The sequence below is a fragment of the Bubalus bubalis genome, chromosome 6 (assembly GCF_019923935.1).
Source record: "Bubalus bubalis isolate 160015118507 breed Murrah chromosome 6, NDDB_SH_1, whole genome shotgun sequence".
Lineage (NCBI taxonomy): Eukaryota > Metazoa > Chordata > Mammalia > Artiodactyla > Bovidae > Bubalus > Bubalus bubalis.
Genome location: NC_059162.1, coordinates 41,383,283 through 41,671,640, shown reverse-complemented (window position 1 = coordinate 41,671,640; position 288,358 = coordinate 41,383,283). Strand labels below are relative to the sequence as shown.

At 37.2% G+C, this 288,358-nt stretch overlaps 1 protein-coding gene across 2 annotated transcripts; it reads right to left on the bottom strand.

The window, feature by feature from the left end:
- Positions 1–46,337: 46,337 nt before the first annotated feature.
- Positions 46,338–268,372, bottom strand: OLFM3 (olfactomedin 3). 2 transcript variants are annotated; one of them, XM_025288199.3, is made up of 6 exons: positions 267,701–268,372; positions 85,970–86,116; positions 76,196–76,351; positions 71,284–71,503; positions 50,561–50,667; positions 46,338–49,428 (listed from the first exon to the last, which is right to left on the bottom strand). In XM_025288199.3, the coding sequence occupies exons 1-6, from the start codon at positions 267,767–267,769 to the stop codon at positions 48,751–48,753; spliced, it is 1,377 nt and encodes a 458-aa protein (XP_025143984.1). In that variant the 5' UTR covers positions 267,770–268,372; the 3' UTR covers positions 46,338–48,750. The 2 variants fall into 2 exon arrangements, with proteins under 2 accessions (XP_025143984.1, XP_006049885.1); XM_006049823.4 differs by lacking the exon at positions 267,701–268,372 and adding an exon at positions 97,175–97,971.
- Positions 268,373–288,358: the final 19,986 nt, after the last annotated feature.

The following is a 288,358-nucleotide window of genomic DNA, read 5'->3' as shown; positions in this document are numbered from 1 at the left end:
TCTTTTGTTTCTTTAGATAGCTGTATTCCTAAGTATTTTATTCTTTTCATTGCAATGGTGAATGGAATTGTTTCCTTAATTTCTCTTTCTGTTTTCTCTTTGTTAGTGTATAGGAATGCAAGGGATTTCTGTGTGTTGATTTTACATCCTGCAACTTTACTATATTCATTGATTAGCTCTAGTAATTTTCGGGTAGAGTCTTTAGAGTTTTCTATGTAGAGGATCATGTCATCTGCAAACAGTAAGAGTTGTACTTCTTCTTTTCCAATCTGGATTCCTTTTATTTCTTTTTCTGCTCTGATTGCTCTGGCCAAAACTTCAAAACTATGTTGAATAGTAGTGATTAGAGTGGGCATCCTTGTCTTGTTCCTGACTTTAGGAGAAATGCTTTCAATTTTTCACCATTGAGGATAATGTTTGCTGTGAGTTTGTCATATATAGCTTTTACTATTTTGAAGTATGTTCCTTTTATTCCTGCTTTCTGGAGGGGTTTTATCATAAATGGATTTGAATTTTGTAAAAAGATTTTTCTGCATATATTGAGATAATCATATGGTTTTTATCTTTCAATTTGTTAATGTGGTATATCACATTGATTGATTTGCAGATATTGAAGAATCCTTGCATCCCCGAGATAAAGCCCATTTGGTCATGATGTATGGTCTTTTTAATATGTTGTTGTATTCTGTTTGTTAGAATTTTGTTAAGGATTTTTGCATTTGTGTTCATCAGTGATATTGGCCTGTAGTTTTTTTTGTTTTGTTTGTTTGTTTGTTTGTTTTGTGGATCTTTGTCAGGTTTTGGTATTAGAGTGATGGTGGCCTCATAGAATGAGTTTGGAAGTGTACCTTCCTCTGCAATTTTCTGGAAGAGTTTGAGTAGGATAGTTGTTAGCTCTTCTCTAAATTTTTGGTAGAATTCAGCTGTGAAGCCATCTGGTCCTGGGCTTTTGTTTGCTGAAAGATTTCTGATTACAGTTTCGATTTCTGTGCTTGTGATGGGCCTGTTAAGATTTTCTATTTCTTCCTGGTTCAGTTTTGGAAAGTTACACTCTTTCAAGAATTTGTTCATTTCTTCCAAGTTGCCCATTGTATTGGCATATAGTTGCTGATAGTAGTCTCTAATGATCCTTTGTATTTCTGTGGTGTCTGTTGTGATTTTTCCATTTCATTTCTAATTTTGTTGATTTGATTCTTCTCCTTTTTTTTCTTGATGAGTCTTGCTAATGGTTTGTCAATTTTATATATCTTCTCAAAGAATCAGCTTTTAGCTCTGTTGATCTTTGCTGTGGTCTCTTTGATTTCTTTTGCATTTATTTCTGCCCTAATTTTTAAGATTTCTTTCCTTCTACTAAACATGGGGTTCTTAATTTCTTCCTTTTCTAGTTTCTTTAGGTGTAGAATTAGGTTATTTATTTGACTTTTTTTTTTCTTGTTTCTTTAGGTAAGCCTGTATTGCTATGAACCTTCCCCTTTGCACTGCTTTTACAGTGTCTCATAAGTTTTGGCTTGTTGTGTCTTCATTTTCATTCGTTTCTATGCATATTTTGATTTCTTCTGTGATTTGTTGGTTACTCAGCAGCGTCTTGTTCAGCCTTCATATGTTGGAATTTTTAATAGTTTTTCTCCTGTAATTGACATCTGATCTTACTGCATTGTGGCCAGAAAAGATGCTTGGAATGATTTCAGTTTTTTTAAATTTACCAAGGCTGGATTTATGGCCCAGGATATGATCTATCCTGGAGAAGGTTCCATGTTCACTTGAGAAAAAGGTGAAATTTATTGTTTTGGGGTGAAACGTCCTATAGATATTAATTAGGTCAAACTGGTCCATTGTATCATTTAAAGTTTGTGTTTCTTTGTTAATTTTCTGTTTAGTTGACCTATCCATAGGTGTGAGTGGGGTATTAAAGTCTCCCACTATTATTGTGTTATTGTTAATTTCCCCTTTCATACTTGTTAGCATTTGCCTTACATATTGTGGTACTCCTATGTTCGGTGCATATATATATTTATAATTGTTATATCTTCTTCTTGAATTGGTCCTTTGATCATTATGTAGTGTCCTTCTTTGTCTCTTTTCACAGTCTTTATTTTAAAGTCTATCTTATCTGATATGAGTATTGCTACTCCTGCTTTCTTTTGGTCTCCATTTGAGTGGAATATCTTTTTCCAGCCCTTCACTTTCAGTCCGTATGTGTTCCTTGTTTTGAGGTGGGTCTCTTGTAGACAACATATATAGCGATCTTGTTTTTGTATCCATTCAGTCAGTCTTTGTCTTTTGGTTGGGGCATTCAACCTATTTATACTTAAGGTAAGTATTGATAAGTATGATCCCATTCAGAGAAGGTAATGGCACCCCACTCCAGTACTCGTGCCTGGAAAATCCCATGGTGGGAGGAGCCTGGTGGGCTACAGTCCATGGGGTCACTATGAGTTGGACACGACTGAGTGACTTCATTTTCACTTTTCACTTTCATGCATTGGAGAAGGAAATGGAAACCCACTCCAGTGTTCTTGCCTGGAGAATCCCAGGGACAGGGGTGCCTGGTGGGCTGCCATCTCTGGGGTTGCACAGAGTCAGACATGACTGAAGTGACTTAGCAGCAGCAGCAACAGCAGCAGCAGCAGCAGCAGCATGATCCCATTGCCATTTACTTTGTTGATTTGGGTTTGAGTTTATATACCTTTTCTGTGTTTCCTGTCTAGAGAAGATCCTTTAGCACTTGTTGAAGAGCTGGTTTGGTGGTGCTGAATTCTCTGAGCTTTTGCTTGTCTGTAAAGCTTTTGATTTCTCCTTCATGTTTGAATCATATCCTTGCTGGGTATAGTAATCTGGGTTGTAGGTTTTTCTCTTTCATCACTTTAAGTATATCCTGCCATTCCCTTCTTGCCTGAAGAGTTTCTATTGAAAGATCAGCTGTTATCCTTATGGGAATCTCCTTGTGTGTTATTTGTTGTTTTTCCCTTGCTGCTTTTAATATTTGTTCTTTGTGTTTGATATTTGTTAATTTGATTAATATATATTTTGGGTATTTCACCTTGGGTTATCCTATTTGGGACTCTCTGGGTTTCTTGGACTTGGGTGGCTATTTTCTTCCCCATTTTAGAGAAGTTTTCAACTATTATCTCCTCAAGTATTTTCTCATGGCCTTTCTTTTTGTCTTCTTCATCTGGGACTCCTATGATTCAAATGTTGGGGCATTTAACATTGTCCCAGAGGTCTCTGAGGTTGTCATCATTTCTTTTAATTCTTTTTTTTCCTCTCTGCTTCATTTATTTCTACCATTCTATCTTCTACCTCACTTATTCTATCTTCTGCCTCAGTTATTCTACTGTTGGTTCCCTCCAGAGTGTTTTTGATCTCATTTATTGCATTATTCATTATTAATTGACTCTTTTTTATTTCTTCTAGGTCCTTGTTAAACATTTCTTGAATCTTCTCAGTCTTTGTCTCCAGGCTATTTATCTGTAACTCCATTTTGTTTTCAAGATTTTGGATCATTTTTACTACCATTATTCTGAATTCTTTTTCAGGGAGACTCCTTATCTCCTCCTCTTTTGTTTGGTTTGGTGGGCACTTGTCATGTCCCTTTACTTGCTGAGTATTTCTCTGCTGGTTCATCTTGTTTAGATTGCTGTGTTTGGGTTAGCCTTTCTGTATTATGGCAGTTTGTGGTTCCTCTTTATTGTGGAGGGTCCTTGCTGTGGGTGGGGTTGGATGGGTGGCTTGTCAAGGTTTCCTGGTTAGGGAAGCTTGTGTCGGTGTTCTGGTGGGTGGAGCTGTATATCTTCTCTCTGGAGTGCAATGAAGTGTCCACTAGTGAGTTTTGAGATGTCTATAGGTTTGGTGTGACTTTGGGCAACCTATATATTGAAGCTCAGGGCTATGTTCCTGCATTGCTGGAGAATTTGCATGGTATGTCTTGCTCTTGAACTTATTGGCTCTTGGGGGTTGCTTGGTTTCAGTGTATGTAAGGAGGCTTTTGGATGAGCTCTTATCAATTGATGTTCCCTGGAGTCGGAGTTCTCTGGTGTTCTCAGGTTTTGAACTTAAGCCTCCTGTCTCCGGTTTTCAGTCTTATTTTTAGAGTAGCCTCAAGACTTCTCTATCTGTACAGCACCGATGAGAAAACATCTAGTCTAAAGATGAAAAGCTTCTCCACAGTGAGGGATGCCCGGAGAGGTTCACAGAGTTACATGGAGAAGAGAAGAGAGAGGAGGGAGATATAGGTGACCAGGAAGAGAAGAGGGGGAATCAAAAGCGGAGAGAGCAAGCTAGCCAGTAATCAATTCCCTATGTGCTCTCCACAGTCTGGACCCCTAAGAGAGATTCACGGAGTTATCAGAGAAGAGAAGAGGGAGGAAGGAGACAGAGGTGACCAGGAGGAAAAGAGGGGGAATCAAAAGGAGAGAGACAGATCCAGCCAGTAATCAATTCCCTAAGTGCTTCCTCAGCCCAGAACACACAGAGAGATTCACAGAGTTGGGTAGTGAAGAGGAGGAGAGAGGAGATAGAGCTGACCTGGTGGAGAAAAAGGAGAGTCAAAAAGGGGAGAGAGGAATCAAGCTAATAATCACACTCCCAAGTAAAAATGGGTACTGAAGATTGGGTTCTTAAAGGTACAAAATTGATAACATATACAAAAAAGCAAAGATTAAAAATCTGGAGTCAATGTTAGACTCTCAAAAATATAATATTAAAAAAACAAAACAAAGTCACAAAAATTATAAAAAATATATGTGAAGTTTGCTTTAAAAATAGGGTCTTTTTTTGGCAAAGTAATAATAGGTTATAAAAATGAAAATTAAAGGAGTAATAGAGGACTTAAAAAAAATTAAGAAAAATGATAGTAGTAAAAATATATCTAGGCATTTCTCTGGAGCTGTTGTGGGCAGTGTGGGGTGAGTTCAGTTTCAGATAGTTCCTTGATCCAGCTTATATTTCTCAAGATCTATAGGTTCCTTCCAATGTAGTCAGTGCTAACTACAGGGTTTTAATCTGTTGCACCTGTCATTTCCAGAGTGGCTCCCTCTGTTTATTTTAGCTTCTTCTGTTTCCTGGTCTTTTCAGTGTCTAATTTCTGCCCTGACACAAGGGGGTGAAGGTGGTCACTTTTAGGCTCACTTGCTTAGTCGTGCTGTGGGGAGGGAGGAACAGTGCAAACAAATATCACTGGCATCTGTGGGGAGTGCTCGCAGTGTCTAGGCCACACTGGGTTTGCCCCCACTCACGGAGTGTGGGCTTTCCCAGTCTACACTTCTCAGGCTCTAGGTTGCTCTGCTAGGAAACTGTCTGAGATGGGCCCTGGGATGTGTGCACTTCTCAGGTCTAAGCTGCTCAGGTTCTGGTTCTCAGGTTCTCCACAAATGCGCAGACTTGGTTGGGCCTGTGTTTTGTGCCCTTCGCAGATCCGAGCTGCTCAGGTGACCAGGTGCTTGGTAAGCGCAGTCTCCCCAGGTGGGAAGTGTGTCTTATCACCTCCCTGGTCCCAGCCACTCGGTTTCCTGGGTAGCAGCGGGCATGCCCGTCTCAGGTGTGCTGTGTGTCTCTTCTGGGGAGCTGATCTCTGGCTGCGACTCTCCCAGTGGATGTCAACTGTTCAGAATCCCAAGAAGTCTTGGTTAACAACTGGGAGCCTACTTGCAGTTTTGTAGAGGATGCCTCTCTGGGGCTGAGATTGCCCCTTTCAGGCTCTGGCTGCCCCCGCCTGCCTCCCGGTCTCTGGCGGGGGATGGGCCATTGCACAGCCAGCTAGCTCTCCTCTGGTATTCGTTCAGTCCTTTGTTCTGTGAGTGGGCCTGGCCGTGCCTTAGGTTAGGGCTTTTCATGGGTTAGTTTTCTCTCTCTCTCTCTCTCTCTGGCTATCCCACAGTTTAGGTTGCTATCTCAGGTTAGTTCCCTCAGATTGCCCCTCAGGGCATTCAGGCCTGTCCTTACCCTAAGCAATGCAGCCCGTGCCTCCCTGTTCAGTCCCTGCTTGCTGGTGGTGGATGCAAGCCCTGGGAGTTGCCATTAGGCTTGTAATCTGTAGGTTTTATTTATTTATTTATTTTTCCTCCCAGTTATGTTGCCCTCTGAGATTCCAAAACTCCCCACAGACCCACTGTTGAGATTGTTTCCTGGTGTTTGGAAACATCTCCTCTTTTAAGACTCCCTTCCTGGAAATGGATCTCCATCCCTACCTCTTTTGTCTCTCTTTTTATCTTTTATCTTTTGTCCTACCTCCTTTCGAAGACAATGGGCTGCCTTTGTGGGTGTCTTATGTCCTCTGCCAGCATTCAGTCAGTTGTTTTGTGGAATTTGCTCAGGATTCAAATGTTCTTTCAATGGATTTGTAGGGGAGAAAGTGGTCTCTCTGTCCTTTCCCTCTGCCATCTTAGGACCTCGTCCCATAGAATAGATTTAGACACAGGAACTTCTTGAGGTTTGTTTTGAGATAGATCCCCACTATCTGAACTGTTCCAGTACTCTGGGGCAGGCTCTGCTGTACAGTCGCGGGGTTGAATCTCAAGAGTTTGGTTCTGGTGTTAGTTAAAACTGGAAGAGAGTCATCCCCAATCTGGAGAAATGTTTATTCAGCTGATTAAGAGAAGGGATTGGTAAAGGCCCTTGTAGCTCTGCAGAGCCCCGTTTTGGAGAACTGGAAGGGCATTGGAAAGCCTGGTTAGAAGGTTGAAGGTACCTAAAGTTGTTAAATTTGTGATGGTCTCTTTTCCCTAACTCTTTGCAGTAACAGGAGAAACTAGGAGGGTTTGGTTTTGTTAGGAACCTTCATTTGCTGGAACTGAAGACTAAGAATTTGGTGGTCTTCCTTAGAGGTGGCTTCTCTAGAGTATTGCAATAAGCATTTCACTCAGTTCTGGAAACTTTTGAGCTGTTGCATGTTGCAGTCCAATTTAATTTTAAGGAAATTAAATTTAGGAGACTTAACAAGTTCCCTATAATAGCCATTGATACTCTAAATTGTCTTTGCTCAGTTCAGTTCATTTAGTTAGAAATGTGCATGAAGAAGGACTATGTTTTTTAAAAATGAAATTGGCTGAAGTCCTTGTAAGGTGGACATCCTCAAAATACTTAGATAACTGTGTTCCAGTTCCTAGTTTTTCCTCTAGAGCAAAGGATAATTTTCAAACAGCTTAAACAGCTTATAGCACTAAAGGCTTAATCCAAACAGCTTGTATGCCAATCTCAGCCAAGTCTTATGGAGGCAGCCTGGTCCAGGAGGAGCCAGAACAAAGGCTTTAAAAAAATTTTTTTTATTTTATTTTAATAGCCAGTCTCCAAAAGATAGCCCTTCTAGAGTAATAAGCTAAAGACTTCAAAACTCAGTAGTGTTTTGGAGAAACAACCTCTGTTATCAAAGGAGTAGCTGGAAGACTTAGGCACTTTCAGGAGAGGCAGTGTTCCACAGGAAATAAACTGAGGGCGAGCCAGTTTCAATAAAACAGTCTGATCTCTAAATCAAAGCGGAGATTCAAAAGAGTACTTGCATAAATATATCCTGAATAAAGCCAAGAGAGCTTAAAATGGAAAGAGGATGTGAGCTGGGGTTCAGAAGAACATCATTCCTTCAAACTCCAGGGTCAATGAAAAAAGCAGTGAGGGACAATGGGCTCAATTGTGGGTATTGCACTTGTTTGCTCACTGGCCCCTGAAACACTGGGAGTCTTCTCTGGTTCCTGTACAGGTGACCAGAATATTGACCTCAAACAAATAGGCTGTCAGATCTTTCTCCAGCAAAGATGAGTCACAGTCACAGAGAATCACAGTTTGGGGTCTGCAACTGTGGCAAGCTTTAGGAGAGTCCCTGCACAACAAGGGGAAGAGAGTTACATTTATAGAGGGAAAAGGAAGCTGAGAGGGCTACAATAAACCAAGAGTTCCTGGCTTATCATTGGCTGAGTTCTTTCCAGAAGAGAAGGGGAGTCTTTCTTCTTGTTGGGATTTGTTACTATCACATGGTGTGAGAATTAGCTTTCTGGTCTCCCAATACTAAACTGAGGTTTATGTTTATTTTTTATAGTATTTAATTAATTGCTGTATTTTTATCAGTTACTTGTTAATCATCAACTATATTCCATATATTGATGACACGTTCAAATCTGAAATCCTACTTATGACTTAAATGCTTTAAAAAGCATTTAATACATGTTAGAAATATACATACATATTGGAAATACATACTAGAAAGATATTAGCTTCTTTAAGCTTGTTCACAGTTAGGGAAAGGTAAAAAGGAGCACAGTGGAGAAGCTATTCTAAATGTAGAAGGAAACTAGGAAAGAGTATTTGCATAAGGAAAGGAGAGCTATCAGAATTAAAATATTATTGACTATGCCAAAGCCTTTGACTGTGTGGATCACAATAAACTGTGGAAAGTTCTGAAAGAGATGAGAATACCAGACCACCTGACCTGCCTCTTGAGAAACCTGTATGCAGGTCAGGAAGCAAGAGTTAGAACTGGACATGGAACAACAGACTGGTTCCAAATAGGAAAAGGAGTACGTCAAGGCTGTATATTGTCACCCTGCTTATTTAACTTCTATGCAGAGTACATCATGAGAAATGCTGGGCTGGAAGAAGCACAAGCTGGAATCAAGATTGCCATGAGAAATATCAATAACCTCAGATATGCAGATGACACCACCCTCATGGCAGAAAGTGAAGAGGCACTAAAACACCTCTTGATGAAGGTGAAAGAAGAGAGTGAAAAAGTTGGCTTAAAGCTCAACATTCAGATCACGAAGATCATGGCATCCACTCCCATCACTTCATGGCAAATAGATGGGGAAACAGTGGAAGCAGTGTTAGACTTTATTTTTCTGGGCCCCAAAATCACTGCAGATGGTGATTGCAGCCATAAAATTAAAAGACGCTTACTCCTTGGAAGGAAAGTTATGACCAACCTAGATAGCATATTCAAAAGCAGAGACATTACTTTGCCAACAAAGGTCCATCTAGTCAAGGCTATGGTTTTTCCAGTGTTCATGTATGAATGTGAGAGTTGGACTGTGAAGAAAGCTGAGTGCCAAAGAATTGATGCTTTTAAACTGTGGTGTTGGAGAAGACTCTTGAGAGTCCCTTGGACTGCAAGGAGATCCAACCAGTCCATTCTGAAGGAGATCAGCCCTGGGATTTCTTTGGAAGGAATGATGCTAAAGCTGAAACTCCAGTACTTTGGCCACCTCATGCGAAGAGCTGACTCATTGGAAAAGACTCTGATGCTGGGAGGGATTGGGGGCAGGAGGAGAAGGGGACGACAGAGGATGAGATGGCTGGATGGCATCACTGACTAGATGGACATGAGTCTGAGTGAACTCCGGGAGTTGGTGATGGACAGGGAGGCCTGGCGTGCTGTGATTCATGGGGTTGCAAAGAGCTGGATACGACTGAGCGACTGAACTGAACTGAAAAGAAAAAAAAAAAAAAAAGGATATTGAAAAGTGTCAAGAAGAATGAGGACTGAGAAAAGACTCTTTAATTTGTCTTCTTTCTGTAAATTGGTATTAATAGAAGCCAAATATCTAGTGATTACAGAGGCAATGAATGAATGTGTGCTAAGTCGCTTCAGTTGTGTCTGACTCTTTGCAACCTTTTGGACTGTAGCCCTCTGTCCATAGGTTTCTCCAGGCAGGAATACTGGAGTGGGTTGCCATTTCCTTCTCCAGAAATGAGTGAATAGGTCTATGAAGTAGTCATTTAAATAGTTTTCATTGAATGGAATTAGCCCAATGTTAGCTTTAGGAGCCATAGGGTATGTCAGTGTCAAAACTTTGAGTCTCCAACAGTTACTTTGTTGGATAATCGTTTATTGTCCACTGATTGTTCAGTTGCTTAGTTGCCTCTGACTCTGTAACCTCATGGACTGTAGCATTCCAGGTTCCTCTGTCTTCCATTATCTCTCAGAGTTTGCTCAAATTCATGTCTATTATGTTGATGCTACCTAACCATGTCATCCTCTGCCACCCCCTTCTCCTTTTGCATTCTGTCTTCCCCAGCATCAGGGTATTTTCCAATGATTCGGCTCTTTGCAACAGGTGGTCAAAGGATTGGAGCTTCAGCACCAGTCCTTTCAGTGAATATTCAGGGTTGATTTCCTTTGATCAAATTGACTGATTTGATCTCCTTGCAGTCCAGGGGACTTTCAAGAGTCTTCTCCAGCACCACAGTTCGAAAGCATCAATTCTTCAGCACTCAGCCTTTTTTATGGTCCAGCTCTCACATCTGTACATGACTACTGGAAAAACCAGAGCTTTGGCTATACAGACATTTGTTGGCAAAGCAAGGTCTCTGCTTTTTAATACACTGTCTGGATTTGTCATTCCTTTTCTTCCAGGGAGCAAGCATCTTTTAATTACATGGCTATAGTCACCATCTGCAGTAATTTTGGAGCCCAAGAAAGTAAAATCTGTTACTGCTTCCACTTTTTGCCCTTCTATTTACCATGAAATAATGGGACCAGATGCAATGTTACTTTTTTTTCTTGTTGAGTTTCAAAGCAGCTTTTCCACTCTCTTCTTTCATCCTCATCAAGAGGCTCTTTAGTTCCTCTTCAGTTTTATTGTTAGAGTGGTGTCATCTGCATATCTGAGGTTGTTGATATTTCTCCTGCAAATCTTGATTCCAGCTTGTCCTTCATCCAGCCTGGCATTTTGCATAATGTACTCTGCATAGAAGTTAAATATACTTTAACTTCTTAAAGTGACAATATACATCCTTGATGTACTCCTTTCCAAATTTAGAACCAGTTCATTGTTCCATGTCCAGTTTTAACTGTTGCTTCTTGACCCACATATAGGTTTCTCAAGAGGCAAGTAAGGTGGTCTGGTATTCCCATCTCTTTAAGAATTTTCCAGTTTGTTGTTATCCAAAGAGTCAAAGGCTTTAGCATAGTCAGTGAAACAGAAATAAATGATTTTCTGGAACTCCCTTGCATTCTCTATGATCTGTTGAATGTTGGCAATTTGATCTCTATTCCTTTCTTTTCTGTACCCAGCTTGTACATCTGGAATTTCATTGTTCATGAGCTGCTGAAGCCTAGCTTGAAGGATTTTGAGCATAACCTTACTATGAATACAATGTGAAATGAATGTAATTGCTTGGTAGTTTGAACATTCTTTGGCATTGCCCTTATTTGTAATTGGAATGAAAAATGACCTTTTCCAGTCCTGTGGCCACTGCTGAGTTTTCCAAATTTGCTGACATACTGAGTGCAGCACTTTCATAGCATCATCTTTTAGGATTTGAAATAGCTCACCTGGAATTCTGTCACCTCCACTGGCTTTGTTCACAGTAATGATTCCTAAGGCTCACTGGACTTCATACTCCAGATGTCTGGCTCTGGGTGAGTTACTACACCATTCTGGCTATCTGGGTCATTAAGACCTTTCTGGTACAGTTCTATGTATTCTTGCCACTGCTTCTTAATCTCTTCTGCCTGTTAGATCCTTACAGTTTCTGTTCTTTATCTTGCCCATTCTTGCATGAAATGTTCCCTTGATATCTTCAATTTTCTTGAGGAGATCTCTAGTCTTTCCTTTTATATTCTTTTCTCCATTTCTTTGCATTGTTAATTTAAGAAGACCTTCTTATCTCTTCTCTGGAACTCTGCATTCACTTGGGTATATCTTTCCCTTTCTTCCTTGCCTTTGTTTTCCTTAGCTACTTGTAAAGCCTCCTCAGACAACCCCTTTGCCTTCTTGCATTTCTCTTCCTTTGGGATGATTCTGGTCAATGCATCCTATACAATGTTATGAACCTCCATCCATGGTTCTTCAGGCACTCTATCTTCCAGGTGTAATTCATGGAATCTATTTGTCACCTCCACTGTGTAATCATCAGATCAGATCAGATCAGTCGCTCAGTCGTGTCTGACTCTTTGCGACTCCATGAATCGCAGCACACCAGGCCTCCTTGTCCATCACCAACTCCCGGAGTTCACTCAGACTCATGTCCATCGAGTCAGTGATGCCATCCAGCCATCTCATCCTCTGTCGTCGCCTTCTCCTCTTGCCCCCAATCCCTCCCAGCATCAGAGTCTTTTCCAATTAGTCAACTCTTCGCATGAGGTGGCCAAAGTACTGGAGTTTCAGCTTTAGCATCATTCCTTCCAAAGAAATCCCAGGGCTGATCTCCTTCAGAATGGACTGGTTGGATCTCCTTGCAGTCCAAGGGACTCTCAAGAGTCTTCTCCAACACCACAGTTCAAAAGCATCAATTCTTCGGCACTCAGACTTCTTCACAGTCCAACTCTCACATCCATACATGACCACAGGAAAAATCATAGCCTTGACTAGACTAACCTTTGTTGGCAAAGTAATGTCTCTGCTTTTGAATATGCTATCTAGGTTGGTCATAACTTTCCTTCCAAGGAGTAAGAGTCTTTTAATTTTATGGCTGCAATCACCATCTGCAGTGATTTTGGGGCCCAGAAAAATAAAGTCTGACACTGCTTCCACTGTTTCCCCATCTATTTGCCATGAAGTGATGGGAGTGGATGCCATGATCTTCGTGATCTGAATGTTGAGCTTTAAGCCAACTTTTTCACTCTCCTCTTTCACTTTCATCAAGAGGCGTTTTAGTGCCTCTTCACTTTCTGCCATAAGGGTGGTGTCATCTGCATATCTGAGGTTATTGATATTTCTCATGGCAATCTTGATTCCAGCTTATGTTTCTTCCAGTCCAGCATTTCTCATGATGTACTCTGCATAGAAGTTAAATAAGCAGGGTGACAATATACAGCCTTGACGTACTCCTTTTCCTATTTGGAACCAGTCTGTTGTTCCATGTCCAGTTCTAACTGTTGCTTCCTGATCTGCATACAAATTTCTCAAGAGGCAGGTCAGGTGGTCTGGTATTCCCATCTCTTTCAGAATTTCCCACAGTTTCTTGTGATCCACACAGTCAAAGGCTTTGGCATAGTCAATAAAGCAGAAATAGATGTTTTTCTGGAACTCTCTTGCTTTTTCCATGATCCAGCAGATATTGGCAATTTGATCTCTGGTTCCTCTGCCTTTTCTAAAACTAGCTTGAACATCTGGAAGTTCATGGTTCACATATTGCTAAAGCCTGGCTTGGAGAATTTTGAGCATTATTTTACTAGCGTGTGAGATGAGTGCAATTGTGCAGTAGTTTGAGCATTCTTTGGCATTGCCTTTCTTTGGGATTGGGATGAAAACTGACCTTTTCCAGTCCTGTGGCCACTGCTGAGTTTTCCAAATGTGCTGGCATATTGAGTGCAGCACTTTCACAGCATCATCTTTCAGGATTTGGAATAGTTCAACTGGAATTCCATCACCTCCACTAGCTTTGTTCGTAATGATGCTTTCCAAGGCCCACTTGACTTCACGTTTCAGGATGTCTGGCTCTAGATGAGTGATCACACCATCGTGATTATCTGGGTCGTGAAGATCTTTTTTGTACAGTTCTTCTGTGTATTCTTGCCATCTCTTCTTAACATCTTCTGCTTCTGTTAGGTCCATACCATTTCTGTCCTTTATCGAGCCCATCTTTGCATGAAATGTTCCTTTGGTATCTCTGAGTTTCTTGAAGAGATCTCTAGTCTTTCCCATTCTGTTGTTTTCCTCTATTTCTTTGCATTGCTGAAGAAGGCTTTCTTATCTCTTCTTGCTATTCTTTGGAACTCTGCATTCAGATGGGTATATCTTTCCTTTTCTCTTTTGCTTTTCGCTTCTCTTCTTTTCAGAGCTATTTGTAAGGCCTCCTCAGACAGCCATTTTGCTTTTTTGCATTTCTTTTCCATGGGGATGGTCTTGATCCCTGTCTCCTGTACAATGTCATGAACCTGATTCCATAGCTCATCAGGCACTCTATCTATCAGATCTAGGCCCTTAAATCTATTTCTCACTTCCACTGTATAATCATAAGGGATTTGATTTAGGTCATACCTGAATGGTCTAGTGGCTTTCCCTGCTTTCTTCAATTGCAGTCTGAATTTGGCAATAAGGAGTTCATGGTCTGAGCCACAGTCAGCTCCTGGTCTTGTTTTTGCTGACTGTATAGAGCTTCTCCATCTATGTGTAATCATAAGGGATTTCATTTAGGTCATACCTGAATGGTCTAGTAGTTTTCCATACTTTCTTCAATTTAATCCTGAATTTTATAATAAGGAGCTCATGATCTGAGCCACAATCAGCTCGATCTTGTTTTTACTGACTGAATTGAGCTTTTCCATCTTTGACTGCAAAGAACATAATCAATCTGACTTCAGAATTAACCATTGTTGATGTCCATGTTTAGAGTCATGTCTTGTGTTGTTGGAAAATGATGTTAGTTATGACCAGCTTGTTCTCCTGACAATACTCTATTAACCTTTGCCTACCTCAATTTGAACTCCAAAACCAAACTTGCCTGTTACTCCAGATATTTCTTGACTTCCTACTTTTGCATTCCAATTCCCTGTGATGAAAAGAACATTTGTGTGTGTGTGTGTGTGTGTGTGTGTGTGTGTTCTAGAAGTTGTTGTATATTTTCATAGAACTGGTCAATCACAACTTCTTTGGCATTAGTGATTGGGGCATAGACTTGGATTACTGTGATGGTGAATGTTTTGCCTTTGAAACAAACCAAGATCTTTCTGTTGTTTTTGTGATTGCACCTAAGTACTGCATTTCAGACTCTTGTTGACTATGAGGGCAACTCCGTTTTCTTCTAAGGGATTCTTACCCACAGTAGTAGATATAAGGTTCATCTGAATTAAATTTGCCCTTTCCTGTCTCTTTCAGTTCACTGATTCCTAAAATTCCACTGTTCACTCTTGCCATCTCCTGCTTGACCATGTTCAATTTACCTTGATTCACGGACCCAACATTCCAGGATATGCAGTATTGTTCTTTACAGCATTGGACTTTGGTTTCACTCCACTCCCCACCCCTGGCACATCCACAGCTGAGCATCATTTCTGCTTTGACCCAGCTGCTTCATTCTTATTGGAGCTATTGGTAATTGCCCTCTACTCTTCCCCAGTAGCATATTGAACACCTTCTGACCTGGAGCGGGGGAGGGGTTCATCTTCAGGCATCATATCTTTTTGCCTTTTCATGCTGTTCATGAGGTTCTCCAGGCAATAATATTGAGGTGGGTTGCCATTTCCTTCTCCAGTGGACCACATTTTGTCAGAAATCTTCACTATGACGCATCTGTCTTGAGTAGGCTTGCATGAAATGACTGATAGCTTCATTGAGTTACACATGCCTCTTTGCCACAGCAAGGCTGTGATCCATGAAGGGGACATTATCCATAGGAAGAGCAATAGAGCCTGTTTATATTAGCTCTTTTGCATGAAGCATTTGTATTTTAAATTTTTTTGATACTGTGAAGATACCATAATCAACAGATAGATTATATTTTCAAGGATATAAACCCTACTGGACCCTTTCAAAAGATTTTGAAATTTTGATTGATGATCCAAAGTCTGCAATCTTTAGGAATGCACAAGAGCTTGAATCAGTCTATAGACAATGAAGGAATTACTTGAAAGTTAACCTGGCTTCTTTTCCAAGAGTTAATATACCAGTAAATTCTTTGACTAAATTTCAGTTATGAACATAATTTTTCTTTTTGAAAAAAGAGTGTTCTTGCTCCGTTCTCAAAGTGTATCATAACTCTAAAACTTTTTTAAACTTTCCAAACACGGAAAACCTATAGGTTTCAGACAGTACCAGATCTCTAATTGGGGTCTCTCTGCTCACCTTAAGCAGCATCTGACTTAGCAGTAGAGCTGGCAGATGGCTGAATATTCATCTCTTCTTTATTTTCTCATTGTTTGTAGGAATAAATTAAAATTTTTCTTATAGAAAACAGTGTTTTTGGTAGCTGGGTTATCTTTGTATTTCAAAATTTTGGGATGGGGAATTTAACTGACATGTTTGGCTATGAGTGAAGAAAGGTTGAATTTTGAGATGTTGAAAAAGTTGACAGTTTTGAGCTATTTGCTTTGACTTCCAAAGATTCTTGTGTGACTACTTGGTAGGCATCATAAAAGTTTGCTGGTTATTAGAGTTAGAAAAGACTCTGATGCTGCAAAATATTGAGGGCAGGAGCAGAAGGGGACGACATGGGACAAGGTAGTTGGATGGTATCGTTTATTCAATAGACATGAATGTGAGCAAGCTCTAGGAGATGGTGAAGGACAGGGAAGCCTGGCGTGCTGCAGTCCACGGGGTCTCAAATAGTCAGATATGACTGAGTAACTGAACAACAACAAGTCTATGATGGGAATTTCTAGCCTTTGAAATTTGAGGGAGTTGTAATTTTTTTTCAAACATTAGGAAACATATTGTCACTATTATTTTGGCAGGACTAAGTGGATAACTGATGTTTTTGTTTAACTTGAAGTTGTACACTTTCTCTTTGCTAACAGCACCTTGATTTCATTAGGGGATCATACCTTCCTCATGATTAATATATTGTTCATAAAGATTTGATTCTTTCTCTGGATTTATGGATGGACAAATAGACTATTGGACTACTATATCTTTTGGCTCAAATGATTGATTTGAGGTTAGTCATATGACTTAACCATAACCCAGTAAGACTTTTCTGGAAATAGTAGGAGAGAACATATTTCATTCCACTAGTAGGGTTAGCAGTCAAGATGATGTAAGCTTGAGTCTTTTGAGGCCATCTGATATCTGAGAATAAAGCCTTTAAAAATCGAAGTAGGTTTTATGATGTGAAATAAGTCAGATGGAAAAAGAAAAATACCATATGATTTATACATATGTGGAATATTAAAATAAACAATAAATGAGCAAAAGCAAATAGATACAGTGAACAAATTGATGGGTTGCCAGAGGAGGATGGGGACAAGGGTTGAAATGGTTAGAGTTAACTGTATGACAGATGGTAACTAGACTTTTGGTGGTGAGCATGCTGTAGTGTATACAGATATTGAATTATTATGCTGTACACCTGAATCTTATTTAATATTATAAACCAAAGTTACCTTAATTAAAAAAAAAAATCTGCCACCACACGTGTATATTAGAAAAAAATTAAAGAGCTAATTTTCTGCTTAAAACAAAAGCAAAAGCAAACCAAAGCAGAGCTGAGAGATAAAGAGAAACCAAGTCCTAATCCTGGAATAAGCCAAATCTGAACTTTACAACCAGGAATTTTTTTTTTTTTTTTTTTTAACATTGCTTGAAGCCATAAATTCTCTTTTTAGCTTAAACCAGTTTGAGTTAGGTTTTAGATATATGCAACAGAGGGAGTTCAGACTGATAATTGGAAAGATCTTTCAGAAATACAAACAGTGCCATTTTTTATCACCATAATTTAAAAAGAATATTTTCACAAAAGATAGGAAAATAAAAGATAATTATTAACATAGAAATAATTTAATAAGATTATTGCCTTTAATGCTCTCATTTCTTGGCAAACAAGTTAAAACCATATCATAGGGCACTGAGGAACAGGGGGTCTAATAGAATAGTAATGGAATTGAGACTCAAGAGACAGGATTTAAGTCTTGCTTCTGCCAGTGTTGGTGATTATCAAGGAATTATTGAAGTTCTCTCATCAGTGCTCTCTCAGTGTTTTACTGGAACAAATGATTTCTGAATAGGTACCCCATATGTTCTTTATGAGGAAAAAGGCAGGCTTGTTTATATAAAAATGTCCAAAAGTTTCAAGTCACCATAATGCACATTTATTTCTTACCTATGATTATGACTTAAGGACCAGATAAAGTTTAATCTCTAATGACTTTGACAAATTAAGCTGTTTCTCTTCTTTCAAAGATTAAAATATTTGACTTTGAAAGATTAAAACAATTGACTATTCAATTTTTTGAAGTTTTCAAGTTTTTGCTAACATTCTGCATAAGATTTTAATTTGATATTATAAAATGCACTCTATTGAGTATGTTAGAGTTAAATGAAATAAAATGATTTTTTAAAAGAATGCTCACATTGTGTGAAAAATGAACATCTGTTTTATGGGCTAATTATGTGATGTATAGAAAGTTTCTTGTTGTTCATAGCTGTATTTTGAAGGATTAGTCAACGAGCCATGTCATAAATACTGTTAAAATGAGATTTTTGTGCATGAATGAATCAAGCTATTTTCTATATGCTCAGCAAATTTTTTAAAATTACAGACTTGTTTTAAATGAATTTTATGACCACAGTGAAACAATTGACTTTACATGATTTTAGCAGGCGAAACATCTGGTTTAGTGAAGTCCAGTGTTTCTTTACTAGGAGGCTATTCTCTTTGACTTTGTTATTTTCAAAGTCCTAGATGCTAAGCTGAACTCCTGTACAATTTTAGGTCAAAGAAAAGAAACATGGGTGTGTTTCTGTGGAAAAGCCCCTGCTTTATAGTGAAGAACTTGCATCACATCCAATCATGTTTGGCAAAAGTAAGAGGGAAATCAGGAAAGCAGATGAAGCAATTACTGAGGTTGCCCTGGAGGCCCCAGGTCTGCACAGCATGTTGGTTTACACTGTCTGCTTACTGACTTCTTTCCATGCAGGTGAGGGTTTCTCCTCTGTTTGCCTTTGCTGCTTCCTATTGTAGGAACCAGAGGTAATGGACCATTTTGCACAGTATATAGGAGCAAAGTGAAAGCAGCTATTTCTCCTTCAGAAATCTACTGAAATGTCACCTGCAGTGAGCATACGTTAGGGAAGAGCAAGGTCATACACTTGGCCATGTAAACAGCTTGATCAGAACCAATGGCCTCAGTTTTTTAAAGGCTACAACTTCAATTATGACTTGGCCTAAATATGTCAGCACCTTCTTTGTGTGTGTGTGTGTATAAATATTTAATTTTATTTATTTATTTTTAATTTATTATTATTATTATTTACTTTACAATATTATATTGGTTTTGCCATACATCAACATGCATCCACCACGCCTTCTTTTGAGGGCAACTGTCAATCAGGTGGGGACTATTTCATTTTAATATTTTCCTGCATTGAGCTGATTTACTAATTCTACTTGTACTGAATGTCTTTCATGGTTGTGCTTTGCTGTATGGCATGGATTTAGCTGCTTCTAGGTACCAGTGATAAATAGTGTGGTAGATACAGCTTGTGGACCCTAGAGCCATATTATCTTGAGTTCTGACACTAATTAGCTGTATGACTTTGGGAAACTTACCTAATCTCTCAGTGCCTCAGTTTCCTTACATATAAAGTGGGTTCAAGATTTGTTGTGAAGATCAAATGAACATGACTGGCATATTGTAAGAACTCTATCAGTGTAAAATATTATTTTAATTATTGATTAAGCTTTGTTGGAGAAGACTCTTGAGAGTCCCTTGGACTGCAAGGATATCCAACCAGTCCATTCTAAAGAAGATCAGCCCTGGGATTTCTTTGGAGGGAATGATGCTGAAGCTGAAACTCCAGTACTTTGGCCACCTCATGCGAAGAGTTGACTCATTGGAAAAGACCCTGATGCTGGGAAATATTGAAGGCAGGAGGAGAAGGGGATGACAGAGGATGAGAATGGCTGGATGGGATCACTGACTCGATGGACGTGAGTCTGAGTGAACTCCAGGAGTTGGTGATGGACAGGGAGGCCTGGCGTGCTGCGATTCATGGGGTCGCAAAGAGTTGGACATGACTGAGCGACTGGACTGAACTGAACTGAACTGAAGCTTTGATACATCATTCAGTCCCTTTTTTTTTTTTTTTGATGATTCAGAAAAATGAATGGTATCATCACACAGTGATTCTGGAATGTTTATTCCATATCTGTTATGTCTATATCATTGTCCTAAGTGCTGCTGAAGACAGTAAACCAGTTTATTAGCCCCTGAATATCTATGGTGATGTCTGACATGGGGATACTAGTGACAAAAAATTAACATTGGCAATTTTTAAGGGATCTTTGCAATTTGTTTTTACTGTGTCAGTTGAGTTCGCAAGCAAAACATGTATAGCAGATATTGCTATTCAATATATTGGAGGCACTGAACACAGCATTGGAAAGTCAAAGAAATAAACTGAGTACTTTGGGCTGATGGAAGTATGTTGAACCTTAGTGTCTCATCTCTGTGCATTTAGGTTTAACTTGAGAACACTACCTGGTTTCTAAGACAGGGCCTGATACACAATCAATATTCGTTGTGCTTTTAATTTACAAAGCATCTCATCCAGAATGTCTCAAGCTTGGCTCTATTGACTGTTTGGGCCAGATAATTCTTTGTTGGCATGTAAGATGTTTAGCAGCAGCCCTTGTCTCTGTCTACTAGATCCACAGTCCTTTCTCCCTTCTCAGTTGCTATAACCAAAAATATTTCCATACATTTTAAAACATACTCCAGGGATCATATTTAGCTTCATTTGAGAACTATTGATCCTAATTTTATCATCATATTTCCTTATAGGAAGAATGGCCACATCAGGCTTGTCACTTACAGCTGGGAAGATTAAAATTTGATGTTTATGTGTCTTATGCAGTGTCCTCTGGCTAGTGACTAGTGGAACCAGCAGTTGAACTTGACAGGGCTTTTGGCTGAATCCTCTACCTTCTGACTTACATGACCGTGTGTGGCATAAAGGCAAATGTGGTAGTGGAAGTGGACAGGAGTGACATAGCTCAGTAGAGTGCAAAGGCTGCCTGGCTGATTCAACTAGGCTTGCTGGAATCATGACCACACAGCGATTCTTCAGCTATGTTTCTGTTCTCAGTGTTATCTTTGAAAAGAATAAAAAAATGGCCACAGTTATAGTTTCTGGGGATAGTCCCAAAAGGAATATGCTGTCTACTTTACTTAGGGGCAGCAAACTGTCTATCTTATTTACAGAGATGGAAAGGGTAGCTTGCTTCAGTTTTCCTGGTGATGGACACAGTTTCCTAATATGGAAGGACATTCTGATTGTGTTTATATTTGTGATAGTCTAACTTAATTTTCCTTTCTTTCTTCTAGTGAAATATTCAAATCATTCCTGGAGGGAAAAGGTGAGGAAAAGAGTGCCTGCTGTCTTAGAGTCTGGTGTAAATCACTGATACAGACTAGCCTGTGAAATACAATAGCTGCTGCTTCCAGGAGGTTTTTACAGACACAGGAGATCTAAATTTTACATAACTGTGAAGATAAATTAGGGCCTTCTCCAAATGATGCTCCCTGAACTATAAATCTCCTTTGTAGTTTCAAATTCTATCTAAACAACTTGGCATTAAAATTCATTCACTAAGATAAGTTGGGCTAGAGCAGGTGTAAGCAATGATCACGATTAATGTAAAGAAGCCAGAGAAGAAGAGATAAAGTGGAAACAACAGAAACAGAATGAGGCAGCTGGAGAGAGTTAGAGTACAATTTGAAAATAAACTCATGAAAATGATTTATAAAGAATTTGGTTAAAAAAAATGCAGGGATGAGAACTCACGATTTTAAATCAGACCTCTTTACCCATTACAGTGAACAAAAATATACTCAAGATAGGTTTTAGCTAAGAAAGTAGATACCATCAGAAGTTTTAGCATTGCTTCCAAACTTATTATTAACATCATCAGTAAATCTTCCTTTATTGCATCAAGGTCAGAATTAAGGTTCTTGAAACAAAGATGGGACTAAAGCCATCTGAAATCAAAGGTTTACCATTGACTAATTCTGTAAGCTTAGGTCAGTTGTTCTAAGGTTTAAGCCTAAATTGATTGATATGGGGGACTTGTAAAAACACAGATTACTAGGCTTTAACCCAGAGTTTTTGATTCAGTAGTTCTAGGGAGAGGGTCCAAGAATTTACCTTTGTGACACGTTGCCATGTGATGGTGACTGATGGGAGGCCACTGGGGGTTTCCTCACTGGGACCTATATGAGCATCATTTTCCTTAGGCATAGAATGTGACCAAAGACTATCTACCACTATAGTACTTATGTGTGCAAAGTCTTTAAAGTGTACATATTTTCTTAAAAATTGCTTTCAGCTACAATCTAAGACTATTTCATTGATTTGGCCTATTTTATTGGGAACATAATCAGATTATTCTAGTACAATAAAACTGTCAGTGGCAAAGTCTAATGTCCTCTTAGAAATTCTGTATTCTCAAAAATGGACATAAATGTTATAATTTTTTTTAAGATGAGGCAGAAGATTGGCTCTCATGTCTTTTCAGATGGCCTGTCTCTGAATATGCTTTCCTTTAGCTTTCTGATAGCTTTTGACAGTTAGGAAAATGGAAAATACTCTGGTAGTAGGTGAATTCTGAAAATAATACTTCCACAAATCAGTGATAATACAGTTTTTAACCTCTCAAAATTCCATATCGCCAACAGGTACTACCCTTTAAGCAGTGTTATGATTTTTACTTGAACACTAATTTATAAGTCTGAACACTTTACAAATCTCCTGTGGAGACTCCTGATTTAGAGAGTGGCTAACCTGAATTCTATGGAGTTTTAAAGGACAGAAATGTTAATTAAAAAGTAGTGGGAATTTGAATATTTTACAATACAATCCTCAAAACTGTATATAGAAATATATTCAAGAATAAAAACTTTAAGCATCTGGGGAAGTGAAATTATTCTTTGGAGTTTTGAAGGAATATTCTCATGTTTAAACAGACATTTTGAGTCATACCATGTTCTAGATTCTATGCCAGTTGCCAAAGAAACATTTAAATGAAGGATTGATCTTAGTTTTTTTTTTTTTTCTTTACATATTTTTATTTATCTATTGGCTGCGCTGGGTCTTAGTTGTGGTATACAGGATTTTTGACCTTCCTTGCAGCATGCGGGATCTTTAGTTGTGGCTTGCAAACTATTAGTTGTGGCATGTGGTCACTTAGTTGCGGTATGTGGGAGAAAGCAGCAGTGACCCAACAAGAGACTGACCCAGACTTACCTGTGAGTGTCCAGGAGTCTCTGGCAGAGGCCTGGGTTGGCGGTGGCCTGTTGCAGGGTCCAGGGCACTGGACCTTTCGAAGGAGATAGACATTATTCTCATTACTTCCACCATAGTTTGGCCTCAGGCCAAACAACAGGGAGGGAACACAACCCCACCCATCAATAGAAAATTGGATTAAAGATTTATGGAGAATGGCCCTGCCCATCAGAACAAGACCCAGTTTCCCCCTCAGTTAGTCTCTCCTATCAGGAAGCTTCCATACGCCTCTTATCCTTATCCTTCAGAGGGCAGACAGAATGAAAATGACAATCACAGAAAACTAATCAAACTGGTCACATGGACCATGAAAGTGAAAGTGAAATGGCTCAATCATGTCTGACTCTTTGGCTGCAGTCCATGGGGTCACTAAGAGCTGGGCACGACTGAGCGACTTCGCTTTCACTTTTCACTTTCATGCATTGGAGAAGGAAATGGCAACCCACTCCAGTATTCTTGCCTGGAGAATCCCAGGGACAGAGGAGCCTAGTGGATTGCCATCTATGGGGTCACACAGAGTCGGACATGACTGAAGCAACTTAGCAGCAGCAGCAGCAGCAGGACTGTAGCCTACCAGGCTTCTCCATCCATGGGATTCTCCAGGCAAGAATACTGGAGTGGGTTACCATTTCCTTCTTCAGGGAATCTTCCTGACACAGGGATAGAACCCGGGTCTCCCTCATTGGAGGCAGACGCTTTAACCTTTGAGCCACCAGCCTTGTCTAACTCAGTGAAACAATGAGCAATGCCCTGTAGGGCCACCCAAGACAGATGGGTCATGGTGGAGAGTTCTGACAAAATGTGGCCCACTGGAGAAGGGAATGGCAAACCACTTCAGTATTCTTGCTTTGGGAACCCAATGAACAGCATGAAAAGGCAAAAAGATAGGACACTGAAAGATGAACTCCCCAGGTTGGTAGGTGCCCAGTATGCTACAGGAGAAGAGTGGAGAAGTATTTCCAGAAAGAGTGAAGAGACAGATCCAAAGCAAAAACAACACCAAGTTGTAGATGTGACTGATGATGGAAGTAAAGCCCAATGCTGTAAAGAGCAGTATTGCATAGGAACCTAAAATATTAGGTCCATGAATCAAGACAAATTGGAAGTGGTCAAACAGGAGATGGCACGAGTGAACATTGACATTTTAGGAATCAGTGAACTAAAATGGACTGGAATGGGTGAATTTAACTCAGATGACCATTATATCTATGACTGTGGATAAGAATCCCTTAAAAGAAATGGAGTGGCCATCATAGTCAACAAAAGAGTCCGAAATACAGTACTTGGATGCAATCTCAAAAACGACAGGATGATCTCCATTCATTTCCAAGGCAAACCATTCAATATCAGGGTAATCCATGTCTATACCCTGACCAGTCATGCTGAAGAAGCTGAAGTTGAATGGTTCAATGAAGACTACAAGGCCTTTTAGAACTAACACCCAAAAAAGATGTCCTTTACATTATAGGGGACTGGAATGCAAAAGGAGGAAGTGAAGAGGTACCTGGAATAACAGGCAAACTTGGCCTTGGAGTACAAAATGAAGCAGGGCAAAGGGTAACAGAGTTTTGCCAAGAGAGAGCACTGGTCATAGCAAACACCCTCTTCCAACAACACAAGAGAAGACTCTTTATCTGGACATCACCAGATGGTCAATATTGAAATCAGATCGATATGTTCTTTGCAGCTGAAGATGGAAAAACTCTATACAGTCAGCAAAAACAAGACCAGGAGCTGACTGTGGCTCTGATCATGAACTCCTTATTTGCCAAATTCAGACTGAAATTGGAGAAAGTAGGGAAAACCACTAGACCATTCAGGTATGCCCTAAATGAAATCCTTTGATTATATACTGGAAGTGGGAAATAGATTCAAGGTATTAGATCTGATAGAGTGCCTGAAGAACAATAGAGGGAGGTTCAAGACATTGTACAGGAGGTAGCGATCAAGACCATCTCCAAGAAAAAGAAATGTAAAAAAAGGCAAAATGGTTGTCTGAGGAGGTCTTACAAATATCTGAGAAAAGAAGAGAAGCTTACGGCAAAGGATAAAGGGAAAGATGTATCCATTTGAATGCAGAGTTCCAACGAATAATAAGCAGAGATAAGAAAGCCTTCCTCAGTGATCAATGCAAAGAAATAGAGGAAAACAACAGAATGGGAAAGACTAGAGATCTCTTCAAGAAAATTAGAGACACCAAGGGAACATTTCATGCAAAGATGAGCACAATAAAGGACAGAAATGGTATGGTCCTAACAGAAGCAGAAGATATTAAGTAGAGGTGGCAAGGATACACAGAACTATACAAAAAAGATCTTCATGACTCAGATAATCACAATGGTGTGATCACTCACCTAGAGCCAGACATCCTGGAATGCAAAGTCAAGTGGGTCTTAGGAAGCATCACTACAAACAAAGCTAGCAGAGGTGATGGAATTCCAGTTGAACTATTTCAAATCCTAAAAAATGATGTGAAAGTGCCACTAAATATGCAAACAAATTTGGAAAACTCAGCAGTCGCCACAGGACTGGAAAAAGCTGGTTTTCATTCCAGTCCCAAGAAAGGCAATGCCAAAGTGCCAGGAGCCAGTGTGAGGAAATCCGCCTGTGGCAAAGGTCATGAGGAAGGAGGCTTGGCATACGCAAAGACGGGATCGAGCCTCAGGATTCCCCCTGGAAATTCTCGAGCATCTACCCCCAAAACCAGAGTCTGCCTACTTTACTGCTTTGTGCTCTCACCTACACCTCTGACTTTATGGAAGGGTGTCCCCCACCACCATCTCTCTGAAAAAGAGTTAACTTGCAGCTCCAGTTAATAAAATTCCTGGGCGTGACAAGAGTGTTTCAACCTACAAACTCCTCTGAAGGTTCTCTAGCCTGCCTGACAGGCTTGTCCGGCCACATGTGATTGTTCACAGCCTCCCAACCGTGAGAGGCATGAGATGCTCTAAACCTTCTAAAAACAGATTCTTTTGAGAATTTAGAAAATTATTAGTATAGTATTAGTGGGCTAGTTAGGAATTATACCAGTGGAGGGTTTCATTGTTGAGCTGATATTTGCTGCTACATCTCCATATGCCTTGCCCCTTATACACATTAATGAATATAACTAACATATAAGAGAAATAAGTATTAACCTTGATATTAATCACATTGGATCTTAGGCTAAGTAAATTCTTTTCTTGATTATAGCCCACTGCACCTTTGCCCTGTGGGAATGCAAATTTATCTGGTGCCTTCGGAGAGTGGTGACTGACTTAAGAAACCTTTGGAGAAAATAAGTTTTCTGGTTGACTAATCATCATCAGAAAGAGTCATAAAATGTTAGCAGGCCTCTTGGCCAGAAGATGATGTAAATCACCTGAGAACTTTGTATATCGGAAGAAAGGCAGAAAAAAAGCGTGGTTTCAATAAGGGTCAGGACTGCTGATCCCACGTGACTTTGTATTTTCCATTTACCTCTATATATAACTCAAAGTATAAAAGCAGACCTGGAAAATAAAGAAACGGATCAGTTCCTGGAAAGACTGGTCTCCTCATGTCGTTCTTTCTCTCACCTTCTGGTGGAATTCCCATCTGGAGCATGAGGCTTGCCAAGCCTACTAATTTTGCCTGGGCTTCTAAGATCTGACTGGGGAGGCCTTAGTGTCTCCTCTCCTTCGGGAGAACGGGAGGATGCCTGCGGCCTACATAGGTGGTGCAAATTCCTTGTCTTGGAATTTTATTGGTTTTCCACGTAAACCAAGTTATTCAGCCTCTTTTCTCCACTGAATTTCTTCACTGAGCTATCCCTATTTAAGCACTTTTTATATCTTTAATTAACACTTAAATACGCTATTGTTTCCTGATCGCCAATGCCGTTTCCCCTTCGAACTCCCTGGATCCACCGGGGCAGGACCCCGGCACCAAAGAATGCTAAAACCACCACACAATTGTACTCCTCTCACACTCTAGTAAATTAATGTTCAAAATTCTCCAAGCCAGGCTTCAACAGTGCGTGAACCATTTAGAAATGGCAGAGGAATCAGTGATCATATTGCCAACATCCATTGGATCATCGAAAAAGCACAAGAGTTCCAGAAAAACATCTACTCTCATTTATAGACTGCGCCAGAGGCATTGCCTGTGTGGCTCACAACAAACTGTGAAAAATTCTTAAAGAGATCAGAATACCAGACCACCTTAACTGACTCCTGAGAAATCTGTATGCAGGTCAAGAAGCAACAGTTAGAATGAGATGAACAACATACTGGTTCCAAATTGGGAAAGGAGTACGTCAAGGCTGTTTTTGTCACCCTGCTTATTTAACTTATATGCAGAGTACATTATGTGAAATGCTGGGCTGGATGAAGCACAACCTGGAATCAAGATTGCTGGGAGAAATATCAATAACTTCAGATATGCAAATGACACTACCCTTATGCCAAATAACAAAGAAGAACTGAAGAGCCTCTTGATGAAAGTGAAAGAGGAGAGTGAAAAAGTTGGCTTAAAAAAATCAACATTCAGAAAGCTAAGATCATGGCACCCAATCCCATCATCCCATGGCAAATAGGTAGGGAAACAATGGAAACAGTGAAAGATTTTATTTTGGGGGGCTCAAAATCACTGCAGATGATGACTGAGCCATTAAATTAAAGCCATGAAATTAAAGCCATGAAATTAAACTGCTCCTTGGAACTGGAGAAGGCAATGGCACCCCACTCCAGTACTTTTACCTGGAAAATCCCATGGACGGAGGAGCATGGTAGGCTGCGGTCCATGGGGTCACCAAGAGTCAGACATGATTGAGCAAATTCACTTTCACTTTTCACTTTCATGCATTGGAGAAGGAAATGGCAACCCACTCCAGTGTTCTTGCCTGGAGAATCCCAGGGATGGGGGAGCCTGGTGGGCTGCCGTCTATAGGGTCGCACAGAGTCAGACACGACTGAAGTGACTTAACAGCAGCAGCAGGTCCTTGGAAGAAAAGCTATGACCAACCTAGATAGCATATTAAAAGGCAGAGACATTATGTTGCCAACAATGCTCCATGTAGTCAAAGGTATGTTTTTTTTTTTCCAGTAGTCATGACATGAATGGATGTGAAAGTTGGACTATAAAGAAAGCTGAGCACCAAAGAATTGATGCTTTTGAACTGTGGTGTTAGAGAAGACTCTTGAGAGTCCCTTGGACTGCAAGGAGATCCAACCAGTCCATTCTGAAGGAGATCAGCCCTGGGATTTCTTTGGAAGGAATGATGCTAAAGCTGAAACTCCAGTACTTTGGCCACCTCATGCGAAGAGTTGACTCATTGGAAAAGACTCTGATGGTGGGAGGGATTGGGGGCAGGAGGAGAAGGGGACGACAGAGGATGAGATGGCTGGATGGCATCACTGACTCGATGGACGTGAGTCTGAGTGAACTCCGGGAGTTGGTGATGGATAGGGAGGCCTGGCGTGCTGTGATTCATGGGGTTCCAAAGAGCTGGACACGACTGAGGGACTGAACTTAAAGGTTAAATGAGGTCATAAGGGTGGGGCCCTAATCTGACAAGACTAGTGTCTTTATTAGAAGAAGAAGAGGCACCAGAGATCTCTCTCCCCCGTGCATGCACAGAGAAAAGGCCAGGTGAGGACATGGTAAGCAGGCAGCTGTCTATAAGCTAAGAAGAGGGGCATTGCCAGAATCCAACCGTGTTGGCACCTTGATCTTGGGCTTGATCTTGGTCTTCAGAGCTGTGAGAAAATAAATTTCTCTTATTTAAGCTGATTAGTTTCTGATATTCTGTTATGGCAGCCTGAGCTGATTAATGTATTACTTAATAGTAAGAAAAACATCTACTTCTATTTTATTGATTACACCAAAACCTTTGACTCTGTAGATCACAGCAAACTGTGGAATTCATCAAGAAATGGGAATACCAGACCTCCTTACCTGACTCCTGAGAAATCTATATGCAGGTCAAAAAGCAACAGTCAGAACCAGACATGGAACAACAGACTGGTTCCAAATTAGTAAAGGAGTTTGTCAAGGCTGTATATATGTCACCCTACTTATTTAACCTCTATGCAGAGTACATCATGTGAAATGCCAGGCTAGATGAAGCACAAGTTGGAATCAAGATTGCTGGGAGAAATATCAATAACTTCAGATATGCAAATGACACTACCCTTATGCCAAATAACAAGGAAGAACTGAAGAGCCTCTTGATGAAAGTGAAATAAGAGAGTGAAGAAGCTGACTTAAAACTCAACATTCAAAAAACTAAGATTGTGGCATCTGGTTCCATCACTCCATGGCAAATAGATGGAGAAACAATGGAAACAGTGATGGAATTTATTTTCTTGGGCTCCAAAATCACTGCATATGGTGACTGGAGCCTTGAAATTAGAAGATGCTTGCTCCTTGGAAGAAAAGCTATGACCAACCTAGACAGCTTATTAAAAAGCAGAGACGTTGCTTTCCCAACAAAGGTCCATCTAGTCAAGGCTATGGTTTTTCCAGTAGTCATGTACGGATGTCAGTTGAACTATAAAGAAAGCTGAGTGCCGAACTACTGATGCTTTTGAACTGTGGTGTTAGAGAAGACTCTTGAGAGTCCCTTGGACTACAAGGAGATCTAGTCAGTCTATACTAAAGGAAATCAGTCCTGGATATTCATTGGAAGGACTGATGCTGAAGCTGAAAGTCTAATACTTTTGCCACCTGATGTGTCTCAAATGAAAAGACCCTGATGCTGGGAAAGATTGAAGGTGGGAGGAGAAGGGGATGACAGAGGATGAGATGGTTGGATGGCATCACCTTCGTGATGGACATGAATTTGAGCAAGCTCCAGGAGTTGGTGATGGACAGGGAAGCCTGGCATGCTGCAGTTCATGGGGTCGCTAAGAGCCGAACATGACTGAGTGACTGAACTGAACTGAACTAAATAGTAAGAAATGTTACGTGTGTGTGAACTCAGTCCTGTCTTACTCTTTGCGACTCTATGGACTATGGCCCACCAGGCTCCTCTGTCCATGGAATTTTCCAGGCAAGAATACTGGAGTGGGTTGCCATTTCCTCCTCCAAGAGATTGAACCTGCATCTCCTGTTTTTTTTTTTTTCTGCATTGCAGGCAGATTCTTTACCACTGAACCATTGGGAAAGCTCATAATAGTAAGAAATATCATATCCTAAAACTACCCATTTGACTTTATTGATCTCAACATCTATATATTATGTGACTAGAGATTAGAAGATACTTTTTTTTTTCTAAATGGATTTTTCTAAAAATATTTTTGAAAAGGACTTACAGGATCCTTAATTGAAAGATTAGAAAGTAAGAAACTGCTTTGTCACAAAGATGAGATGATTTTTTATAATAGTTTAATATGATGATGGACTTTTTGGCCTTTGAAATTATCTAAATATCTATTCCCTGGATAATAGCTACTTTCTGATATGTTTTAACTCTGTTTACTAAATATATTTCTTAAATTCATCTATAGCATGTGCTGTGACTAATGCAAACAGAACAGCTATCAAATTCATTTCATTAAGAGATTAGATGGAGATTTTGCAAATTTCCCATGAAATTTTAATGTACAATTCTTTCCTTAATTAAAAGCAAACAGCCTTGCTTTTGGGGATTAGGCCACCTAATTATGTATAAAAAGAGAGAGAATACATTTATAAAGAGCATTTGAGTAAAAAGGGAAGAGAATACAATCAAAGAAGGAATGACATCCTGGAAAGTGGAATGCAAGAATTAAAAGCAAGAACTGTTCTTCAGATTCCCTCAATGGTCAATGCTCCAGTGAAAGGCAAGAGTCAAGCTTATGAGACTTTGGGAAAGAGTGCAGATACTGAGATTGTTGATCCAGACTATAGAGAAAAGCTTGCCCAAGATTTCAGAGTTTATTCTGACCTCCACTACTAACTCACTACATAACCATAGGCAGGTGAGTTAATCTTTTTGTGACTTCATTTATGCCTTTATCAAATGGAAATAATGACACCTCTTCATGGGAGAATTTCGAGGTTTAATTAATAGTGCTTTGAGCTTCTTAGATGAAAGTTGCTATAGAAATGCAAAGTGAAATTATTGAAGTCATTTTTCCTATTCCTGTGTGGAACATGATAATTGAAACACACTTATTTTAATAGAAAATGGATTAATTGCCTAAAGAAATATTCCTTATGGCATATGACACATGTAAACAATAGGCCAAACCTCTTTATAATAAATAGGATCATAATCTAATTCTTTAAAAAAGTTTATATAATTTTTAATGGTTATATTCCATTTACAGTTATTACAACATGTTGGTTGTATTCCTTGTGTTGTTCCACACATTCTTGGTCTATCCTACACCCAATAGTTTGTACCTCCCACCCCCTCACGCTATATTGGCCCTCCCCCCTTCCCCACTGGTAACCATTAATTTGTTCTCTGTATCTGTGGGTCTGCTTCTTTTTTTGTTATATTCACTAGTTTGCTATATTTTTTAGATTCCTCATATAAGTGACGCCAAATGGTATTTCAGAGAAGGCAACAGTACCCCCATTCCAGTACTCTTGCCTGGAAAATCGCATGGTTGGAGGAGGAGCCTGGTAGGCTGCAGTCCATGGGGTCACTATAAGTCAGACATAACTGAAGTGACTTAGCAGCAGCAGCATATGGTATTTGTCTTTCTCTGACTTATTTCACTTATCATGATGCCCTCCAAGTTCATTCATGTTGCTAAAAATGGCAAAATTTCATTCTTTTATTGGTTGACTGGTATTTCATTATGTATATATATGCCACATCTTCTTTATTCATTCATCTGTTGATGGACATGTAAGTTGCTTGCATATCTTGACAATTGTAAATAATGCTACTGTTAATATTGGGGTGCACGTGTGTTTCTGAATTAGTGCTTTGAGGGGTTTTTTTTTATATATACCAAGATTGAAATTGCTGAGTCATATGGTAGTTCTGGTCTTCCCAGGTAGTGCTAGTGCCAAAGAGCCCTGGTGCCAATGCAGGTGACATGAGACATGGGCTTGGTCCAAGAGTCAGAAAGATCCCCTGGTGTAGGAAATGGCAACCCATTCCAGTATTCTTTCCTGGAGAATTCAATGAACAGAGGAGCCTGCCAGGCTCCAGTCCATGGGGTCGCAAAGAGTCGAACACAACTGAAGTGATTTAGCACGCACACATGGTAGTTTTATTTTTAGTTTTTTGAGAAACCTCCATACTGTTTCCCACCAACAGTACATAAGAGTTCTCTTTTCTCCACATTCTTGCTTATATTTGTTATTTACATTCTTTTTGATGACAGCTGAATCAACAAATATGAGATAATATATCTCATTGTGATTTTGATTTGCATTTTCCTGATGATTAGTGATGTTGGGCGTTTTTTCATGTGCCTGTTGGCCTTCTGCATTTCAATTTTAGAAAACTGCTCAGTTCTTCTGCTCATTTTTTAATTGGGTAGGCTTTTTTGATGTTGAATTGTATGAGCTGTTTATATATGTTGACTATTAACCCTTTATCAGTCCTGTAATTGTCAAATATCTTCTCCCATTCTGTAGGCTGTCTTTTAATTTGGCGATACTTTCCTTTGCTGTGCAAAAGCTTTTAAGTTTAATTAGGTCCCATTTACTCATTTTTGCTTTTATTTTATATAGAAGAGAGATCCAAAAATATTGCTGTGATTTATATTAAAAGAATGCATAATCTAATTCTTAATTTAATGACAAAATTTTAATCTGTGGCAAGTGAGTGCATGCTCGGTCATGTCTGACCCTTTGTGACTCTGTGGACTGTAGCCCACCTCGCTCCTCTGTCCATGAAATTTTCCAGGCAAGAATACTGGGGTGGATTGCCATTTCCTACTCGAAGAGATCTTTCAACCCAGGGATCTAATCTGTGTCTCTTGTATCTCTGCACTGGCAGCAGGATTATTTACCACTGTACCACATGGATAGCCTAAAAAAGACTTGTTTTTTCCAATAATTATTCAATATGTAAAAATTCTAATATTTGGAGGTAGTAACAGTGGAATCTGGCTTATAGTCTGGTCCAGACATGTGATGACTCCAACACTACAGCTTATAGGCTTGATTCATTCAGTTCCCCAGTTGTTTTTCTTGCAAATTAATTACTCATTGCTTTTCTCTTTAAAAAAACAACAACAAAAAAAAAAAAACAAAAAAAAAACAAAAAACAAAACAGTGCTGTTTAAGAAAGTGTTAGTCGTTCAGTCCTCTTTGCGATCCCAAGGACAGTATCCCAACAGTCTTCTCTGTCATTAAATTCTCCAGATAAGGATCCTGGAGTGGGCTGCTATTCCCTTCTCCAGGGGATCTTCCCAACCCAGGGATCAAACCTGGGTTTCCTGCATTGCAGGAAGATTCTTTACCATCTGAGCCAGCTGTTTAAGTAAGGAAGATGCCAACTTTCTGAAGAGAGGAAGTTTCCATGTGAAAAACCATTTGTGTGTACATTCTTATCTGGGGTATGATCATGTGAGCAAGTGGCTCAAGACCACTGAGAAAGAGGAGGTCAAGGAACTGAGGGGCTTCAGTAATAGAAGATTATCTACAGTAGTAATGTTAGAGAGAGTGATAAACCTGGATGCAAAATTCTGAAATATAAGAGTGAGACCTGAGAGTCTATAGATGATTCTACAAAGAGCTGTAACAAGTGTTGAAACCTGAAGACAAGAGGTTCAAAATTGAGTCATGGCACCATTGGAATGAAGGGAAATTAAGTGGCAATGAAAAGCAGAGGGTACCCAAGCTCTTTATACCAGAACTTCATCTCAGTTCCCACCTGAAACTCTAACCTGGGAGACACTTCCTGCTGGGAGAGGAAATAGCCCTCTTTTGAGAGGGGGAGTCACATCCTTCAGGGAGAAGCAGGTTTCTTTTCAATCAGGTTATATTACTGAGCAGAGGTTTCTAGAACTGATTATGTGCTAGGACCTCATTAGGAACTTTAAAAGCAATATTGTGGCTGAGCCCCATTTCAGGATAACTAACTCAGGATCTTTGAGGGTAGATCCCAAAGAACAGAATGAAAAATCAAACAAAAACCTAACTAATATCTCTCCAAGACATTAGGCAGGGTTTAAAAACTAGTACTATAAGCCTTTGTGGACTTCCCTGGTGGCTCAGACAGTAAAGTGTCTGTCTACAATGCGGGAGACCTGGGTTCGATCCCTGGGTTGGGGAGATCCCCTGGAGAAGGAAATGGCAATCCACTCCAGGACTATTGCCTGGAAAATCCCATGGACAGAGGAGCCAGGTAGGCTACAGTCCATGGGGTAGCAAAGAGTCGGACACAACTGAGCGACTTCACTACTACCATAAGCCTAGTTTGAGTTTTATTAAGGTGAAGGGAACATTGAGAGCAGAGGTTGGAAAGGTAGGGGATTTTGCTTATGACATATTTTGAGTTCTGTAGGACATTCTGAGTGGCAGTCAGAAGTCTGAAAGTGGATGTGCGATGTCATAGCAGATTGAAGTTTCCTATGTTCCCAGGTTTCTTGGACAAAAAAATGTCAGACTTCATGACCACAGGCTGTGTTCATTAGACAGGGGCATTGGGGATGCTGGGAGTTCTTTCCAGGGACACACAGAGTTCTCTGCCTTCCCTTTCACTTTTCTCCATTAGACACAAGGAGGACAGGAAAGGGAAAAAGTTTATTCTTAGTAATCAAGGCCCCCTTTTGACCCTGACAACGAAAGTAGTGATGAGTATGAGCATAATCCAGAGTACGTTTTTTGTTTGCTTTCTCATTTTTTGATAACCAAAATGTCAGCCTTGTTGAGCATTATTATTATTTTTAAATAACATTGACTAAGGTACTTTATCAGAAATTGTGAATTCTTGTTTTATGACCATCTCTTATATTTAGGAAACCTGTATCTCGGGTTGAACATGTGTATTTTAGGAAACCTATATCTCACATAGATGAACACTTTAGGCTTTGGTGAAAGATGATTCAGTACTAGCTTATAGTTTTTAGATGTGCAATAAAAGTGAAATTATATTGACACAGTCTTCCTGACAACAACATGAAAGGCAGAAGTAGGTCTCTGCTAGGGATTAAAATTTAACGTGATTATTCTGAGGATTAAATTCTGCACTCTAGATTTGAATATCTGTAAGCTGCTGGTAAGATTTATAACTCCTAATGTGTCTGAGGTTCTAGGTTGTAGAAAAATCTACAATGTCAACATGAACTGGAGATCCTATATGGTTTAAGAATTTGGTAAGTCAATAAAGTGAACATAGCATTTATATGTAAAGGATAACTTTTAAAACTGAACTCTCCCTACCACACCTTACTCTGTTTTTACACTACAACACTTCTGGGCATTCAGGGGAATCAGAACTTACATGGAACTGGAACATCAGCAAATGGCTTGGGACATCTAATTTATGCAGAATTGGTGCCTGTGTCATATATAGCACTGCAGACTTTATGCTTCTCTACTCAACTGTATTCTGTTCCCTGAGACCATTACATCACTCTCACAAGGCATTTATTTCATTTTCTGGCTGAAACAGTGGGTGTAGGCGAAGCTCTGCAGGATGTTCTGGGGAGACTCTAAAGGCAAATTACTTATGACTGCAACAGATGTTGATGATTTTTAGGGAACTGCTGACTTTATATTGTGAGTCTCTTTCTCTCTTAGGAAAAAATAAGGAATTTCCAATTTCTTGCTAGCTGTAAGAACCATAAGGGCTGAACAGCTTAGCTATAAAAGTAGAACACTAAAATTCTGACAAAGAAAAATATATCTGACAAAAAAATGAAGGCACCTCAGTTCTTATAGAAAGCAAATTTCTCTCTCAATAGTTTGTTTGTCACTCCACAGGTATGAATAAAGGAAGAGATAAGAAATTTAACCCTACATTTTGAAATATGTGTCTCTATCATTTGATTTTAAAAAAAAGGTGAGCACAGAAGTGCAAACAGTATCAATATTTCTAGATATTATCAATCATTCCTGCTGTTGTTAGTCTAGTATTAGTAGTGTAGTGGTAATAGTTATAGAAAGTTCTTATAATAAGCATAATGTCCCACTGTTACTTCTTGACAGTATAAAACTGAAGCATTTGGCTTGTGTTATTGTGGACTCAAGACTTGAAATTTCTCTTAATCAGCTACTTAATCACTTTGTTTAACCAATTATTCTGTTATGACTGTAAATATAAAAAATTCAAAGCAATTCTAAAATTAATGAGGAAATAAGCAACTGCTGCTGCTGCTAAATCACTTCAGTCATGTCTGACTCGGTGCAACCCCAGAGACGGCAGCCCGCCAGGCTCCCCCGTCCCTGGGATTCTCCAGGCAAGAACACTGGAGTGGGTTGCCATTTCCTTCTCCAATGTATGAAAGTGGAAACTGAAAGTGAAGTCACTCAGTCGTGTCTGACTCTTAGCGACCCCATGGACTGCAGCCCACCAGGCTCCTCCGCCCATGGGATTTTCCAGGGAAGAGTACTGGAGTGGGGTGCCATTGCCTTCTCCAACTAAACTATATTAAACATTAAGATGCAGAGCCTGGAGTTCAGACTGAGATATTTGTTTATTTTCAGTAACTTATTGGTTGATTGATTCATTCAGTTATTTATTGGGATATTACTATATTCTTGGCACGAATTTAGGCTCTGCAGATAAAAACATGAGTAAGATAACTATGATCCTTACCATGATGGAGCACCCTTGTTTGGCATTCTGTGAGAAGTAGAGAAAGTAAGCAGTTTCAATGACATGAAACTGAATCTTGCAGCTACATTTGATCAAGAAGCATTTAACAAAGTGGTCCATGTCTGCCTCCTGCTTTTATGAAAGTCACAGCACACCTAGTCAAGTACTGCGGACTTCAGAGTTCATGGAAGGAGTCCCTAGGCCTGCCTTTAATTATCTTCAGTGTCCACAGTAATTAGTGCCTAGCTTATTTAATAGGTATACCTGAAATAAAGAGGGATCATAAATATTTGCTGAATCAGGGAATGGATTGTCTCAACTTAGAATCAATTTGTGTAGGACCTAAACTTACTGTTTTATTACTGAGTTTAATTCTAGTTTCTCCCATTGCCTGATTTTTTTTCCTTCCTTTTTTAATCACACATTCTGTTCCTAACTGTCCTTACCCCCTCCTCCTTTTTTTTTTTTTTTTTTTTTTTTTTTGTGGTGAAACTGAAATATTGGGGTTTTGAGAAAGTTTCATTAGACATAATAAATTTCAAAATTAGCCTAAAGAAAGCCCCAGGAAGGTTAAAGGCCCCAAGAAGGAATTTTACTGTAGCCCAGAACTGTTTATTGTTTAACAAATAGTCCAGTTCTCTTTGAGGATTCATTAGATGGAGTTCTGTTTTTTAGAAATGCTAGAAATTTTGTCATTCCTCCAGAGCAACATCAACAATTTGAGTTGCTATAATATGTTGGTTCAGATATGGGGTTTATTTGAAGAGATTGTATAGCATCATTAGTCAGCTTCTGACAACACTAATCTTATGAAACAGCACACACACAGTTGTGAAAGTAATTAAACTGTAAAGTCAAGGACAAGGTTTTGTGTCTGTTTTATAAATGTGACCTAGTGTTTTCCTGAAAATCATTTCACTACATCACTATATATTCCTGCAGTGACAAAAACCACGTTTCTTTGTGAATTTGTCTGAGTCCTATTTTTCTTTATATTTTAATATCGATGCTTTATTTGAAATTATTTGGACTAAGTGAGCTTTGCATTTGGCCAAGAGGCGTAAGCAAAAATTCTGATAACAGAAGAGGAATGAAAATATTGAGAATGTGAATATGAATTTAGAGAAAAGAAGGCTTATAGTATGCAAGTAGACTTTATGATTGGACTAGAGAAAGTATATTGGGTAATAATTGGAAAAAAAAAAGTTGTAAATGACAGGTGGAATTAGAGCAGCCTGAGATTGATGTAATGGGAAACAGAAAACCATGATTTCTTAATGAATGGGGTGTGTGGTAATTTTTATTGAGGTTAGCCTGATGGAAGAATGCAGATTAGATTTTGTGAGGAGAGGCTGGAGAGAGAGAGAGATGTCAGCAGCATTTGGCATTTTTGTAGGTAGAATATGGTAAGAATTTGTATTACTTGAGACACTGAGATGAGTCTTAAGATGGAAGAAAAATCCTTTGAAAGATAAGACAACATTTTTTTTTTTTAGTGAAAGATTGGATGTAGAGAATCAGGGTGATGGAAGAGTTAAACATGTCTAGAAGAATAGTGGTATTATTGATGAAATATAATGGCTTTGCTAGTCAAGTCAGCAACATAGAGAATTTACAGTTTGCCGGGGAATACTGTGTTAATATAGTGACCCCAGGAGACTCAGTCCAGGATGGAAGACAGACAAGCAAACAGATACTTGTAGTAAAAGTGCTGTGATTGAGGCAAGTACCAAGTAGTATGACTACACAAAAAGGGGGCAAATAGCATAGCTGAGAAAATAATTAGGAAAGCTGCTTAGAAGAAGCACAATCTAATCTTTGAAACACAGGCAAGAACTGACCAGATAGGAAAGATACTATAGATAGTGCTGTAGGTAGAAGGAGTAGCAGGGGAGTAGGGGAAATGCGAGGACTGAAGTCTAAGTATTTATTTGTTAAGGATGATGGAGTGTTGAATGTATTGTGTATTAAGGAGATTTTACTTTATACCCTAGGGATGCTCATTCAAGAAAGATTAGTTCATTTATGGATATGCCACCTTTTTATTGATGGATCAATTGCATTATAAGTACCACTTAGATAGAAATTCTGAATTTGAAGATATGACATAGATTTAAAAGTCATTAAGTAGGTAGTTGAAGCCATGTGATAGGATGAGTTCTTAAAAGGAGTGCAAAGAAGAAAGAACCATGGTTTAAATAAAATCCATGGATAAAATAGATAAAACCATGATTTACTGGGGGACTGGGCATCCCTAGTAAGCTTAGTCAAGGAACAGGACAGTATGAAATTTTTGTCTTAGTTTTAACATAATACAGCTAACTCTGTAGAAACTACTTGGAAACTTTTGGAAACTGAATTAGTAAACTTCCACTTTTATCTCTCCTTTCCTCATGGTGTTTTCCTTGTGAGTCTGAGATGTACAAGTATCCAAGCCCCAGTTCGTGCATAGCTGTTATTGATCTTTGAGAATTACTGATTAGGAGAAGGTTAGAGTTGAAAGAAAACTGGGGAACCTCTAGGTAAATGGCTTTTATACTTAGGGGAAAAAACATGTTTTCTGACAATAAAATCTTAAAATAGAAGCATTTAAAAAAGTAGGTAAAATGAGTTTGCTTTCATTGGAGGTGGTGGGGTGATGGGGAGATTGTGGTAGATTCTGAGGAATCCCTCTAGAAACCTCAAACTCTGTAGGGCTGCTTTTGAAAACTGCTAATAGACCCCGGTGTTCTCATTTGCAGAAGCCAGCAAACTCACTCAAAGACATACAATTAGATCTAGTTTTAGAACAAATGGTCTGCCTTCTGGGAGAGTTTCTTGCACTGTAGGAGGAACTGTTCTTCAATAATGTTACTTAGAATGTGCATTTACTTAGAATCATTGACAGATTAATGAATATCAGATTTCTTATTTGAGCACCCCTTAAAAACACAGAATAAGGAAGAAAGGGAACACGTGGGAGGGGAATGATGAGTGTTTCACTCTTCCCTGCCCTGTTAGCACATGCCTCTTTGATAAAACCTGTTTGTTCTGCCAAGACATATATTTCTAAGAGATGTCTTACTTTCAGGAGAAAAAAGACAAAATAGGGAACCAGAAGCTGAGTGGGTGAAAATATAAAGGCTTTTTCCTTTGAAAAGATGAATTTTAAGGCAAGAAATAATGCAAATGACTGTGGTTGCTGTAGAAATAAAATTTACTTCTGAAATTTACTCTGTTATGGAGAGATCAGTTTAACGAAAGAGTAAATTAAGCTCAGTTTTGTCTTCTTTATATTTATGTTTAGAATCTGACCTTAGTAAGAAATGGAAATTATTTTCAATAAAATCAATTTGGAAAAGTTAATTTCTTAGGATGTTCTGAGAATGGAACAATGTTTTTAGATATGGGAAGGTAATCACCTTGTTGTTTAGTCTTATACTTCTTTGGTTATTAATGTTTCAGTTCAGTTCAGTCACTCAGTTGTGTCTGACTCCTTGCGACCCCATGAACCGCAGCACGCCAGGCTTCCCTGTCCATCACCAACTCCCGGAGTCCACCCAAACCCATGTCCATTGTGTTGGTGATGCCATCCAACCATCTCATCCTCTGTCATCCACTTCTTCTCCTACCCCCAATCCCTCCCAGCATCTAGGTCTTTTCAAATGATTCACCTCTTCACATCAGGTGACCAAAGTTTTGGAGTTTCAGCTTCAACATCAGTCCTTCCAATGAACACCCAGGACTGATCTCCTTTAGGATGGACTGGTTGGATCTCCTTGCAGTCCAAGGGACTCTCAAGAGTCTTATCCAACACCACAGTTCAAAAGCATCAATTCTTCAGCGCTCAGCTTTTTTCACAGTCCAACTCTCACATCCATACATTACTACTGGGAAAACCATAGCCTTGAGTAGATGGACCTTTGTTGACAAAGTAATGTCTCTGCTTTTGAATATGCTATCTAAGTTGGTCATAACTTTCCTTCCAAGGAGTAAGAGTCTTTTAATTTCATGGCTGCAGTCACCATCTGCAGTGATTTTGGAGCCCAAAAAAATAAAGTCTGACACTGTTTCCACTGTTTCCCCATCTAGTTCCCATAAAGTGATGGGACCAGATGCCATGATCTTAGTTTTCTGAATGTTGAGCTTTAAGCCAACTCTTTCACTTTCCCTTTTCACCTTCATCCAGAGGCTTAGTTCTTCTTCACTTTCTGCCATAAGGGTGGTGTCATCTGCATATCTGAGGTTATTGATATTTCTCCCAGCAATCTTGATTCCAGCTTGTGCTTCTTCCAGCCCAGGATTTCTCATGATTTACTGTGGAATTATTCTGTGTCAGACACTGTGCTAGGAAATATAAGTATAACTCATTGTCCCTATGCTTGAGGCATGTGTGTGCTCAGTCATGTCAGACTCTTTGTACAGACCCATGGACTATAGCCCACCAGTCTCCTCTGCCCATGGAATTTTTCAGGCAGAAATACTGGAGTGGGTTGCCATTTCCTCCTCAAAGGATCTTCCCTGACCCAAGGACCAAACCCGTGTCTCTTTCAGCTCCTTCAATGGCAGATTCTTTACCACTGAGCCACCTAGGAAGCCCTATGCTTGAGGAGTCCACACTAACTTCAAAAAAAACAAAGAATTAGAATGTGATGTGATAATTTTGATAATATGAGATCAATACTTTGAGAGAATGAGATTTTTAAGCTTCAACAATAAGGTGGTACTTTAAGTGAATTTTGAATGATAAATAGACATTTAGAGAGTAAGATATCAGTCTTAAATGTCAATTATGAAGAAACACATAAAAGCCTTTAATGTGACTTGGAAAGTGGGGAGATTGCTTTATCAGGGGATATTCTATAAATCCATAGCTGATGAAAGTGGCCCTTGGCCAAAGCAAAAAGTATAATTATGTAGGAAATAATCAGAGGTCAGTAGATAAAAGAGGTATTTCTAAACTGGGCATCTCTTTTTGGGCATGGGGATGGAGATTAGAAGGTTAATTGAATAGAGCAGGAAACTGTAAGTGAAACCAACAAATTAGAAGATAATGTTTGAGACCAGTATCTGAAATAGCATTGATTTAGATTTTACATATGATTAGGTTTTATTTGTTTATCCTAGATATCTGATAATAGAAGGAGCAGGTGTGTTGAAAGAGACAAAGGTGTGATAGAAAGCAGGGTTGTGGATAGAATGGTTTTTTTTATTAACTGCGGTAGGGAGGAAAAATACACTGGGGGACAAGTGAAGGAAAGATAAGGATTCTGGCTGAAACATATTGAGTGTGAGGTGCCTGTGGAATATCTATGAAGAAATATAAACATTGAAACAAATGTCCTGTTTACTCAGTTGTGAAATCCGAATGATATATTTTGCCCTCCCTATTCCATAAGGATGTTGTAAGGCCTTAAAATAGAAATGAAATAGCATTGAAAAATAGAAAACAATGTACAATGAAAGAAAAGTTCTTTATGTTATACTTGTTTAGTCCACGTTTTCTAAGGAAGAATGATAGGAAAAGCTAATAATAAATTAATTATGCATTTTAACCACTTTACTGGGCCAGACTTTACCTGAAGAGCAACAATGTCATTTGAGTGTAAGAACTCATTACTTATATAAAGACATGTTTAACTTCTTTTTCACTGTATACTGCATCTTCCAAGAGTAAATTCTAATGGAGTTTGATAAAGATATTACAGATATATATTTTTATTATTTTGGTTCATATTAGGGTGGAAGTAAATGAATGTCTTCTAAAGTAGCTTGGGAAACAAACAAAATATCACTGATGGAAGGAGCCTCAATTCTCTACTCAGCATGACTTTATCTGTGTGTGTGTGTGTGTGTGTGTGTGTGTATGTGTCTATATATATATAAAATGCATTATTTTTTTAAATAAAATTATTTTTATTTCCTGTAGCTGTTGATTACATGCATCTTAACTGCAGTAGCTTCTAGACCAAGGCAAGTGTTATACTCTTTCCTTTTGCTGTTTATGTGTTGCTGCGGTAGTTAATTTCAGAGGAGGAGTTAAATTTCATGGAGCATACTACCTCTGCTCAATTCCAGTCAGATTCTAATGGTGCTGCCGAAAAGCTGTGTTAGCATTACAAGAGAATGTCCTCCAGACGCCAGGAAATGTAGGCCAGGCCTCATAATAGGAACATGGCCTGCAGATCAGGCAAGAATGTGCTCTGAAGGCTGTGTCACAAAGCAATAATTGGATTTGGCTCAGTCATAAAAAAGTCCTATTAGAGGCTTTTTGGTTTTGTTTTCAAGATTAAGGGGACAACTTAATCTTTACAACAACAACTTAATCTTAAGTTCTTATGAAGAAAAAAAATTGCTGTTAATACTAGGATGTTAATTTCTTTGCTATGATCTTAGTTTTTTGAATGTTGAGTTTTAAGCCAGCTTTTTCAGTCTCTTCTTTCACCTTCTCAAGAGGCTCTTTAGTTCCTCTTCACTTTCAGCCGTAAGGGTGGTGTCATCTACATATCTGCGGTTATTGATAGTTCTCCTGGCAGTCTTGATTCCAGCTTGTGCTTCATCCAGCCCAGCATTTTGCATGATGGACTCTGAATATAAGTTAAATAAACAGGGTGACAATATATAGCCTTGATCTACTCCTTTCCCAATTTTGAACCAGTCTGTTGTTCCATGTTTGGTTCTGTTGCTTCTTGACTGGGATACAGGTTTCACAGGAGGCAGGAAAGGTAGTCTGGTATTCCCATCTCTTTAAGAATTTTCCAGTTTGTTGTGATCCACACTGTCAAAGGCTTTGGTGTAGTCAATAAGGAAGAAGTAGATGTTTCACTGGAATTCTCTAGCTTTTTCTATGATCTACCAATGTTGGCAATTTGATCTCTGGTTCCTCTGCTTTTTTCTAAGTCCAGCTTTATATCTGGAAGTTCTCAGTTCATGTACTCTTGAAGCCTAGCTTGGAGGATGTTGAGCATGACCTTGCTAGCATGTGAAAGAGTGCAATTATGTAGTAGTTTGAACATTTTTTTGGCATTGCCCTTCTTTGGGATTGGAATGAAAACTGACATTTTCCAGTCCTGTGGCCACTGCTGAGTTTTCCAAATTTGCTGGCATATTAAATGCAGCACTTTAAGAGCATTATCTTTTAGGTTTGAGAGAGCTCAGCTGGAATTCTATCACCTCCGCTAGCTTTGATTATAGTGATGTGTCCTAAGGCCTGCTTGACTTTGCATTCTAGGATATCTAGCTCTAGGTGAGTGATCATACCAACATGGTTATCCATGTCATCTAGATTTTTTTTTTTATGGTTCTTCCATGTATTTTTGCTACCTCTTCTTAGTATCTTCTGCTTCTATTAGGTCCATACCATTTCTGTCCTTTATTGTGCCTACTTTTGTATTTTGCATGAAATGTTCCCTTGGTATCACTTGTTCCTTGGAAGAAAAGCTATGACAAATCTAGACAGCATATTAAAAAGCAGAGACATTACTTTGCCTGCCAAGGTCTGAATAGTCAAAGCTATGGTTTTTCCAGTAGTCATGTATGAATATGAGATTTGGACCATAAAAATGGCTGAATGACAAATCATTGATGCTTTTGAACTGTGGTGTTGGAGGAGACTCTTGAGAGTCCCTTGAACAGCAAGGAGATCAAAACAGTCAATCCTAAAGGAAATCAACTCTGAATATTCATTGGAAGTACTAATGATGAAACTAAAGCTCCAATACTTTGGCCACCTGATGCAAAGAGCTGACTCATTAGAAAAAACCCTGATGCTGGGAAAGATTGAAAGCAGGAAGAGAAAGGAGCGACAGAGGATGAGATGGTTGGATGGCATCACTGACTCAATATACATGAGTTTGAGCAAGCTCTGGGAGATGGTGAAGGACAGGGAAGCCTGGCGTGCTGCAGTCCATGTGGTTGCAAAGTGTTGGATGCAACTGAGGAACTGAACAACAACAAATAGCTTAGGGATGTAACTTGGTACTGAACTACATAGATGAGTATGATTTACCAGCAGGTTTCTTGCAGCTCTGTTCCTGAGAACGTGTTTATATTCACCATATTGCTTTATATCTATAACTATGAGTGATGTTTTAAGATGGTTATTTTTATGAAAGTACTAGGAGCGCATGACAAGGTACAAATTTATGTTCTTTCTATATTATTTTCAAGTCATGTTCAATAATAATAATTTATACTTGTAAAACTTATGTGGCAATCAGTGGACTGAGCTTCAAAGAGGGTATGTTTTCTGTCAGTTAGTTTGATATTTTGGAGACAAGGCAGACTGTAAATATGATTAAATTCTTCTAAACCTGATGAAGAGGGATATCACATAATTTTCAGGTGTGATTCAGAAAAAAATCAGCCTGGTAAAGTCAGTTTGCGGAGGATTTCCTTCTGATTGGTTATGTGGTAGAGTAAACGCTTTTCTGTTCTTTGTTCAAGAGATTGCCATCAATGGAGTTCATCAGTTATAGTTAATAACTAAAAGTTTGGTGAAGTTGGTTTTTCCTCCACAAGCTAATGTTTTCATTGTATTTTTTCTGGTAGAAGTTCAACAATTCAACAGAACAGATTTTATTAAGCTCAGGACCTTTTCTGAAGAGTCATGGGTTAGGACAAACTATCAGCTAAGAGATTTATGCTGATCTTACTCAATTTTAGAAACAACTCATTCCATGATCTAGATGTTAGTGTGGATACAGCCCACTAAGCTGAATGATATGCAGTGCCTCTGAGTCTTTCCAGAAATGATTGTTTGTAGCTATGAGAAGTCAGAGATTAAGGCTTTGTGTCATCCTACAGTATCTAAGTTATAATTGCTGTTCCTTGTGTATTGTGCTAGGTAGACCACTTTATAGTAGCTTTTCTCATGGTCCACTTATCATGTGATGATGGAGAGGAAAAATATGCTTTATCTATAAACTGACATTATTTTTTTTATCTATAAACTGACTTATTTTATATTGTCATATAAGAACTCAGATTGTACATTTAGTAAAGTACACAATCATAGCTATCTTGTAAAGTTAGCAAGATGCCATTTTTAAAATTTTATTTATTTTTAATTGAAGGATAATTGCTTTACAGTATTATGTTGGTTTCTACCAAAAGGGTGCCATTTTTTATTCTTTTTTAAAGTACACATATTTCTAGAAGGCTTGGCTTTTAGAAACTATACAGTGTTGATGATTTTTTGTATTTGTTCTAACTTGAAGGGATCCTTTTAATTTTGCTGACAGTTGCATTCAGATTTAGATTTTTTGGAAAAAATTTGGTAATCCCGAGTGCTAAGGAGACCAGATAGGGTTTTATAAAAATCTATTTAAGGAGAATAAAGCTAAGGAATTATTACATGTGAAATTTACCTTAGTAGAAAAGCAACTGGTTTCATTTGTTGATGAACATAAGTACAATTTTATATTTATGCTTTTAAAATAATTCTTCTGTTTGAAAGATTTGTACTTTTGATGGTACTTTTAGATCTGAAGACTATTTTCTTGATAGTACTAAAAATTGATTTTATGAAAATAAGATTTCATCAGAGAAAATACTAGGAATTATAAAGATGAAATATATAAATATGGTGATAGGAACCATAGATAGAGATTTGGAGTTCATGATAAATCTTATCACAACCTTATCACTATATGAAATGTTGCATATGAACGCTTATTATTTTCTTTTTTGTCTCTACATATTGGTAATGCTCTGACACACTGCCACTTTCTGAATGCATAGATATAAGTGCATGTGCAAGTAGTAAGTATTATGATTCAAGTTCCACAAAAACAAATGTCACACAAACACAGTCAGACCATGATCACATTATTATTTAAATGACATAGAAGTTTGTTAATGATCTGGTTAATTCAGAAAAATATCAGTTATACAGTTCACTTAGAATTAAAACTTTCTGAGCTTGGATTTCTTTACTGATTGAATAACAAGTATGATTTTAAAACAGTCAATGTTTCCCTCATAAAATTTATTTGTTGGACATTTAAAAAAAAACAGTGATTAGAGTAAGTTCTTATTTATTTCAGGCACAAACTGATAATTTATTAAGAAAACACTTTTAAACTAAGTGTTTAATGCAAATCACACTTTTAAACCTATTTTACCCCCATCGCAGTGACAGTAGGAAAATCTGTTTGCTGTAGCAGCACATACACTATCGTTGGATATGGTGATGAACTCTTCCATAGAAAACAGTAAAGTGCTTTACAAGCCGTACATCTCACAGAAAAGCTGTGAACATCCAGGTTTTGAATTTACATTATATCATATTACATTATTTCTTTGAAAGTAATGGAGACCCAGATGTCCACTAGAGGCCATCTACTAAAAATTCATTCATTTCTGAAATTGACTTTCTTCATACAAACTCTTGATGTACAAAATATTGGCTTAATATTTTTGTAGTGTGTGTACAATGACAAGTGAGTCCCCTAAATTTTCTAACTCTCAAAAGCAGAGGAGAACATATGTAAGTGTTTCAAAGAGAAGACAGCATTGCAAAAGAACACAGAATGGTCATTAAATCATGCTAATATCTTTTTGTAGGTTAAAAAAAATTGTTAAATTTTAACAATTTCAAGATTGAGTTTTTCATCCTAAAATGCTGATGGTAAGATATTTGAGAATGATATTTTACTTGTGACATTTGAAGTGAATTACTCTTTAAGAATTATTTCTTTATACAATGCCTTATCTGATTTACTATATCCTTACTTTACAAAGGAAATGATGATATTATGTATATGTGAAACTAAACATTTACAACAATTTAAGTTATATATTGTTTATTATAGAATATACTTTTTAAATTGTAAAACCAACCCACACTGGTTTCCATAAAACTGACTTAAGTATGAAGAAAGTACATCCAAACACAGTGACATGTTTCATATATATTCATTATATGTTTTTGGTGTTATTAACATAAGATATTATTAAAGCTCTGTTTTTTTTATTACACCACTTCTGCACACAATGAATCAGGGTAACAAGGGGTTGTCTTCCCATCTTGTGTTCTGAATTGATTATTTAAACATTTAAACTACTTGGGCAACTCCCAAGTTTTCCCACAATTTTCTTTTGTACAAATCTTGCCAACAGCTCTTCAGAATTTATAAGTCTAGATGACATTACAAAAATTTAATTTCAAGAGTTTTCATATGTGCTTCATGTACTTTTAGAATCCTGATATAAGGAGTTAATTATTGCCAGTTGTATGTAAAATTTAAGTTAAAACATTAATATACTTAATTATATAAGAACAAAATTTGAATGTGTAATAAATGAGTCGAGTCCAGTCCAGTTGTGACCAAGCTGCATCTTTGCAAGCAACTATATGGGTTGCTTCCAGTGGAGTGAACAGAGTAGCTCATCCTTACTGAATCAGTTTTAGGATTCCATGTCAGTGATCCAATAAACTTGGGGTAAAATAAAGAATCTATGTAAGAGATCTGGCTTGCTTTTCTTTTTAGTTTATAATGCTTATGTAAAGGAGTAGGTTGAGAAGATACTTCTTTCTTGACCACTCTCGAAAAGTGACCCATAATGATTACTGAGATTAAACTTCAGTGTATTTTATAAAAAATATTACTTACTTTCACAGAAGTGAAGAGATACAATTGCACAATGGTGGTTACAATGGTAGAAATACGTATTGCCAATAAAGTGTTAGCAAGAGATTTAAAAATGACTGTACAGCACCGCATCAGAGAATCATATAACAGCAAAATGATTAATATTATTTTCTCATATAAATAAGATCTTTAAATCTGTTTTAGAAATAAATGAGGGGAAAGTGTTTTTTCCCCTAATTCCTACCAAAATATTTTCTGATGTGGAGCAAAACACAGTAAAAAATGACAGATTAAAAAAAAAAAAAAAGACATTCATGCATTTAAGCCACCATTAATCTCTGACTCTAATATAAGGCAGATCATTAATCTTTTGTAAAAGTATGACTTTAGCCACTTAAGCTCTTTTAGTGCTTTTCATGACAAGGACATGATAGGCCTTGTAAATTAAGAAGTTAAGATGTGTTTCCAACAGGTTAATTTATACAAGTTCAGATGTTTTTTGAAACACCAACTTTATAATAAAAAAATGCTTTGGAGAAATGATGAAAGTTATAATAAAGAGAAAACAGAAGGGATCCTATAGAGTTGATCACAAATGACACTGTTCAGATTGATGGCAACAAATTACATTTGCTTATGTGTCATCCTCAGTCTTAATGATGTGGAAAAGGGTGACATTGAACAGGACCTGGTGACCATTGTTCCAGGCATACAGAGCTCTATCTCTTGCATTGTAGTCAAGCATGGAAATGTGAAAGTATTGGTTATGAAAGGGAATGTCCGTGTACTCATATGTGGAGGTTTTGGTGGAATAGGAATAATACACCTTGGCTCCAGTTAAGTGGGAGTTGGTGACATACAGTGTCCCACAGATCATGAAGGATTCCCCTGCACTTCTCTTGGGATAGCCAGTGTTCCAGCTCTTCATCACCTCCAGTGTGTCTTGGTTAAGTTGGCTGATGACAATATTGCCTGCATTCTGGTTAGTTGCATACACAGCCCACAGCCCGATTTCATCAGCCATTAAGTCGATGTCAGAGAACCCACCCCATGTGTAAGGATAAACGTTGTGAAAACCAGCATATTCCAAGCTTCGTTGGGCAAGCACTCTCCCCAAATCAAAGCTGTATTTGATGATGATGTTACTCTGATACTTGTTAAAATAGAGTGAGCCATTGTAGACAACATGGTTAGTTCCTGCCCATTTGAAAGGGAGGTTGTATGTTCTTGATTCAGCCCCACTGACAAAGTCAGCAATTGATTTGTACTCACGGACAATTTTATTGTTGGTATAACTGTCCATGTACCAAACCTGGAAAAAAGGGGGAAAATGGAATAAATGATATACGTTTTTGAGAATTCCAAAATAAAGACACTAAGAATCAGGACATATTACTATTGTCATTCTCAGACTCTGGAATGTTCTCTTTCCACTTACCTGCTGCAGTGTGATAGTGCTGCAGACTTTGACAAAGAACAGTGGCATGGCCTACATGGAAAGGAACAATGTACTGCCTTGAAATTGATTTGTTTTTTTGTCCTTTCTTTTTTTATTGTTTTAAAATTTTTGATCATTTGGTGCTTATCACTGAGTGAACCATATATCAATGCAAAACATATCATTTTGTTCATTTACCTGATCAACTTGATTAGTGATAATTGCAAAAATCATCACATTTGGAAAATTTATTTATTCCACCCCTTGCTCTAAAAAATGTATGGTCTACTTTTGTACATTCAACTTATTTTCCCTTTATGGGCACCACAGAACCTTCTAGTAATAATTGTTCATTGGATCATCCTATAGGTACAACCACCTTTTAATGAAATAATTTTACTAATTAAGTTACTAAACTTAATTGGATATAACTTGTTTGGATATAACTCTTGAGAATCCTAATGTATACTGAGTTCAGTAATAGAACATTAATAGAGCCATGGTATGTTTCTAATATATTGATTTTCTTAATATGGATATTGCCAAATACCCTTAAAGTTTCAGCAATGTTTTCTTTAAAATTACCCCTAGATTCTAAGAATATATGGCTTGTTTAGTGAATTGGTTAACTCTTTAGATTTTTACTTATTTAGTGTTTTTTTTTTTTTTTTTTTTTTTTTTTTTTTACACTAAGGAGCAAATTATAGGAGTATACGGAGAATTTTGTCCACTTATAATTAGCCCTTTAAAAGCATAAAACAGGTTTAAAACCAATAAAAATTAGGCTCACTATACTGATAAATTATAGGATAGAACATTTTACTAAAGTAAGTTTGACATATATCTGTAGATATGTTAATATTATCAAACTGAAAATATTTGCAAACAGTAAGTATAGTACTTTTCAAGTAGAAATTGATGTCCTTGAAAATAAGTGAATAGTGTCGTAGACATAAAATTTAATAAAACATAATTCTAAGCAAAGGTATTTGAGGAAGCAACATACTCTGTTATTTTTCTCAGATGCTAAAGGATCTGTCATCCAAGCACCAAATCGGGTTCCAGATGTCTTGACTGTAGTTGGGCCTGTGATTTTCATCAGTCTGCCACAGGCTGAAAATAGAGTAATATAAGCATGTGGGTGAAAATGGCCAATGATTCCAACACACATATTTACACCAACAGCAAAGAAACGAATCCTAAAACAAAACAAAGAGAATTAATATCATTTATTCTAAATAAATGATCATTCATGTTGGGTGCTAAGATTTAACTATAATTTGAATCACAAGTAGTGGCTTTTTTCAGTGCTGTAAATCCAAAGTGTGGAGTTTTAAAATGAGAAATTATTTCTATAATCTGGACAGAAATAAAGGAAGAAAGTCATTTTACCAATTCAGCTGCTGTTTCTAAGTAGTCAGAGAAGTTAAACTATCCATGGACCTGTTTACCTGATCTTCAGCTCAGCTTCCCCTCACCTCACCCTCTCTCTTCATGCTTTGAGACTTTGGACTACTTTTATAAGCCAGAAAGAATTCTATAAGCTGATTTTCAGTTTCTACTGGTAAATGAGCAGCTCCTGTGAAAGTTATTTTTATAGAATGTAATAATGACACTGTAATCACAGTCTGCCTGAATGAGGTAAAGTTTTAAAGGGTAAAATGCCTTTAGGTCTGGTAGAGCAGCCCTACGCTTTAGTACAAGGGAAAAAAAAAAAATCCCTCAAAAGTCAAGCTCTAGTTATGAATAAAATCTTATGAAGAGCTTAGACATCATAAGTGCCAAAGTCTAAACGAAAAAGGAACCCAGGCATTTTGTGAATTTTTTTTTACCAAAATTTAAAAGTAATTTATCATACACATTCTGAGTGTCTATCAATGTTGACTTTGGTCTAAACAAAGAAATATTTCCTATTCATTTATACAACTTTTTCCTTTCTTTTTTTCCACTTAAAAATTGTTCTATATGGCCCATGCTGCTTATCCACCTCTGCTTGTCCTTAGAATTGATAGATTCTCCTTAGTACCTTTTGGTTCCTGTGTGTTTGGAAAGAAAAGAACAGATCCCCAAAGCAAATAAAGGGCAAAACTATTGTAGCTTAGGGCTTATCTTGGCTAATTTTTCTCTATGTATGTTAATCATAAGAATAATTTATAACTGGCAGAATACTAAGCATGCAGCTAAAAAGATGATAAATGATAACATTATATTTTGTTCTATTACTTCATTGCTAACTACACAGTAAGTAATCTCCAGCCTTTGGTAAAGTCTAAGCTGAAGATATTTCTTCTTCTTCTTTTTTTTTTTTTGAGAAAATTAGATGTGATAGCATCTTTGTACATTTTATATAAATGAGTTACTTTATAATTTCCCAAGACTGGATAAACTGAGCCAATCAGAAGTCGAGTGGCATTATCTATATTGAATAGCAAGATGATTGGTTAAACCTACTAGCTCAAGTTGGTATAAACTCATGAACAGTATGTGAGTAAAACGTATCAGTTTGAACTAGAAAAAGGTAAATATATCCTGGGTTGTGTTGTACTTAGTCGTGTCTGACTCTTTGCAACCCCATGGGCTCTTGCTGGCCAGGCTCCTCTGTCCATGACATTTTCCAGTCAAGAATACTGGAGAGGGTTGTCATCTCCTACTCCAGGGGATCTTCCTGACCAAGGGAATGAACCCAGGTCTCCTGCATTGGAGGCAGATTCTTTACCATGGCACCATGTGGTAAGCCCCAAATGTATCCTGAAAGAGTATAAGTTGAATGTATTCTCTGAATGCACTCAGTAAGTGAAAGCTATATAATGTTTAATGGTGGCTTACATCAATATTTGTAAATGTACAGATGATAAAAGTGCATGAAAATTTAAAGTATATGTACATTGAGATAGAAAGACATCCCTTTTACTAAGAAAACACCACAAGTAAAATATGTGCCTTCCTCCTTAGGTGTGAACAATAAATTATTTCATTGAACAAAATATAAATATCAAATGTAGGTGAAATATGAAAAGTAACTGACATAGATGATAGAGCTTTTATTGCCTTTATTTTGCAAGATCTCATCAAAATGATGGTAAAGAAGTAAAATGTGGGGGTGTGGGGTCAAAGCAAAGAGAATGGTACAAACGCCTTGAGAGGAGAAGAAATTTTTAACAAATTTCTAGAAGGCAGAAAGTGATGGAGAATGGTAATTAATTAAAGGTGTAGGATTAAATGAGATGCAATCATGTCTATGCAAAGCAAATAAGAGCTGAGGATGGAGCTGCTCTGCTTTGAAGAAAAGTAAGGGACTCAGCATCTAAGAGCACTTAAAATGGCAATGCAGGAAGATCCTGAACTCACCTTCTTCCATGGATACAGCAAATCTGCAACTACATATGGAATAGTTCCAATGGAGTATTATTCCCTTGGAAAGGGATCTGAAAGCTGAATGAACAGAGGCTCCACAACAAAGGATAAAAGGACAGCATTGAGATGGGTAGAAGAGGCAGAGGTGGGCCTCTTGACTAGAGAAAAACAAAGTACCAGATTAAAAAGTTCATGGACCATAGGTGAAGAGGATCCACTTCCTGATCTGTAAGCATCTTCTGGAGATGTGTAAAGCAATTGGAATACTACCTGTGGACTGAGACACCAGTGGGAGCAATTTTGCAATCTCAGGCCACCTTGCTGAAGCCAATGCAGGTGGTTGCCATTTAGAAATTCTTCCTCTAACCTGTTAGTGCCAGTGGGTGCAGAGGAGATGACTGTTGCTTTTCATTCTAGCCATACACATACAATATTGAATTATAATTTAAAAAGTTAATATAGTTGCAAAAACTTAAAAGTGGACATTAAAAAGCAAAAGTCACATTTATATACTGCCTATTGAAAAATCATCCCCAGATTTTTATTTGCCATGCTTCTTTGCAGGTCTAGGGGGTAGTTGGAAATTGAAGATGCAAATAGTCTCCAGAATTGGAAGCTGTGAATCCTGTGCATTTTAATTTGATTTCAGTACTGTAAGCACTAGATTGAAATTGTATTCTCTAAACTTCTTGCTCTGTTTTACAATTAATAATGCAATCTCTCTCTCTCTCCAGTTTTTTTTATCTTAAAAAGGTAGAATCCATATTATGAATTTTAACATTCATTAGTCACTTCATATAGGTGTTAAGATAAGCTAGTAAGTGATAACATTGGTTAAACATTTGCAGGAGCTGTACTAAAAGGTACTGATCATGTGATTCCAGTAGAATTGTTTATTGTTTCAGAATAGTAAGTGATTATGACCTTGGAAGAATATGTGGCTATTGAATATCTATTCTCTATAGAAGGAATAATTAGATTAAAATGTCTTAAAAAATATCTTTCAAAGGTGAATAACATTACATGATCATTAAAAAAGAAGATACAAAGAATCTCAGATGCCAGTTTAAATTAGTTCTGGAGATAGATCAATATAATGTACCAAATAAGAAACATAAATGTAAGATAATGTTCACCCCCACAAAACTTTATACCCAGAGGAAATGACCAAATGGTAACACAATCAATAATAAATTATGATGATGTCAGACTGTTTTGATACTGAAAGTGGATAGAGATTTTGTAGTTACAAAGTTTAATATAACATTTTAGATGACCATAAAGTTAAACTTCAAACTGGGGTTTTTAACCTGTCTTCTCAGCAAAATTGACCTGGTTGCCATAGGGGGCCTCCAGTGCCTGAAGACTGAAATATAGCTTGGACAAAGCAAGAAGATGCAAAGCTCATATTTCCTTCAGTCATATGCATACTTTAGATGTTAAGTTGTTTTCTGGGCTTAATGCTTTTTGGGACTAAGATTCTCACCATGAATCTTATGAATCAACATTTCTAGAAACTGATAACACTTTAGTGGTTTGGCGTATCTTGGCTTCTGAAGCGTTTGGCTCTACCCCAGCATTGTATCTAAATGGCAAAGAGATACTGCTAAGCCTTATATTGTTTAGACCAGGAATTAAGAAAGAAATTACACCAGAGGTTAACAGCTTCTAAACCTCAACTAAAAATGACTTTGCTTTCCTCTTGCAGCAGTAGGATTTTCCTCTGAAGTATGATAGAGGGTGAAATAAATAGTTATGATTTAAATGTGAAATAAGTATTTTTAAACACCATTTACTGAGAATTTACTATGTACCAGGACTGTGCTAGATAATGAGGGTATAAGGTGAACAGGAAGACAAAATAGGTTCATAGGTTCTAGCTTCTCAAAATATGATTGTTTACATGCTATCCTTTCTGTTCCTCTTCTTTTCCTTTTTTGAATTCCACTGGCAAGGAAAGTTAAGTAGAGTTTATTTCAGACCAAAACTATTTGGAGAAAAAAAAATATATAGCATTGAGTGCCCTAAATATCTGTTGATGATAAATAAAATTTATAGAAATTCAGCCCTGGGTACTGAACTATATAATAACACTTCTTTCATTAACACAGCCTTCTTAGATACTAGAAATTTATCTCGTTTTAAGCCACATTTAACTGTACCCTTCTTCAGAACATACCCATGAATGGTCAAACATAGAAACAAGCAGATTCAACTAATCTTCCATGTTTTGTTTTCTGTAAAAAATGAAGGTAAGAGTCTTGAAAGGATAAGTTTAATGGAGTTATATTTGTCTAACAACATGGAGTAATTATGTCTAACAACACTTGATAAGGGTAGTGGTCTTATCTGTGTGGAAGTAACATGTCTATTATCTAGTAAATCAATATAAATTTACAAACATTTAACTCTGGGAGATTTCAGTGAATAGGTTTATAAGTTAGATGAAAAGCATTTGCAAAATATGTCTGTAAATCTGTGTTAGCTCTGGTTTCAAATAAAAATGTTTTGTATCTAATCTGGCCAGGGAAGATCCTATAAATCCTAAAGAACTTTGTGTTTTGTGTACTTTGATTTTTCTCTGTATATCTTTCTGGTACGCTGGTCTTTGTCTTTCCGGTACCATTCGGAATTTGAGCTCAGCCCACCACAAGTTTTAATCCCAAAGTGACAGCCTTTCAGTAAACCAGTTGTTGTAATATTAATATAAAAAGTACACTTGAAGTGAAGAATTCACTTTTGTTTTGTTGAACAAAGCTAGTGGAGGTGATGGAATTCCAGTTGAGCTATTCCAAATCCTAAAAGATGATGCTGTGAAAGTGCTGCACTCATATGCCAGCAAATCTGGAAAATTCAGCAGTGGCCACAGGACTGGAAAAGGTATTTTAATCCCAGTCCCAAAGAAAGACAATGATAAAGAATGCTCAAACAACCACACTATTGCACTCCTTTCACAGGCTAGCAAAGTAATGCTCAAAATTCTCCAAGCCAGACTTCAGCAGTATGTAAACCATGAACTTCCAGAATTTCAAGCTGGATTTAGAAAAAGCAGAGGAACCAGAGATCAAATTGCCAACATCCGTTGGATCGTTGAAAAAGCAAGAGAGTTCCAGATGCCAAAGCCTTTGACTATGTGGATCACAAAAACCTATGGAAAATTCTTCAAGAGATGGGAATACCAGAGCTCCTTACTGCCTCCTGAGAAATCTGTATGCAGGTCAAGAAGCAACAGTTAGAACTAGACATGAAACAACAGACTGGTTCCAAATTGGGAAAAGTATACATCAAGGCTGTATATTGTCACCCTGCTTATTTGACTTATATGCAGAGTACATCATGTGAAATGCTGGGCTGGATGAATCACAAGCTGGAATCAAGATTGCCTTGCTGGGAGAAATATCAATAACCTCAGATATGCAGATGACACCATACTTATTGCAGAAAGTGAAGAAGAACTAAAGAGCCTCTTGAAAGTGAAAAAAGAGAGTGAAAAAGTTGGCTTAAAACTCAACATTCATAAAACTAAGATCATGGCATCTGGTCCCATCACTCCATGGCAAATAGATGGGGAAACAGTGGAAACAGTGACAGACTTTATTTTGGAGGGCTCAAAAATCACTGCAGATGGTGACAGCGTCCATGAAATTAAAAGACGCTTATTCCTTGGAAGAAAAATTCAGTTCAGTTCAGTCGCTCAGTCATGTCTGACTCTTTGCGACCCCATGAATCGCAGCACGCCAGGCCTCCCTGTCCATCACCAACTCCCAGAGTTCACTCAGACTCACGTCCATCGAGTCAGTGATGCCATCCAAGCCATCTCATCCTCTGTCATCCCCTTCTCCTCCTGCCCCCAATCCCTCCCAGCATCAGAGTCTTTTCCAATGAGTCAACTCTTCGCATGAGGTGGCCAAAGTACTGCAGTTTCAGCTTTAGCATCACTCCCTCCAAAGAAATCCCAGGGCTGATCTCCTTCAGAATGGACTGGTTGGATCTCCTTGCAGTCCAAGGGACTCTCAAGAATCTTCTCCAACACCACAGTTCAAAAGCATCAGTTCTTCGGCACTCAGCTTTCTTCACAGTTCAAATCTCACATCCATACATGACCACTGGAAAAACCATAGCTCTGACTAGACGGACCTTTGTTGGCAAAGTCATGTCTCTGCTTTTCAGACCAACCTAAACAGCATATTAAAAAGCAGAGACATGACTTTGCCAACAAAGGTCAGTCTAGTCAAGGCTATGGTTTTTCCAGTAGTTATGTATGGACAGGAGAGTTGGACTATAAAGAAAGATGAGCATGGAACAATTGATGCTTTTGAACTGTGGTGTTGGAGAAGACTCTTGAAAGTCCCTTGGACTGCAAGGGGATCCAACCAGTCCATCATAAAGGAAATCAGTCCTAAATATTTATTGGAAGAACTGATGCTGGAGCTGAAACTCCAATACTCTGGCCACCTGATACAAAGAACTGACTCACTGGAAAACACCCTGATGCTGGGAAAGATTGAAGGCCGGAGGACAAGGGGACGACAGAGGATGAGATGGTTGGATGGCATCACCTTCACAATGGACATGAGTTTGAGTAAGCTCTGGGAATTGGTGATGGACAGGGAAGCCTGGTGTGCTGCCGTCCATGGGGTCACAAAGAGTAGGACCCGGATGAGCCACTGAACTGAACTGAGAATGATGAGAAAGACAGTGATGAGAAAGACATAACACCTCTGTTCTGGTGAAGCTTACATTTTGATGGGAATAGTGAGAAAATAAATGAAAAATAAGCAACCTAGCTAATAGATCAGATAAGAATAAATTTAGTGTATATTTAAGTAATTTGATAAAGAGGGACGGGGAACTGCTTTAGATGGGTGGGTAGGGAATACCTTTCAAAGAAGGTGGTGTTTAATTTGGGATCTAATTGACAAGGAGGAAGCTATGGATCCTTGAAGAGAGATATGTTTAGACCGTGAATCAGCTAGAGGAAGGCAGGATTCTAAAGTAACTGGAGGCATGGTTTAAGAAATCTGCCTGGATTTGAATCCTGATTTTATCACTCACTCCCTGGGGGTCTTGAACAGTTGGTAACCTCTCAGTGTCTGGTGGGTAACAGCAGTAATAATACCTAACTCAAACAGTTATTGGGAGGATTATATAAAAATATATGCCAAGTGTTTTGATTAGTGTTTTATACACAGTTAATTGTCTAATAAATGTTAGCCATTGTTATAGGTCAGTAAATCTTAGCTATTATTATTGTTCTTGCAAAGGAACTGAATTTGGACATGCTTGAGAGTTAAAAGGAAAACTGAATAAAAAATGAAGAAAGCCAGTGTATCTGGAGAAAACTTGGAAAAGTAGATGGTGAAGTTGTAGAGGTGAATAGAATAAAGCTTTGCAAAATCACAGTATTTGAATTTTATTCTAGGTTAATGGAAAGCTATTGAAGGATTTTAAGAAAATGGGAAAGTGATAAAATGTGAGTTGTATTTAAAAAAGATCACTCTAGCCATACGTGGAAAATTAATTGTAGAGGAGATATAGGCAAAGAGACCCATTGAATGTTATCACATTGGGCTATGTTATCACATTGAGAGATAATGAAAGTGGTAATGAAGACTGGATGAAGCACAAGCTGGAACCAAGATTGTCGGGAGAAATATCAATAACCTCAGATATGCAGATGACACCATTCTTATGGCAGAAAGTGAAGAACTAAAGAGCCTCTTGATGAAAGTGAAAGAGGAGAGTGAAAAAGTTGGCTTAAAACTTAACACTCAGAAAACTAAGATCATGGCATCTGGTCCCATCACCTCATGGCAAATAGATGGGGAAACAATGGAAACAGTGACAGACTTTATTTTTGGGCTCCAAAATGACTGCAGATGGTGACTGAAGCCATGAAATTAAAAGATGCTTACTCCTTGGAAGAAAAGTTATAACCAACCTAGACAGTTTATTAAAAAGCAGAGACATTACTTTGCCAACAAAGGTCCATCTAGTCAAAGCTCTGGTTTTTCCAGTAGTCGTGTATGGATGTGAAAGTTGGAGTATAAAGAAAGCTGAGCATGGAAAAATTGATGTTTTTGAACTGTGGTGTTGGAGAAGATTCTCAAGAGTCCCTTGGATAGCAAGGAAATCCAACTAGTCCATCCTAAAGGAAATCAGTCCTGAATATTCATTGGAAGGACTGATGTTGAAGTTGAAACTCCAATATTTGGGCCACCTGATATGAGGAACTGACTCATTGGAAAAGACCCTAATGCTGGGAAAGCTTGAAGGAGGGAGGAGAAGGGGATAACAGAGGATGAAATGGTTGGATGGCATCACTGACTCAATGGACATGAGTTTGAGTAAACTCTGGATGTTGGTCATGGACAGGGAGGCCTGGCGTGCTGCAGTCCATTGGGTCACAAGAAGTCTGACATGACTGAGCAACTGAGCTGAATGAAGATGGAGAAAAGTAGATGTATTTGGGTTATAAATATTTTTTTCTTTCTTGGATAAAGTCAATGGGACCAGGCTTTGGATTAGATGTTAGATCGGGAAGTAGAAAGAGAAAGAAAATCTCAAATTGAAAAATAATTGAAATATTGGCTTGTTCAGATGGTCAGATTATAGGGTCATTTACTCAGATTAAATGCTCAGGAAGGAATGGGTTTGGAAACAAAACTCGAGAATTCTGTATGAATTATTTTATGTTGTTTCATGACTATTATCCTTACTCGTAGAGAGGTAGAGATGACAGTATACAAATCTAGATAGTGGACACCCTTCTGAGACAGTTTTCAGAGTCTTCAGCACATCAATATTAGTGAAAGCCAGAGCCTTGAAGAGAGGGCACACACAAAGAAGAGGAAAGCATATAGAACAGAATTCTGGGACATCACAGTATTTATAGCACCCAGTGAAGGAGCCCAATAAGAAACTATGAATGGAATAGGGAAAATAGTGGAGTGTTAAGAAATCCTAAAGAAGAACATGTTTTAGGAAGGATGAAGTACTGACCTCAGGGGAATACAGAGATTGTTCAGAAATAATCAAAGAAATGATCATGGAATTTGGCAGCGAGAAGTCATTCATGATTAGAAAAATCAAATGAAGAGAATGTTGAGATCAGAAGCTGAGTTAGAGTTGGTTTTGAAAAGACTGTAAACTAAAGCAGGAGCTATAAAAGATTATTTTAACTAAGAAGCAGAGAAAAGAGGGTGGAGAAATATGAGGTTATGGGAAAATTTAGTTACTCTAACATCTTGTACTAATGTTACTCTTGTTGCTTAATAAAGATTTGTTTGCCTTTATAAATAATCTAGTAGAGAGGGAGAAACTGATAATACAAATGGAAAAAATGAATTTCATAAGCAGATGATAGATGGTGATTGCAGCCATGAAATTAAGAGACACTTACTCCTTGGAAGGAAAGTTATGACCAATCTAGACAGCATTTTAAAAATCAGAGACATTACTTTGCCAACAAAGGTCCATCTAGTCAAGGCTATGGTTTTTCCAGTGATCATGTATGGATGTGCGAGTTGGACTATAAAGAAAGCTGAGCGCAGAAGAATTGATGCTTTTGAACTGTGGTGTTGGAGAAGGCTCTTGAGAGTCCCTTGGATAGTATGGAGATCCAGCCAGTCCATCCTAAAGGAGATCAGGCCTGTGTGTTCATTGGAAGGACTGATGTTGAAGCTAAAACTCCAATACTTTGGCCACCTGATGCGAAGAGCTGACTCATTTGAAAAGACCCTGATGCTGGGAAAGATTGCGGGCAGGAGAATGGGATGACAGAAGATGAAAGGGCTGGATGGCATCACGGACTCAATGGATATGGTTTTGGGTGGACTCTGGGAGTTGGTGATGGACAGGGAGGCCTGGCATGCTGCACTTCGTGGGGTCACAAAGAGTCGGACACGACTGAGTTACTGAACTGAACACTGAACTATCTTTTTATGGTTTTGTTGTTGTTTGTCTCTCTGTTCTTCCACAATTTCTCAGGAAATGTTCTTTGTGCAGTGTATTTCATCCAGGTTAGAATCCTGAGGTGAGTGATAGGAGATCTGGTTTCTGAGTCATACATAATATTAAATCATCATATAATATTGGATAATGTAGTTATTTTCCAGGATGGAGTTTTCTCATCTCTGAAAGTTCTGAAGCTTAACATTTTGTTACTCTAACTAAGGGGACATGGAATGGATAGAAGCTTCTCTTATAAATAGTTATTAGCTTCCTAAAGTTCATCTTGTCAAGTGAAATTAATGTATTAAAATTTCAGGAATTTATAAAAACTGGCCGCTTTTTTCGTTATAATTTGTGGTAGTATTAAGTAAACACAGGTATTCTCATTCTAACTGAGCACAGAAGTTACAAAGTAAAATAAAAAATAAAAGTCATTTCTGTTTCTTGGTTCCCTCAAACTGGCTTTTGCTCAAATAAACATTATTTTTCCGACTTTTCCCTCACTTCCTATAAGGACAAAGGAAGCCAGACAGAAAGGATAATTTCCCAAAATGCCTGAAAGATAAATGTTCCTGCAAAAATGATTGGCACAGAAGGAAGTTAGAAGTCTTGCTTCATTGATTTTCTCCTGCTGTGCTCTTCTGTCTGCTGTGAGACACATGAAAATATTAACATTTTATACTGTTCTACATATGCATGGTTTTGTATGTTCAGAAAATATACTGAATGGGTAGTTGAAAACAGTAACCATTTTAATACTCTGAGGATTTTGAGACATTAAGTCTTTTATGATCAGTTTCAATCCATATTTATCAGTAAGTAGTTCGGGAAAAGATATCATTTGGGATTCCACAGGAAGATCAGTTGTTTGGATCAATGAAGCATAAAAACCATCTGTCTTTTTGTTTATTTCTTTAATATATAATTGTACTTTGTAATATCCTGGACTAGTAGCTCAGGCTTTGAATCCTAAGGCCATGACTATATAAATAAATGGAGTGGCAAATATGTTTATGACTGAATGTTATTTCTTTTCACTTAAGGCTGTTGGAGAACTCATGTAGCAAGAAGTAGATATGATTTGATCTTTGAAGTCTGTTTATTAAAGCTGCTTAGGTTTGTCTCCATCATATATTGGATAGTAAAATCTGTTTATATTTATATTATTTAACCTTTTATTGGAGAAGGCAATGGCACCCCACTCAAGTACTCTTGCTTAGAAAATCCCATGGATGGAGGAGCCTGTTAGGCTGCAATCCATGGGGTCGCTAAGAGTAGGACACGACTGAGCGACTTCACTTTCACTTTTCACTTTCATGCATTGGAGAAAGAAATGGCAACCCACTCCTGTGTTCTTGCCTGGAGAATCCCAGGGACGGGGGAGCCTGGTGGGCTGCCGTCTATGGGGTCGCACAGAGTCGGACACGACTGAAGTGACTTAGCATAGCATAACCTTTTATTTGCATGTCTAATCTCACCGACTGCACTGCTGAAGGAAAGTTGGGGGATAAGAATGGACATATAGATGCTGTATTGCATGGCTTAGAATGAGTTTTCAGTGCATGTCTGGTAAATGGGATCAAGAATAACATGTGTCTAAATACCTCCACTATCCAAAATTAACAGAATTTTACTCTTAAATTATTTTAAAAACTGCGTGAACTTTTTCTGAGCTTAAGCTTATGTTATGCATGCATCTTTAAGGAGAAACCTATTTAATATCCAAACTAAATGGAGCAGAATTGTATCCTGAAAACCAGTAATTTGGCAATTCACGCTTGCCTCTGAAAAACACAGGTTTTATATTGTTAAAAGGCTTATAATTTAGTTGTAATCTAGAAAAATGTAGGACATAGAAAAGGAAGATAAATAATAAACAATTTATGGTAGAACAAAATATATAAAGTACTCCCAAAATGTCCTAAAATCACTAGGACTTCAGGGTTCCAGAAGAATGAATCATCAAGTTCATGGACACTATAGAAGTAGCATTCTATATTGTAATTTTGAATTTTAGGAAGAATCAGTTCAGTTCAGTCACTCATTCAAGTCCGACTGTTTGCAAACCCATGGACTGCATCATGCCGGGCTTCCCTATCCATCACCAATTCCCAGAGTTTACTCAAACTCATGTCCATTGAGTCAGTGATGCCATCCAACCATCTCATCCTCTGTCCTCCCGCCTTCAAATTTCCTAGCATCAGGGTCTTTTCCAGTGAGTCAGTTCTTTGCATCAGGTAGCCCAAGTATAGGAGTTTCAGCTTCAGCATCAGTCCTTCCAATGAATATTCAGGACTGATTTCCTTTAGGATAAACTGGTTGGATCTCCTTGCAGTCCAAGGGACTCTTAAAAGCCTTCTCCAACACCACAGTTCAAAAGCATCAATTCTTCAGTTCTCAGCTTTCTTTGTAGTCCAACTCTCACATCCATACATGACTACTGGAAAAACTGTAGCTTTGACTAGACGGACCATTGTTGGCAAAGTAATGTCTCTGCTTTTTAATATACTGTCTAGGTTGGTCATAGCTTTTCTTCCAAGGAGGATACATCTTTTAATTTCATGGCCGCAGTTACTATCTGCAGTGATGTTAGAGCCCCCACCAAAATAAAATCTCTCACCGTTTCCATTGTTTCCCTGTCTATTTGCCATGAAGTGATGGGACCGAATGCCATGATCTTAGTTTTCTGAATGTTGAGTTTTAAGCCAAGTTTTTCACTCTTCTCTTTCACTTAGGAAGAATAGGACTTAGGAAGTGCTATTCTTCACAGTGAAAAGTGCTATTCTTCACTTAGGAAGAACAGGACTCCTTAATAAATGTGAAAGTGAAAGTGAAATCACTTAGTCATGTCTGACTCTTTTCGACCCCATGGGCTGTAGCCTACCAGGCTCCACCGTCCATTGGATTTTCCAGGCAAGAGTACTGGAGTGGATCGCCATTTTCTTCTCCAGGGAATCTTCCTGACCCAGGGCTCAAACCAGGATCTCCCACGTTGTAGGCAGATGCTTTACTGTCTGAGCCACCAGAGAAGTTCTCAATTTAATTTGAGGAGGTATTCTTATAAATATCTCCCATTAAATCTCCAAGTTAAATCCCAGGCACACAGTTTGACTTTTCTGTTAATTCTTCCTTTCACTGAGATTTTTACTGTCTATTGCTTTAAGTGGTAAGTAGAGCAAAATATCAGGTATTCTGAATGAAATACTGCATTGCTCTTAAAAGAACAGATGGCAACAAAAACCAAGACTAAAAAAAGGTTGTGTTTTTGTTGTCTTTTTTCCCCAAAAGATAGTTATTTTACAGTAGATGTACACTGATTTATTTCTTGAAAGCAACATAAAGCTTTTTATTTTAAAAATAGTATTTGCTCTCAGAGACCCTATAGACACTAATTTTTACCTATTATGTTTCAGATATTTTATTATATTCTATATAGATTCAACTGAAACAAGACACAGATGATCCCTGACTTCTCAGTGCAGGGATAACTCCATAACGTAGTAAAGATTAAAGAAAAGCAAATGGGCATTTTGTGTAAAATATCTGAGGTGCCATGGGGAAGAGGGGTGGGGGCATGTGGGAGACTATGCTAAGGGAATTCAGCCATGTTAAGGAGCAATCAGAGAAGTCTCCATAGAAAAGTTGGTATCTGGTCTAAAATTAAAAAGCAAGCTTTGAATTTGGATAAGTAAGGTGGAGAGGAAATTCAGAGTCCAGGAGGGGAAGAAGCATGCAAGATTGAGAAATTGAAAGGATTAGAGTGAGTACATGATGAGAATTGGAGAGAAAAGGCAGAGTGAGGCAGAATCCATGTCATCGAAACAAACCATGAACAGCTATTTAGATTTAATTTTAAAGGAAAATCACTTAAACACGGTGTGCTATAATTAGATTTGCATTTCAAAAAGAGTATAAATATCTATTGTGGTGGAGCGGGAATGACTTCAGGTAAGGGGAGTGCTTCGGAGGTCTTTGTAGTATTCCATCTGAGAGGTGATGAATGGTGTTCTTGATTAGGGTGGTGAAAGTGTGATGTAAAGAGGTGGTTTTGAGAAATCCGTGAGAGAGGTAAAGATGTGGTAATTGTGTATGAGTGAAGTTCAGGGAAGAATCAAAAATGACTCTGACATCTTTCTACAGCAATTGGGTTCTTTTTTTGTTGTTTTTGGCTTTTTTAATTTATTAATATTTTTTTTACTTTACAATATTGTATTGGTTTTGCCATATATCAACATGCATCCGCCACGGGTGTACACGTATTCTGGCCTGGAGAATTCCATGAACTGTATAGCCTATGGGGTCTCAAAGAGTTGGACACAAATGAGCAACTTTCACTTTCACTTTAGTAACAAAGAAATGCCCAGAATACCTCAGTACGTTTAACTCAGTAAACAGAACCCATATTTATTTACTGAGTTAAACGTACTGAGGTATTCTGGGCATTTCTTTGTTACTAAAGTGAAAGTGAAAGTTGCTCATTTGTGTCCAACTCTTTGCGACCCCATAGGCTATACAGTCCATGGACTTCTCCAGGCCAGAATACGGGAGTGGGTAGCCTTTCCATTCTCCAGGGGATCTTCCCAACCCAGGGATTGAACCCAGGTCTCCTGCAATGCAGACGGATTCTTTACCAGCTGAGCCACAAGGGAAGCCCACTGTGGCTCTGTTACTATGTACCCAACAAAAGATACCATGTGTGAGAAAGAAATCTCAGTCTTTGAACTCAGAAGGATTTGGGATTAGAGTTGCTGCCTCCAACATGTACTTTTGGTAAATTTAAGCTGAGTATCTGTTCCATAAATTGCTGGTAATAATACCCGACCCACAGTTGCTGCCGCAGTTAAGACTAACATACATAAAAAAGCTGGCAGTGTCTGTCAAGCAGTAGGCTCTCAGCATTGCTGCAGTTGTCTGCCTATGTGCTTATTTCCCACAATAATGCAAGCTTCTTGGCAGTAGAAGGGCACTGCCTGCTACTCATCTTTGTATCCCTAAATACCTGGTTAAGTGCCAATGCACACTGGAGAGTTAATAAATATTTACTGAATGTACAAATAAGATTATTGTCACAATTTGGTTTTTCTTTTACAACTAATTTGGCATAAACATGATAAAGATTGTAACCCACGTTGAAATTACTTACAATTTCAAGTCTCTAATGCTGTTACTTCTGCTAAACATCAAGGCTCAGAACTGTTCCTTTAATAGAAGGGTGTGTCTTGTATTTCACTAGATGGCACCAAACCATTGCCCTAAAATAGAACTAACATAAGGAAGTGGGAGAGGAGTGTAAAGGGCTGGAAAGTCAGAAAGCCTGATTATAATCTACATTAGATTTCTATTGGTGATCTCAGGGGTTGTACAAGAGCATTAACTGTGCTTTTCCAGTTAGATTCTCACAGGCATATAATTATAGTTTGCATGCCCTGGAATGTGATATGATTTAATTAAGCACAGGGGACTTTATTCAGTCCCTCACAGGAGAAAATTAAGTACTTAGGAAACAGCATTACTCTACCTTATTCGGGCCACTAGGGTGCATTGCTGTTGAAGCTTTTTTTTTTCTAATTTTTATTTTCTCTAAAACTTTAATTCCCTAGAAGAAATAAGCTGAATGGTGCCCTAGTGATCTCAGTGTCTTATGACTCCTTCTCATGACCTTATTAAGTTAAACTTTGCAGGCAATGAAACTAGTTTGTTTTTTAGTTTCTTAAAATTCATGTGATGTACACTGACATTTTCCCTAAAAACAAATCAGCTGCAAAGGTGAGTGGAAATGTATTCCTCATAGTTGAAGTTTTATTTTCTTTCCCCAGTCCATTTTTACACTCTACTAATTGCCTGTTGTGTGTTGAGGCTTTTGTGAAGAACAAAGATGTCACTGATGGATAAGCCTTCTTGCTCCTGTTACTATATTGCTGATATCATAATTATTCAGTGTCCCACTCTACATGTGAGCAGCATAGTAGCTGGATTTTGGACCTTTTTGGAACAATGAACTTCTGATATGTTTGTTTTTTTTCCCTCTACATTTACTGTGAATGGTCCTAATTTTATTTAACATCTATTTTCTGAGTCTGTATGTTCTAATATTTTGATATTCAGGCACTTCTTTATGAGATACTGCTGGGTAGGCAGCTAGAAGTGTTCACAGAGCTAAGTTGGTCCAATCTGTACAAATTTTCAGGGATTATAAAAACTAAGTAAAGTGTTACTCAAATTATAACTTGGTGTCACACAAAGTTTATATATATATATATATATATGTATTTTTTGATGTAAATATATGTACCTAACCAAGTACTTCCATTGAAATTGGAGTAATTCTTTTTCTAATGAAAAAATATAAAGATTCACTTATTTTTTCAAGAACCAGTGTGACTCTCACAGTGTCAGGGCTGTCTCTCTCTACTTAGACATGTTTTCTATATTGTAATTAAGCCAATAGCAAACCTCTTTGCACAGAGAGTCTCAGTAAATGGTTTTGATGAATTGGCATAAACATGGTGTGATGGAGAAAAGTACCCAAGTGTTCCAAACCATTCTTGGGACAAAAGTATAAATGAGTTAGAATCACTGGTTGTGGCACTGGCCTCTTTGTCAAGTGAATAGGGATCTGAGGGCTACCGATAATCTAAAGTGAAGCACTTGTGATGTGAGAACTATTTTCAGTATTTTGTAAGGTCATATTAATTAATCAAAGAGCATTCATCTCATTAAATAAAAAAGTAAATACTAATGTTATTGTTATTTGATATCTATATTTGCTGGGCTGGATGAAGCACAAGCTGGAATCAAGATTGCTGGGGAAATATCAATAACCTCAGATATGCAGATGGCACCACTCTTAAGGCAGAAAGCGAAGAAGAACTAAAGAGCCTCTTGATGAAAGTGAAAGAAGAAAGAGAAAAAGTTGGCTTAAAGTTCAACATTCAGAAAACAAAGATCATGGCATCTGGTCCCATCACTTCATGGGAAATAGATGGGGAAACAGTGGAAACAGTGGCAGACTTTATTTTTCTGGGCTCCAAAATCACTGCAGATGGTGACTGCAGCCATGAAATTAAAAGACACTTACTCCTTGGAAGGAAAGTTATGACCAACCTAGATAGCATATTGAAAAGCAGCGACATTACTTTGCTAACAAAGGTCCATCTAGTCAAGGCTATGGTTTTTCCAGTGATCATGTATGGATGTAAGAGTTGGACTGTGAAGAAAACTGAGCGCTGAAGAATTGATGCTTTTGAACTGTGGTGTTGGAGAAGACTCTTGAGAGTCCCTTGGACTGCAAGGAGATCCAACCAGTCGATTCTAAAGGAGATCAGTCCTGGGTGTTTTTTGGATGCTGAAGCTGAAACTCCAATACTTTGGAGTTTCCTCATGTGAAGAGTTGACTCATTGGAAAAGACTCTGATGCTGGGAGGGATTGAGGGCAGGAGGAGAAGGGGACGACAGAGGATGAGATGGCTGGATGGCATCACTGACTCAATGGACATGAGTTTGGGTGAACTCCGGGAGTTGGTGATGGACAGGGAGGCCTGGTGTGCTGCAATTCTTGGGTTTGCAAAGAATCAGACACGATTGAGCAACTGAACTGAACTGAACTGAAATATGCATTTGGATACTTCTTTGAACCACTAAAGTAACTTAGATATTGAGAGCCCTCAAACAATTCTTTATTTGGGATTTTTTTCTTGTTGGTGCAGACATCATTTAGCAAGCTATAAAATCAATCTGTACATAGAACTAAATTATTTCTTGATTAAAAAAAGAATAAAATATAACAGCAGAATTTATGTCAGTAATGTTTACCTATTTTCCATTTGCAGTAAACTCCACAGTTTGAATTATAAAAGCAAACCATATAAAGGAGTTTTTAAGTGTTGTATTAAATGACTTTTCCCTTGCTTAGTCCTATGCCATCTTGACACAAATATGTGGCTGAAGGAGATAATTTTTTTTTGTAAGTAAAAGAGATTATTCTGTTAGTTTTTGAAATACCTAATATTTACTCTGTTGAAAGTTTAGAAATTGTTATATGACTGCTTATAGAATTAATTGATTCAGCAAATTTTACTAACTTAATAAGATTTTTAGGCATTGAGAGATACAGTACTTAGACTGAATATCATAGACACTGTACTTATTCTTGTGGAACAAAACTCTAACAAAAGAGTCATGCAGTTACACACAAAATGATAATGAAACATGGAAAGTCCAATCATTGATGAGATATCAAGATTTGAGAGCACCTAGAGAAGGCAATGGCACCCCACTCCAGTACTTTTGCCTGGAGAATCCCATGGATGGAGGAGCCTGGTAGGCTATAGTCCATGGGGTCGCTAAGAGTCGGACACGACTGAGCGACTTCACTTTCACTTTTCACTTTCATGCATTGGAGAAGGAAATGGCAACCCACTCCAGTATTCTTGCCTGGAGAATCCCAGGGACAGAGGAGCTAGTGGGCTGCCGTCTATGGGGTCGCACAGAGTCGGACACGACTGATGCGACTTAGCAGCAGCGGCAGGAATGCAGAGGGTACAGGGGGAGGCCTGTGAAGATTCTGGTGAGACATGACATTTAAATTGAGACCTGCAAAATGAATAAGACTTTGTCACCTGTGGCAAGTGAAAGTGTATTTATTGATAAAGAAAAGATAAACAGAGGAGAGAGTGTTTCAGGAAAAGGGACAAACCAAGCCTCAATATGGTCCTGTGGTTAGAGTGTAGACCACGTGTGACACTGGGACATAGTGTGTAAGGGGAGAGAAGACAGGACCTAAACTGAGGTTGTGGACTTCCCAGGTGGTACTAGTGGTAAAGAACTCAGCTGCCAGTGCAGGACATGTAAGAATCATGGGTTCGATCCCTGGGTCGGGAAGATCCCCTGGAGAAGGAAATGGCAGCCCACTCCAGTATTCTTGCCTGGAGAATCACATGGACAGAGGAGCCTGGTGGGCTGCAGTCCATGGGGTCACAAAGAGTCGGACATTACTGAAGTGACTTAGCAGCAGCAGGAGCAATGAGGATGTAGGGAGGACCACACATGAAGGGCATCCTAAGCCTCATGCCCTAGGAGCAACTGTATCCTAGGGCATAAGGGATGCATAGGAGATTTTAAATAGAGGAAAATGATTTCAGATTTATATTTTAAAAAATCTCTTTGGCAATAATGTGGACAGTGGGTGGAGAAGAGCAAGTAGTGGAATCTACTCAAGTCATGACCTTAGGTGTGTATGGACCTTGCATGATGAGAAATAGGAACTGAGGGTTACTGCACATGTGTTTACCCTTAGGGGTTTATGTTACTGCCTTCTGATTAATTTTGTTGGATTCTCTTGGAAATCCTGTGATGACTGCTGTAGGGCCTCCCATGTGGTTATTCCCCACTTTATTTTGAGATTGTGATTACTGAATGCAACATTTTGCAATTCAGCTGTTTTTATCATTTGGATTGCATCTGTAAAATAAGTAGTCTTTAAAATGTTCTTGTAAGTCATCCAAATTTTAAGTATTTATATTTATTCTCTGAATGTTTCTTTACTAGAAATTCTTGTTTTCAAATTCTTCAGTCCTCTTCCCAGTTTATTTCATATTCTAGAAAAGCTTTTCTTTTCCTTGAGAGAACACTTTCTATGGTTATTGAGCACCCCCCTTCCAAATCCTATCATATCACATCAACAACTAAAACATTATTTCTAAATGGACTTACAACCCCTCCTTATCCAATTCGTAGACCCTTATTTATTTCATATAAGTTACAAACTAGCCTCCTGATGACTTCAATTGAGTAATTAGCTTATGCATGCAACAGAAAAGTTTGTAAACTCAGACCAAGTTGAACCACACATTTTAGTAGTTAAGAATCCGAGTCCATGACACAAGTCAAATGCTTGGCCCCTTGTAGAGCAAATATGTATTTGAGCAGGTGCCTCCTTTTTATTTCTCGAGTGGATCAGATCATGTGATGGCAGCTCTGCATGGTAGAGGAAGGGTTGTCGTTTCCTTTAACATCACTGTTTCACATTTGTTCCCAGGGCAATATCCTTTTCCCCAGTCTCTAACTTGCTCCACTACCAGAAATGGCTTCCCTCTTCCTAAGCAGTGATTGATCATCACCTATCCTCTCTGTCTGAAATAAAACTTATTATTTTCATAGTGTAGTGGATAGAATTGCTGTGTCTGTCAGACCTCTTTATTTCAAGTGATCAAACAGTCACAGGGTGTTCTGAAAGTCAGGCAGCCATTAATCAGAATGACCAGGAATGCCTAAGCCTTTAAGGAACACCTGCTTTACACTTAGAAAGCAGGCACTAGTTTCCCTATAATTAGGAGTTCATGACTATTTGCAAAATGCAAGAGAGCAGTTTTCATTGACACTACTTAAAAACACAAGCTGGACAAATGGAATTGCTTTACTCACTTAGCTTCTTCATGCAGTCACGAAGTCTGGTTTCCAAGCTGAGCACCCTTTGATGTAGCTCCTCATAGTCATAGGCACCGATCTCCTCCTGAATTCCTGTGAGGACAGCAGACAGATTCCGAATTTCCTCCTTGAATTGGGTGATTAACTTGGCATCTGTTTTGTACTGTTCTAGCACAGGAATCAAAGGCAGGAGCTCGTCCATCTTCTCTTTCAGCTCCTGTGAAAAGCAGCCAGTTGTTTCTGAGAGTCACTTAACCAGATCAAGCAGCTACATTCTTCTTCATGATACTACAGGAAGATTATTAAAAAAGATTCATAATGCCTTACTGATTTTTTTATTGAAATTGGGTATTTCAGGAGCATGTAAGTGGCCACATGATCATTAGTAGTAAATCCACTTATCTCACGATTCAGTACAAGAACATCTCTTTAAATGGTTAGATGATTTTCTATGCAACGAACTGATCCTTATCATAATGACAGAACTTCCTATGGTAGCAGTTAGGGGTTTATGTAAAATATTGCTTTCTGGTGACTTTTTATAAAGTGAACAATGCATTATTTAATCAGGAAATATCAGTATGGTCCATCTTCTAAATATGAATTATTATAAATAGGTCAAATACCCTGTTTAGCCAAGTCTACTTACCCATTAACTAATTATCAATAATATAAGGGTATTTATTGAAAATTTTAGACCCTGGAAGAGCTTTACACTAACAGAGTTTTTCCAGTTTTAGGCTTGTTCCATTCCTCCCTTCTACTCCTCCCTCTTTTTAATATCCTTCTTAGCACAGCATCATTAGGAATGTAAGTTCATCAAGTATAAAAAAATCATGCAAAGCTTTGCAAAGCTCAAAGAAATGTATGTTGCTGTTACTGTTTTGAATTATTACTTATACTCTGACTTCATTTGCCTTAGCATAGGTAATTTAGAGCTCTTTATGTAGGGCAGAGTTGCTTACCAGTGTAGTGAATTAACTCTTTCAAGGACTAAGGTGGTCATGATTTATGTAATAAATGAGCATAGAGTTTTTTGAAACGGAAACACTGATTTTTGTCTAGAGAACAAGAAGTATACTTTGCCAATGCAGTTTTTCCCTCATTCTTATTTTAGGAATGAGCCAGACCTCCAGTTTCACTTTCAGTTTCTGGCCGTGTCACCTTTTTTTCCTTTCCTTTAAGTTGATGGTGGTATCCAGTAAAAATATTCCATGAGTTTGATTCAGTTGTGAATTTATTACAAATTTTCTCATTTGTGGAAGAGCTGTTACTGCTATGATCATTTGAGAATAATCCATAGGTGCTGTCAGAAACCATGCTTTATGCTAACTAATTTAAGGAACTGAAAATTGCATTTTACAATTACGTTCAGAAGATGTTATTACTGTCAATGTGTTAAAATAACAAGAGCTCCCATTGCCACCCTGATTTATGGACTTCTGTATCTTGTGGGGAAATTTCCATGTGTTCTGTAAGATTGGAATTCTCAGCATTTATCTCTATGTCCATGTTGAGTGCGAGGGGGCAGAGGGTCTTAATGTTGAGAAACATTAATAAATATCACAGTCAAAAGGCAGAGTTGCAGAGCTTTGCTGATTTTAGTGTCTCATTTTGAAATAAACTTCTTAGTTTGAGCATTTTGTGCTATCCCTAAAGGAGGACACAATTGCTTCATTAGAATTTTAATGAGAAGAGTTCTGATAGTACCATTTGCTGCACATTATAACAACTGTTACAGTGATGAGTTTTACATTCTACTTATGGGTATATTGAAAAGAGAGCAATTCAGATGACATTTTTGGTGGCATTTTATTTCCCCTAAGCTAAAATCTGTATATAGATATGGGTAAAAGTGTTAGTCACTCGCCCGTGTCTGACTCTTTATGGCCCCATAGACTGTAGCTCATCAGTCTTCTTGTCCGTGGAATTCTCCAGGCAAGAATACTGGGGTGGGTTGCTATTCCCTTCTCCAGGGGATCTTTCTGACCCAGGGATCGAACCTATATCTCCTACATTACAGGCAGATTCTTTACCATCTGAGTTACCAGTTTATATGTATATAAATTTTGGAATCTTTTCAAAAATTTATAATTCAATTATTGGCAGTCAGTTCTAACTCAGGGCAATTGTCAGAGAGCAATGGAAAGTCTAACTAATGTATGTATCAAATACTTAAAATATTAAAGTAGAGTAACACAGATCTGTGTGCTTAATAATCCTTTCTTGAATTTCACATTCTACTACATTGCTCTTATAGCAAAGAGTATACCTAGACTACCTTACCCAACCAAGATCTCTTCATAGAAGAATGACAGTCTCAAGTATGATATCTGAGACACGTTTTTTTTTTTTTTAATCATAAAGGATATGGAAGATACAACATACTTAGATTTTTTGGCAAGTTGAAGATGGTATGCTAGAGGAGGATTTTCTTCCAAGGTAAACATATTAAATGGTAAACTTACTTTTGGAATGTGCCATTTCTTCTTCTCAAATATGGCAGCTCAGCAGCTAGAGCAATATCTGACTCATGGTAGGACTTGGTGAATAAACACATTCAGCAAGTATATATTGAGCATTTAATTATTATTATTATATTTAATTCAGAGAACTATGGTTTAGTTGGAGAGGCAATGTAGCATTGGTTTAAAGAGGTTTAACTTAGGAGTTGGACTTTGTACTGAAACATATTAGATATACGATCCTAGATGAGTTGCATGATTTCTTTGTACATGAGTTTCTTCATCTGAATGATGGGAATAAACATAGTGTCTACCTTACAGGATTTTTGTGAGGATTAAAGTAGTTAATATATAATATTTTAAAGTTATTGAAACTATATGTTGAATACATGTAATTCTTCAGAAAAAATGATGCTATTATCATTATTGCTACATGGATTTTGACATACAAGTTCAGTATATACATGGATTATGTGAACTAGGAAAATCAAAATCTTTACGTCCTATGATGCTGCCTGAAAATTAAGTTTTCTTATTGGCAGCTTGTCTGCTGCTAGACACACTTATAGAATAGGCAGTTTTCTCTCTCTTTTATTTTTTCTCCCAGCCTTGTATCTTTTTGTTTCTTTGTCTCCTATCTTCTCCCAAAAGTTCCCATAGATGCACATACATCATCATGTGTCACCAACTCTGCCAGCCCTGGTCCTGCAAGCAGTTCTTTGGCATGAGTTCTATATTGTCCATCTAACTTTGAATGATTTTCACTTTGAGCCAGCAACTCCGAGCTCCTCTCCTTCTGTCCCTCTTCCTTTCTGGGAATGCTCCCTAGGAACTGAAAGTGCTGGCTTGTCATTTCTTCCTTAGTTGGTGGCTGCAGCATCAGGCTCACTGTATTGCTGTATACCCTAATCTTGAATATTGAAAATTGACATAGAAAATCTTTTGGTTTTCTTGCTCTCCTGTGTGATTTAATATTTTCTGGGGAAGAAAGTGAGCACTAGTCCAAAACCATTTTCTTGATTATTGGTAAATCTTTCCCTGAAAAGATTTTTGATAACCCTTCCTGTAAAGTTGTCTAAACAAAATTAATAACTTCTGCCTTTGTGCTGTTAAGTAATGTTTATGCCTCTTTTTACTGTCAGTTTGACCAGTTTGTTAGGTCTCTTTCACAGAAGAGAGTTTATGTGTTACATACCCAGCAGAGGGCCCAACACTGTTTTGTACACACTATGTACTCAATAAATATTGGTTAAAATTAATTTATTTGCCTGTCAACCTTATATTCTTCTGTGTTTACCATTTCTCCATAAATTCTCTATCCTTCTAAGTTTGCTTATTATCTCATTCACAGTAATCTTTCAATTTATTTTTATCTTCTAGGCCTTGCTCTGATTTGTTATAATTTCTTAACCTTCTGGCTTTGCTTGCTTCTCTCTTTAACCTCAAGATTCATCACGTTAGTCCCCTCTCTCATCAGTACCCTGAACTTTCTTACCCGCTTGTCCTTCTTTTGTATCTTCCTGATAAAACTTTAAAACTGGCTCTCTATTCAGGCTCCTGAGCAGCAATGAAGGAAATGACAAAACAATGATAATTTCTGCCATATTAAACTGTGTCATCCAGAGATCCTATTTTGTGTCCCTATCTCCCTGCCAATCACAGTTATGTGTGAAAATCACTTCTGATGTTTGACCAAGAACTTGAATTCAGAACCATTCCCTCAGCCTTAGCAACGAATCTTAGTTCCTAATAGGCAGGGAAAGCAGAGGCTATTATGTTTGTTAAATCTTAGTCTGTTTTAATAAACTATGTCCTGTGCCTTTGTCAGGCAGACTGTGTCTTTTTCATAGAAGATCAAATGGCATTATCATGGTCAGATTTTATATCAGTCTATGACAGTGTCATAAACGTCCACATAGTGTGCTCAAAAGCACCATTTCTCCATTTTCAGTGTTTCTAGATAGTCAATAATGGCTTAAAAAAATGAAAAAAAAAAAAAAAACCCAACCCTTTATTTGTAAATAGTGAAACCAGCCCTCTTCTATGTGCTGTTAATAATGGTGGTATTATTGCTTCTTTTAATAATTTATATTCTCTATATTTCTCCTCATATTAGCAAGGCATAAAATCATCAGAAAGTCTTTGACAAATTTAGTTATTGATTTTCCTAGATTTCCCATTGGCATACACATTGAAATGCCTTTAAATCTATCCACAATATCCACCTAGCTCAAGGAGGGTGAGGCTGTTTTTATAGCAAGTTTTCTATGCATTCCAACCAGCTAATGGTCAGTTGCAGTGGAGAGATGATTGACGTCCCCATTGAGTCTTGAACCTTATGCATATGGGCCAATGCACAGTTATTTCTAGCTGAGTGTCATGGTGGCTGTCCATTGTACTCAGTGTCTTATTTGCATTAATAAGACAGCTGAAGTCACACCTACTTGAAAATGCTTGGTCATTAGTGTCTTCCGGTCATCTTCAATCTGCCGAAACTTGGCTTTCAGCCCTTTCATTTGTGTTTCCATTTTTAGGACGTATTGGAAATCTCTTTGAGTTCTCAAGTTTAAGACTTCAATAGATTGGGACATATTCTGAACCTGTTAAACAAGAACACTGGCTGTACATTATTGTCTATACTACTGAGGTATATGCAAAAAAAATCAGTTTTTTACACTAATAAAACTGGCAGTGCCAAATCCATAATTACATTTCCACAGGACATACTTTCAGAAGGCAATTCTTCATAAGAAACATTCCAATAATGTAGCAAAAGAAAATTACAGCTAGGCAGGAAATAATAAAATGAACATTCTAGCATTAGAAATGACTAAATATAAATAAGAATTTGATATATCATAATAATAAATTTAAACAAAATATTCATTCCAGGGCTTAGTTAGCTTATGATGGCTCAATCTGTTAAATGTTAAGATAAGTTGTTTCTATCAGTACTAAATCTGACATCCTCAAAGTCTGGGATGCGGAGCAATTTTGGGGGTAGTGAAGTGTCCAACAGATCTAGAATGCATTTATTCCAGTACAGTCACTTCAGGCTGCATGTGCTGTACTCCCAGGGGTGAGGCTGAATTGAGCAAGATGAATGGTAGTAGGGCTGGGACACCTCCTAACTTGGAGAGGGTACTGTTGAAGAGACCTGGAAATCCCTTTGCTATTCACCTGTAACTGTCGCAACATTATAAATTTGCTATTCCCCAATACAAAATGAAAAATTTTAAATGATGTGCATCAAGATATGGAAGGATTATAAGAGTACATATTAGGTGGTTAATATTATTTTCCTGGTGGGTGGTGAGATATGGGTGAGAAGAGAAGTAACAAAATAAATATTGCAGAAAGATGTCCCTGGTAATTATTATATAGAAATCCATCTGCATAGAATTATATTTTTACTTACATAAATGAATACATGAAAGCATGGTCAAAAATGGTGGGATTCCAGGTGAGTTTTGCTTCATTTGGGCTTCCCTGGGAGCTCATCTGGTTAAGAATCTGCCTGCAATTCAGGACACCCTAGGTTCGATCCCTGGGTTGGAAAGATCCCCTGGAGAAGGGAACAGCTACCCACTCCAGTATTCTGGCCAGGAGAATTCCATGGACTGTATAGTTCATGTGGTCACAGAGTCAGACACAGCTGAGTGACTTTCACTTTCACTTGCTTCATTTAATATATTTTTATCTGTTATTCCATATGTTTTAAAATAAACGTATTATTTATATAACACATAAAAACTTATTTTCATTGTAAAACTTGTGAATTACAAATAAGAAAGTGATGATTTGTTCAGAGACAAATTTCTGTCATCAGGTAAAGTCACAGAGCTTAGTGGACCAGCTAGTTTTAAAGAGCCCATTGTCAATACATCCCTCAGATCTAGACTATTCAGAAAAGGTAGTGAATTCTTCTGCCTTGGCTTGCCTCAGTTCCTCCACTATTTTTTCCCCAGAGGTCATATTTTTCTGTTTCTCTTTCTGCTGTCTTAATGGATAGTCCTGTCCTTTACAAATCTTGTCTTTCAAGACATACTACAATCTCACTTATATTAACCTAATTGTGAATTGTGTGTGAATGGGAAGCACAAAAGTGGCTGTCCTTCTGTAAATTTCATGAGGTTAGATGCTGTGTCTTATTCATACCTTTTACTCCCAAGACCTTACACAGAACCAGGTATGGAATAATTGCTCAATAAATATCTATTGGGTAAAATTATCTTATTTTTATCTCTTGGGTAAAATTACCACGGACTTGTCTAACTCTATGAAACTATGAGCCATGCCATGTAGGGCCACCCAAGACAGATGGGTCATGGTGGAGAGTTCTGACAAAATGTAGTGCACTAGACGAGGGAACGGAGAAGGCAATGGCACCCCACTCCAGTACTTTTGCCTGGAAAATCCCATGGATGGAGGGGCCTGGTAGGCTGCAGTCCATGGGGTCGCCAAGAGTCGGACACGACTGAGTGACTTCACTTTCACTTTTCACTTCATGCTTTGGAGAAGGAAATGGCAACCCACTCCAATGTTCTTGCTTGGAGAATCCCAGGGACGGGGGAGCCTGGTGGGCTGCCGTCTATGGGGTCACACAGAGTCGGACACGACTGAAGTGACTTAGCAGCAGCAGTAGACAAGGGAATGGCAAATCACTTCAGTATTTTTGCCTTGAGAACCCCATGAACAGTATGAAAAGGCAAAAAAGATAGGACACTGAAAGATGAACTCCCTAGGTTATTAGGTGCACAATATGCTACTGGAGATCAGAGGAGAAATAACTCCAGAGAATGAAGAGAGGGAGCCAAAGCAAAAACAACACCCAGTTGTGGATGTGACTGGTGATGGAAGCAAGGTCCGATGCTGTAAAGAGCAATATTACATAGGAACCTGGAATGTTAGGTCCATGAATCAGGACAAATTCGAAGTGGTCAAACAGGAGATGATAAGAGTGAACGTTGACATTTTAGGAATCAGAGAACTAAAATGGACTGGAATGGGTGAATTTAACTCAGATGACCATTATGTCTACTACTATGAGTAAGAATCCCTTAGAAGAAATGGAGTAGCCATCATAGTCAAAAAAAGAGTCTGAAATGCAGTACTTGGATGCAATCTCAAAAATGACAGAATGATCTCTGTTCATTTCCAAGGCAAACCATTCAATATCACGGTAATCCAAGTCTATGCCCCAACCAGTAATGCTGAAGAAGCTGAAGTTGAATGGTTCTATGAAGACCTACAAGACCTTCTAGAACCAACACCCAAAAAAGATGTCCTTTTCATTATAGGGGACTGGAATGCAAAAGTAGAAAGTCAAGAAACACATGGAGTAACAGGCAAATTTGGCCTTGGAATATGGAATGAAGCAGGGCAAAGACTAATAGAGTTTTGCCAAGAGAACTCACTGGTCATAACAAACACCCTCTTCCAACAACACAAGAGAAGACTACCTGGACATCACCAGATGGTCAACACCAAAATCAGATTGATTATATTCTTTGCAGCTGAAGATGGAGAAACTCTATACAGTCAGCAAAAACAAGACCAGGAGCTGACTGTGGCTCAGATCATGAACTCCTTATTGACAAATTCAGACTTAAATTGGAGAAAGTAGGGAAAACCACTAGAAAATTTAGGTATGACCTAAATCAAAACCCTAATGACTATACAGTGGAAGTGAGAAATAGATTTAAGGGACTAGATCTGATAGACAGAGTGCCTGATGAACTATGGACAGAGGTTCATGATATTGTACAAGAGACAGGGAGCAAGCCCATCCCCAGGAAAAAGAAATGCAAATAAGCAAAATGGCTGTTTGAGGAGGCCTTACAAATAGCTGTGAAAGAGAAGTAAAAAGCAAAGGAGAAAAGGAAAGATATACCCATTTGAATGCAGAGTTCCAAAGAATAGCAAGGAGAGATAAGAAAGCCTTCCTCAGTGATCAGTGCAAAGAAATAGAGGAAAACAATTGAATGGGAAAGACTAGAGATCTCTTCAAGAAAACTAGAGATACCAAGGGAACATTTCATGCTAAGATGGGCTCGATAAAGGACAGAAATGGTATGGACCTAACAGAAGCAGAAGATATTAAGAAGTGGCAAGAATACGCAGAAGAACTGTACAAAAGAGATCTTCATGACCCAGATAATCAGTATGATGTGATCACTCACCTATAGCCAGACATCCTGGAATATGAAGTCAAGTGGGCCTTAGGAAGCATCACTACGAACAACACTAGTGGAGGCAATGGAATTCCAGTTGAGCTCTTTCAAATCCTAAAATCTGATGCTGTGAAAGTGCTGCCCTCAATATGCCAGCAAATTTGGAAAACTTAGCAGTGGCCACAGAACTGGAAAAGGTCAGTTTTCATTCCAATCCCAAAGGCAACAAATCCAATCCCAATGCCAACAAATGCTCAAACTACTGCACAGTTGCGCTCATCTCACACACTAATAAAATAATGCTCAGAATTCTCCAAGCCAGGCTTCAGCAATACATGAACCATGAACTTCCAGATGTTCAAGCTGGGTTTAAAAAGGCAGAGGAACCATAGATCAAATTGCCAACATCCGCTGGATCATCGAAAAAGCAAGAGAGTTCCAGAAAAACATCTATTTCTGCTTTATTGACTATGCCAAAGCCTTTGTTTGGATCACCACAAACTGTGGAAAATTCTACAAGAGATGCGAATACCAGACCACCTGACCTTCCTTTTGAGAAACCTGTATGGAGGTCAGGAAGCAACAGTTAGAACTGGACATGGAACAACAGACTGGTTCCAAATAGGAAAAGGAGTACGTCAAGGTTGTATGTTGTCACCCTGCCTATTTAACTTCTATGCAGAGTACATCATGAGAAACGCTGGACTGGAAGAAACATAAGCTGGAATCAAGATTGCCAGGCGAAATATCAGTAATCTCAGATATGCAGATGACACCACCCTTATGGCAGAAAGTGAAGAGGAACTAAAGAGCTTTTTGATGAAAGTGAAAGAGGAGTGTGAAAAAGTTGGTATAAAGCTCAACATTCAGAAAACGAAGATCATGACATCTGGTCCCATCACTTCATGGCAAATAGATGGAGAAACAGTGGAAATAGTGGCAGGCTTTATTTTTGGGGGGCTCCAAAATGACTGCAGATGGTGATTGCAGCCATGAAATTACAAGATGCTTCCTCCTTGGAAGAAAAGTTATGACCAACCTAGACAGCATATTAAAAACCAGAGACATTACTTTGCTAACAAAGGTTCATTTAGTCAAGGCTATGGTTTTTCCAGTAGTCATGTATGGATGTGGGAGTTGGACTATAAGAAAAGCTGAGCACTGAAGAATTAAAAATAAAATAAAATTTAAAAAAATAAATAAATAAAGATAAGTTCAATGCAATCTACAGAATTTGTTAATTTATCTCAAATGAGAAAAATAAAAAATAGCACATACAAAAAAAAAAAAAAAAGAATTGATGCTTTTGAACTGTGGTGTTGGAGAAGACTTTTGAGAGTCCTTTGGACTGCAAGGACATCCAACCAGTCCATCCTAAAGGAGATCAGTCCTGGGTGTTCATTGGAAGGACTGATGTTGAAGCTGAAACTCCGATACTTTGGCCACCTGATGCGAAGAGCTGACTCATTTGAAAGGTCCCTGATGCTGGGAAAGATTGAAGGCAGGAGGAGAAGGAGACATAGACCATGTGGTGGCTGGGTGGCATCACTGACTCAATGGGCATGAGTTTGAGTAAACTCTGGGTGTTGGTAATGGATAGGGAAGCCTGGCATGCTGCTGTCCATGGTGTCGCAAGGAGTTGGATACGACTGAGCGACTGAACAGAACTGAAAATTGTCTTTGGCTTTCAGTAGCAGTAAAAGGTAACAAGTTAATATTTTAAGAAATATGTCTTTCTCCTGTCATTGGTTAGGCTATAGTATTACACAGCTCTGAAATATTTCTTAATTTACTATCATTCCTACATTCAGAAAGCTTTGTTTAAAAAAATCTTTGATTCAGCACAAAATTACTGCAGCAACATTGAAAGCCTGATGACTGCATCTTAGATAAATGCAGTGCTTTCAAAATAATTTTCAGCTCCCTTATGGTTAAGCATGAAAGAGGAAAAGCCATTTGTGTTAAAGAAACACTTGACATATTTAAATGCGGTATTTGTCTATGAAGACAGTCGTCATTTGCACGGCCAATATTCTCCTAGGATTTCTGTGTACTTTGGCAGAGTCCACAGAGTTAAGGAAGATCCCCTGGAGGAGGGCATGGCAACCCACTCCAGTATTCCTTTCTGGAGAATCTCTGTGGACAGAGAAGTCTGGTGGGCTATAGACCATGGGGCTGGAAAGAGTCGGACCTGACTGAGTAACTAAGCACAGCACACAGAGTTAGAAATTGATAGACAAGTGAGATATTCTGGATAGTTAAAACACCCTCTCTTTTATTTTGCCTCTAAGTTACCCTATGAAGTTAATTTTCAACTTTATTTGTGTTATGGGAAAATGTACTGAGAGAATTTTTGCTGAGACTTAATTGTGACCTTCAGTATTGAATAATCATATATAATTATAAGAACTACCTTTGGGGTGTGACTAGAGGTGGAATAGTCTAGTTGGGAAGGATGGTTCTGGGCTGCCTTTTGCTTTTCCTGATGGCTGTACCTCAGACCATTTCCTTTCCCTCTGGTCATGGAGACCCACTGAGAATCAGTTTCTTGCTGAGACTTGCTGGACTCCCACCAGCATTACACTTGTGGGAAGGAGACTTCCTCCTCTGTTAGTCTGCTTATCATGGATGTTCTTCCATTCAGCTGCCTACTCATGTCTCTCTCCACAGTGTGGCAAGCTTATTGTCCCCCTTCATTCATAGTTTTTTTTAATTCTTTGCAGACCCCATGGACCGTAGCTGGCCAGGCTTCTCTGTACATGGAATTCTCCAGGCAAGAATACTGGAATGGTTGCCATTCCCTTCTCCAGGGGATTTTCCTGATCCAGGAATCAAAGCTGGGTCTTCCGCTTTGCAGGCAGATTTTTCTACTGTCTGAGCCACCAGAGAGGCCATGATTAGTGCAGAGGCTACTTAAAAACTTAATAATAAAGCCCTACAGTTCAATATGCTTGGACAGCATTGGGGTTAACACAACTAACAGGTATTTCACTACTGTAGGTTTCCACGGACCCTTTAATATTAAACTCTGTGATGGAAATCTTCAAGAGTGATGTATCATGTACTGTTGTTTAAAATTATTTTATTGGAAGGATGTCACCAGCATCCTGTTCCAAAAATCACATTTTAGCAATATTGACCTAGACAATGGAGGTATGTACAGAGAAGCTAAATAGCTGACAGACAAACTTTTTTTAGGTAAAAGATTTTAGCTGGGACACACTAAGGCCTGATGTATTGTAAAACCAATTGTAATCTTTCTAATATTTAGAAGTATAAATGTACTTGTTTAAAATATTTTACAGAGCTTGTATTAAATCATTGTGGGTACCATAAGTGGCCTTTTGAATGACGCTGGCATAGTGTTATAAAATGCAAAGTTGATCTGGTATGGATTCACAGTCTACTGATTGACTGGCAGTGATAAGGTTTTTAGCCTCAAAAAGCACCATTTTCCTTTTATGTAAACTTAGAAGGACATCTGCCTGCTATGAAATTGGAATGGAGCAGATACAAATATAATAGATGGGAACTATTGTTATTAATATTATTCTTATTACGAGTACTCCCTTATATGATTAAATCAATCCTTTGGTTAATAGTGAAATGGGCTGCTTAATGGTCATGCTTCTATTTGCTGTCTGGTACCTTGGATATTTGTAAAGCTATGAAGTCAGTAGGGGCTTCCCTGGTGGCTCAGATAGTAAAGAATTTGCCTGCAATGCGGGAGACCCAGTTTTGATCCCTGGGATGGGAAGATCCCCTGGAGAAAGAAATGGCAACACTCTAGTATTCTTGCCTGGAGAATCCCATGGACAGAGGAGCCTGGTAGGCTATAGTCCCTGGGATCACAAAGTGTCACAAAGAACTGACTGAGCCACTGACCATTTCACGTTTTCAGAGAAGTCAGCAAGGGACTGGCTGAGTCTGAGTAAACTCCGGGAGTTGGTGATGGACAGGGAGGCCTGGCGTGCTGCGATTCATGGGGTCGCAAAGAGTCGGACACGACTGAGGGACTGAACTGAACTGAACTGAAGATACTGTTAATAAATTTTGTCTTTTGTCATTTAGGTATTGCATTTTGAAAGATGTAATTTTCTAGAATTTCTTTAAAACTAAACAAATTGCCTATTGAATGGTGTGGTCATATAAATTTCAGCGATTGCTTTCAATCAGTCACCTTTACTTGTACTCTTCTTGCCTCATTCGTCCTTCACAAATTTTAGGTTTTATTATAGCTCTGGAATACATTTCACTCTGGACATGTAGAGAGTATTATCTACTTCCTGACTTTCCCAGTTTGTTTTAATTTTTCAACTGAGTTTTGAGGAAATGTCTATTTTTAGATGTGTGTATGCAATAATATACTTAAAATAGTAATACAAATAAGACAATCATGTCTAAGAAAATGTTTCTCATCAAACTTGTAGAAAGAAGATATTTTTTGTGTGTAGAAAAGAAGATTGGAGTAGAAAGTAATCTGAGAAGAAATACAAACTAATAGAAAAGTAAAATTGGACTTAAAAGATTAAATCTTTTTACCAGCCTAATTAATTTCCTTAGTAACCAAACAATACTAAACTATATGTTTCAATTTTTTTCAGAGATATAAAGAAAATCTAGACTGGAAAACAATACACAAGAATAACTCTAGTTCATATGTCATGATTTCTAACAGTTGATAGCTGGAGTCATTAACTTGAATGACAATTAAATTTGCTCTTGTCTGGGAGACAGATTTTGAAGGAACAGGGAAGACTGGATCTTGTTTAAAAAGAGTCTTAAGAAAAGAGAGCAAATAGATGATGATAACTCCGAGGATAAGGGCATCAGAAAGACTAATCTCTGTATGAAAATATGAAAAAAAAATCTTCTTAAAATCTTAGGGCATCAAAACACTTTCAAATATGTACACTGAGGAAAGTTATTTTATTTATGTGGCAGTGGAAGAGAGTTACTGCAGCTTAAATTCCATAAAATAGGAATGTCTGTATTAACAGATTCAATGCTTTAATTTTTCTAGTTTCTCTATTTTCTGTTAAAGCTTCCTATTTTGTGCCATAATTGTGTAGATGTTCATGGAAATGATATTACACAGAGTGAATTGTTGAGCATGATATCCTCTGAAAACATATACTACCTAATTTATCTTATTATCCCCAAGGATATTTAAAGTTCAAATATGTTGTCATCCTTCCATGAGTCTGGCCACTCCGGCTGTCCAACTATATTCAGGGACTGACACAGTGAAAGTCTGAATGAGTAAAATTGAAAGAACCATTCATTTTTTTTCTTTTGTCCCTAAACTAAACATAAATAACCTTTGATGAGACGACTTTCATCTGTGACAGAGAATAAATCAAGGGCATTCTGCATTTGATTGTTATGGATCCAGCTTAAGTAAATTATATGGAGAGAATGCTCTTGAATGAAATTGAAGAACTTAATGTTCAAAGGAATGACTTAGAGGATGATGATAAATACTTAGAATTATTCATTATCTGTCCAGATAGCTTGCATATTGTATGCCATTATTTTGACTTCCTTGCAAGGTTGTTAATGAGATCCAAAAGTATGAGCTCAACGAGTTTAGTGTGATCTTGACAGTTGAGGCTAAATTTCTGACACAGGAATAAGGCTTCGTACTGTTTTTTTTCTTAAGGGGAGATCAACTGGATATTGAGAAATATGATGGAAGTTAGTCTTAGAGCAAGATTGGAAACAGTAAAAGTCATAAATAGAACAGAAGAGCAGGAATCTTGAGGTACTGCTTTCAAGGGGGGAAAACATTTATTTGAGATGGTATGGAGAGGGAGGAGGGAGGAGGGTTCAGGATGGGGAACACATGTATACCTGTGGCGGATTCATTTTGATATTTGGCAAAACTAATACAATTATGTAAAGTTTAAAAATAAAATTAAATTAAAAAAAAAAAAAAGAAAAAATTAAAAGACTCCTCCTTACGCTAACCTGCTTTCCCATATTTCCTTTACAAAGAATGGTAGATTTCAGTAAGAATATTCACAGGGGACAGAGGACACCTACCTTTTCCAGCAGCTGGCGAAGCTGCCTGCTTTTGGCATCCCGGGAACACAGGTTTTGTTCTGGAGCAACCACTGTGCAAATGCATCGTCCATCAGGATCCTGTGCTGAGCTATATACCTGCCACCCTTCTTTGGGACTAATCTGAGTCTGAGGAAACCAACAGCGAACATACAAAACACACAGAGAGTTAAAGAGAGCATGAGTTTGTATAATTTTAAGCAAAGTATCTTTTTATTTTTACAGTTTTTCTCTAAATAGTTTTCTCTTAAATAGTTTTTCTCTAAGTTAAAAACGAGATTGAACGATTCAAGTAGGCAGCACATGTTCATTCACTTACAACTTCCTTTTCAATGGACAGAAGGAGACTCCACCTTTTTCTTTTGGTTCCATATTATTGATTTTGACTCTATATTATTGATTGTTTATCCTTCACCACTCCCTAATGCTTTCTGTCATATTTGGACATTTTAATGCAACTTTAGAAGTATCTGCTACATACTTAGTCACATATCACTAGTCTTTGTGCATAAGATCTGTTAGTTTGTCTTTTTCAACACAAATGGTAATTAGTAGTATATATATATATATATATATATATATATATATATTTTATGATTATTGTTCATGTGTAATCTTCTGAAGCAAAATTCTCTCCCAGAGAGCTTCCTATGTATTGAAGGGCCAATTATTAATAAAGCTGGAAAGGTATCACCTGAGAACATAGGGTAAAAGTAATTAGACCAACATTGTTTTGCAAAGAATATAGAGTCTCAGAGGAGTTAAAGACAGTATTTTGGCAGAGGCCAAATTACTCTGGCAATATTGATCTTCCCAGATTACTTTTATACTTATCACCTGCCTCCCTAGAAGCTTATCTCAAAATGATGTTTCTGTTCTACTGCAGTCTGCTTCCTATTTATGTTTCTAGTTTTACCCCCTGTATCTTCCTATAAGAAACTTTTTTCCATCCAAATTGGTCTTGGTGTGTCCTGAAAGCATGCCCACCTAGATTCATACCTTTGTATATTTTACTCATTTTGTTCTATTTGAAATACCTCCCTAATAAACCTTCAGTTATTCAGCCCTTATGGTTTCCCCTTGGGATTCCCTGGTGGCTAAGCTGGTAAAGAATCCGCCTGCAATGCAGGAGACCTGGGTTTGATCCCTGGGTTGGGAAGATCCTTAGGAGAAGGAAATGGCTGCGCACACTAGTATTCTTGCCTGGAAAATTCTATGGACTGTCTAGTCCACGGGTTGGCAAAGAGTCGGACATGACTGAGTGAGTTTCAGTTTTACTTTATGGTTTCCCTGGTGGCTTAGTGGTAAAAAATCCACCTGCAGTGCAAGGGACATGGGAGACATGGGTTCAGTCCCTTGGTCAGGTATATCGTCTAGAGGAGGAAATAGCAATCCACTCCAGTATTCTTGCCAGGAAAATCCCATGGACAGAGGACCCTGGCAGGCTATCGTCCTTGGGGGTCTCAAAGAGTTGGACACAACTGAGCATCTGAGACTGAGACATGTTTCAGCCTCTTCTGAAGGATTGTCTGTACTACTCACTGGGCATTTAATATGCATTGTCTAGTAGTATTATCTATCTTTCTTATGTCTTGTTTAAATAATTAGTCTATATCCAACTATGGGATATATTGGCTATTTCCTGTCTGCTATATTAATTACATTCTATCAAGTACAAAAATAAGTAACTCATTTTTGCCTAGTTATTTTTCAGAAGAGCTGTGCTTTGAGCATAGATTCTGCATTATACAATCAGAAATTGTGGTTGTCTTGAGGCAGTTTTCAGAGAGGCACTTTTTCATTCCTCCAACTGCTGAGGGTATCAGTGGCTTGACCCTCAACTGAGTTCTCTTTGGGGTTTGCTGAGGCTGAGGAATGCTGCCTGCTCAAGATTAGACCCTATTCCAAGGGACAGCTCATGTGCATTGACTTGCTAATGGAAGGATACAATCAAGGATGCCAAGAATCAGGAATAATAGTTATTCCCATTTCACAGAAGAGAAAGTTAGTTAACCTGCCTAAGAATGTGCAGCTTATATGCAGTAGAGTTTTATATGAAGCAAGAGTGGTACTGTTCAATAGATTGAGAGCCACATGGATAATTTTAAATTTTCTAGTGGGCAGGTTTAAAAAAATAAAAGGATATAAGTGAAATTAATTTAATAATATAGTTTATTTAACTCGATATATACAAATATTATTGTTTCAACATGTATAATCAATATAAAAATTATTCATGAGATATTTTACATTGTTTTTCCTTCTTTTTTGTACACTGTTTGAAATTGAATGTGCATTTTACTCTCATGGCATACCTCAATTTGGACTAGCCACATTCCAGTAACCACAGTGGCTCCCTTATTAGACTGTATAGCTATATTGTCTTGCTGTTAATTCCAATGTTATGGCCATATTAATATGATGCTGAACATCTAGATAATTATTCTTAAAGGTCAATCATATGGATACTGAAAAAACTACATAATAGATGTTACATAGACAGATTATCCAGTTTGCGTCTGAGTTTCTTTTTCCTGTGAAAATACTAGATAAATTGGTGGGCCTCTTTCTAGCTAAGCTCTGACTAACTTCTGCAACTGGGATTTGAAATTCTTCGTCTTTTCTTTGCCTTCTCCTCTATGTTTTCCAGGGAATCAACATAAAATGATCAGGAGAAGAGAGAGATGCATTTTGTCTATAAAAGAAGGTATTTAAAGACTCAGGCTGAAGGGACTAGAACAAGGGAGGATGATAGAAGGACTGAGGTGGGGTTAGAAACAAGGAGGTGAATGGTGACCAGCAGAGAACTATTTTGCATAATGCTTGGTGTAACGGTGGTGTGTTTGCCTAAATGTATACTGAAGCACTTTACTTGGTAGGAAGCAGATTCTTAAGCGAACTCAGCCAGGCTGAAGTCTCTACACAGAGCTGCTGTAGAATCTACTGTCTTGAAATTTGCAGAACAGATATATTCTCCTATTCTCTCCCAGGCCATACCTCATCATATACCATCAACCAACACACAGATTTTTTTTTTTTTCAAGAGCTTTAGAGATAATCACTACAGGGTGCTTAAAGCCATTCCAACACCAATCATGCAGAGGCTATAAATTTTAAACTTATGAAACTCAGATGTCATAGTCCTTGTCCTTGGTCTGTAATGAAAAGCAACTGATACCAAACCTACATTTTAATCTCCTTTTTCAGATAATTCATAGAAGTATCCTGTGCTGCCATTTATTTCTGGGCTGTTGGATTCATTACCACTTCTTTTTTTTTTTTTTTCCATTCCCCTTGCTCCTTCTTTCTAGCATTTATGCCTGACTACTGATTAGGATAGAAAAAATGTACTTAGAATTATATATGACTAGAATAGATAGGATCTTAAAGATAGTCTTTTTTTTTTAATTAAAGAAGAAAAATGCAAAGAGATTATCTACAGAATGGGGATAGGTACAGCTGAGAGGGTAACAGGCAGGAAGGCCAGGGGTCTCCAAACGGAGGAAACAGCCTGTAAGTGTCAGACATTTTTATCTCTCTTAAGCAGCAGGAGGAAACAAACCAGCGATATTTTTTCCTTCTCTATACAAATTTAAAAGGAGGTTTCTCTTAAAATACTGTGTTGCCATAATGACACCTGGTTTCACCTGAAGTTAACTATTCTCAAACCTAGAGATAACCAATGCCCTTTTCTTATGGAAATGTTTTTCTTAAGCTATGCTAATGTACTATGCATTTACCCCAAACTGTCTTCAAGTCGGTTCCACCTCTTGGCTCAGAACCTACTTGACAAACCAGTATGTTATACTCAGATATTGTTACCCTAATCTATGTAAATGAAACTATTTGTATGGTGGTCTGCCCTTCTTCAAGATTCAAGTTAATCATTTTATGGCCCAGGATAAACCATTTGGTGCCAAGATTATCCCAAAATACATCTTATGGGTGAGGGGCCTGGTGCCATTCTGAGTTTTAAGACATTCCTTTCTTTCATTAACAGACTTCTAGTGAGTATATGACATCCAGCTGAAGACTAGCAGGGGGGTACTCTTCTGCCCCCTTCTGATGTCTATGTCAGAAGCGTTCTCTATCTCCTTTATACTTTAATAAAACTTCATTACACAAAAGCTCTGAGCGATCAAGCCTCATCTCTGGCCCCGGATTGAATTCATCTCCTCCGGGGGCCAAAAATCCCGGTGTCTTTGTGTGATTCAACAACAACCTTTCACAGCTTAGCAGAGTACTTTTAATGATATAATTAAAGGTTTAAGCTGAGTGACTGTGTGGAACAAATATATCTTGACATAGGTCCTATAGTTTCAACTAAGCTGCTCTTGACATTGGACACAAATCTCAAATGTGTCAGAAAACTAAGGCTTCTCACTAGAATGTGTTTAGCTCTTGTATAAAGGAGAAGGGGCTGCACAATTATAATACTAACATATCTTTAACAGCAGTGCAAATACTGATTATTAAACCTGGCAGCATTAATATTGATGTTTGCTTGCCAGGTGTTTGGCTAACCAGTGAGGAGCTAATCACATCTGGGCAAGGTGTCAGTTGCTCTCTGGAATGAGGGAAGCAGAAAAGGTGAGTAGAATTTGATGTTCATTTATCATTCTTCCTGAAGTGTCAGCTTAATAAGAATAGACTCTGGTCTTGTTTGTACGTTCAATTGTCTTCTTCTAAGTATTATTGAAAAGAACCCTGGCCTTATCTATAAAGAGTTAGTTTGAATGATCTCAACTTTGGCAGCTTACCTCTTTGGCAAGAAAAGGTAACTCAAAAGAGAAATAAGCTAGTATAAAAGATGAGGGCTTGACAGTTGTGTGGGTTTGATAGAGATTTCTGTGTCAGGTTTAGTGATGAATGAAGGAAGCTTTGTGAGTAGCTCTAGTGTTCTCATTTGTGGCACCCATACTGGCATTGAAAAGAGGGTAAAAATAAAACCAACTAAGACCTCAGGTAGAGAGTTATATTTAGATGGGTTTTAGATACCAATGAGAAAAGACCTGCTTCCATTGTAACTTAAAAAGAAAAATGATTCCTCAAGTGTCAACATGAACCTCATGTAATAGTAATAGCAAACATTTATGGAGCTCCTAGTCTTCAGTTGGCAATTCACATGCATTACTGCCTTTGCATATCACAGTAACTCTATGGGCCAGATGGTATCATTCTGCCCATTTTACAGGTGAGGAAACTGCGAATTTGAGACAGTAAGAAATTTGCTCAAGGTCATGATGGTGGTAATCAGCAGAGCTTAGATTTGCATACTTGCAGTCTGGCATCAGAGTTTGAAAGTTTAACCACCACACTGCACCACCAGTTGTCTGAAATTCCCTTTTTTGTATAGTGAAGATGATCCTCATAGCATTTTCTGAACTCCCAAGGAGCTGACTGCTTGGACCTGGAGGGTTCCGGGGTTTATTACTACCCAAAGCATTGCTATGCACAGTGATTACTGATGCAGTTCTCTGAACCTTTTGTGTTAATTAGAAGAACTAAATGAACTGTTTAGCAGTTTTTAATATTACAAAACTCATGAAATATTTAAGAATGCTCTAAAGAGGAGAATTAAAATGATAATTTTAACAATCGGATTTCAAGTTGGGGTTTTTTGTTTATAATTTAGTTATAAACCTATGCTTTATAAATATAGAGCTATTACTGCATGAGAAGCTCTCAGAACTTCAAGGGCTTTGTAACAGAAAAGAAAGATCCTGAAGACTGGGGTAAAAGTAAAACTATTGTATATTTCAGCATATTTTTCTTTTTATAAGATCCCTTCTCTTGTATTTGTTTCACTTCTTTTGAACCACCTATCCTTAGGAATAGGCATCATCTTATTCATGAGGAATCTGAAATTCAAAGAACTTAAGCAATTTTTTTCCAAGTCACCCGTTTAGTAAGTGACATCTATGGGACTTATACCAGTTTTTCTCCAGTTTTCAGCCCGGAGCTATTTATGTTTATGCCCTGCAGATAAGTGCCTTTGTCCATTCACCAATAGCTGAAAAAAACTATCTGTAGAGGATATGTACCCAGGCAGGTGGACGGCATTATCCAAATTGTGGAAACAGGCAGAAATTGGAACTCTAGAGGAGTGGTTAGCAGTAGTCTTGGCAGGACACAAGTGCAGAGGCAGGTGAAGGGACAGAATCCTGATCCTTTGAAGAGGACAGAATGAACTAGTTGCTCATTGCTAGGTCTTAGGTTTTATGCTGAGTTCCTGGGCATTTCTTAAAAGTACAGACTGAGGCAAAAAGAATAAGGGCTTTAGCTACTAAAAGTGGTGTACAGGCAGGGGAAAATAAAGTAGGAAAAAATCTGTTTACTAAAACCTGTTTGATTTACAGTAGGAGATACCTGATGCATTAGAGGAGATACCTGATGAAAACTCCTTATAAATTTTCTGTCTGAGGATACGTTTGGTTTCGGATAATGAAATGTGGTTTAGCATGCTAATGGCTTTAGTTGTGGGGAGCAAAGAAATGTGAGGACAGAAATTACAGAGATGCTGACAGACCACGCTAAAAGAAGCTGTGTTATGGAGGATGTGTTAATAAAGATGTCACTGCATTGCAGTTCTCGTCCCATTTCTTATGAGACTAGTTGGAACTGAAATAAGAAATGTATATTCTTCACTGAAGAGAACCTCAGAGCTCTATGAAAAACAACTATAAATACAGAACAAACAGTTAAAAGACTGAAGGCATCATCAAAGTTAGGTTGGTTGATCATTTCTGCTCCTATTCTGGAAATCACAATGACAGAGTTGGGAAAGACTTAGGAGTCGTTCCTGGGACTGTCTTTCCACTCAGTGGCACTTCTGTGTATTCTGGTTGTGTTTCCACTTAAACTCTGCATGATAGGAATTTCAGTTTTTCATAGGCAGTCCATTTCATTGGTGGAAACCTGAAGGACTGGATCTCTTTGTAATTTTCCCCTTTGGCCCTACTTCTTTAAGTACTTGCTGCTGCTGCTGCTAAGTCGCTTCAGTCGTGTCCGACTCTGTGTGACCCCATAGAGGGCAGTCCACCAGGCTCCCCCGTCCCTGGGATTCTTCAGGCAAGAACACTGGAGTGGGTTGCCATTTCCTTCTCCAATGCATGAAAGTGAAAAGTGAAAATGAAGTCGCTCAGTCGTGTCTGACTCTTAGCGACCCCATGGACTGCAGCCCTCCAGGTGCCTCCGCCCATGGGATTTTCCAGGCAAGAGTACTGGAGTGGGGTGCCATTAAACAGGAATAAATCTACTCTCTTACCCACTTCACAATTCTACTCTACAAAGGCAATTATCACATTCGCTGTGTCTTTCAAGATTTACCATTCTGTTCTCTCATCCATCTCCTTAATGTGTTTAGTTGGTCTTTCACAAAATGGACATTGCCTAAGGATTTGGGGGAGTAAAATAGTGGTACAAAACAGAGAAGTCAGATATTTTCATCCAGAACTGAAAGTAAAATTGGTGAGTTAAGAAAGTTGGAAAGCTTTGAGAGTTTGTGTTAGGTAGTCTACTCCTTTTCCAGAACTTAAAAGTGACTGCCTCACTGAAGTAGTTATTTGTGAGGAGAAGCTATTTGAAAATGTAGCAAAACAAATCACTTATGCCCAAGGTCCCCTCGAGGCCTCTTCCCACCACAGAGGTGGGGCTGACTGAGAACAGCTGGTGTGAGCCGAATGTCCTGTGCTTATCTAATTGCTTTTTACCAGGTTCTTCCTGGTGTGGAATCCACAGCATGGGGGATTTCTCAGAAGCTCAGCCTCGGGGGGAAGTTACTCTGCATCAGAGAGATGGGCCAGAGGGAGCCTGAGCTTTTTCAGAGCCAAGGCTTTGCCTTTGCAGACAACAGCTCCTCCAAAGGCTGGAACAATTAGAAGGAAAAGAAAACAGGGCCAAAGAGAAGGGCACGTTTCAAGATTCTAAGAGAAATAGAGCTTTTTCCCCTAATAAGGAGCTGTGTTTAACTTACTTACTAACAAAAATATCTTGGAAATTTAAAAACCTGTTTAAGCTTTTGAGCAATCAAATGTACACTACCTTTGAAAGACCATATCCATATTTGTGTAAATCTGCATTTTTTGCCATCTGTGCATCCCACAGACTCTCATAAAACAAATGTTAAGACCTACACTATTTATTTATTTGAGCTGGTATCACCAACTCAATGGATAAGAGTTTGAACAAACTCCAGGTAATAGAGAAGGACAGGGAAGCCAGGTGTGCTGGGATCATGGGGTCACACAGAATCGGACATGACTGAGTGACTGAACATTATTTATTTATTTATTCATTCATTCATTTTGGGGGATGTTTCAGGCTTATATCATTTGTACCACCTAAAGTGAATATAGATAGAGTTTGAGAAGGGCTGGACATCATAGCTCTGCTTGCTACAAAGGGAATTGTCTACCGGGTAGAGAGAATCTCATGTGGCACCAGGGTCCAGGAGGAGTAGGGAGAGCAAAAGTGTGTGAGATGACTTCCCTGGCCAGGACTGCAGTCAGGTGGCTTGCTTCCACCCTTGGCTCTGCCATTAACCAGAGAGGGGAACTCTTTTTAGTTGCATACACATTTAGATTGCAAGTCAGTCTTCCCACTTGCAGAATAAGGAGGTTGGATTAGATCAGTCATATTTCCAGCTAAGCTCCTGAGAGTTTTAAGGTTCCCGTGGAGGTATTTTGATCAGGGAAGGGGGTTGATTATGTGGGGAGGGAACAGATGGTAGAGGCCCAGTAAGGCCTCACTCCCCCATCATTTATTTTTTGACCCATAACCTGTTTTATATATTAGATTTCCACTTCAAGATTCATTCAACAAATATTTATTCTGCATGTATTACATAAGTTTTAATTTAAAAAAAAAAAAAAGAGGCACCACTGCCAAAAGTAGTGCAAAAATAACTGGCCTGGATAGTTTCTAAGATCTTTTCCAGTGTTAACATTTAATGATCTTAATCTAGGAAATATATATTCATTCATTTTTCACCATAGGAATCCTAACATATGAGCAATTATCTTGTATAGTTAAGATGGAGAAAGTACTTCTGTAAAGTTTGCACTTCCGTAAAACATGCACATAGAAACACATACACACTCACTCACATACACTTTTGTAACCTGATTTCTCCATTCTAGTGAATAGCATGGAGAAGGCAATGGCACCCCACTCCAGTACTCTTGCCTGGAAAATCCCATGGACAGAGGAGTCTGGTAGTCTGCAGTCCATTGGGTTGCTAGGAGTCGGACACGACTGAGCGACTTCACTTTCACTTTTCACTTTTATGCATTGGAGGAGGAAATGGCAACCCACTCCAGTGTTCTTGCCTAGAGAATTCCAGGGACAGGGGAGCCTGGTGGACTGCCGTCTCTGGGGTCGCACAGAGTCGGACACGACTGAAGCGACTTAGCAGCAGCAGCAGCAGCAGTGAATACCATAGTGTAAACTTCTCTGAATTCTAGTTTGTTTTTTGTCACTCAAAGCAAGATTCAGTTGTGTCAGAACATTTGTAGGCCATACCAATATTTTATATTTTTCAACCAAGATTGCTAATCAGAAAGTAAAGGAATGAATTTACTTTAAACTCATAAAAGAGTAAGAAATCCTAAAAGAATCATTTATGATTTGGGAAAGTTAATTCTCCTCCATCAACAACAAATAGAAGATAACCAAACCGATATCTATAGATGCAAAAATATATATATATATCAGAACTAAGGTACCATGTTTGAAATATAATTTGTTCATGAATTGCTTCAATGGTTCATTTCCTGAAAGAGTTAATTCAAAAACTAAGTAGTTAAAAATCACCAGGTACTTGAACATTGAAGATACTTGGTTCGGTAAATATTAAATAGTTTACATTTCTTTGTTTTGTCATTGCTTATTGCTGCCACATCAATAAGCTTGTGTTATATGCTTTCTTTATAACTATGAATAATCCCTTTTACATCCTTCCTGCCACACACATCATACAGGGAAGGAGGGCATTCTCAATCAAGGAAACACTGAGGCAGCAGCAGTGACTGAGGGAGGTTAAGATGTGAAAGCAGGTCACACTGTGCCTCACGTGTGCTCTGCTGGTGCCCTGAGCACTGGGTGTTGCTGGCAAATTATGTAATTAATTTGATCTGACTCTACTCAGTTAATTATACATTGATTGATAGAGTAATTATTAGTAGTAACTGCAAACAGGTCTTAAAGGCGAATTGCTTTTTTTTCTTTTTAAGTATCTGACTTTTTCTGATCTGTTGGAGCAGTCCAATGATAAAAACAGGTAAAAAAAAAGTAAAGGACTCCAAATACTAATGATTTCTGTAATTTTTATTTGCTAACACAGAAATTGTTTTTCTAGGATATTCCTTCCATTTTAATTTGTAACCTATTTGAGAAAACAATAGTTTTTATTTGAAACATTTTTGGGTATTGCTAACTAAACCATGTTTCATAAACTATGAGAAAAGACATTTGTTATCATGTGGGAAGGGTTAAAAAAACATGAATGAGCAAAAACTACAGGAGTACAGGAGTTAAACTTGTGACAGAAGAAGTCTTTATCAAACAATACAGGGAGATGATTGTATTAAGTAAGTTTTCTGTTGTTCATGATTGTTAGCTCAAAAAAAAAAAAAAAGTTTTTTTTGGTCAGGCTTTAAATTGTTGAGCTTTTTTTATTATTATTATTCATTCATATTTAATAGAGATTGGTTTCTCCGACTGAATACATTTCAAACACAGGAATTGAATTCTGAAGAAGAACCTGCTATAGTAAAACTAGATTAGCTAGAATATACTCTGTAGCATACTCTGTAGGACAAATTATGAGGATTTTATATATGTTAAAAGAAGTGAAATCATAAGAAACAAAACATACTTTAAAAAGAAAGAATCCTTTAAAACCTCAGAATAATATAAACTAAAGCTTTCAATTAAGAATTTAATGAATCTAGTATTTCCTGTCACAGCTAATTTCTCAGGCAGTTCATTTATTCTTTGATGTAACTTTAAAGTGTTCATAAAAGAATAGCCATGACTATAGTTACCACATAAATACTGTATCGTTGAAGTAGACCTGTGAATAGAGAAGCAAAATCTCAGCCTTTGCAGTTTATTAAAAAAAAAAAAAAGCCCACTGTTTTAATGCACTTACTTCCCAAGACAGCCAAACCCACCAGAGTGACTTACTAAGGTATCTGGCGTTGATAGCCTCGTGGTGTTCAGTCCTACCAAGGATGGGAGAGTTTGGGACATCCAGTTTGAGATCATTGCCATGGTACTAAGCACAGCGCCAAGCTTCAGCAGTGGAAGGCTCATTGCTGTGGAGCTAATGAGTTTTCATAGTGACTGATTAAGATCCTGGTGCTGGGCTGGCAGCGGGAGGCGTGACTGCAGCAGCCACATCCACGGCATGAAAAGAGATCAACTTCCCTAGCTCTAATCACGCGGGAAAGCTCACAGAACCTCTTTCCCCCACCCTCTCGGGAAGTGCCCTGTTCTTCCTTTTCCTCCTTTACTGCATACTTTGCTGGATCATCACACAAAATATTCTTGATGGGGCTTCGTTGGTAATTTTTAGAGCATAAGGATAAACGGAGGAGGAAACTTGAGCTTTTCCTGCTCCACTGTAGTCAGTTACCATGAAGAGTTCACTGCCTCTGGGATTTCTGTCAGGATAATCAGCTGCTCCTTATTCTTCATAAAAACAACAAAAAAACCCTCTTAATTGAGGTCTGTCACAGCACACGTTTCAAACTCCAAACTTATTGTCTACAGATTTCTCTGAGCATGGAAAAAGTGGTTTTAGACAAAACATGAAAATAAAATCTGCAAAGAATATCCAAGATCATTAGATACTGTGTAAGAAATTATTTTTTTAATATAGTAGCCTAAAATTAGCACTGTTGCTTCTTAAAAAAATTGTCAGAGATTGATAGCTACTGCGTGTGGAGGACATTGCCCTAGGCATATAACATGCGAATAGATGGAAAAGGCAGCCTTGGAAAAAAGCTTCTGATAATGAAATTTCATAGGTTCCCAGTTTTGCTTTCATGAATGAATGCTTAGCAGCTTCACAGGCACACAGCAAACTCAGTTAAATCTATTTTCACCTTGTGCAGAGTGACAGACTAATATTGGAAGTCTATATCATGAGAGAACATTAAAAAAGCACAGGACTTGGCTTCAGGGAATCTTAGGGTCTAATTCCTTGTTCTCTTTTAGTTAGTTGAGTGACTGACCAGTGAATTCAAACTCCTTAGCTTCACTTTGTTTTCCTTCAATGAGTAGAGGTTGGATTCTCTGCTCTCAAAGGCCTCGTCTAGCTTTAAAATCCAATGATCTGTTTATTAGAGTTATGTTGGTAAGTGTGTGTATTGAATTTGGGCTTATGGGTAATTTTAATATATTCTTTTTATAAATACTACAAAATTGCCCACATCCAAATCTCAGGTCCCAGGTGGTATAAATCAGAGGCCTCTGTCTTATATAATATATGTGATTTAAAATAAAAATGCAGAGAGAAGACATGAAGAGAAATATGGCTGAACGAAAATTAAATGAAAAGAAATCTTATAAAAAAGAAAAAAAATATGTTTTGATTCCTTAGGAGAATTCTGTAATTATTTATATCTAGAAAGACATATATATTTTCTTCAACAGTTTGGCAGAAGAAATAAAGAAAATATCTTTAATAAAATTTAAATATATATATATATATATATTTATAGAGGTGTGTGCCTTTATCCTTAAAAACAGCTTTAAACTGAGGTGAGTACTGAGACTCCTCAAATCTTTCTTGCATATATTACCTTGAAATCCAGGCTATTTTTTTTCCTTCAGAATATATCCAGATGATTTCAGCTGGCCCTTATTGTTTAACCACAGTGCCCATAAAACCAAATACTTCTTAGTTTTGTCTTTTTCAAAAATTGTATCATATGGTAAATTTAATGTAAAAGCACAATAGTTTATATATTAAACATAATATTAAATGACAGCATTCATGGAAAGGACTGTGAAATTTGACATTATTATTACAATATGGCAGTAACAAAACATAAAGTAGATTCACAAATCTAATTCTTCAAAAAATTACCTGGTAAAAAAAAGAGAAGAGTGTCTTTTCAAGAGCTTAATTTACAAAATTGAAAACTAATATACATGCAATTACTGGATAATTTAAGATGCAACATGTGGGTTGATAATTATACTTATTAATGAACTATCAGTCAACAAAATAATAGCATCCTTAGAAGACTAATAGCATGAATGTCAGGGGAAATTGGTACTCTTATTTGCAAATTAAAGAGAAATGAAGAAAAATACAATATAATTGGAAGCCTTCTTATAATTTCCCAGAAATGCAAATACCTGCACTGAAGAACTAAAAGAAAACAATAGTGAAACTTTATGATTTGATAATGTTTATAAACATCATAAAAGCCATAATGTGTTTTCAGAAAAACAGATTTAAAAGGCGCACACTGAAAGAAAAAAAGCTTAAATTATGATCATTGTTAGTTATGGAAAATAAACATAGCTATAATTTGTTAAGGTTAAACAGTTTGCATTTCTCTCATAATCTAGTAAATTGATTATAATTTCCATTTTATAGGTTGAGTTCTCATTTGCAGATGGGGGGAGCTGATTTTTCTTTTTTTTTTTCTTAATTAATTTATTTATTTTTAAATTTTATTTTATTTTTAAACTTTACATAATTGAATTAGTTTTGCCAAATATCAAAATGAATCTGCCACAGGTATACATAGCAACCTGTGTTCAGGACTAGAAACCCAGTGGTTACAGAAGCTCTATTAATACAAGCATGGTGTGAATGTTGATGGGGGAAGTAGCAAGAAATGAGCCTGAAAATACTAGCAGTTACCAACTCCCAGGGCTTCAGGGTCAACCAAAGATGTTTGGACATTATCTTGGATGTAATTCAGGAGTCTTAAGCAGGGCTCTGAAGTCATTTGTTTTGTGTCTGAGTTTATCACATTGGCATTTTTATGATTTGGGATAGGCAGATGGGGTTGTACAAACAACAAAGCATATCAGGGGTAAGAGCATCACTTTAGGAGCATATTCTTGTAATTTGGTCAAGAAGTGATGTCCTAGAATACTGTCAGTGGAATTTAAAAGGATGGATTTCATAAAGAATTGGGGTGAAATTAATAGCACTTAGTGATTAAATAGATGTGAGAAGTCTAGGAGAGGAAGTTGCTTGGGGGAATTTCCAGGTTTGGGAATTTGGGTGGTGAATGTTGCTCATCAAGGTAGTAATACAAGTAGAAGTATGACTTTAGAGAGACAGTAGATTTTATTGTTATATACTGGATGTTAGTTGCCTGTGGTAGAGAATCCCTGGATGGTGAGGTACCCACATACCACAACTCTTCAGAAAAGAGTTACATTTCATTAGACCATGCAAACTTAATGACCTCATAATATAATAATGTGTCCTACTTAGATAACAAAAATGGTTAATTTTATAATATAGTGTTAAAACTACTAACAATTTTATTAAGACTTTAATTCAGACAATCTCTATATTTAATTACATATACATAATTTCCTATATGCTTTTCTTTAAAAATAGCAAAGTAAGCCATACATTCCTGATCCTGTTTTCTCGTTTATTTCCCCTATTACTCACTATCCCTCTGCAGCATATCTTCTTGAGAGTTGTCTATATTCACTATTTTAAATTTATCTTTCCCTAGTGAACAAAAACTTTCATTAATGGCAAGTTTTTGTTCATACTTCTCTGCTCCACTCGATACTACTTTTATCAAGGCTATGGATAATACCACATTGCCGGATCCAGCAGTCAGTTCTTAGTTCTCAACTTTCTTGACCTATGAACAGCATTCGTCAGACACTTTCTCTTGAAATATTTTTTCATTTTTTTATTATTAGATTATAAATGCCTTATAATGTTGTTAGTTTCTGCTATACAACAAATCAGCTGTAAGTATACATATATCCCCTCTGTTGAGCCTCCCTCCCACGCTCCCACCTCATCCCACCACTTGAAGGATACCACATTCACCTAGTTTCCTTCTACTTTCTGACAGCTCTTTCTCAGTCACTTTTGTTGATGCTTCTTCATCTATATGCTAATAACTCCCAAATTCATTTCTTCCTCACAAACCTCTCCTATCAATTCAGACCTGTATATCCAATTATCTACTTGACATCTCCACTTGGATGGTTAATAGACATCTTAAATTGAACATGTTAAAAAAAAATGAGCTTCTGATATGCCTTTCTGCTCTCTAGTGAACAAAACAAAAGAAATAAACCAAACAATTATATACATACAATCATTCCTAAATTCTTCTTTATTTCAGCTCCATAGTTGAAAAGTTAGATTTCAACCTTAATTTTTTATTTTATTTTTCACATCTTATCAGTTTCAACAGCATATCTTTTCATCTCTACTTTCAAAATATACCCAACATTCACCGTTTCATGTCACACTCACTGCTACCAGGCTGTTCCAAGTCATCATCATCTTTTCATCTGTTTGTTACAAGAGCCACCAGTTATTGACCTTGTACCATTTCAGTTCTTTTGTAATCCCCAGGAATGATGCTAAAGCTGAAACTCCAGTACTTTGGCCACCTCATGTGAAGAGTTGACTCATTGGAAAAGACTCTGATGCTGGGAGGGATTGGGGGCAGGAGGAGAAGGGGACAACAGAGGATGAGATGGCTGGATGGCATCACTGACTCGATGGACGTGAGTCTCAGTGAACTCCGGGAGTTGGTGATGGAGAGGGAGGCCTGGCGTGCTGTGATTCATGGGGTCGCAAAGAGTCGGACACGACTGAGCGACTGATTAGATCTGAATCAAAGTGATTCTGTTAAGTTATAAGTCAGATTATGTTATTCTTCTACTTTAAGTTATTTACTAGATTCCTATTTCACCCTGGCTAAAGCAAAAATGTTTAGCATCATCCGTAAGGGTCTGCATAATCTGCTTTCTCTTACTTCTCTAATCTCATTTCTTATAACCCTTCCCTTCATTCTCTTCAATGGAGTCACTCTCGTTCTTTAGGGATGCAAGATAATTTTCTACCTCAGGACTTTTGGAATTGCTCTTCTCTGGCGGAATTCCAGTTTCTCAAATGTCTTCTCACTTCCTTTCTGTTTTAATTCAAAGATCACTTTCTTATAAAATCTTTTCTGACTATGCTGTCTCAGATTGCTACACTTTTCATCTAATCATTTCATGTTATCCTTGGCTGATTTGTACTTTTTTTTTTCCCATAGAATTTACCACAGGTTAAGATCCTATATAATTATTCATCTTGTTTTTTACTTGGTTTCTCCCCTAGAAATAAAGCTTCAGGAAAGCAGGAATGTTGCCTATTTTGTTCACTGGGGTATTTTCTATGCCTAGGAGAGTGCCTAGTACATGGCAGTACATGCCTAGTAACTGTGTGCACAAATTAATATACTACTGTTTTGTCCTTGAATTTCCCTCATGTTAAAAGAAGACCCTTTTAAATGCAAAAATTGAAATAAAGCACCCTCTATTTTTGGCAAAATAAGCCAGAGTAATATTATTGCATTTTGCATGTGTGTGTTTGTGTCTGCATAATGAACGTATACCTGAGTAGAAAGATAGTTTATACTTAAAAGTTAAGAATGTTTTTTCCTTCCAAAATTGAGATTTAGAATGCAAGCACTTCTGGTGTAAGCCAACAAGTCCTGTCTCTAACTCATATTCTGACTTCTCCTGATATGCCTCAAGTCACTGGAACCCTAAATAAATATGAAAGCAGTCTTCTTTTCCTTTTGCCTTTGGCTAATGAAGTTTGTCTCTGATAACATAGGGGGAGATGGAAGAGACTGTAGGCTATGGAAAGGATGGGTTTAAATAAAATGAATTGGAGAAGATGGAGATCTGAGTGTCCATTTACTTGGCTTCCTTTCATTTGTCCCTTGGCAATCAATTAGAGACCACTTGTGGCTCCTGGAATTCAGTGCTTTGCCATTCTTGCCTTGAGGTTTCAGTGTTGTCTAAAACTGTTCACTGAGAAAGAATGAATTGAGTGAAAAACATTAGCAAAGTTCTCTAAAGGAGGGATTTCTGGCGTCTCATCTTTGCCTTCATCTGTGAAGCTGACTGATGCTGTATAAGCCCGGGGGATCCTCTGTTGGCAGCTGTTGTTGCTACTTCAAAGGAGAAAAAAATGGATGTGTGGGGGAGGAATATATTCAGGGCAAACATGGTTTTTTCCTCTGACTTTCTACTCAAAATTGAAGAAGTGAGAAAATATAAATCTAGGATTGAGCTAGAGGGAAGGAGGATACAAAGTGGTACAAAGAGAGCCCCTCAGACTATAAGGCAAAAGACTTAAATTTTGCATCATCTTCCTCATTGCCTTGTTCCAGGTTGTTCTACTGGGAAATTAAGAAATTAAACTGAATTTCCTGTATAGTCCATTCCATGATACAGTGCCATATTTAAGAGCTCAGGTTTGATCTTTGCAGTCACACAGGCCCTTCCTTACTTTCTGCTTTGACGCTACTAGACTAGATGGCTAGCTGTGTGACTGTCCAGACCCTGTGTATAAATTGGGGATAACAAGAGAATCTGATTCCTTAGGAATTTGTGGGGATGAAATAATCATCTATATATATAACCCTTATCACAAGACCTGGAAAACAAGGGGTTCACAGTCAGTATTTGTCATCATTATTCTAGTGCAAAAGATGTTTATCTTTTCCCCACATTTATAGAAGAAAGAATAGAGACAGAAATTGTTAGCAATGAGGAAGTGAAGATCACCAAACTTTGTATAAATTACTGATAGAAAGGTTTAGATTTAAGAGTTTTAAAAGTGGAAAAAATTCTTGATTCTAATGATTGATTCAAAGGGAATGACTGCTCACAATATCCTAGAAAGGATTTAAAACATACATCCCATAGGCCAGCTTTGAGGAGCTTCTTATTTAAGCCTGTCTGCCTGGCACTGTTCTTAGAACTTCATTTGTATGAATTCATTTAGTTCTCACATGACCTTTATGAGGTTGGTATTGTTTCTATAACCAGTTTGTAGATGAGGAACTGAAATACTGTAAGGTTAAGTAAGCTAGGACTTCCCTGGTGGCTCAGATGGTAAAAGTGTCTGTTTACAATGCGGGAGACCCGGGTTCGATCCCTGGAGAAGGAAATGGCAACCCACTCAAGTACTCTTGCCTGGAAAATCCCATGGACAGAGGAGCCTGGTAGGCTACAGTCCATGGGGTCGCAAAGAGTCAGACACGACTGAGTAACTTCACTGACTTCACTAAGTAAGCTAGCTGAGGTCACACAGCTAATTAAGGGTAAGTGTAGTATTTGAACCCCAGCTGTCATGTTCTAAGCATGCTCTTAAATGTTATGCACACACACATACACATACAATAACAGTATTAAAGCAACTACTTATTTCAAACTTTATCTTTTTTAAATAATTGGGATTATTTGGGGGAAGCATTGCAGTGAAGTCATTGCATGATCTCAGTACATGAATACTTAAAGCTGAACATAAAAATTAAAAGTAACATGTCTTCACTTATTGAGTTCATCTTTGAATGTGACAGAGCAAGGCTGTCATCAGGGAGACACTGACTCTCAGGTAAGTGTTCACTCCCTGCTTCATTTTCTTTGGAATCTATTTTCAGATTTTTCTAACTCACCCAGCTTACGAGGGCAAACTGAAGTGTCAGATTATTGCCAAAATCTTTTTTGGAAGAAATTGTTTAGGAAGAGAAATCCCAAAAGAGGTTGGAAAATTGCCTGGTGATCAGAAAGAAGACTATTCCGGTTGTAACATGAAAGAATAAAATTGAATCTTGAGACGTGCAATTTTCTATAAGGTTGTAAGTTGTTTCTTAAAGCATATCTCCCTCTTGACATTTGAAATGTTTAGCTGGAACTAAAATTCTGGTAGTAGTAAATAACTCTGAACCTCAGAGTATAAGAGAAGATTACATTTGTAGACTGCTTTTTAGCAAATTCACAGAAATAGCAGGAGCTCTGGAGAGTTAGTGTATATGTAGCAGCATTAGCTACTTATTTGTCAGCATTGTCCCTTCCTCAGTATGTGTAGTCAAGGTTGTTTTGTAATTTTTCAAGAAAGATCCAGCAGACAAACATAGTTAAACGTGAATGTCTAAAGATCTGAACTGAAACATCAGGCAAGCTTTGTCACTGAAAGTGTCATAAGAGTTATGTAGTTCTATGAAAGGTGGTCAGTAAAACAGTTAAGGCCAGGTCATTAAAATAACTATCACATAAATGATGCTGCACAAACTCATTGCCTCATTCCCTTGTCCTTTTCTGTTTCAACGCATTTAAGAACTACTGGCCTTGTAAAAACAGTTTTAGGAGAGCCTAAGTAACTTAACTTAGAAATAGTTCCCTTTGTGAATACTCATCTAAAAGGGGTCCAGTGACATATGTATGAACTTAACAATGGATAAGAAAAGGAAAACAGTGTTGATAGAGGTTGTCTCTTGTTATTGAAATCAAATACTTTTTTCTGTTTCTTAATATTTTTTTTTATTCTCTCTGCATTTCCCAGATTAAGTATGTATTATTTTCTGGTAATAAATTGTTGATAATGAATTTCTGATAATAAATTGTTGTTAGAAAAACAAGCAGAAGTATGTCATTATTTTGTCATTGACTTTTAAAGACACTAATTTACTAAACATTTATTAGATATTCAATATATTCCTTGGTCCAAAAAGAGTACTATACTGAAAAATGCAAGATTGATTGGGTACAGCGTCATCTTTTGAGTAATTTATCAATCTGGGAATGTAACAGAGTATAAACAAACATGCACACATGAGCTAAATGGTTCCAATCTTATAGACGTACTGGAGGAGTAAAAGAAAAGGAGACGGTACCTTGTAGTGAAATGGCCAGGAAAAATATAGTGCTTGAACTAGTTTTAAAAGTTTAGCTCTAATTCTCTTAATTTTTCACTCCAGGAAATGGACAGTGTCATTTACTATGGACCCCAAAATAAAATTTAAGTCACAGGAATTTTGTTTTATGCTTCAAAAAGTAGGGAATTATATTCTTCAGCCCTTCCTTTGTTAATATTCACCATTTGTGCTAGTACTTTACATTTTTACTTCTCTTCCAATTTTAAACCCATTATATTTACCTAAACCATAACAATATAGGGCTACTGAGTGAAAAAAGAGACTAGAAAAAGTGAACATTATTGTGAAAACAGCATTTTCTCTGAGAAGGAGATGATGCGATAGAAATATCAAAGCTCTTAAAGGACATTGAATTATCAAGAAAATTGTATTTAGAATTACATGTCAATCAGCAGTAGTTTGAATTCTAATATTTATACATAATCTTAGTCATAAAGCATATGGCTGAAAATTTAATGCTAGTGTACAGGCTTCTTGTCAAGTGTCTGCTAAAAAATATGAAGACACAGTATAGCGTGAAGAGTGTTGAGATATTGCCGTTATTGAAAGCAGATCATCTTTGCAATGTATTCTCTTTCCCCCTCCCCCCTCCCTGCTTTCCCTTCTCCCTTTTTTCTCTCCCTTCTTTTCATCTTCCACTCTCCTGTGATTCTGACGTGTTCCCTAGGCTGTATGGCTACAATTTAAGCACAGATAATTCTAGTATTTTACATTTCCAATTTGGAAGTTTTATGTTTTACCTCTCTACTCATTCAACGCTATTTAAGAAAAAATAAAATAAAAGTTCCTTTTTCTGAACATTCATGCATGCTAATGCTATAGTTGACCTCCTACTGTGGTCCTTAAAGTTTTCAAGAAGTTATTGAATTTAAAGCTGGAGATTGTTCATAACTTCTGTTCAAAATGTATGTCATTCATGCGCACATCATTAATAGCTTTTTCTTCTAAGAGTGATTCAGAAACATGCCCATGATAAAATATGTCCTTTCTTATATAGTTTACCTTTCAATAATATATAACATCTATCAAAATACATGTATAAGTTAGTATTTTCTATAAAACCTCCATTTAGAATTATTTGAGGAGCAATGTTTATTGCATGGTGAATTACTTATGCATTCAACAGGGATTTATTGATCAGCCTCTGTATGTGTGTGCGTGTTAAGTCACTTCAGTCATGTCTAAGTCTGTGTGACTCTATGGACTGTCGCCTGCCAGGCTCCTCTGTCCATGGAATTCTCTAGACAAGAATTCTGGAGTGGGTTGCTATTTGCTTCTCCATGAAATAGAGTATTGAAGAAAAAGTGCTGAGGAATCACCTAGAACAGGGATAAATATTAAGGTACATATGAATCACTGGGGGGTGGGGATATTGTTAAAATGTAAATACATTCTACTTCAGATGCTGAGAGCAGGGCCTGAGGTTCTACATTTTTAACAAGCTCCCAGGTAACCAGAAGTGGCTGATCTACAGACCACTTTGGTAGATGGGGCCACGGAAGCCAACCAGAGACAATAGAACTAAGTGAAAAGCTGATGTTTGTGGACACATTCTGTGTCCAACAAAGGAGGTACAACCAAGGAAGGAAAAAAAGGTCAAGCTCTGCAAGAGAGGGGAGAGTGAGGATTCCCAAACAAAAATTTCTTACTGAAAAAAACAGGTTGAAAAGTTCCCACCATCCAGAGAGTTGTTAGCAGAAAGCAGACATTTAATTTAATACATTTTAAATGGGTCCTAAAATTTATTAAAAGTAAAGTTCTAGTTAGAATTTTATCTTGACACATGTATACCTGTGGCGGATTCATTTTGATATTTGGCAAAACTAATACAATTATGTAAAGTTTAAAAATAAAATAAAAAAAAAAAAGAATTTTATCTTGAAAAAGAAAGGTGAACACAAAATAAAGTATCTTAAAATTGTGGGGATATATTAGCATAGATAAGAATAGATGAATAATATGTGTGTATGAGATTATTATTTTTTTAATCTTATCATTTGGTTTCATAGCACAATCATAAAGAGATTTGTTTTTGCAAAACTCTTCAAGAAATTCCCTAACTTTTTCAGAACCTCTCTCATTCCTTTGACATGCAAATCATTGTCTTTTAAAGAGCTCATTCCGTAATTTCTCTCTTCAATTGTTAAAAGATGTAAATTTGCCAGTTACTGTTTAATAATTCCTATGTATTTTATCAGGGCAGTTATCTCATAACACTTCCACCACTGCATGAAATTATGTATTTTGGATGATTTTGACTAACTTCTCTTATATTTGCATTGAATAGCATTGGATAGTTGCCAATCTAAAAATCAGTTGCTCTTGATAGATGCTATCATTAAGGAGTAAGGGATATTTTAGTAGGATTTGAGGGGTTTCATTTTAAAAGTGGCCATAATTAGTAAATATTTGTGTTTTGATGGTTGTTGCTGTCTTATACAGCTTCACAATGGCAGGACTTGGGTGACATGAACTCAGGGTTGACTAGACACTTAGCATAGGCAGTTACCCATGTACTCTGATACTGGGATGAGTGGAATAAAAGAGGATGATGTTTTCACATAATTCACTCATTTTAGGGAAATAGTGGGGCTTCCCTCACAGCTCAGTTGTTAAAGAATTTGCCTGCAATGTGGGAGACCTGGGTTTAATCCCTGAGTTAGGAAGATTCCCTGGAGGAAGACATGGTAACCCACTCCAGTATTCTTGCCTGGAGAATCCCCATGAACAGTGGAGCCTAACGGGCTATGTCCATGGAGTTGCAGAGTCAGACATGACTGAGCAACTAAGCACAGTACAGTCTATTAACTATATCTAGAAAGTTGATGCATTGTGTTTCAGCAGTTATGAAAACTGAAATGTGTACATTTGATTTGGTTATATTCTCGTCCATCCAGGGAGGAAATAATCAGGGGATATATGGAGTTCTGGGTACTGCCTTAAGTTACCAGTGTTAGAGTCTCAATGAAGGCTTCAGGTATCCCCCAAACCCCAGGAACATACTGGGCCCACAGAAGGTTCAAGCTAAAGGAAAAACCTGAAAAGTTGCTGACTGCAGCTGAACAAAAATGAAACTACCCATGTGATGAGGGTTGGGAGGTGGGGATACCTGGATTCTAATCCTAGTTCTTCATTTAAATTTAGCAGTCTGGCATACCTGAGTCACCTTTTCAACTCCAACATCCTCTGACTCTGTGTACATAGTATTAAAAGCACGGGTTTTGAAATCATATAGATCTGGGTTGGAATCCCAGTTCTGTCACTTACTATGTGATCCTGAGTACTTTCTGAAACTCATTCTACTGATCTTTAAATTAAGGACTTTAATAACTACTGATAGAACCCATCTGATAAAGAACATTCAGGCCATGTATATAGTCCAACAGAGTTAGGCCTATTAACTTGTCACATCAAGAGGGGTGGCACACCAGGGTAACCATGGATCATCTCACCAAGTAAAGGAAGGAACAGGGTTTAAAATAGGACTTGAGGGAAGGATAGAGTTTACATAGCATTTAAATAGAGCAGAATTTTGATAATGCTAAAAAAAGAGCAAGGCTCTGATGTAAAGCACTGAACATGAAGACTGAGTTGAGAAGTGGACTCTGGATTCTGTTTCCTTGGAAACTACAAAGTTAGGATGAATGCTAAACATGGTGTCCCAAAAAACCTTATCTAAGTTTGTACCTGGGTTGGAAATTGAGGCTGCTTCTCAGTGTCAGAGTCGCTCAGATCCTCTAGGCAAGAGTGGACTGTTCCGTTTTTACCGATCTGATTTCAAACAGCTTTCTGGTAGTCTGTGGTTTCAGCAACCCAAGTATCCTGACACTACCTCCTCCAGGGAAGTAACAAAAGCTGTTTTTAGAGGTTGACTCGTGAGCCTGTGTTGGAGTGGGTTGTCATGCCCTTCTCCAGGGGATCTTTCCAACCCAGGGATTGGACTGGGGTCTCTTAAGTCTCCTGTACTGGCAGGCAGGTTCTTTATCACTAGTCCACCTGAGGAACCCTACTAATAAAATTAGACAATGCATATGAAGTGCTAGGCACAGCTCCTGTCCTCTAAGCAATTATTACAGTTAGTAGTAGTACGATTGTTTAGCTCTCCTTTCACACATAACCTTTCCATAATAAAATTGGTTGTTGATTTTAAAGTACCCAGTGTTTCATCACTAGAACACAACTTTGAAAACCTAATCAGTCAATAAAGGGATGGAGTCCATCGTGACCTTATGAGCCTAATGCCTTGAACAGACGTCTGGATGCAGTATCGTCACTCATTGCCCTTGAAAATATAGATTTCCTGCCCAGGCTTGATCAGAAATACTCCTCAAGGGGCTTGGAATGGAACATATATTTGTACTTTTCAAAAATTGCTGGTGTTGATGCCCAGCCAAAATTTCAGAAACATTCATATAAGCAAATGAGCCCAGGGAAGCATCATCACAGTACGTACATTATCCCCAAATGGTTAAGAGTAAAGATTTAAAATGTCAAAGAGTATAGCTTAAAGGTCATCTAGTCCAGATTTCACTCAATACTGAAATGTACTTTGCAACATCCCTGATACTAGCATTTTTCATCCAAGATACTTGCAGTGTTGGTAAAATCAATCTTACACAACTAGCTACTTTGATATTAGATATGTTCTACTATGAGTAAGACCTTGTTGCCATTCATATTCCATTGACCATTTTGGTTCTGCCTTGTGTTATACCAACTGAGAGGTCTACTTCTTTCTGTTATGATATGGCCCTTTAAAATAAACAAACTCCCTAACCTTGCCTTTTTTCAAGTCGAATATGCCCAGACTTTTTGGCTCTTCCTCTAATGATATGCTTGCAAGGCTTTTACCTTCCTGTTAATTCTTATTTGGACATACTCTCGTTGGTTAATATTACTATGCTCAAACAGAATGAAACTCTCTGAAATATGCCAGGTTTGTCTGATCATCCTAGATCAGAGAAGAATAAAAAGGCTTATTCATACATGTTTTTCTTTTGCAGGATTAATGAAATTTATTGTAATTTAAATATATTATCCTTCCCTTAATGAATTTTTATTATAACTGACTTAAAATGTTTTCCACTCTAACAACTGATGTTTATTAAAGTCAAATCCAGTTTGAGAGAACATGGAAAATTTGCACCTCTGATAATCTATATCTCAGTGGTGAATGAAATTAAAATTTTCTCATCAGTCCACAGGATGATTTAAGAAACATTGTATTTTTTAAATTCCTTAAGCAGTCGCTATGCTCAGATTTCCCAAATAGCTGATCTGCAGAGAATTTGAGAGTCTGACATTCTGGATCTCCAGGCATCTTGCTGATTGAGAAGTGGGCTGCAACTCAGTGGAGAAAACAGCTTAGAGGCTACCAGTGCTTTTTCTGTTTTATGGCTTTGAACTCTAAAATTCAATACTCTTCCCCTTTTCCTTACCCATTTAGCAAACTCAAATGTATTGGATTAGCTGACATATAGTTGGTTAATTCAGGGAAGATGTCAATATAATGTGTATTTAGATTGGTTCATATGTATTTTTTCCAAATTATTAACATCTTGCACCAAAAGTAACAGAAGCAAAGTACAGTAGCACAGCTGAACACAGCAAGCTGAAGTTATGTGCTTCTTTATACATTGTCCAATGTCATTTTTCCTCCCTTGAGGGGGACATGCACTTTGTCCTTTAGCTGAGTACTCCCAGATTGTGCCTTTTGCTTCTTTATAGCTCAGTTGACTCAATAGGTCCTTACCTCCCTTTCCATCAAGTTGTCTTCAAATTTTCTTGAAAGTTAAAATCCTATATTTACTGAAATATTTCCTTACTTATTAGAAACTATATATGTTTAACCATTTTAGTATGCTAGCACAGTTATTGTTTTGTTAGTTCTCTAATCAGATTATACAGATGTGAGTGGTTTGACATAACCAATTATCTTGTAACCCTTCTTGTTTTTAATGCATGATTTTGGAAACGTGATATTTTTCTTCAGGTGTTTATTTTGCATTTTATTTGCAGAGTGCTTAGGACTTTCTTAGCCAGAATTGGTTGAGGGATAGTGTGGTTTGAGGGGTTTTGTGGGGCTGGGATCCTCTAACCCTCAGCCAGCTCAGTACCTGTGCTTCTTCTAACTCAAGTGTTTGGGGTCACCCTCAACATCAGTGCCAATATGCCTCACTAAATGTGAACATCTAATGGCTGAATAGATGACACTTTTCTCTGTCAGGAATTGTCAGCCACCTCAGTACCACCACATGAAGAGGCTGGCCCATAAAAACAGATGCTCAGGATTCCTACATTTTTGTCCCATGTTGATATAGCCACTATCCCATTCCATTTGGCATTATCCAATATGATTTTGCCTTATCTTTATTCCTTGGCTTTAATTTCTTGCCTCAGACCCCAGAGTTGATAAGTATCTCTTTCCCCTCCACATGTGGAATTCACTTTCGCTTTCCTCAGGTGTCTGTACCACACAAACTTTATTTCTGTGTGGTTTCTTGTTTATTCTGTCTTTTCTATTATGTTTCTAAGCACAGTGGATCCTTCTCAACCAGGCAGATTTTTCAGTAGTGTCTCTGGTTGGAACAGCCTTGGCCAGTCCTTAAGAGGAAGTTGATTTAGAAAGACTCTGTCATGGGAGCACATAATGACATTTTTGATCCTAAGGGCTTACTTTCAAAGACACTATTACTTTCCAATAAGGCTGTGCCTTTTCAATCTTTATATCTACAAAAGCAATCTATTTATTAGCACAAGACCAGAGTGGAATTCAATTTATGCTGCAGACCTCTATGCCTTTCGTTCTTCTTTTATAATGTTTTTTAATGTTATTTTATATTCTGGTAGATTGTTCAAGTATTCTGACAATTTTCTACATGGGGAAGGATATTAGTGTAGATGGTAAAGGCATATTAATTTTTCCAGGTCAGTGGCAGGTCATTCAAGAATATTTTGTGCCATATAAGAACATCCTACTCTAAAATCATTAGTCTTTATCCTCGCATATCTAATAACCCCATAAAGTCACAGCCTGGACAAATCCTGGGAGACACTGGCTGTGGTGCCCCCAGTCTAGGAGTGGTCATGTTCACGTGGACTCAGACTTGGTGAGCTCAAGGACTCCTAGGTCAAAACATGAAACTCTTAAATGCTTAACTTCACCAGATGTTCCTTTAAGAAAAGAAAAAGAAAGGTTTTTATTAAGGTCCCTAAGAATTCACACAACATTTTTTGTTGGTTGAATGTTTATATATTTGGTCAGAATCTTTCTCAGAGAAAGGTAATCCAGTGATTTATCATTATATGTAACAAAGCTGCTTGCATTTATAAATGCACCAAAAAACAAAAACAGCCATTATGTTTAACCAACTGATAGTGCTCTATCAGTATGTAGAGCACTAATGACCATTCATTTCTATATTTAAACATAGCCAGATGAAACAACGTGTCTCTAATTCCCAGAAAATTGTTTTACCAGCCAAGTATATTTAAGGAAACACCATTTATGTTTGGTAAATATAAACTAATAAACTACAATTATTTCTACTTTAAAAATGTCATTGCTATTTTGGAAGTAGAAGCTCAGTATTTTGTCTCAGTCAATAGAATCATTGATTCTGATTAAAATGTATTTTTGTGCTTGATTTAAATTGAATAAAGCTTCTTTAACTATATCTATATTATTTCTTTTACCAAAATTAAATGCTTTCAATATCATTGCTCAAATACTGTAATTTCATGTTGAATCTATAGATTATACAATTTAAAAATACATAATGCCACCTCTGAGTTTACAGTGATTACTGCCTTAATTTAAATGCTTGGCTTCATAATATCATAAGTACTTTGTTAAATGTTATAGTATATTAGGAATGCAATCTCTGTTTTAAAATCCAGTTAGTGTTCATTTTAAAAATAGCTATAAAAGAATATGGGAAATTGAAGAGCATTTATTGGTACTTAATGTAAGCTCAGTAAATTATCCAAATAAGCATTCATCTCCATATTAATGTTTTTATATATGCATTCTGCATAAAACTTTGTAAGTTAGGTAATCACTGAGCTGTAACAGGTAATGATCATTTACTCAAATATTTGAAGTAGTTTCTTAAAAATAAATAATAAGTATTCAAAGTAATTTTTAAAATAAACAGTAAGTGTAGCACAGTACTGGAATACAGTTTCACTAATTTTAGGTTTTATATGTGTCAATGACTTAAAATATTTATTTGTTTTGACTGTGTGTTGTGCCTGAGAGAAACCAAGTAAAAATATTACATTTTGATGATGTTAGAGGACAGTGCCATTCTCTATAATCAAGCACTTGGCTCTTCGCTTACACAGTGGTGACTTAGTGGTCTGCCTTTTGTGTAGTCTTGGGACAGCAGTGTGTTTACAAGCCCCCACAAGTGGCTCTAGTGGTAAGTGCCTGCCTGCCAATGCAGGAAATGTAAGAGATGTGGGTTTGATCCCTGGGTTGGGAAGATCCCCTGGGGAAGAGCATGGCAACTTTCTCCAGTATTCTTGCCTGGTGAATCCCATGGACAGAGGACCCTGGCGGGCTACAGTCCTTAGAGTTGCAAAGAGTCTGGCATGACTGAAGCAACTTGTCTCGCACACATGCACTGCCCATTATATTACCAGTACTTTACAACAGGCTTTTGTGGTTGCTTTGTATTGTTAAACCTATTTTGATCATGAACAACTGGAAGTCCAGAGAGTTTAAAAACATTTGTCATACAGCAAGGTGGCAGACAAAAAAAAAAAAAATTGAAGCATCTGATTCTTCAAATCTGGAGATTATAGTTACTGGTAATTTTAGTCTTTGTGATCCTCTACAACTAGGACACTTTTGCTGTCATAACTTGAACACTAATGTAAAAATGATAGACTGCCATAGCACTGTATATAGCAATGTTCTTAAAATCCAGGAAGGATTGTTACACCTTGGCGGTTACACAGTGTTTATCAAGAGGATGTGGACTACAGTGTTATTCCTCTGCCTGGTTGTTTCATGTTAGGCAGTATTCTGCTCCTTGAAGAAGAATGAGGTTCATAATTATTTATCCCACCATGTCAAAATAACTCAGTGATAAAGAGCTTGTTCCCTAGATTTAGCCAGAACTGGCTGTGAATTCTGGTTCTGTTACCTTAACAACTCTGTAAGGACGTTATTTAACTTATAGATACTTCAGTTACCTTATCTTAATATTAAGAATAAATACTACTGCTTAACTGATAAAGTTATTGTGAGGATTACCATGGAATAACTGACCATCTAAAATGCTTAGTATAGTGTCTAAACTATATTAATATTAAAAATATTAGCTATTGCCTATATTGACTTCCAAGAAATACCATGTAGTCAGTAAATAATTGTGAATTTTACTTGTCAATTAAAAAATCAATTTCTTTATCATCCCCACATAATGTGCATATTATCTCTTTGTACTTGGACATTTAAAAGATCTCTGAGATGTCATTAGCTTCCGAGATGTTGCTCACCATTGTAAAAACCGTCTATAATTCAGCAGTAACATTGTGCTAACTTTTGCCCCTAACAATCTTCCCTGACACACGTTTCAGCTACAGTGCACAGCAGTGACCTCATTGCCCTCATTGGTATCACTGAGACTAGTAAATGTGAAATTATCCATACTTGAAGTGGCTGCAGATAACACAGGCCTCATCATACAAGCATGGGATTTGCAGTTTCTTCATAAAGTATATGTAGTCCCTGCCTGGCTTTCCAATTGCTTATTCTACTTTGTCCTCATAAGTCACAGTATAAGACATCCCAATAACTAAGTTTCTGGTTCCTCTGTGCCCTTAGATACTATTTCTTTCTTCTACAATATTAAAGGATTTCTTATCCATAAAAATTTGACTCAAAATTTGTTTTCTCTCTGAAGGTTTTCTTAGCTCCTGCCCTTCAGCTAACTTAGGGGAGATCAGAGAGGTGTTTTCTTACAGTGGTTTCCAGTGGAGGTAGAAGTAGAGTCAGAATTATAGGGATTTTAAAAATATTTGTATGTTAGGGACTCTACCGAATGTTGTGGGAATGAGCACTGGAATGTATGATATAAATTTTTTCCCCACATATTTCTAAAGCATCCACTACTTCTTTCTGTCACCCCATAGAGAAGCACTGAGTCTTGGTTCTGTGGCTCTTATACTACCTAGTTAAGGTGTCAGTCAGTCAGTTCAGTCGCTCAGTCATGTCCAACTCTTTGTGACCCCATGGACTGCAGCACGTCCGGCTTCCCTGGCCTAAGTGTAATACTTCTATGAATCCCCTCATGACTAACAATTTCATTAATTAGAATTATTTCTGAGCTCATACTGCTTGGTGAAATCAATTTAAAGAAATTGGTTTATGAAACAAAGTAATTAATCTAGTAGTAATGAAGGAAAGTGAAATGACTCTGTATACAACAGAATTTTTAAATAGATAATCTCCCTTATACTGAAAGGGAAAGTACTGAGATGTCAGTTGGTGAGCAATCTGGAAAAGTACTTAAAATACATATTGGTTAAGGGTAAGTGAAACAAATCTGTGTGATATTGTAATGGTGGATGCATGTCATTATACATTTGTCAAAACCCATAGAATGAACAATACAAATAGTGATTCATAATGTACACTGTGAGTGAAAGTTGCTTAGTTGTGTCCGACTCTTTGCGACCCCATGGACTATACAGTCCATGGAATTCTCTGGGCCAGAATACTGGAGTGGGTAGCCTTTCCCTTCTCCAGGGGATCTTCCCAACCCAGGGATGGAACCCAGGTCTCCCGCAATGCAGGCAGATTCTTTACCAACTGAGCCACAAGGGAAGCTCAACGTACACTGTGGACATTAGTTAATAGCAATGTGTTAATATTAGTTTTTAAGTTCTAACAAATGTACCACATTGTATTAGTTTGAGCTGCTGCTGCTACTGCTGCTGCTAAGTCGCTTCAGTCGTGTCCGACTCTGTGCGACCCCATAGACAGCGGCCTACCAGGCTCCTCCGTCCTTGGGATTCTCCAGGCAAGAACGCTGGAGTGAGTTGCCATTTCCTTCTCCAATGCATGAAGGTGAAAAGTGAAAGTGAAGTCGCTCATTCATGTCTGACTCTTCGCGACCCCATGGACTGCAGCCTACCAGGCTCCTCTGTCCATGGGAGTTTCCAGGCAAGAGTACTGGAGTGGGGTGCCATTGCCTTCTCCATAGTTTGAGCTACTGTAACAAAATACTGAGTGTCTTGGTGTCAGAGGCTTATCTTCTCACAGCTCTGGAGGCCGTAAGTCAGAGATCAGGGTACCAGAATAGCAGGTCTTGGTGAGATCTCTCCTGACTTGCAGATGACTGCCTTTACATTGAGTCCTAACACGGCAGTGAAAGTTCTGATCTCTTCTGAGGGCACGAATGCCATCATGAGAGGCCCACCCCTCATGATTTCATCTAAACCTGCTTATCTCCCAAAGCCTGAATTTCCAAATACCATCACATTGAAGTTTAGGGATTCGATATGAAATTCAAGTGGTATACAATACAGTTCATTGCATGTATTAATGCAAAATATTAATAATAAAGGAAATTGTGCAGATGTCTGTGCCAGGAAGTTGTATTTGGTAGACTGTACTTTCTACTCAATTTTTCTGTAAACCTAAAACTATTCTAAAAATGAATTTTATTAATCTAAAAGTTTGAAGTACATATTCTGGGACACAGGAAGATTTAAATGAGCAAATGTAAATTGCATACAGGAAGTGGCAATTCAATATACTGAATATTGACCTTCCCTGATGGAGCTAGTGATAAAGAATCCACATACCAATCAATGCAGGAGGCCTAAGAGTTGTAGGTTCAATCCCTAGGTAGGGAAGATCCCCTGGAAGAGGGCATGGCAACCCACTTCAGTATGTCCTGGAGAATCCCATGGACCGAGGAGCCTGTTAGGTTGCAGTCCATGGGGTCACAAAGAGTTAGACACAACTGAAGCGACTTAGCACATACTGAATGTTATAAAACGGTATTATTTCAGATATGCTGTTTTTCTATCATTAGACCATTTGTCCCATTTTGAAGCTATAACAAGATCCCCAAAAATGTTTTCATGGAAGAGAATCGGAAAATATCAATTTTTATATGTAACTTCCATAATCTTGCAAAAATGGCCTTGCCAATTTTGAAATAACTACAAGAAAAGGTTTCAGTGGCATGATTTAAGTGAGTGTCACAAAGTAGACTTTAGTTGAATAACAAAGCGTTTTAATGTTTCTTGAAATTCATGTCAATGTATGGCAAAACCTACTACAATGCGGTAAAGTAATTAGCCTCCAATTAAATAAATTCATATTTGAAAAAAACAATTTGCGCAAAAATGAGGAAACAATTTACATAAATGGCTGGTTTGCTCATGCTAAAGAGAATTTATCAAAATTCTCTGGTAGATTCAGTGTTGCTCTCCTAATTTATTTACTGTACTTCAGATTAAAGGATTTCAGAAGTAACACAAGGAGGTTGTAAATATTTAAAAGATGGTGGCTTAGATCAGCAATTCCTAAGGTTCTCGGTTTAAAATTTATTTTTCCCTTACACTTAAAGTGAAGATTGGGATTATTCATAAATATTCATTTCATGACTATCTTTCCACAACTCTCTTCCTACTGCGGAAGCCACCTGCTCCGAGCAGCCTTAGAGTGCAAACTGTATCAGAGAGAATTGTCGTATGCCAGAAGGCAATGGTGCCAAGTGTTGGATGCCTTCTCAAGCTCCTTCCTCCAGACAGCAATTCCAAAGACACCTGGACAGTGAGTGCTGAGAGACATGATGGCTGCTGGGTAATTTCATAATATATGCTCTAAAATGCTTTTACAAACTTGAATATTTTAAAGTATTTCTGTATCCTCTGGGATGAAACGTGGCTAAAAGATGTGTTAGTTTCAGAAATTTGGGGTAGTCAGTTAAATAGTTCTGGCTCTGTTGTTTTATTTGTATATGTTTTAAGATAAAAATGAGTTTAAGGTGGTCCATAGTGAGAAATAATTTAATGCGAATATTCTAGCATGTCTGACTCTTTGCGACACTATGGACTATAGTCCGCCAGGCTTCTCTGTCCATGGGATTCTTCAGGCAAGAATACTGAAGTGGGCTACCATTTCCTCCCCCATGAGATCTTCCCCACCCAGGGATTGAACTTTTGTCTCTTATATCTGTTGCATTGCCAGGTATGTTCTTTACCACTAGCACCACCTGGGAAGCTCCAAAAGTGAGAATGAATTTAATGTGAATATTCCAAATTGAGTAGTCATTCATCTAGTTTAAGCTTTTCTATATTTCAGTTTTTCCATTTTTTGTTCATAATAACCATTCTACCTTAATTCTACATGTCAAAAATTTTTACAGGACTGCATGGTTTGTCTAAGGGTTTCAGCATGAAAAAGTGAAACAGTAAAAGTGTTAGTCACTCAGTCTTGTCTGACTCTTTTTGACCCCATTAACTGTAGCCCACAAGGCTCCTCTATCCATGGAATTCTCCAGGCAAGAATACTGGAGTGGGTAGCTGTTCCTTGTCTAAGGATTTCAGAATAGGCGGTAGCAAATCGTTGCATCTCATAATTGATGTTAAATTGCCTTGTCAGAGGGAGTATCCTTTAGTGGGATGAATATGGGATGAAGTCACCATATTTGGATCTCATATCTAGTTCTGTCACCCTTCTATGTGTGACAACAAACTGTTTTTCAACAAACTGTTCACCTGATATCTGAAACCTAATCATTGGTAAATGGATCTTTCATTGAGCTAATTTAAAGAGTGAATGAGCTTGCATGTGAAGGTTCTTTGTGAACAACAAAGTAGCATGTAAAGATTAGTTATTAAATATGCAGATAAGCACAATATTTGACAAGCAACAGTGGCATGAGCCATGATTATTTTTCATTTGTTGATAATTTGAAGCAGTGTAGAGTTGAACCATAACCTTAAAATTTCAACCCTCCTGTTTGTTTAAGATAAACCCATAAGAATGGCCCCATCAGAACTCTGTAGGGAAAAATGAAATCCCCCTCTTTTCACCTATTTCCCACATAAATCCTGACAGACTTCCTGACTCTAATTAGGTTGTCTTGACCTCTACTTTGTAAGATGGAGATCAGTAGATCAGAATATTGAACATGTATATTGCTCTGGTTATCTTTGACAAAGGAGGCAAGAATACACAATGGATTAAAGACAATCTCTTTAACAAGTGGTGCTGGGAAATCTGGTCAACCACTTGTAAAAGAATGAAACTAGAACACTTTCTAATACCATACACAAAAATAAACTCAAAATGGATTAAAGATCTCAACATAAGACCAGAAACTATAAAACTCCTAGAGGAGAACATAGGCAAAACACTCTCTGACATACATCACAGAAGGATCCTCTATTGCCCACCTCCCAGAATATTGGAAATAAAAGCAAAAATAAACAAATGGGACCTAATTAACCTTAAAAGCTTCTGCACATCAAAGGAAACTATTAGCAAGGTGAAAAAACAGCCTTCAGAATGGGAGAAAATAATAGCAAATGAAGCAACTGACAAACAACTACTCTCAAAAATATACAAGCAACTCCTACAGCTCAACTCCAGAAAAATAAATGACCCAATCAAAAAATGGGCCAAAGAACTAAATAGACATTTCTCCAAAGAAGACATACAGATGGCTAACAAACACATGAAAAGATGCTCAACATCACTCATTATCAGAGAAATGCAAATCAAAACCACTATGAGGTACCATTTCACGCCAGTCAGAATGGCTGCCATCCAAAAGTCTACAAGTAATAAATGCTGGAGAGGGTGTGGAGAAAAGGGAACCCTCTTCCACTGTTGGTGGGAATGCAAACTAGTACAGCCACTATGGAGAACAGTGTGGAGATTCCTTAAAAAACTGGAAATAGACCTGCCTTATGATCCAGCAATCCCACTGCTGGGCATACACACTGAGGAAACCAGAAGGGAAAGAGACACGTGTACCCCAATGTTCATCGCAGCACTGTTTATAATAGCCAGGACATGGAAGCAACCTAGATGTCCATCAGCAGATGAATGGATAAGCAAGCTGTGGTACATATACACAATGGAGTATTATATTATTCAGCCATTAAAAAGAATACATTTGAATCAGTTCTAATGAGGTGGATGAAACTGGAGCATATACAGAGTGAAGTAAGCCAGAAAGAAAAACACCAATACAGTATACTAACGCATATATATGGAATTTAGAAAGATGGTAACAATAACCCTGTGTACGAGACAGCAAAAGAGACAGTGATGTATAGAACAGTCTTATGGACTCTGTGGGAGAGGGAGAGGGTGGGAAGATTTGGGAGAATGGCATTGAAACATGTAAAATATCATGTATGAAACGAGTTGCCAGTCCAGATTTGATGCACGATACTGGATGCTTGGGGCTGGTGCACTGGGACGACCCAGAGGGATGGTATGGGGAGGGAGGAGGGAGGAGGGTTCAGGATGGGGAACACATGTATACCTGTGGCGGATTCATTTTGATATTTGGCAAAACTAATACAATTTTGTAAAGTTTAAAAATAAAATAAAATTTTTTTAAAAAAAGAAAAAAATAATTTGAAACACTTTTTACTTAATGGAAACGTATTTTCTATTATAAAGTAATTCATGTATTCTGTGAAAAATTCAGACAATATAATATAAAAGTCATCTTGTAATATTAATCTTGTTTCTAGTTTTCTAGGTAAATCTTACTTTGCCCTTGTAAAGTATGTGTTTTTAGAGCATCTTCTAAGTTCCTAAGTAATCATAGAATCTCAAAATTATAAATGGAAAAATGAATAAATTGTGATCTTTAGACAAAGCAATGCTTGTAGAGACAGAAAAAATAAATTCTACTGCCATTGAACAGAAAAAAAAAATAAATAAATAAAGATGTTTAGATTTCACCGATGCCATTGTTACATTTTAAAAACCAGTTTTGCAAAGAACTGTATTTCCAAAATGGCATTAATAAATAAAAGAGCATCATCAGATGTTACCTTTGTATATTTTAATGTTTATGAGGAAGTGTTTAATAATCATTCTGAAATGTGAAAAGGAAGAAAAAATAATAAATAGGTGAAACTTTTTCTGGGCTTGTAGATTTCAGTGCTACCTTTAAAAGGAAACTATTTTTAACTAAATTCCCCCCAAAGTTGTTGTATGCATGAATAATCTTACTAAGATATGATCTTAGTTTAAGTATTTAAATTAGTTGGTTACATGACACTTCCATACGTAGACTTTTAATGAAATACATTTTTCTTCAGATTTTATTTATACAACACAATTTTCATTAAAGCTTAATTGTGACTTTAATATCAGCCATAAAGTCATAGGACTATTCAGATTTCCTTAGAGTTTGCTGGAAAAGTTTTTTCTGTTTGATAGTTAATGGCTGATATAGGATGTGTATGGCAGGTCACATCACTTCAGATGCAGCTCAGGACCTGAGAGGATCTCATGATCATGCTCTGGAGGCACCATGGGATTTAAGTGACTTCTTCATCCAGTGACCAGAGAAGCTGCAACTGAACATTAAGTCTTCCACTTCAATGAAAAAATGTTGGCCTCCTGAAATTGACAAGTCTTTGGAGAGACCCCAAAAAAGTTTTATGCCTTCAGTTCAGTTCAGTCGCTCAGTTGTGTCCAACTCTTTAGACCCATGGACTGGAGCATACCAGGCCTCCCTGTCCATCACCAACTCATGGAGTTTACTCAAACTCATGTCCATTGAGTCGGTGATACCATCCAAATATCTCATCCTATGTCGTCCCCTTCTCCTTCTGCCCTCAATCTTTTCCAGCATCAGTCTTTTCAAATGAGTCAGCTGTTTGCATCAGGTTGCCAAAGTATTGGAGTCTCAGCTTCAGCATCAGTCCTTCCAATGAATATTCAGGACTGATTTTCTTTAGGATGGACTGGTTGGAGCTTCTTGTAGTCCAAGGGACTCTCAAGGGTCTTCTCCAACACCACAGTTCAAAAGCATGAATTCTTCTGTGCTCAGCTTTCTTTATAGTCCAACTCTCACATCCATATTGACTACTGGAGAAACCAGAGCTTTGACTAGACAGACTTTTTTGTTGGCAAAGTAATGTCTGCTTTTTAATATGCCGTCTAGATTGGTCATAACTTTTATTCCAAGGAGCAAGTGTCTTTTAATTTCATGGCTGCAGTCACCATCTGTAGTGATTTTGGAGCCCCCCAAAATAAAGTCTGTCACTGTTTCTATTGTTTTCCCATTTATTTGCCATGAAGTGATGGGACCAGATGCCATGATCTTAGTTTTCTGAATGTTGAGTTTTAAGCCAAATTTTTCACTCTCCTCTTTCACTGTCATCATGAGGCTCTTTAGTTCTTCTTCACTTTCTGCCATTAAGTGTGGTGTCATCTGCCACCATAAGGGTGGTTTATGCCTTAGAATGAGACGAAGTGTAATATTACCTAGGAAGAGAGGCCTTGGCAATATTTTTAATCACACGATGATATGGAGGATCAAATTGTTGGTTCAATGGTCATATGCTTTACTTCAGGGTATTGACTGATATGCAATGCTAGTATAGCATGCCTGAGCACACCTCTGCCTAGACTGTTCTACTGTGGATCTTGTCAATGTCAGAGGAACAGATACAGTTATCATGGAGAGCCCACAAAGCACACAGGTATTCAGGGATGTTGGTCAGCCCATTTAAACATCACACTAGAAAGAACTGTCTGCCAAAAGCTGATACAACTTGTATCAACTACAATAATGGCTAATGGTGCCATTTGTAGCACTGAGGCTCTAACACTGAGTTGAGATTGGTGGTTTTAGGTAGCAGCAGGGGGAGAAATAATAGAGGCAAGATTCTAGTATTAACCTGGGCTCATGCCAGAAGCATGTGAACTACCAGCATAGTAGCATCTTCTGGGTAAATCTTTTGAGTAATGGCAATAGAATTCTAGGAAGCAAGCTTACAATGGTAGCAAAAAAGTCTTACTATAGAGTTTTGGAAAACAAAAGCTGCCAGAATCCCTGAAAACTGATTCAGAATTAGCCTCTATACATATTTTTTTCTGCTTTAATCATATTTGTTGATGTATTGACCAGCAATGATTGTAAAAATTCTGAGGCATGTTGCCAAGGAAGAAAAATGGGAAAACATGATTTGGAATGAGCTAAATTATCTTCTTAGCCTTGTTGTTCTAACAAAATTAGAAGAGAGCTATAAAACTTCGTCAGAAGATTTCGTGGGATCCTGATGGACTGCAGTATCATTCTTTTTTGAAGGATTAGTGAAAACACATTTCTGTCTAAAATACAAAAGATAGGACTTTATGTTTGTCTATTAATCATTATATTTTCTTTTCAATATCAGTTTTTATGGTATTATTTATGTGTTGCTAACTATACAACAGAGTTTGAATGGTGACCTTCTGAATTTGTTCCTATTTCTTCCTATTTTTGATAGTATCTATATTTTACAAAATGAAAAACTATTCTCTAAAAATATAACCTTCTTTCAACTCAATATTTCGGCTATTTTGCTGTATCTTAAATTATTTGTTGCTGTGCTCTGTGTCATTTCATCTTCTCTTTGTAAAAGTTTTCATTTTATTTTTGTTAGATATTTTATTTATCTTTCTTGGACTTAATGAGCTGTTTTGCCTTTTGATGCAATACATTGGATCTGATTCCAAAGTCCTTTTCTCCTATCTTTTTATCATGGCTGGAATATTACTAATTCACATAGTAAAAGGGGTTTCTATAGAAACCTAGGTTTAGCTATGGATTGATTGAATTTCATTGCGATAAATGCAATTCTAAATAGCAAATAGCCACATATCTTATATTCCATGTTCAGAAAATCTTAATTTATAGAAAGCTGATAAAAAGCCCATTTTGTTAATACATTTTCTAAAGTTCTCAAATATTCACAGCATCAGCAGTAGCATAAATTTGTAAGAGGCAAAATTGCTTAAATATCAAGTTTCTTCTAAATTACATTCTCATTGAAAGGAAAAATAGCCCATCCATAGTAGATGGAAAAAAAAAAACCCATTTTAGTTTTTTATCATGGAGGGTATGATATCCTCCATACCCTATAATCTGGAATTATAAAAAGAGCAGTTGATACAAGAAACTGCAGACCTTTTACCAACAGAAATCCCATCTCTTTTTCTGTACTCTTGCCTAAATATTTAACATTATGTCTAGCTTTCTGATGAAATCATGTAGGAATTATTAACCATTTCTTCACTGATTACAACTTTAGTCAAGAGTCCCAAGAAAATTCATTCCACATAATATAATTTCTTTAGCTTTATATACAGTACCTAGAAATTGAGTCATATGAAATATTTATATATAAACATATTTATTTTAAAATATTATTCTATATAAGATGCAACATTAAGATTAATAATGTTTTTGAAGAAAACTGTATTGAACAACTATTGATTGTAAAATAATATAATTTTCAGAAATGCTATATCCAAAAATTATATATATATAAGACTCAGCAAAAGTAGCACAATATTATTTCTACTGTTAATATTTGTGAACATATATATTTCTTTTAAGAGTAGAGGAACTCTATCAGTTCTGATATTACTATTAAATCATATATTTGATTTCCATATATATATATGTATGTATATGTATATAGGTTTAGGGTAACCCTAAAAAATATGCAAACCTTCAATGAAATCCCTTTCTTGTCTACGTCAGTGCTGTCTTCCAGTTCTGGCTACCTATAAAAGTCTATTGCTCTGGTACCAGGAGAGCTCTTGGAACCTGGAAAACTGCTTTAGTTGCAGGGAGAACACTGATGTCAGCCTGAAGTGCTGCTGCTGCTGCTAAGTCACTTCAGTCGTGTCCGACTCTGTGCAACCCCATAGATGGCAGCCCACCAGGCTCTGCCGTCCCTGGGATTCTCCAGGCAAGAACACTGGAGCGGGTTGCCATTTCCTTCTCCAATGCATGAAGTGAAAAGTGAAAGTGAAGTCACTCAGTCATGTCTGACTGGTAGCGACCCCATGGACTTCAGCCTACCAGGCTCCTCCATCCATGAGATTTTCCAGGCAAGAGTACTGGAGTGGGTGAAGTGAGGAAGAGGTAAAGTATGAGAGTCCAGCTATGACCTTGACACCTGATGCATCTTTCTGCAGAAGACTGTTTTCTGGACAGCAGTCTAGACCTTCTGGACAGTGCTAGGTGACATTGACCAATTACAGTTAGTTGTAGTGAGCAACCTAATGAAGGTCTGATTATTCTCAACAAAGAAGGGGTGGCTGTCAAGAATGGGGAAGTCCAGGAAAATAGCTAGAGATTTTATGAAGTCCAGCCTTCCATGAAGAAGTCCAGTCACCTGCCTACAGCAGCACCAGTAAGGATCATCCGTATATAGATCACACTGAAGATCAGCTGCCTTTTGATGAAAGTCTGAAAGTGAAAGTGAAGTCGTTCAGTCATGTCCGACTCTTTGCGACCCCAAGGACTGTAGCCTACCAGGCTCCTCCCTCCATGGGATTCTCCAGGCAAGAGTACTGGAGTGGGTTGCCATTTCCTTCTCCAGGGGATCTTCCCGACCCAGGGATCGAACCCAGGTCTCCTGAATTCCAAGCAGATGCTTTAACCTCTGAGCCACCAGGGAAGCCCAAGGGGACGCTGTGGCTGCATGGGCTGGGAAACGAATCTGGGCCTCCCGCGTGGCAGGCGAGAATTCTAAATAGTACTAATTTTGGTGACCCGAGGACGAAAGAGCAGGTAAAACCAAAGAGGGTCTTGGAATGCAGGAATAGAAGAACCAGACCCTTATTGTCCTTCCCTCTCCCATGTTATAACTATTGATGGATTTCAGGTTCTCCTGAGCAGCATAACCTGTCTCCCCTCCTATCCCATAAGAAGAAGGTATTTGCCTTACTCTTCCCCCATCCAGGATACATGCCTCATCCAATCAGCATATGACCTGGAAGACTGTTATCCAACTCCTTGTACCCTGGGTATAAAAGTGGACTAAGGACCCCTGTTCAAATGTTGGTTCTCCCTTGAGCTGGCCTGCCATTCTAACAGCGTCTTCCACTCAAGTAAACTTTATTTCCCTCTCATTCTGTCTCATTTCTGGAAGTTCTTTTCCAACCTGCACACAGACCAAGAGACTAATGCCTGGTCTTGCCCGTTTGGATAAATAGTTCATAAATCAAGAAAATGAATTGAATACTGACTGTTTATTAACATTTATAGCACCATCAGTGATGTAGAAGAATCTGTGTGTTTTCCTTGGCTTCTTCTTAAATCTTTTGATTTCTAAATTCATCTGTGGACTTTTTTGGAGCCCCAAATCTCTCTCAGTTATCTTCTGAGACCATTTTTCTTGGTCTTCCTGGAATTTCCCTCTTTACTTGTCTATCTGTTTTTTCATATTTCTCTGCCTATATGTCATTAATGTTCTTTATGTATTTTTTTTAATAATTTGAAGAAGCACATCAGTTTCCCTTAATATGTATATAGACATCAGAGACAAAAGAAGAGGATGATCCCTTGTCTAAGTTGATTTCATGTAAGAGGTATACAAACTTCAGTTGAATTTCTGAATGTTAAATGAGGCCTGCAGCTAAATGTAGTGTGTGAACAAGAGGGTTTGTGTACAAAATGGGAAATTATTTTCCCCTGATTTCATATAAATATGGGAAGATTTTGTGTTTATTTTACTCCCTGAGATTTTGGATGGAACACAGAAGAGAGATAATGGAAGAGAAAAGATGAAATGTGTGAGAAAGAAAGAAAAGGAAAGCCCAAATACTTTTAAAATTAAGAATAAATAATACTCAATTTTAAGTTGATGGTTTTATAGTATTGAATCACACATTTTGGCTAAAAGATAACATACAGAAACTTGAAATTGTGGGAGAGGTGGGACTGATGGTGGGTCTGTAGAGGGGGGATGATTTTTTGCACCCATCAAAGAAATTGTTGGTGCTTTACATCTGGTTCAGTACCAAGGCAAAAAAAAAAAAAAAAAAAAAAAAAGCACCGGACTGGAGAATGAAGTAGGATCAAGGGCTTGGAATGAGTTTTAGAAGAGTTTTATGTATCTTATAGTAGAGGAAGATCCTGGCAGATAGTTGCAGTAGTGAATTTGTGGGAGTGTACTTTTTCCCTCAATGAACACACATCCTAATATTAACATGTTTGTGTATTCCCCTACCAAATTGAATCCGAGTCATTTTCATGCAGTAAATAAAATGGTTTGCAAGTGCTGTGGATAAGCCAGCTGAGATGACTTCAGCCATCTAACTGCAGCTGCATGAGAGACCCTAATTAAAAGTGACACAGTTGAAGCCCATCAACCCACAGAGCTATGACAGACCATAATAAATTGTGCCAAATATTTTGGACACTAAATTTATTAGATAGGAAATTTGGGGATAATATTTTACACAGCAGTAGATAACTGTAGCTCACTCCTTTACCAGTTTACTTATGAGATCATATTTTCTCTTTGTTGATTATTTCTAATTCATTCAGCTGACATTTATTAAATGTCATATACTATAACAGGCTCTTGATATTCTAAAGTAAATAAAATACCAGTGGATTACTCAAAGAGGAAAATTTTAAATGGGTATCAGTTTTGAAAGAAATAATAACATGCCTTATTAAGAATTCCATATAAAGGAAGATAGCATAAATAAAATGCTAGTTACTACTGGATGGATATATTAAAATAAAGCAATAGAAATAAAATATAAGCACAAAAATATTGATGATCTGCTGACCACTGTTACTCATAGGAAGCACAGTTTTTTATGTGGAACAGTTTCTTATAGCATATTCTCACTTTAAATGCATTTTCTTTTTTTTTTAACTTAGGTTACAAGTCGATTCAGTGCTTTCACGGTGTGATATGTAACAAAGACCAGTATTTATATGCACTAGATCATCTACATTAATGCCAATTTAATTTTGTAAAGCCAAGCATGGTCCTTAGCTATTGAAGAAAATAGATGTTAATAGCAAAATTTCTGATGAGTATATGCAAAACTATCTACATTTTATATTCATTGCTAGTGTTTACAATTTCAGGTTTGGCATGGACATTATTTACTATGAAATAATGATATGTAGTGATATTTCACTACATTAGAATCGTGAGGTTGGCATTTTATAAAAGATATAAATGTTGCATAGGCAATTTTACATAATTTAATCTAATCCTTAGTTCTCACAAAATCTCAAAATTGCCTTTACATGCACTGTGGATGTTAAAGTTAGCCACATTTTAATTTTTTCAAATGAGAAGCACATTTAATCATATAAAGCTCACAGTCCTTATTATCTTAAGCTTTATATATTCTGTGTTCATACTGGATAAAAATGAGACTCTACCCTGAATGAGACATTAATATTTTTGATAATAAATGATTCTGAAATTTATTTTATTCCCATCTAATGGGAGAGCTAAACAAGAGATGTGCAATGGGTCTGACCTCAATCCTACACAAGAATATCTGGAGAAGACTAGGGAAAAGATAAGTTTTTGTATTTTCCCCAACTATTCTGACTACAAACTGGTAAATATAAGAGACCCATAGCAGATAACTGGTCAAATTTATTGTTCTATCAAAGCCTTCATACAGAGAGGCTTATAAAACCTCTGAACAACAGGTTTGAAGTTGAAAGTTGTACATTTATATGACATTCACTCTTTCCCTGATATTTTTTTTCCCTTTACCTTTGTAGAAAAACAGTGGTCACTTTTTACTCTAGCAATTTGAAAATTTTTACTTGGAAAATTTGCTTTACAGTATGTTCACATATCTTATATTTTTCCCTCCCCTCCTCCCCTCACTTTTTTTCATTTTAATGTCCAAGACTATTGAAAGAAGCTCAATAATTTTCCTCACTCATATTTTAAAAGCAGTGACATTTACATTGCATGCAAAATGCAGCAACAATTTGACTGATGTCCAAACCATTTTAAACACCCATGAGTTGCTCTGAGCATTATCATGTCCTCGGTGTAAAGAAACTACAGAGCCTGATAAAAGCCTGTAGAAGAAGGAATGTGTTTAGAGGCAAATATTTGTCCTTCCTATTCAACCCAGGATTATTTAACAGATTGAAGGTAGTCGTATTCATAATTTGCTATCATTTTCAACTCAATATTTTAGTGAAGTGTAACAGTAATAGGACTTTTTCAAATAGATTGAATGCTAGCTTGTATGTGGGTGCATATGTTCATTCATTCTGCTAATGAACCTCAATTCCTGAATGCCTGATCTCTTATATAGTGAAAGGGTCTTTACAGATCTTTGGTCACTGAGGAAGCTGTCAATCTGACAAGAATAAGCACGACCAAAAAGATCTCTTCATTTTTTTTCAACACATAGTTTTAAATTTGGTTTTCAGAGTCACTTAACAGGCGATATATAATGGAGAACCAGAAATATAAGCTCAGTGCTCTACTAATGGAGGTGTCAGAAGAGAGATGATTATTTCCAATTATTATTTGATATTTCTAAGGCAATCTCTTTTGAAGTATTAACAGTATATATTGTGACCTATAAAATGGTAAACAGATAAATTATCTGGTTTGTTAAATCAGTGCTGATATTTAGTACAGATACTTGAAACCCTTAAACCAATGTTTCAGGTGGATTGCCTTTTATACCTTGTATGCTGTGTAAACTCAAAGAGAATGGCACTTTCTCAGGATGTGCCACTCTGCGACTTTCCATCTTTAAGAAAATGCAGCTTATAGTATAATAAATGATTACTTTAATATTTGTTTTTATATCATATTTGAATTATCTTTTAAAATTTCTTTTTAAATTTCTTTCATAGTTCAGCGAATGTAACAATAATACAACTTATAACTGTTATTCAACAACTTAAACTACTTGTTCCATAACAGTATAACTTCAGGAGTATTTAAGAGGCATCATATATATTAAAAGGACACCTGCCAGCTTAAGCTTGTTATTAGCATACTTGGAAATGTTTCCCCAGTGGAGCTGGAAATACATATGGTGTAGAAGCAGCTGAATGATTTCTTTTATTTGGCACTCTTAAGATATAGAGGACAGGTTCCCAGTATTGAGCTGTTTACCTTTCACAGGGAGAATAAATATGAGTACCAATAGACATAAGTACTCTGCTTACTCACACGTCAGCAGGGGGTGGAGTGACTAAATAAAATGAATGGGCACTGGGTTTTAACGTGTTTATCTGTAAATCTTTTTCTGAGTCATTATGTGCTTGTCCAGCTGCTAATTTTTATTTCTAACCTCAGTTAATGGGATTTATTTCTCCATGGGTTTTACCCTAGTCCTGGACTAAATTTCTTTATATGCTTATTTGTTTGCAATCTTTTGTCTTCTTTCTGGTGAATTCTTTTACAACCTGAAACCTCCAATTCAGTTGGTAGAGGTAGACTATGCATATAAGCACATGCTGATGAAATTATTCTTTATTCAAGCTAGGATTTTTGAATTCAAGAATGTGCTATTCTACTTTGGTAGACCATAAGAACATTGTTATTATTATTTGCTTATATTAAAGTAGACCTAAATTCCAGGTCTGTTAATCATTTTCCAAGTCTTATACATACCGCATGTATTAATGACAACTTTTAACTTTTCTTTTCGTTCCATTGAAAGCTCCATCCCTCCTATTGGGCACATTCTGGATCCGTATCTGATCCATATCATGGCACCTTCTGAAGGATGGATAACTGTTGGGCAGGGACAGGGGCAGTGGCTTAGAAATCATATGGTTTTCAGTTACTAGCTTATTAAATTAATTTAATTGGTCATGAATATCTTTTGAAACTAAAACGGAATAGAACAGGATAAGACTGAATTTTATAATTCTTATATTTCCAGTGTAGGTGTAAGAACTTTGAAATATTTCTTGTGTGTTTATGTGCTGCTTGTGGTAAATGGTATGGACCCAACAGAAGCAGAAGATATCAAGAAGAGGTGGCAAGAATACACAGAAGAACTGTACAAAAAAGATCTTCACGACCCAGATAAAGACGATGGTGTGATCACTGACCTAGAGCCAGACATCCTGGAATGTGAAGTCGAGTGGGCCTTAGAAAGCATCACAATGAACAAAGCTAGTGGAGGTGATGGAATTCCAGCTGAGCTATTTCAAATCCTGGAAAATGATGCTGTGAAACTGCTGCACTCAACTTGCCAGCAAATTTGGAAAACTCAGCAGTGGCCACAGGACTGGAAAAGGTCAGTTTTCATTCCAATCCCAAAGAAAGGCAATGCCAAAGAATGCTCAAACTACCGCACAATTGCACTCTTCTCACATGCTAGTAAAGTAATGTTCAAAATTCTCCAAGCCAGGCTTCAGCAATCCGTGAACCGTGAACTTCCTAGTGTTCAAGCTGGTTTTAGAAAAGGCGGAGGAACCAGAGATCAAATTGCCAACATCTGCTGGATCATGGAAAAAGCAAGAGAGTTCCAGAAAATCATCTATATCTGTTTTATTGACTATGCCAAAGCCTTTGACTGTGTGGATCACAATAAACTGTGGAAAATTCAGAAACAGATGGCAATACCAGACCACCTACCTGCCTCTTGAGAAATCTCTATGCAGGTCAGGAAGCAACAGTTAGAACTGGACATGGAACAACAGACTGGTTCCAAAGAGGAAACGGAATACATCAAGGCTGTATATTGTCCCCCTGCTTATTTAACTTATATGCAGAGTACATCATGAGAAACGCTGGACTGGAAGAAACACAAGCTGGAATCAAGATTGCGGGGAGAAATATCAATAACCTCAGATATGCAGATGACACCACCCTTATGGCAGAAAGTGAAGAAGAACTAAAAAAGCCTCTTGATGAAAGTGAAAGTGGACAGTGAAAAAGTTGGCTTAAAGCTCAACATTCAGAAAATGAAGATCATGGCATCTGGTCCCATCACTTCATGGGTAATAGATGAGGAAACAGTGTCAGACTTTATTTTTTTGGGCTCCAAAATCACTGCAGATGGTGATTGCAGCCATGAAATTAAAAGACGCTTACTCCTTGAAAGGAAAGTTATGTCCAACCTAGATAGCATATTCAAAAGCAGAGACATTACTTTGCCAGCAAAGGTTTGTCTAGTCAAGGCTATGGTTTTTCCTGTGGTCATGTATGGATGTGAGAGTTGGACTGTGAAGAAGGCTGAGCGCCAAAGAATTGATGCTTTTGAACTGTGGTGTTGGAGAAGACTCTTGAGAGTCCCTTGGACTGCAAGGAGATCCAGCCAGTCCATTCTGAAGGAGATCAGCCCTGGGATTTCTTTGGAAGGAATGATGCTAAAGCTGAAAGTCCAGTACTTTGGCCACCTCATGCGAAGAGTTGACTCACTGGAAAAGACTCTGATGCTGGGAGGGATTGGGAGCAGGAGGAGAAGGGGACAACAGAGGATGAGATGGCTGGATGGCATCACTGACTCGATGGACGTGAGTCTGAGTGAACTCCAGGAGTTGGTGATGGACCAGTGCTGTGATTCATGTGGTCGCAAAGAGTCGGACACGACTGAGTGAACGGAATGAACTGTGGTAAATATAGTTCTTACTCTCCTCTGAGAACCGTTCAAGTCTTGTACAGAGTTTCTCAGGCTAGAGTCATCAAATGGACCCATTTAAAAGGTAGATGATGAGAGTGATGATGGTACTGTAAATGGCATTGTTTACTTAGGTTGACTTTTGTAATATATGTACAAATATATGTAACTAATATGTATATAGATTAGGAATAAATTTATTATAATTTGTACTCTTATATAACATATATCTCATAGCCCTTTGCAGTTCAGTTCGGTCACTCAGTCATGTCCGACTCTTTGAGACCCCATGAATCGCAGCACGCCAGTCCTCCCTGTCCATCACCAACTCCCAGATTACCCAAATTCATGTCCATCGAGTCAGTGATGCCATCCAGCCATCTCATCCTCTGTCATCCCCCTCTCCTCCTGCCCCCAATCCCTCCCAGCATCAGAGTTTTTTCCAATGAGTCCACTCTTCGCATGAGGTGGCCAAAGTATTGGAGTTTCAGCTTTAGTATCAATCTTTCCAATGAACACCCAGGACCGGTCTCCTTTAGGATGGACTGGTTGGATCTCCTTGCAATCCAAGGGAACCTCAAGAGTCTTCTCCAGCACCACAGTTCAAAAGCATCAATTCTTCAGCGTTCAGCTTTCTTCACAGTCCAACTCTCACATCCATACATGACCACTGGAAAAACCATAGCCTTAACTAGACGGACCTTTGTTGGTAAAGTAATGTCTCTGCTTTTGAATATGCTATCTAGGTTGGTCATAACTTTCCTTCCAAGGAGTAAGCGTCTTTTAATTTCATGGCTGCAGTCACCATCTGCAGTGATTTTGGAGCACCCAAAAATAAAGTCTGACACTGTTTCCACTGTTTCCCCATCTATTTCCCATGAAGTGATCAGACCAGATGTCATGATCTTCGTTTTCTAAATGTTTAGCTTTAAGCCAACTTTTTCACTCTCCTCTTTCACTTTCATCAAGAGGCATTTTAGTTCCTCTTCACTTTCTGCCATAAGGGTGGTATCATCTGCATATCTGAGGTTATTGATATTTCTCCCCGCAATCTTGATTCCAGCTTGTGCTTCTTCCAGCCCAGCGTTTCTCATGATGTACTCTGCATAGAAGTTAAATAAGCAGGGGGACAATATACAGCCTTGATGTATTCCGTTTCCTCTTTGGAACCAGTCTGTTGTTCCATGTCCAGTTCTAACGGTTGCTTCCTGACCTGCATAGAGATTTCTCAAGAGGCAGGTAGGTGGTCTGGTATTCCCATCTGTTTCAGAATTTTCCACAGCTTATTGTGATTCACACAGTCAAAGGCTTTGGTATAGTCAATAAAGCAGAAATAGATGATTTTCTGGAACTCTCTTCCTTTTTCCATGACCCAGCGGAATTTGGCAATTTGATCTCTGGTTCCTTTGCCTTTTCTGAAACCAGCTTGAACATCTGGAAGTTCACGGTTCACGTACTGCTGAAGCCTGGCTTGGAGAATTTTGAGCATTACTTTACTAGCGTGTGAGATAAGTGCAATTGTGCAGTAGTTTGAGCATTCTTTGGCATTGCCTTTCTTTGGGATTGGAATGAAAACTGACCTTTTCCAGTCCTGTGGCCACTGCTGAGTTTTCCAAATTTGCTGGCATATTGAGTGCAGCACTTTCACAGCATCATCCTCTAGGATTTGAAATAGCTCAACTGAATTCCATCACCTGCACTAGCTTTGTTTGTGGTGATGCTTTGTAAGGCCCACTTGACTTCACATTCCGCGATGTCTGGCTCTCGGTGAGTGATCAGACCATCGTGATTATCTGGGTCATAAAGATCTTTTTTGTACAGTTCTTCTGTGTTTCTTGCCACCTCTTCTTAATATCTTCTGCTTCTGTGAAGTCCATAACATTTCTGTCCTTTATTGAGCCCATCTTTGCATGAAATGTTCCCTTGGCCTCTAATTTTCTTGGTATCTCTAATATCCTTTTTATTCTTATATAGCTAAAAGTAAAAAAAGTAAAATTGAAAATAGTACAATTTAGATCAATAGCATTAATGTTATTAATATAATTGCTTTCTTGACTTTAAACTGACCAGGTGAAGCTTAATGCTATAAAGATATATTGGCACCTTTTAATTTTCATTTGCTATTGATTTTATCTTTTAATTTTGAGAATGTTGTATTGTCTCTGAATCACTGTCCAGGTCACTGTAATTATTTTGTACACTTATTGTGACAGTTACTATTTATGAACTGCTGCAGGTGATATGTTCCCGAAAGAGCAGCTGCACTTAGTGCACTCAAAATTTGTACTTGTACTTATTGCGTTTCTGCTGGCCTTTTTATTTGGGTTTATTATGCTTATGCCATGCTATGCTCAGTAGCTAATTTGTGTTCAAATCACTGCGACCCCATGAAGCCTGCAAGGCTTTTCTGTCCCTGGGATTCTCCAGGCAAGAATACTGGAGAGAGTTGCCTTTTCTTCCTCCAGGGAGTCTTCCTGACCCAGGGATCAAGCCTATATCTCTTACACCTCCTGCACTGGCAGATGGATTCTTTACCCCTGAGCCACCTTGGAACCCCCAGCATGCTTATGCATTCTGTACCTATACAGGGTCTCCATTCTCTGATCACATTTTTCTACTTGAACTATTGAAAAGCACGTCTTATATCATTCCTTGACTTTGACAGTCCCTGAGAACAAATGCAGTAAAAGCAAAAAGAAAAGAACAACAAAAAGTAAATGCAAGCAATAAAATCCTGAATCAAAACTATAATGAAAGATGATCACAGGATGATCCAGAACATGATTGAATTTAACTCTGATATTTCAGCTTATATTTTAAAGAGAAAACACAAAATTAAAACCTATCATAGAACTTTCCAGAGTATATTGAGGAGCTCAGGAATTCCTTAGACTCCGACATGGAAAACTTTCCCTGGAGGATTTCTCAAACCTTTTTGACTGCAGATGGATATGTATGTGTCTGTATCTCATGTGCCCCAATTATCTATAGAAAAATAATCTCTGATAGAAAAAATATTGAAAGAAACCAAATGGTAGCAATGCATGAATTCACACGTTGAAAATTAACAAAACCATCTATTGTCCTAAAACATATATCACCATAAAATATAAAAAAATAGATACCAATACAAGATAGCAATTATCAGGGGCTTGTAACAAAATGTTCTTTGCAAAATTTATTAGAATTCTAATAATTTATATTAACATATATACACAATGAACTTTGTAAAATGATTAATTATTATATGGAGAACATTAAATTATGATGCAAAGTAAGCTCTGCTCCCTAAGCAGAGTAAAGGCCCTTCTGGCCTTTGGTCTGTGAAGGCCAAACCTTTATTAATGCTCTTAGCACATTTCTACTATAGCCCTTGAATGAGCATAAAAATGAAACCAATGGATAATGATGGATAATGTATGAAACTGAAGGGTGTGTTTTTAAAAATCAGTTTGAGCCATAGGAATACATGTGGGTAGTGCAACATAAATTTGGAAACAGTGGACCAGAAGTTTAAATAAAGTATTAGAGATAGAAATAAATTTACCAAACTTTAGACAGGTAAAAATAGATTGTTCCACATTAAAACATAAAAATTGACCTATAGTCAATTAGTTCTGGAATGTAGAGCCAAGAAACAAGTGAATATAATCAGGCAACACATCTGATGTAAGATGGAAAAATCCTTTCTAAAGTAAATACATCTTTTAAGATTATGATAAGGAGTTTTGGTGTATAAGATCATTAAAGAAAAAAATTCTCTCCTGTTTCTGTGGAAAATTTTTGTAATTCCTTTTGAGACAAATCCTATTAACAGTATATTTTAATTAAGTATCTCTTTAGCTTGAAAAAAAATCATTATATAGCTGAAAGCAAAAAAAAAAAAGTTGCTTTTGTTTTTTACTTCTGGACATTTATTTGTTAGTTTTTAGATAGAATTTTTTTCAAAGAAATGAGTTATTCTCCCTTACTATTCATCCACATTAGAGATATCTTAAGCTTACTAAAGAAAAGTTTTAGAGGGGTTATTCCATATTTTCCAATTTGGAAGGATGATTTTAAATATTTATAATTTCTGAGCAAATGTATAGGAGATAATAACAAATAGAATATCTTATTTCCTTCTTTATCAAAGATTTTAATGTTGAGTCACATTGCATTGCTTTTTTGCTATGATTTTCCTTGGAGAAGAACATATTTATTTTACAAGTAAGATTTTCCCCCTTAAATTTATGGTTTAAAAATAAAGGACCCTTATTCCAAAAGAAAAATGTTTCTTAACTATAAAATACATTTTCAGACTATGCCAGGATATAGGGGGAAATAACTGAAAAGTATAGTTGCTTGGCATTTTCAAATTGCATCATAATATTAAGATGACACTTTAATGAAAGAATTTGATGGATTAAGGATATTCCAATTGGGAAAAGTTAATGGCAATTCTGTGTGCTTTGACATTTGCACATGCTAGACAAATACAAATCTGTTTTACCGTTTCTTGAGCGACTGAGCACATAAACACAGCATCAAGGGCTATAAGCAAACAAACAATAACACACTTAAAAGTGGATGGTTTTAAAATGTTTAATGATAATTCAACCTCTGAGTTCCAACCTAAGTTAGGAATTCTTAAGAATTCTTTAGATATATATAAATTTTTCAAGTGGAGTTAGTATGACCTGGGTCAAATATACTTCAGAGTGCAGGATAAATTGGAACATTCAATTTACCTTTCAGGAGATTAAAAAAAGATTTTTTTTTAAAGAAAGGATCTCTTGTTGGAGGTTAATTATAATAGCTACATGTTTGCCTGCTGCTGCTGCTGCTGCCGCTGCTGCTAAGTCGCTTCAGTCGTGGCCGATTCTGTGCGACCCCATAGATGGCAGCCCACCAGGCTCCCCCGTCCCTGGGATTCTCCAGGCAAGAACACTGGAGTGGGTTGCCATTTCCTTCTCCAATGCATGAAAGTGAAAAGTGAAAGTGAAGTCGCTCAGTCATGGCTGACTTTTCACGACCCCATGGACTGCAGCCTATCAGGCTCCTCCATCCATGAGATTTTTCCAGGCAAGAGTGCTGGAGTCAGGTGCTGCTGGGAGCAGGAGCTCCGCCAATGGCAAAGGTCATGAGGAAGGAGGCTTGGCATACGCAAAGGCGGGATCCAGCTTCAGGAGTCCCCCTGGAAATTCTCGAGCATCTACCCCCAAAACCAGAGTCTGCCTACTTTCTGCTTTGTGCTCTCACCTACACCTCTGACTTTACGGGGGGCTGTCCCCCACTACCTCTCTCTAAAAAAAGAGTTAACTTACAGCTCCAGTTAATAAAGTTCCTGGGTGTGATAGTGTTTCAACCTACAAGCTCCTTTGGAAGTCCTCTAGCCTGCCTGAATAGGTTTTTCTGGCCACATGTGATTGCTCAGAGCCTCCCAACTGTGAGAGGCATGAGATGTTCTAAACTGTCTAAATACTGATTCCTTTGAGCAGTTAAAAGATTGATTAGAAATTGTATTGGTGAAGGGTTTTTCACTTGTTGGGCCAATGTTTGCTGCTAAGTCTCCATATCCCTTACCCGCTGTGTCCCTGGCAGTGTTTGTAAGCTTGGACCCTTGAGTTAATTCTTTTGCTTGTTATAGCCCACCACACCTTTGCCCTACAGGAGTGCAACTTTATCTAACGCTTTTGGAGGGTGGCTCCTGACCAATCACCTTTAGAGAAAAATAGGTTTTCTGAAGAAAGGGTCTTAAAATGTTAACAGGCCTCCGGGCCAGAAGATGATGCAAATCACCTAAACTTTTGCATATGATAAGTTTGCAGGAAGAAAGCCTGGCTTACTGCATGACTCTACCCCTTCCCCTATTATCCTCTATGCATAACTTAAGGTATAAAAACTACTTTGGAAAATAAAGTGCCGGCCTTGTTCACTGAGACTTGGTCTCCCCATGTCGTTCTTTCTTTCTCCTTCTGGCTGAATTTTTTCCTCTGAGGCGGGGAAGCTCGTCAAGCCTACTAATTTTGCCTGGGCTTCTAAGATCTGACTGGGGAGGCCTTAGTGTCTCCTCTCCTTCGGGAGAACAGGAGGATGCCTGCGGCCTTCGTAGGTGACGTAAATTCCCTGCTTTGGAATTTTATTCAGCCTCTTTTCTTCACTGAATTTCCTCACTGAGCTATCCTTATTTCACCACTCTTTATATCCTTAATTAACATTTAATTAAGCAATTGTTTTCTGATCCTCGCCGACGCTGTCTCCGCTTTGAATTCCCTGGATCCATCGGGGCTGGACCCCGGCAGGGTGCCATTGCCTACTATTGGTCAAATACATTATTGAATTTAATCTTCATATAAACTTTTTGAAGTAGATTATATACTCTCCTTTTGACAGATTGGGAAAGTATGGAAGTTTAGTGAGGTTAAATTGCTCACTCAAGGTTAAATAACTAGTTAAGTGGCAGATCTAGGATTTGATTTTTGACTGACTCTAAATACATGCAGTAATAGCAGCTTTACTTGTGAAGTGATTAGAAGTTTTTCAATTATATTAGGTGATTAAATGTAATTTTAAATGATATTCAAATCTGACTTCTAGGTGTTTAAATGATTTTATTTAATACTGTGTAATTTGGGGAACTAACTGATATCAATAAGTATGCATTTCCCATAAAAGAAAAAAAAAAAAAAAACAGAATTGGATGATGAAAGTAGAAAATCCTCAACATTTAATTCATTCAGTCAGCATTTATATGGGTGCCACAGAGTATACAAAGGGGAAAGGTTTTTATATTTGGTATCTATTGCTGTGTAACAAAGTACATCAAAACAGTTGCTTTTAGAAAACAAACTGAGTATCTCAAAATGTATGTGTGTCAGGAGTCAGTACAGCTCAGCTGAGTGCCTCAGCCTCAAGTCTTTCATGAGGCTACAATCATGGCTGGAGTTGTGATCACTTCTGAAGACTCAAATGAGGGAAGATCGGCTTCTGAGCTCAGTCGTGGGTGTTGGCAGAGATTAGCTCCTCACAGGTTATTCGGCTGGTGGTGTCATTTCCTCCCTGGCTATTGGTTTGAGACTGCCCTTGCTTCCTTGCTATATAAGTTTATTCCTAGGGCAGCTCATGACATGATAGAAGAAGAAGGAGAGAGCAGTGAAGGACAGAGTAAGAAAAGGTGGAAAAAAGAGGCTGAGGAGCAAGACCCCAACCCCTTGGCAGACAAGGGAATAGAGGGTCGACTTAAAGATTTTCTTCAGGGAGCAGGTACATAATTTTTTAAACATTCTTAAGCAGAAGAAGTTAGAATAACAAGTTAGTTAGAATACGAGATAAGTATCTTTGTAACTTCATATTGAAAGTATAATTCTATTACTTTTGTGAATTCTCTTCATTAGAAGAGTCACTAGATGGGACCATAGTCAAGTAGATAGGATTCCATAAGAGCATGAATACCAGACAGGAATCTTTGGGGTCAGTGTGGAAGCTCCTTGCCAAAGCAAGCAATATTTGTTAATTTCTGGTTGACACTGGCATATGAATTTAGGGTCTTACCAATTACCAAAGCTTTTATCTCATGAGTTTAATCTTTAGGAACTCACCAAAGGAAATAATTCTTATCCAAGGATAATATTTAATTGCAAAACTACATGTAAACACTTTGAATTCTCAGTAAAAATGGATTGAATACATACATTAATATATGTACAATATAGAAATAATTTAAACTTGGAAATGTATATATATTTCAATTAATACTTAATATGTACATTTTATGTATTAAACTGCATTTCAATCTGTGTTTTAAAATTAGCTTTTTAGAGAGGACTTCTCTACCACATAATGGCCCTAGAATCTTAAATTGGATTATAGAAGTTGAATCATTACAAGAAATTTTGAAATCCTCATTTTAAATAGAATATTTCATTACTGTGTTTTCTTTTTCCTGTTGTTTATAGTAGCGTGGCATTACCTATGAATTTGCTTATGTTTTTGATGTTTCCTTCACTCGAATATAAGTTTCCAGGTGATAAGAAGTTTGTCTTTTTTTTTTTTTTCCATTCCTGAGTACCTATTATCTAGACAAATCCATGGACACAGACTTAAGAAATAGTGACTGAAAAAAATGAATATAATGGATATGCAGGTTGCTGGGCTTCCTTGGTGGCTCAGTGGTAAAGAATCCTCCTGCCAATGCAGAAGATTCAGGAGACATGGGTTCAATCCCTGGGTTGGGAAGGTCCTCTGGAGAAGGAAATGGCAACCTGCTTCAGTATTCTTGCCTGAAAAATCCCATGGACAGAGGAGCCTGACAGGCTACAGTCCTTGGGGTCATGAAGAGTCAGACATGACTGAGAGTATATATATATATATATATATATATATACACACACACACACACACACATACACACACATAGATTGTTATGCAGCATAGAAGAAAGGGTACCCTGCCAGACTGTGAGCCCATGACATGTTTTATCACAGTTTCCCCAGAAGAAATAATGCTTGAGCTAAAATATACTGGAGTTAGAGGAAAGGAAGGTGAAGAACCTAAATTGATAGTGATACCAGTCTGTGCATATATTTGATCTTACCCAGAAGCTCATGATCTGGGTTATATGGAGAAGGCATTCAGTGGGTTACAGTTTGGTTGTGAAGATAGATGATGAAGCAACCAAACTGAATATTAAAGGAAGAAAGTATTTGGCATAGGAAATCAAGGGGTCACAACTAGATACTGAAGGAAGTCAAGCCAGGAAAGAGGTTTATAACATGCAACAGAATGGAAATGTTACTTGACTGAAAATCTCAATGACACCAAAGACAAGTAGAATAAATTTGAATATTGGAGTTTATGATTGAGATATGGAACATATTTTTGATGACAAAGTCAGAGTAGGTCATGGATATAAGTAGCTATAGTGGTTTAGGTTTGAAGGTTAATGGAATCTGTTTTGAGGACATTTTAAATTTCTAGATTTAGTGAAAATTTCAAAATTCCTCTCAAAATAGATGCCTATACTTAAAGAAATCATTAACCATGTTTAAAAAATAAGGTTTCAAAAATGTAATGGATGTTTATGAGATTTTTGTATACTCTATGTCCTTTACTTCTAAATATCTTTTACCATCTTCCTGTATATAAGTCTATTTCAATGATTCAGTTTGCTACTATTTTTCAGAGTCTATTTATGTCATGAGAGATACAAATATGATAAAATATGATAATATCTCCTCTTTTAATAAACTGCTGAAAACTAATACTATTTAAGGCAGTCAAACAACCTTAAAAGAGGTTTGCATTATTTGAATATGCAAAATAAACAGTTGTCACATCAGTTGGGAGAACCAGGGAGGACTTCAGAAAAATTATATCAATCACACAGAATGATGAATAATTGCAGGAGGAAACAAACCCTGAAATTAAGCAGTGGAGATAAATGTGAGAGATATTTGGGAAGAAAAATATAGACGTGTAATGCCCTTCAGGATGTGGGGTATAGAGACATTGAGCTGGAAAGGTTAAGATAGGTAGAGAAGCAGGCTACAGGAATAGGAGTTTGGATTTAAATATGTCTCTGATGGTCTGGAAAGAAGAGGTGAAAAATGGTGGTACTATGATCTAGAAGCCAAAGGAAGAGAAGGAGGGTATGATATATAATTAGGAAGTCAATAGTAGTTTGCAGAGAATAATTTCAATATTTAGTAGACCTGTTGAATAGTACAGATCCACACTTAATCATGATCACAAGGGATAAATTTTGGGAGTAAATAAATTCTGAGAAAGTGGAAGCATCAAGATGTGCTCTGTTTCCATAATTCTGGCAGCATAGTGAGGAGACAGATGGTGTACAAACTTGAAATAGTTGCATCACAAAGAGGAAATGAAGAAATTGAACATATTTGCCACCCAGAGAGGAAGGAACTGCATAATACGGAGAAAATGCGTGAAGATGGAAATGAAACTAAAAGGAACTAGGGAATTTAGACGAGACATAGGTCGAGTGCAGGTAAAAAGAGAAATTGTTGCACGAAAGGAGGTTATAGTCACCAGATATACAAAAAGAGAAGTAGAAATGTTAGAAATAATTTATGTGTTAAGGAAACTCCATTTGGTTCATCCTAATCGCAGCAATCAATGAGAAAACCTTAATATTTATTTAGGGGTTGCCGTTTGCTAGGAACTATTGCTTAATGGTTTATTTGTACTAACTCATTTAATCTTTCTAACAGCTCTATGGAGTATGTACTGTAAATACTCTCATTTTAAATATAGAAAACAATCTTTAGAGAATGTAACTTGTTCAAGGCTCTTATTGAGAATTATCTGTATGTGCTCAGCCACTCAGTCCTGTCTGTTTGTAAACCCATGGACTGTAGCCTGCCAGGCTCCTCTGTCCATGGGATTTTCCAGGCAAATATGCTGGAGTGGGTTGCCATTTCCTGCTGCAGGGGATCTTCCCAATCCAGGGATTGAATCCGGGTCTCCTACATCTCCTGCATTGGCAGGCAGATTCTTTATCACTGTGCCACCTGGGAAGCCCATTGAGAATTAGGTCAGTGAATCAAATCCCTAACCACCTTGCTAGGTAGATAGGTTGAGAATTTAAGGATACAAGAGATTTCCTAGCAGCCATGATGATGATGATACACTCAGACAGGCTCTAATGTATTGTATTGTTAGGCTGGTTTTGTGACTTTTACCAGAAGAATTTGGCAATGTGAGGAGAGAGAAGATTGTGGAGAATTTCAGGAATTTCAAGGAAAATATCTCAGAAGAACAGGGGGGAAGATAATTCTAAGATGAATGATGACATGTATTTGAAATGGCTGACATCAGAGTCCAATCTGAGCAGGAAAGAAAGAGAAGCCTTAAGGAAAATAGCTAGTTGGAAACACAAGGAATAATCAAGAGTATGGACTTCACGAGGGGAACAAAGACAGAGTTATTTAGTATTAGAGGATGAAACACTCTGTTAAGAGAGCGAATTCATTCTTTCAAAAATATTTAAATGCCAAATAGATGCCACTGTGATGAGCTCTTGAATGTACAAAGGTTAATTAGATATCATTCTGCTTGAAAAAATAGGTTTAATAGAGATGAACTAGATTGGAAATGGGGGTTGCAGTAGTTATGGAGCTGAAGAACATGAGGCCAGGGATAGGCAGAGATTATAGTCAGTGCGTCACGTTAACTGTTGAGTTGCTGAGGCTGATAATACTGACTTCCCAAAGGTTAAACAAAATACAGTGTTCTTTTACTATTTCATGCTTTATGATTAGTGATGCTTAAGAACTTCTTGCTCACAGTTTTTGTTAAAATCTATGAATTCTCTCATTTCTTATCAAAGAAAAACAATTCTTGAAACTATTTTCCATATTTATACTTTTGCATATTTTGAAATATGCCTTTGCTAGGAGAATTTAGCATTCGAAAAACTCTGTGAGACAAAATATAATAGCATTTTAAAATGGATAAAAGGTTTTTCCATAGTAGGAATTCTTATGTGTCACAATAAATTATTTCTAGTTATTATTTTTAATGATTCTCTGATTGTAGTAAAGGATTCTGATTATAGTAAATTCTCTGATTATATGATTGTGTTTTATTTACCCATGTGCTGTAGACATAGCTACATTTAACTATATTTTTCTGTATTTAAGTTCATCATTATTTATAGGGCTTTGGATACACAAATAAGACATATCCTTTATTTCAATAGAATCATTTTTTTTGAACCTTTGTTTTTCTGTAACAACTTTCATTCACTAGAGAATATGGAGTGGTTTTCCTACTGATTCAGTCATCATTACAGTTTGTGAAATTATAATTCTTTTTGTTGTAAAGTGTGCCATCACACACCTGAAAACTATTTAGGATCATCAAAAAGTACATGGAAGAAATTAAAGGATTTATTGTTGAGTGATTGAAGATGGGAGAGGATGTGGTCAGAGTAGATTGGAACACAATATCAAAATTTATCAGGTCAAGCAGGGGGAAAAAATCTTGACTTATTTTAGGGGCCAGTCCAAAGCTATTTGTAACATTTAGTAGGATAAAAGAAGATAGGGACATTTCAGTCTTCATTTCTAAAGATGTGGCTGCTGGCTACAAGTCCTAGCCTATCAGGTGGTCCACAATTCTCTAGAAAGAAGAGATGAGAATGAATTTTCAATTTCTAATTTTTAGCTAACTTGGAATATATTGTTCATCCTTTCATATGTGGAGGAAAGTTAAATCTCTTTTAGTACTTAAATAAATGGTTGATACATGCAAAACTGTATTACACTAAGCTGTGAACAGAATTGCTAAAAGGTAGTGGCCAGCAAAGCAATTCAGTGGTGACAAGTGACTATTTTTCAAAGAAATTTCCTTTTTGGAAAATTGAAACTTCATGGCAAACAGGTCAAGGCAGTAACTTTCTTCTTATTCCTGAAAATAACTTACTGTCATAGAAATCAGCCATCTAGGAAAAGTAAAGCTGCTGATATCGATTCTCCCTCCTGTTTAACTCTGCTCTCCACAATCTCTCCAACCACCGCTACTACCAGCATCAAGCCAATGTCTGGAACAACTCACTGTCAGTGGGTGGACAAGACACTCTTGTAGTTTTTAGACAAAAAATAATGTAAAAAATGATGAAGTCTGAGGAGGTATTTGTTAACAATTCTTGTGCTATGATAAGATAAAAGGAATCTTTCCAATGATTTCCAAAAGAAAGTTTTGATACCAGTTTGTGGCAACAAGGGCTTTCATGAGTGTTCATGCATCACATTGGAGAAGGCAATGGCACCCCACTCCAGTACTCTTGCTGGAAAATCCCAGGGACAGAGGAGCCTGGTAGGCTGCCGTCCATGGGGTCTCTAAGAGTCGGACATGACTGAGCAACTTCACTTTCATTTTCACTTTCACTCATTGGAGAAGGAAATGGCAACCCACTCCAGTGTTCTTGCCTGGAGAATCCCAGGGATGGGGGAGCCTGGTGGGCTGCCATCTATGGGGTTGCACAGAGTCGGACTTAGCAGCATGCATCACATCATATGTTTTGCATATTTGAGAGTTTTTATTTTTCATGAGTAAGGCTTCATTCAGCTACTATTCCTCTTTATGCACATTCTTCCACTCATGATGCAAGTCTCCTTCCATATTCCAACACTCAAATGCAACCAAGGAGCAAAACCTCCCCCAGTTTTTACAAGTTGAGAGTAAGCCGAAGGTAGCCAAACATTCACTGGACCATGATGGACTGCAAATGATTCCAGCTAATCTTCCTGGAATATCAAAATCTCATTAAAAGCAGCCATTAAATAAGAATATCACTTGAAATAAAATGCAATGATGGACTCAGGCCAAATGTAACCAGATTGGGTGTAAGAAATTGTTAACACCTGCAGGTATTATATTGCTAAAAGAGTTACTTTATTTTAGATCTATTAACTTCTTGGGGGAAGACTACAATTTGCTCTGTAAGGGCTCCCTTGCAGATCTGAGAAAGTGGTAAATTTCTCAGTGGGGAGTGATCATCAAGCTAATAGCCTGTTTCTAGGGAGTAAATAAAACCTCTGGAGATGTGACTGACTATATCACAAGGAGAAGGTACTATGAAAACGGTGATCACTGGCTTTGAGAATTGTAATTGGCTTTTATTGCTTAAAATCACAGCTGCAGTCAGTGTTTTGAAGATAGTTACTGGTAGCAGTCAGTATATGTTAGAATACTCAACAATTGGCTAAAGGTTATCTTTAAGATTTAATGAATAATTCAAAACCAAAAATAATCTGCCTCTTACTTGGAGCAGAAGAACATAGTCCTCAGCATTACAACCAGGGTATGATCTATTCTCATTATATTAACTTTTTATGGGCTTCTTTTCCTTTTCAGTTCAGTTCAATTCAGTCGCTCAGTCATGTCTGACTCCTTGCAACCCCATGGACTGCAGCACACCAGGCTTACCTGTCCATCACCAATTCCCAGAGCTTGCTCAAACTCATGTCCATTGAGTTCGTGATGCCATCCAACCATCTCATCCTCTGTTGTCCCTTTCTCCTCCTGCCTTCAATCTTTTCCAGCATCAGGGTCTTTCCCAATGAGCTAGTCTTTCACAGATGGCCAAAGTATTGGAATTTCAGTTTCAGCATCAGTCCTTCCAATGAATATTCAGGACTGATTTCCTTTAGGATGGACTGGTTGGATTTCCCTGCAGTCTAAGGTACTCTCAAGAGTTTTCTGTAACACCACAGTTCAAAAGCATCAATTCATCCGCACTCAGCTTTCTTATGGTCCAACTCTCATGTCCATATGTGACTACTGGAAAAACCATAGCTTTAATTAGACGGAACTTTGTTGGCAAAGTAATGTCTCTGTTTTTTAATATGCCGTCTAGGTTGGTCATAGATTTTCTTCCAAGGAGCAAGTGTCTTTTAATTTCATGGCTGCAATCACCATCTGTAGTGATTTTGGAACCCAGGAAAATAAAGTCTGTCACCGTTTCCACTGTTTCCCTGCTGTTTGCTATGAAGCGATGGGACCGGATGCCGTAGCTTTGTTTTTTGAATGTTGAGCTTTAAGCCAACTTTTTCACTCTCCTCCTTCACTTTCATCAAGAGGCTTTTTAGTTCTTCTTTGCTTTCTGCCATAACAGTGGTGTCATCTGTGTATCCGAGGTTATTGATATTTTTCCCAGCAATCTTGATTCCAGCTTGTGCTTCATCCAGCAAGTCATTTCGCATGATGTACTCTGCATATAAGTTAAATAAACTGGGTGACAATATACAGCCTTGAAATACTCCTTTCCCACTTTGGAACCAGTCTCTTGTTCCATGTCCAGTTCTAACTGTTTCTTCTTGACCTGTACCCAGATTTCTCAGGAGGCAGGTCAGGTGATCTGGTATTCCTACCTCTTTAAGAATTTTCCACAGTTTGTTGTGATCCATAGTGTCAAAGGCTTTGGCATAGTCAGTAAAGAAGAAATAGATGTTTTTTTGGACTCTTGCTTTTTCTATGATCCAACGGATGTTGACAATATTATCTCTGGTTCCTCTGCCTTTTCTACATCCAGCTCAGACATCTGGAAGTTCACAGTTCCCATACTGTTGAAGCCTGGCTTAGAGAATTTTGAGCATTACTTTGCTAGTGTGTGAGATGAGTGCAATTGTGTGGTATTTTGAATATTCTTTGGCATTGCCATTCTTTGAGATTGGAATGAAAATGATCTTTTTCAGTCCTGTGGCCACTGCTGAGTTTTCCCAATTTGCTGGCATTTTGAGCCAATTTGCTGGCTCTTTCATAGCATTATTTTTTAGGATTTGAAATAGCTCAGCTGGAATTCCATCACCTCCACTTGCTTTGTTTGCAGTGATGCTTCCTAAGACCCACTTGGCTTCTCATTCCAGGATGTCTGGCTCTAGGTGAGTGATCACACTTTCATGGTTATCTGGGTCATTAAGATCTTTTTTGGATAGTTCTGCGTATTCTTGCCACTTCTTCTTAATATCTCTGCTTCTGAATTGGTTAAATCAGTTGTAATCAGTAAGAACCAAGGGAAAACTCATACTTCAATATCTCTTTCACTTTCTAAGTAGAGTGGGAATAGGGCTGGATTTAGAACAGCTTCTCCTTGAGGAATGGCAACCTACTCCACTATTCTTGCCTGGAGAATTCCATGGAGAGAGGAGCCATGGGGTCCCAAAAAGCAGGAAAGGACTGAGTGTCACTTTCACTTTCTCTTTGAGGAGTCAGGGGAAGAATAACTCTCTTCTCCCCCGTAAATTGGAGGTGTTTCCTTGACTGCTAAATTTACTCTGCAGAAAACATGTCTGGGTTCTCTTAGAGAAATGACTTTTATAAGCACAGTTCCTCTTAAACTTTTGTGTTTAGTACACCTATAAAATGCATCTTATTTCTTATATAATTGCTAAATGAATTGAAACAAACATACATACATAAATGACACAGACCTGATTTTAATGAAAAGCCTATCCGTCATAAGAAAATTCAGATGTCTGGATATAAATGATAGGTTTCAGTATTTCCAACTTCGCATTGCTTAATAAGTGTTCTCATATTTTATATCTCATATCTTATATTACCAAGTAGATCATCTTAGTGATAATCTATTTTAGTGCCCTCATTATACATGTATGAAAGCTGAGGTCCAGAGAGGTTAAATAGTTTTCCATAATGAAAAATTAATATTAAATAGAAATTTCGGTCCAGGATGTAGAATCCTTTGACTCTAGCCTAATAATCTTCCTATGATTATTAGTGATTCCTACAATATTTTAACAGAAAACAATAAAACTATGGAAGAACGTCACATTTTCCAGGTCTTAAAAAACTAAAGCAAGAATGACTCTCTTATCTTAAGCAGTGGCAGCTTGTAGATGGAGATTAGACAGTACTCTTGACAAAAGCTAAGCTTTTGACAGAAGAAATGGAAATCTACTCCAATCATTTGAAAATCTGACAGTTAGACTCACTCACTTGACTTCCAATGATATTACCAGCATCCGTGACCAGATTTTAAATATGATATATTTATACATATGAAATATATATATGTATTTCATGGATTTAGAATATATATGTGAAAACATATATACACACATGCAGACATGCATGCATGTTTAAACATGTTTTTAAACTAAACCAGTAGAAGTCTTTGAATGAAAAATTTATTAATTTTTAGATTCACATTTCATATTTTTTATACTTTAAGCTCTTCATTTTGAAATGCAAGTGTTCAGTTTTTTAACCATTTTATTTGACAAGCAAAAAAGGATTACATTTGAGCTAAAAGATATACATGACTATATAACATGTGAATTTGAACTAGGTTCCCATTATAACAGCAAGAAACTTTTAGTACTTTAAAAAAATAATTTGCCATGGGATCCAGGTAAAATCACAAACTGATTGAGATGTTTAGACAATCACTTAAATACAGCGAAAAGGGAAATGTCTATAAAGAATTTTATTTTTTATCTCTGCAAATAATATAGTTAAAATACTTCTGCTCACAAACACATGTACCAATCACACATTAATTATTAGAACTGTTTCTATATCTCCTAGATGAAAAATCATTGTGATAACAAATGCCATTCTCTGATTGGATGGTATTAAATGCAAATAGAGAAATTCTGGTTTCAGAATTTGCCTTACTCCTGTTGACTGCTTGACCTTACCTGTGCAGACTATAGAAGGAAGTAACTCAAGTCACTCTGACTTTGATAGTAGTTCCTGTAGTTTTAACAAGTGGAATTGCAGAAGTGACCCAGTCCACCCAGTAGTAAGAGCAAAGGCGAGGTGGTGGTGTAGGGGGAGCATTCTCCAGATGGGTTCCAAATAACACATTACTAAATACTCATTTAAAAGTTTTTCTTACGTTACATATCCTTTATATTACTACAGTGTTTGTCAAAGCCTTTTTGGAACTAGTACCATTGTCTGCCCTAAGGCAAACTTTAATGAAAGGGGACAAAAGTCCCAGTTAAATCTGGGACATTTTGTGATTTCCTATTTTAAATTCAGAAGTTTATTTTTCTAAAAAGAAGAGGATCCTTGGGATCTTTGAAAGTTCCATTTTCTTAGGAAACACTGAGAAACTGTACCAAGCAATTATAATTTTTGTCCTTGCTAATGAAATTTTCTACATTTCTGTAAAACTGGCACTTGCATATTATTGCTTTATCTATATGCAGTCCCAGAATATATTAATTGTGAAACCTTAGATGGAGATATTTGCAGCCATGAAATTAAAAGACACTTGCTCCTTGGAAGAAAAACTATTCCCAACCTAGAAAGCATATTAAAAAGCAGAGACTTTACTTTGGCAAAAAAGGTCTGTCTGGCCAAAGCTACGGTGTTTCTAGTAGTCACATATGGATATGAGAGTTGGCCCATAAAGAAAGCTGAGCACCAAAGATTTGATGCTTTTGAACTGTGGTGTTGGAGAAGACTCTAGAGAGTCCCTTGGACTGCAAGGAGATCAAACCAGTCAATCCTAAAGGAAATCAGTCCTGAATATTCATTGGAAGGACTGATGCTGAAGCTGAAACTCCAATAATTTGGCCACCTGTTGTGAAGAACTAACTCATTGGAGAAGATCCTGATGCTGGAAAAGATTGAGGGCAGGAGGAGAAGGGGACAACAGAGGATGAGATGGTTGGATGGCATCACCGACTCAATGGACATGAGTTTGAGCAAGCTCTGGGAGTTGATGATAGACAGGTAAGCCTGGCATGCTGCAGTCCATGGGGTTGCAAAGAGTCAGACATGACTGAGTGTCTGAACTGAACTCAGATGGAGATATAATACTTAATATTTGCAAATTGGTTTACTTAGAATTTGCTTTCCCCACCAAATATGGAGATATGATTCAAAATCAAACACTGCATCCACTTGTTTTTACATTGTCTTCTACATGTTAAAATGGATTTGTCTGTATAATTTAATCATTGTGCATGCCTATGAGAGAAAATATTTAATCCTCATTTTACAGATGCAAAAAAAATTCTTTTGACCAGGGCTCAGTAGGCAAAATCCAATCCTTGTTCAGTGCCCTTTGTAGTCTTGATTGTACTGTGTATTAGTACCAGAAAAAACAGCTGTAGCTAAAACAGTCAGGGCAGATATTATGCTGTCCAGTCTAAATCAGGAAATAGTGGGAGACAGTAATGATACTTGCTCAGTGTTCTTTAATAGTTTCTACCTTTTGTTGGAAGAAGTTATAGACAGAAAAACTATCCAGCCCAGGTAGTTCTCAGTGGGGTAATTCTGCACACACGAATGTGTCTTAGGTATCTGTAGGAGAGTTTTTGGCTAACACAACAAGGCATGACAGAACAGAAGCCCAGAATGGAAGAGATTGCAGTGAGTTGAATGAATATCCCCAACAGATATGTTCACACCCTAAACCCCAGAAACTGTTAATACTGCCTTATTTGAAAAAAGGATATTTGCAGATATAACTAAAGATCTTAGATGAGATCATCCTGGATTATCCAGTTGGGTCTTAAATCCAATGACAAGTGTCCTAATAAGAGACATGTCAAAGGAAACATAGAAGAGGAGGCAGTGTGACAACAGAAACAGAAATCTGATGTAGCAAGAAGTCAAGAACTGCCTGGAGCCACTAGAAGCTGGAAGAGTCAAGAAAATGTTTCCTCTAGAGGTTTCAGAGGATTATTGATACCTTGACTTCAGGTTTTGGCTTCTAGAACTGTGAGAGAATACATTTGTGTTATTTTGATCCACCAAGTTTATGGTAATTTGTTACAACAGCCACTGGAAAATAATATAGGAATGTATCCAGCAATATTTGTGTTTTATTTCTGCCCTACCTACTTTTTTCTTCAGCTATTGCTATGAATTTTCTGCCTCCGTTCAGCTATCTTTTTCTGTCTCACTTACTTCACTTAATATGGTACTCTTTTAAGTCCATCCATTTTGCTGCAAATGGCATTATTTCTTTCTTTCTAATAGCTGCTGCTGCTGCTGCTAAGTCGCTTCAGTTGTGTCCGACTCTGTGCAACCCCATAGACGGCAGCCCACCAGACTCCCCTGTCCCTGGGATTCTCCAGGCAAGAACACTAGAGTGGGTTGCCATTTCCTTCTCCATCTAATAGCTGAGCAATATTCAATTATATGTGTGTGTGTGTGTGTGTGTGTGTACCAGATCTTTACCCATTTCTCTGTTGATGGGCATTTAGGTTTCTTCCATGTCCTGGCTATTGTAAATAGTGCATTTACCTTTTCAAATAAGAGTTTTCTTCATTTCTGGATATATGCCCACTAGTGAAATTGCTGGATCATATAGTAACTGTTTTCAGTTTTTTAAGAAGTTTTTAGACTATTCTCCATAATGGCTGCACCAAGTGATGATCTTTTAAATTCAAATATTGATACACTATTTTGTGTGTAGGTTGATAGGTCCTTTTTCTAAAAGAATTGCTTTAGGGCTCTAAAAGATTTGTAATAAAAATGATACATATGTATATATTAGCTTGGAAAATATTTCGGTCCTTTAAGTTAAATGTATGTCTTTAAAGACATACCTGATGTCAAGGTAAAATACAGAATCATCCAATGAGAATCTTTGCACCATGAGAGAATAGTGTTTCTGGAGGAAAACCATGTCTGTGTCTTGTTGCATAACATTTTTTTTTTCTTATCCCTTGTCCCAAAGAGGCTTCCACTCTATAGTTTATTAAGTACCTATAATGTAAAAATACATTTTGAATGAACTGGAAACATAATAAATTTCAGAATTTTGTCCTTAAAAATTTATCAACAATATAAATTACAAAACATACATACATGAACTAAACTTAAAATCATGGTCAACTCTGTCACTTTCTTGCCTTTGTTCTGTGGTTGGTTAGCATTTTCCATGTCTTTTTATGTTTTTTCTTGCCAGTGTTTTCTGAGATTGTGCAGTCCTGAGGGTTTGGGACCATATTTAAATAATTCTCTTTGTACATACCCTAAAATAGCACAATGCAAAATTAGTACTTTAGAATTCTTTTTGATGAGGAAGCAAAGTTGTGTCTAAATCTCTGATAGAAATCACTCTTATTTGCAAATTATATAACTGATATATTTAAAGCTTCTGATATGGAACAATTTGTCAAAACAAAGATTCACTGATGCATCGGGGAAATTTAGAATTCTAGTGAGCAATTTTTTTTCAGGCACAATCCAGAAAGGATGTTCACACTATCGAATTATTGACTTTGTGGTGCTAAAATATTTGAAAGGAAACCAGCACAATAACATAACAACTCAGAATGGTAATATTTTATGAGTTTTGTTATTATTTCATGCATAGCTGCCCTGTGAGTAGAGACATTATAAATCTAGTCAATGATTTACTCAGGAACTCAGTGGATATTCTTTGAACAAAAGAGAAGCAGATATCTGGCAGGGCAAAGGCATAATCTCCTGCAACCTAAAGTTATGTGTGTATATAAAGTTACAGTATATAGTTATATACAGTATATACAGTATGGAGAAGGAAATGGCCACCCACTCCAGTACCCTTGCCAGGAAAGTCCCATGGAAAGAGAAGCCTGGTAGGCTACAGTCCATGGGGTTGCAAAGAGTCGGACACGACTAAGCGACTTCTATATAAAGTTATGTCTGATAAATAGAAATAGAATATATTATAGGAGGAAAGGGTAGAAATATATTAGGATGGGATTTTTAATTTAAATGGAGAGAAAGATATTCAAAAGAACCAATACCAGAGGACCAGTACTCAAATTTCGAAGTATGAGTTGAGACCTTGTGGCAAATTCAGGCTCTGGGGTAAGACAGATTAAATGACTGGAATTATGTGGATGTATTACTAGCTGTTGGTAGGGAAAAAAAAAAAAAAAAAGATTTATTTTAAGGACTTTCCTGACATGTCTACCTACTTAACTGTAATACAACGGAAGGAAAAGAATTGAAATTAACATGCTCTGGGGTTTTACACTTGTTACCCAATTTTAACCTCACAGTAGTCCTCTGAGGTTGTCAAGTGGGCACCAAATACTAATTGAGCACTTACTGTAAAATAACAGTGAGTGATGAGATATAGGCAGTTACTGTTTTGAGGATCTAATGTAAAAAAAGGAAGGAAGACTATAATTGCCTAATTTCTTAAGCAGTCCAAACTAAATCAGATTAAGAAGCCAACACAAAGGCAGCAGTCTGTGAATTGCAGAGGGAAGATTTTGAGTCTAGAGGTTTATTTGAGTCTTCACACTACCCGAAATTGTGTGATTTCAAGTTACTTCCTTGAACTCTCTCCCATATTTTGAATTTCTAGTCTTACTTAACCAGATAATTTCAAAAGATGTTTTATTTAAAAGTTCTGGTTGTATTGTTATTTTCATATTGAGTGCATATTATTAATATTAAAAATATCACAAGTAATGAAGCTTGGAGATGAGGAATGACAGCTTCTCAGTCAGAAGAGAAAGGGATTTTATTGAATACCTCTTGGTTCTGCTTGATATTCTCTTGACCCAGTTATTGCTCTGGCAATGGACTGTGCATGTATGACCTGACAGCATGCTTTCTAGGCTGCATCACATGACTTTTATGGTTTTCCTGCCTTTACACTTCTATATTCCTATAGGATGCCTATGGGAACCCACTGTGTCATTTGGCTTTACATATATGCAAATCTGGAAGTGCATGGTGTTTAACACTGCAAATCTTAACTAATGGGAAACCTAAGCCAGAAAATAAATACTCCTCCCTCCATCCCTTGTGTAAGCAGATTGAGGAGCATTCAACATGGCTTTGCAGAAGTTCTTCAGCATGTTTGAGCCCTGGATAACATTCAATTATTCTTTACAGCGCCCCTATAAAGTAAGCTTCATAATTTATCTTTACATCAAAGATGAACAAGTTGAAGTTTATAGATGTAAAACAAAATGCCCAAAATCAGAGATTCTTAATGCAATATTTGGCGTTTCAGTTCACATCTATCAGATTTCATGGTGTATGCTCTTATTTACTGAAGCAGTGCAGTAGAGATGAATCTGTTGGCTAACGGAATTTAGGGCAGAAGTTGAGAAAGCCATGGGAATGCTTACTGTGAAAAAGAAATGACTATACAATTGAGGTACATCAAAACTTGTGTCTTTTGATGAGGTGTAATTTAAAGAAAACCCAGATGCTATCTTCTACTCATAGTCTCTTACCTGCTACCCTCCATAACAATCCGAATTTCCTTCATTAAATATTTATTATATCTTCAAGATCTGCTAAAATGCAAGTACCTTTTAGAAAGTCATTGTAGATTAAACTCTAAAAGGGGTTAGTTGTAAGCTGAGAGCAATAGCTTTGAGATAGTGGAATCCAGTCCTAGCATACCAAAAACACAGGGAAGGAACTGAAACTAAAATTAAAGGAGCCACAGAGTAAAATTTCACTTTCATTTATTTTATTTAGGGTTTCTTCTATCACTAACTATGAAAAAGTTTGAAATTTCAAAGCAAAGTTTCCACTGGAAGTGCTACCGTCTCCCTCTTAACACATTATAATGCCAATCTAAAGATTAATTACTGGGAAGACCTTCTGATTTGAAAGTCTTGAAAGTGTTTCAGGAGCAATGCAATTTATAAAGCAGTATTCCAAGTTTAGCTTTCTAACTTTAGTAAGGATATAAAGAAATAATTTTATATCTGGTTTAGTCATAATTGCACCATCCTCCCTCTCATGAAAGACTACATATTATGTAACTGTAGCTATTGATTTTCCACTTCAGACCCTTTAATTGAAAGGTTAAGAGGAAGCTGGGTTAGCAAAGTTTGGGGTTACTAATTCTGCATTAAATAATTTGGGACTTAAACTCCCTCGACAAGAAGCCAAGAATTTTAAAGAACAATTTCACTTTTTTGGAAAAGGAGTATTACTATTGCCAATCAGAAGAAGATATTTAAATCCTGGCCTGAAATAAAACACATGAACTTTATATAATCCTAGCTCATGAATGGGATGTTTGGCACTATTTACTTTTGCTATTTATAATAGAGGCTATAAAAACCTAACTGCCACTTTCCAGCTAACATTGGTTTTCGTTGATAACTGACTCGGACATTTGGAGTGCTCAGGTGAAGATGATGTCAGTACCATCATGTAGTAACTATTGGCATCCAGAGGTTACAAATTCAGTCTTCAGTCATAAAAACCTTACAAAAAAAGAGAGATCAATATCCATTACTTAACTGTCAAAAATACCGATGCCCCAAGACCATTAAGTAGCAATAGAAAGCACTGCCTCTGTCGCCATTAAAATTGAAGATCATCTGAAAATCTAGCAGCTGAATAAAATGATTCAAATGCTTCAGGAGAAGAAATGAATTGGATGAATAAATATTAAAAAAAGGACTAAGGAAAATCAAAGCATTAATATATCTAGACATTTCTCACAAGACTTACTGTGAATATATATCCAGATACATTCCTTGTATATTGAGTTAATTAATACTAGAGGCAAAAAACTGAAAATCAAACATATAAAACTAAATATTTACAGTGATACCCTCCTAAAGAATTTTAATTATTTTGTCAATATTTTTCAAGTAAAAAGCTGTACAGTATCAATATTATTTCTTTTCAGAAAAAAAATTGAGATTTATATAATTAAATAAATTGCTTATTACATATCATAATGAATTAACATTTAGTAGCCAATGGCAACCCACTCCAGTACTCTTGCCTGGAAAATCCCATGGGCAGAGGAGCCTAGTAGGCTGCAGTCCACGGGGTCGCTAAGAGTCGGACACGACTGAGGGACTTCACTTTCACTTTTCACTTTCATGCATTGGAGAAGGAAATGGCAACCCACTCCAGTGTTCTTGCCTGGAGAATCCCAGGGACAGTGGAGCCTGGTGAGCTGCCACCTATGGGATCGCACAGAGTTGGACATGACTGAAGTGACTTAGCAGCAGTTATCCTTCATGTCTGCCCCACTGATACATCATCATGAAGTCATTCTTGATGCTTTTGTCTGAATTGGGTTTTCACGTCTTGCTCCCATCACAGGATGCCACACCCAACTTCTTACAATTTAGTGAACTGATGTTAGTCACTCAGTCGTGTCTGACTCTTTGCAACCCCATGGATTGTAGCCTGGAAGGATCCTCTGTCCATGGAATTCTTTAGGCAAGAATGCTGGTGTAGGTTGCCATTTCCTTCTCCAGGGGATCTTCCCAATCCAGGGATGGAACCCAGGTCTCTCACATTGCAGGCAGATTCTTTATAGTCTGGGCCACCTCCACTATTTTTGAAATTGTCTATTTAAATGTCAGACTCCTCCAAATATACTGGGTGCATAATTTAGAATAGTGACTATTTTCTAATCCATTTGGTAACAACACTGCTATCTCAGTATGGCTTGTTGGATGGCAGTGTCTGACATCCAAAAATAATTATTAAACTAGACTGAGTCACAGGTTCAGGATTTAACCTGGTCAATTCTCCATCTCTGACTACCCAGTTTTAAGAATATTGTTTTGATAGAATTGAGTTAGCTCATTACTTTGGAGTGATATTGCAGCCACCTGTACCACCGTGGGTATCACTTCTAATAATGATGTGATGCCACAAATCACTCATGGGTGAGAATGGGCTGAAGCAGGAATCAAGTGACAGGATTTAATGCTGACACCATGTAACAATTGAAGGGTGAAATCCTATGTAGGGCTTCCCTGGTGGCTCCGTGGTAAAGAATCCACCTGCCAAGCAGGAGATGCAGATTCGATCCCTGGATCTGGAAGATCCCCTGAAGGAGGAAATGACAACCCATTCCAGTATTCCTGCCTGGGAAATCCCATGGACAGAGGAGCCTGGTGGGCTGCAGTCCACGGGGTAGCAAAAGAGTCAGACAGGATTTAGTGACAAAACTGCAGCAAGAACAACAAAGGAAGCTTATGTGGTTCCTTTCAGCCTTCAATCTGTTGTTGTGGACCACAAAAAAGCAAGAGCATTGACGTTTTATACTCATACACTCAAAGAGTCTAGATGTAAAAACTCATTTGACATAAGAGATTGGGAGAGGGGCGGAGCCAGCCGGAAACCTTAAAGGACCAGAGCTACCGGTTTCCTTAAGTCCCGCGAGAGCTGCTCAGCCCTCTCTCAGGTTGTCCGTCAGAGCATAGACTATGGTTGCAGGTGCTGCGGAGGCCCAGGGGTGTGGAAGGACGGTGTCTAGAAACCCAGTGCTGTTTTACCTGGAGGCATGACTGGCTGGCTGACTCTAAATTTGGCCCAGAGAGAGCCGTAGTTCCGAAAATGGAGTGGATGAGCTAGGCCGTGCTGACGGTGGACACAATTAATGCCAGCAACTTAGTGGAAATCACCACCCTCTTCAGATGGCCGGAGGTACAACATCTTTTGAAGCACGTACTCCTGAACCTGATGTCAAGGCACAGGGCACATTGTGCTAGGGGTGAGGATTTTGTAAAATGTGCATGTGGAGAGAGCCACCGGGAAACACCTGGTCATACGTAACTTCCTTCCAGCCCTGCATCTTCCCTAAACTTTTTGCAGTTTCCTAACTCCAGTATCGGAGAAGGCAATGGCACCCCACTCCCGTACTCTTGCCTGGAAAATCCCATGGATGGAGGAGCCTGGTGGGCTGTAGTCCATGGGATCACTAAGAGTCGGACACAACTGAGCGACTTCACTTTCACTTTTCACTTTCATGCATTGGAGAAGGAAATGGCAACCCACTCCAGTATTCTTGCCTGGAGAATCCCAGGGACGGCGGAGCCTGGTGGGCTGCCATCTATGGGGTCGCACAGAGTCGGACACGACTGAAGCGACTTAGCAGCAGCCCCAGCAAGCAACTCCAATATGCTGCCTGTAGACCCTGGGCATCCCTTTGTGAGCTGAGTACAATTAGGACTTTGGGAAAGTAGGCCGAGATGTGATATATTCAGGCCTGTCACCACCCATACCCCAGCCTCTGCTTGGTTATGCCACTATTTCCAGATCCTTGTTTCAGAGCTTCCAGCCTAAGAAATGATATTGCCAGCATCACTCCCACCCACCCCACCCCCATGAAGCAACAGTTTGAAACAGCAAGTGTTTTTCTTATCCATCAGAGAAGATGAAACAACTTGAGGTCCATGCATCAGGTCCCAGCATTCTGTTGCATAACTATTCTCTGGATCATGAGAATAATCCTGATACTGAAGTTCAAGAGAAGCAAATGTACTTAAATCTCTACATTTTTTTTTTTCCTCCTGTGCCTTGATGGGTAGTGGTTTGATTATTTTGATGCAAACATGAGTTCATGGTGCCATCTACTAAATAAATGATTTATTTTTTGTTGTTGTTCAATGGCATAGGATCTTTGCTCACTTAAAACTAAGCAAATTTATAAAAGGCTGACCATGTCTTGATGTGAGAGATGGATAAATGGCTGATAGCTTGTGGATTTATTTTTGTTTTTATTTTCTCGGATTCTACCATTTTGATAGTATTGATACTAACTGTTTTGACTTTAAGATCAGAGTCAGGCCCTCAAGCACAGGGGCACAGAAATGCAGTCTCAACTTTGGGTTTCTTTTGCATCATTTGTTCTCAAACTTTGTGTGTAAAAATCACTTTGAGAACTTGCTTAAAACACAATTTCTAAGACCCCTTCTGCACTGATTCTGATTCAGTACACTGGGCCCATCAATTTGCATTTCTAACCAGCTCTTAGGTAATGCCAGCACTTCTCTGAAGCCATTATTTTTAAGCTGGTTGTTCGCCCCATGAGGAGCAAGGAGTGTGCCTATGCATTTTCTTGGAGTGGAGCTTCCCACTTCACACATGGGCAGGCATTCCAACAAGCAAGCAAGCAAGCAGAAGTGATCAGCGTTCACTGTTATTTATATGAAGGAACCAGGGTCTTGGGCTGGTTGTGCATTGGAAAGTATCCTTCTAGTTTGCTGTTCCCCACCCTGAACCCTCCTCAAAGAGGTGTCCTGCATGGGATAGACTGTTTTTCTGTTACTCATTACAATGTTATGACCAATCTGTGCAAAACAGTCCCAACCCCTTGTTGTTTCCACCTTCAGGAAGCAGAATTCTTAAAGGAAAGTTACCAAAAGTTCTGTGGCTTCAGACACGAAGTTGGAGTTGATTTAACTCATGCAGTTTCTTTACCTGTATCATCAATGGATTCTAGCCATTTGTAAGGATTTTATAAGCACATATACATCCATCTTTGATTATAAGTCATAATTGAATGTTATTCTACTTGGCTGTATATTGTCACCCTGCTTATTTAACTTATATGCAGAATACATCATGAGAAATGCTGGGCTGGAGGAAGCATAAGCTGGAATCAAGATTGTCAGAAGAAATACCAAGAACCTCAGATATGCTGATGACACCACCCTTATGGTAGAAAATGAAGAAGAACTAAAGAGGCTCTTGATGAAAGTGAAAGAGGAGAGTGAAAGAGTTGGCTTAAAGCTCAACATTCAGAAAATGAAGATCATGGCATGTGGTCCCATCACTTCATGGCAAATAGATGGGGAAACAGTGGAAACAGTGGCTGACTTAATTTTTTGGGGCTCTGAAATTACTACAGATGGTGATTGCAGCCATGAAATTAAAAGACACTTACTCCTTGGAAGGAAAGTTATGACCAGCCTAGACAGCATATTAAAAAGCAGAGACATTACTTTGCCAACAAAGGTCCGTCTAGTGAAGGCTATGTTTTTTTTTTTTTAATTTTATTTTATTTTTAAACTTTACATAATTGTATTAGTTTTGCCAAACATCGAAATGAATCTGCCACAGGTATACCCGTGCTCCCCATCCTGAACCCTCCTTCCTCCTCCCTCCCCATACCCTCCCTCTGGGTTGTCCCAGTGCACCAGCCCCAAGCATCCAGTATCGTGCATCGAACCTGGACTGGTGACTCGTTTCATACATGATATTATACATGTTTCAATGCCATTCTCCCATATCTCCCCACCCTCTCCCTCTCCCACAGAGTCCATAAGACTGATCTATACATCAGTGTCTCTTTTGCTGTCTCGTACACAGGGTTATTGTTACCATCTTTCTAAATTCCATATATATGCGTTAGTATACTGTATTGGTGTTTTTCTTTCTGGCTTACTTCACTCTGTATAATAGGTTCCAGTTTCATCCACCTCATTAGAACTGATTCAAATGTATTCTTTTTAATGGCTGAGTAATACTCCATTGTATATATTTCCAGTAGTCATGTATGGCTGTGAGAGTTGGACTATAAAGTAAACTGAGTGCTGAAGAATTGATGCTTTTGAACTGTGGTGTTGGAGAAGACTCTTGAGAGTCCCTTGGACTGCAAGAAGATCCAACCAGTCCATCCTAAAGGAGATCAGTCCTGGGTGTTCATTGGAAGGACTGATGTTGAAACTGAAACTCCAAAACTTTGGCCACCTGATGTGAAGAGCTGACTCATTTGAAAAGACTGCGATGCTGGGAAAGGTTGCAGGCAGGAGGAGAAGGGGATGACAGAGGATGAGATGGTTGGATGGCATCACCGACTCAATGGACATCGGTTTGGGTAGACTCCAGGAGTTGGTGATGGACAGGGAGGCTTGGCGTGCTGTGGTTCACGGGGTCACAAATAGTCGGACACGACTGAGGGACTGAACTGAACTGAACTACTTTGCTTTGCTTCCCTGATGGCTCAGCAGGTAAAGAATCTGCCTGCAATGTGGGGGACCTGGGTTGGATCCCTGGGTCAGGAAGATCCCCTCAAGAAGGGAATGGCAACCCACTCCAGTATTCTTGCCTGGACAATTCTATGGCTACAGTCCATGGGATCACAAAGAGTCAGACATTACTGAGCGAGTAACACATTTTAACATTTAATTTTCTCCTTTGCTTTACATGTTTGTTAAATTTTTTTTACATTTCTATCATTTTTTAAATAAAAGATTTTTATTGAAGGTTAGTTTATTTATAATGTTTTGTTTAGGTATATAGCAAAGTCCTTCAGATATATCAGATTCTTTTCCCTTATAGGTTACAGTTTCCTCTGCTACACAATAGGTCCTTGTTGGTTATCTCTTTTATATATAATAGAGTATATCTGTTAATTCCAAACTCCTAATTATCCCTCCCCCACTTTCCCCTTTGGTAACACAAATTTATTTTCTATGTCTGTGAGTCTTTTCGTTTTGTATATAAGTTCATTTGTATTACTTTTTTTTTTAGATTTCATATCTAACCTATATCATATGATATTTATCTTTCTCTGTGTGACTCACTTAACTTTGTATGGTAATCTCTAGGTCCATCCATGCTGCTGCAAATGGCATCATCTCATTCTTTTTATGACTGAGTAATATTCCATCGTCTGTATATACCACATCTTCTTTATCCATTCATATGTCTTAGGCATTTAGGTTGCTTCCGTGTACTGACTTTGGTAAACAGTACTGCATTGAACACTGTGGTGCATGTACCTTTTTGACTTATGGTTTCTCCAGATAAATGCCCACGAGTGGGATTGCAGGATCATATGGTAGCTCTACTTTTAATATTCTGAAGAACTTTCATGATGTTCACCATAGTAGGTCCCAGTTTACATTCCCAACAACAGTGTAGGAGGATTCCTTTTTCTCCACACTCCTCCAACATTTATCATTTGTAGACTTCTTGATGGTGGCCATTCTGATTGATAAAAACTACTCTCTTTGTAGTTTTGATTTGCTTTTCTCCAAAAATTAGCAATGTTAAGCATTTTTTTATGTGCTTCTTTGCCATCTGTATGTCTTTTTAGAGAAGAGTCTATTTAGACCTTCTGCCCATTTTTTGATTGTGTTGTTTGTTTGTTTTGATATTGAGTTGTATAAACTGTTTATATATTTTGGAGATTAATCCCTTGTTGGTCACATCATTTGCAAATATTTTCTCCTATTCTGTAGGTTGTCTTTTCATTTTATTTTTCTCTATCCATTCCTATCATTACTTCTTTAAGCTCTGAAGATAAGGATTTTTATCATCTGTCTAATCTTTTGTAACAGATAATGGTCCATTATAGCCGACATTGTCTACCCATTTGCTTCTCAAATGTTTTGCATAACAAAATTTTTATTGCATGTACTTAAATCAGTTACTGTTTTATGTGTGACTTTTCCTTGTCCCCACCTTCTACATTTAATCTTAGGAGTTCCTGCTTTTTGACCTTTTGTAGAAATTTGATAAATATTCCTAAAGGATTTTCCTGGTGATATTTGTATAAAACCATTGAACATTTTTGACTGTTCAATTTGGGGGAAGAGGGTTATACTTAAAACTTACTCAATTTTTCCAAAAGTTATCCAAAACTAAGTTACTATGTGATCCTTTACTTTAACCGTTACATTCATTACCATGATGGAGTCCTGTTAGTATGTGAGAATGCAAGTGTATTTGGAAATAGGATCTTTAAAGTAGTTAAGGTAAAATAGGGTCTTTTGGGTGGGCCCCTATCTAGTATAACTGTTTTTTTAAAGGAAGAATATGAACACATGTATGTCCATGCACAGAGGCAAGATGATGTGAGGACACAGCAAGAAGGCAGCTATCTGCAAGCTAAAGAGTGTGGCCTCACTAGAAACCAGGCCTACTGACACCTTGATCTTGGCCTTCTAGCCTCCAGAACTTTGAAAAATAAATACATTTTGCTTAAACCACCCAGTTTGTTATTTTGTTACAGTAGCTCTGGCAAATGGTTACAATATTTGATACTGGTAAAAAGAAGAGAGATTGGAAAATTACTTTTTGGTTAGTAATTTAAGTGTTTGACAGTTTGGCTAATTCATGTATTCAACGAAGACACTACTTTTTAATCTTGATTTTTTTTTTTTATACATTTGGCATATTAAAGTCAGAAGATGTTAATACTTTAAGAATTCCACAAATTATACACATAGAAACATTACATAAAATAAATTCATTGTACATGGTACACTCTATGCATTCTGTGTACATGGTACAGATACAAAATTACAAAGTTGCATAAAAGAAAGTTTAATTTTTAAGTGGCAAGAAATTGAAGCAAATTCAATACTTTATGTATTGAATACAATTGGACCAGTATGCTACCACGGTACAGAAAATACTTGAATTTTGTGTGTGTGTGTCCTTCATTAACCAGCTGGCATTGTTAGCTTTTAAATGCTGTGTTTTTGAGTTTGCTTTGAATATTTTTTACATTGTAATTCTCTTAAGATCTGAACTGTCCAAAAAAAAAGCATCTTTAAATCAAGCAAAAATCACAATAAAATAGGTTCTGTTATCTTAAGGTAAATGATAAGGTATGCCATTGAAACAGTGAAGCACTTTATCTTAAAGTTCAGACTTGATTCTTTAAAGATAATAATAATAATAATTTGATATAGTTAAAAATACAATAACCTCCTCTCTTAGAAATAACTCAAAGCCCATCCTAGAAAAAAAGTTGGAAAATATTCAAAACATGAAGAAACATACAAGTATTAAAGTAATAGTCATTTTTGCAAGGTAGAATGTTTTACTTCCTATAGCCGGAAACACAGAGAACTGAGGATATTCCAGCTTTGGCATCCTTTCAGAAGTCTATTTCTATATACTTGCCAATTCACTGGAACTTTCTATCCTGAAAATAGATCATTGTAATGTCCTCAGTAAGATGACCCATTGTTGTGAGGTAATGCCAGATTTATCTGTGCTATTAAATTATTATGAGTATTAGCACAGCTATTAATAACACCACTTTTCAAAGAGCTTTCATTTGTATTGCCTCATTTGATTCTTTCAACAACTCTGAGAGGTAGAAGGACCGGTTATTATCATCCTAATTGTTATGTGTGTTAAATTGAGAGATGAAGGTTGAATTAATTGATATAAGCAGTTACACAACTTGAAACTGATTTACAGATCAAAAATATTTAAAATTAAAAAAATATTTTAAACATTTATTATAAGTCATCACTTTCACCTCCTAATAATAGTTACTAAGCTTTGTATGTTTACTTTGTATCATATGCTTTGACATACTTTATCTTTATGAAACGAGTTGCCAGTCCAGGTTCAATGCACGATACTGGATGCTTGGGGCTAGTGCACTGGGACGACCCAGAGGGATGGTATGGGGAGGGAGGAGGGAGGAGGGTTCAGGATGGGGAACACATGTATACCTGTGGCGGATTCATTTTGATATTTGGCAAAACTAATACAATTATGTAAAGTTTAAAAATAAAATAAAATTAAAAAAAAAAGTTCAAACAAACTTTGAAAGATAGATATGTTGCCATCCTCCTCTACCAAGTGAGGATGCAGAGATTGGAGAGGTGTGACTTAATGGATTTTAAATTTAGGTTTGTCTGACTTCCAAGTTCAGTCTCTACTGTCTGAGATATTACTTCATTTAATTCTCACTCTATCCCTCTGAGGTTAGTATAGTGTTCTTCCTGTTTTATAACTCTGGAAATGATCTCAGAGAAGCAGTATCACAAGGAGAGATTAGTTGAGCAATTGAAGTTTGTATTGATGGTGATTACTTTTCAGTTCCTAAGTGCTTAGTTGCTCAATCGTGTCCGACTTTGCAACCCTTTGGATTATAGCCTGCCAGGCTCCTCTGTCCATGGGATTTTTCAGGCAAGAATGCTGGAGTGGGTTGCTATTTCCTCTTCTTCAGGAAGGGTTGCTAGAGTGGGTTGCTATTTCCTCTTCCTCCTCCTCAGGAAGATCCCAGGGATCAAACTGGTGTCTCCTATATCTCCTGCATTGCAGGCAGATTCTTTACCTGCTGAACCAAAGGGAGCTCACCCTTGCCAAATTACTAGCTCAGTCATGTCCAACTCCTTGTGACCCCATGGACTGTAGCCTGCCAGGCTCCTCTGTCCATGGAATTCTCCAGGAGAGAATACTGAAGTGGGTAGCCATTCCCTTCTTCAGGGGTCTGCCTGACCCAGGGATTTAACCTGAGTCTCTGCATTGCAAGCAGATTCTTTACCATCTGAGCCACCAAAGAATCCCATCAGTTCCTAAGCACTATTATTATTTTCACATTTTGTATTACTTTTATAGGTATTCAAGGCACCAAATTGGCTGGAATCTGTATTGACTGTTAGATATGACTGAATCTTGTTCTGAAAGATAAATTATTGAAGAGTTTTTATGACTGAGATCTGGATAATTGATTTATTATAAAACACCTACTATGAGCTATATAGTAAGCTGTATACTGAGTATATATAGCTATATACTGAATATACACTGAGTGCCAAAAAAGGTCCGTCTAGTCAAGGCTATGGTTTTTCCTGTGGTCATGTATGGATGTGAGAGTTGGACTGTGAAGAAGGCTGAGTGCCGAAGAATTGATGCTTTTGAACTGTGGTGTTGGAGAAGACTCTTGAGAGTCCATTGGACTGCAAGGAGATCCAGCCAGTCCATTCTGAAGGAGATCAGCCCTGGGATTTCTTTGGAAGGAATGATGCTAAAGCTGAAACTCCAGTACTTTGGCCACCTCATGCGAAGAGTTGACTCATTGGAAAAGACTGATGGTGGGAGGGATTGGGGGCAGGAGGAGAAGGGGATGACAGAGGATGAGATGGCTGGATGGCATCACTGACTCGATGGATGTGAGTCTGAGTGAACTCTGGGAGTTGGTGATGGACAGGGAGGCCTGGCGTGCTGCGATTCATGGGGTCGCAAGGAGTCAGACACGACTTAGGGACTGATCTGATCTGATCTGACATCCATACAGAATGTGTAATAACTATAGCAAAAAAGACATGAACAAAATAAACATGTAAACTAGATTTTATAATATCAGGAGTATCACAGAGTTATAGAAAAATCAAATGAAAACTTTAATATATTTTAGGTTTAGGCATATGATCAGCATATCCTAAACTGTATTACTTATCTCTATCCTCTCCTGTCACAAAAACAATGCAGAATTGCTCAAGTGACCATCCCCATCTCAGTAAATGGCAGCTGTACTTTTGTAGGTGTTCGAGCCAGAAGCATTGTAATCAGCCTTGACTCATACTTCACCTCCAATCCATCAGCAAATCCTGCTGACTCTACCTTAACCATAGCTCCAGAATACGAGCACTTCTTACAACATTTATTAGCACCATTTTTCTCTCACTTAGATTAATTTCATGGTTTCCTCACTGGTCTCCCTTGTACATTTGCTTCCCTAAAGTGCAATTTCAGCCAACAGACAAAGAAATCATTTAAAATGTAAGTCAAATAATTTAATTAATCTGCACACATCTTACAAAGAAGTTCTACTCATTCTGAATGAAATGTAAAGTCATTACAGTGACTTATAAGCTGGTTAACTCTCTGACTTACTGTTACCTACCTGAGTTCAATTCCTACAACTCTTGCTTATGCTACTTGAGTCTCACAGACCTTCCTGATGTGCTAACTCAACGATTTTCACATTCTCCTCTTCTGGAATGGTTTTTCTCTAGATATCTTCATGGTTTGCCTCCTACAATTTTTAAGGCCCCTTTGCATAAGTCAGTCTCAATATAAGATCTTTCTTATTTTAGGGCTAATATCCATTTTATAATATTACATCTTCTTAGTTCAGTCACTGTTGGCAGGCACTTGGGGAGATTATATCCCGGCAGTTGTAAATAATGTGCTGTGAACATGGAGGTGCATGTATCTTTTCAAATTACTGTTGTTGTTGTTTTTTTTTCCCCCAGATATATAACAAGGGTGGAACTGCTGGATCTTATGGTAGTTCTTTTTTTTAATTTAAATTTATTTATTTTAATTAGAGGCTAATTACTTTACAATATTGTATTGGTTTTGCCATACAGAAACATGAATCCGCCACAGGTGTACACGTGTTATGGTAGTTCTATATTTAGTTTTTTAAAAAACCTCCATAGACTATATAAAATAGGTAAGCAACAAAGATATGCTGTATAGCACAGGGAATTATACCTTGTATCTTTGAATAACCTATAATGGATTATAATCTGAAAAAATTACTGAATCACAATAGTGTTCACCTAAAATTAAAACAACATTGTAAATCAGCTTTACTTTAATAAAAGAACTTTCCTGTCTATTCTACTTAAAATGGTAATATTCATCTATTACTCTAGTATTTTCTGTTCTCCTGTGCCTCAATTTTCTTCAGTTTCAACAATTAACACAATGCAGTATTATACATCTATTGTACTTACTAATTTTTCCTATTTTCTCTTTTCTAGGAATCAATCCTATGAGGCCAGAAATATTTGTCTGTTTAATATTTCCAGTTTTAAGAATAGACTGGTTCAGTGAAGGAATTCAGTGAATATTTGTTAAATGGATTAATATATTTGGTCCAAAACTTAATGTGAAGTCTAAACTGATTACTACTCTTACACTTCATAAATCTGATGAAGGCAAGCATGCAGATGGTTTGTTCTTTTTCTGCTGATGTTTAGCATCTTATTACAAAGGAATGTACAGTCTGGTTATTGGTAGGTAGTCAGTGACTTGCATGTATTTTTCTAGTTAGGTCCACTCGCCAGCTGACAGGGTTAAGTGTATTTCTGCTCCTTTCAGGTCTCTTTCATCAGCCAAACTTAGAGATGCTAGTGGTGCTTTAGTAAATAACAGGAACCCTTTACCAGTTCTTCTTTAGCAGCTGTTGCTGACAGTGGCAAGGTGAGTACTGTTTTTTGTTTGTATGTTTTATTTGTGCATTTAGTATCTTAGACATCAAAAAAATCACAGTTTTTTTTTTTCTCTTAAAAGTTTTTTTTTCCTGTTTCCATTACTTCTACTTTTATCTGTACATTGGTCTATTAATCAAGTTGATACAATACAATAGATAGATACATACAATACAGATACATACATATTCATATACATACATACATATACAATATATGTATACAATAATAGATACATACAATCCACCTTCCTCTATCTACCCTCATTGAGTATTCTCCATATGCCCAAACAGAAATGCCTTTACTGTTTTTCTTGTTCTCAGCGTAACACTTAGATGCTTAGACACGTAGATATATTTTAGCGATGCTCAGTGTTGAATAAAATGTATAAAATCATAGTTAATAAGGAAACATAATAGTAAAGTGTTTAATAACCTCAAATTAGATATATGTTCTAATATTTTATTCCATCAACTACTTTTAAGGCTGGTAGGCCTAATGATTGTTTGATTCAGAGCAAACTGCTTATAGCAATGAGTCTAAATGAGCCAGATGCTTGATTCTGACTTATATAATCTAAGTTTCAGATGAAAAGGAAATGTATTTGGAAGAATAGAGGCTGCTGCAGGTGTCTTTGTTCCCTTCCAATGTAGTATTTTCCCTGAGTTGGAGAAAGGGGAACCACAGTAAGGAAATGTCATTAAAACTGGTATCTCTGAGAAGAGGCTCAAACTTAGTACTTTGTTGGGAGGAGTGATGCTAGAATCTCCAGAGAAGCTTGGAGCACAGGGCACTTAGGCCCATTTCCATTTGGGACCAATGAGTCAACAAACCTTAGAGTTCTACCATCTACCATAGTGGAGTAAATCCTTCATAAGGAATAATGATAAACAATACAATTTTGTTGATCATGATAAATGAATTAAACCCATTGTCTAAGTGTATCTCTGCAACAAGTCTGTATGAACTGATGAGAAAAGTGACATTCAGAGAATTTAAGAAACCTGCCTAAATTTGTACTGCAAAAGAGGCCATGGTCGCCACAGTCAGACTGCCTGATGTGATTCCAGGCTCCATTTCCTACCAGTTATGTTCCTAGAGAAAGTTACTTAAGGCCTTCATGCCTCATTTGCTGTTTTGTATTTTTATTAGGATTAAATGAGTTAATACATGTAAAGTGCCTGGGTCTTAGTAAGCGCTTAATAAATATTGGCTCTTAATTTACTTTGTAGCAGAGGTAGCAGTCAAACTGGAATTAATGTGACTTGATAACCTGACCTTGAAGAATAACAGTCTCCCTGATATTAGCTAAGTGGGGATGGCTGAGGTCCAAGATGACAGGTCAGGCTTTTCCTTCTTAAGGATATCCCTCTGACTTAACCTCTTCATTTCTTCATCTTTTCTTTGGGAAGTCCTGGACCTACGTAGAACTAATTATTCTCCTTGAATATCGGTCAGGGATCTCTTGTATTTGTATTCTATAAAGTAAGAGATGTAAGAGATACTAAAATTCCTATAGTGAAATCCCCATTCCATCCTAAAAATGGGTTGTCTCCTGCATCATTTCTCTCTCAGATATATCACACATGCCTATGTATATGTAAATAATTATTTTAAATCAAGACCTATGAAATTGTGAAGAGTAATTTGTGAAGTGAAATAAAATTATACCTAGTATATTTAGAGCTTATGATTTGAGAGGCACTGTTCCAAGCAGCTGACATTCAGTAACTCATTTACTGCTCACAGAAACCCTGTAAAGTAGTCACTGTCATTTCTCCCAACTTTGCAGGTGATGAAATTGCATCTCGGAAAGTAACTGGCCTAAACTAGTAAGTTATAAAGCCTGACTATTATCCAGTCTGCCTACAGGGACCTATGGCTTAACCATGAGTCACTACAGATTTTATCCAGGCATTTTCTGGATGCCAGGTCATCTGATGCATTAGACAGTGCCCTTTATTTCTTAGACATATTTCTGTAGGATGACTGACTTTAACCTGATTGCCCCAATGAATGCTAATTTTAAAATTTACACAAGGATGTAGTCCTTCCCGTGTGACTATTTTTTTTCATTTGAATGTTTGCTCCTGAATATAATATAAGGAGATTTTGTAGAATTTATAAATATTTTAGAATTCTCCTGTGGCCATGTCATTTTAAATCTATGCATTTATAATCTCAATCCAATTACTTATTTTTAACTTGTTGCACTAAATTCTACAGGGGGGATTTTAAAACTCTTTAGCATTTCTGAATTCTGAACAACCTGGAAATAGGAATGTCTGAAATATGTTCTCAGCCTTATCCTGTGAGTGAGGTAATTCAACTGTGGGTAAAATCTTTTTAAAGTTTATGTAATTAGCAAAACTTGGGGGGGGGGGAAGTCCTATTTAAATATAATAAATGAAATTTATGTATTTGTAAATTATTCATGAAAAGTATAGATAAGTTGAGTCAATTATCAGAAGGACCTAAGACTCTAAATTTTTAACATAATTATCTGGATCTTCTCTACTTATAATGGCTTGACAGTAAACATTTGGCAAATACATTTAAGCACATGCTTTATGATAGTAACTCTGACCCAGGCGTCAAGGATGCAGAGAACTGAGGTGAGCTAGTAGTCAGTTCAGTTCAGTCACTCAGTCATGTCCGACTCTTTGCAACCCCATGGACTGCAGCATGCCAGGCCTCCCTGTCCATCACCAACTCATGGAGTTTACTCAAACTCATGTCCATTGAGTCGGTGATGCCATCCAACCATCTCATCCTCTATCGTCCCCTTCTCCTTCTGATCTCTATCTTTCCCAGCATCAGGCTCTTTTCAAATGAGTCAGTTCTTCACATCAGGTGGCCAAAGTATTGGAGTTTTAACTTCAGCATCAGTCCTTCCAATGAATATTCAGAACTCATTTCCTTTAGGATGGACTGGTTGGATCTCCTTGCAGTCCAAGGGACTCTCAAGAGTCTTCTCCAACACCATAGTTCAAAAGTATCAATTCTTTGATGCTTGATTTTCTATACAGTCCAACTTTCACGTCCATAATGACTACTGGAAAAACCATAGCTTTGACTAGATAGACCTTTGTGGCAAAGTAATGTTTCTGCTTTTTAATATGCTGTCCAGGTTGGTCATAACTTTTCTTCTGGGAGCAAGCATCTTTTAATTTCATGGCTGCAGTCACCATCTGCGGTGATTTTGGAGCCCCCCCAAAAATAAAGTCTGTCACTGTTTCCACTGTTTTCATCTATTTACCATGAAGTGATGGGACCAGATGCCATGATCTTAGTTTTCTGAATGCTGAGCTTTAGGTCAACTTTTTCACTCTCCTTTTTCACTTTCATCAAGAGTTAGTAGTCAAGGAAGTTGCAAAGTCTGGGTTTGCACCTGGATGACTGTTTTTAAAGTGGTGAAGATTCTGTACTCTTGCTCTTAATAAATTACTTAATATTTAAATCCTTAGGTGAGCTTACTTAAGCTGGTGTGTAAAAAAAATAGAAATTTTTTAGCTGTAGGCCAAAGCCAATCAAGCTGTATTCAGCCACATTTAGCTATTTGGTCATAAACCTTTTGTCTATAACAATGGAGATGGTACTAAAATAAGGATGTTATCTAATCTATAGCTAATAAGGCAGTCTCTATAGTATAGTATAGTCTCTATACTACAAAGTCACATTTGTAGTATCTAGTCTTAAATCTCTTTTACAATAAGCTACAGTTTTCCAGATCATTTCTCTTCAGCCTGTCACTATATTCATGTAAGCCTTTGCTCAATCCATGGTACAGGTGGCCTGGAATAGCAGATAGAGCTATGTATTAAGACAAAAGTCTCCAGAAAAAGTCTCAGTTCTGAAGTTAAATCACTTTGTGATTTTTGACTAGTCATGAACTGGGACTAACGACTCTGATTTCAAGTTGGACATCAGGTTTAAATGAGGTGAAATAGATGAAGCACCAAGTTGAGTAACTGGCACATTGGAGGTATTAGTCTTCTCCCTTATTTCTTCACTTATTTTAATAGGAGAATTAGTTGCAGCCTTTTCTGATGTCATAAGAATCTGTAAGTCTGTACGATGGGTTTTACAACTAGCTGTTTACATTTCACATATGGTAGATAATTATCTCTCAGTTTGGTAGGACATAAAAAATAAAAACTGAGCAAAGTTTTCCAACTTTGGTTTAAAAGCAAGTTTATTGTTTTATTGCATTTTTAAAAGGAAGTTCTTTAATTGTAGCATTGCCTTTTGAAAAATGGATACATAATAACAAGAGAATTGGAAAAATAATGCAATCACTTTGCCTATTGATAAGTGAAGGCCACAACATTTCTTGGAATTGAAAAGCATTTGAGAGCCACTCTTAACTTGAAATCATCTTAAAATTATTTAGCCTTATTTAGAAGGAAGGGTAGCTTTCATTCTTTACATATAACCACTTTCATTTTTTATAAAAATAGGTAAAAGGACTGAAAATGACCCTGTCCTCTATAACCCTGTCCTGTAAAGACCTAGAGAAGAATTGTGAGAAAAGAAGTAAAAGCTGCCTGAAATGGTTTGATAGAAAGAGGCATTTTTTTTTTCTAAAATGGCCTTTGACTTGTCTTTGAACTTCAGGTTTTTTTTTTGTTGTTGTTGTTTTTTAATGAAACAGGACCAGCTTCCTATTAACCTAGAAAGGTTTTTTTTTTTTTTTTTTTTTTTTTTTTTTTTAAATCCTTCTTTAAAAAATAATCCATTCAAACATTTCTTGGCAATATGGAGGAAGATTTATCACATCACTAGAAATTTTCTTTAAGAAGCACATTGGCTGAAAAAGTCAGTCCATCTTTTTAAGATTTGGAGCCTAATGAGCAAATGGTAAGAGGATAATCAGGTTAAGGCTGGCAGCTCTGTGGAAAATTTCCTTTTAGGACTCTGTGAGGACTTTTTTGGCTGCTCTGACGCCTAAAGTCCTATTCCCAAATCCCTTTGTTTTTTTAAAATTCAAGTTAATTCAGAGCCTGCAACCTTTATTAAAAGGAAATATATTGAGTAACTACCATGACTTCATCATTTTCTAAATATTAAAGATTATAATATAATACAATTTTTGAAAAATAATTTTGTTTAAGAATGTAAATGTCTTCAGGAACTAGAAAATGATGTCATTAAAAATTTAGTAGTAGGCCATCAAAGAAAAGAGTGAGATGTGAAGGAAAAGGTATAAACTCCAGAAGAGCAGGCCCTATTTCTGTTTTGTTCACTATTGTGTTTCACCTTGTCTATCTCACAGAAACCACTTAGTAAATATTTCTTGAGTGAATGAAAAAATTAAAAGAAGCTGCCACTACCAATTTCAAGGTTGTCCTCAGAGACCATGTGAAATCTTTCTCTGATGGGAACACTTCTATTGTTAGTTTAGAATAACATGTCTTTAGTCATTGCTGTGGGAAATAAACATATCCAAAACACCTACAGGTGCAAGCTTTGGGAAATATAGTCATTCAGTGGAGAAAAACAAACAAACAAAAAGCATGTTCATTATGTTTGCTAGAATGACTCTTTTTGCAGGATTATAGAGGTTCATTGTGCATGATTCAACACACATTGAATTTGGGAAGATCTACAGAAGATCTTCTCCTCCCATCTACTTGTGTCTTTGTTCTCTGGGAGGATGTTTACTGGGAAATTTAGCCAGCAACAGTTGCACAGAGTATGTGTTTCCTTTTACTTAAATTCATAAATTATTTTCCACTTTCTAATGGAGAAAACTTTACAAAAATCTGTGTTTCATAATTTCACTGTCATTCTGATGTTTTCTTCTGGCACAGGGATTCCAAACATGTGATGAAGTGTAACTCTGTATATTTACACCTACAGAGACAGCAGAAAATACCATGTTCCAAAGGCCTATTTTATATTTGTCATCATATTCATTTTCTAATTTGTTCCTTCTAAAGAAACCCCTAAATGTGAACATCATCGCATCCATTTTTAGATGGTAAAGCCAAGGCTCAGAAATATTTTCTCATACAACATCTGGCTGGAAATTTCTGACCTGAGACTCGAATTCTGGTAGATCTGAATTGAATGATGATATCTTGTGTTGTTTTGATTATGATGAATTGTTCTTATGTCTTCACTGAATCTTGCACACCCTGAAACATTCTGATGGAATTTAGAGTACTCTCCTGAAATGCCAGGACTTGGATTGTTCTCAAGCTGTCACATGCTTTCTAGCTATGATATATGGGCCTGAACTCATTAGTGATGGATTCCTAGCGGCAGCAACTGTGTAAGTAAAACTTTGAAACTAAGCAGATAGTCCATCATCCTGGCAGTGTAAAACGTCATAAATGCTCTCAGTGTAGTCCTCTTTTGTTTCTTTGTTATGTTTGGATGATCAAAATTTCAGGAAGCTTTAGAGTAATACCACACGTGTCAAGTCTCTTCAGTTGTGTCTAGCTCTGTGCAACCCTATAAACTGTGACCTGCCAGGCTTTTCTGTCCATGAGATTCTTCATGCAAGAATACTGGAATGGGTTGCTGTGCCCTCCTCCAGGGGATCTTCCTGACCCAAGGATTGAACCCGTGTCTCTTATGTCTCCTGCTTTTGCAGGTGGGTTCTTTACCACTAGTGCCCCCTGGGAAGCCCAGAGTAATACCAACGCCTACCAAAAGTATAGACCAAATATAGAGGCATCCTGGGAAACCCACCTCCTCAGTCCCCTAAGGTTTCTTGAATCCTGATTGTTTAATGCCGAAAGTACTGGTTGAACTGCAGTCTTGTTCATTTGAATGCAGGAAACTAAGTGCCCTGGGCTCTTACTCTTATTTTTGGTGTCTCCATTCTGGCGGTCCTTCATCTATCTCTACCCCTCAGGCTCCAGGAGTTTGGCACATTGCCAACAGTCAGCTCCTGAGACAGCCTAATGAAAGTTAATAGACCTCCAATTCAGGTAATTTACATGAATTAAAAATGACTAAGGAAAACATTTAGGGCTCTATAAAATCAAATTTAAAATACTACATGTAGAGTTCATAGTAGTACAATTCAGCTTTGCTACTTCACACAAAAATATAAAGTTTATTTGAAGTTCATCTGAAATATACATATATTATGAGAACTTGGAGAGAATATAATGTTTACATGTGTTTTGAAAAATAGATAATCCCAATAATGCTTTTTTGCTTAGTTTCTTCCAGATATTATAAGACTATATTTCAAGATGGCTGATAAATTAAAAGTCCATACAGAAAAGACTTTCAGCAGAGGATAAACTTATGAGAAATTATTTTGGAGTTCCTATTAATTCTGCAAAAAATATGAGATAAAAATAGAATATATAGACTATGGAGGAAAAAAAGTGGTATTTGTTCAGAATCCACATAAAATTCTACGATAGATGTAAGAGAATTGGAGGAACTTGAATTTGTTGAAAAAGAAGCATAATAATACTACTGTTGAAAAATCATTTCATCTTTTCCAGTGCCACAGATAGAGCCACAGCCAAACCAACCCAGAGGAATTGCTGGAATCTCTTTAGAAAGCTAAATTTCTCAATTTCACAAATATTTATTGAACTAGGCAATATGGATTCAAATACAAAGATCAGTAGTGTGCTCTTTTGTCCTTAGGAATTAAATTTAGTTAATGGATAGAGTGAGTGTTGGCACCTCACAATGCAAGGAAGAATATAATAGTGGCCAGAGGCAAAGCATAAAATGCTTTGTGAGCTTTCTGAAGGGAAACTACATCATGTTGAAGTCTTCATGGCAGAGTAAGGAGATATACAACTGAGGTTTAAATTCTGGCTTTTCCACCTTCTTGTTCTGGATTCTAGGGTAATTGTTTAAAATTTTGGAGCTTTAGGTTTATTTTCTGTAAAATGGTAGTGATTGAATATACTTAAGTGTTTTGCACAAGATTTTTCTCATTCATTCATATACACGTACGCACTGAGAGTTCACTGTTCACCTGATTGTACAACTGTATGGTGTAGAGTGTGGGTGGGGGTCAGAAGTGTGGTAGGTGCTCTGATAAAAAATACTTGTAGGTTATAACAAAACTTTAAAGAAAAGGGTGGTCAATTCCATAAAAGGAAAATCTAGAATCTCTTTATAGAGAAGGATGCCATAATCCTTACTACACAGATGAGATAATGCAGGCTTAGGACATTGAATAATTGTCCCAAGAGTATAAAATTAGTAAATGGCTAAACTTGGATCCAGAGATTCTGCATTTTCACAGAAAGCAATCAATTCTATTTGATTTTGTTAGGTAGTTAGAATAAAGAAAAGGAGTCCAGAATGGCGGTGGCTAAAAGATAAGGAAGAGAAAAGCCCAGGAAAATAGAACAAAGGTAGGTCTGAGCCGGAGTGAGGACCTCAGGTAAATCAAACAACACTCCTGGCTAGCCCAGTTTACATAGGACAGGCCCAGGAGTGGGGCTGGGGAACCATATAAAAAGAAGAGCCAAAGCTAGCTCTCCCTCTCTCTCTCTCCCACACACTGGGGCACTCTTCTCCTCTTGTCTTTGGATCAACATGCCCTCACGCCTCGAAGATGGATTTTCCTGCCATCTTCTAAATAAAATAGAGCTGTAACTCTGAGCTGTAACACTGATTTCTCTAAGAGCTATAACACAGTCTAGCCAAGACCTGAGAGCTGTGACATGCCAAGGGGACTTTAATGTCAGTCACTCCAAATCTTTGTTGTGACAAGACAAAAACCAAGGAGCATACACTTGCCTGACAATTTGAAAGGGATTTTCTGCACAATGAGACCTAAAGGAGTCATGTCAGTGTGAATGTGCTTTTTGATATACCTCAGAGGATTTTAGACACATTGATATTTTGTTTTATAATTACTTTTCAAATTAATGGTATATCTTACTCAAAAAATTGCCATGCAAAACAGCATTTTAAATGGAATATGGAAATATTTAAGAGGTCTTTTAACTGCAGGTTACTTTCAAGAAGTTTTTGTATCTAAACCAGCACAAATGGGATCAACTATATCTGTATTTCAAGAATAAGCTCTTCATGACCTCCACTAAACTCACATTTTTATACCATACTAATGCACTGAGAAGATTCTTGAGGGTCCCTTGGACTACAAAGAGATCCAACCAGTCCATTCTGAAGGAGATCAGCCCTGGGATTTATTTGGAAGGAATGATGCTATAGCTGAAACTCCAGTACTTTGGCCACCTCATGCTAAGAGTTGACTCATTGGAAAAGACTCTGATGCTGGGAGGGATTGAGGGCAGGAGGAGAAGGGGACAACAGAGGATGAGATGGCTGGATGGCATCACCGACTCGATGGATGTGAGTTTGAGTGAACTCCGGGAGTTGGTGATGGACAGGGAGGCCTGGAATGCTGAGATTCATGGGATCGCAAAGAGTTGGACACGACTGAGCGACTGAACTGAACTGAATGCACTGAGCTCATAAAGATACATAAGACCAAAGAAAAAAAGGTTTTTTTTCCCCCCTCTACTGTGTAGAACCTTCATGTAAATCAGCTCTCCCAATGGGGAGTCATCTACTCTCCTGCACCTTCTTCTGTCTCTTCCCTTTTTCATTACTCTTACACATTTTTTATTTTTCTTTTCTTACACATGTTTTAAAAGTATCCCGCAGTGAATCCCTCTGTCCTCCTTTCTCTAAACCTGCATCCATTGTCAGTGTAATAATGTTTCTCATCTTAGTGCACTAGCTATCACAAGGGCATTTCTGGTGTCTCAGCCAGTAAAGAATCTGCCTGCAATGTAGGAGACCCAGGTTCAACCCCTGGGTTGGGAAGATCCCTGGAGAAGGGAATGGCAACCCACATAGTATTCACAAATATATTACATGATAAAGTCAAATTTAGAGTTTACAGAGAAAATGAGATAAAGGTGCCCATAGCCATAGTGTGCGGATGACTAGATCATAATAAGAAATGGTGAAAGACTGGAAGATGTTCATATTCATGAGAATCCATATGTTTTTTTTTTTTCAAATATTGTAAAAATTTTATTTAACTTATTTAAACTTAAAACAATTCACTACCAGCCTGTTTATGAGCTTGTTTTTGTTTTAGATTCCACATATAAGATTATACAGTGTTTGACTGTATCTGTCTGACTGACTGACTTAGCATAATGCCTTTGAGGTCCTTGAGATGGCCATATGGTTTTTATCTTTCATTTTATTAATGTAGTGTATCACATTGACTGATTTGAGAATGTTTTGCCATCCTTGTGTCAGGTGAGTGTATGCTCCTCGGTTTTTGTCTCGTCACAACAAAGATTTGGAGTGATGGACATTAAAGTCCCCTCCACGTGTCACAGCTCTCAGGTCTTGGACAGACCGTGTTATAGCTCTCAGGTTTCGAACAGACCGTGTTAAAGCTCTTAGAGAAATCAGTGTTACAGCTCAGTGTTACAGCTCTATTTTATTTAGAAGATAGCAGGAAAATCCATCTTCGAGGCGTGAGGGCACATCGATCCAAAGACATGAGGAGAAGAGCACCCCAGCACGCGGGAGAGAGAGAGAGAGAGAGAGAGAGCTAGCTTTGGCTCCTCTTTTTATATATTTTTTCCTTCCCCGTGGGCCTACCCTATGCAAATTGGGCTTAGTCAGGAGTGCTGTTCTACCTGAAGTCTTCACTCTGGTCCTCGGACCTTCCTTTGACCTTCCTCTATTCTATTTTCATGGGCTTTTCCCTTCCTTGTCTTTTAGCCACCGCCATTTTGGACTCCTTTTCCCTATTCTAACTACCTAACACTTGGATCCCTGCAATAAATCCCACTGGACATGGTGTATGATCCTTTTAATGTATTGTTGAATTCACTTTGCAGATATTTTGTTGAAGATTTTTGCATTTATGTTTATGTGTTGTGCTTAGTCTCTCAGCCATGTCTGACTCTTTGTGACCCCATGCACTGTAGCCCTCCAGGCTCCTTTGTCCATGGGGATTCTCCAGGCAAGAATGCTGGAGTGGGTTGCCATGCCCTCCTCCAGGGGATATTCCCAACCCAGGGATTAAACCCAGGTCTCCCACATTGCAGGTAGATTCTTTACTGGCTGAACCACCAGGGAAGCCCAATTTATGTTTATAAAGCATATTAATCTATACTTTTCTTTTCTTGTAGTATCCTTGTCTGGTTTTGGTATCAGGATAATACTGGTATTGTAAAATGTATAAATGGATTTCCTCCTCTCCAACTTTTGAAAAAGTTTGAAAGGACTGATATTAGTTCTTTAAATGTTTATTATTTTTTTAATTTTATTTTTTTAAATTTTACATAATTGTATTAGTTTTGCCAAATATCAAAATGAATCAGCCACAGGTATACATGTGTTCCCCATCCTGAACCCTCCTCCCTCCTCCCTCCCCATACCATCCCTCTGGGTCGTCCCAGTGCACCAGCCCCAAGCATCCAGTATCGTGCATCAAACCTTAAATGTTTAGTAGAATTCCCCAGTGAAACCATCTGATCTGGATTTTTGTCTGTTAGAAAGTTATTGATTACTATTTCAATGTTCTTATTAGTTATCAATCTCTTTAGATTTCCTATTTCATCATGATTCAGTTGTGGCAGGTTGAATGTTTCTAGGAATATATTCATATCTTCTAGGTTGTTTATTTTGTTGGTAATAATGGTTATTGACAGTCTCCTTTGTATTTCTGTGGTATCAATTGCAGTAACTCCTCAGTATTTTATTTATTTGAGTCTTCTCTTTTTTTCTTTGTGAGTCTAGCTAAAGGTTTGTCAATATTATTTATATTTCAAAGAAGCAGGTCTAATTTTATTGATTCTTTCTCTTGTCTTTTTAGCCTCTGTTTTATTTTCTGTCTAATCTTTGTTATTTCCTTTCTTCTAATTTGGGCTTCATTTATTCATTTGTTTTTCTTTTTATGTTTCTTGAGGTATAAAGTTGTTTATTTGAGACTTTTATTGCTACCTAAGTAGGCATTTATTGCTATGAAATTCTCTCCTTAGAACTGCTTTTGAACTGCGGTGTTGGAGAAGACTCTTGAGAGTCCCTTGGACTGCAAGGAGATCCACCCAGTCCATTCTGAAGGATATCAGTCCTGGGATCTCTTTGGAAGGAATGATGCTGAAGCTGAAACTCCAGTCACCTCATGAGAAGAGTTGACTCAATGGAAAAGACTCTGATGCTGGGAGGGATTGGGGGCAGGAGGAGGAGGGGACGACAGAGGATGAGATGGCTGGATGGCATCACTGACTCGATGGATGTGAGTCTGAGTGAACTCTGGGAGTTGGTGATGGACAGGGAGGCCTGGCGTGCTGTGATTCATGGGGTCGCAAAGAGTCAGACACGACTGAGCGACTGAACTGAACTGAACTGAGAACTGAGAACTGCTTTTGCTTCATTCCATAAACTTTAGTATATTACATTTCCATTTTGCAGTCTCCAGGTTTTTTTTTTAATTCCATTTTTAATTCTTATTTGACCCACTGATCTGTAACATGTTGTTTAATATCATCGTATTTATGAATTTTTCAGTTTTGTTAATGTAATTAATTTCTAGTGTCATACTGTTGTGGTCAGAAAAGATGCTTGATATGTTTTCTGTTGGGTGAAAATAATCAAGACTTGCTTTGTGGCCTCACATATAATCTAGTTTGGAAGCTGTTCTATGTGCATTTGAAAAGAATGTGAATACTGTTGCTTTTTAGATGGAATAGTCTGTAAATATCTATCCATCTGAACTACCATGTCATTTAAGGCTAATGTTTTCTTACAGATTTTCTGTCTAGATAATCTGTCCATTGAAGTAAGTGGGGTATTAAAGTCCCCTGCAATTTTTATATTTCTATCTCTCTCTTTTGGTATGTTAATATATGCATTATATATTTAGGTACACCTGTGCTAGATGCAGGCTTCCCGGGTGGTTCAGTGGTAGAGAATTCACCTACAATTCAGGAGTCTCAGGAGATGTGGGTTTGATCCCTGGGTTGGGAAGATCCCCTGGAGGAGGGCATGAAAACCCACTCCAATATTCTTGGCTGCAGAATCCCATGGATGGAGGAGCCTGGCAGGCTATAGTCCATAGCGTTACAAAGAGTCGGACATGACTGAATCAACTTAGCATGGCATGGCATGCTAGATGCATAAGTAATTATGAATGTTATATCCTCTTGTTGGATTGACCCCTTATCATTATGTAATTCCTTCTTTTTCTCTTAGTATGGTTCTTGATTTGAAGTCTATTTTTCAGATGTAAGTTTAGCTACTCCAGCTTTCTTTTGGTTTCCCATTACATGGGATATCTTTTTCATCCCTTGACTTTCAGTCTGTGTCCTTACCTCTAAAGTGTTTCTTTTGTAGGCAATATATATATGGGTCATTTTTAAAATCCGTTCAGACACCCTATTTCTTTTGGGTGGTTACTTTATATTTAAAGTAAATATTAATATGTTTATTGTCTTCATGATAATTATCTTCCAGCTATTCTTGTACTTCTTTGTTTCTTTTTCTCTTACTCTCTTTGTGTTTTGATGATTTTTCCTTAGTGGTGTGTTTATATTCCTTTCTTTATATCATTTGTGTGTTTATTGTAGATTTTAGTTTTTTGTTACCATGAGGCTCATTTTGTCTGATTCTGTGTTGCTTTCTTTATATCCAGTAGATGAGACAACTACCTCTTCCAGTGTTGAAGGAGGGGTCTTATGTAGGAGATGAAATTTTTTGTTCAGTCCTGCCCCAGCTCTTGGTTATCTCTTAAACCTCTGTTTATTCACACAGCCTATTATATTTTTAAAAGCTTCCAGTAGTTGAGAATGTGCTGATACCTATCGTGTCACAAAGGAGATGACTTCATCTCCCAGTTTCAGTTGAGTGGAAGCTAGACCCTCAGGCAGCAGTTTTTTAAAAGTCAAATAATAACAGTCCTCAGGGGCCTCAAACATGAGCCCTGCTGGCCAACAGAGCCAGATCTAGAGATGTCCCCTGATAAGCAGTTGCAAAAATTGGGATTCCAGATGAGTATATAAGCTCCATTCTGGAAGATACTGGAGAGCTGAAGCAAGGCAGAAGAAGTGTGCCAAAATGGCATCCCTGGGCTACATTCCTTGAGTATAGCTGTGTAGGCTGCTAAATGTGTATCAAACCTGAGTAGGTGTTTTGACTTGTGCCCCTGGTATAGCTTTTGGGGAGCTCATTAGTTGCTTCTCCTAATGATGACTGGTAATCCACTGGGTTATGTGAGTTTGGCCTATTTCAGGAAAACAGATAAAAGAAATTTTCTGTAACAATGTGGGCAGCAGGTAAACAGATTAAAAATACTTAAGACCATTTATCTTTGCTAAAAAGCAACAGGGAAGCCTGTCTCCTGGGGAGAAGTTCATTTTCTTGTTTTCACATGGTCAATTAAAGGCAACCTACAGTAATGAAACAGTAGTTTTTCAAAGGGCATGATATACTTAGGGATCTCATGGCAAAATCTCTGCACTCTTATAAAAAGTGCAGAGAGTGATTTTGTTCATGCTGTAAAGATTTCAAAAAGAAAACAAAACTGATTTAAAATTTTCTTTTGTGGAAATCTATTGTTCTCTACATTGACTAGGTGCAGTAGTTATCAAATCTTCCTGTGCTTTAGAACCTCCTAGATTGGTATTTAAACAGGATTGATGGACCCATCTTGCATTCTGATTTAGTAAGGCTATTGTGAGAATCAAGAGTATGCATTTAAAAATAGGATTTGGTATCATAAAACTCAGATTTGTCATCTAGCTTTGCTACCTATTAGTTGCATGTCCCTGGGCAAAACTTTCAATCTCACTGAGTTTCAGTTTACCTATAAAGTTAGAAAAATATTCACACTTAATTTTACAGTAATGCTGAACAAATCAAAGAATAATATAATAATAGCAGCCAACATTCAGTAAGTTAATAAGTGCTTTCTATGCTCCAGTCAACTTGTGGGGACTTTAAGTGTTTCTGCTTTATCTTTGTCACAATCTTCTGAGGCCAGCACTGTTATTATCCCCATTGTATAGATGAAAAAGCAAACATTTGATGGTTACTTAATTCTTCTGAAGTCCTACAACTAGTGTATGGCAAGCTAGATTCCATACCCAAGTAGTAAGGCTTCAGATGTAGGGTTTGTGTAGTGTATTATAATCCCTTGGTGGTGGTTTGGTCTCTAATTCATGTCCAACTCTTGCGAGTCCATTCCCAACTCAGGAATCAAACCCAGGTCTCCTGCATTGCAGGCAGATTCTTGACCAACTGAGCTATGAGGGAAGCCCCATTATAATCCCTTAGTGAGACAATAGATGTTACTATTGTGAACTCTACTGTAAAATAATAACTGTGATATATAGTTTGCAAATAATGGTGACTGCTTGTACCATATTTGTAAACTAAATATCCAAGCATGTGGATTTATTGATTAGTCTTAATCCTGCTGCTGCTGCTAAGTCTCTTCAGTCATGTCTGACTCTGTGCGACCCCATAGACGGCAATCCACCAGGCTCCCCCGTCCCTGGGATTCTCCAGGCAAGAGTACTGGAGTGTGTTGCCATTTCCTTCTCCAGTGCATGAAAGTGAAAAGTGAAAGTGAAGTTGCTCAGTCGTGTCTGACTCTTCGCTACCCCATGGACTGCAGCCTACCAGGCTCCTCCGCCCATGGGATTTTCCAGGCAAGAGTACTGGAGTGGGTTGCCATTGCTTTCTCCAGTCTTAATCCTTCGTGTTTGAATAAATTTTTCTGGTTACTCTGGTTACCTGACAAATTACCACAGAACTTAATGGCTTAAAACAATCATGCTATGTATTATCTTGCATGAGTGTTACAGGTCAGGCATTGTGATAGGTTACTGGGAGGATGGATTGTTTCTGTTCCTTAATATCTGGGTTTATCAGCTGGAAGACTCAAGACTAGAAGATGGAATCATCTGGAGGCTCTTTAACTTATGCATAGTGTAAAAGAAACTCGCTTCAATTTGGTGTGGCAATAATTTAGAAATAATATAATCTAATGTGCCCAGGAACATTTTTCCAAATATTTTTCTATATGTAATTTATATTGATAAAGTTCTAATAATATTATACATATATTTCTAATTTTCCTATAAGACAAACAGTATCATGTATTATAGTACTCTGTTTATATAAAGCATAACCTAAAAATATCCTTTATGCTTTCTCATGTTTCTGGGTCTTTGCTTATGTTATTTATATTACTTTTCCCCAGTGTAATTCCTGCCTATCTACCAAAATATGTCAAATATCACTGTGTCTTTGACACTTTCCTTGAGACTCACCATCCCACCTGCAAAGTTAAGAACGTTTTCTCTGTATGCTCACCTTCACATAAAAACTTACAAAAATGTCCACCAAACTCACTTCAGTGGATGCTTATGAAGGTCCTCAAGTCTTCCAGCTGTATGAGAATATTATATCCCTTAATTATTAATAAAATGGCTTAGTTTCACTACTCAGAGAGTAGCAATTCTAGTAGCTTTTCAAACATAATGCAGATTATCTGGTATAAGTGGTATTGGCTCTGGTTTTCCAACACTGCTCAAATCTGAAGCTCTTTATATTTTGTCTCCATAATCACATTCTCCCCTCTGTGCCATATTGATTCAAACACAAAACATATTCCTATCTCTTTCAATTACCCTAAGCAACACTAAAATAAAGCCATGTTGATTAGAGGCAGGAATGAAAGTTATATACTATGTACCCTGCAAAAAACACAAATCAAGAAATGAAACTGAATATTAGACAACTGACTCTTACTGTCTAAATTCTCATCAATCATATCCGCTCTTGGGGGAATTTCTTATTTTCCATATTCTTCTTTTAGTTTCAGCTCACTATTACCTTCCTGGACCTTGTTCTCTAGAACATCACTCCTCATATTTCTAGCTTCTCAAGCCTCTGTCTCATGCTACTCAGATTCAGGTAACAACTCTCAAATATATGTCATCCTTCCATATGGAGAAGTGTCTCTCTTTGTTTTACTTTTATTCCATGCCTATTCATGCCCTATTCTAGGAAGGTGGGAGAGTTGCATGATTGTTGTATGCAGGTTTCCTTTATTTAAGAAGGCTATGAAAGAGATTTTTAAACAGAATTTGATATATAACAGATATTCAGATATAAATATGAAAGAAGAAATGGATGGGTAGATGGATGAATAGATGTTTTACTATTTTGTATTATATGTATAATTTCAATGCCTGCTTATTATTACAATCAATTATTTTGCTGCTTTTACTCACCCAAGCCCTATAGTGGTAGACTTGGTTTGTTTTATGTTGTGACAATAATATTAGTAATAGGTAATATTAATTGTATATCTATTACATGCAGACACTTTAAATGAACTTACGTAATGCATGCTGAATCCCTTCAGTCGTGTCCTACTCTTTGCGACCCCATGGACTGTAGCCCACCAGGCCCCTCTGTCCATGGTATTTTGTAGCAAGAATACTGGAGTGGGTTGCCATGCCCTCCTCCAGGGCATCTTCCTGACCCAGGGATCAAACTCATGTCTCTTATGTCTCCTGCATTGACAAGTGGGTTCTTTACTACTAGCACCACCTGAGAACTTATGTAGTACTCACAGCAAAAATTGTGATATAGACATTATTATTATCCCAATTTATACGTAAGAAATGTGAAGCACAATGTAGTTAAGATCTTACCCCTTTTTACCTAGCTAGTAAGTAATTGATGATTTGAACTTAGTAAACTTCATACATAAACTCTGTAATTTCATAAATTTATTTTCACATACCTATTCCCCACACCTGTTTTCATTTGGTTATCTTTGCTCTATTTCCTGGTGGTTTGTCTGTTTTTTATCTCGGCTTCCCCCATAGCTCAGTTGGTAAAGAATCCACCTGCAATGCAGGAGACCCCGGTTCAATTCCTGTGTTGGGAAGATCCACTGGAGAAGGGATAGGCTACCCACTCCAGTATTCTTGGGCTTCCCTTGTGGCTTAGCTGGTAAAGAATCTGCCTGCAATGTGGCAGACCTGGGGTTTGATCCCTGGGTTGGAAAGAGCCCCTAGAAAAGGGAAAGGCTACTCACTACAGTATTCTGGCCTGGAGAATTCCATGGACTATGTAGTCCATAGGGTTGCAAAGAGTCAGACATGACTGAGAGATTTTACTTCACTTCCACTTGTTATGTATCTCAGCCTTTACCTGGCCATTAAATGATGACTTGACTATTGCTAGATCATCAGCACAAACTTTCCTTGGGTTATGCACATAACAGCACATGCTACTTCTGCTAAAGAGTGGTAACAACTTTGACCCACTTGTGTTAAAGGTTTTGCTCCCTACAATGTATTAGTAAAGTGAAAGTGTTAATCACTCGATCGTGTCCAATTCTTTGCAACTCCATGGTCTGTGACCTGCCAGACTTCTCTGTCCATGGAATTCTCCAGGCAAGAATACTGGTGTAGATAGCCATTCCCTTCTCCAGGTGATCTTCCCAAACCAGGGATCAAACCCTGGTCTCCTGTATTCAGATAGCAGATTCTTTACCCTCTGAGCCACCAGGGAATGGGCTTACTTTATGTTTCTTACAGCTCCCTCTCTCAAGGTATTTATAACAAGTTTGGCCAAAGCTGAAAAGAATTCTGATGTCTCTGTCAAGTATTCATCCAAATCCTTCTTCTATGCTAAGAATCAGTGTATTTGCCAGGATAAACCCCAGATGCTTTGCTTCTTTGGTAAATTGCCTGGAGTCCTTGCTGAGAGACCGGGACTGCAGAGAGAGCTGTTTCTTTCTGTCCTTGTTTTAGTATTACTTTTGTAAATTATAATACCGAAGTAGGACTTATTTTGTAAAATCCATGCCATAATTGATAAAAAAAAAAGACCCTAAAAGTTTCTTTAGAAAGTAAGCCAAACACAGCTGGCACAGATACCATCCAGTACTATGGCCAGGTAAAAATTTCTAACTCATATACTAATACTAAGTCTCTTAAACTTCTTTTTCCAAGAAACTAATTCACTTGCTTTTTTTACTTGCCTGTTTAAATACTTGTTTGGAAACTAAAATTGGATACATAAATTATATAGAGAAGTAAATTATTAAAGGCAATTTAGATTAAAAACATATTTTGAAAGTAATGTCTTGCATTAATTTGTTCATCCAGCAAATGTGTCCATTGCTCATTAGTGGTCAGATATGTTGTGCCTATGGAGATGGTTATACATGGTCCAGGCCCTGCAGAAAGCACAACTGTAGATGTAAATCACACTCTTTTTTAGCACTTTTTTTTGGTTTATTTGTTTTTTACAAACTTGCATGCATCTTTATGAAGGCAGATTTATAATAAAAGGAAAATTCCCATCAGTGAAAAGTTAAAATTATAGGGACATATTAAACACTTTAAAAACGCATATGATATTTCAGAAGCTAAAATCTACCAAAGGTTAAAAAAAAACACCTACAAGTCAAAATATAAGTAACATTTGCTAAAACTGAAGTACATTACTGTTTCAAAGTAGAGCATTTGTATCAGCTTGAGTAATCTTTCCAGGCTGTTAGAAATAACTAAGGAGAAGACAAGAGTTATACTCCCTTAGCATCAAAAAGATCCCAGTAAAGTGTTTATATAACGCATGCATGTGTGCACCCTCACTGGTGTCCATCTCTTTGTGATCCCATGGGGTGTAGCCTGACAGACTCCTCTGTCCATGGGATTCTCCAGGCAAGAATACTGGAGTGCTTGACCAAGGGATCAAACCCCAGACTCTTGCATCTTTTGCATTAGCAAGCAGTTTCTTTCCCAGTTGAGCTACCAGGGAAACCCAAAAGTGTTTATATAAAACATTTTCTAATTAACTGCTTTCATATTTATATTCTTATTTATTATTCACAGTAGCCCTTTCAAGAAGTGTTTTCATTCCAATTTTTGTAAGCCTGAAAATCAAAGTTAGGAATGATGAAATCACACCCTAGGCCACAAGGATTTTGAACTTAAGTATTTAGATTACAGTTACAACTACCCAGCTGTGAGTACTGACTTATACTCAGTTGCTATTCAGTCATTCAGTCCTGTCCAACTTTTTGTGACCCCATGGACTGCAGCATGCTAGGCTTCCCTGTCCTTCACCATTTCTTGGACCTTGCTCAAACTCATGTCCACTGAGTCGGTGATGCCATCCAACCATCTCATCCTCTGTCGTCCCCTTCTCCTCTTGCCTTCAATCTTTCCTAGCATCAGGATGTTTTCTAATGAGTCAGCTGTTCGCTTTAGGTGGCCAAAGTCTTGGAGCTTCAGCTTCAGATCAGTCCTTCCAATGAATATTCAGGGTAGATTTCCTTTAGGATCGACTGGCTTGATCTCCTTGCAGTCCAAGGGACTCTCAAGAATCTTCTCCAACACCACAGTTCAAAAGCATCAGTACTTCGGCACTCAGCTTTCTTTATGGTCCAACTCTTATATCCATACATGACTACTGGAAAAAACAGCTTTGACTAGACATACCTTTGCTGTCAGAGTAACATCTCTGCTTTTTAATATGCTGTCTAGATTGGTAATACCTTTTCTTCCAAAGAGCAAGCATCTTTTAATTTCATGGCTGCAGTCACCATCTGCAGTGGCTTTGGAGTCCCCCAAAATAAAGTCTCTCATTATTTCCTCTTCTATTTGCCATGAATTAATGGGACTGGATGCCGTGATCTTCATTTTTGAATGTTGAGTTTTAAGCCAGTTTTTTTCCACTCTCCTCTTTCATCTTCATCAAAAGGCTCTTCAGTTTCTCTTTGCTTTCTGCCATAAGGGTGGTGTGATTGGGATATCTGAGTTTTTTGTTATTTCTACCAGCAGTCTTGATTCCAGCTTGTGCTTCATCCAGTCTGGCATTATGCATGATGTACTCTGCACAGAAGTTAAATAAGCAGGGTGACGATATACAGCCTTGACATACTCCTGTCCCAATTTGGAACAGGTCATTGTTCCATGTCTGGTTCTAACTGTCACTTCTTGACCTGCATGCAGGTTCCTCAGGAGGCAGGTAAGGTGGTCTGGTATTCCCATCTCTTTAAGAATTCTACAGCTTAGAGGAGCTAAGATGGCAGAGGAGTAGGATGGGGAGAACACTTTCTCCCCCATAAATTCATCAAAAGAACATTTAAACGCCGAGTAAATTCCACAAAACAACTTCTGAATGCCAGCAGAGGACATCAGGCACCCAGAAAAGCAACCCAAGTTTTAAAAAGGAAGTGGAGAAACTTTTCATCTTTAAAGTAGATGTTTTATCAATGGTGCTGTATAGAAGGAGAAGTTTTGAAATGACTGTAAAAATAGGACCAATAACTGGAAGCAAGAGGCTTAAGTCCAAACCCTGACTCCAGGGAACTCCTGACTCCAGGGAACATTAATTGACGGGAGCTCATCAAACGCCTCCATACCTACACTGAAACCAAGCACCACACAATGGCCAACAAGTTCCAGGGCAAGACATACCAAGCAAATTCTCCAGCAACAAAGGAACACAGCCCTGAGCTCCAAGATACAGGCTGCCCAAAGTCACCCCCAAACCATAGACATCTCATAACTTATTACTGGACACTTCATTGCACTCCTGAGAGAAGAAATATAACTCCACCCACCAGAACACCGACACAAGCTTCCCTAACTAAGAAACCTTGACAAGCCACCTGTACAAACCCACACACAACAAGGAAACGCCACAATAAAGAGAACTCCACAAACTGCCAGAATACAGAAAGGACACCCCAAACTCAGCAATTTAAACAAGATGAAGAGGCAGAGGAATACCCAGCAGATAAAGGAACAGGATAAATGCCCACCAAATCAAACCAAAGAGGAAGAGATAGGGAATCTACCTGATAAAGAATTCCGAATAATGATAGTGAAATTGATCCAAAATCTTGAAATCAAAATGGAATCACAGATAAATAGCCTGGAGACAAGGATTGAGAAGATGCAAGAAAGGTTTAACAAGGACCTAGAACAAATAAAAAAGAGTCAATATATAATGAATAATGCAATAAATGAAATTAAAAACACTCTGGAGGCAACAAATAGTAGAATAACAGAGGCAGAAGATAGGATTAGTGAATTAGAAGATGGAATGGTAGAAATATGAAATGGTAGAGAGGAAAAAAGAAAAACGAATTAAAAGAAATGAGGACAATCTCAGAGACCTCCAGGACAATATTAAACGCTACAACATTCAAATCATAGGGGGTCCCAGAAGAAGAAGACAAAAAGAAAGACCATGAGAAAATACTTGAGATAATAGTTGAAAACTTCCCTAAAATGGACAAGGAAATAATCACTCAAGTCCAACAAACCCAGAGAGTCCCAAACAGGATAAACCCAAGGCGAAACACCCCAAGACACATATTAATCAAATTAACAAAGATCAAACACAAAGAACAAATATTAAAAGCAGCAAGGGAAAAACAACAAATCACACACAAGGGAATTCCCATAAGGATAACAGCTGATCTTTCAATAGAAACTCTTCAAGCCAGGAGGGAATGGCAAGACATACTTAAAGTGATGAAAGAAAATAACCTACAGCCCAGATTACTGAACCCAGCAAGGATCTCATTCAAATATGAAGGAGAAATCAAAAGCTTTACAGACAAGCAAAAGCTGAGAGAATTCAGCACCACCAACCAGCTCTCCAACAAATACTAAAGGATATTCTCTAGACAGGAAACACAAAAACGGTGTATAAATTCGAACCCAAACCAATAAAGTAAATGGCAACGGGATCATACTTATCAGTAATTACCTTAAACGTAAATGCGTTGAATGCCCCAACCAAAAGACAAAGACTGGCTGAATGGATACAAAAACAAGACCCCTACATATGTTGTCTACAAGAGACCCACCTCAAAACAGGGGACACATACAGACTGAAAGTGAAGGGCTGGAAAAAGATTTTCCATTCAAATAGGGACCAAAAGAAAGCAGGAGTAGCAATACTCATATCAGATAAAATAGACTTTAAAACAAAGGCTGTGAAAAGAGACAAAGACAGTCACTACATAATGATCAAAGGATCAATCCAAGAAGAAGATATAACAATTATAAATATATATGCACCCAACACGGGAGCGCCGCAATATGTAAGACAAATGCTAACAAGTATGAAAGGAGAAGTTAACAATAACACAATAATACTGGGAGACGTTAATACCCTACTCACACCTATGGATAGATCAACTAAACAGAAAATTAACAAGGAAACACAAACTTTAAACGATACAATAGACCAGTTAGACCTAATTGATATCTATAGGACATTTCATCCCAAAACAATGAATTTCACCTTTTTCTCAAGCACACATGGAACCTTCTCCAGGATAGATCACATCCTGGGCCATAAATATAGCCTTGGTAAATTCAAAAAAATAGAAATCATTCCAAGCATCTTCTCTGACCACAATGCAGTAAGATTAGATCTCAGTAACAGAAGAAAACTATTAAAAATTCCAACATATGGAGGCTGAACAACACGCTGCTGAATAACCAAAAAATCACAGAAGAAATCAAAAAAGAAACCAAAATTTGCATAGAAACGAATGAAAATGAAAACACAACCACCCAAAACCTGTGGGATACTGTAAAAGCAGTCCTAAGAGGAAAGTTCATAGCAATACAGGCATACCTCAAGAAATAAGAAAAAAGTCAAATAAATAACCTAACCCTACACCTAAAGCAACTAGAAAAGGAAGAAATGAAGAACCCCAGGGTTAGTAGAAGGAAAGAAATCTTAAAAATTAGGGCAGAAATAAATGCAAAAGAAACAAAAAAGACCATAGCAAAAATCAACAAAGCCAAAAGCTGATTCTTTGAAAGGATAAATAAAATTGACAAACCATTAGCCAGACTCATCAAGAAACAAAGGGAGAAAAATCAAATCAATAAAATTAGAAATGAAAATGGAGAGATCACAACAGACAACACAGAAATACAAAGGATCATAAGAGACTACTATCAACAATTATATGCCAATAAAATGGACAACGTGGAAGAAATGGACAAATTATTAGAAAAGTATAACTTTCCAAAACTGGACCAGGAAGAAATAGAAAATATTAACAGACCAATCACAAGCATGGAAATTGAAACTGTAATCAGAAATCTTCCAGCAAACAAAAGCCCAGGTCCAGACAGCTTCACAGCTGAATTCTACCAAAAATTTAGAGAAGAGCTAACACCTATCCTACTCAAACTCTTCCAGAAAATTGCAGAGGAAGGTAAACTTCCAAACCCATTCTATGAGGCCACCATCACCCTAATACCAAAACCTGACAAAGATCCCACAAAAAAAGAAAACTACAGGCCAATATCACAGATGAACATAGATGCAAAACTCCTTAACAAAATTCTAGCAATCAGAATCCAACAACACATTAAAAAGATCATACACCATGACCAAGGGGGCTTTATCCCAGGGATGCAAGGATTCTTCAATATCCGCAAATCAACCAATGTAATACACCACATTAACAAATTGAAAAATAAAAACCATATGATTATCTCAATAGATGCAGAGAAAGCCTTTGACAAAATTCAACATCCATTTATGATAAAAACCCTCCAGAAAGCAGAAATAGAAGGAACATACCTCAACATAATAAAAGCTATATATGACAAACCCACAGCAAACATTATCCTCAATGGTGAAAAATTGAAAGCATTTCCTCTAAAGTCAGGAACAAGACAAGGGTGCCCACTTTCACCATTACTATTCAACATAGTTTTCGAAGTTTTGGCCACAGCAATCAGAGCAGAAAAAGAAATAAAAGGAATCCAAATTGGAAAAGAAGAAGTAAAACTCTCACTGTTTGCAGATGACATGATCCTCTACCTAGAAAACCCTAAAGACTCCACCAGAAAATTACTAGAACTAATCAATGATTATAGTAAAGTTGCAGGATATAAAATCAACACCCAGAAATCCCTTGCATTCCTATACACTAATAATGAGAAAACAGAAAGAGAAATTAAGGAAACAATTCCATTCACCATTGCAATGGAAAGAATAAAATACTTAGGAATATATCTACCTAAAGAAACTAAAGACCTATATATAGAAAACTATAAAACACTGGTGAAAGAAATCAAAGAGGACACTAACAGATGGAGAAATATACCATGTTCATGGATTGGAAGAATCAATATAGTGAAAATGAGTATACTACCCAAAGCAATTTATAGATTCAATGCAATCCCTATCAAGCTACCAATGGTATTCTTCACAGAGCTAGAACAAATAATTTCACAATTTGTATGGAAATACAAAAAACCTCGAATAGCCAAAGCTATCTTGAGAAAGAAGAATGGAACTGGAGGAATCAACCTACCTGACTTCAGGCTCTATTACAAAGCCACAGTTATCAAGACAGTATGGTACTGGCACAAAGACAGAAATATAGATCAATGGAACAAAATAGAAAGCCCTGAGATAAATCCACGCACCTACAGACACCTTATCTTTGACAAAGGAGGCAAGAATATACAATGGATTAAAGACAATCTCTTTAACAAGTGGTGCTGGGAAATCTGGTCAACCACTTGTAAAAGAATGAAACTAGAACACTTTCTAACACCATACACAAAAATAAACTTAAAATGGATTAAAGATCTCAACGTAAGACCAGAAACTATAAAACTCCTAGAGGAGAACATAGGCAAAACACTCTCCAACATACATCACAGCAGGATCCTCTATGACCCACCTCCCAGAATATTGGAAATAAAAGCAAAAATAAACAAATGGGACCTAATTAAACTTAAAAGCTTCTGCACAACAAAGGAAACTATTAGCAAGGTGAAAAGACAGCCTTCAGAATGGGAGAAAATAATAGCAAATGAAGCAACTGACAAACAACTAATCTCAAAAATATACAAGCAACTCCTACAGCTCAACTCCAGAAAAATAAATGACCCAATCAAAAAATGGGCCAAAGAACTAAATAGACATTTCTCCAAAGAAGACATACAGATGGCTAACAAACACGTGAAAAGATGCTCAACATCACTCATTATCAGAGAAATGCAAATCAAAACCACAACGAGGTACCATTTCACACCAGTCAGAATGGCTGCGATCCAAAAGTCTACAAGCAATAAATGCTGGAGAGGGTGTGGAGAAAAGGGAACCCTCTTACACTGTTGGTGGGAATGCAAACTAGTACAGCCACTACGGAGAACAGTGTGGAGATTCCTTAAAAACCTCGAAATAGAACTGCCTTATGATCCAGCAATCCCACTGCTGGGCATACACACTGAGAAAACCAGAAGGGAAAGAGACACGTGTACCCCAATGTTCATCGCAGCACTGTTTATAATAGCCAGGACATGGAAGAAACCTAGATGTCCCTCAGCAGATGAATGGATAAGAAAGCAGTGGTACATATACACAATGGAGTATTACTCAGCCATTAAAAAGAATACATTTGAATCAGTTCTAATGAGGTGGATGAAACTGGAGCCTATTATACTGAGTGAAGTAAGCCAGAAAGAAAAACACCAATACAGTATACTAACGCATATATATGGAATTTAGAAAGATGGTAACAATAACCCTGTATACGAGACAGCAAAAGAGACACTGATGTATAGAACAGTCTTATGGACTCTGTGGGAGAGGGAGAGGGTTGGAATATTTGGGAGAATGACACTGAAACATGTATAATATCATGTATGAAACAAGTCGCCAGTCCAGGTTCGATGCACGATACTGGATGCTTGGGGCTGGTGCACTGGGACGACCCAGAGGGATGGTATGGGGAGGGAGAGGGTAGGAGGGTTCAGGATGGGGAACGCATGTATACCTGTGGTGGATTCATTTCAATATTTGGCAAAAAAAAGAATTCTACAGTTTGTTGTGATCCATACAGTCAAAAGCTTTGGCATAATCAGTGAAACAGAAATAGATGTTTTTTTCTGGAATTCTTTTGCTTTTTCTATGATCCAATGGATGTTGGCAATTTGATCTCTGGTTCCTCTGCCTTTTCTAAATCCAGCTTGAATATATTAAAGCTCTTGGTTCATGTACTGTTCAAGTCTGACTTGCAGAATTTTGAGCATTACTTTGCTAGCATGTGAATGAGTACAGTTGGGTGGTAGCTTGAACATTCATTGGCATTGCCTTTCTTTGGGATTGGAATGAAAACTGACCTTTTCCAGTCCTGTGACCATTGCTGAATTTTTCAAATTTCCTGACATATTGAGTACAGTATTTTCACAGCATCATCTTATAGGACCTGAGTGTGTCTTAATAATTTTAGTTTAATACAATATTCAGGAAAGAATAAAGAAAGTGGTAGTTTTCTTTCCAGGAAACTACACAGACACACATGTATACAAAATTAGAATATTCTTTCAGAAACACTCTGAGACATAGTTAGGTATACCCTATGTATTGAAAGACTCCAGGAATAGAAAGTCAGGTCAAGCATTAGTGGTATGTTATTTCACTGTACTGTTTTGGTTTAGTAAGTGAAGAGCTTTTGTAAAAAAATAAATAAGAAAAACAAAGATAACTAGAATGATTTAAAGCCTTCTTTACTCATGCCCCCACTGATACTCAAGAACTGAGGGTTTTTTTTGCAGTTGAAGTCATATCCCGAGTTCCAGGGCAATGATACTATTTCCTCCCAATATATTTATATATTCACACTGGGGTAAAGGGTTCTCTGTAGTTGTTCCTTCCTTTTATATATCCCCATGATTCATCTTTCATCTTTCTCTGTTCCTATCACAGTAATCGACATGATCACTATATGGAACATGCACAGTTCATTATCTTATGTATCTTCTATGATTTTCCCAATTACTAGTAGACAGTTGCCTGTCATAATTGGTAGCCACGGGGTGAACTGTTCTTTGATGCATGTGGTACACTATGAGGACTCTGAAATTATTTTCCTCCACAGTTAATGAATACGTTACTGGAGAGGCATCTTTAAATAATAGCATTGCATTAGAAGAAGCCACACTTCTGCCCTTGCTTTGTTCTTAGGAAAAAAGAGGGGGGGGGATTAAGAATAACCTTTAACCTTTTAGCAATTAGACCATAATTTCCTCTTTGGTTAAAAAGAGTGGCTGATGAAAACAACTCTTTAGAACTTGGACACTTACAGCACCTTTGGATGGGAATTATCTATGGATGTCTGAGCTCAGAAACACACAGGATTGGCAAACCCTCTGCTTTTTTGTCCCAAGTCTTGTAACAGGACACTGGAACATTATGATGGTCTTTTGAATGTGTCAACTCAACTGTGCTACAATCAAGTTATGCAGTCAGATAGAAATCTAAATGTTGGCTGTGAAAGTGTATGTAATTATAGCTCATAATCAGTTGACTTTAAATAAGGGAGGTATCCCAAATAATCTGGGTGGGTTTGAATCAATCAACTGAAAAGACCTTAAAAATAGAGTTGAGGCTTACCTGAGAGAAGAAATTCCACCTGTGGATAGTTTCTTCAGCCTGTGCTGTGAGTTTCAGCTTACTCTTCTTGATAGCCTGTCTGACAGATGTTGGGATTACCTAACCACCCCATGATTGTGTGTAGAGAATTTGTAGCAATAAAAACTCTTACTCACCTCCTATTGGTTCTGCTTCTCTGGTTGAACACACTAAAACACATATACAAATATCACCTGCTATAGAGCAGTAACCTTGGTTATCTATTTAAGTCCTCAGAAAATATACAAATTCAATAGAAGGAGTGACCCTCGTTTAGAGAGAAACATGATGATTCCCTTGTAGTTTTTGAAATATTAAAGAGATCTGGATCTCTAGAGAACTACTATTGTAGATACACTGTTTTCTATTATTTTCATTTAATTTGTAAGTATATTATTTATCAGTCTTAGCTGTAATATTTTCTTAAAAAGTACATAGATATAGGTATCTGTATATTTATATATCTTCTATTGTATATCTATGTATGTGTATCTAATACCCTTCAACATGTATTTGCATGGGGATAGCCACAGAAGAATCAGTGATACTGTGTATTGGTGTATTTAATAATGGCTTCCCAGGTGGAGCTACTGGTAAAGAATCTGCCTACCAATGCAGTAGACAAGAGATGTGGGTTTGATCCCTGGGTCAGGAAGATCTCCTGAAGAAGAAAATGGCAGACCACTCCAATATTCTTACCTGGAAAATTCCATGTACAGAAAAGCCTGGTGGGCTACTGTCCAGGGGGTTACAAAGAGTCAGACATGACTGAGCACGCTCGCGCACACACACACACACACACACACACACCTGGTTAAATTAATAAAACTCAAAAAATAAAATGTATTTGCACCATATTACTACCCTAAGCTTAAAATTAAGTTTAAAAATTTGCCTTTTACAGCAGTGACTAAAAATTTATGGTAAAGTAACCCCAACAGAAAATGTCATTGAAAGTTATGTTCCTACTATTCTTAGTAATAAAAGAATGGTTAGATTTCTGATGTCAGTGTCTTTTAGGAATCTATGTCTATTTCTGTATTTTATAATTACACATAGATTATATATAATTTCTGTCAATACCTAGAAAAATAAGCTCTTGGAATGAAATGTTAATATTAACTTGTCATAGATAAGAACATATACATAGAAATTTACATGCAAAAGTTATAAATCTGTAAGAATTGCTTATAACTATAACTATATTGTATTAATAATTAAAACAGATATAGTAATTGAAAGGAGCAGATGATGGAAATTGGTCAGAAGAAATAAAGGAAAGTATCAGAGACAAACTTAGATAGTACTTGCTCAAGCACTACTTAAAGAAAGAGGCTGGCCCATTGAAAAAATAATTTCTAACCAAGAGATGAATGATTCTAACTGTCCTATTTTGATTTCATACGTTCATCTGTCTGTCTTCCTCCAGTCCTCATTCTGAGATATGCCAGCATACCATTAGCAGTATCTGGGACATATGCTGTTGGTCATGTATTAAAATACATTATATTAATTATTAACTATGTTCCAGTTATTATGCAAAACATATATATGCATTAGCAAATTTAAAGTTTACTCTACCATAAGAGTTATTATCTTAATAATATGATTTACATATTATATGAAATATGATTATCTTAATTTTATAATTAAAAATAAGAGATTCAAAGAAGTAAAGTTATTTACTTAAGCTCACATAGCTGATAGATTACCTGGTATTATACCTTTATGTGAATCCAGTGCTCATAATGAAAAAATACAAAAACACACAATAATGCAAGTCTGGTTGTGATGTAGGGTCTAACAGATTTATAAAAGTAGTCCATAAGAGCATGAAAGGGAATTCAGTTTCTGACTAACTTGCAGTCAAATGGAACAGATTTGCTCTCTCTTCTGATATATTTTTAAGATTGAAAAAATATAAAACAATGACTTTAACAACATTGGAACCAGGTAACAAAGAATAATAATTTCAGAGAGATAGGAAAGAAACAGAATGAAGACTAAAATAATCTCAGTTTATTGTTGTTGGGATTTCCAGATTATAGAGGAAGGGAATCTCAGGAGGAGTCCTGAGAATCTTGGACTAGAACTTACTAAATTGAGTTCTGTAGAAGAGAGATTTACACAGAGAGAAAAATGTATAGATTTGCAAATGTGCACCTCAAGTATTGGGGACACAAAAAATTTTGTTCAGGATTTTCCATAATATCTTTCTTATGTTTTCTGTAGCATCTTTCCATATGGTGTTATGGAAAATCCTGAACGAATGTTTTGGTCAACCAATTATTTGGCAGATATTGATCAGCACTGCATCAGTGTGTGAGGAAATATCAGAGGCCTGAGAAGGTGCTCAGTATCATTAATCATTGAGAAAGGTAAGTCAAAACCACAATGAGATACCACTACATAGCTAGTATCAATAGAATGTTTAAAATTATAAATATTGACCATGTCAAATATTGGCAAAGATGTGGAAGAACTGGAATACTCATACATGGCTGGTAAAAACCTAAAATGGTAAAACCACTTTGAAGAAAAAACAAATATACATATACTATACCATCTAGTCATTCTACTACTAGGTATTTATGCAAGAGAAATGAAAACATATGTCCAATACAGATATTTGTATATGAATATTCAAAACAGATTTGAAATAGTCAATAACTGGAAACCCAAATTTTCATCAAGAGGTGAAAGGATAAATTATAGTATGTCCTTACAATGGTGTACTACTTAGCAATAAGAAGGAATTAACTGCTGATGAGTGTGAATGAATCTAAAAATAATGCTGAATTTTAAGAAAGCCAGACAAAAGGGTACATGTGATATGATTCTATTTATATACGATTCTAGAAAATATAAAGTAATCTATAGTTACAAAAAGTAGGTCAGTGGTTTACTGGGGGACAGGTCTGCAAAGGATGGAATAAAGGATTTACAAAGGAGCCTGAGGAAATTTTGCAAGGTGATAGATGTATTCTTTATCTTGATTGTAGTAATCATTTTATATGTGAATATAGATGTCAAAATTGGTACAGCTCATAAAATTGTACATTTAAAATATGTATTATTATTATATGTTAATTTTGTCCCAATAAAGTGATTTTAAAATCAAAAACACTAAACACAACAGTAACAAAGTAAAGAAAAACATAATAGCATAAAGCATACAATTATAATGAAATGAATTAAAATGGAATACACTTTCTGTTGATGGTCTTGAGTCAAGGACAAGGCAGGAGTCTGGAGTTGTTAAAAAAAGAATCTTCCAAAAATTTAGTATTACAGGAGTGATACTTCTGATCATCTCATTCTTTCATAAAATGCCTCTGGGTATCCTCAGTACTATCATCCAGTCTCAATTTGGTATCTTACTCAACACCATTTTTAAATCTTGAAAACCACCCAAGGATTGCAGAAGGTGGAGGAAAAATCAGTGCATCAGTATCAGCAAGAATCTAATTTGATTTGAAATTTATCAAATGCTTGTCATTTGAAAAGCAATGAATTAATTCCCCCTGCATCTGGGGAGATGACTGTAACACAAATAATACTATTGAGTTGGGCAAAATTTTAACTGTTTAACATGTATACAGTTATTTGATTCTCATAAAACTCTTTTGAGATAAGCTCTACTAACAACACCATCGAAGTTTTACAAATGAGGAAACTGAGGGGCAGAAAAGATATGGTACCTTTTACATAGTCTCAAAACCGATAAGGCTGGGAATTGAACTTAGGCATTCAACATCCATATTCATTGTTCTTAATTACCAAGTTGTTGTTTTCTGCTGCATACAAGTTAATTAATTTGGTATTGTTATTTTGACAGAGGTTTGTAAAATTGTACAGAACGGGGGGTCATCAAGGCCATCCCCAAGAAAAAGAAAGGCAAAATTGTTGTCTGAAGAGGCCTTACAAATAGCTGAGAAAAGAACAGAAGTGAAAGGCAAAGGGAAAAAGGAAAGATATACCATCTGAATTCAGAGTTCCAGAGAATAGCAAGGAGAGATAAGAACGCCTTTTTAAGTGAACAATGCAAAGAAATAGAGGAAAACAACAGAATGGGAAAGACTAGATATCTCTTCAGGAAAATTAGAGATACCAAAGGAAAATCTCATATAAAATGGGCACAATCAAGGGCAGAAATGGTGTGGACCTAAGAGAAGCAAAAGACAGAAAGAAGAGGTGGCAAGAATACACAGAACTACACAAAAAAAGGTCTTAATAAGCCAGATAATCACGGTGGTGTGATCACTCACCTAGAGCCAGACATCCTGGAGTGTGAAGTCAGGTGGGCTTTAGGAAGCATCACTATGAACAAAGCTAGTAGAGGTAATGGAATTCCAGCTGAGCTATTTCAAATCCTAAAAGATGATGCTCTTAAAATGTCGCATTCAATATGTCAGCAAATTTGGAAAACTCAGCAGTCGTCACAGGACTGAAAAAGATCAGTTTTCATTCCAGTCCCAAAGGAGGAAAATAACAAAGATTGTTCAGACTCTCACACAATTGCACTCATTTCACATGTTAGCAAAGTTATGCTCAAAATTCTCCAAGCTAGGCTTCATCAGTATGTGAACCGGGAACTTTCAGATGTTCAAGCTGAATTTAGAAAAGGCAGAGGAACGAGAGATCAAATTGCCAACATCTGTTGGATCATAGAAAAAGCAAGAGAACTCCAGGAAAACATCTGCTTCATTGACTATGCTAAAGCCTTTGACTGTGAGGATCACAACAAACTGTGGAAAATTCTTAAAGAAAAGGAAATACCAGACCACCTTTACTGCCTCCTGAGAAGCCTGTATACAGGTCAAGAAACAACAGTTAGAACCAGACATGGAAAAAAGGACTGGTTCCCAATTGGGAAAGAAGTATGTCAAGGTTGTATATTGTTACCCTGCTTATTTAATTTCTATGCAGAGTACATTATGCGAAATGTCAGACTGGATGAAGCACAAGCTGGAATCAAGATTGCGGGAGAAATACCAACAACCTCAGACATGCAGATGACACCAACCTTATGGCAGAAAGTGGAGAGGAATTAGAGAGCCTCTTGATGAAAATGAAAGAGGAGAGTGAAAAAGTTGGCTTAAAACTCAGCATTCAAACAACAAAGCTCATGGCATGTCATACCATCACTTCATGGCAAATAGATGGGGAAACAATGGAAACAGTGACAGACTTTATTTTGGAGGGCTCCAAAATCACTGCAGATTATGACTGCAGCCATGAAATTAAAAGATGCTTGCTCCTTGGAAGAAGCAGTGACAACCCAGACAGCATATTAAAAAGCAGAGACATTTTGCCTACAAAGGTCCATCTAGTCAAAGCTATGTTTTTTCCAGTAGTCATGTATGGATGTGAGAGCTGGACAATAAAGAAGTCTGAGCACTGAAGTATTGATGCCTTTGAAATTGGTGTCGGGAATGTCTCTTCAGTGTCCCTTGGATAGCTAGGAGATCAAACCAGTCAATCCTGAAGGAAATCAACCCTGAGTATTCATGGAAGGACTGATACTAAAACTCCAATACTTTGGCCACCTGATGCAAAGAGCAAATGCATTGGAAAAGACCTTGATGCTGGGAGATGTTGAGGGCAGGAGAAGAGTACAACAGAGGATGAGATGATTGGTTGGCATCATCCAATCAGTGGATATGAGATTGAGCAAATCTGGGAGATGGTGAAGGACAGGGAAGCCAGGTGTTCTGCAATCCATGGGGCCGCAAAGAGTAGGACATGACTAAGTGAACAACAGCAACAAAGAATTTTGAGGAGCCAATGTTTCCTGAAAAAATAAAAGGTAGAGAAAGAAGCAAAAAAAAAAAAAATGGGATGAGAGGATGTTTTTCCTTCTTGAAATAAATATGTGTTACAGAGAGGGAATTTGCTGAATGTGATGAGTATAAGGGAGGTAGGAAATACAGGGTTTGTTTTTTTGTTGTTGTTTGTTTTTTTAATGAAAATCCTGAGATAAAGGGACATACACAACAAAAGTAGTCTACCAAGGTGTTAAGCAAGTCAATAATGGGACTTCATTTAGTGTCATATCTTTAAATAAACAGTCAACCAAACCAGTAAAGAATTAAGTAAATAATAAAAAATTTTTTCTTTTGAAATTACTTGATTGAACTTATATTTTTAGAGCAGCTATCATTTGAAAGGAAAAGTTACAAAGATTGTAAATGGCAATAAAGAGTAAATTAATTATATATTCTAAGTTATGATGTAGACTCTACTTTTAAAATATTTCCAAAATCAGAACCTTTCTCATATTTTGACTGCCAGGCCTCTAGACAATTTCATATTAACATTGATTTCTGATTTTTGTTTGTTTGTTTGTTTTTTACCCTTTTATCTCCCATTTACTCTATTCTCTACAAAGTAGAAAAAGCAGTCTTTTTCAGAATAAAAGCTTAGATCCAGTCACTTTGTTAAAAACCTTTGATGACTGCAGTTTTACTGAAGATTTGATCTAAAATATGCTTACTATGTTTAAAAGTCTTTGGGATCTCATTCCAGTGACCTTTCTAATATCATTTCTGATTACTCCACAATCCTTTTCAAGCATACTTGTCTTTTTGGTGTATCTTGAATATACCAACAGGATTCACCATTAAACCCCTTTATCTTTTTTCGTCTTGGTACATGTACTCTCTTACTTGCTTCACATATCTGCTAAAATGTCATTTTAACATAGGGGCCCAGCCTAACCTTGATGTATAAAAATCACAAACCACTTGAACCCTTTACCATTTATCTCCACCTGGATGGATTTCTCACCTGACCAACCCCTATTGCTAGCAATATTATTTAATTGTAATTATTTTTAATTGACAACCTCTGTCTACTAGAGTGTCTTCAAAGAACAAGGACTTTGTCTGGTTTGTTCATTGCTATTTCCCTTAGAACAGGGCTAAGCTCAGAAAAGAAATTCAATAAATATTTATTGGTTCAGCAAATAAAAGAATTCCAGATAATGCCACTTACTACAGCTCAGGAATGTTACATAAAAGCTCTATATTCTGGCTTATTAATTTTCTCAGCAAGAAGATCAGTCTGATCTGCAGGGTCTGTTTTAGATTAAATGACAGTATATACCATACGGATACTTTAACATATATACAAGTTTAATAAATGGATTATAATACTATGACAGTTTGGACAGAAACTATTTGGAAATGTAGCTTTTTAGTGCCTTAATTTTTCTATTCTAAATTGCTTGAGAGCCAATTTCACCAGATAAAAATCAATAACAACCATAAACGTGTATTTTGGCAGATCGAATGAGACGAGTGAATACATTTTGAATTCATAATTGTAAATGCTCTGTGAGAATGTACAACTTTTTTTTAACTGAAGTTTACTTTCTATGCAATAGGATATGCAAGGAAACTAAGGTATTAATCTAGATTTTGGGGAAAATATTATTTTAAATTTAATACAATGGTTTCTTTCCTATCTCAGTATTCCAGGTGTGTGCAGCTTAGAACTCATATAAGCTAGAGAGTGACTTAATGAATCATTCATGATTAGTTGGAACTAATTGTCAGAATGATCAGAAGTTGGCAAGTGTTCCTGCAATGAGAGGGAATGATCTACTGTTCATAAGTGCCTCAGAATTCTGGAGGTTCTTAGCTGGTGCTGCTTTTCTTTTCCCAACACTTAGTCATTCTCTGCAGCCATTTATCTTGAATAAGCCCAAAGAAGGAAAGGTCAGCCAGATTCAAGACTTCTAAGGTGCCATTTCCTTAGCAAACATGCTCTCTTCTTGATAGATTTTGAAATATTCTACATCTATAAATGGTTCATTCAGAATGATAAATTATGAGATCTTACAGTCTTAAAAATAAGAGCATGATTTGAGTTTGGGTCAGCAAAACCATTCAACTCAGCTTTCTTTGTCCCACATGGTAAAAAAGATTTAAGGGGACAGTAGTTTTCCATTTTTCTATTCTTGTATAGATGGTATATTGAGAGATATTAATTAGAATAATTGTTTCTTTAAAGCTAAAATGCATAGATATTTAAATGTATTCAAATCACAAAAATATTTTAAATACCAAATATTTAGCTAGTTAATAGCTGTCTATCTTATTTTTCATTTTTAAATAGCTTTCTCCCTGGTTCTCTTGATTGTAAATCATTACATAAACAGTACCAGGGCCACGTGGTTTACCATCATAAACAACTGATTGAAACACCTGTCTAGATTTTAGGACTTAACTTAGGTAAGACTGCCTCTCTGATTCCTTTCTTGCTCTTTTACTGGACTGACTTGATTACATATGTGTATCTTTTGGCTAATTTTTGGAATATTTTATTTATTTCATTTTTCATGATTTAGTTACCTAGTACTTAGTTACCATGTATTTAGTTACCTAGTACATAATACAGTTCTGTATTATGGTTCAATACTTTATTTTGAAGTCACATGCTTTTTTGTGCTGCTACTGCTAAGTCACTTCAGTCGTGTCCGACTCTGTGTGACCCCATAGATGGCAGCCCACTAGGCTCCTATGTCTCTGGGATTCTCCAGGCAAGAATACTGGAGTGGGTTGCCATTTCCTTCTCCAATGCATGAAAGTGAAAAGTGAAAGTAAAGTCGCTCAGTCATGCCCTTAGTGACTCCATGGACTGCAGCCTACCAGGCTCCTCCGTCCATGGGATTTTCCAGGCAAGAGTACTGGCGTGGGGTGCCATTGCCTTCTCCAATGCTTTTTTGTGAGTAGATGGTAAATATCGGAGAAGGCAATGGCACCCCACTCCAGTACTCTTGCCTGGAAAATCCCATGGACGAAGGAGCCTGGTAGGCTGCAGTCCATGGGGTCGCTGAGAGTCGGACACGACTGAGCGACTTCACTTTCACGCATTGGAGAAGGAAATGGCAACTCACTCCAGTGTTCTTGCCTGGAGAATCCCAGGGACGGGGGAGCCTGGTGGGCTGCCATCTATGGGGTCACACAGAGTCAGACAGGACTGAAGCGATTTAGCAGCAGCAGCAGCAGATGGTAAATATAGTAAAATGTACCTATATATATCAAGTCAGTGACACTCAGGAAGCTCATAATTTATAGAATACTTGAGTTACTTCATTTTTCTTGATTTAGTTACCTAATACTTAATACAGTTCTTATTATGGATCAATAATTTATTTTAATGTAACATAGGGGGGCAGTCCTAAGATGGTGGAGGAATAGGATGGGGAGACCATTTTCTCCCCCACAAATTCATGTGAAAGATGATTTGAATGCTGAGCAAATACCACAAAACAACTTCTGAACCCTGGCAGAGGACACCTGGCACCTAGAAAGGAAGCCCATTGTCTTCGAGAGGAGGTAGGACAAAATATAAAGGATAAAAAGAAAGACAAAAGAGTTAGGGATGGAGACCTGTTCCGAAGAGGGAGTTGTAAAAGAAGAGAAGTTTCCAAAAACCAGGAAACCCTCTCACCGGCGGGTCTGTGGTGAGTTTTGGAATCTCAGAGGGCAACATAACCGGGAGGAAAAAATAAATAAAACCCACAGATTATGCACCTAACTGCAACTCCCACCAGAGAAGTAGCCTAGACGCTTGCGTCCACCACCAGCAAGTGAGGGCTGAACAGGGAGGAGCAGGCTGCATGCTTAGGGTAAGGTCCGGGCCTGAATGCCCTGAGGACAATCTGAGGGAGCTGACGTGAGATAGCAACCCAAACTGTGGGATAGCCAGAGAGAGGAAAAAAAAACAAAGAGAAAAAAGAGGAAAGAGAGAGAGAGAGAACTTTCCCGTGAAAAGCTCTAACCTAAGACACTATCAGCCTCTCACAGAAACAAAGGACTGAGTGAATACCAGAGGAGAGCTAGCCAGCTGCGGACAGGCCCATCCCCCACCAGAGGCAGGGAGGCAAGCGGGCCACAGCCAGAGCCAGAAGGCAAGGGGCAACCTCGGCCCCAGAGACCAATCCTCTACCAAACTGTGAGCAGGCTTCCAGTTGCTAACAGAGTCTTGCTGCGATCCTGGATGGTTGACGTCTGCCAGGAGGGCCACATCCATAGATAAGCTCCTCAGAGGAGACACACGGCACACCTGAGACAGCACTCCTGCTGCACACCTAGGAAACTGAGCGGTTGGGACCGGGGAGGTGATTAGATGCACCGCCCCACCTTGGGAGAGTGCGTGTGCCAAGCACCTGGTCACCCAAGCTGCTCAGACCTGGGAAAGGCACAAAATGCAGGCCCAACTGAGTCTGTGCCTTTGTGGAGTACCCAAGAACCTGAACCTGAGTGGTTTAGATCTGGAATTGCACACAACCCAGGGCCCACCTTAGCTAGTTCCCCTGCAGAGCAACCTGGAGCCTGAGCAATGTAGACTGGGAAAGAATACATGCCAGGGGGAAACCCAGTGTGGCCCAGACACTGCGAGCACTCCCCACACACACCAGTGATGTTTGCAGTGTTCCTTCCTCCCTGCCACACAATTGAACAAGTGAGCCTAAATAAATGACCACCTTTGCCCCCTTGTGTCAGGGCGGAAGTTAGATACTGAAGAGACTTGCAAACAGAGGAAGCCAAAATGAACAAAGAGGGAACCACTTTGGAAGTGACAGGTGCAACAGATTAAAACCCTGTAGTTAGAATTGACTACATTGGAAGGGACCTATAGACCTTGAGAAGAAGTATAAGCTGGAACAAGCAACAATCTGAAACTGAACTGACCCCACACTGCCCTCAATAGCTCCAGATAAATTACTAGATATATTTTACTATTATCATTTTTTAATTTTCTTATTTTTTTATTTTTAAGTTCTTTATTACTCTTTTAATTTTCATTTTTAAAACATACTACTACCTTCCAAAAAAAAAGACCCTATTTTTAAAACAAATTTCATATTTTTTTAATAACTTTGGTGCTTTTTTTTTAATATTGTATTTTTGAGAGTCTAACTCTACTCTAGATTTTTAATCTTTGCTTTTGGTATTTGTTATCAGTTCTGTACCTTTAAGAATCCAAACTTCAGTACCCATTTTTACTTAGGAATGTGATTACTGGCTTTATTGCTCTCTCTCCTTTGACTCCTTTTTCTCCTCCAGGTCACCTCTATCTCCTCCCTCCCCCTTCTCTTTTCTACTTAACTCTGTGAATCTCTTTGGGTGTTTTGGGCTTGGAGAACACTTAGGGAACTGATCACAGGCTAGATTGGTCTCTCTCTTTTTGACTTCCCCTCCTTTTCTCTTGGTCACCTCTATCTCCTTCCTCCTCTTCTCTATGGAACTCCATGAACCTCTCTGAGTGTTCCATACTGTAGAGAGCAATTAGGGAATTGAATACTGGCTAAATTGCTCTCTCCCCTTTTGATTCCCCCTCAGAAGAGGGGGAATCCTGGTTACCTCTATCTCCCTCTTCCCGCTACTCTTCTTCATGTAACTCTGTGAACCTCTCTGGGTATCCCCCACTGTTGAGAATCTTTTCACCATTAACCTAAAAGTTTTATCATTGGTGCTGTATGGATGGAGAAGCCTTGAAGCTACTGTAAGAATAAGACTGAAAGCCAGAGGCAGGAGCCTTAAATCCAAAACTTGAGAACACCAGAAAACTCCTGATTCCAAAGAACATTAATTGACAAGAGCTAATCAAAAAGCCTCCATACCTACACTGAAACCAAGCTCCACCCAAGAGCCAACAAGTTTCAGAGCAAGACATACCAAGCTAACTCTCCAATAACACAGGAACATAACCCTGAGCAGAAAAATCAAGATGACCAAAAGTCAAACCCAACCCATAGACACCTCAAAACTCACTATTGGACACTTCATTGCACACCAGAGAGAAGAGATCCAGCTCCACCCATCAGAACACCAACACAAGCTTCCCTAACCAGAAAACATTGACAAACCACTTGTCCAACCCCACCCACAGGGAAGAACCTCCATAATAAAAAGGAACCACAAACTTCCAGCATACATAAAGGCCACCCCAAACACAGCAACCTAAACAAGATGAAAAGGCAGAGAAATATTCAGCAGGTAAAGGAACATGATAAAAGCCCACCAAACCAAACAAAAGAGGAGGAGATAGGGAGTCTACCTGAAAAAGAATTCAGAATAATGATAGTAAAAATGATCCAAAATCTTGAAAACAAAATGGAATCACAGATAAATAGCCTGGAGACAAGGACTGAGAAGATGCAAGAAAAGTTTAACAAGGACCTAAAAGAAATAAAAAAGTTAATCAATAATTAATAATGCAATAACTGAGATCAAAAGCACTCTTAAGGGACCCAACTGAGGCAAAATATAGGATAAGTGAGGTGGAAGATGGAATGGTGGAAATAAATGAAGCAGAGAGGAAAAAAGAATTAAATGAGGACAACCTCAGAGACCTCTGGGACAATGTTAAATGCCACAACATTCGAATCATAGGAGCCCCAGAAGAAGAAGGCAAAAAGAAAGGCCATGAGAAAATACTTGAGGAAATAATATTTGAAAACTTCCCTAAAATGGGGAAGGAAATAGCCATCCAAGTCCAAGAAACCCAGAGAGTCCCAAACAGGATAAACCCAAGGCAAAACATACCAACACACATATTAATCAAATTAATGAAGATCAAACACAAAGAACAAATATTAAAAGCAGCAAGGGAAAAACAACAAATAACTCACAAGGGGATCCCCATAAGGATAACAGCTAATCTTTCAATAGAAACTCTTCAGGCCAGAAGGGAATGGCAGGACATACTTAAAATGATCAAAGAGAAAAACCTACAACCCAGATTACTGTACTCAGCAAGGATCTCCTTCAAATATGAAAGAGAAATCAAAAGCTTTACAGAAAAGCAAAAGCTCAGAGAATTCAGCATCACCAAACCAGCTCTACAACAAATGCTAAAGGATCTTCTCTAGACAGGAAACCCAGAATAAGTTTATAAACTCGAACCCAAAACAACAAAGTAAATGGCAATGGGATCATACTTATCAATAATTACCTTAAATGTAAATAGGTTGAATGCCCCAACCAAAAGACAAAGACTGGCTGAATGGATACAAAAACAAGATCCCTATATATGCTGTTTACAAGAGACCCACTTAAAACCTAGGGACACATACAGGCTGAAAGTGAAGGGCTGGAAAAAGATATTTCAGGCAAATGGAGACCAAAAGAAAGCAAGAGTAGAAATACTCATATCAGATAAAATAGACTTTGAAATAAAGGCCGTGAAAAGAGACAAAGAAGGACATTACATAATGATCAAAGGATCAATCTAAGAAGAAGATATAACAATTATAAATATATATGCACCCAACATGGGAGCACTGCAATATGTAAGGCAAATGCTAACAAGTATGAAAGGGGAAATTAACAGTAACACAATAATAGTGGGAGACTTTAATACCCAACTCATATCTATGGATAGATCAACTAAACAGAAAATTAGCAAGGAAACACAAATTTAAATGATACAATGGACCAGTTAGACCTAATGATATCTATAGGACATTTCACCCCGAAACAATGAATTTCACCTTTTTACTTAAGTGCCTATGGAACCTTCTCCAGGATAGATCACATCCTGGGCCATAAATCTAGCCTTGGTAAATTCAAAAAAATTGACATCATCTCAATCATCTTTTCTGATCACAATGCAGTAAGATTAGATATCAACTACAGGAAAAAAGCAAAAAATACAAACATATGGAGGCTAAACAACACACTTCCAAATAACTAAAAATCACAGATGAAATAAAAAAAGAAATCAAAATATGCATAAAATGAATGAAAATGAAAACACAACCAACCAAAAACCTATGGGATTCAGTAAAAGCAGTGCTAAGTAAGGGGAGGGTTCATTGCAGTACAAGCCTACCTCAAGAAACAGGAGAGAAATCAAATAAATAACGTAACTCTACACCTAAAGCAACTAGAAAAAGAAGAAATGAAGCACCCCAGGGTTAGTAGAAGGTAAGGAATCATAAAAATTGGGGCAGAAATAAATGCAAAAGAAACAAAGGAGATCATAGCCGAAATCAACAAAGCTAAAAGCTGGTTCTTTGAGAGGATAAATAAAATAGAAAAAGCATTAGCCAGACTCATCAAGAAAAAAAGGGAGAAGAATCAAATCAACAAAATTAGAAATGAAACTGGAGAAATCACAACAGACAACATAGAAATACAAAGGATCATAAGAGACTACTATCAGCAACTATATGCCAATAAAATGGACAACTTGGAAGAAATGGACAAATTCTTAGAAAAGTATGACTTTCCAAAACTGAACCAGGAAGACATAAAAAATCTTAACAGACTAATCACAAGCACAGAAATTGAAACTGTAATCAGAAATCTCCCAATAAACAAAAGCCCAGGACCAGATGGCTTCACAGCTGAATTCTACCAAAACTCTAGAGAAGAGCTAACACCTATTCTATTCAAACTCTTTCAGAAAATTCCAGAGGAAGGTCAACTTCCAAACTCATTTTATGAAGCCACCATCACCTTAATACCAAAACTAGGAAAAGATGCCACAATAAAAGAAAACTATAGGCCAAAATCACTGATGAACATAGATGAAAAATCCTTAACAAAATTCTATCAAACAGAATCCAACAACATATTAAAAAGATCATATATCATGCCCAAGTGGGCTTTATCCCAGGGATGCAAGGGTTCTTCAATATTCGCAAAGCAATCAATGTGATACACCACGTTAACAAATTGAAAGATAAAAACCATGTGATTCTCTCAATAGATGCAGAGAAAGCCTTTGACAAAATTCAACATCCATTTATGATCAAAACCCTCCAGAAAACAGGCATAGAAGGAACACACCTCGACATAATAAAAGCCATATATGATAGAGCCACAGCAAACATTATCCTCAATGGTGAAAGACAAAAGCATTTTAGGGCATTTCCCCTTAAGTCAGGAACAGGACAAGGATGCCCACTCTCACCACTACTATTCAACATAGTTTTAGAAGTTTTAGGCACAGCAATCAGAGAATAAAAATAAATAAAAGAAATCCAGATTGGAAAATAAGTAAAACTCTCACTGTTTGCAGATGACATGATCCTCTACACAGAAAACCCTAAAGACTCCACCAGAAAATTACTAGAGCTAATCAATGAATATAGTAAATTTGCAGGATATAAAATTAACACACAGAAATCCCTTGTATTCCTATACACTAACAATGAGAAAACAGAAAGAGAAATTAAGGAAACAATTCCATTCACCATTGCAACAAAAAGAATAAAATACTTATGAATTAATCTACCTAAAGAAACAAAAGATCTATATGTGCTGCTGCTGCTGCTAAGTCACTTTAGTCTTCTCCGACTCTGTGCGACCCCATAGACGGCAGCCCACTAGGCTCCTCTGTCCCTGGGATTCTCCAGGCAAGAATACTGGAGTGGGTTGCCATTGCCTTCCCCAATGCATGACAGTGAAAATGAAAGTGAAGTCATTCAGTCATGCCCAACTCTTAGCGACCCCATGGACTGTGGCCCACCAGGCTCCTCCATCCATGGGACTTTCCAGGCAAGAGTAGTGGAGTGGGTTGCCATTGCCTCCTCCAAGATCTATATATAGAAAACTATAAAACACTGATGAAAGAAATCAAAGATGACACAAATAGAGGGAGAAATATATCATGTTCATGGATCAGAAGAATCAATATAGTGTAAATGAGTGTATTACCCAAAGCAATCTATAGGTTCAATGCAATCCCTATCAAGCTACCAACAGTATTTTTCACAGAGCTAGAACAAATAATTTCACAATTTGTATGGAAATATAAAAAGCTTCGAATAGCCAAAGCAATCTTGAGAAAGAAGAATGGAACTGGAGGAATCAACCTGTCTGACTTCAGGCTATACTACAAAGCAACAGTCATCAAGACACTATGGTACTGGCACAAAGACAGAAACATAGATCAATGGAACAAAATAGAAAGCCCAGAGATAAATCCACACACCTATGGACAACTTATCTTTGACAAAGGAGTTAAGAATATACAATGGATTAAAGACAATCTCTTTAACAAGTGGTGCTGGGAAAATTGGTCAACCACTTGTAAAAGGATGAAATGAGAACACTTTCTAACACCATACACAAAAATAAACTCAAAATGGATTAAAGATCTAAACATAAGACCAGAAACTCTAGAACTCCTAGAGGAAAACATAGGCAAAACACTCTCTGACGTATATCACAGCAGGATCCTCTATGATCCACCTCCCAGAATAATGGAAATAAAAGCAAAAATAAACAAATGGGACCTAATTAAACTTAAAAGATTTTGCACAACTAAGGAAACTATAAGCAAGGTGAAAAAACAGCCTTCAGAATGGGAGAAAATAATAGCAAGTGAAGCAACTGACAAAGAATTAATCTCAAAAATATACAAGCAACTCCTGCAGCTCAATTCCAGAAAAATAAGTGACCCAATAAAAAAATGGGCCAAAGAACTAAACAGACATTTCTTCAAAGAAGACATGCAAATGGCTAACATCACTCGTTATTAGAGAAATGCAAACCAAAACCACAATGAGGTACCATCTCATGCCAGTCAGAATGGCTGGTATCAAAAAGTCTACAAACTATAAATGCTGGAAAGGGTGTAGAGAAAAAGGAATCCTCTTACACTATTGGTGGGAATGCAAACTAGTACAGCCACTATGGAGAACAGTGTGGAGATTCCTTTAAAAACTGGAAATAGAACTGCCATATGACCCAGAAATCCCACTGCTGGGCATACACACTGAAGAAACCAGAATTGAAAGAAACACGTATACCCCAATGTTCATCACAGCATTGTTTACAATAGACAGGACATGGAAGTAACCTAGATGTCCATCAGCTGATGAATGGATAAGAAAGCTGTGGTACATATACACAATGGAATATTACTCAGCCATTGTAGAGAATGCATTTGAATCAGTTCTAATGAGGTGGATGAAACTGGAACCTATTATACAGAGTGAAGTAAGTCAGAAAGAAAAACACCAATACAGTATACTAACGCATATATATGGAATTTAGAAAAATGGTAACAATGACCCTATATGCGAGACAGCAATGGAGACACAGATGTAAAGAGCAGAGTTTTGGACTCTGTGGGAGAGGGCGAGGGTAGGATGATTTGAGAGAATAGCACTGAAACATGTATATTATCATATGTGAAATAGATCATCAGTCCAGGTTTGATGCATGAGACAGGGTGCTCAGGGCTGGTGCACTGGGATGACCCTGATAGTTGGTTTGGGAAGGGAGGTGGGAGGGAGGATCATGTTGGGGAGCACATGTACACCCATGGCTGATTCATGTGAATGTGTCGCAAAAACCACCACAATATTGTAAAGTAATGAGCCTTCAATTAATATAAATTTTAAAAAATAAAGGAACATACATTTTTGTGAGTATATGATAAATATAGTGACTATCACATTTGGTGCTTATTTAAAAAAAAAAAAAAGCAGTTATTGAACATCTCCATGGAATGAAATAAGAAAAAGGGTATAGGAGAGCTACTGAATCAAAAATATATGCAGCACAAAACCCCCTTTCTCTTAAAAGTTGCACTTTAAAAAATAATGAAAACACTGTCATGTGAAATATATATAGGATTTGATGATCTATGGACTTGACAGCATTTGTCCCATTGTTCGTTCAATGCATTTATCTAGGTGAGGCTCTTTGAACTGCCAAGAACAAAATCTTCCCAGGCTATCTTTTTTAAAAAGTGCTACAACTGAAATCCATAAGGACTCTGGGCTTCACAGGAGACTGGCTGCTCACAATCTGTTTTATAGCTACTGGCTGCTCACAATCAGTTTTATAGTCTACAGTTACACAGTTCAGTATTATAGCCACTAATCAGCGGTGGCTACTCAGCACTTGAAACATGTCTAGTCTAAATTGAAAAGTTATGTTTAGTTGAAATGCATAGTCTAAATTAAGAGGTGCTTTAAGTGTAGAATGCATACTGTGTTTCCAAGACTTAGTATTTAAGAAAATATAAAATTTCTCAATAATTTTTAAAATTAATGGTATGCTAAAATGACAGCATTTTAGGCACATTGGTTTAAATAAAATATATTAATACAATTAACTTCACCTATTTTAACTTTTTAATGTGACTAGTAGAAAATATCAAATAAGATACATGACTTACATTTGAATATTTCTGCTGGATAACAGTACCCTAGAACAGGAATTGGCAAGCGACAGCTTGTTGGCCAAATTTGGTGCATCACCCTTTTTTGTACATTTTTATTGGAATGCAGCCATATTCATTTGCTTACGAATTTATTCATGTCTGCATTCTTGCCACAGTGGCAGAATTGATTAGTTGCCACAGTTACAGAATGTAATGCATGCAACCTAAAATGCAATGCCTAAAATATTTACTGTCTGTTCCTGTACAGAAAAAAAAAAAAAAAAAAAAAAAGGACATCCCTGTTCTAGAAGACAGCTCGTGATATCTCTGCTTCTCTTTGTATGTCCCTTCTGCCTCTTACTGCTGTGAATTAGTCAAACCTCTTTGTAACCTCTAGTCTAAATTCTGGAAGACAAACAGATTTGCCCAATTTCAATTGATTCTATTTGGTTGGAGCATTTTTGGCCAGGCCATTTCATCCAACCTATAGATCAGATATTCATTTCCAACCAATACGTGGCTAATCCTGAGCAAAAACTCAACCTAATATTTTTACCCTTCTCAGACATCTGTGAGTGGGCAAAGAGGATGCTGTGCCCAGCAGGCATTGTGACCTGTGTCCAACACATTTAGCCCTATTTTAGTCCCTGGGTAAGAGACATAAGTAAGAATATGACAAATATAGATACAGATAGTAGGAAATAACCAGGTCAGATTCTAGGTCCTGGGGAGCCTTAAGAAAGCAGGGGAAATTGTTCAGGGTTTTGGCTTCTTCCTGTGTTGATCTTCATGAATTACAGTATTATTCTCTTTTAAATGAAGTTTATTCCTAGGATACATTCATATTAAAGTATAACTGTTAAAATATATATTCTAACATAAATTTTTAAATGACCTTTGGATTATTCATTTAAGATTATTTTAGTAATACCACTATTTCTTTTATGATTAAGAACTGACCAAATCTCCTACCCATTTGAATAGAATTGTAGCTAAAATGCAAATTGCTTTTCTATCTTATATGACAGAATTAAATAAACTTGTCTACTTTCACTGTAAAAAAAATTACTTCAAACATTTGAAGTACTTTACACAGTAGGACTGTGTGATTTCTTCTACCTATGGTTTTTATTTTAGAAATAATATAAGTAAAAGTACAAAATTTGATAGTATAAATTGGTATATATGACTTGTGAAATCAAAGTGAATTTCATCATGGTTTTGGAGACATGAAATAATTTTCCTTGCTTGTAAAGAACATGCACACTAAAATGTTTATTCCCTTAACGATTTTATAGCTTTCCTAAGATGAGTTCTTACATTGTCAATAATGACTTTTACCTGAAAGCAACACCTCTATAAATATTTCAAACAAGATGTGTCCTAATATAAATGTAAACTAAATATAAGGTAAATAACAATGTTTCTGAAGTTTAGATAGTAATAATAATTGACTCCTTCTCAGTAAGGAAGCCCACCTTCTTTTATTCCACCCTAAAGAAGAGAGATCCCCTGGAGAAGGAAATGGCAACCCACTCCAGTGTTCTTGCCTGGAGAATCCCAGGGACAGGGGACCTTGGTGGGCTGCCGTCTATGGGGTCGCACAGAGTCGGACACGACTGAAGCGACTTAGCAGCAGCAGCAGCAAAGAAGAAAGAATGGTAATATAGATTAGCGGAAATTTAAAACATTTTATTGGGTGCTATGCTGATAAGTGATACATTCAGATGATGTCAGATAGCTGAGTACGACTGTTTTCAAGGTCATTCCTTTATAGGAGTTGCTGTCTCCCACATTTTTTCCTGTTTTGTATCAGAATACACTGTGTTGTGGGAATGTGTGACCTTACTGCATACCAAACTTAGTTTGATTGCTGGAGTAGCGGGAGAGATAAGGAAGACTGAACTATAGCCTGCTTCATTATTAGGCTGTTTCAGTTAGACCAAATAATATGTAAAATAAATTCTTTATTTGGTTCATTTTGGCATGCTAAAATTCTAAGAATCTGAGATTGAAATCTTAGTTTATAAGAAGAATGTTAAAGTCTTTTGCTGCTGGTTTCCCTATATCTCCCCTGGGGATTCAAAGGGAAAAAGCAATCATTGGATCAAGGCAGAATTCACAGGTCCATAGATCTGCTGAGTATCATCATGATGCCACCTTAGCTGTTTAGGAATTAGGAAATGGAGATCAACCCAATTTGTAAAAAAACCATCTCTCATCCAAAATACTATCACCCTGGGTTATTTCTTATCAAGTTATAACACTATTCTCTTATTTCATATACAAGTAAGATTCTGTTGAATTGTTACACCTACTTGACTTCTGTTCTTTTTTAAAATTTAACCTGCCTAAACTTATGGAAAACTTATGGAAACACAAGTTTTTTAACAAATTCATGATTACCATTTTTGATAACTTGTCTTCAGCACTACTTTACTTCTGTGTATGCTTTTTACTAATATTACTTATTCCCTGCTTTTTAAAATTTTTTCACCCTTGGTTTCTAAGACTTCTGATATTGTTCCTAGATGTCTAATGTTATTGATGTGTGGCAAACCTATGTCTTCTGTCCTGAACTCTTTATACTTAACATCTAATTGCTTCTTGAATATACCTAAGGAAGTATAAAGTGAAGTCACTCAATCATGTCCAACTCTTTGTGATCCCATGGACTGTAGCCCACCAGGCGCCTCCATCCATGAGATTCTCCAGGCAAGAATACTGGAGTGGGTTGCCATTTCCTTCTCCAGGGGATCTTCCTGACCCAGGGATCGAACGCAGGTCTCCCACATTGCGGGCAGATGGTTTAACCTCTGAGCCACCAGGGAAGCCCTGAATATACCTAAGTTTCCTCAAATACTACTGAACTTTCACAATTTCTCATTACCACCACCTGCAAAGTATCTTCCTGTTCTTGTATTCTTTATATCAGTTAAGAGTATCACCAGCCACCATCAAGCTATAAATCATAGTTATTAAACTTTTATATTTCTCATACCAGTCACCAAATTTGATTTATTTTACTTCATGTTTCTTTTTTATATCTGCTGACTCTCAATTCAACCCAATCCCACTTTCATATAAAACTTTTTCAGGATTTTTCTTGGAATTTTCTGTTTTCATTGTTTTCTCATTCCATCTAAATTTCACAGTAATATTTACATATGCTATTAATCAAAATGCTACATGCTACACATGCTACTAATCAAAAATCTTTTTAAACTCCTTTTTTAACTCTTTGATTGTTAGATGAAATTAAAACTCTCTAATGTATCATATAAAGCTCTACAATTTGGTTTTGATCTACATAATTAATTCATCTCATCTCTTATCACTCCAATTCATAGAACCATTGTCTTTAGTTCCAGCTGTACCACACTTTCCAATGGGCCCTCACATATCAGCAGTTTTAAAACTCCATGCCTTTTCCATGTTATTCTCCTACTGGTAATACTTCATACTTGCCTTCCATTATTGGGAAATATCTTTTGCCTGTCAATATTCAAATATTCTTTTTCTTTCTCTTTGAACCCCTGCCAGAGCTTTATCTTCTTTAGCTAGTGGACCTATTCAACATTCATGATAAATTTAGCTTTGGAAATTTTGAGTCTGAAGGTGGTAGTTTGTTTAATTCTTTATCTAACCTAGAACAACTGATATCAACAAAGGCCCTAGCATTTTGAATGGGTATTTGTAATTCTTCAAATATCTGTTTTGGTCTTTTAGTAGAAAAGAGCATCTAATTGCATGTGGACAGATTTCTTCAAACACACTGAATATACGTTATAGGAATTGGAAGGAAAAAAGGAGCCATAGTTTGCATCTTTTTAGTCTTTGACTATCTTAAGCCATTGCCTATACATAATTTTATCATACTGTATTACAGCAAATGCTTTGTATGTCTCTCTTCTCCTGCAAGACAGATTATCCTGAGACCTCTGGCTAATAAAGGGAAAAGTTCAAGCTGCAGCTTACAAAATTCAATAATATCAATGAAGACTCCTTAAAGGAAAAACTGAGGAATGCTGAAGTCTCACTCTTTCTTCTCCTCTCATACAACCTCTCCTGATATGAGGCACAGAGGATTCCCTCTCTCCTTCTATACAATAGTCCATCCCACATTTGGAATTAAGTGTTCAGTGAAGTGAAATGAAGTGAAGTGAAATGAAGTCGCTCAGTCGTGTCCAATTCTTTGCGACCCCATGGACTGTAGCCTATCAGGCTCCTCCGTCCATGGGATTTTCCAGGCAAGAGTGCTGGAGTGGATTGCCATTTCTCTCTCCAAAGGATCTTCCCGACCCAGGAATCAAACCTGGGTCTCCCGCATTGTAGGCAGACGCTTTACCGTCTGAGCCACCATTAATTAAAGTGTTCATTAATAGGCCTGCTGCTGCTACTGCTGCTGCTAAGTCGCTTCAGTTGTGTCCGACTCTGTGCGACGCCACAGACGGCGGCCCACCAGGCTCCCCCGTCCCTGGGATTCTCCAGGCAAGAACACTGGAGTGGGTTGCCATTTCCTTCTCCAATGCATGAAAGGTAAAAGTGAAAGTGAAGTCGCTCAGTCGTGTCCGACTCTTCACGACCCCATGGTCTGCAGCCTACCAGGCTCCTCTGTCCATGGGATTTTCCAGGCAAGAGTACTGGAGTGGGGTGTTAAAGCCAATTGTACAGCTATCCTTCTAAATATATTCTTCGGGAGGGTCTGTCATGAGGGATGCACTTTTGGAGGCTGGTTTTATATCTTTGTAGTTTAATCCTAATAAGTAGGGATTCTGTGATTAGCATCTTATCATTTTTTTTAAATTTGTTTTTAATCAACAGAACCTATAACTATATTCATATGTTACTTTTTAATTACTGTCTTTAGCTAAACTCTCCTAACCCGACTTGTGGTGCTGGTGTTTAGATTAGGGTGGGGTTGTAGAAATGGCAAAAACTGAAATGGCTCAAAGATATTTAGCAGGCAAAATCAAGAGGAATGGAGATGAAGGTGATAAGGGAGAAATTGTCAAGAGTGACTTCTAGGTTTCTGGCTCACACAATTGGATGTGGGGACAGAAAATATTAGGGCAGAAAATATTAAGCCAAGTTCATGTTAGGGACTGGAAATCCATCAATTTATTTTTGGACAGGTTAAATTTGAGATATTTCTGACACATATACAAGGAGATATCAAATGGCTATTGTAAATTTTGGCTTAGAGCTCAGAGTATGGTCAGTAAATATAAGTAATTAACTAGCTAGCTAGCTAGTTAGTTATAAATAGTATGGAGTTTGAATTACTTTATTGAGTTCATAAGCTATTCAGAGAGACAGCATATATTAATATATACAAAATATAAAAGTAGTTATATAGCCAAACCATAAGTGTTATGAGAGGAATAAACCAAACATCATAAGACCATATAAAAGGAAGCAAGTAATTCTGTTGAGTGATGAGTCTGGAGTATAAAGATGAGAAAATGTAACAGAAATTGTGAAATTTTAGCTGTGTCTTGATAGAACATTGAACAGTGTCATTCTTAACTGAGTGAAGAGTACATTCTCAGAGGCATTAGGCTCATGGCAAGTTTGAGGACCAATAAACAGTCCTTTGGGGAGGGATATAATCAGGAGAAAGACATTTTTCCTGCATCTTTAATTGCTGCAAAGAGGAATCTTTGAAAGTGCTGCTCATCAACTTTTCTCTTTCCAGTGATCTTATATTTGTAATTCAACCAATTTTCATTTTAACAAAATTAGGTAATAAACTTCTAGACTCAATTATTTCATTTTTGCCTGCACTTATGTAAATATTCTGTGCTTTTAGGCAGTATCTGATATAAAATGCTCGTGTAGCGCTTTGGGAGGCTTGTTATCCTAGTGCTTGATTTCCAGTAGGAGAATGATGTACTCCTGATAATATAAAAGGCATTGGTGTGTATTTGAAGGACAGTTCTAGAAATGATTATTCTCAGAAAAAACAAGGTAATTTTACAGCCATTGTGTCTGAGTTGAAGATTCTACCAGAGTGTAGCAAGTAAAGCCTTTTACTTGGTGTTTCGACTGCTGAAAATGAGACATGTTTGAAGAACACTTAGACTGAATGCTCATGTAATGTATTCTGTCAGAGTGCCAGAAACAGTGAAGCTCAGAAGGCAAATAGATTAAGAAAACAGCAAAGGAATGGTTTGAGAGCCTACATAGGAACCTCTGAACACAAATTAAAATCATCTTCACCTTCACAATAAAGTACACAGAGGAATTCATAGATTAAAATTTTTAAAATCTAACTCAATCTTTGTTAAAACATCACATAAAAATCTAATTGTTACTAATTTTATTGCCAAATATGGCTGAAGTAATTAAATGTATGATTAGTTATTGTGCCAAGAATGGTTACAGAGATTACTTGATAGTTAATGCTTAAACTACATGTACTTCCTCTTTCTGCCTGTGAAATTTAAGGACATTTTAAAGGCTAGATATTACACAAGTAAGATCAGTCTGTAAAGAAGCTGAATAATTAGGAAGTGAAAGGGTACTATCGTAGGATCTTAAAAGGCTAGACACTATTAAAACTGACAAATCACCAGTTCCAAGCATCATATATCAAAGAATGGTAAGGAAGTGAGAATGGAAATTAGAGAAACTTCAGACAACACTTTGTTCTTAAGTGCATTTAATTCAGGAAATATACCAGGGGAGGAAAAAAAAAAACAAAACGTGATAATATAATGCTTGCATTTAACTTACAACCAGATAAAAATGTAAATGCGCACCAGAAAGAAATGCAGTAACTATTAGATTAAGCAATGATTTATTCAGCTAAGTGAATGAATGTTAGAGGTGCTGTTGCATTCAGGAGATGGAATTGGTGAGTGAATGGTTTAGATGACCTGTTCTTTCTCTAATTTTTATACCTGCAATAGCCAACCCAATTCCCTTAAAAAACTGAGACTTTTAAAAGTATCTTGGGAAAAACAGACTATATGCTTTATTTAATACTGATAATTAGAAATGCATATTTATTGTATTTGCTATTTTTATTACCTTGGAATTTTTTAAATTGGAAGTGGTAGGCATGACTCACATGATTAGTCCCCTCAGAAAAAATAGTCTCGGATAGGTCTAAGGGTTTTCCTATCTCAGAGAATTTATTAGTAAAAGTCAAGATTATTCAGTAGTTCAGAGTATTTTTTACAAGACTGCATTATAGATTTGGGGGTCAGAGGAGTGTCAAGATTGAAAGCATTTTAAGTTTTCTTCAGGACATGTAAGCTTTTTTGTCTTCAGAATTTTAGAATGTAGCTAGCTACATTTGCTCTCTCTGAGCAGGCAATGAAAATTGGATTTGAAAAAGACATAGACTGAATTTCCTGGTTAAACTGTGTGAGCATGAGAATGGAATCTTGAGGAACATTATTTTTTCCTCAAATAGAACATATTTGCATAGTCTTTGAACTGACTTAAGAATGTAATTTGGGGTAGGATAGTTATAGAGCTTTCTACCAATAATACAGCTCTAGAAGTTGCTCTGGACCTCCTAAGATCTGCATCTATCTGAGGCTGTAGTCTCTATATAGAAATAGTTTATAACCCTTTTCTTTTCAGGAATACTACAGAAATAAATTTTATTTACTGTTGAATATGCCAGAAGTTAGAATTATAAAGGTGAACTAGCCAGGTCTCAGATCGCAAAACAACGTATTTCTAAATTCCCAATGCATTCTTCTTTTCCTCCCTTTGCCCTTCCCCACCCCCAACTTTTACTTTTTAAAGGTTTGTTGAATTTAGAGACCTCATGGTGGGAAAGGACTGGTGCAAATATGATGTACTGATCACCATGAATTATAATAACAACGAATATACTTTAAGAAGTACTTCTGCATTCTAAGCACTGTGCTATACTTGTAAAACATTCACAGCAACCCTATGCAATTGGTATGTAAACATCATTTCTTAAGGTAGAAAATTAGGCTCAGTGAGGCTAACTGATTCATTTAGAATTCAGTGTTTGAATCACGATTGGTCTCCATTGTGCTGTAGTACAGAAATTAGACATTTTTAAAGGTTTCACAGTAAGATAGAAAGATGGATCAATCTTGGATGAGGCCAGATGGTGACCGAGTCAAGACCTTAATGGATGGCATTAATCTCTAATAGTTTCTAGGTGTTCAGAGTCTGATCTTCAGCTTTTTAACCTCATAAACTCAATTTTGTTAGTGCTTGAACTTGACTGAGCAGTTGTTTGCTGAAAAATATTATCCAAATTGACATAAGATTGATATATGTAATAGAAATGCAGACATAATCTCCCATGTGCAGTATGACAGATAGGTTGGGTATTTGCATTTGAGTGACCAGTCATGATCAGAAGTTGCTTCAAGCAAAGGAAGTCAAAATAAGATGACATAGTCATATAATTCAAATAACGCCAGTGCCACACACACTTAATTCTCTCTACAGAAGGTAACATCTACACGTTTCTGTTGTAAAGTGATACCTGGATTCTTGAAAAACTCTGTATCCTGAAGAACTCAATACTAAAAATTATAGTATTATGGGAAAAATGGGATTGGAACAGATCACCCCAAACCTATGTAATTGTGTATCTAGAACACTAACACAAACAATTAATTGGTCCCTTGAGAGATTACTTGAATAACTTGGGGAGGCTGCTCATGGTAGCTTCAGTTTGCACCATGAGAGGCTATAAATATGCAAGAGCAATTGAGTGTAAATGCTGACTTGTTGGAAGCATAACTCAGAGTTACTGTGGCTGCCGCAACAGTAAGTATGACCTGCCACAAGTCTAGAGCAAGAGTGGTGGTACATCTTACTGGGGAAGGTGACCTGGGTGCACAGGCTCATTATCATTCTACTCTCATAATTGCAGCTCCACATGCCTGGGGAAAAAAGCACTTGTAAAACATCCTATTTCTGTTATGTTAACATAATCCCTGTATTTGGCACTCTTATAGGAATGGGACTCTTTCACTGGTCTAACATTTCATCAACTTACAAAAAACCACATATGATAATTCTAAACTTTTGAGTGTTTAGAGGAAGCATACTATATTTAAATGAATCTTGAGCTAAAAATGAATTGGGAAGAAAATTCTGATTCTAAATATTGGAATACAATTAATAGGATAAGATTTATTTGGATAATATATCTAGAATGGTCAGTGGCTCTAGGAGACATTCCGTTTGTCATCAGGAAGGCTCATCTACAGAACCGATGAAGGAGGATGTTGGGGGCAATGAAAATTTCTCTGAAGTGTATTTTTACAAAATTAATGACTTGCAAATTTCTCAAGCAGTTAATGGTTGCTGTTTTGTGATGAATCTTATAAAGAAGCTAATTTGCTTGATGTAATGTTACAGCTAATTTGTATATAGATAAATTTAAGTTGACTAAACCTTATAATGTAAGTCTTTTGTAAATTATAATAACATACTTAAAATGGATACTGTATTTTGTAGTCTATTTATTTTTTATTTATTTATTTTTTTTTCATTTTTTTTTAAATTTTATTTTATTTTTAGACTTTACATAACTGTATTAGTTTTGCCAAATATCAAAATGAATCCGCCACAGGTATACATGTGTTCCCCATCCTGAACCCCCCTCACTCCTCCCTCCCCATTCCATCCCTCTGGGTCGTCCCAGTGCACTAGCCCCAAGCATCCAGTATCGTGCATCGAACCTGGACTGGCAACTCGTTTCATACATGATATTTTGCATGTTTCAATGCCATTCTCCCAAATCTTCCCACCCTCTCCCTCTCCCACAGAGTCCATAAGACTGTTCTATACATCAGTGTCTCTTTTGCTGTCTCGTACACAGGGTTATCGTTACCATCTTTCTAAATTCCATATATAGGCGTTAGTATACTGTATTGGTGTTTTTCTTTCTGGCTTACTTCACTCTGTATAATAGGCTCCAGTTTCATCCACTTCATTAGAACTGATTCAAATGTATTCTTTTTAATGGCTGAGTAATAACTCCATTGTGTATATGTACCACAGCTTTCTTATCCATTCATCTGCTGATGGACATCTAGGTTGCTTCCATGTCCTGGCTATTATAAACAGTGCTGCGATGAACATTGGGGTACATGTGTCTCTTTCCCTTCTGGTTTCCTCAGTGTGTATGCCCAGCAGTGGGATTGCTGAATCATAAGGCAGGTCTATTTCCAGTTTTTTAAGGAATCTCCACACTGTTCTCCATAGTGGCTGTACTAGTTTGCATTCCCACCAACAGTGGAAGAGGGTTCCCTTTTCTCCACACCCTCTCCAGCATTTATTACTTGTAGACTTTTGGATCGCAGCCATTCTGACTGGTGTGAAATGGTACCTCATAGTGGTTTTGATTTGCATTTCTCTGATAATGAGTGATGTTGAGCATCTTTTCATGTAATCTATTTAATTTTGCCTTCAATAATTGATTCCTTGGCCCTCTTATGTACCACATGTCAAGCCTTCTTTATTAGTCAAAAAGAGCAGAGCCATAAATAATAATGTTTAACATTAGAAAATCTTTTTAGTGAAAAAGTAAGTTTAAAATATTTTAAAATATTTGAGTCAGATAAATATGATAAAGTTAGAGATAGAAGAAAACACCTACAGAAGTACTTTTCCTAATGATGCTTGGTTCCTAACAGACTAATGGACTGTGTAATAAAATGTCATTAATATTGTTGTTGTGATTTGTAATACTGCAGTGTTTCACAAAACAGCAGATAAAGATATCCTCCAGACATAGAGGCGAGAACATGCCTTAGTGTTAGGGGAAGCACACTGATTAAAACTGCCCACCCTGGCCAGGCACCATAGTAACCATTTGCATGCGTTGTTTTATGACAGGAGATCCTGATAAGAAATACGGAACTAATAAGCCACCACCAACCAAAAGAGTTCGGGAAAGGTCTAAAGGAGATACCGTGTGTCTGCCCACTTCCCAGAATCCCTCTCGCCAGCATCCATCTTGGCTGAGTGATGCATGTGCCATCAGGAAAGACCCTGAATTAGAATGAATGGCCAAAGACCATCCAGAAACTAATCCCATCACCATAAAACTCAAGACTATGAGCCACGCGGCAGAGCGGTTCTCCTGGGTTCCCTTACCCTACTGCTCTCCACCCGGGTGCCCTTTCCCAATAAAATCTCCTGCTTTGTCAGCACATGTGTCTCCTCGGACAATTCATTTCCGAGTGTTAGACAAGAACCCAGTTTTGGACCCTGGAAGGGGTCCCCCTTCCTGCAACATTAGCAAAAATCAAATTCCTATCATGGGTTGGAAGCTAAATAACCAATATAATTTTATGACTGAAAGAATTTGCAAAGTGATCGAGGAAACTGGGTATAAAACTTCACACAAGAGTTAGGCTTTAGAGCTAATATGTTAAAAAATTCTAAGGTAAGAAATTATCTAGCAATATAGTCATTGAGGGCTGTGAGAAGTTCTGTGATAAGCTCAAGATTCAACTGCTTAGCTTCCTTTAACTTTTTGTTGGCTTCTTTTCTAACACTCATAATAAACGAGCTCACTTTTATGTAATAATACTCCTGTCAATTTTTTCATTTATTGTCCAGATTATCAATTTGCTGACTTTTTTTAGCATCTTGTATGAAATAGACACAGAAGTATTTTCTGAAGATAAATAAAAAGCTTACTGTTAGTCACTTCTTATCGTTATCAGCATATTCTTATTTTTGAGGGGTCAGTGTTGGAAGGGGAAGGGGTAATGGTTAGAGCTATAGAGATTGCAAGGTTTGCAGAGATTCACAATTCAGTGCCATAAACATATATGGAATTTTGATTAGATAGTATACAACTGCCCTTCCACATTTTTTGAACTGCTATACCTAGCAAAGCACTTTTCTTCTAGTAGGGACTTTGACAAATGAGTAATGTAAATGATGATTGTAAAGTCAGCTGTGTTGTTTTCTTTCCTTTTTAAAAAAGTACAGAAATATCAAATAAAATGTTTTAAATTTCCATAATGATTTTTGGAGAATAAATTATACTTCATTTTATAACTAGTTTGTTGTGCTAAATGACATACAAATTATCATCAAAATGCCATTTCTTTTTGACTTTTTATTGATCCTCAATCCTTTTTTCAGTGAGAGTGAACTTCTCTGTCCCAGGGAGAAAGTTTTCAGCAGGTCCTAGAGATTTTACATTTTGATAAAAATAACAGACAGTTCTAAAGTTACTTCAATAACAAACAATCTGATTCGTAAATTAGTGTGAAATTTGTAATGATGAAAGACCAAAAGTTTCTCTATGTTAAGTATTCTTCCCTGCTCCTTCTTCAACTGGATTTAGAGTGGAAGCCTACAGATAGCTTCTTAGTATCTCTTTTTTATCCTTCCAATTTGTTTGTCTCCATCCTTCTGAAATGGTTAACTCTCTGCGAAAGTTGACGTTTGAGGGTGAGGCAGCAGTGGTAGGGAATAAACCAGTTCTTCTTAGCTAGGTGTCTTTGTGCTCCTTGGGCTGCTAGTTAAATTTGATATTACTGTGTGGAGATGCAATTGATTAAAGCTGACTGATTGTATGGCTTGGGATTTTTACAAGTTCCTTGATGGGATGTTTTTCTTGAAATTCAGTTGACATTAGTAGATGCACCACAAGCAGAATAGAGCTCCTTTTGTAAGTAAGTTTCTTTTCATTCACTTTGTCAGTTTTTCATGTCCTTTTTATATCCTTGGTATTGATGAGGGGACCAAGAGATGCAAAAAGATTTTATTTCATCCCTCCTGTAAATTCCTCATATAGGGTTGGAGGTATACCCTCTCATCTCTTTTTTTTTTTTTTTTTTTTTACCAGTTTCTCTATTGAAATAGGGGAAAGGGAGATATTCATTCTAGTAGTTTTTAACACAGCAAGCATTGCAATTATTAAATGTGTTGTAAATACTGATTTATAATTTTTTTTTATTCCACCAAGGATGACCTTGTCCTAGAAGGCATGGATTCTTTTTTCTCATGGTTATATTGCCAGGCTAGTATAGTGCTTGAGATGTATGAATATTCAAAACTTATAATAAAAACAAAGCTTTTGCCCATATTTCATGGCTTTCGTTTTTATTGATGTCTGATCAGTGATTGTTTTTTATTACAAGTTCAGCTAACACTGAGCTTGGTTTTATAGAAGGGATTCCTGTGTTTGTGTTGAAGCAGATTGTAAGTGGTGGTGGTAGTAAATTTATGTAGAGTTTGGGAGGATCACGGTGTACATTTCAGACCAAGGGATCAGCAAGTGCCAAAATATGGGACAGAACACGTTGGCGACCCTGGGATATTGCTGGAGTGTTTGGCAGAAGAAGGAAGGCAAGGGCGTGAGATCAGATAATGCTGTGTGGGTTTTGTGTGCCACATTGAAGAGTAAGCATCTTATCTTTAGGATAACAGGGGGATTTTGAAGAATTGTAAGTGAAAAACATGTTAATTGAGAGTAAGATATGTTTTCATCAATTTATAAATGAAGAACTTGAAAATTCATTTATTGAATATACATTATATTTTGAAACAGTCATTATCAAATATTTGTGTTTCTCTTGGTTACATATGTACAGATTTCAGTAGACCTTCACCATTATCCAGGAGCTACAGTTTTCAGACTTTCAGTTTTAGAAAAAAAAAAAATGAATTTCTTGCTTAAGATGAGGAAGTGTTTGTTATTTTCACTTCATAATTATGAAGAGGAGGACCAGGGAATTTTACTTTTGAATCCGTGAAAGCTGAACTTTTCCACAAGCACTGATTTAATTCAAGTAAAAGGAAACAAAATTCAATACAGAAACATTAAAATGCCAGTGTGCAGGAGAAATGCATTTTTATTTTATACAAGTTGGTAGACACCAGTGGAAGAAAATAGAAACTGAGTAAGATGAAAGGCAAAACCGCAAGGAGAATGGAGTTTTGCCACGTCCCCCTATCATTTATATGAGGGGTGTGTACTGTAATGTGAGTAAAGTATCAGGAAGCAAGTCTGAGACAGCAGATTAGACAGTACAAGAAACTCAAATCTATTTTCTGGCTCAAAGAGGGATGATCATTCAAAACCTGTTTAAATTGTGATGAGGTTTAAAAGCTGAGGAAATTGCACAGGCAGCAACTCTTTTAGGGGGAGAATAACATTTGCTTAAAGGTCATTAAAGGACCTCAGGAAAATACAAGTAGTAATTGGAATTTCCATAGTACTCAGGAAACAGAGCTTTTGTCATTTGTGGCAAAAAGTATCTCCAAATCTCCTGAGTGAGTGCACAATAGGATGTATATGCCCAGGAAAATGGGAATTTCTACTTCCCAGAAAAGGATCAAGAGAAGAATGAAGATCATAGAATTAAAATGTGAGTTGCTAAAGACAGCAAATATTTTGAAGCAAGGAAAAAAAAGGGATATTTATGAATAATTAGCTATTAAATCATGCACATTTATTATAGCCAGACTTGGCTTTACAACTGCTGGTTAAAGCATGTCAGGGGTTTCAACATAAAACTCCTATTAGCAGTAACCACTATTAGCTATCCAGATCTTTATTCAGATCCAGATATTAGATATCCAGATCTTTATTCATCCCATACCATCTCGCAGACACATACAAGCCAGATCTCCCATATCTTTATACAGTTTTGAGTCACTGGGTTTGCACCCAAAACTATAAATACAGCTTTCTGGGGAAAAACTAAGATACAGTTCATGTTTTCAATTTACTTTGCTGCTGCTGCTGCTAAGTCGCTTCAGTTGTGTCCGACTCTGTGTGACCTCATAGACGGCAACCCACCAGGCTCCACCGTCCCTGGGATTCTCCAGGCAAGAACACTGGAGTGGGCTGCCATTTCAATTTACTTTACTCTATCATTAATACCAATAAACATGATATATGTACTCATAGTACCCACTCCACTATAACCCAAATCTTCATATTACTGAAGAAGAACCTATGTTCAATTTGCATCTCCCTGGTCCACTCTGTATTCCTCCTGTAGTATGTTTGGGAGAAGAGCAGGAGATATTTGGCTTCTGACTGGATTTGACGAGTAGGAGGTGGTGGCAAGACATTAGCAGGCAGAAGGAAAGTGAAGTTGATAGACTTGTCCCTCTGACTCCCTGATTTTACCCTGACTCCTGGTTTATTTGGGGTGAGCGTCTCCCACAGGTGTGTTTCTGTCCAGTTAAGGTAGTTGCTAACTCCCTTCTCCCTTTAGCTTTTGGGTAGTAATTGCTCTCTTCTGCGGCTATCTTCAAAGCACTGCTCCATCTCTCATCAGTTTTCCTTAATCTTGTTATTCTTTGGTAAATAAATCAATCTTTCATTAAAGTTCCTCATTTGAATGTGCCATCTGCTTTCTCCCAGGAATCTGATTGATAGGTATCCACTTACTAAAAGGTGAAAGGCTTATTAGCTTGTGAGGAAATACTTTTCATGTGGTGTACTGATCAGAAAACCAAATAGTCAGTGTAAGAGATAAAGAGTAAGTCCTGACTTTCTACTTTACACTTAACAAAGCTCTGGAATTCTTTGCTGGGATGTTAGGCTAGTGGTCTCGTGTGTGCTCAGCCATGTCCAACTCTTTGCAGCCCCATGAACTGTAGCCCACCAGGTTCCTCTGCCTAGGGAATTTTCCAGGCAAGAATATTGGAGTGGGGTGCCATTTCTTACTCCAGGGGATCTTCCAAACCTAGGGATTTAACTCACATCTCTTGCATCTCCTGCATTGGCAGGTAGATTCTTTACCACTGCACCATCTGGGAAGTCCCAGTATTCTCATATTTTCAGTTAATGTTCAGATATGAAGGCTTAATTTTGGAATGAATTTTTGATATTTGGGAAATTTATGTATATTTCAAATACTTTTCTTGTTTTATTGGTACACTCATTTGTTGGTCAGTCTTTAAGTCATGTCTGACTCTTTATGACCCCATGGATTGCAGCAAGCCAGGCTTCCTTGTCCTTCACTGTCTCCTAGAGTTTGCTCAAACTCATGTCCATTGAGTCAGTGATGTCATCCAACTATCTCATCCTCTGTTGTCCCCTTCTCCTCCTACCCTCAATCTTTCCAACAATCAGTGTCTTTTCCAATGGATCTAAAAGTATATATTGCAATATTATCAAACAATCATCAATCAATTAAAAATAAGTAAATATAATTTTTTTAAAAAAGTATAGATTGCCTTCTCACTCTAAACTGTTTTTCCATCCTGATAAATCTTAAGTAATGGGGATGATAGCTTAAGTCTAACTCTTTTCCTTTTAGAGGAGTTTGAGTGGGTGCTATGTGGTGGTCATTTTCAAAGTATTCATCTTCTTTAGCTCCCAGAATCGTCTTTCATTCTTTTCCCTTTTACTCCATGTCCTTTTCAATAAAGGTTAGTCGCCTGTTGCTTTTGGATTAAGCATGTCAAGAGAGTGCTTAATTTCTCCTATAATGTTTCTAGTTTCAGGAAGCCAATTAGCCAGCTGGTTTATTTTGTTCATTTGATAGTAGTTCCGTGATGCCTTAATTTCAACAAGATGGCAAAGGAAACAAAACAACTAGCTTGGCATCCTATCTAGTTATTATGAGCCTGTATATCGTAAAGGAATGGAGAAGGCAATGACACCCCACTCCAGTACTCTTGCCTGGAAAATCCCATGGACGGAGGGCCTGGTGGGCTGTAGTCCATGGGGTCGCTAAGAGTCGGACACGACTGAGCGACTTCACTTTCACTTTCACTTTTCATATTGTAAAGGATGAAATACAACTTTCTGTGATTCTCCAGAAAAGGAACCATTGTGCACTGCTGATGAGGAAGTGAATTGGTACAGACAATATGGAAGACAGTGTTGAGGTGATAATTAAAAAATAGAACTACCATACAATCCAGAAATTCCTCCCCTAGATATTTATCTGAAGAAAGCAAAATTAATTTGAAGATATATGCATCCAATTTTCATAGAAGCATTTACAATAGACAAGTTATGGAAGCAACCTAAGTGTCCATCTACAGGTAAATGGATAGAAAAAATGTGAGATACACACACACACACACACAAATGTTCAGTTCAGTTGAGTTCAGTTGCTCAGTCGTGTCCGACTCCTTGTGAACCCATGAATCACAGCACACCAGGCCTCCCTGTCCATGCAGCCATAAAAAAGAATAGCATGATGTCATTTGCAGCAACATGGATGAACCTTGAGATTGTCATACTGAATGAAGTAAGTCAGACAAACACAAATATTGGGTTGGCCAAAACGTTTGTTTGGGTTTCCCCCAAAGATATTATGGAAAAACCAGAATAAACTTTTGTCCAACCCAGTGTCATACAATATCGCCTATATGTGGAATCTGAACTTATTCATAAAAACAGAAATAGAGTCACAGATGTACAAAACAAACTTATGGTTACCAGGGTGTAATTAGGAACAAGAGATAAATTAGGAAATTGAAATGAACATATACACACTGCTATATATAAAATAGATAACTAGTAAGGACCTATTGTATAGCACAGGCAACTCTTCTGAGTATACGATAATGACCTGTATGGGAAAAGAATCTTAAGAAAGAATAGATATATGTATATGGGTAGCTTTTCACTTTGCTGTACAACAGAAATCAACACAACATTTTAAATCAACTGTACTCCAATAAAATTTTTTTAAAAAGGAATTAAGTTGAGATTGAATACAAAACAAACAAAAATTAATGAAACTTTGCCATACATGACAATTTGGATGGACCTGAAAGATATTATTGATTAGTGAAATAAGTCAGAGAGAGAAAAACAAATGCCATATGTTTCTACTTATATGTGGAATCTAGAAAATATAAAACAGAAAGGAGAGGAGTAAGAGGAGGGACAAAATAGGTGAAGGGGATTGAGGTACAAATACTAAGTATAAAATGAGTCACAAGGATGTAATGTACAAAAGAGGAAATGTAATCAATATTTTATAATAACTTTTATGAAGTGTAATTTATAAAACTACAAATTCCTATTTTTGTACACCTGAAACTAATATATTGTAAGTCAACTCTACTTCAATTAAAAGAAGAAACTCTTTTTCTTATAAGTTCATACTGTTTCTACATTATGTATTTGGCACCAGATTAAATGGTTTTATGACATTCATTTTACAGTTACCTTCCTCATACAGAGGAAAATACCACAACATAAATAATTATGTTTCAAGAAATTTCCAAGTCAGCTGCTTGGGACTCAGAGAACATAACTTTCATAGAAATGATGGTCCAAAGTCAAAGGAAGCTTAGGTTTTCTGATTTTTACAGAGAAAGTCCGTCTAGTCAAGGCTATGGTTTTTCCAGTTGTCATGTATGCTTGTGAGAGTTGGACTATAAAGAAAGTTGAGCACTGAAGAATTGATGCTTTTGAACTGTGGTGTTGGAGAAGACTCTTGAGAGTCCCTTGGACTGCAAGGAGATCCAACCAGTCTATCCTAAAGGAGATCAGTCCTGGGTGTTCATTGGAAGGACTGATGTTGAAGCTGAAACTCCAATACTTTGGCCACCTGATGTGAAGAGCTGACTCATTTGAAAAGACCCTGATGCTGGGAAAGATTGAGGGCAGGAGAAGAAGGGGACGACAGTGGATGAGATGGTTGGATGGCATCACCGACTCAATGGACATGAGTTTGGGTGGACTCCAGAAGTTGGTGATGGACAGGGAGGCCTGCCGTGCTGTGGTTCATGGGGTCGAAAAGAGTCAGACACGACGGAGCGACTGAACTGAACTGAACTTACATTTAAGTCCACAGCATAGCTAATGTATAACACTAACCTCAGTTCTTAAGAGCAGAATGTCACTGAGCAAAAGAAAATAAGATGAAGCAGGACTTGCTTCTCTTATTGTTCAGGAAAGAAAATACTATTACAACTTCTTCCCCATCTTCATGTTTATCCCACACGTGTTCCATATACTCCTGCCTTAAAGCAAAAGTAAAACTAACCCCTACCCCACCACTGAGTTGTCACATTCTCCTCAAATGAGCTACTCCTCCTGAATCAAATTAGGCCAATCTCTGAGTGTCTTCATTGTGATAGGAAGAATGTTGTATGTTTGCATAAACTCTACTGTGTGAACAGAAATCAGTAGCTTTTTCACATTCTTTGAAATAATTGTAGTTTTTTAAAGATGTTAATTTTATCATGGATTTCTTGAGTGGTAGAATTTTGAGTAAGAATAACAAGGAAGTCAAGTGAAACCAGGAAGAATTAAGACCAGAAATTAAAAATGGGAATACTGATGATTGATAGAGTCCCATTGAACATTGTCTGCCTTTTTATTGGTTTTCCTGTCTCTACTTCAAAGCTCAGAGATTCTCTGAGGGCTTTCAATTTCTCTCTTGATAATGGCGTTAGGGGAAAAGGGTGAGCAACCTTTGTATGGCAGGACTATTTATGTTGTTATTTCACTTACCTGGATTGTAAACAAGCTAAGCCATATCTCACATTTCTTATTTTAATAAATGTTTATGGAATGGTTGGGTAGAAATATATATACTCTCTTTTTTATTTGAATGATCCATTTCCTTCCTGTCTTATTCAGACTTCAAAATTATGCAGCCAGTTCTAAAAATTTACATGGGCTTTTCTCTTTCTACGTCCTGCAATTCATAATGTAGTCCTTGAGGATGATTTTTTTGAATTTGCCTTCGTACTGATTTTACCCCTTTGGACTGTTTTTGTCTCTGTGCCATTAATAGAATACACCTGGGTAGAAGTCAGGGAAGGGGGTTGTGTCAACTCAAAGTGACAGTGAAAATAAGTGAGTCAGAGCTATAAGAAAGTACTGGGACTAGGGTAAAGGACATGTCATTTCTAGATGAAGAACTAAATAGAAATAAGAGGTTCTTAGATTTTATGCTGCTTGAGTTCCCTTGGGGTCCCCTCATGGACCCTTCAGACTGCAAGTTCTCATTTTGTTATAGCAGATTCTTTACTTTCATTTTTTTCTTCTAGCAGCAGAAAAAAAAAATTCAGCTAAAGTAAGCATCATGCAAGAAGAATAGTTTAAACCAAAGCATGGATAGGAATTTGCTAGGTAGAATAACTTGGAGAGAAGGATATTCCCATCAGAAGGAATACCTTATGCACGTTAGTATAAGTTGGCATAATATAAAATCACATATTGAATTTTAAAGCACATTACTGCTGGGCAAAATATGTGAGGGAGCTGAGTGATGGGAGATCAACAGTGCATAGCCAGATTGTGAAGGCCTTTGAATGCATGTAAATGTGCTTATAAAATGTTTTGAAGAGTTTTGAGTCGGATTCTGAAATAATTATCTTTTCAGCCATTATTGAAAGATTACGCTGAGAGCAATGTTGATGTACTGAGAAAATAGAGAATGGGAAACAAGTAGGCATCCATTGTTCTAGTCCAGGTGAGAGAAAATGAGGTCCTGAGTAATTGCATTCACAGTAGAATTGGGGTAGAAAGGCAGAGTAAATCAGAGTAGCAGTGCAAATGGGATTCCATGGTGGCTCAGTGGTAAAAGATGTGCCTGCCAAACAGGAGACACGTGGTCTGATCCCTGGATTGGGAAGATGCCCTGGAGATGGAAATGGCAATCCACTCCAGTATTCTGGCCTGGGAAATTCCATGGACAGAGGAGCTTGGTGGCTACAGTCCATGGAATCACAGATTGGACACGGCTGAGGAACTGAGCAGGAATATGAGAGATGCAGATATGACAGGGACTGATGATCACTTGCACACGGAATTAGAAAGAGGTGAGATTTGGGATAACCCTTGTATTAGGATTTAATATGACACAGGCTTTTTTTTTTTTTCCTTTTCCCCAGCTATTTTCTGACAAAAGTGATGAGGCAATTTATAAAGACCTCAGAATGCTTAAACTCAATTTTCCAGTCTTTTGTTCTCTGCTATCAGTAAAAGTATTTTCTTATTCTTAATTAGAGAATAGCCATACCTCCCACGATAGTGTGATCACTCACCTAGAGCCAGATATCCTGGAATGTGAAGTTAAGTGGGCTTTAGGGAGCATCACACGAACAAAGCTAGTGGAGGGGATGAAATTCTAGCTGAGCTAAGTTAAATCCTAAAAGATGATGCTTTGAAAGTGCTGCACTCAATATGCCAGCAAATTTGGAAAACTCAGCAGTGGCCACAGGACTGGAAAATGTCAGTTTTCATTCCAAACCCAAAGAAAGGCAATGCCAAAGAATGCTCAAACTACTGCACAATTGCACTCATTTCACATGCTAGCAAAGTAATGCTCAAAATTCTCCAAGCTAGGCTTCAACAGTATGTGAACCAAGAATTTCCAGATGTACAAGCTGAATTTAGGAAAGACAGTGGAACCAGAGACCAAATTGCCAACATCCACTGGATCATAGAAAAAGCAAGAGAATTCCATAAAAACATCTGCTTCATTGACTACACTAAAAGCCTTTGTGTAGATCACAACAAACTGTGGAAAATGCTTTAACACATGGAAATACCAGACCACCTTACCTGCCTCCTGAGAAACCTGTATGCAGGTCAAGAAGCAACAGTTAGAACCAGACATGGAACAGTGGACAGGTTCCAAATCATAAAAGGAGTACATCAAGGCTGTTTATTGTCACCTTACTTATTTAACTTATGTGCAGAGTGCATCATGTAAAATGCCAGGCTAGATGAAGCACAAGCTGGTATCAAGATTGCTGGGAGAAATAGAAATAACTTCAGATACACAGATGTCACCAACCTTATGGCAGAAAGCGAAGAGGAACTTAAGAGCTTCTTGATGAATATGGAAGAGGAGAGTGAAAAAGCTGGCTTAAAACTCAACATTCAAAAAGCAAAGGTCATAGCATCCAGTCCCATCACTTCATGGCGAGTAGTTGGAGAAACAATGGAAACAGTGACAGATTTTATTTTCTTGGGCTTCAAAATCATCCTGGACAGTGGCTGCAGCCATGGAATTGAAAGACAGTTGCTTCTTGAAAGAAAAGCAATGACAAACTTAACATATTAAAAAGCAGAGATATTACTTTTCCTTCAAAGATCCATATAGTAATGTAAGGATGTGAGAGCTGGACAATAAAAAAAAAGGTTGAGTGCCGAACAATTGATGCCTTTGAACTGTGGTGCTGGAGAAGACTCTTGACAGTCCCTTGGGCTGCAAGGAGATCAAACCAGTCAATCCTAAAGGAGATCAGTCCTGACTATTCATTGGAAGGACTGATACTGAAGCTGAAGCTCCAATACTTTGGGCACCTGATGTGAAGAGCTGACTCATTTGAAAAGACCCTGATGCTGGGAAAGATTGAGGGCAGGAGGAGAAGGAGTGATAGAGGATAAGATGGTTGGATGGCATAACTGGCTCAATGGACGTGAGTTTGAGCAAACTCCAGGAGATAGCAGTGGACAGGGAAGCCTGGCGGGCTGCAGTCCATGGGGTCACAAAGAGCTGCACACAACTGAGTGACTGAAGAACAACAACACACATTCCAAAAGACCAGACTGCAGCCTTAGTAGTTCACAAAGACACACACATCCCAATGCGGAGTTTAGAAATCCTTTTCGAGTTAAAGCAAAGCTTCTACATTCACTTTAAATGCTAATAAGTTCAACTGAGTAAGTAATTTAAGTGAAATGTGTGATTTTTTTTTCAATATTAAATTTATATATGAGGTTCAGTCAGTGCAGGTTTTAGTGAGACCTGGAGATAGCCAAAGTTAAAGAACTAGACACTGAAAACTGACATTGATCTTGACTTCAAATTTGGTCAAATCATTTTTTATTTATTCTTTTCACTTATTATAAAGCAAGATGTTAGGAAGATGAAAAGTATTCCAAAGAGGAAATAAAAGGATATCTTTCTTTTATGTAGTTTAAGGCCAGTGGTTTGATAATCTATTTTGGTTTTGCTTTAAGTATCAGAGTTTGGGTGTGGGTGCATGTATGTATATATGAGTGTGTTGTATATATTCCTAAACTTTGTTTTAAGATAGTTTTTTCAAAGTAAACTTCTGAATTTGTGGTTTAGTAAGTATTTATTTCAACTGGACTTGTCTCTCTTTGCAGATCTATAATAGTAAGGCATAATTACTATTTTTTAAAGTTATTGTTCAGGTTTTTCAAGTCCCCAACATTTAATTTTATTGCTCTCTTTTGTCTTTGAGAAGTTAATGGTGATATGGCACCTACTGTTTCTTAGGCAGATAAAGTATTTTTGTCTCATTAGAAGACAGTCCTGTGATATTTTCAAGAGGATATTAAAAACATCAGTTTATGTAATAAATTGTGTCTTTATGATAATACTGTATGTAGTCTCTGCTATTCTTCATACATTTCAGTGGCAAAAATTACTGCATTGATCTTGACTTTAAAAAATTCACTCCTTTGTTGCTTGATGATATTTTCCAGCGGGTTATCTCTGATGGTTGAAATGTTTATTATCTTTCATTGGCTAATTCTTGAGATTAGACTTTAGGACATCGCTCTGGAAAATGTTTTATTTTCATCTGTGTTCTTTTAAAATTTTTATTAGACATTGCTTTACAATGTTGTATTAATTTCTACTATACAACAGCATAATCTTTTGAATTTCCTTCCTATTTAGGTTATGAAAGACCATGAGTAGAGTTCTCTTTGCTATACAGTAGGTTCTCATCACCTATCCATGTTATACGTAGTACTAATGGTGTATAAAAAATGATCAAACTACCACACAATTGCACTCACTTCCCATGCTAGTAAGGTTATTCTCAAAATCCTTCAAGCTAGGTTTCAACAGTACTTGAATCGAGAACTTCCAGATGTTCAAGAACTTCCAGATGCTGGTTTTAGAAAAGGCAGAGGAACCAGAGATTAAACTGTCAACATTTGCTGGATCATGGAGAAAACAAGGGAATTCCAGAAAAGCATCTTCCTCTCTTCTGTTTCATTGATTATACTAAAGCCTTTGCCTATGTGGATCACAACAAACTGTGGGAAACTCTTAAAGAGATGGGGATACCAGACCATCTTTACTTGTCTCCTGAGAAACCTCTATGCAGGTCAAGAAGCAACAGTTTAGATCCAGGCATGGAACAACTGACTGGTTCATCTGAGAAAGGAGTCAAGGCTATATATTTTCACACTGTTCATTTAACTTATATGCAGAGCACATCATGCAAAATGCTGGCCTGGATGAGTTATAAGCTGGAATCAAGATTGCTAGGAGAAATATCAACAGCCTCAGATATGCAGATGATACCACTCTAATGTAAAGTGGAACTAAAGAGTCTCTTGATAAGAGTGAAAGAGAAGAATGAAAAAATCTGCTTAAAACTCAATATTAAAAAAAAAAGACCATAGAATCTGGTCCAATCACTTCTCTTCAATCACTTCTCAGAGTTTCTCTTCTTGGGTTCTAAAATCACTGTAAGTGGTGACTGCAGTCATGGAATTAGAAGACTCTTGCTTATTGGAAGGAAAGCTATGAGAAACCTAGAGAGTGTATTAAAAAGCAAAACCATCACTTTGCTGACAAAGGTCCTTATAGTCAAAGCTACAGGGACTTCCCTGGTGGTCAAGAGGTTAAGACTACACCTTCCAATGCAGGGGTGTGAGTTCAATTCCTGGTAGGGGAGCTAAGATCCCACATGCCTTGAGGCCAAAAAAAAAAAAAAAAAAGCTATGCTCTTTCTGGTAGTCATGTACAGATGTGAGAGTTGGACCATAAAGAAGGCAGAGTGTCAAAGAATTGATGCTTTTGAACTGTGGTGCTGGAGAAGACTCTTGAGAGTCCCTTGGACAACAAGGAGATCAAATCAGTCAATCCTAAAGGAAATCAACCCTGAATACTAATTAGAAGGACTGATGCTAAAGCTGAAGCTCCAGTACTTTGTCTACCTGATGCTAAGATCCAACTCATTGGAAAAAACCTTGATTCTGGGAAATATTGAGGGCAGGAAGACAAGAGGGCAACAGAGGATGAGGTTGAATGGTGTCACCAATTCAGTGGACATGAACTTGGACAAACTTCAGGAGATATTGGTAGACAGTGTGTGCTACAGTCCTTTGGGTAGCAAAGAGTTGGAAAGGATTTAGCAACTGAACAACTACAATAGTGTACATATGTGTATCCCAGTCTCCCAATTCATCCTATCCTCCCTTAGTATTCATACGTTTGTTCTCTACATCTGTGTATCTGGAGAAAGGAATGGCAACCCGCTATAGTATTCTTGCCTGGAAATTCTATGGACAGAGTCAGCCTGGAGGGCAACAGTCCATGGGGTCACAAACAGTCAAATATGACTGTGTGACTAACACATACTTCTGCGTCTCTATTTCTACTCTGTAAATAAGATCACCAATATCAATATTTTAAGATTCCACATAAATGCATTAATATATTTATTTTTATCTTTCTGACTTACTTCACTGTGACTATTTCTAGGTCCATCCATGTCTCTACAAATGATCCAATAGAATTTTGGAAAGAATTCTTCTTTTATGGCTGAGTAGTATTTATTAATTGCCAAGAGAAATATCAATAACCTCAGATATGCAGATGACACCACCTTTATGTCAGAAAGCAAAGAGGAAATAATGAGCCTCTTGATGAAAGTGAAAGAGGAGAGTGAAAAAGCTGGCTTAAAACTCAACATTCATAAAACAAAGATCATGGCATCTGGTCCCATCACTTCACAGCAAATAGATGGGGAAACAATGGAAACAGTGACAGACTTTATTTTCTTGCACTCCAAAATCACTGCAGATGGTGACTTCAGCCATGAGATTAAAAGATGCTTGCTCCTTGGAAGAAAAGCTATGACCAACCTAGACAACATATAAACAGCAGAGACATTACCAACAAAGGTCCATCTAGCCCAAAGCTATGGTTTTTCCAGTAGCCATATATGGATGTGAGAGTTGGACTATAAAGAAAGCTGAGCGCTGAAGAATTGATGCTTTTGAACTGTGGTATTTTAGAAGACTCTTGAGAGTCCCTTGGGTTGCAAGGAGATCCAGCCAGTCAATCCTAAAGGAAATCAGTCCTGAATATTCATTGGAAGAACTGAGGCTGAAGCTGAAATACTTTGGCCATCTTATGCAGAGAAGTGACTCATTGGAAAAGACCCTGATGCTGGGAATGATTGAAAGCAGGAGGAGAGGCAGACAACAGAGGATGAGATGGTTGGATGGCATCACAATGCGATGAACATGAGTTTGAGTAGGCTCCGGGAGTTGGTGATGGACAGGGAAGCCTGGCATGCTGCAGTCCATGGGGTCAAAAAGAGACAACTGAGCGACTGAACTGAATATCTATTGAAAACATATTAGAGATGACTGAGTCCAACTCCTTGGAATTCAGATCAAGTCACCTGGTCCAGAGTGTTAAGTGAGGCTGCTTTATTTCTTAGTCAACATGATCCAGAGCTAGAACTTCAGTGCTCTGGAGCATAGCCAGTACTTTTGTCAGGTTAGGGCCTTAGTATAAAAGCTCTACAATTGTTCAAAAGAGGGAGGTCCACATCCTGTTTTATATACTTATTGATTTCCTCAACTGATCTCTAGGCTTGGAGAGAAGCCAGATGGACCAGACTAATCTATATGTCCCACAAAAAGTGAGTCTACGTATCTGTCAGTCTCAGTTATTTCAACAGCCACTTGTAGAGAAGCTACTGCATGCCTCCTCTGGGGCATTTTTAAAAATGAGGAAGATTGAATTTCTGGCTTTGAACTGTTCATGAGGGAATCTGACACAAATACAAATGATTCCAAAAGAATAGACTGTCTAAATGTTATAGCAAAAATTAAAAACAGTGTTAAGGTCCCATGGAAGAAAGAGCTAATTCTCTCTGTGCAGAGTGAGACCATGAAGGATCAGTTGGTTTTAAGAGTTAAAGAGAAGAAATATTAGTCATCTAAGGAAAATAAATATCATAAAGCAAAGGAATAGAAACTTCAAAAGGCACAGATGTTTTTGAAGTAGTAGAGTTTTGAAACAGCTTTGTCAGAGAGTGTCCAGGGACTAGAAAGAGAGATGAGGTGACAGTGTAAAGAATTTTACATGAAATACTATGTTCCCCACTCTGCCCCGAGGAAAATATGAGGTTAATGAAGGTTTTGATAAGAAAAACAGATGAAAAATCTACTTGATTTGATTTAATGTTTTCCCAGGGTTTTTGAAATCATATAGCTTAAACTATCCACTTTTACAAAACATCTCTACAACCCCAGTTTTTGTTTTGTTTTGTTTTTGTTTTTTTTTGGTTCACTTGCTAAGTACTTTTCTACTTAAGATTTAAGACCCAGTTTATGTTGCATGTACCTGATGTTTTTCTTGACCCTCTGAGCATCAGCCCTTCTTATTTCTATAACTTGTAAAGGTTCTATACCACTAACAAAGAATTTAGTACCCGGAACATGTTTAGCAACTTGACAGTTACTCAGAAATTATGTATCAAAATTAGCAGTTATTGATGAGTATTTTTACCCACTGCAGGGTCAGTGTTTCATACTGCTTCCCAAGGACTAGCAGCTTACTATTTTACTCATTAATGGTTTACAGAATAAATCAGAGCATGAACACATGTCTTAATAAGTGGATAAATGGGTCTTCTAGGGGTTTGAGTATTTCCATAGAAAGTACATTGTTTAAAATCAGTCTGCTCATAACTAATTATTTTAAGGAGCTGTAACTAGGTTATAAATATTTTAGTATCAGCTCCTAGCTCTTTAATTTCAGAATTACTGAGGTTTAGACACCTTGGTAGTACCAAGGGTGCTGTCACTTTCTTTAGTTTTGGATACTGCAACAGTGGTTCTCCTTTCATAATTTTACATTTATGCCACTGTGGAGATGTTTTAAATCTCCTTTTATCCAGATGATAAAGACCTATAATAACCTGTAAATTTATTATTGTACTTCTGTTGGCTTTTTGATACAAGGTGCAGGGTTAGTCATGCTACATAACCTTACCATCTCCTCATGTTTATGCCCTGAACTAGTCTCTTGATAATTTGCAGATGCTACATTATCTTCATACTTATTTATCTCTTTTTTGACTCTGTCTGGGTTCACAACCAGATTGTAAGTCCCATTAAAAAGGAACTGTCCTAACATGGTCTTAAAGTGTATTCTCTGAAATAAGATGTAGAATAAATGGGAAAGGAGAAAAAGCTGTTGTGCTTCAGGTTCCCTTTCACAAAGGAGGGGACTCAATAATAGGACATGTTTTTGTTGTTGTTCATGTGGTTGATGCCACTGGCGATGACATGAGAAAAGCTCTGACTCAATCTCCCTTACCACAGAACTTGCCTAGTTAATTGATTTTGACTTTACTTCAACCAGTGGGAAGCCAGTATGAGGTTATCAGCGTATGTTCCATGGAGGGATGTGCTTTACAGATGAAAGCAAAGCATGTAATTTTTCTTGTGCAACAGAAAGCATATTATTTAGGTTATCTGAATTAACTCCATATCCAGGTTTCTTCCAGGCAAATAGTTGTTATTTGGGGGCAGTGGCTTGGATACTGTTGGATAACATTTAGATTAACATTTAAAGTGTATGGCAACTTACCTATATAGTGCCATGTCTAGAAAGTAATTATTAAGACTAAATCACATACATCCTTGTAGTTTATAACATGATTTTGAGCTTATTATCTATGCACTGATGCTTTTACCTGTAAGAAACCATAAGCAGTAGTATCCTTTGGATATTAAATAATTAGTAGTAGAAACATTTTTGAAAGATTTTTTGTCTTTGTAATATGTCACTTTTTCCCCTTGAGTTAGACAAATTCACAAAATATCTGAAATAATCTGCTTTGTTTCCTAAGGGGAGCATTTTTCTGATGGCTTTCTGACTTACAGCCAGGCTTTTTTTTAAATTTTTGGCCAAAATATCAATGTTTGAGGACAGAAATAGTCTCATTTCAGCCAGCAGAAATGTCATTTGTAAATACAAGTGACCATTACCACCCAAAACATAAAGCTCTTGTTAATGCTTGCAACATTACAAATATTAATGACACAATGATTTCATAAGAGATTGCTGTTCGCATACAGATGTAACTTAATAAAAAGAGACAGCAAAAGTAAGAGGAAGGCAGCAGAATGTTATTTTATAGGAGGTACAGTATTCAGGGAAAAAAAATACTCAGGAGAACACAAGGAACAGTACCATATACATATACAGAGAGTTGAAAAAGAAGGGAAAAATAATATTTAAACATGACACAGAGAACTGAAAAAAAAGAAGTAAGGAAAGCACAGGAGGAATGAGAAGCAGGTTTTAAGGATTTGCTACAAGTTACCAAATAGATTCAAGGGATTAGATCTGATAGACTGAGTGCCTAAAGAACTATGGATGGGAGGTTCGTGACATTGCATAGGAGGCAGTGATCAAAACCATATCCAAGAAAAAGATATGCAAAAAGGCAAAACAGTTGTCTGAGAAGGCTTTAAAAACAGGAAAGAAGAGGAGCTAAAGGCAAAGGAGAAAAGGAAAGATATACCTATTTGAATGCAGCGTTCCAAAGAATATCAAGGAGAGATAAGAAAGCCTTCCTCAGCAATCAATGCAAAGAAATAGAGGAAAACAACAGAATAGGAAAGACCAGAGATCTCTTCATGAAAATTAGAGATACCAAGGGAACATTTCATGCAAAGATGAGCACAATAAAGGACAGAAATGGTATGTATGGACCTAACATAAGCAGAAGATATTAAGAAGAAGTGGCAAGAATACACAGAAGAACTATACAAAAAAGATCTTTACGACCCAGATAATCATGATGGTGTGATCACTCACCTAGAGCCAGACATCCTGGAATGGGAAGTCAAGTGGGCCTTAAGAAGCATCACTACAAACAAAGCTAGTGGAGGTGATGGAATTCCAGTAGAGCTATTTCAAATCCTGAAAGATGATGCTGTGAAAGTGCTGCACTCAATATGCCAGCAAATCTGGAAAACTCAGCAGTGGCCACAGGACTGGAAAATTTCGTCTGTTTTCAATCCCAAATAAAGGCAATGTCCATACTACTGCACAATTGTACTCATCTCTCATGCTAGCAAAGTTATGCTCAAAATTCTCCAAGCCATGCTTCAACAGTACAGGAACTGTGAACTTCCAGATGTCTGAGCTGGATTTAGAAAAGGCAGAGGAACCAGAGATCAAATTGTCAACATCTGCTAGATCATTGAAAAAGCAAGAGAATTCTGGAAAAACATCTACTTCTGCTTTGTTGACTACACCAAAGCCTCTGACTGTGTGGAAAACTGGAAAATTCTTCAAGAGATGGGAATCTCAGAGCACCTGATCTGCCTCCTGAGAAATGTGTAGGCAGGTCAAGAAGCAATAGTTAGAACCAGGCATGGAACAACAGATCGGTTCCAAAGTGGGAAAGGAGTATGTCAAGGCTGTATATTGTCACCCTGCTTATTTAACTTCTATGCAGAATACATCATGTGAAATGCCAAGCTGGATGAAGCACAAGCTGGGATCAAGATTGTCCAGAGAAATATTAACCTCGGATAAGCAGATGACACCAACCTTATGGCAGAAAGCGAAGAACTAAAGAGCCTCTTGATGAAAATGAAAGAGGAGAGTGAAAAAGTTGGCTTAAAACTTAACATTCAGAAAACTAAGATCATGGCATCTGGTCCCATCACTTCATGGCAAATAGATGGGGAAACAATGGAAACAGTGACAGATTTTATTTTGGAGGGCTTCAAAATGACTGTAGATGGTGACTGCAGCCATGAAATTAAAAGATGCTTGCTCCTTAGAAGAAAAGCTATGACCAACCTAAACAGCCTATTAAAAAGCAGAGACATTACTTTACCAACAAGGTCCATCTAGTCAAAGCTATGGTTTTTCCAGTAGTCATGTATGGATGTGAGAGTAGGACTATAACGAAAGTGAGTGAAGTCGTTCAGTCGTGTCCTACCTTTGCGGCCCCATGGACTGTAGCCCACCAGGCTCCTCCATCCATGGAATTTTCCAGGCAAGAGTACTGGAGTGGGTTGCCATTTCCTTCTCCAGGGGGTCTTCCTGACCCAGGGATTGAAACTGGGTCACCTGCAATGCAGGCAGATGCTCAGATGCTTTACGATCTGAGCCACCAGGGAAGCCCTGAAAGAAATCTGAGCACCAGAGAACTGATGCTTTTGAACTGTGGTGTTCGAGAAGACTCTTGAGAGTCCCTTGGACTGCAAGGAGATCCAATCAGTCCATCCTAAAAGAAATTAGTTCTGAATATTCATTGGAAGGACTGATACTGAAGCTGAAATTTCAATACTTTGGCCACTTGATGTGAAGAACCAACTCATTGGAAATGACCCTGATGCTGGGAAAGATTGAAGGCAGGAGGAGAAGGGGACGACAGAGGATAAGATGGTTGGATGGCATCACCAACACAATGGACATGAGTTTGAGTAGGCTCCAGGAATTGGCGATGGATAGGAAAGCTGGCTTGCTGAAGTCTATCGGGTCACAAAGAGTTGGACACGACTGAGCAACTGAACTGACTGACAAGTTACCAAAAGCATAGTCACAGTTGGTAGTCTGGTGGACATTAGTAAATTCCAGTGGCATATTTTAAGTTATTTGTAAAATTAATAAGGATAGGATAGAAAAGAATATAAGATTAAGAGATATTCCCCAAAATTCTAGGACACAATACAGTCAATATGTATTTAGCAGATTGTGTTTGTTTAGCTTTTTTCATTAGCCTTTTAAAATAAATTTACCTAGTATATAATTAGATAAATTCAAATTACCCTTTTTATGGTTAAATTCCACTTAAGGAACTCTGGCCTGATATTATTTGTGGGAGAATTTTATGTATCCAGGTGGATTGTAGTGACCATCTGGTTACTGGATGGATGCCCAGGACTGGACAGATTATTGCTGATTTCTAGCTGTGCCCACATCTTTTTCACTTGCAAAAAGCACAATTGTTAAAGGTTTACATAATTGGTAACCAAAAAGAGACATTATGCTCACACAAAAGTACTAATATCAATGATAGAGTTAGTTATCAGGCTATAATAAACATTAGTGTCTTTGTTGTCCCTGTCTTACTATGAGTTCCAAGATACTGCCAGAAATTGTATCTTATGTACTTCTCACAACAATCCTATGATAAATGTTTTCTTTTACTCTGAATTTATATATATATATACATACATACATAAATATAAACAAATATACTGAGGCTTTTAGAAGTAAAGAAAATTCCTCAGAGTTCCATAGCTAATAAGTAGCAACCCTTGATAAATTCTAGTTCTATATCATGAGTTTTTAATAACTATGCCCTTTCCCTAAACTAAAATATATATATATATATATATATATATATATATATATATTTGAAGGCTTTACCATATGCTAGACTCCAAGAAAGAACTTTTTCATCTTTCTCTTTATTGAGAATCTCAAAATTATTTATATATTCATTAATACATTTACTTCACATGATTCAAAAATATACTTCAGGAGGAATAATGAAGTGAGGTAGAGCATATTGCAGTATACATTCCTACCTCATGGACAACCTGCTTTGACATACTAGTATAATCAACTTTTTCTGAATTATTTGCTCTCAAAAATGCCTTTAGTTTCTATAAATTGGGTAATAGTAAACTAGGAATTTTACATTCTGTAAACCTGAATGGTAGTTATATAAACTGTGTGTATTAACATTGGTGCTAAGGGTAGAATTAGCATAATTTATTAAAATTAAGGGGTAGAAAAGGATTTATAGTTAATGTTTATTTGAGGGTTTCAATCAAACTTTCTCTTAATCTTAACATTTTGACTATAACATTTGGGTAGAGTTCTCTGATGATTCAGTAACCAAATTTATCCTATTTTGGCATCTTTATGTTTTGGGTTAAATAACTGGTACTTTATTTTCATCTTTAATTAATCTTTGAGTTCTTTGATATAGTTTTCTAAAGAGCTGTATTACAATAACTGAAATTTATATTCATTTGTTTTTCCTTGAGCATTTATTGTGATTTTGGATAAATAACAAGTGGGGTATGAATACAAAAAAGACATAGAAAATTGTGGGGGGGGGGCACCAACTAAAATCAAGCATCTGGAGGACATGAACTGAACATGTGCTAAGCAAAGATTTGTTGAATTAAAACACATTTCAGAATTGAAAGGGATTCTAGGGGTCATTTGTTAATCCAGTTCTATTGTATTTTATCAAAAGATTTTTAATATTAATGCTAACAGTCAGTGTTCAAAAGATCAGAGACAGTCTGTAAGCAAGTAAAGATAAAACATAAAATTGCTTCCTTTCACCTCTCTTTTGTCAACTGTTGTGGCAAATCATTGGTTGTTATTTTTTTTAAATAATTGTGGTCTTGATTTGTTCCTATAGACATAGCCTTTTTTGCTTTGAAGAATGTTGCTTTCCTTTCTCTTTTGGTCATCTGAATATAAACAATTACACACCACTGTTTCAAAAGGTAATCTCAACTCTATGATGATGTGGACAAGGACAGGTGGAGAGATTTTGAAAGAAATATGTATTGTCTGTTTTCAGAAGTATACTGGAAATAATGTAAAATTGAATAAGAGAAACTGAGTAAGTAATGGCAGCTAACAAATTTAGCACATTTAGTGAAGAAGTAGGATATATTGCACAAGCAATGTTTTCTTTAACATTGATTTACTGAAGAAATAAGCTGCTATTTATTTAGTAGCTTCTAAATGCCAAGCCATGGGCTTGGTGCTCCCAAAGTTTATCTTATTTAACTTTCATCTAGTCCTATAAGGGAAGTGTTATTTTCCCCACTGTATCACTGAAAAAAAATGTATGATTTAGAGAGAAGTAACATGCTTCAAGCAGGACAAGTAATTTACTACAATTTCAATAAATAAACTTTTTTTTGCGCTATTTTCCTATCATTTGGACCATGTAATAATTGTGACAGGTAAAAAATGACATTTTCTTTGCATAAAAGGATAAGAGAAGAGAAACAAGGATGGAAGGAAACAAGCTTTAAAAAAATGTTAACAGAATTTTGACAGGAAATTTAAATTACTCTTGTTTATTCAATTGATAGGATAATTAGAAAGTCATTTCACCTGCTTTTGTAATGAGTTCTAAAGATTAGAACAAGAGTTAGGCAAGAGTTCAAATACAATTTGTAGGACCAACTAAGTTTGATATGTAATTTGGAAATAAGCTATATTTATAAATATTTTACAATTCATGCTGTTTACTTTCATAATTGGTATAATTAGTTTGGATTGTTGAGGTTTTATTCTAGTAGTTATCAGATAAAACTTCCACTTTCACACACAAACACACTTGTACACATACACAGAAACATGCTTTAATATTCCATTTTCCATTTCTCCACATCGTTACATTACCTTACACATTCTTTCGATTATTATAATGTTACCCAATAGCAAGGAAAATGAGAAGAACATCCCGTAGATCCTTTTTTTTTCCTTTGTTTTAGTCACATAAAACTAAACTAAACATTTCTCTTCTTCTAGGTTTGTTTGATAATTAGAAAGACATCAATAACCGATGAAGAGCCATATATGAGCCTGGTCTCCATAAGCATATGCTAAAGCAGAAGTAAACTGCTAAATATAACAAACAACAAATTTCTTTCCATTAATATAGTACACTGAAGTAAGATTTTATTTTGGTTGCAGGATTTATGGAAGAAACAAAGGTGAACCCAGATTTCCTATGTATTTGAAGCTGAAACAATATGACCTGTTGGACACAGGAATATTGCTGTTTAGAACTGGTAGCTCTCATCTCAATCAGTGATATACCTTTCTTGTATTGTTTTAAAAATGTTCCAAGGTAGCTTTCAGGACAGAGTTTTGACCCATTATAGTTAAAATATATAACTCTGCTTGCTGTTAGCTCTGCCATTCTCTCCTGGTTATACCGTATCTACTTCTAAGACTCAATGGATGAATCTTCCCTCGAGTATGATGTGACGCCCCATGGACTGCAGCCTACCAGGCTCCTCCATCCATGGGATTTTCCAGGCAAGAGTCCTGGAGTGGGTTGCCATTGCCTTCTCCGAAAATAAATCTAACCCAGAGTAAAATGGGAGGGAGTGAGAAGGCAATGGCACCCCACTCCAGTACTCTTGCCTGGAAAATCCCATGGATGGCAGAACCTGGTAGGCTGCAGTCCATGGGGTCGCTAAGAGTCGGACACGACTAAGCGACTTCCCTCTCACTTTTCACTTTCATTCATTGGAGAAGGAAATGGCAACCCACTCCAGTGTTCTTGCCTGGAGAATCCCAGTGATGGGGGAGCCTGGTGGGCTTCCATCTATGGGGTCGCACAGAGTTGGACACGACTGAAGCGACTTAGCAGCAGCAGCAGCAGATACATCTTTCTACTTTCTACTATAATCTTTGTTGAATGCCCTCCAACTAGTTTATGGCTCTGTATGTTTTCTGTATCTGGAGATATTTGAACTTGCCAACCCTTTCATAAAGTCAGTGAAAAAAATAACTAGTTCCTGGGGAAAACTCAGACTTCCTGTCTTTCAATGTACATGAAAGATTCATTATTGATTTAATGCAGACAGCAACATGTGAGAAACTCACAATCAATCAACTGTGACATTCCCTCATGTCTGCTCACTTCCCTGAAAATTTCTTTCACCTTTTTACTTTTATTGAAATCTCAGGTTTTCCTCTGAGTTTAGAAGCACAGCTGCTTCTAAAGTGAGCTCAAACCCTTTGCCACATTCCTCTATTACTAAATCTGGCAGTGGAAAAGTGCTCTTTGCTCCTAATTGCAGTCTTCAGGATATTCTTTTTATCTCTCTACCAATAATTCACTCTCACTTTCAGCTGATGACTACGTTTTCTATTTCACTGAGAAGATAAAAGCAATGACAAGAGAGCTTCCACATGCTTGCACTTCCTTATCTAATCTGCCAACATTTGTACACATATACTTTTCCTTTCCACCTCTTCCCACAGAATTATCTGTGTTTCTATTTAAAACCAACCTCTCATAGATTATTCCAATCAGCATTATAGTATGGTGCTATTTTTCTAATTTTAGACATCAAGAAAAAACAAACATGTCTGATGCTGTATCTTCCTCTAGGTATACCCAATTTCTCTTCTCTACATAGCAAAACTCGCAGAAGTCATTTATCTCTATCTCAAATTGATCTTCTTCCATACTTTATTGAATCCATTATAATGAGAATGTTGCCACCATCCGTCTACTGAAACCACTTATCGGTGTCATCAATGATTTCTATTTCTAAAGACTACAGATAATTTTCAATTTTCACGTTACTTAGCCCAGATGAAGCATATGATATTTTAGTAATTTAATAAATCTTTCTCCTTAAGACATTTTCTTCACATTGTTTTCAGGACAGTATCTTCCTCTATCTTGTGGACTACTCAGTTTATATTGCTGGTTGTCCCTCAGCTTTTAAACTCTAAATATTTGAGGCATAGTGGTCTGGCTACTTCTCTTGGTGATCCCCTCCAGTTTCATGGGCTTAAATATTGTATAGGTATGAATGATTCCCAAAATGATACATTCAGTCCAGACATCTCCACTGGACTCCAGATATCAACTCCCAACACTCAAACAATCTATTTGGATGTCTAATAGACATTTAAAAGTTATGTCCAAAATCAAACTCCTAATCTCCTCTCCCAGAGGTTGGTTTGTTTTTTTTTTTTTTTAGTTTGTTTGTTTGTTTGTATCTCAGGGGGCACACTTCTTTCCAGCGACATAAGTCAAAGATCTTTTATAACCAATTTCCAGTGCATTCACAAATTCTAACCGCCATCAACATTAACATAATTTTTATGTCACATGGTCTCTCTACTTTTTCCCTTAACACTAGAAATAAATTCTTCACAGAGCAGCCAAAGTGATCGTTTTAAGAGAAATACATTTCATTCCCATCTTTGCTCAAAATCCACTAGACTTTTCCTATCCTGCTCAGAATCTGTGAAACCACTTCCAGGGATCTACATAATCAGGCCTCATTGTTAGTCTTCCACTTGCTCAATTCCCTTGTTTGCTTGTCTCCTTCCTTTTCCCCAAAATTACTATATATGCTCTTGCTTTAATGAACACAATTTTCTCTGCCTGGAATTCTCTTCTTGCAGATATTTGTATTTTATTATCTCACCTTCTTTATTTTTTTGCTCAAGGATCATGTGTACTATGGAACCTGTTCTGTTTGTTGCTACCCCATAATGTACCACTGCTTATCACTGTACTTTGTTTTGTTTTTCTTCTATATAATGTATTACTTTGAAACATGTATTTGCTTATTATTTTTTATTAGACTAATTTTATGAGGGCAGAGCTTTTGTCTTCTTGGTCACTGCTATATCTTTAGATTTCAGATAGCTCTTGGTACATGGAAAACATTCTACAAATATGGTAAAAGTCTTTCAGAAGTCCCTAGTGATGCACATATCATGTAATAGTGATTAATCCCAAACTTCTATAGCAGGGTTACTTTAGTTATTTTGTTACCTTTGTTACCACATGGCAACCCATTTATGTGATTTGAACTTTGGGGCTTCAATTTTAACATTATGTTGGGATTTTCTTGAATTTTATTAAGAGGAAACTATCCTGAAAACAGATTTGTGACCAAGGGATTTACAATAATTTTAATAATTGAGTAATAATATATCCATGCACGATGATGGTGATACAATCTATGATTCAAAGAATCTTCAGTGTGACTTTCATGGGAGTTCAATCAGCATATGATCAAGGCAGGGACAGATAATCAAAATAAAATTGTAGAAATCTTGGGGTTAAGATAGGTGTTGGGATTTCAGTAATTACTCTTTTGATAATTGAAATAGGTAGATGGTTACAAAACTAGCTAGATAACTATACATGAGATTAGATAGATTGATATGATATAGAGACAATTAGATATATATAGCTAGATATATAGCCATATATATTTTTAAAAATTTTACTACTGTGATGACTAATTTTAGGTGTCAGCTTGACTAGGCCATGGGGTATACCTGTATTTCACCAAACATTACTTTGGGTCTTCCTGTGAGGGTGTTTGTGGATGAGACTAAGAATCAAATTGGTAGACTGAGTAAAGCAGATTGCTTTCCCGGATGTAGATGGGCCTTGTCCAGTTAGTTGAGGTCTTAAATGGAACAACAACAACAGCAACAAAAATGAATAAGAGAAAATTCCTTCTCCCTAAATGCCTTTGAGTTGGGACATTAACTTTTTTTCCTCCCTTTGGAATCAAACTCATTTCAGTCACTCAGTGCTGTCCAACTCTTTGTGACCCCACGGACTGAAGCACATCAGGCGTCCCTGTCCATCACCAACTCCCAGAGCTTGCACAAACTCATGTCCATCAAGTCCGTGATGCCATCCAACCATCTCATCCTCTGTTGTCCCATTCTCCTCCTGCCTTCAATCTTTCCGAGCATCAGGATGTTTTCCAATGATTCAGTTCTTTACATCAGGTAGCCAAAGTATTGCAGTTTCAGCTTCAGCATCAGTCCTTCCAATGAATATCCATGACTGGTTTCCTTTGGGATTGACTGATTTGGTCTCCTTGCAGTCCAAGGGACATTTAAGAGTCTTCTCCAACACCATAGTTCAAAAGCATCAGTTCTTTGGCACTCAGCTTTCTTTATGGTCCAACTCTCACATCCATATGATTACTGGAAAAACAATAACTTTGACTATATGTACATTTGTCAGCAAAGTAATGTCTCTGCTTTTTAATATGCTATCTAAGTTTGTCATAACTTTTCTTCCAAGAAGGAATCATCTTTTATTTCATGGCTGCAGTCACAATTTGCAGTGATTTTGGAGCCCACGAAAATGAAGTCTGTCATTGTTTCCATTTTTTCCCCATCTATCTGCCATGAAGTGATGAAACAAGATGCCATGATTTTAGTTACTTGAATGTTGAGTTTTTAAGCCAGCTTTTCACTCTCCCCTTTCATCCTCATCAAGAGGCTCTTTAGTTCCTCTTCACTTTCTGCCATAAGGTGGGATCATCTGCATATCTGAGGTTATTGATATTTCTCCTGGCAATCTTGATCCCAGCTTATGCTTCATCCAGCCGGGCATTTCGCATGATGTATACTGCATAGAAGTTAAATAAGCAGGGTGGCAATATAGAGCCTTGATATACTCCTTTCCCAGTTTGGAACCAGTCCATTGTTCCATGTCTGGTTCTAACTGTTGCTTCCTGACCTGCATACAGATTTCTCAGGAGGCAGGTCAGGTGGTCTGGGAGTTCCATCTCTTGAAGAATTTTCCACAGTTTGTTGTAATCCACATGGTCAAAGGCTTTGGCACAGTCAATAAAGCAGAAGTAGATGTTTTTCTGGAAATCTCTTGCTTTTTCAGTGATCCAGTAGATGTTGGCAATTTGATTTCTAGTTCCTCTGCCTTTTCTAAATTCAGCTCAGACATCTGGATGTTCATAGTTCCTGTACTGTTGAAGCCTGGCTTGGAGAATTTTGAGCATAATTTTGCTAGTGTGTGAGATGAGTGTAATTGTGTGGTAGTTTGAACAATTCTTTGGCAATGCCTTTCTTTGGGTTTGGAATGAAAACTGACTTTTTCCTGTCCTGTGACCACTGCTGAGTTTTCCAGATTTGCTGGCATATTGAGTGCAGCACTTTCACAGCATCATCTTTTAGGATTAGAAATAGCTCACATCACCTCCACTAGCTTTATTTGTAGTGATGCTTAATAAGGTCCACTTGACTTCATATTCCAGGATGTCTGGCGCTAGGTGAGTAATCACACCATCGTGGTTATCTCGGTCATGAAGATCTTTTTTGTATAGTCCTTCTGTGTATTCCCACCTCTTCTTAATATCTACTGTTTCTGTTACGTTCATACTGTTTCTGTCCTTTATTGTGCTCATCTTTGCATGAAATGTTCTCTTGGTATCTCTAATTTTCTTGAAGAGATCTCTAGTCTTTCCCATTCTATTGTTTTCATATTTCTTTGTATCGATCACTTAGGAAGGCTTTCTTATCTCTCCTTGCTATTTTTGGGAACTCTGTATTCAGATGGGTATATCTTTCCTATTCTTCTTGTCTTTCACTTCTCTTCTTGTCTCAGCTATTTGTAAGACCTCCTTGGACAACCATTTTGCCTTTTTGCATTTCTTTCTCTTGGAGATGGTTTTGATCATAGACTCCTGTACAATGTTATGAACCTCCATCCACATCTCTTCAGGCCCTCTATCTGTCAGATCTAATCCCTTGTCTCTATTTGTCATTTCTACTGTATGATCATAAGGGATTACAGTTGTCAGGTATGGAGCTGAATGAACTCTTTGTGAATTTTGGAGCTTAATTCCTTGTCGGTTGCTTAATTTACACATATTTTCTCCTGTTCTGTGGGTTGTCTTTTTGTTTTGTTTATGGTTTTCTTTGCTTTGCAAAGGAATGTTTTGGTTACATGATCCCATCAGAAAATTCAGGGTAATCTTCCCATCTGAAGACTCTTTATTTAGTCAAATATGCAAATTCCCTTTGGTTATGTAAGGTAACATATTCACAAGATTTGTGGATTGGGATATGAACATCATTGGGAAGACCTTATTCTGTCTACTACAGTTCATGTTTCTTTTTTTTTTTTTTCTTACTATATTTAGCGACCTAAAGAACCATAGCTCATTATTGGAAAATATCATTGTAAGTCATAACTCAATAAAAATTTGTTATTTTCAATTAAAAATAGTATAATTACATGGATACTATATAACTACCAAATAGACTGAGCTATTTGTCTAAAAACATATAGACACAAGCTAGCTAACCATCTATCAGTTATGCTAGAGGCAATTTTTGCTATTATGAAGAATTAAAATAGATGGCCTTTATATTTCATATAAATCTAGGAGTATATTTAGTTTTGAATGTTGTTTGATAAAGACAGTAGAAACATAGTCATTCACTCTATTTTTCATTAAATATTCAAAAGTTAATGAAAAGGAATGATACAAAATAAATGTTAAATACGTTGTAATGCTTAGGATATGACATGAGCTTATGTGTTTTTACATTTTGTGTGTGTGTGTCCCTTATGTCCCCAACTGGATTGTTATAGCTTTCTTAGTGATATAACTTTGATTTTTAAGAGTAAAGTAGAAGAAATATAGATTATATTCTTAATTTTCATAATCTGAGTGTCTGTAAGCAGAAGGAAGGAGGATGAATGGGTGATGATATACATTTAGAAGAAATAAATATTCCCCATTTTAGGATGACCTACCAATAGTGAAGGCTATGGTTTTTCCATTAGTCATGTATGGATGTGAGAGTTGGACTGTGAAGAAGGCTGAGCGCCAAAGAATTGATGCTTTTGAACTGTGGTGTTGGAGAAGACACTTGAGAGTCCCTTGGACTGTAAGGAGATCAACCAGTCCATTCTGAAGGAGATCAGTTCTGGGTGTTCTTTGGAAGGAATGATGCTAAAGCTGAAACTCCAGTACTTTGGCTACCTCATGCGAAGAGTTGACTCATTGGAAAAGACTCTGATGCTGGGAGGGATTGGGGGCAGGAGGAGAAGGGGATGACAGAGGATGAGATGGCTGGATGGGATCACCGACTTGATGGACAGGAGTCTGAGTGAACTCCGAGAGTTGGTGATGGACAGGGAGGCTTGGTGTGCTGCAATTCATGGGGTTGCAAAGAGTCGGACACGACTGAGTGACTGAACTGAACTGAACTAAAGGATAGGGAGACAGGACAGGAAATTAATCAAAAAATTAAAAAGATAATAATCTTGCAGCATTCTTCAATGTAAATAACCTGGCTGAGCACCAAAGAATTGATGCTTTTGAATTGTGGTGTTGGAGAAGACTCTTGAGAGTCCCTGGGACTGCAAGGAGATCCAACCAGTCCATTCTGAAGGATATCAGCCCTGGGTTTTCTTTGGAAGGAATAATGCTAAAGCTGAAACTCCAGTACTTTGGCTACCTCATGCCAAGAGTTGACTCATTGGAAAAGACTCCGATGCTGGGAGGGATTGGGGGCAAGAGGAAAAGGGGACGACAGAGGATGAGATGGCTGGATGGCATCACTGACTCGATGGACGTGAGTCTGAGTGAACTCTGGGAGTTGGTGATGGACAGGGAGGCCTGGCATGCTGCGATTCATGGGGTCAGACACGACTGAGCGACTGATCTGATCTGATCTGATTAGTCCAAGCCCTTAAAAAACAAGGTTCTTAAAATTAATCTTACTTCCCTACCCCTAAGATATTATCTAATGAGCACATGGACAAAGAACACAGATTTGAGTCATTTAACCTAGGACTTTAAGGTTTTTGCTTCATTTCTTCATTTGTTCATTCAGTAAATGTTGACAAATTCCATATCTGAATAGGCACTGTGCTAGTTGATAAATAGGAAAGGATAAGATCATGATCACAAATGACAGTCTGTCCTCAGCTACATTATAATTTAGTAGGGAAGACACATTATGGTAAATACCCAGTTGTTTTTTTTTTTTTTTAATTTGTTTGTTGTTTTAAAGAAAGTGGTAAGTATAATAAGGGTGATTGGAGAGAGTATTTTACAAATCTAGGAGGAGGAGAAATCCAATTTATTCTGTGTTCACTGAACACCTATTCTGTGTCAAACACAGTGACAGCGGCTGTAGATGCAAAGATAAATAAAACGTGATTCTTTTCTTATAAGAGTTCTTAGTTTATCAGGATTACCTCCTCCTGGGGTGCAGAGAGTGTCAGGAAAGGATTTCTGGAAGAAGTGACATTTTAAGTTGCGTCTTAAAGTATAGGTAAATTTTTGACATGGGGAAGAAGGATAGAGCTTTCCAGGGAGAGGCAAAAGCAAGAACATAGCAGCGTTTGTGATCCCTTTTTCTGGTATTATTTTTATTCTTCTGAAAGCTTGGTATGAGAATGACAGAAGGCATAACTTTGTGATATATGCTTTACAATGCCTTGTTTTTAAAGCACAAAAGATAAGTGTTTTTAGAAAACTATATTCTTTTGAAAACATTTTTGAGTATTTTTATTAATATTAGCACCATTTATATTATTGGCATTGTTGATCAAATTGATCTTACTTTATTTCTGTATCTTGGAACCCCCCCTTTCTCAAGAATGGCTTTCAGTCTAAGTAACATGTGTTTTAAACCTCACCGCAGTATGGTTTGCAGGTGTTTTTGAAATACTGTATTTCTTAAATATTAGTTGGTCATGGATAGGGTCTATCTAGATATTATATAATTGCTCTCATCTATTTTTACCCTTTGTATGAAATAATCAATTCTTGAATCACTTAAGTGGACTTTTATTTGGATGTGCAAATCAGGAGAAATGTTATTGTGTCTAATTAAGGGTCAAGTCTTTATAAGGAGTTTATAGTAAAGTCTCTATTGAGAAAAGCAAGGGAACCAATATAAACAGAGGAAGTGGAAAACAATCCAAGAGAAAAGAAAATTATGTTTATAGAAGTGGTCATTTCTCCATTACTGCTATGGTCTGAATATTTCTCTCTCCCTAAATTCATGAGATGATATCCTAATGCCCAAAGTGATGATATAAAGAAACGGGGCCATTAGGAGGTGACTAGGTCAGGAGAGTGCGGCCTTCAGGTCTCTCAAAATTTGTGATCTTATAAGCTAGACTCTACAAAAAAAAAAATCTAATTTTTAATGAGTGGTCAAACGTTATTAAATAGAATATCTTAGTCTGTTTGGACTACTATAACAAAACCCAGACTGGGCATCTTGTAAACAGATACTTACTTCTCACAATTCTGAAGGCTGGAAGTTCAAGATCAATGTTACGGCTGATCAGTTGAGTTCCTTCTTCCAGGTCCCAGACTTCTTACATTCTCACATGGTTGAAAGAATGAACTATCTCCCTGTGGCCTCTTGTATAATAACTTTAATCTCATTCATGAGGACTCCATGTTAATGATCTCATCACCTCCCAAATGCCCCATTTTCATATCATCACCTTGGGATTAGGTTTCAACTTATGACTTGTGGGAAGGGGAGAGGGCACAGACATACAGACCATAGCATGGAGCTATTCTAGAATTTAACAAAGAATTTGCAAGAATATTTAGATTTTTTGTCTAGTAATGCGGACAGGGAGGCCTGGAGTGTTGCAATTCATGGGGTCGCAAAGAGTCAGACACGACTGAGTGACTGAACTGAACTGAACTGAACTGAATGCAAAAAATGCCATTGATAATTTGATAGGATATTGCATTGAATATGCAGATTATTTTGGGCAGTGTAGTCATTTTGATAATATTGATTCTTTAAATCCAAGAACATGATATATCTTTCCATCTGCTTATGTCATCTTCAATTTCTTTCATCAGGGTCTTATAGTTTTCAGAGTACAGGTCTTTCGCCTCCTTGTGTGTTAGTTGCTCAGTCGTGTCCAACTCTTTGCGACCCCATGGACTGGAGCCCACCAGGAGTCCGTGGGATTCTCCAGGCAAGAACACTGGAGTGGGTTGCCATTTCCTTAGGTAGGTTTATTCCTCGGTATTTTATTCTTTTTGATATGACAGTGAATAGGATTGTTTCCTTGTTAGTGTATAGAAATGCAAGAGATATCTTTTTATTAATTTTGTATCCTACAGCTTTACCAAATTCATTGATGAGCTCTAATAGCCATTCTGTGTATAGCATCATATTTGTATGAAGACACAGTTCAGTTCAGTCGCTTATTCATGTCTGACTCTTTGCGACCCCATGAACCACAGCACGCCAGGCCTCCCTGTCCATCACCAACTCCTGGAGTCCTCCCAAACCCATGTCCATTGAGTCCGTGATGCCATCCAACCATCTCATCCTCTGTTGTCCCCTTCTCCTCCTGCCCTCAATCTTTCCCAGCATCAAGGTCTTTTTCAATGAGCCAGCTCTTCACATCAGGTGGCTAAAGTATTGGAGTTACAGCTTCAAAATCAGTCCTACCAATGAACACCCAGGACTGATCTCCTTTAGCATGGACTGGTTACATCTCCTTGCAATCCAAGGCACTCTCAAAGAGTCTTCTCCAACACCACAGTTCAAAAGCATCAATTCTTTGGTCCTCAGCTTTCTTTATAGTCCAACTCTCACATCCCTACACGACCACTGGGAAAACCATAGCCTAGACTAGTCGGACCTTTGTTAACAAAGTAATGTCTCTGCTTTTTAATATGCTGTCTAGGCTGGTCATAACTTTCCTTCCAAGGAGTAAGCATCTTTTAATTTCATGGCTACAATCAGCATATGCAGTGATTTTGGAGCTCAGGAAACACAAAAAACCTCAAATAGCCAAAGGAACCTTGAGAAAGACAAATGGAACTGGAGGAATCAGGCTCCCTGACTTCAGACTATATTGTAAATCTACAGTAAAAAAAAAAAAAAAAAAAAAAAAAAAGTATGATACTGGCACAAAGACAGACTTATAAATCAATGAACAGGACGGAAAGTCCAGACCTGAACTCGTACACCTATGATCAATTAATCTATGACAAAGGAGACAGGATATACAATGGAGACAAGACAGTCTCTTCAATAAGTAGCACTGGGGAAAACTAGAGAGCTATGTGTAAATAAACAAAATTAGAACATTCTCTAATACCATACACAAATGTTAAACTCAAAATGGATTAAAGACCTAAATGTAAGACCAGATACTATAAAACTCTTAGAGGAAAACATAGGAAGAATGCACTTTGCCATATCACAGCATATATCTTTTTGGATCCACCCCTTAGGTAATGGAAATAAAAATAGAGTCTTATTAAACTTAAGAACTTTTCCACAGCAAAGGAAACCATAAGTGAAACAAAAGAAAACCTACAGAATAGGAGAAAATATTTGCAAATGAAGTGACCAACAAGGGCTTAAGCTCCAAAATATACAAACAGCTTATGCAGGTCAATATCATAAAAACAAACAACCCAATCCAAAAAAAGGCAGAAGATCTAAATAAACATTTTTTTTCCAAAGAAGACATACAGAGATGGCCAAGAAGCACATGTCAAGGTGCTCAACATTCTTAAGTATTAGAGAAATGAAAATTAAAAATACAATGGAGTATCACTTCACAGAGGTCAGAATGGTCATCATCAAATGTCTACAAACAGCAAATGCTGGAATGGGTATGGAAAAAAGGGAACCCTCTTATTCTGTTGGTGACAATGTAAATTGGTATAGCCAGTGTGGAGAATAGTATGGTGGCTCCTTAAGAAAAAAAAACAGCCACCATATGATTCAGCTATCCCACTCCTGGGCATATATCCAGAGAAAGCTATACTTTAAAAAGAAACATGCACTCCAAAGTTCTTTGCAGAATTATTTATAATATCCAAGACATGGAAGTAACCTAAAATGTCCATCAAAGAGGAATGCATAAAAAATGTGGTACGTATATACAATGGAATATTACTCAGCCATTAAAAAGACTGAAATATTGCCATTTGATACACTATAGATGGACCTAGGGATTGTGATATACTGAGTGAAATTAGAAAAAGTAAATATCATATGATATCAGCTACATGTGAAATCTAAAAAAATGATACAAATGAGCTTATATACAGAACATATACACAACACTGTAAATCAACTATACTCCTATGTAAATTAAAAGAACATGTCAACTTCTCATTTTTACAGGTGAGAGCACTGAGATCAAAGCTTCACAAAGTTTTATATGTGTGTATATTTATTATATTATATATATGTAACTGAAATAGGAAATGGCAACCCACTTCAGTATTATTGCCTGGAAAATTACATAAGCAGAGGAGCCTGATGAGTTACAGTCCACGGGGTCACAAAGGGTAGAACACAACTTAGCGACTGAGCATGAGCACATATGTAATAAACACACACATATATACATATGAGTGGCAAAGTTGGGACAAAAAATGAGGGTCTTGTCTGGAATCCTGACCCCTTTGCTTCTCACTCTGGTGCTCCTTTCCATCCCAACAGAGAATGGGTCATCACAATACTCATTTTCTAAAGAGAACTGTTAGAAAATTACAGAGAATAAGAATTTTCAAAGAAAAATAAAGGCGAGCAGTACCATTTTAACCTTGTCAAGTTACTAAAAGAGTAAGAAAGAATATTTACATTTCAAAATAAATGTTTAATTGTGCTAAGAAGGATGTTATAGAATGGGAGTAAGGAAGTCATTTACTTTTTCAAAACATAGATGGACTGTATTGAACTTTTCACTTTTTTACCATACCAGAGTTTATTGGTGTGTAATTACAGGTCCCTGCCAGATTCTATTGATTAGTATTTTGTGTTCTAATATGAGTTGATCCTGTTGTATAGAGGATGTGTCTGGCAAACAGGAGTTACAGGAGAAGATAGATTTTTAAGTCACCTTTAAAAGGTGACTTTTAAAGCAAATTGATACTGATCTCAATTTATTTCTCTTGCTGTTTTTGCTGTTATCATTTTCATTTAAAAGCTACAAAAACATGAACTTTAACTAGATTTATGTACTAAAGCCACCCCTAGCCAATTTAGGTCTTTGATAATTTTCTTTAGCAATACCAAAATACAAAGGCACTTTTACATAGGCACATAACATCTTATGTTATGAAGATATAACAATATAATTATTGAAATTCTCTTACTTCCTATCATGTTTATATGGCTTAACACAACTGTCTTATTTAAAGCAAGAGTTCTAATGGGCCAAGTTGTTTTGGAGAGAAAAAACAGTTTGTGTTGAGGATTATTGCTGAATCATTGTTTCATTTTATGTCTGTGGTGTCAGCAAGTACCATGGTAATAAGTTCTTTAAAATATTTCTAGGTAAGGATATAGTGAATGCTTTCTCAATCTAAGCATACTAGGGCATTTTGCAATATATTTATCACACAAGTATGACTGCTTTAAAGTATTAACAGTCACTGCAATGTGTGGCTATGCCTACGTCACCTCTTTTTAACTGTTCCCCAAGTGTCTGAACCTGGTATCAATGTTCTGTTTGAAATCTGCACAGTCACGTTTATAGCTCCTTTCTTTATAATTCAGCATTGCAGAGCAGAGAAATTCATGGTTCTGTTTCAAGGGATTACTGTTTTGTTATGATGTTCAAATAATGGTCTGCTAAAGATATTCTTGTAAAAGAAAAAGAGGTTCACTCTCCTACTATCAAGGTCATTACTAAACTCTGTGCCTTCAGTTTAAAAGCACAGAGATGCCATCTAGCAGCCGCCCTCAGGAATTTCCTACACAGAAATAGTCCTTTCTCTGCAATAATTGAATTCTTACAAGCTTCAGGTTTTTCTTTATTTATTGAATGAATGATGATTTGGCACATTGCCTGTAGTTCAGATACTCCATTACAAGCAAAATTATTTGATAGCTCTTAAAATAGGCAAAGTGATACACCCTTGAGTTTTTCTAAATGGAACTGGAAAGTTGTTAATAAGATTTTAATTAAGAAAACATAATTCTCATGATTTTTTTGAGAGGAAAATTGATAATGTCTATATAAAATACAAATAATTGATTAGTATTGAATTGCATTCCTTTACTGAAAGAAAATACTAATCTTACCAATTTTCTGGTATATTAAATGAGAGAAAAGAAAGTAAATGCATGCTAAAAGTAAGTTCATCCGATAATAAATGTTTTTTTTTAATTTAAATATAAAATTGATTTTCAAGTAATTTATCTTACCATAAGATGGCGATATCTAAGCACTTTATAAAGTCGTATATGATCTGTAAGTTTCAATCTCAGGAAGAATGATTATAAACATAAATATATCTTCTATGAAATGGAATTGGTACTATTGTTAGAAGGCCTTTTTTTCCAGACAAATTAATATATAATAAGCATGCTCTAAAATTTAGTTCTCTAATATTTGATATATGTGATAATATTTTACCTAAAAAAAGTCTATTCCATTTTAATAGCTCTCCTATTTTGCCAATTTGTGTGTATTCATGCATGATTTATATATAGTATAAATGAAAAATGTAATAATAGAGAAGAATACTTAAATGGATTTATCTGAAAATATGATTTTGAAATATATCAGCCCTGACATGTTAAAATATTAAAAAATTAGCTATTTAGAATTTTTCTATGTTTAAGTTTCATCACTTAATTATTACTTATTTGTCCACAAACTGGTCTTGTGTGCTATTGCATTATTAGAATTTAATTTCAATTTTACCAAACAATTTACATTATGGATGCTTATTTTATTATCTAAAATATATAGTTAGTAAAAAATAATATTTGATATAATTTCTATTTCATAACCTAATTGACAATCATTCTGAGAATTCAGTGGTACCATTTGTGATTTTGGGGAGGAGAGATGATATAGTGTGTTGATTCTTAAAAGTTTGATAAAACATAACATGTTCACTTTTTTAAAGCAAAATGTGTCTACTGTCCAAAGACTTTACAACATTAAAATCACTTGCTATAAACATTTTAATATTCTCTATATTGTCACATATGGTGTAGAACAAATACCCATCTGGTGTTCTTTGCACACTGTATTGCAATATCTAGAAGCTGAAAAGGACAGTTTGAAAAGTTAATGTATGCCTTTTCTTTCCTAGATTTCTCAGCTCTGTTGTATCAAACAGCCAGAATTAAGTCTGAAGGAAAGTTTTCTGTTGTTGAATACATGGAAATAAACTTATCAATACTAGAAGATCATGTTAACTAAAAAAACTTGGAGGATTTATCTCAGTATTTATCAGAAGCTCTTCTTATATATATTTTTAATTTGGGGAAGAACGGGATACAGAAATGAAGATATTTATGCGTTAAAGATATCATAAAAATCAAATGAACATGCAGTTGTTAGTAAAACTCTGCATTATGAAATCATTTTAAAGAATTACAAAGTTTACTTTAAGTCCAATGATTTTTTTAATGTAATAACTCAGTAATTAGCTTTGCTTTTAAAAAATGTATTACCAAGAATATTCCAAATGAACTATATAATAGAATGTATTCAGAGCTGTAATGAATATAAGTATGGCAAAGTAATGTGTTACCATAAATCCAGAGAAAAAAATGAAAAAAAAAAAAGATTAAAAAATATGAAAGCAAAATCAGCACTGTGTACCTGGATGTAAAATGCTTTAAAGTTATACCTTAGTGTATAAAATATTTCATTAAGATCATTAAGATAATATACTACATGAAAATTTCACAGTGTCAATCAGCATAACCATAACTTTAGAAGAAAATTATTTTATTCTCATCAGGTCTTTAAATATGAAAAATGTACAGAAATAATTATATGTATGTATGACACGATTCTAAATTTTCACTATGTACTTATTTAGGCCTAGAAATATTCAGTCAACCACAATATTAGGCTATGCTTAGTTCTTAGTTCTATTCAATTGTGAAAAGAAACAATTTCTCTGCACTACATGGTTATTTTAAAATAAGTTTACTATATTCAAAAATATAACTTTGTCACATCACATCATTTTTCCTATTGTGTCAAATTATTCTTAACCAGTTAAATAAAATAGTTTTTGAAATTGTATTCCCTTACTCTTTTTACTAGATGCCTTGTATCTTATTCCAGATAATTACAATTTTATTAGAATGCTGATGCTCTCAAAGTGTCTCACTTTATCCTCAACACTTTTCTTATATATTGCTGAAAATATTTCTCCATATTTTCTGACTTTTTATCAAAAGAGGTTAGCGTTCACTTTAATTGCCAGTACTGGATAATTTTCAGAGTTCAACAGCTCTGAGAGGACACATCCTTCCTATTCCACTCCTTAGTTTCAAAGGTTTCTCACTTCCTGTTTCTTAACACTGGTAATCAGAACTTCCTCAGTGCTCTCTAATTTCCTTAATGAAAAGAAAGAAACAAACACAAGCCCCTTTGCCCAATGCCTCTCAGCCATGGCAGAGAGTAGAGCTCTGCTGCTCTGCCGTGCGTGTTACCAGCAGCATCCCAAATGTTTTGGACACAAACTGCAGCACGTCTGCTACGGGAGTATTATTTACCAGAATCAGCTGGAAAACGCTTCTCTCCTTTCAACAAAGAAAAGGTTCACATCTCCTAAACATGATTACAAACTGCATTATTTTAACTGCTAACTCCTTTGCATTACCCGTCCGACTTCAGAAGAGAACGTTAAGCTCTTGGATATCAAATAAGCTAAATTCTCCGGAGAGCCGCATTGCCCGCTGCCAATACACGTTATATTCGCTCCTGGTCCCTCCCCCCTCTCTCCAGGACTCTACCTTGAGGAGCTATTCCTCGGGTAGTTCACCTTGTTATCTTCCAAGCAGTGGGATACGCCAGGCATCACAGGATTTCTAGAAAAGCTGTCTTTAATGTTTCTTTTCTTTCTTTCCCTTTTTTTTTTTTTTTTTTGCATAATTAAATGCATTTTTGGCCGGTCTGTTACATATTGCACATTTATTTCAAACAAGAGTTAAAATATTGCCCGTACCTTGGAAGGATCTAATCCAGCAAGCAAAGACAGCAGCAGGAGATTGAGTAGGTTGGACGTCGCCTGCATTCTGATCTGCGTTTTTGCCCCCTCTTTACTCTTTTATGTAGGCACTCCACTCTCACTGCAGAGACCTTTCCTTCGTCAGTTGCACTTTCTGCCTGCCAGTCAGAGCAGAGTGGAGAAAGAGGCAGTGGCAGGAGCGGTAGCAGTAGCAACAGCAGCGACAGCAGTAGCGGCAGCAGCGGCAGCCGCCCTGGGGGGCGATCATTCCGCAGGCATTCTCAGAGCTGAGAGTCCGGGAGCTCTAGGGGTGGGTTGAACTGCGGTGGGCGCTGACCGAGGTGCTGAAGAGCCTTCAAGCCTCACGCCCCAATTTACCCTCTCTCCCGGGGCTATCTAGCCAGCCCACCTCAAAAGTTTTGACCCAAGAAAAAGATAAAGGGAGCAACTGCTGAGAGAGGTGTGGAGACCTGGACAACGGATATGACATCACTACAGCTCCTGGGGGCTTGGGGAGATATTTTGCGAGGAATTTGTTAACCAAACAAGGATTGACTCTCCTGTTCCAGTTCAGCATTTGCTGGCATCTTCATCTGCAGAGAAGTAGTCAGCTAGATAAAGGATTATGAAACAAGTAGTGCCTGAAATCGTCTCCTGTCATTTACAGAGGACCTGATACCATATTTAGTCCTTTAAAGAAAGTTTGCAATGCAGACTATCAATGTGTATTTTCTTCTCAAAGCACACAGTCTGTAGCTATTATATATGCATATATATTTGGTTAGGAATTCATGTGTTTTTAATCTATCTAGGGCTTTTGATCATCTGAAAAAGCTATGCATAAATAAATGAAGAGGTTTTTTTTTTTTTAACTTGTAAATGAAATATTCTACTAGTGACCCTATACACCTGAAATTTCAGCCCCTCATACACAGTCATTCCTAGAAAAATAATATCCTTGTCAATCTGATTGTGTTTATGCCTGAGGTAGAATTCAGTGATGGATGGACAGTGGGATAGGAAAAGCATTACTTCTAAGTTTCCAAATACTTGTTTTCTAGAGCTCAAGAAAAGAGGCAGACTAGCTGCCTCACAGGAGCAGAGAGAGTAAATGACAAACTAACTCTTTCATATACCCTGAGTCATTTAACTGTACTCAAAAAGCTTTGTTTTAGTAGCTGGAAAAAGTAAATATTTTCCATAAGATAAAAAGATGGGGAAGAGTTGACAACCACTCTCTCTTACAATTATGCCTTTAATACAACTTGAGTTATGTTCTCTGTTGATTTTTCTATAAGTTATATTTCTTAAGAATTACAGCATGTGAACTGGAAATATGAGCATTTATTCTACATTAAAGAGTGGATAAATTGTTTGAGACATCAGACACATACTGTGTATAAAATCTCTACAAACTTTTACTGAAGACTTCTTTAATTAAAGAAATCTCTATTAGGATTCAAATACTTTTCAAAGTTATAATTCCTAAGGATTTGCATCATATTACACCTGTTTTTACCCTGATATTGTGAATATGTGTGCATGTGTGTATGATACCTTGAGGCTTTTTTTTCTATGAAAAGTAATGAGAAATAAATTTGAAAATTTCTTTTGAAGAGATGTATCAGAAAAAGAGATTGCAGAATAACAGAAAGGAAGTGGAATTATTTGAGGGTTTTTAGTTTAATAATAACCCTGACAATCAACCACAGATTGAAATTTCCATTATTTCTTAGCCTAAACAGAAAATAGAACTTTTCTATGGAGGTAATAGATAAAAATTCAGAGTTATGTCTGACACTCTTTGGAATAACTTCCTAGAGCATGTTTAAGGCTGTTTTTCTCTTTTTACATTTGTTTCTTTATCCATATATCAAGGGTAAATCAGTATAGAGTATTTTTCAGTGACCCATACAATAAAAATTGTTGGAAATTTTATTCTGCACCTATTTTCAAACTTTTCAAATATTGCACAATTTAAAAATGAGCTTTTAGAGGTACAGTAGCTTGGTGATTATAATAGGGCATTTTTATTACCTGTACTTAATACAACATGATTGTTTGACTGTTGTTACATGTGCTTTTCTCTCTTCTCAAAATATCTTCTACAGATTTTTTTCAATCTCCACCTCTCAGTAGTCAGTGCAGCATGATTATTTTGAGTACAGGAAGCTGTATTTAACAGGCACACAAAATATGAAAACCATCATGTTAATTTTTATCACCTCAAGATCAACTGCTATTCTTTTAATGACATCAATGCTTTTTTCTGGGAATAAAAATTATTCTGATCTCATATATGGTTCACAATATTAATGACTGTACAAGAACTCCCACATAAGCACATTTTTTTCCTTTCAACTCTATTTCCCTTTATTTCATGGTACTGGAATTTCATTTGTGACAAGCAGTTAATAAGACAAATTCTATGAAAACGTGATACAAGATGGTAATATTTTAATATCTGAAGTAAACAATGGATGATAATTGTATTACAGATGAAAACAGATGATTTTAGCATATTTATAACATACTTTCTATAAGAGAAGCTTATTCCTTTGTAGAGAACACTCAAGCTCATTAATAAACCAAAAATTATTGAACGTGCCACTGAAAAGCAAAAGCTGTAGCTAAACGTAAGCAATAGTCTACTACTACCTCTGTCTTTAAAAAATACTCAAATAAAACTGCACATTTTTCTAAAATATAACTCTATTGTTTTTGTTAGTCATTTGTTTTGTAGTAAAGCTTTCTTATAGTTCCATAAGTCAGTTTGACAATATTGTAGGCCACATCATATGTACATAGCAATTCATACAGCATTCCTCCTTTTAGAAAATCCATGAAACTCCTTATATATTGTGTCCTACATGAGAAAATATTTGATATTTATGTATCTAACTGAAGTTGATCTTCTATATTTACAATGGGTGTAAAATTGCTTTGAAATTTATAAAGTGCTTTAAAAATTTTTAGCCAGTATTTTCTACAGGGCTTCCCTAGTGGCTCACATAGTTAAGAATCTACCTGCAATGTAGGAGACCTGGTTTCAATCCCTGGTTCAGGAAGATCTCCTGGAGAAAGGAATGTCTACCCACTCCAGTATTCTTGCCTGGAGAATTCCATGGACAGAGGAGCCTGATGGGCTACAGTCCATAAGGTCACAAAGAGTTAGACACGGCTGAACAACTAACACTTTCGTCTATGAAGTCACACCTAAAAATAAGTTTATATTGTTCATGTACACATGCAGAATATAGAATAAAACTTTAAAAAAATGTATGTCCAATATTACATATGTAAGTTCTTAATAATATGGATTATATTATTAGCATAATAATTTTATGTGTTAGTCTTTTGATAAGAAACTTGTATGATATGCTTCTTTCATATATGTTTATACTGTTTCAGAATTCCAGAGATGTTTCATTATGCTAAGAAATGCTGTTCCCTACTTTGATTTTTATCTGTCATTTAATATTGATGACAGTTATTTTAGAAAAACACTTTTAAAAAGGGTTATCCTACAATAATCCTGTAGTTATATAAATACTTGAGAAAAATTTCACCTTTCATTATATAAATAAAAAAAGTCTTTGATTCATTTCCTAAGGTCCTTGACCTAGCAGAGTACTGTCATAATTTTATGTTTTGCTCTCTTCTCTTTTATTCTCTTGAGGTACCTTTCCCTTGCTTGCTTTTAAGTCTTTCCCATCTAGATCCTCTACCCTTCCTAACTAGTCTATCAAAATAGTCCCTTAATTATTCTCTATTTATTATTTACTATATTAATATTTACTGTCTATCCCTTTTATTGTCACTTCTTCCACAAGGAAGGGTTCTGCTCTAAATCTGTCACCTAGAGTAGTTCCTGGGGCCTGGTAGCCACTTAATTATTAATAGGTTAGTGAATTAGTGAATTTCCAGCCCTAGTTCCTCCATGCACATTTATATACCCAAGATTTGCTGGATGTCACTAACTTAATTTCTTACAGGAACTTCAAACTCAGTGAGTCAAACCTATATTTTCCCTCAATCATATTAATTTTTAGCACATTTTTCTTTCCATTTCAGAGCAAGAAGAATGGAAGTCACACTTGACTCCTCCCTCATCTTTATCCCTGCATTCAATCCATCAAAAATGCTGTTAAATTTTCTCCATAATATCTCTGCAGTCCTTCCTACTTCTCCATGTATACTTAGGTCAAGATCTTATTTTATATCATCTGAATTATTACAGTGATTTCTTTCCCTTGTTTTACCATAAGAATTTCTTTCTCTTTTACTTTTTTTTTAATCCATATAGTAGTGGTTGAGAGGGTTACTTTCTCTCTCTCCAAGCAGCTCTGCACATTAAGAATCAAGTCTCCTCCAGTCACTCTGTGACCTTAGTTTATCTTCTGTCTGTGTGGCAGAGGAAAAGGTTGGGTCAAGTCTTTCTCTTTTAAGGCACATCATTTCTTCTCTCATCTCAGTAGCCAGAATTTAGCCACATGGCCATAGTTCTCTGAAGAAATCTGGATTTTGAGTCTTTCTTCTGGGAAGCCATGAATTGAAGACTGGGCATTCTGTTATTAGTTCTGGAGGTTGGAAGTCCAGATTTGGTGTCAGGTGAGGGTCTGCTTCTTGGTCATCATACAGATGACCGTCTTCTTGTGTCTGCCAAATGATCCTTGTTGCAAGGACCCAACTCTGTCACAGGCATTGTCCGTCTTCTACTTCAATCTGCAATTTATTATCTACATAACACCTGAGATGGTTGATTTAAAGACTAATTTGGCCATGCTGTTTCTCAGATTAAAGGCCTTCAACATCTCCCTATCTTCTATACAATCAAATGTGAGCTCCTTAAAATGACTAATCCAGGTCCCTGAATAATATGGTCTTTTGCCTTTTCTCCAGTCTTTTCTAACCATTGTCTCCCAATAATTGAGTAAAATTTAATTTTTGTAGTTCCCTTAACATTCTTCCTCTCTTAAAGAGGACATAGAAGACCATTAAACATCTTTAATAGCATTTCTTTTGCCTAAACCATTCTTGCAGAGGTGTTGGTATCTTGATTTCCCAACCCAAAATAAGGATAGGGGCAGGGTAGTAACTTGGTGATAGAACCTGGAATTCCAATTTGTGTTACCTTAGAAGGTATTAGAAGGTCTGTTAAGTTTCTCAGTCTCCATGTAGACTCTTCTGAAGATGGCAGATGCTTTGAATGAAAATGTAGTGATTTTCATTAAGAGAGAGGAGAGACGAGTGATGAGTCATCTCGCAGCTAGTCTTGGCAAGATATTCAAAATGGCTCATTCACATGGCTGCAGTTGTGCTGGCTGGGAGTCCATTGCTCAGACGGGGTTGTTGACTAGATCGCCTCCATGTCTCCACTTTATGTGGCTTACATTTCTTACTGCATGGTAGCTAGGTTCTGAGAGAGCATCCCAAGAACAAGTATTCTTGAAGACCTGGGCATGAACTACAAAGATTCTTATGACCTAGACTCAGAAGCTCCACAGTCACATTTGTAACATTGTTTTCTTAAGCAACTAACTAAAGCCAACCCAAATTCAAGGGAAGGTAACTAGTCTCCATCTCCCAATGTAAATCATAATATGTGTATATAGGGAGTAAAGAAGTCTAGAGGCTGTACTTGAAAATATATTTATAAAGGGATTATTTTGCACACTCATTCAAAATCCTCATGGTGCCCCTACCAATCACAAATCTGTCTGAGGTAGGATTTTGAGAATGAAATTTGATTAGGGTATAATTTAGCAGGAGTGAAGAAAAATTCCAGTAGGAAGGAATTGAATACGAGTATCACAGAGGACTTCTGTTTCTAGTAATGTGTGACTAGATAATTTGAACCACCTCTTTCACTGAGAAGGACTGGGAGAGCAAGGGAAATATAAATACAGCTATTTGAAGGCATTGGAGGATTCTGATGACAATGACAGTGTTGAGACCATGACCTGGGAGAGTAAAGAAAGAAAGAAAGCCTAGCATTTAGGACTACCCTTTCATTAAGAGCATCTGCCATCTTCAGAAGAGTCTGCATGGAGACTGAGAAACTTAGCAGACCTTCTAATAGCCTCATGGGGCTAAGGTAACACAAATTTGAATTCCAGGTTCTATCGTCAAGTTACTACCCTGCCCCATCCTTATCTGGGGTTGAGAAATCGAGGTACTAACACCTCTATAAGTAAGGGAGAACTTCAAATAAAACAATCTTCATGAAGACTTTTACGCACAGCTTCTAACCATCCTATCTCTGACGCTATATGAAGATGATACAGGATTACTTATAACAATAGACACCTGACAAATATAATCCTATTTTGGTTCTCATCTAAACCTAAATATTTGTTTTTGTCTGAACTTAATGATTTCCCAGAGTACTATGCCTGCTTTGTTAGTGGATAATTATAGGATAATTGAAATTTTTATACTTGGCATACAGAGAGGTATCTGTAATAAAATCATAAAGCAAATATATTGTGCTTATTTTGGAGAAAGTGGGAAAACATTTGTTGTTTTTTTAATCAAGTTGAATTTGAGTTAGTGAAAGGATCAAAAAAACTACAATATAATTCAAAATGTAATAATTGTGGAAAAAACTCATACTCTGTAGATACTTTAGAGAATGTGTCATTTGTATAGAAAGAACCTTTTGTATAAATGTTTGTAATAGGGAAATCAGAAAAACTGCCTTGATGTTTCTTAATAGAATGGGAAGAAATTAATTATTATCAATTTCTGAAATAAATTAAATGATTTAAATACATCAGCATAATAAGAGGATGAAAATAGAGTTGAAAGTAAAGGTCAAGTGTGATTTATATAAGTAACATATGCAATATAATATTGTCATTGTTTATAGACACCAATAAATATGAAAAATATAATGTATTTTGGAAAATAATAAGCTATATTTACTATTGTAGGTACCCCTGAGAACAGAGAAAATAATAAAGATTTCAACATGATTAGTAATGTTTGATTTCTTTTACATGTTATACATATATACAAACCATAAACAACAATAATACATTAACATATTATTGTATATTCTCTGTATTAACATTTTCAAAATTAATGTGTGAAGACAGAATTAAATTTGTATGTATTAAGTAAAGGTGTCTGTGTGTGAAAGTCACTGAGTTGTGTCTGACTCTTTGCAACCCCATGGACTATAGAGTCCATGAAATTCTTCAGGCCAGAACACTGGAGTTAGGTAACTGTTGCCTACTCCAGGGGATCTTCCAAACCCAGGAATCGAACTGGAGTCTCTCGCATTGAGGGCGGATTCTTTACCAGCTGAGCTACCAGGGAAGCCCTGCTGCTAAGTCGCTTCAGTCGTGTCCGACTCTGTGCAACCCCAGAGACAGCAGCCCGGTCCCTAGGATTCTCCAGGCAAAAACACTGGAGTGGGTTGCCATTGCCTTCTCCAATGCATGAAAGTGAAAAGTAAAAGTGAAGTCTCCCAGTTGTGTCCAACTCCTAGCGACCCCATGGACTGCAGCCCACCAGGCTCCTCCGTCCATGGGATTTGCCAGGCAAGAGTACTGGAGTGGGTTGCCCTTGCCTTCTCCTAAGTAAAGGTAAGTGTCAAGAATCTCAGGGCATGATCTAAACATGATCTAATTAAATAATAACCTTGTAAAATTTTGTAACCACTGATGGGGAAAGTGTATAAGAATTATCTAACTTTCGCATAGGTAGAATCTCTAAACATCATATCTGTCAATTTTCCATTTAGAAGTAATTTTTCAAGTGTTAGATCATCCAAGATTGACAAAGCATACTACTGTGCTAAAAACATCATAAGCCATCATATGTACACACGTACCTTAGGGAAAGAGCATCCTAAATTCTTTTTTATATTCTGAAAACCTGTTTTCATGCTGCAGTGTGAAGGGGATGCTTCTGCTTTTCATCTCAGCCCTGAGCTTAGGAAATGGCTCTTTTGTCCAGAACCAGTTGACTTCTTTAGGCAAAGGACTACTCGAAATAGTAGGAAGGGGAAAGGGCTAGAGATCTAGTAGACTGAAATGGCAGAAAGTATGAGTGATACTTTCTGTTAATATGTATTGCTAAATAGTTATTTTCCCAGTCATTGTTTTTGTTTCTTTGGAGCTCCTTGAATTTGGCTTGTTTATTTCACTATAATGGACTGTTGCATCTAATTAAGGTTTCATCCTGCAATGGTACTGATTGGAGGGGGGGACTGACGTTAAGAGGGAATATTCAAAATATGTAGCAAATGTATCATGCACACCTGTTGAACATTTAGCTCCTGCTGGTGGCAGATATCCTGAGGGTTGGAGGGAAAGACAGAGATCCAAGTGAAGGTACTGAGGCAGTGTATATATAGAGTGTCTGTAGGAAAATCCAGATATCTTTCACAGTATATACAATTATTACTTTTGTCTTTGTAACTAGTATTTACATTATTAAATACTAATTACTTTACCCCATTATTATGCTTTATATACTGTATACTACCAGTCAATTTGCCATTGACCAACTGTTAGGAAAGTATAGTAAAACTCAGCCATATTGCAACAAGGACTTCAAAATTTCAATTTCAAAGATGCAAGTTTGCATCATTCCATGTTTAGAAAGTAGCAAGTATAGCCTGTTGTAGTGGTGTGGTGCAAAGGACCAGATACATTATATTCAAATTTGCATTTTATGTCAGTGTTTCAGTCCCTGATGGGCCTTGCCTCTGTACTTGCTGCACATTACCAAAATGGATATTGATTAGTCTTGTTCACTCCCATCTTGCATTTCCATATGGAAGGACTTTGCCAGAGAATCATGTCTGTTCCTTCTGCCTCTCTTGATTCATTATTTCTGTGGGAGGAAGTGTGAAGTATGATTAATGAATTTGGGGGATGTCATTGGTCATGATCATTTAAACCCTTTCCTCTCCTTTTCTTTGAAATATGCCTCACATATGAACTTAAGCACAAAAAAGATTAATTAAGAAGGAGCAGTATGTAGTCTATACATGTGCCTATGGTTTTGTTGCCAAGTCATGTCCAACTCTTGCAACCCCATGAACTGTAGCCTGCTAGGCTCCTCTGCCCATGGGATTTCCCAGGCAAGATACTGGAGTGGGTTGTCATTTCCTTCTTCACATCTGCCTACAGAGTGTGCCAATGTAATTACAGGTTTTTGCAGTAATGGGACCATATAATAGTGTTTACTTAGTTTAATAGAAAAAAAAAAACAAAAACAACTTTTAACCCTGACTTCAGTGAGAAGAAAATCTTCCCACCCCATAGCCACATCTTTGGTAGAACTAAGGAAGCAGTGAGAGCCACAAGGAGATGCTGCTGCTGCTGCTGTTGCTGCTGCTAAGTTGGTTCATTCGCGTCCGACTCTGTGCAACCCTATAGACGGCAGCCCACCAGGCTCCTCCATCCATGGGATTTCCCAAACAAGAGTACTGGAGTGGGGTTCCATTGCCTTCTCCACAAGGAGATGCACAGATACTCAATTAGATAAGGGCAACTTTCCTACATAATAGTCAACCAGTCATGTTGTTGTATTGTGTTACTTGCACAGTCATGTCCAACTCTTTGCAACCCCATGAACTATAGTCTGCTACCCACTCTGTCCATGGAATTTTCCAGGCAAGAATACTGGAGTGGGTTGCAATTTCCTTCTCCAGGGGATCTTCCCAACCCAGGGACTGAACCTGGGTCTCCCGCATTGCACTCACACTCTTTACTGTCTGACCCATCAGGGAAGCCCAGGGATATGTTTAAAAGGATATGTTAGAGAAAGTCCAGAATTCAAAATTCTCTTAAAATTCAAATAGAATAAATATAGAAGAGACTGGCTATGACATGAGAGTATCCTATAGAACATTCTCACATGAAATTAGAACTTTGGAGAACAACAAGGTGATCTGTAGAACCTGTGGAGAAAAGAGAGAAAATCAATATGAATCAGATGTTTTTAAGCACTTCCTCTGTGTCAGTCACCATGTTAAATTCCTAGAAGAATTATTTCACATCATCTTTACAAAACTTGTTCTGTTCTACTTTCCATTTTACAGGTACAGGATCTAAGGCACAGTTTCTGCCTTAACTAAGATCACACATTTCGTAAGTGAAGGAATTAATGTTGAAGTCAAGCAATCTAATTCCATAAACTATACATTTCCACCTTCGTTAGACTGTCTTTGATGCACATTGCACTAAATCAACGACAGGCTTATTTTTATATATTTCTTAAAATTTAGTCCTCAGTTAACTATCATCAAAGTTATTCAAGACATTTATTTAAATGGTGGGTTCCTCAGTTTCACTCAAGTCCTTCTGACTTGGAGTATTTAGGCTTTAACAAATTGCCTACTCATTGATCATCCATACTAATGACTGAACAACATTTAAGTGAATTCTGATTTAAGATTCCAATATAGCTAATGAATATACTATAATAATCCTAATGCATATTATTGATATTTTAGGGAATTATTTGCTAAGTATAAACAGAATAATGCTATCATGAAATTGAATTCAGGCAACTTTATATAATTCTAGATTTTACAAGCCCCATGTGTGCAAGCACATAGACATGAAATTCTTTTGAAATCTTTTAAATCATTTTACTATAAATTATCCAAGGGGAGACAGATTGAGAGCTAAAATATTTCTTACTCCTACTAAAAGATTTCTCCTTTTTCTTTTTGATCCTGCAGGGAAAGAAAATAATTACATGTGCAGTTTAATAGGTTGTCTTTTTACACAAAAGGCATATATAAAAGTCATCTATATTTTAGAAACAGAATCCCATATTATGCCTAATGTTTTATAACAAGTGCTTAGGTGACAAACAGGTCAGAAGCTCTACTTGGAAAATAGCAATGGAACAGGAGATATTAGGCGTTTCTGTTTCTAGTAACTGACACTCTCTCTTTTGTTTATTTTCTTACAGCTGCTATTTTTGCTTGTAAAAGTTCTATCATCCAGAACAGCCTCAGTAGAGGAAAAGAGGTGAGATGTCTTGAGAGGGAAATCATAACAACCAGTCAACTAGTAGATCAAGTGAAAGAAGGAAAGAAAAAAATTGTGCTACCACAGTAGGTAGCTACCAACCATATTTTAGTGTCCATTCATATGCAAAGGAAGTAAATGGGGACAAAAATGCAGAAAACACCTCCAGTAACTCCATCTCTTTCAGAGCTACCTAACTAATGGCCTAAGAAAGATATGGTGTTCACTAACATGTGCAGTCATCAAGAGTTATTTACACTAAATAATATAAATAAGTTACGCCATCAGACTTTGGAACTTGGTGAATGAATGGTATCAAGTTTCAGAGTAGGCAGTTCTCACTTTGTTGGGTTGCATATAAAGGTAAAAATGACATGAAAGCTAAATCTCTGCAAAGCAATCACAATAATCAATAGGGGAAAATACTATGATTCTATGTCTTCTAAATATTTCTGTCAAAACATTAAAACTTTTTAACTGATGGCTGTAAATGTATAGGGAAATAAAAATATAGTAAAACTAGTACATATTTAGTGCATTGTAATTTTTAAATGAGACTTAAAAGGATTTTATGTTTATAAAATATTATCAAGAGTACTTTGAACAGTATTTGCTTCTTCTCCTGGTACACGATAAGGATATCTTTTCTATGCCTTGGAGGATTGTCATCCTCCATTTGAAATTTAAAACCACCTCCATAGTTTTAGGAAACTGCACATTCAGTGTCCTGAAATCTCTCTGAGTTGCTTTCATTTGAAGTTTTTTTATATTGTCACGTCCTCTCAAAGTCTTTTCCTTACTTTACAATTGTTTTCTTTTATTAGGCCCCTCAGTTCACCTTCACTAAGTTTCCCTCATTGCTTTTGTAGAATTTCTTGAACTGTGATATTGTCAGCAATCCTAGTCAGATATCTGTTTCTTGTCACTCCATTTACTTTGAATCTCAGTTTCACTTCCAGCATTATCATTTTTCATTTCTTTGCTGTAGTTTCACCTTTACTGGCCAATTCCCTCTTTTGATTATTCATTTTGTGAAATGTCTTGTGAGTTTATCTCTGGGAAAAAGGAGGCAGCACAGCTACACTTTTTTTGTGAACTTCAGCACAGTGACCAGTCATTGATAGACTTTGAAAAAGTGATGTGATTGATCATCTATAATCATGATGTGCATCTATTATTTAATAGTGATTTGTGGCCCCAAGAGCAAGCATTGGGTTTTACTTTATGTAATTACTCAGAGCTATTACAACAGGGTAAATGAAATTTGAACCTTGCTTTTGGGTGACTTTTTTTTTTAACTAAACCATGATTGTTGGCATTTGTGCACATAGAGCTATACAAATGTAGGACCATCTGTACTATACATGTTCCTTGAGAATGGAACTTCACAAATAAATAATTCCTTTAGAAATGTTTATATAAATGTTTAAAATATATAGCAAAAGAGGAAAAATGACAATGTTAAAGAAGTGTTCAATTCAGTTCAGTTGCTCAGTCCTGTCCGACTCTGCGACCCCATGGACTGCAGTATGTCAGGCTTCCCTGTCCATCACCAACTCCCAGAGCTTGCTCAAACTCATGTTCATTGAGGCAATGACGCCATTCAACCAGCTCATCCTCTGTTGTCTGCTTCTCCTCCCACCTTCAATCTTTTCCAACATCAGGGTCTTTTCCAATGAATCAGTCTTTTGCATCAGGTGGCCAAAGTTTTGGAGTTTCAGCTTCAGCATCAGTGCTTCCAATGAATATTTAGGACTGATTTCCTTTAGAATGGACTGGTTGGATCTCCTTGCAGTCCAAGGGACTCTCAAGAGTCTCTTTTTTTTTTTTTTGGTTTTATTTGTTTATTTTCTGGTTCCATAAAATCTTTTTTGTTTGTTTTTATAAGGTTGTATGGCTGTCCTTAAGTAGTTGTATTGTTTTTCTTTTTTTTAAATTTTATTTTATTTTTAAACTTTACATAACTGTATTAGTTTTGCCTAATATCAAAATGAATCCGCCACAGGTAAGTTCAAAAACATCAATTCTTCAGTGCTCAGCTTTCTTTATAGTCCAACTCTCACATCCATACATGACTACTGGAAAAACCATAGCTTTAACTATTCAGACCTTTGTTGGCATAGTAAAAAGGGTCATTAAAAATGAGATAAAAGATATGTTAGAAGAAAAAAAAGATATGTTAGCATAATATTGTGTAAATTTAAATCATATATATGATAGAGATTTAGGTCTTCATAAACACTCCATTTTTAAAAAAAGTTCATCTCCTGAAACTATATTAGAACTTTCCACAATGTTGAAAAACATGTAGCATGCATTCTCAGTGGAGGTGGTATTGTCACCAAGGGTGAAAATCTTGGCTTTGAGAGAAGGAAAAAAAAAAATGTTTAGATATTACATATATTTTGGCCCTCCAAAACTCTCAACCTTCCATGACAAAATCTCATTCCTTAATACTTTACTAAAGTCAGTGAGAATTTAAATTAAATTGAAATTTTCTCCTGGGAAGCAAAATTGAAAAGGTTGAAAAAAATTGATCTATAGTCAACCTTAGAATCTATCGGATTTGTGGGAATGGAGCTGTAGGAAGGGTAAAGTAAATTTTAAAATGCCTACACCAGACTAAGGACGGCTTCCCTGGTAGCTCATATGGTAAAAAATCTGCCTGTAATGCAGGAGACACAGGTTCAATCCCTGGGTTGGGAATACCCCTGGAGAAGGGATTGGCAACCCACTCTAGTATTCTTGCCTGGAGAATCTCTATGGACAGAGGAGCCTGGCAGGCTGCAGTTCATGGGGTCGCACAGAGTGAGACAGGACTGAGAGACTAAACACTTTCACTTTTCAGACTAAGGAAAAATAAGTCAAGAAGGCATTCTTGGTCATCTATTGAGGTCCATTCCATATAATCTTGATGGTTAGTACTATTTTTTTGAACCCTAAGTGTTTATGTCATTAATTAATAGAAAAATTAATAGAGACTCTTTGATTAATATGATATGAAGTATACCTTTAGACTTTACCAAACATTGTGGGAATTAATTAAATCAGCAAATCAGATCAAATATATAAATCCTATTCTGTATAAAGCCTTATGTTGTGGATAATGCAAAGTCCCAATATTTAAGAACTTTAGACTTACATTGAGTAATGTTTGAAAAGTTAAATGGTGTATGAAGACAAAGAGATCCCAGTATTACTCAAGATAAATTATTGAATAAATTCTTGATGTATAAGGGCTCTGAGTTCAGGAGAATTCAAAAATTTTAAATTAATAATGAAGAGACTTGACTTGGGCTTTAAAATATGTATATTATACAGACAAGAATTTTTAAATGGCACAGAAAAAATATTAAAGCAAGCTGACTTTTAAAGGATGTATTTACTTCTCTAAAAAATCACATTGAGTATTTTTTTTAAATAACTATTTTAGGAGTACAGGTTATTAAGCAATATTTCTATAAATGTTCCAAGTCATGGCTCTCATAAAATGTAAAATAAATATGTGTCAAATATTTTATTTAACTCATTAATTAATGAAGGATGCAGAAAAATGTTGTAACTGGTTTTATCAAGAATCCACAGAGTAGACACTTTTATAGGCAATTAGATATCCTGAAATGAATTTTCTTAATAGAGGCAAGCTTGTTTTTTTCTACAGTGTTTAAAGGAAATCAACTGAACCTCCACAAGATAGAGATTTTTGCATCTCTTTGGACAAGAATTATTTGCATAGCTCTCCATTTTTCTACAAATTAATTTCTGTCTCTCTAGGGATGTAAAATAGCCTAATCAAAACAATGAAAGCAAAGATAATCTGGAAGGTTGACTAGAAATTAGTCCTAAGATTTCTTTACAAGGCAATGGTGAAGTTGCCTTTTAAGTTTTTAAAACTTAATCTAAATACAAAGTGATACACAAACTGATTTGTCAAATTTTTCAAATTAGATGCTGAAATGTATTTTAGAATAAATACTCCCTGATATGCCCTATGAGAGGCAGGACCTAACAACTCCTAGGGTGTATACTTCTAGCTACTTACTGGGTGAATTTAAGTTATGGAATCTGAGATACTAAGACCTAAGAGTAATTAAACAACAATCAATACCTTCAAAACATTTTTAGCTCTTAAAGTACAAAATAATTCTGTTAAGTGAACTCATTCTGCTCGTCTGAGAGTACATAGTTGTACAAAACTATTACGTGTTTTTCTGTAAGCAAAACTATTTGGATGATACACCAATATATTTTGCAATAATATGCCTGTTGCAGGCAGCAACTACCAAAATAAGGTAAAGTGGACTTTGTCAAAATTTAAACTGTTTGTCCTTCAAAGAAACTATTAGGATGGTCAAAAGGCAAACCATAGAACGAGAAAAAAAAAAATCTTTGCAAATCACATAGATGATAGGAGATTAATACCCATAATAAAAACTTAACAAACTGTGGAAAATTCTTCAAGAGAAGGGAATACTAGACCACTTTACCTTCCACCTGAGAAGTCTGTATGCAGGTCAAGAAACAACAGTTAGAACCAGACATGGAACAACAGACTGGTTCCAAATCAGGAAAGAAGTACGTCAAGGCTGTATATTCTCACCCTGCTTATTTAACTTATATGAAGAGTACATCATCCGAAATGCTGGACTGGATGAAGCACAAGCTGAATCAAGATTGCTGAGAGAAAAATCAATAACCTCAGATACGCAGATGACACCACCCAAAGATGAACTAAAGAGCCTCTTGATGAAAGTGAAAGAGGAGAGTGAAAAAGCTGGCTTAAAACTCAGCATTCAAAAAACTAAGAGCATGGCATCTGGTCCCATCACTTCATGGCAAATAGATGGGGAAACAATGGAAATAGTGGCAGACTGTTTTTTTGGGTTACAAAATCACTACAGGTGGTGACTGCAGCCATGAAATTAAAAGACTCTTGCTCCTTGGAAGAAAAGCTATGGCCAACCTAGACAGCCTATTAAAAAGCAGAGACATTACCTCTCTGACAAAGGTCTGTCTATTCATTACTTACCTGACAAAGATCTGTCTAGTTAAAGCTATAGTTTTTCTAGTAGTCGTGTATGAATGTGAGAATTGGACTATAAAGAAAGCTGAGTGGCAAGAGCTGATGCTTTTGAACTATGGTGTTGGAGAAGACTCTTGAGACTCCCCTGGACTGTAAGGAGATCAAACCAGGCAATCCTAAAGTAAATCAGTCCAGAATATTCTTTGAAAGTGTTAGGGGAAGCACACTGATCGAAACCTCCTACCCTTGCCAGGCACCATACTAACTATTTTCATGAGTTGTTTCACGACAGGAGGTTCTGGTAAGGAACATGGAACTAATAAGCCTCCACCAACTGGAAGAGTTCTGGAAAGGTCAAAAGGAGATACCACATGTCTGACCACCTCCCAGAATCCTTCTCTCTGGCATCCATCTTGGCTGAACAAGGCATGCACCACCAGGAAGGACTCTGAGTCAGAATGATTGGCTAAAGACAACCTGGAAACTAACCCCATTACCATAAAACCCAAGCCTGTGAGCCACGCGGCAGAGCTGTTCTCCTGCGTTCCCCCCTTACCCTACTGCTCTCCACCGGCTGCCCTTTCACAATAAAATCTCTTTCTTTGTCAGCACATGTTTCTCCTCAGACAATTCATTTCTGAGTATTAGGCAAGAACCCAGTTTCAGGCCCTGGAAGGTGTTCCCCTTCCTGCAATTGAAGGACTGATGCTGAAGCTGAAACTCCAAAACTTTGGCCACTTGATGCAAAGAACAGACTCATTGGAAACGACCCTGATGCTGGAAAAGATTGAAGGCAGGAGGAGAAGGGGACGACACAGGATGAGATGGTTGGATGGCATCACTGCCTCAATGAACATGAGTTTGAGCAAACTCTGGGAGTTGGTGGTGGACAGGGAAGCCTGGCATGCTGCAGTCCATGGGGTTACAAAGAGTCAGACACTAATGAGTGGCTGAACTGAGCAACTTAGCATGAGCAATAAAAACCAATCTGAGCAAAAATGGGCACAGAACCTAAATAATCATTTCTCCAAAGAAGATGTACAATTAGTCAATAAACACATGAAAAGATGCTTAATATCACTAATTACTAGCAACATGAAAATCAACTATTAATACTATGAAATATCACTTTACATACATTAAGATGATTTATAAAAAAGATAGAAAAGTACAAATATGTGAGGATGTGGTAAATTGGAATCCCATTCATTGCCAGTGGGGATGCAAAATGATGCAGTTATTGTGGAAAACAGAATGACAGTTCATTAAAATCTTAAAGAATTACCATATGATCCAGCAACTCCAATTATAGGCATGTACCTCAAAGAATTGAGATCAAGGACTCAAGCAGACATTTGATGTTTATAGCACATCAATGTTTATAACAACCTTGTTTATGATAGCCAAAAGATGAAAACAACCCAAATGTTTTTTTAAAGAAGACAAAATGTGCTGAAGCTTTGTGTAGATCCTAAAGTTTGCCATAGGCATGTCACAAAACTTTCTTGATTCTTTATGGTTCGTAGAGCTTAATGTTTGTCCCTTAGTAGTTAGTCAAATGTGACAAAATGTGACGTAAATGTTTAGGCTAATGGGTCAGTGTCATGGGTTCATTCTTTAATTAACTTTAATTTTTTGCAAGTCTATGAATTGAGGTTCAGCAAAGAGATGATCATTTATATAATCATGATTGAGCATTTAAGAAGAACATATGTATCTTTCCAAAATGCAAATCTCACCCTTCTGAAAATTCTTTGGTATCTCTCCGTTGACTTCAGACAAAAATATAAATCCTTTAGGATGGCACACAAGGCTTTTAGCACTTTTTAGACAACCTTGCTCTCTGTAATCAACTATCCTAATTGTTAAGTGAAAACAACCAAGTTATATTGATTTACTTTTAACTTTTTCAAAATACAATGGACTCTCATAACAGTTCTCTTATACAAACAGTTCCTTTTGCCTGAATATCTACCCCTTCACTTCCCTATTTGTTTTCCCATCTCAATATACTTTTTAGCATACTCCCCTTCCCTGCTCCAGGCTAAATCTAGCCCTTCTCTTGATTTCCATTACATCCTAAGCTTGATTCTGCCATTAGCATTTATCACATTAATTCTAATCATGCATATCTCTCTCTCTTTTCCTCAGTAGACATGAAAACTTTCAGAGCCAGAAATGTATCTTTTACATCTCTTTCCACAGCTTTCAACATAGTACTCAAAATAGACACTAAATGAAAGATGAATGATTAAGTGATTTTGCATTTACACCTCACAACAACCCTGCAGGGTAGGTAGATTTTCCTTTTTTACTTTTGAGGAAACAGATTCAAAAAGAATTAGTGGGTATTCTCTGTTACCTAAGATGACATAGCTAATGCATTGCAGAATCACAACTCAGCACACACCCTCTGACTTCAAATAATGCCACCATGCAGATATTTCCTTCAAATTTATGCCCAAGAAAAATAGATTTGTATCAATTCCTTATTGCCCAATTTTTGCCTTTTGAAGATCATTTGCTACAGGTTTAAAAAAAAAAACATTGTTTGTATTTGGTGGATAAAAGCTATATTTGAGAAAAATACATCATTTATCCCTTAAACAGCACGAGAAAACCTACCATATCTCCAGCAGAGACATGCTTGCACTTTTATAGTAATGAGTCTTTGTACTAATATACCTGTATCTCCAAAAGTATTAATTTAAATATTAGCTTATATTTGACTGATTGTTCAAAGAAAACAACAGGAGAAAACTATTCTTTTCTTTGGTATATTGTTGAGCCTCTTGACTAAGAAAGGTTGGGTCCAGGTTAGTCTGTGATGGGGGATGTTATAATATTTTACATAATAGAATAAATTAATTCTTTAAACAAATTTTAGTTTTACTTATTTATTTACTTCTTCAGTTAATCTTTCTATTTATGATACAACTCATAGTAAAATGGCTAGTATGCAAGCTGGTAGATGTGTTAAAAGTCTTTGCTATAGGGAAGATAAAAATGTTTCCATTTTCATTTCTTCAGATATTTAGTAAAGGCAGAATTTAAAAACACACCCAGACTATAAACTGTCTTACAAAACACATTTTTATTCCTTTGAAGACTGTTCTGAACTTTTAATTGTATTCTGTTATGTTAAAAAGTTCCAGGAAGCATTATGTATTCACATTTCTCAAATTAAATAAACAATATAATGTCATTACCTTAAAGTGTTTCTGCCATGATTACATTGAAAATGCATGCTTTTGTTCTGTAAAATTACAAAGGAATAATAGAGAACTACCAATTCCTATGATAATTTCATTTAATTTGTAGCATAAGATCAAATTCAGTAAGAGTGTATTTTCAGTTTTTAATTAAATTATAATGTCTGTGTTCAGTAAATAAGCCCACACAATTATTTTAGATAATAGCAGAGTAGTGAATATGTAGAAGCTAAAACATTATCTTTAGGAAACTACAACTGTATTGAAAGTAAAACAGTATAACGTTTGTCAAACAATTTGTAGACGTAAGTATTATGCATCCACAAGTGATAAACCTGTATTATTACTATGAATAGGGCTTTGCAGAGTGAGAACAACTGAATAGGTAGAAAGATTGAGGGAGGGCCATCCATCGTGCTAGTGCAGGTAATGAAAAAACAAACCAGACATTTTAAACGTATTTTAAGGTGCAAAATAAACCTGTTGGTCACAAAAAAATTGTTTCAGCAGAGAGATATGTGTGTTTGGGGAGAAGTTGTCTAGAAGAGTGGAATTTTAGGTCTGAAACATAAGATATAATCAAAGTATGGAAGATCATGAATAGTACACTAAGAAATCTGAAACTTATAGGTAACCATATGTCAGTATGAGGGCAGGAAGGGAAGGAGACTATAGAAGATGAGATGGTTGGAAGGGATCGTTGACTCAATGGACATGAGTTTGAGCACATTCCAGTGAAGCGGAAAAGTTAAAATTTTACATAACCCCCTGTTCCTCTGCCTCTGTAACTCAGCTTGCTCCCTGCAAAGTCTGGATCACATAGGTCACATAATCTCAGAAAGTGGGGACTCACAATACTAGGAACTGGAGTTTATCTCACTCACCCTTGTCCTGCTCTTTGTAATTGCCCAGCCCCTGCAAACCCACTTAATCATGCCTGTCCATGTTTAAAACTCTGTAACCCCTTTGTTGGGGGCTTAGAGCTTGGAGTGTTAATTCCTCTGGGCCCACCAGTATAATAAACCTGAGTTCTCCAATTCTCCGAGTGTGGTGCTTGGTTTCTCGAGGTCTGGTTTCTGCAACACCAGGAGATAGTGAAGGACAGGAAAGCCTGGTGTGCTGCTGTCCATAGGATTACAAAGTATAGGACACAACTTAGCGACTGAACAACACCAATGTATGCCACTAATCATTTTAGAACAGTTGTAGCTATCTGATAGTTTCTTTAAAAAACTAAGAATAGATTTGATTCAACAACCCTACTCCTGGGTCAGAGAAAATCATACTTCAAAAGTATATACACATTCCTCCCCAATGGCTCAGTGGATTGAGAATCCACCTGAAATGCAGGAGATGAAACAGACATGGGCTCAATCCCTGGGTCAAAAATATCCCCTGGAGGAGGAAAATGGAAACCCAC

Bases quoted from the DNA above. Each gene is read 5' to 3' on its own strand.
- OLFM3 (XM_006049823.4), bottom strand. From the start codon at position 97,303: ATGAGCCTTCCACTGCTGAAGCTTGGCGCTGTGCTTAGTACCATGGCA. The intron at 86,117-97,174 runs GTAAGTCACTCT...TGGTTTCCTCAG, and splicing joins TATCAACGCCAGATACCTTA to ACTCAGATTAGTCCCAAAGA. The intron at 50,668-71,283 runs GTGAGTAAAGCA...CTCTATTTTCAG, and splicing joins TGACTGCATGAAGAAGCTAA to CCTGTGGCAGACTGATGAAA.